Source organism: Vanacampus margaritifer, chromosome 9 (genome assembly GCF_051991255.1).
Source record: "Vanacampus margaritifer isolate UIUO_Vmar chromosome 9, RoL_Vmar_1.0, whole genome shotgun sequence".
Classification (NCBI taxonomy): domain Eukaryota; kingdom Metazoa; phylum Chordata; class Actinopteri; order Syngnathiformes; family Syngnathidae; genus Vanacampus; species Vanacampus margaritifer.
The window spans coordinates 8093848-8367231 of record NC_135440.1 but is presented as its reverse complement, the minus strand read 5'-3'; the positions used below and the strand labels follow the sequence as shown (position 1 = coordinate 8367231).

Genomic DNA, 273384 nt, shown 5'->3' with positions numbered 1-273384 from the left:
AGTCACAGCAAAATAACCACTGCCTAAACAAATGACGTAGGGCAACTTGAGCAATATACTTGCGGCTAGACAGCAGTAGCACATATCAGGGTTCTGAGTGGTGAAATCGAGTCTTCCTCACTGTAGTGTACATAGGTGCCTTATCATTAGCAAAGTGCAACGTGTCCACTTTGATGATCGCTCTCATTGTGCCCCTTTCTTGTCATACGTGCTTCCTTGTGTAAATGACTCCTCCACTGTAACATAATAAACTGATTTTGTTTTTTGCGGGAGTTAGTTTGCTGTTGTTGAGCTCCTTCCGTAAGGAGTGTGTGACATGACTGGCAGAGCGAAAGCTACGGAAGGCCGTGGGGGCAACTTAAAGGAGAAAAAAACATCAATACATTTTTTTTTTAATCGTCCACAACAAAACACTCAAATTAATGTAAAGAATATAATTGCCATTCATTTCAAGCAGTTTTAAGGAAATTTGCTATAATTTTCTTTAAAAAATAATCTGTCATTGTTTTTTGTTGATTTTATGTATCATAAGTACTAATGGTATCGGCACTTGGCATCTGTATTGGTGATTACTGACAATTTGAGTAATATTAACATCCATAATAATAATAATAATAATAATGATGATACTAATAACAACAAAAATAATAATTTTAATAATAATAATAATATTATTAATAATAATATGTATTATTATTATTATCATTATTAATAATGGTATTATTATTTTTATGCCGACTGAGAGACACTCTAATATGATGTCATCTCCCGGGTCACGGCGCAGTCACCGCTCCTCTCAATATTCGCAAAATAATAAATAGCAACGGGGTACAGGTAGTGCTGTTATGCAGGGATGTGAACTCTGATGGGCCGCAAGAAGAAATGATCGAATTAATAGGTTACCACTTAAAGGCCAAACACGAGGTGGGGGTGCATACGTAAACCTGTGCTGAAGAGTTTAAAAAGGACTTCATTTTATTTCCATGGGGAGGTCTGAAACCACAGAGATTACGCATGTAAATTCTTAGGTTTTTTTTTAATCCTCAAAAATAAAAAGTCAGATTTGTAAATTGTATTTCTACAATTTCATCAATGCAATGATTCACGCAATGCATTAATAGTGTGATGGATGTTAAACTTAAAGCACCATTGTACACGTGGTGTGTCATTCTCTCCAGGATGCAGAGCTGCAAGATAAACATTGAATTATGAACAGTCATTTTGTATGTGTAGCCTTCAGTCATTTTAAAAGTAGGCTAACAGACATTCACAGCATGTGTTGCTTTCATTAAAAGGCTTACATTAGGCTTTTAATTGTTTGCGGTTCCAGTCAGATTCGTTTTTTTGGTGCAATATGGCTTTTTCCACACTGGGTTGCCACCCCCTGGCCTGTCCACTATTGTCCAATCAATCACCTAGAATTACAACAGAACAATTAAATAAATACTGCACTCAAATTCTAATTCCTTAATGTTTTACGTTGTATCAACAGTGTTGGGAACGTTACTTTAAAAAAGTAATTATAGTTACTCATTACTTGTTTAAAAAAGTAACTGAGTTAGTAATTGATTCACTTCATAATAAAAGTAACTTGTTACTCGGCAAAGTAACTATTCTCACTATTTAAAAAAAAAAAGTTTTATCTCAAATAATTTGGATTTTGTTTTTTTATATTATTACTATTATTATTTTTTTTTAAAAAGAAGACGAAAAAAGAAACCACCAATGCTATGAAAAATACAGTGCTTAATGCTATCATGGCTAAAATCATTGCCATGACTTAATTTCCTCAAATCATCAGCTTCCACATGATCTCTCTGAAAAACTTTTGTACACTTTCAATTAAGAGACTATGGTGATATATCTTCAGTTTATAATTCTACACATTTAAAGACAGGTTAATTAATTGATTTACGTCAGAAAACTGCCCAACTCTAGGCTTGCATCATTCACAACTCTGCAACGTTTTTCACTTTAATTACTGTAACACGTTGTCTGCCAATGTGCGTTTTTATTTACTTGTAATTGTTTCATATTTATTTAGTAAATTATTAATTTGGGTTTTGCATGCTGGAAGGTTTTGTGTGAGCGCAAAGGAGAGAGAGGTGTAACTGAGCGAGCCTCGTTCGAGAAAGAGATGTGCTTGAATCCTGTCCTCCCGTGTCTGGTTAATTTAGCAGGAAGACGCCAGAAAACCTCATAAACTCGAAACTGTTTGTAGCCCGCCTTTCACCCAGCCTCGGAGAAACGACAACAACATCTTAGGGTTACATTAATAACAATAATAATAATGCATCTGATTTATATAGCGCTTTTCTAGACACTCAGACGTTTTATTCATTATTCATGCCCTCACACATTCACACTGCGGTGGCGGTAAGCTACTTAAGTAGCCACAGCTGCCCTGGGGCCGGCTGACGGAAGTGTGGCTGCTTGTGTGCGCCTACGGCCCCTCCTACCACCACCTAGCATTCACACCTTCCATACACCAGTGTGAGTAGCACTGGAGACAATGTGTGTGAAGTGCCTTGCCCAAGGACACAACGACTGTTGTTGTCGGACCTCGTCACAATAAAAGTGTTTTGACAGCTGAAATGTAGAGTGACTTTTATTTTGGAAGTGCCACAGGAAGCGTGTCACGACGTGACGGACGTGTTGTCCTTCTCCCTTATGGACCTTGATTCTTAGTATATTTTAGCATTTTGCAAAGAGTCCACATCCTCGCCTGGAACTGTTTTGACAACTTTGACAAGAGTGACATTAATCAAAAATAACAGTCGAGATTTGCCGAAAACCGGCCGCCATGAGGAGTGATTTGTTGACCAAGAGCCATATTGCGACTCCAGAAGCACCACAACAGCGATAAAGATACCGGTAAGTCATAGCGACGCGCTCGCCTAGAGTAATTAATAGTGCCAACAATTGTATTTCTCTTATTTCACGAGTACTAAACATGTGAAAAGTGTTGAAAGTAATATGCTGACACTCATGACGTTATGGAGTGACATTTGTATGTGAATGATGCATGTTAAGCTTAGAGTTGGGCAGTTTTCTGACGTAAATCAATCATTAAACACGTCTTTATATGTGTAGGATTATAAACTGAAGTATATCACTATTCTCTTATATTTGAAAGTGTACAAAATTATATATTTTTCATAGAGATCCAGCGAAAGCTGATGATTCTGAGGAGTAAATATAGTAGTAGTCATGGCTATTATTTTGGCCATGATAGCATTAAGCAATGTATATTTTAATAGCATTGAGCATTAAGCAATGTATATTTTAATAGTCTTGGCATTTTTTTTTAATTCTATTATTGATTATTTTAGCCCTCAACAATCATAAAAAAATGCCCGGTAAATCCTGGAGGGACTGTCTAGGACTGTCTACAAATTACCTATAGATGACATATGTGCCACAAACCACCATACAGCCAGTATTTATTTTATTTGTATTATTATTATGATTGCTGAAGTAACTGGCAGTGGTAGAACATACATCACCACTCCAAATTTAATGAATTATTATTATTATTATTATTATTTTTGTATGATGTGTCATATTATGGAGTGAGGTATTTGTGTGACATAAATACTCACAAAAATAAATTAAAACACCCTATATAGCCTGGACGTAATTTGAATTCCTTGTATAAAAATATAATAATAATAATAATAATATATTTTAAAAACATTAAAAATCCAAATTGTTTGATATAAAACCTTTATTTAAGTAGTGAAAATAGTTACTTTGCCTGGTAACGACTTATTTTTAATATTAAGTAATTCAATTACTAACTAATGAGTAACTCTAACTAATTTAAAGTAACGTTCCCAACACTGCTGAACAACCGTCTCTGCACCCTGAGTCACGGCCGCCACATTACCAGTAGTTTGGTGCTCTCGACAGACCTCAATTCCATGGCCTTCGTCAGTGTGATTTGCAGAATTTTTCTTTCAACACTTCACGTGTTTAGCACTCGTGAAATAGGAGAAATACAATTGTTGGGACTATTAATTACACTAGGCAAGCGTGTCGCTATGACTTACCAAACAGGTATCTTTTCTTAATCGCTGTTATGGTGTTTGCTTGTGGAGTTGCAATGTTAATGATTCTTGTTGGAACAGAATTGTCAACAAATCGGTCCACATGGGCCATGAGGAGCGATTTGTTGACAACGGCCGCCATGACTCTGTTTCCGCAAATCTACTGTTATTTTTTATTAACGCCACTCACGAATGACTTCCAGGCGAGCTAAGTCCAAAAGGAAGACACGTCTGTCACGCCGAGACATGCTTCCCGCGGCACCACCAAAATAAAAGTCATTATACATTTCAGCTGTCAAGACACTTTTATTGTGACGAGGTCCGACAACAGCAGTACCTCTAACTACGAAAAGGACATTTCAGAGCAAAATTTCCGCAAAAGAGCCGCACACGACTGCACAACGTCTTACAGCTTACTTTGAGCATTGAAACTAATAAATGAATTGTAACGCAAACGCATTTCACATACAATAACGATAATGGCAATTCAATTATGGGGCGAATAATTAGTTCGATTAGTCCATTTATGGAAAAAAAATGGAGTTACCTAATGCCGTTAGTTTAAAAGTGCACAGCTTCAACACATCATCAAGTCCATTCCACAATTTTACACCCAAAACTGAAACACATCTGTATTTTATGTTGGTCCTTACTTGTTACTTGACATGTTTCAAATATAAATAAACCCTTTAACTTATAGCTTCCCTCTCTTAATTTAAAGGGATTCTGAATACAAACAGGTAGGCTATTGTTCACTACACAAAAAAACATTTCCAGTGTCTTACACTATGGACTACCTATACATTTTAAAATGGCAGGTCCTATAAATAATTGATTTGTTAATTCGCTGTAGCCAACCTTACTAATTATTCAAATTGTTTTCTCCCTGTAATTTAATAATTGAGTCTTTATTATACACATCTCCACAAACGTCAGCACAGTATGTGCCAAGTGTACACTATATGAAGACCTTAACTAAAGAACAGCCACTGATTAGAATATTTAGCTATAAATGTTCAAAACATAAATATGTCATTTACACATGATGGTTACAGTATGTTTTATTGTTGTTAGAATTACGAGTGGGTTCTTGGAACACCCCAGCCCCGTTCTCTCCACCCACCCGGCAACGGACTTACTGACTGAAAACTGACTGAAAACCGGCTGACCTCAGAAGTGCCATTTTTCCTTCAGTTCAACAGCTACTCACCAAGTCAGTGCACTCGAGGAACTCAGATAGTTTTCTATTGTCATATTACGGTTTTATTGTGGTCAAGGGTCAAACACGTATACCCTCGGCTCTAGCTTCAAATCAATACTGGATAGAGCCGCCCAAGGAGCAGAAATATTGATTAATAAAGATGTGTATCCCATGTTGTATATGCTCTCTCTCTCTCTCTCTCACACACACACACACACGCACACACAGACACACACACACACACACACTCACGCACAAAGGGAGCTTCTCCCCCCCGCGGCTGCACCGCCGAATGTAAATCTGCACAGAGGTAGGTTAAACCATTTGTTGGTAATTTGACAGACAAGCCCAAGCCGGTGTACTTAAGACAGGGGGTTTTGCGCCACTGTGGGAGTGAACACAGACCACTTGAAACACTGTCAGTCTTGACATGGCGAAGTTTCCCAAGAAGAAACTGATTTGCTTGGCCAGGAGGTAAAGTAGTGTACGTTTGTATGGAACTGCAAGCATACCTCCACTGGTCGATAATGTAAAGTTGGCTTTGCGGGAGATAACAAATTTCAACTTTCTTGTCATCAAATTCTCACTCTACACTCTCCAAGGACACACCCTTGACACATCCAGCTTGGCACAGACTGTCTGCCAAATTGGCTAACAAGCACTGAGCCTTGCACTTGCATGAAAACAATGTCATCACTTTATCTACCCCACAGATGCGTTGTAGACCAAAATGAAGCCAGAAAGTAGCACTAGCCTCAATAAACTTATGTTTGCAGATATGAGTGTGTGTCTCTGTGTGATTGTGGCGACACACCATTTTCCAATTCACGTACAGACAGTTAGAGTCAGGAGATCAAGTTGATGATCTTTTCACTCCATCAAGTCAGAAATCCCATTCCATTAACGCTTTTGTTTCTGCAGCACGAACCATTTGAATTTCATTGTAATTTCTACCAACTATAAAATTTTTGTCATTTTCAATATGCTGTGTATCTTGGGTAAAAGATGTATGTTTGACGTATGTTTAACTATTTGTGTTCTAGATTTGCACGCAGAATACGCACAAATTCAAGTACGAAGATACAGATGAATCACAACTTGTGAGTATGCACAGTTAGTGAGTGATGCCCAATATATTTTCCAGCTGGTAATAGACTGTTTAGTGATTGATTTGATATGACTGCTGAACGGCAGATCTGAATCCATCAGTGAGGTTTTGGACTTGGTCTATAGTTTTTAAAGACAGTGACTGCAATGGCTCTATATTCGTATACAGTGTAAGTGCGCTTAAGCGTAAAATCTTCATTTTCATGCAGGTACAAGCCTCGTACAGCATGTTTGGGAATTTGGCAGACTGCACGATGCCATTTATGGCTATTCCAACGAACGAAAAGGCAATTTCTTTCACCTTACAATTTGGTTGCTTAAGTTTAAAGTAACACTAAGAAACTTTTCAAACTTAATCAAATATTTTCATAACTCTTCTGATGAAACATCGACTTAAAACTACACTCTAAAAACAGTTGGGTCAAAAGTAACCCAATTATGGATAAATAGACCGATCCACTTTATGGGTCAATTTGACCAAACTTTCTGGGTTGTTTTACACATGACCCAAATTTTTGACCCGAGTAAAGGAGCTGACCAATATTTATGAGTTGTTTTACACCAAAAGACCCATATCTTGACAAATTGACCCAAGTAGAGGATCGGTCCATTTTTGACCCATAGTTGGGTTATTTTTGACCCAACTGTTTTTAGACTGTAGTTGAATGGTACCCTTGCCATGGCCTGAGGGGGTCTGTATAACAAAAAGACGCAATGCGCTTGTCTTCATGGGAAATGTGGTCTTCCTTCACACATAACATTACTGCTTTTGTACACATGGCGCCGCCATAATCAACACAAACTGAAAGTTCCTTAACGCAGGTTGTCTTACACTATTTACTCCACTACAATTCCTGGTTACCAAAGTACTGAACATAATAATTGATAGGGTAATCAATTATAAAAAGATGGGACAATCAATTCTGAAAAGATTCCTTCGTGACATCCCCAGTTAATGCCCATCTCTGATTGTAACTTTACAACTTGGAAATAAGTTAAATTAAAAATTTTGTTAAGATACTTTTACCCAAGTGTCGCTTAGGTGCTTTATACAAGACTGAAAATGGTGTAGGACTACTAAATTTACCAGTGGAATTAAAAGGTTTTATGATTGCCTGTGTGATTATGTGATTTCCTATGGGAAAAGTCAACCAGCGTCATGAAATTATGTTCAAATTCAGAGGTTCCACTATATTTTACGCCAGTGGTTCTCAACCTTTTTTCAGTGACGTACCCACTGTGAAATATTTTATACCCCTTAACCAGCGTAAAGCACTTCTGGTTGGGAAAAAATAATTCTTATGTGCCATCATTGTCTGATTTACAGGTTTGTCCATTGCTCGAACACTATAGACACATGCTTAAACCAAAGTAACATAACTTGAAGTTGTTGTCACAATACCTTAAACAAGGTATGACCATACCTTAAACAAAAGTGCTGCTTTACACTTTAGTTGCAATTCTGTAACACACTTGCTCCTTTTTGTAAAATACCTGCTCCTGTATACTACACACTATTTCAAACATAAGACACTTAGTTCAAAAATGAAATCTCAAGGCACCATTGGGAAAACACATCTATTCAAAATATAACATATATTGTTTAATTGAAAATACTTAGACACACATTTAATGTAGCCACAAGGGAGCACAAGCCAGTGTCTTCTTGTGCCGGTCCCAAGCCCGGATAAATACAGAGGGTTGTGTCAGGAAGGGCATCCGACGTAAAAACTTTGGCCAAATCAAACATGCGAATCAAATATATGACTTCTATACCAGATCGGTCGAGGCCCCGGTTAACAACGACCGCCATCGGTGCTGTTGACCTACAGTGTGCCGGTGGAAACTGGACTACTGTTGCTCGAAGAAGGAGAGGAGGAAGGTGTGTTTGTAGGAGGTAAGCGAAGAGGAACACCAAGAGTCTAGGATAGAGCAGAAACTTTGAATGTTGGAACTATGACAGGAAAAGGTAGAGAGCTGGTTGACATGATGCAGAGGAGGTGGACATATTGTGTGTTCAGGAGACCAGGTGGAAAGGGAGCAAAGCTAGAAGTTTAGGAGCAGGGTTCAAGTTATTCTATCATGCTGTAGATAGGAAGAGAAATGGAGTAGGAGGAGTTTTTTAGGAACGTCCTGGAGGTAAAAAGAGTGTCAGATAGAGTGATGAGCCTGAAGTTAGGAATCGAAGGTGTGATAATCAATGTTGTTAGTGAGTATGCGCCACAGGTAGGATGTGAGCTGGAGGAGAAGGAAAACTTTTGGTCGGACCTTGTTTAAAGGATGCAGTGCATCCCTATAAGTGAGAGAGTTGTCATTGGTGCAGACTTCAATGGACACGTTGGTGCAGGACACAGAGGTGATGAGGAGGTGATGGGCAAGTTTGGTATCCAGGAGAGGAACGCAGAAGGACAGATGGTGGTTGACTTTGCAAAAAGAATGGAAATAGCTGTCATGAATACTTTCTTCCAGAAGAGGCAGGAACATAGGCTGACCTACAAGAGTGGAGGTAGGAGTACACAGGTAGACTACATCTTGTGTAGACGGTGTAATCTGAGGGAGATCAGTGACTGCAAAGTAGTGGTAGGTGAGAGTGTAGCCAGACAGCATAGGATGGTTGTGTGTAGGATGACTCTGGTGGTGAGGAAGACAAAGACGGCAAAGGCAGAGCAGAGGACGAAATGGTGGAAGCTGAAAAAGGAAGAGTGTTGTATGACTTTCCGGAAGGAGTTGAGACAGGCTCTGGATGGTCAGGAGGTGCTTTCAGATGACTGGACAACTACAGCAAATGTGATCAGGGAGACAGGTAGGACAGTCCCTGGTGTGTCATCTGGAAGGAAAGGAGATAAGGAGACTTGGTGGTGGAATGAAGAGGTGCAGAAGTGGATCCAGAGAAAGAGGTTTGCTAAGAAGAAGTGGGACACTGCGAGGACTGAAGAAAGTAGACAGGAGTACAGGGAAATGCAGCGTAGGAGTAGTAGAAGTAGCAAAGGCCAAACAAGGGGCTTACGATAACTTGTATGCTAGGTTGCATAGTAAGAAGGGAGAGACTGATCTATACAGGTTGGCAAGGCAAAGAGACAGAGATGGGAAGGACGTGCAGCAGGTTAGGGTAATAAAGGATAGGGGTGGAAGTGTGTTGACAGAAGCCAGTAGTGTGATGGGAAGATGGAAAGAGTACTTTGAAGAGTTGATGAATGAGAAAAATGAGAGAGAACGAAGAGTAGAAGAGGTGAGTGTTGTGGACCAGGAAGTAGCAAAGATTAGTAAGGATGAAGTGAGAAGGGCATTGAAGAGGATGTAGAGTGGAAAGTCACTTGGTCCTGATGATATACCTGTGGAGGTATGGAATTGTCTAGCAGTAGAATTTCTGACTGGGTTGTTCAACTGAATCTTAGATAATGAGAAGATGCAGAGGAATGAAGGAGAAGTGTGCTGGTGCCCATTTTTAAGAACAAGGGAGACGTGCAGAGTTCTGGCAACTACAGGGGAATAAAGCTGATGAGCCACACAATGAAGCTATGGGAAGAGTAGTTGAAGGTAGACTGATGGAAGAGGAGAACATTTGTGAGCAACAGTATGGTTTCATGCCCAAAAAAAGTACCACAGATGCAGTATTTGCTTTGAGGATGTTGATAGAGAAGTACAGAGAAGGTCAGAAGGAGCTGCATTGTGTCTTTGTAGATATGGAGAAAGCTTACGCAAGGGTGCCCAGAGAGGAGCTGTGGTTTTGTATAATGAGGTATGAAGTAGCAGAAAAGTATGTTCAAGGGGTGCACGACATGTATGACTGTAAAACAGTGGTGAGGTGTACTGTAGGTGTGACGGAGGAGTTCAAAGTGGAAGTGGGACTACATCAGGGATCAGCTCTGAGCCCCTTCGTGTATGCTATGGTAATGGCCAGGATGGCAGATGAGGTTAGACAGGAATCTCCATGGACTATGATGTTTGCAGATGACATTGTGATCTGTAGTGAGAGCAGAGAACAGGTGGAGGAGAAGCTACATGCGTGAAGGTTTGCCCTGGAAAGGAGGGGAATGAAGGTTAGTCTTAGCAAGACTGAGTATCTGTGTGTGAATGGGAGGGACTCAAGTGGAAGAGTGAGGTTACAGGTAGAAGAGACCAAGAAAGTGGAGAAGTTTTTAGGGTCAACAGTCCAGAGCAATGGAGAGTGTGGAAAAGAAGTGATGAAGCGCGACGACCCCTGAAGGGAAAAGCTGAAAGGAAAAGAAGAAGAAGACTTAGACACGCATCTGAAAACACTTACTTACAAAATCGAACACCAATCAGCCGGCGACAAGAAGGACAACTTTAAGCCATTTTGAGAACTTTGCAAGCATGGACCACATAAATACATTCAGAAAACTGAAGCGGTTTCTTTATATGTTGTTGTGTGCGTTGAGTAAACCATCCACAAAATGCATTTTTTGTTACAGAGAATCTTGGACATGGATGGAGCTCCCAGCCTCATGAATGTATTTACACTGACGATGCTGGATTCAACCCCAGCAAAAACTGACGACAGGGACGAAATATAATTGGCTAAAGGGCAATTGTGCATGTGGGGCAGCGTGAGGGAAATAGCACATTGTGTTCCGCCATAAGTCTTCAAGGGCAACTGCACCATCATGCCAAACTGGGTCACTTTAATGCACAACACATAATCACATTTCTTGATGCACTTCATGATGCACGGGTATAGGACAGACCAGAGCAGCCCAGGTTTTTTTGTTGTCTAGGATAATGTTGGTTTCCATCGGGCTGCTCTGGTCCAGAAATGGTTCACCAACCATGATCAATATGGGGTTGTGTACTTGCCCCCTTAGTCACCATTTCTAAATCTTATAGAATATTTTTTTCTGCTTGGAGATGGCATGTAAATGAACACATGCCCGTCCGTATGCTTCTTCTGCAGGCAATGGAACGGGCCTGTGGAGACATTGAGGTAAGGTCAATCCAGGGATGGATTCGGCACACAAGTGCATATTTATGCCGATGCTTAGCTAGAGAAGACATTGTTTGTGATGTTGAAGGCAGTTTCCATAAGCCCACTTGCACACAGTTGTCTTTTCCTGTGTTTACGGTAGTGCAGTTTGTTTCAATTTTGCTTTAACTGAATTGACTGGAATAGACACTACTGTAAAGTAATAATTTTTTATTGAGTATTTCAGCTTTTGGTTGTTGTGGGAAAAAGTGCCTTCTATGAAAGTGAATTTTAAAAAAGTGAAAACAAAAGTCTGTTGTGTTTTATATAAAGTAGACTAGTGTGGTGCTGCTGATTTGAGAGTGTATTCATATGATGCAAGTGGGCATTGTTTTGTCATCAGAATGACATTTTGACAAAGGATTGTTAGGTTTTGATAGCAGAGTTTCAATTTGGTATAGATGTAATTGATTTATTTCCCTGTATTGTGTCTTATTTGCTTGTGTGTAGAGTTTGACACAGTGAGCCAAATTTTGCTAAACGTGTTCAAGTAATGGACAAAAACTGAATGGAACTTTGGAACTCTATTTGTAATTTATGTGTTCTCTCTTGAACTATTTGGAAATAAAAATATATAACTAATAAAATAAGTAAATAATTTAATTATAAATTAAGATTTGTGCACATACATCAACATAAAATATTTTCCTTTGGGATGATAGTAAAGCTCTGTTCTCAAAAATAATACCGGTAATTGACAGGTGATTCTAGGTGGCATATAACAAGTTGGGCTAAACCATTCTGGTATGGGAGAGATGCTGTTTTTAGGACACTGAAATAGAACAGCTTACTGAAAATAAAATTAATTTTATGAATTTATATTTTTTCTGAAATATTTACAATACATGTACTATATAATCTCACCTATGGTATGCCTTCACGTGCTCCAGGCGTACACGTACCCTCATTTGAGAACCACTGTTTGAAGCAAATGACTTTATTGCAGAGGTGGGCATTCCCTTAATATTGGCAGAAGATGTGTCAATCCATCAATGACAGACGTAAATTTTGTTGGCGATTAATGATTGACGAGAAACTTTGAGGCATTGCCGGAAGTGGGTTTTCGTCAATGTAATCATCAATAACTAGAGTTTCGGGGTAAATTTACGGGGCCAGCCCCGTATGTGCCCAACCGGGCCACATTTACAGGAATTTACGGGGACAAACAGAGGTCCTACTCGAGGGTAGGTACTCCGCCGGCCCGATAAACTCAAAAAATTATTTAGTATAAAAAATTATCTTACCTTCATGCGCGACGATGATGCATTCTCGGCTTAAGTCTCTTCTACCAAAACAATTCTCTTAATAATCCATTGTCTATTTTCGTTCCACTCTACTGTTAGCCTTTTCAAATTCTTCATCTAGGCGCCGTCTCCTCTCACTCAAACCATCCATCCACGCCAAGTACATAAAATAAAAAACAGAGAAAAACAGCAACCACCTAAAGTTTTTCTCTTTCCTTGTTGTTGTGATTTTCGTCGCGCGGTGCTTGGGTGACGTCACGGGAGAAATCGTCGCACGCCGTTTACGTGTCGATCGAAACTCACAACGTCGGGAAATGGGTTGTACTCTGCAGTGGAGACACAGCCACAAGCGGGCCGGCTGAGAGGACGGTTCCTGTGAAAGTCCCTTCCCCCCTCCCCAAACCCAAACGTCCTGCGGTGGAAACGCGCCTTAGGTCAATAAATAATGTCAATGATGAAATGTCCATTTTGCTGACAAATGACGAAAACATCGATGGACTGCATTGTAGAATACTTCCACTTCCATTATCCTGGGACTGGAACCTTTTTTTCCTTCAGTAAACAAGTAAATACACATTTAGCAGGTATGCTAACTAGTACCTTCCTGTGTGCGAATGACGCTCAAAATTCATTGACGCGCCCACCTCTGCTTTATTGGATTACAACTACAATCCAGCCATTTTCTCCATCACACTGAGTTCATGTTGTTAGCGGTAAGGACCAACACCACAATGCAATGTTCTGAGATTACTCACTCACAGCATCACTCCGCAAGCCTCCATTACACATGCAAGTCACAGACATGCACGTGGAGAGCAATAGCCACCTGACTATTACCTGGACACATGCTACCGCTGCTTAAGGACCATCCCTGTGTTATGGTGGGAAAGAACGCTCATGCAAAAAACATTATCACCATCATGTGCATTATAGTCATACTCTGGTGCCATTATGACTAAGGGATCTCACTTTATTTTTCAGAGTAACACAACAGTTGTCCACATTACCATTTTTCCCACAAGGGAGGAAGTTGAGACGCCAGCGTTTGCATTGTGACACAACAACACTGACGAGAAATGCTGCAGCGTGTAGCTCCACAACAGTGTGAACAATGCAGTGTGCTCACCATTCAGAAAAGGGTTCCAAGCCACTTTTAACACAGAGGGTATCGCTTTCTCTCTGTCTTTGTTTCTAAACAAAAGTCAAGTCAAACATTGTGGAAGATATTTAATGACCCCAGTCCTTGCTCTTTGTCTTTGCTCTTTTTATCGGCTGCCTATCTCTTACTGCCTCTTGCTGTCACCCGTCTCACTAAACTAGGGTGTCGTGACCAGTCCTTGGTTGCTATGGTGACAGTCTCAGTGGTACGGCAAAAGTGGCAATGGCACCGATAGTCGTTTGTGCACTTGTAATCATTTATTTTTGTGCGTCTGTACTCAGAGGTGTAAGTTTGCAAGTGGTGGTGGAATGTCTAGTTATGAATGTGTTTGTGTGTGTGCGCATGTGTACACAGGCATGATGTGTTGTTGCCACCTGCAGATGTTTTCTGCCCTTGGTGCTTTCTGCCAGCTGCTCCGCCCCCAGAAAACATGCATGTGCACACACATGAATACTCTTCCCTTAATTGAGAGACCTGTGCCACTGTGGTACTCAAACAGAGGCGTGATGATGTACACACACCAGTTTGTCTGTTTGCCATTTTATACGCATATGTGTGGGATTGGCATTAGGAGCTGCTCTGCTGTTATTCCTGCAGTTCTGGTGGTAGAGTTACTGGTAGACTTGCTCACTTGTTAAATAATGCCGAGAAAAATCAAGTCGTTTCTGAAGTTGTTTGTAGAATTGCTCAAATACATTGAATGAAGAAAAAAAAAACAATGCCAAAGAAAAAGTCAAACACACTTGTTGAGATAAATTTACAATAGTTGCTTATTTAAGACTCAATGAAATCGTCAGTTCAACCTCCAAAGTTTTGAGCAACTTTTGAACCAAATTTGAATTTTTATTGATTTCTGAATTATATACCATTTAGGACATTTGAATATTATTAAGGTTCCACTGAGTAATCCTTTGACAATTCTGAATATTGTAACTGCTAACATTTAAACCCCCACATCATTGCAGCTTCATATCGATCTGTCAGTCAGTAACTCTGTCATTGTCTCTCCATTCTCTCTCTCTCTCTCTCTCTTCCTCCCCTGGTCTGTCAGTTTCTCTTCTCTTCTTCCCGACACTCTCCAACATGACGGAACACAACAGATAGTTAATAAGTCTCTAATTTACACTCTTCACGGAGTGTAGAAATTGTCACAGATAACCTGATTTATCAGTCGACAATTAGAATGTGGAGCAGGAGTATTACTGGGTTGGACATTAATGTGCACATTGCTTAATCCACGCCAGGGGATGAATAGACTTCCCAATGAATTTGTCAACACTTTTTTATGTCAATGTAATAAAACCATCATGAACAAAGCAGTGGGAGAGGACACCAAAGGAAGCAATATAATATACATGATATTAGCTATCTGGCAGGTGTTATACAGTATGCAGTACTGTGTACAGTATATATATATATATATATATATATATATTAGTGATGTCAAAGTTAAAGCAATAACTAATTAATTAATCACACCAAAATAATCACATTAATCATGTATAAATGCAGATTAATCACACTATTAATTTTGACTGCAGATGATGCTTTAGCTGACAGCGGATGGTTATGTTTTAAAGGTAGCACTGGTTGTGTTTGAACAAAATACATAACTACAGTACATGCATTAAAGTAAAGCATTTAATATTTTATTATGTTTGACATTCAGACTATTTTTTCATGTCAAACTGTTGAAATATTGTTTTCTATTTTAAATTATGCAAGTAATTAGCTGATTAGAAAAAGAGGAGGATGAGCGTATGCAGTAGATATAATTTTTTTGAAGATGTCCTCATAACATTAAATGTTGAAAAAATAAACACATAGCAGGTGCTCTTTAATTTTGGCGAGCAAATAATGTTGATTGAAAAAAGCGATTTTAATTAAGCGATTAATCGTGATTAATCAAAATTCTAAGATGTGATTAATCTGATTAGAAATTGTAATTGTTTGTCAGCTCTAATATCTATATTATTTGAATCATGTTATTATGGAAGAAGACTCTTTTTCAATGGGGGAGCTCTAGTCTTCCTCCCCTATTTCCCTCCATAGCCCAAATTATTGACGCTTTGGGCATTTTCATTTGGAGGTGTACTCACTTTTGTCGCCAGGGTTTTAGCTATAACGGCTGTACTTTGAGTTATTTTAACTGATTTATATACATTTACAGTTATATAAGCTATACACTAACTACCACTCATTTTCTCAAAGTGTCATTTCTTTAGTGTTTACCCATGAAAAGATATATCTGAAAAAATGTGGGGGGTATACTGACTTTTGCGAGATACTAACTATATATACTCAGTATTTGATTAGATTATTGACAATACCAAAACAATCACATACAATTTTCCATTTAATGACACTCAAACCAATAAGGAGATACTACAGACTAATAGCATTTCCATGCCTTGCATATTCTACACTACATTTCCTTGCCATAGCATTGTTCCATTTATCATAAAAAGGGTGAGAATGTTAACAACAACATTGCATCTTGATTTTGTCACATCAAATGCATGATTGAAAATTTTAAGATGGACTGGGGGGAAGACATCTTCATAATAACATAACTAAAACATCTTGTAATTAGAATCATTCATATATCAAATTCTATGTAATAATCAACAATATATGACCACATGATTCTGAAACAAATTCATGTATGACTTTTCCACTATGCACCTGCAATGCAACATTGCTTTGTGGTTTCACAATTCACTAATTTGGCTCACTTGTGCTCCAGCATGCAAATGAGTGTTTATTATTTTTTGCTTAGTGGAATGCCAGCTATTTGGCTTCTCTAATTATCTGCATATTGGTACAGTGCATGATCATGTACATGCATACGATGATATTTCAAGTTAGTCAAATGTGCTCTGAGAAACACTGCTCTCTTTTTAATGCAAGTATTTGCCTCTGCCACATGCCAGTCTGTGTTTGGGTCCTCGGCAGGACGAGAACTGGCCGCTGGGCATACAGGGCAGCGGAGCGTGGTCGGGGTGGCGGTGGTGGCAGCGGAGTGTGTGAACGACTGTAGCCTGAATACTAATGTGCCAATTTGGAAGTCAAACTCGACTCCATCCCCACACCTCCTGCTCAGTCCCTTCCCTCCTTGCGCCCCCCTCCTCCCCCCATCCCCTTCGCTTTCTCTCCTCTGCTTCCCCGTTCCTCTCCTCCTCCAGCTTGTTTCCTCTGCCTTCTCACTTATGTTCCCTTTTCCTTTTTTTTTTCTCGTTCAAGGCTTTCTATCCCTCCCACACAGGAAAAAGATAGCTAATTACAAGTTACAAGTGTCCACTCCAGCACTTCTTAAACAGAGCTATGGAGCTGATTAGCCAGATAAAAGTGCAGGGCAAAGAAATCTCAGGGCTACGGTCTCTCACACACATGCATACACACATTTTTATTTTATGTCCACACATGAGAACACAAATTATCCATGTTCGTCTTTGGTATTGAAATAGTATGGCGGACCCAAACTGCCAAAATAAAAAATAAATAAATGCCTAAATAAATAAATAACGTAAAAATAAAAACGGATATAAAAAATATTATTCAAAAATTAAATACAAAAAATAAATATAAATTAAAATAAAAACAAAATTAAAAAAATTATGTATATATATATATATATATATATATATATATATATATATATATATATATATATATATATATATATATATATATATAACCTCTAACATGTGCTGTCCCTCTGATACTCTCTGGTAAAGAGAACCTCAGCATCTTCCTCTCTCCCACCTCCAGCTCTGCCTCCTGTCTTTTCCTCAGTGGCACTGTCTCCAGACCAAACAACATCGCTGGTCTCACCACAGTTTTATAAACCTTCCCTTTCATTTTAGCTGAAACTCTTCTATCACACATCACACCTGACACTTTTCTTCACCCGTTACAGCCTACCTGCACACACTTCTTTACTTGTTTTCCACATTCTCCATTGTTCTGGACTGTTGACCCTAAATGCTTAAACTCCTCCACCTTCTTGGTCTCTTCTCCCTGTAACCTCACTCTTCCACTTGGGTCCCTCCCATTCACACACAGATTCCCTTCCCACTTCATCCTTACTAATCATTGCTACTTCCTGGCAGAGCGTTTTTATTTATTGATTGATGTTTAATTATATTTATATATTTACTTTTGTATTTATTTCAACATTTATTTTTATTTTTGGAATCTCGTTTTTATGTCTGTATTTATTTTTACTTATTTATATTATTTATATATTATTTATTTATTTATTTATATATATATATATAGATATATATATATATATATATACAGTAGATGTTTTTATTTCATTTATATTTATTTGGGGGAATTGCATTTTTGAATTATATTTTTGTAGCCATTTTTTATTAAAATTTTTGTTCATTCATTTATTTTTAATTTTAGCAGTTTTTGTCCTCCATAAAATAGTACCAGTGTTTCATCTCCTTTAAGTGGAGCCCTCCTTTTAATCACAGCAGTTGCTGGTTGACTTTTGTACACTTGACGCAGGTAAGGAGAGCCACACGGGAAAAAATATGCAGGTGGAGTTGGGGCCTCTTTTCTAAAGTGATGCTCATTTTCTCAGAAGCAGCAAAGCAATGAGTCACCACCAACTTAGACTGGCCTCTGACACATCTCTGTGTCTGATTTGTGTGTGCGTTTGACCCCGAAGACCAGCGTGAATGCTGTGGGAGCAAAGAGACAGAGTGCAGCTGCTTCTACTGAATGTTTCCACACAAGTGGAGCACCAAAACACACTCGCACAAACACAATCGAGACTGGGTCAGCCAGGTTCAAAGCATTTGTATTCACAAAAGGTTTTGCATTGGCTCCACCACCTACAGTTCTCCATCTAAACTGTGGGATGTGGAGTTCTTATTTTGATGTTCGCTCAGAACTTGAATATGTTTATGACTCCCAGCCCGTCTCATTTTGGCAAAAGCTTAGATTTTCTAATGAGACCATTTGTCATTTTAATCAAGTAGATGGGGGATAACAAAACAATTCCCCCCTCCAGAATTTTCCCGCCATTTTTGATCGTGTGCCGCCATTTCGAAAATTTTGAAAATTGTCACATTTTGAAAATTGTCACATGTATAGCTAATGAAATGTACAGCACTGCTACTATTTGCACATTTTTTTTGTTTCTGGGTATTTCTTTGGATTCATCTGTTTCAAGGGCTGTTATTCATACTAAAAGTCAATAGATTTTCCCACCAATTTTGACTGTACCGCTATTTTCAATTTCTTCAAAATCGCAACATTTCGACGAACAGCACCAAAACATAAATGTTTTCCGACACTAATGAAGCCTAGCTCGTTGTATTTCTCTTTTCTATACACTCTAAAGACATTTTTATGTACTTATTTTTCCTGATAAGCCGCCATTCTGAATTTTCCAAGAATACTCTAGTATACATTTCAGTATTACAAATCCCATACAAAAGGCAATGATTTACATGTCAGGATCCCAATAGAGCACGGTTTCAAATAATTTTTTTTTTTTTATTATTAGGGTGTGTTAACAAAACTCCCTAGAAATTCCACCCTGTGCAGCTGCTCATACAGTATTGCGATAGTGGTTACTATGACTATAAGTTATATTTGCAAAATGTACTCATGTACCAATTTTTTTTTTCAATTGCAAGGAATTGATGGGATGTTTTTAATAAGAAAAAAACACTGTTATGTAAAATCTAAATATAAAACCATAAAACTTAGCCAAAGAGAATCTAAATATGAATGTACAAAAAAATAAGCAGTTTTTTTTTAAATGTGTAATTAATTGAAAGTTACAAATGTTCATGTTGGCAAGTGCCCTAAAAAGGTGAAAGTGTTTTAATTTTGTATTTGTGTTTTTCACTGTTTGTCCTGTTCAATAAATGTGTGAAATTGCATACGCAACAGCATATCTGAAACTCACTTCTAACTGAAATTTTGGTTTGCAATACAATGTTAAAATAATAATAATAATAACTTGAAAAACTTGAAAGTTGTGCATAAGTCACCGCTGCACTAAGTCATTGTTAGTGAAAATGGAACTCACAGATAAGCTCATTGATGTGGTGTTAATGATTTCAATCAATAGCAGTTTCCTTATTGGAGATGTTCGGCCTGCCACATACCGAGTGACGCAGTCAAACACAACTAAACAGAACAATCACAAAATAAATACAGTCAGCGACTTCAAACAGTGTTTCTCAATTATTATTTTTTCGCAGCGTGCTCTCCGGGGAGGAGGGGGGCGGGGGGCTGCCTGAGAAGAACTGGCTAAAACCCACACACCAGGTGATTGACCCTCGCACAGACTACACCCCCTACTGTTCTTATTGAAAAACAGTTTGAGGCACCACATATGATACTGTATTATTATTATTTTTTAACTAACCACAAAAAAACAACAGCAGATTGTCAGGTCTGCCATTGTGTGTGCATGTGCATAAATAAGTATTTTCAGGTGTGGTGCACTGGAATCACTCAACAGCTTTCCCATCTTCATCAACTGCCATCCTCGCACTCCACCAACCCGCCAGATTGACAATGTCCTCCGTCCGCGACTAATTTGTGCATCCACAATCTTTGTACCTATTTGCAAGGGATTTTTGAATACCAATCCTGTATTTTTTTTTCTTGTTTCCAGCCTAACGTCGTCTTGCCTGTATGCTCCCTGCGAGCCTGCTCGCTTCAAGCGCCATCAACCCGGACTCATCCCTTGGACCTCCTGCACACCTGCAAACAACTTTTCTCCCTCCACCTCCTCCCTCCTGTTATAAAATTAACATTCTGTTATCTCAACCTGTTTGTTTCCTCTATTTTCTGCATTTGGGTTCTCCCGCCACTGGAACACTGACACAGGTTGATATGGCCATTGTAGCAAACAAAGAGAAGAACCAGGCAAATAAAGATCAAAGTAAGGATATTTGAGTGTTGTTAACTTGTTTGGCGAAACGCTACTTCTGCATTTAAGCCCTGGGGCAGTATTTTATTTTGAAATGGCTTGGTCAGAACCATCAAAAAGGTACAGTCAGTGATCCCTAAAGCCATCTAGCGGCGAACTAATAATTAATTCATTTTAAAAATCGACTAGTCAAGTCATCTTTATTTATATAGCGCTTTCAAACAATGTCAATAATATGCAAAAAAAAACAAAAAACAAATGTTGCCTCGCATAAATGTTTTTTTTAATTTTTATTTTATTTTACATGACTGTAGTCTCAACCTTACAAGAGGCTGCCATGTTTCGGGAAACGTAATTAGCCTTGGTGGTGCTTGCTTCGAGTGTCAGACCCAATGGGTCAACCACCACTTACTTTTCACAGCTGGGGCCTGGAGGTGGTCGTCGCTGAGTTCCATGATTCGGGCTCCTGTCGCTTGACACCTTCTGCTTTGCTCTCACAAGATTTTACTAACTTAAAAAAAAAACATTTACTTATATTTTTTTAACTAGCTTCTCCTGCTAGCTGCTCGTTAGCCACCCTAGCCTATGCCTCCGACTAATGTTAGCTGGTTCGGCTAAATCCGTTTTGCTCGATCTCTCGGCGTCGCTCGCCGAGGCGGTAGGCTTTGCGAAGTGTGGTCTCTCTGAGCCACTGTAGTGTGCATGCTTCTAAATGCATGCATTTCGGCTGCATTCTATGCTATAGCGACATCTAGTGGTCACTTTCTACACACTGTGCCTTTAAGAAATACAATTTTCTGACCTCATGTGGTGCGTGGGGCTCCGTTTGGTAGAGTCGTTTAAGTTCACATTGAAGGCAGCACTTCTTTGGAGTCCACGCTGCAGCTTCTGGCATCTGTGACTGGATGACTATATTGTACGCAGGTGGAACTTCCCCCTCATGACAACTTGCATGGACGGCTATTTTGACATGATTACACAGGTGTTAACCATCCATTGGTTAATTAAAGACCCTACTATTGAATATATAAGATATATACTGTAGAGAGCATTTTCTGCTGAAAATTGAATAATTTGCAGACTTCTAGGCTACCTATGTCAATCATTTGTGATTGGATGATCGAGGATGCAGAGGTGGAAATTCCGCTTGCATATTATGCAATGATTTTATGCGGGTTAGCTTACAGCAATGTGTTAAACATGTTATCAGTGACTGTTCTACAAAACGATAAACTCAACATAGTCCATGCCAAGACTGTTCGTATACCGAAAATAGTATGAAAGTCATTTTTTAAAGATTTTGTGGGTAACTCGATTTGTTCGTGAACAGGGACATACGTGCATCAAGGTTCCACTGTATAAACCTATAGACTTTTGGGAGAATATTCTATGGGCCGACAAGAGGAAAGTTCAACTTTTTGAAAGGCGTGTATCTCGTTACCTGTAGCGCAAATCTAACACGATACCAACAGGCAATCATGACGGTAGTAGTGTAATGGTCTGGGGGTGCTTTGTTATTTCAGGAACTGGACAACTTGCTGTGCTTAATGGAACCATGAATTCTGCTCTTTTCCAAAACACACTAGCAGGTCAGCGTCCGAATTACTTACAAATAAATAAATAAATAAATAAATAAATAATTAAGGTCCGGGCTTGAATCCGATTGGAATGCTGTGGCATGATCTTAAAAAGACTGCTAATGCTTGAAAACCCTCTAGCGTTGCTGACCGAGATGTGAAAGACTCATTTCCAGTAATAGGAAACACTTGGGGTCGTATTTCACACACAGACACAAACAATCGGTTCGGAAGGCGGTCCCCAAGTTGCCACTTCAGAGCGGTGATCTGTGATCGCCGTGGCCAACTTTACATCATCCACCCATTGACGTCTGCTTGCAGTTCCTTATAAATATATTTTGTGCACTTTGATCTTCTGCAGGGACTTCAGCTTGGTTTCAATGTAAAAGACTGTGTGCCTCTCGACCGCTGTTTCTAAAGGGATTGAGAAGAGCTACCTCCATTGGCCAGGAAACTAGTCGGCTGTGTTCACGCCCGCAACGCCACTAATGGCCATTTCGAACTGTGATCATCTGCGGAATTACTAAACGAAAGAAAAATCCACCTATGCACAAAATGAAAGCGCTTTTTGCGCTAGAAATGCGCTGGACATGAAAATACAGCCCACTGAAGGTGCCACACATACATACACAAAATAAAATACTGACAATCTTATATTCTCTTCGCTCTGTGGGAACAGTGACTATTACTGGAGCATGGGAGATGGGGGACCTTCTCCGCCTCTTCTTCTTGACTCATAATTTTGCTGCATTTGTTCCAGTAGACATCAGTGCTGCCTGCCACAATGTGGTGAAAAACTTGTTAAAATAAATAAATAAATTGATAAATTGCTTAAACGGTCACCTTACCAGTATATAATTATTATTTTATTCATTTTTATTTTATTAAAAAAAAAAATAATAATATATATATATATACAGTATATATATATATATATATATATATATATATATATATATATATATATATATTATTATTATTATTATTACTATTATTACTTGCTTGTCAATTTGGTATTGTAGTCAGGACAAACTGACTGACTGAATGTTATGAATAAATATTAAACGTTTATTTTTTAAAAGGGTTAATATTCTACTCTAAAAAATAATAATAATAATGCAATAAAAAAAAACTATACAAACAGAAAGAAGCTGTCTGATGCACTAATCCTATATAATGATGTAGGATGAGGGGATAAAAGTGGTTGATATGGGAAAAATATGGCGGTTATGCAGAGGACATCAGAGTCCAACCTGGCGTGGCATGAACAGCATGACACGGCACGGCAGGTTCCAATGAGGCTTCACGCACCTGGGGCGCCATCCTGCCTAAGCGCAACACAATCAGTTCTTAACAGCAAATCCAACTGCAGGTTGCCATGACAACCCATAGGTAGTGCCTGCGTGGGACAAAGACAGGCCGCTTGCGCGAGTATGCATGATTGAGAGGGAGCGAGTGAGCGATGTGAGGCAGAGCAGGCGCTGCCCTCCTGGGGCCCTCATTCGTTTGTCTCTCACTGAGACCACACGAGCCATACCGTTGATGGGGAACAGGAGGGGGCGTGGAGAAGGGACCAGGCAAGTGAAAGATGCACAACTGATCTGGAAAGAATGGATGGGGGGCAAAAAGTGGTAGAAGAAAATAAGATTACACAATATCCTGATGCCTTTTGTCTGAAATAAAGAATTTCAAAGCCGTTCTTTCTTTCGAGTTGTCTACGCTTTAATTTAACCTAATATGTCGCTTGCAACTCAAGTCAAGTTGCATAAAGCCTCTTAATGTCTTTTCTTTTTGTTTTTTTAATGATTGTCTTACATTTTTCACACAAGAAATGCTAATTTAAACTGAAGTATATATTTGTGTTTGAAATTTCCTCACGGAAAATGTTTCCACATAAAAAAAAATTGTTTGCTGCTATGCACAATGCAAATTTAAGAAATAGGAACTGTAGTTTTAATTTTATTTTTTAATTTTAACGGACGTTAATTCTTAAGATTTTTTTTAATTTTCTCTTTTGTATTTGTAATTGCTCATTAATCAAGTAAAAAAATATATTTTATCCAAATATTTGATACATTTTTAGTAGGATATTCAAATAGTAAAATATACACAGTAACTGCATCCCTACAACTTTTCTTTCATATTGACATATTTTTTTATTGTTTAATTAACTCATTCACTCCCAGCCATTTTCCCCGAAGCAATCCCCTTCACTCCAGGCTATTCTATTGGATTTTTACTGATTTTGCAAGGCCCACAGAATATTGTGTTCTATTGCTATAAAAACCTGGAACCTACTAAAAGAAAGGTTAGAGACTCTTATTTCTATCTGTTTCCGTTTTGCAGCAATTAGCATTAGAATATAGCTAAGTTCAATCATTATTCACAAATCTATTTAGATCTTTGAGTAAATGAACTTTTTTTCAACATGGCCCTGGTTGATCTCTTTTGCTCTGTTGTGACCTGCTAGCCGTTTGTGTAATAACAAAAAAAAAAAATTGTGTTCTTTGCAGTTAAGAGGCTGCATCAAAGCCTTCTGTAGCTCTAGCATAAAAAACAGTTTTTAAAAAAAAAAAAAAAGAAGAAGAAAAAAGCGTATAAATGCGTCTTTGGTTCACTTAAAACATTTAAGATAGAACGTATTTATATGTTTTTTGGAACAAATGAGTTAAACCCTTTAATGTTGCTCCGCAATATTATATATAGGAGCAACCTCAATGATATTGTTGATTAGCACATTTGCTCCTCAAAGAAAAAAAGGTATTTCAAGCCTTTAAACAACATTTTATGCCATATCAAGGTATATATATATATATATATATATATATATATATATATATATATATATATATATATATATATATATATATATAATTTTTTTTTTTTTTTCAACTTGGTCCCTGTTACCCCCAAGTTCTAAAATCCCATCTGTGCCACCTGCACTGACCAGTTTAAAGCATATGTCGAGTGGGTGTATGTTTATCTTGTCTCAAAGCCTAAATGCAGTTTGCGGTAAACAGGCCAACTTGTTCCTTCCCAGAGCAGATTGTCTGGCATGGAAAAGGCAATTTCACGTGATATAAAGAGCAAGGCAAATATATTTTCACTTGAGCCTTTTGCTGCCAGCTCCTCATCTTTTCACGCCTGTACAATAGCAAACAAGTTGTACCAAAATGTTCCTGTGTATAGCATGCACATACTGTTTGCTTAAGTACTAATCATAAAAATTACTGGAGTTCACACTTTTTATTTATTCTCCCTAAATTGATTCAAATGAGGGTAACAACAGCATTATCGGACTGTCCAACATTAGCCATTTGTTTCTTTATGTAGTGATCAACACACCTAATATACTATATTTAGACAATATTTGTTTGTCAAAGCTGTAATTTTGATTTACAGCATGTCTTCCTTATTTTGTTGTTTGAACAGACTTGGGTGTGTATAGGTCACTAATTGGCACAGTTGGTGATGTCACGTTCATATTTACACTGCACTCACATGGCAAATAGCCGATATGTACCCAGTGACGTGCGGTCAGGATAGGCAAAGTAGGCACTGCCTACCCCAGGCTGAAATGAATGTTTGGCGTTTTCTATTTATTTTAATTATTTCTTTCATTTCAGAAAGCCTACACTACCTAATGGTTTAAAAGTGACAACATTTGGTGATTTTTAGACCTCAATTAAAAATGACTCATTACTTCGTCCTCTGAAGGCGCACCGCTACTGTGCTTTTCCCAGCCCTGTCCGTGGAGCGATGAGAGTTTGCGCATGCGTAGTCAGTTCCCCAGTAGAAAAGTCCTTTACGCAAATAGGCAGATCGCTACGCAGCCTTTTTACGTCGCTGTATTATTCCTATGCGAACGTGCGTTCGCTCAGTGCATTCGTGAATTCAAAACACAGTGCACAGCAAAGCGGTAAGATGACGGCACTCTGGAGAATATAAAATTATTTTCACGCCTTTCTTTTGAGGGAAAACGCCATCTTTTGAAAGATGGGAGACCAACGCCTTAGCTACCGGATCTTCAGCAAAGTAAGGGACAAAGAATTATTCGTACTTTTCACAAAGAATGGTGCAAAAGGAAAGATTGGCTTTGTGGATGTCCTTCGATTAGCTGGCGGTTTCACTTTACATGGTGTTTGGCATTACGATTGCTAGCTTGATTTTGTGAGGAATTAGGCTGTTTTACAGGGAGATATTCACTTTATTACATTCTTTGCGGGCGTCCGGGCGGGTTTGAAATTGTCGGTTTTTCGTTGTGCGGCAAATGGGAGGCAGTGCACTGCAACATTTGCGTAGTGGCAAGTGTTGAGCTGCCGCACCGGAGGCGACGGGTACGAACCCCGCTGGAAGTAAAAAAATTAAATTAAATTCAAAAAAGATTGTGGAGAAAAGAATGTAAGACTTCAAAAGAGAGTAATGTTGTTTTGTTTTATTTTCTACCCATACAGAGGAGGCATTTGTTAAAATAGTTTGAATGCATGACATCTTGTATCTGAGTATCAAGTATCTCGAGGTCAGGCTGAGTGTCCCCTTTTTTTGGAAATATGGTCACCCTAGGATACCTTGTACACTCTCCTGCGGACACACAAATTTGTAATTGGTGTGTGCGTCCCAATTTGCGACTGCCTGTCTACCCAAACCTAGAGCTCACTGCGCGTCACTGTATGTATCGAATTCTTACTATCATTTGCTAATTTCCATCCAAGGGTATTTGATTCCTAAGCCATGATGTATGCCCAAATTGTACCACTTGAGAGCAATTGTGAACTCGAACCATGCCTAATGCTTTTTTCAGTCCGCAGTCACATTGCGAAAAACATATTTTGCTCCAAAAGCATTATCAGTCATTATTTTGAGCAGCCATTGTTGTGTTATACATGCTACAACACACGTTTTATATGGAAATGTCATTTTCCCTTTAAAAGAATTGTACAGTACTTTGAGACCTACTTTTAAGTTGGCAATTTGATTCGAAAACACTGCTCTTATGTAAATGCTACATAATTGTCTCCTCTCTTCCAAAATTCATACACATTGCCGCTTTGAAGTAGTTTTTTTTCTCTCCCTGAGATGTAGTATATGTGCTTTGTCTCAGTATGTGGGTAACACATTTTCATGTCTAACAGAAAAGTACCTGGTGCGCAGAGCAAATTACCTTAAAGGACGGCAACTCCCACTGTGGCCTATGCATCGCCATTAATACAGAAACAGCTGGTGCTACTATTGAGGTTGTGCTATGGTGACCAGGCAGGAGTATGACATGACATTAAGAGTAAGGCTTGGGGCGGAGAACATAACAATTTTACCGTCATGTATTCTGCATTCATTTGTTTTTGGTTTGTGGTATGAAACAAACAACGGGTACAGTATATAATGGACCATAGTGTCCGCTTCAATAAGTGCCTTTTTGCATAGGCTTCAGCACACTTGTCCCCACAGGTGGGCTGTGCCCGCCCCCCAAGATGCCTGTGTCCCACCACTTGAGCCACGGATCTCTAAAAATAAGGATTTCGACTTGTATGATTGGTGGCCAGTCTTATCTGCATCAAACTATCACAACCGTGCTGAAAATAATGTTTGGTGCGCAGGCTTACATTATACACAACAAATACATCAATTGTTGGTATTTTTCAAAATGAATCTGTGAGTTTTTGTCCAGGCACAATCACAATATGGCAAGTGATGAGGTGAGCAACAAAAGAACTATTTTGGACCCGTTTCATAAAAGAATCCAAGTCAAAAACAAAACACTTTTCAAATGAAGATTGAGATTATTTTCCTGTTTTTAAGTTTTATTTCTGCTGCAGACGGCAGCACCCATACCAGAGCAAAATGTCAGCACGTCCACCATATTGGATGTGGCCATCATATTAGCAATACATCTGCCAATTATTTTTGAAAAATTTAATTAGAATCAAAAGCAATGGTTCAGTCTTAATCCCGCAAGTTCTGTCTTGATGATGCTCCAAGGAGCAAATGAACGAACCGATGTGGGGTCTATGTAATACTTTTAACATCAATAATATGGAGCAAAGTAGGTATTGTCTGTAGGATATAAATAACACAAGAGATGCAGGAAAAAGATTGTAAAGGGAAATGTGATAACCAGTCATGGCATTATAAGTAAAAGTGTTTCTATTGCGTGTTGTTGTTTTCTTTCAGAAATCTAATACAAACCCAATTCTGATTTGCTTGGATGGGAGCTGTATCTCTAAAACCTGTGTGTGCCCTTCAGCATGAATAGTGCCTTCACAGATGTGTAAGTTACCTACGCCGTTGGCACGAACACAGCCTCATACCATCACAGATCCTGACTTTTGAACTTTGTGTCTATAACAGGATTAGGGATGTTCGATACCACTTTTTTTTAGACCGATACGATACTCAAATCTTCAGTACTCACCAATACCGATACCAAGTGCATTAGTACTTTTGATACATAAAATGTCCACACAAAAAAACGGACAGTTTTTTTTAAAACCTACATATCCCAATATAGCAAATTTCCTTAAAATTGCTTGACAATGGCAATTATAGTCTTTCAATTTGCTCATAAAAGTGTTTTTGCATAGAGCCCACAATAAAATTTATTTAAAAAAATAGATAAATAAAATGCAACAAATATTCCAGTGGCCAGAAAAAAAAAAGTCCCAATCAAAATATGTGGTTGTACAACTTCCTTTTAAGGAATACAGTAGGGCTGCAACTATAGAGTATTTTAGTTTTGTTTTTTGTTTTTATTTGTTAATTTTTTTCTTTCGACAATCATAGAGAGAATTTACAACATTCACTTTTCACATGCAATTATACCGGAAAAGAAAAAGGGCTGAAGGGATGAAGCTGAAGCTTATTAATTCCCGTTCCCAGAATGCAATAGGACGCAGATAATCAAAGTGGTAATTCGTCACATATGTAGTTGTGTGGATTATCAAATTGTTGATTGATGCCCTTCAGTCGGTTTCTTCCCCGTTTCGATTTCTGTTCACCACTGTGTTCCGACGAGCAATCATCTCCAGGTTGTTCAGCTTTGTAGTGAAGTTCATTCCCATTCTGTTAGTGGCGATGTTTGACGCAGCCACGAACAGAATGGGAACAGTATTTGTAATAGTAATAGTATTTGAATACTCGACTGAAAATTCTATCGAGTACTAAAGTACTCGGATTAAATGTATTTTTGCTTGGATAAAGAGTAATTTAAGTACTTAAAATATATTTTTTTAATCAACAGTTTATTTTTTCTCAAATTGTACACTTACATTATACACCAGGGTAGTGATTGTGCATTTATGAATTTTGAACAGTTGACCAGTAGGCCTAATAAGGCAAATTAAATCTTTATTTTGCGTTACAGGTTAAAAAAAGAAGAAGAAGCTTGCAGACACGAAACACATTAGCTACTGGAGTACTGCCCTACAGGCCACATCTTAAATTTGGAGGCAGTTAAAACGTAACGTGGCAGCCTTCACATCACGCTAAAATAACATATACACATCCAATCACAACCAGACAAAAGAATCCCCTGCACACTGACAGAACTTCACTCAATGAGTTTATTTGAGGGAAAACAACGCATTTCGCGTTGAGCGTCATCAGATTCATCTCAGATTTTTGTTGTTTCCCTCAAATCAATTCATTGAGTGAAGTTCTGTCAATGTGTGGGGGATTCTTTTTTCTGGTTGTCATACACAAGCTCCGAGCTCCTGCTGCCCACCAGCACCTGACCATTGGAGCTTGTGCATAGACACTTCACCATTGATTAACATATACACACATTCATGTATCGAAGAGTTCGCTTCATTCATGGCGCATTGCGCGCAAATACGGCAACTTAGCCCACGCCAGCCGCAGCCCGGCCTGGACCAGGTTGAGTGGACGTGGGGCGGGAGTGGACCGGGGCGGCAGCGGCGGCGGCGGCCCCGCGGGGCGGATGGTCGGCCACCACCCGCTCGCCGCAAGCGCCACTGCCGGTCGTCCCACAGCTTTTTCTTTAAATTATATTTTACACTACACTAGTGGAAAAGAGTCCAACCCCTCCAAGAGGACTGCTACTAGAATTCCAAGCTGTGTTACTCAGAACTTTTCAACCTTACACACTAGTTCGTCCCTAGAGCCAGCTTCTGTAGCCGGGGGATTCCTGCTCCAAGCCGCCGCACTCCTCACAATGCACCCAACTTCTATATATTGCCCCTCCTACAGGTAGTGAGCACATGCAGGTAGGGGGGGACCAACATTGTTCTTTTCTGCTGCTGGCCTGGCCAACAGGCACGCTAAGGCTTATATATTCTTCTCATTTTTCCAGTGTCGGTTGATGCCTATCGGACGTGCGCCTTCGCTCAGCACCCAATCCCTCCCAGAGATGTTTATTATTTATAAAAACTCTATCCTCTTTTACTAGCAGAGTTATTTCGTCAGAGCTGGCTATGTAATTGATGCCACTGTGAAAGTCACAGAAAAAAGAAGAAGAAATAAACCCATTTCTAGGTTGAAACGTGCCAGCCAGCTACACGTGTTGTCCAATTTATGTTGATTACCTGACACCTTCTAGCTTGCTCTGTTTGGCTATATTCATCCATTATATGAACTGCTTATCCTCACAAGGGCTCTGCTTATTGAATATGAAATCTGATTGATTCAAACTAGTTAAAAAAAAAGCAAAACAAAAAGCAAGGAACCACCAATCTTAAGTCTAAAGAAATTGGGAAGTTTATATTGATATGGCAAAACATGCTGAAACAAACAAACAAAGCAAACTAAATAAAAACAACATAATTGACTGTAAATTGCAACGCCAAGACACATGCTATGAAATGAAAACAAAAACACTGCTGTAAATAAATGTATACAATTTCATGTGAAGGCTTTAAAGGTTTTCCGTGCACGCCACTGCGTTGTAAATACTGCAATTCACAGCATCAATTCAGAATTATTTTAGTAAGATTGAACGTAATTTCGCTTAATTTGTGAAAATAAAGGAGGAAGAAAATGGAAAACTGGAAAAGTGCAGGTGTTGAAAGGCTGAGCTGAATGTCTTCAGTATTCATCCAACACTATTGTGATCAACTCTGAAATAACACCCACTCTGGATCCCATTTAACTAAATTACACTTTGGGAGTTAAAATCTCAATTTAACACTTAAATTTTAACACTCAAATTTTTGTTGCATGGTATAAAAATGACCTGGGAATGGTTTTCAATTGTTGGGAATATATTATGCATTATCCACATATGTCTCCATGTACGTGCCTCGCGCTTCCTGTGCAAGCCATAAAAAGCGACTATTCATCCTTCCCCCCTTTGTCTCCTCAGCTTCTTTCAGCAATTTTCCAAGCCCATTTTTTCCTCATGCCTCTTAACTCGCCAGCTGTCGCGTGGCCTCGGGCTTGGTGTTTTGTGGTGGTATCACTGGCGTCCACACCTCCTACATGTTATAGATGGTACTAGAGGGCAGCTTTAATGCTCCAGCTGTCATGCCACAACGTCTCAGTCTCAGTCGCTTGGCTGTAAAATGGAGCGCTGGTCCCCTGGGCGAAGCAACTCCCAGGACATTACTGTTAAAGGCTTTGTTGTGACCTCTGCTACTGACTTAACTATATATCACCTCAACGGCTTGCATCCACAGCATTCTGCTCACGTCTTTAAGGAGCTCCATTCTCTCGCTCTCTCTAGCTTAGTTTTCTCTGTCTTTCTCGCTCCGTCTCTCACATTTAAAAATAAAACACACATGCGTACATACATTTATTTTGATCTCTTTTTTTTTTGTTCGTGATTGCATCCATAAAATTGTAAGTATTTCAATGTATTGGGAGGTGATTATTTATTATTTTTATTTTTGGCCCATTATTGCATTTTTTTCCATTTCAGCTTTACTTGTTTTCATGCTCTCGTGTAGATTTATGCACTATAGTTTTTCTGCTAACTAAAATGTACATTACCACGTGTTTATAATTAACTACACCCATAATATTGGGTGGATGATGATTGAGAAGAAGTTTCATTTGAGCTGACCGCAGTGAACCTGTTTTTTGTTCTATACTGCTACAGTGAATGGTCACTGAATGGTTTGGGTCCTGAATATATTCAAGAAATGCTGATTAAATGCAAACCCAGCAGGGCTCTGAAATCTGCAGACTTGGGTCAATTAGTGGTACCCAGAGTTCAAAGTAAACATGGTGGAGCTACATTTAACTGTTATGCTGCACACAAATGGAATAAGCTGCCAACACAAGTGAAGTCAGCCGAGAGTGTAAATGCTTTTAAATCCCGGTTAAAAACGTTGCTTCCCCGACCCCCACCCCTATTTTTTGATTAAGGTCTTTTAAACATTTTTAAAATGTTTTTTTTCCCTTTTAATTGTTTTAGAAAAATTCTTTACTCTAAATGTTTTCAAAATTTGCTGTCTAATGTATGTTCTTTGAGTAAATGTTGTAAGCTACTTTTGTTTTCTCTGCTTTGCTTAACTGCAGTGTTTGTTGATGCGTGTAGGTGTTGTCTTTCCTTGTGTAAAGCACATTGAGTTTCCTTGTGTATGAAATGTGCTATAGAAATAAACTTGCCTTGCCTACAGTAGAGATACAGTAAATAATCAGCAGGCTGAATGCATGGTCGATGCCCATGCATTTCTACAAGGCTCATTCAATAAATAAGGTGAAATTTTCTGTATAAGAACTTCTTTTTATGAATTTATTTATTTTTCCTCTTTTTTTCCCTTCTGTATAAGAACTTCTAATACAAATCGAAGCTTACTTTTTTCTCTTTTTTTGGTCAACGTAGTTTCCCAGCACTGTCACAAGCTTTCCCCATCTGTGCACAAGCTTCCGTATTCCCTCAGTGTAAAAATATTTGGACTGATGTCTCAGCCAGTCGCTCACAACACTTATGACTTCATCGTCACTATCAAACTTCGTGTCTCTCGTGAACGCTTTCAGGGGACCAAACAGGTGAAAGTCTAAAGGGACAAGGCCTGGGCTGTAAGGGGGAAGAGGTTTACCCTTCAGCAACTAAAAACTTGATAACTGACCGCCATTCAATTCTGGAGCATGCTTCTTGGTCGGCCATCTCTGTTAATCGCCAAAACTCTCAAAGTTTGTCTTGAATCTGCAAAATAAATTAAATCCATGTGAAAAAGAAGTAAAACAGAAATATATATACAGTATATAAAAAAGTAAGCTTCTATCTATATTAGAAGTCCTTATACCAAAAAAATTCACCTAATTTATTGAATGACCCTCCGGCGCACTAGGCCTGGGCAAAATTCAGAATTTTCTAAATTCAATTCAATTCAATGGATGCATTTGAATTTGAATTGACTGCACCATACAGGAAGTGGAATTTAATATATTGGAATTCAGAGAAATTCATTCTCATCACACCTCAGTGGGAATGCGACTTTTTCCTTTTTTCTTCCAATTAGAAGTACAGAGACTAACAATACATTTCCTTAATGTATAGGAAAGCTTAGCAATACTTTATTTCATTTATGTTTTTGTAGTTAGGGGTGGGTTGGTCATCGGGAATATCGGACGGCCAGGACATTTTCGGGCTGGTTGCACCGCCACTTTTTGCCCCGCCATACACACACCCATCAAGACCAACAATAAACTACTCCCACTCCAACCATCCTCACCCTCTTCGATAAATACTTATTTGGGAAGTACTGGGAACAAAATTTAGCCCGGGAAAATAGTTGAATATTTCTAACGGCAGTAGCATTGTTGGGCCGTATGATAGATAGGTACATTCATCGAGTGGGCTTCTTTAGCTTTTGGCCATGGCACAACCCATGCAGTAGATAACAGAATACTGTATGTATCGTTTTCTTGTTGCATAATTGTAGAGAAAAAAAATCTTGATTCTTGGGATTTCTCCATGTCATATATTTTACCGAATCTTCAATAGCAGCAAAATACTAATTTGCTCATGATCCTGGTAGTCACCTACATACCTATCTTTATCATTGTCATTTTAAGCCCACCGTTTTTTTTCTTCCTCACTTGCAATGTGAGTCATGGCACACTCTTTAGGGAGTTATGGAGTAATAAGCCTAAGTAATAAGTATATTAGTTAACATGGAAACGGAAAATCCATTCACATCTATTTGGAACACACAAAATCACACATATTTTACACACACAAATACATCAAGAATGCCTTCCAGACACCAAGGTGTACACGGTCCCCTGCCTCTGGTGTATGATAGTCTGATGTTCCCTCTGCCTCTGTCCTCGCCTCATCTTGATTAATCTCATAGCAGTGTGCCAAGGACTTGTAAGATGCCACGCATTGCCTGTAATCTTCTCTTAATGTGCTGCTCTCTCTTAAGTGCAGCCTAAGTGAATCTATTTGCAGGGACTGTGAGCGAAGGGAGATTTCTCCCATGTTATCTAAACAAGTCTAACAAATGGCTTGATCAATTTGGCCGAGTCCAATGACTGCACACCTTTTCAAATTAGACTAAATCTTTTCTAAACTTTTATGAAGAAAAATAAAGATACATTTGAAAAATTAAAGCTTTTCAAGAGGGGAACTTAAAATAAATAACTGTGTGTGCGCGTCCTCTTAGAGTATAACCGGAGATGTGGCTGTGTTCGAAATTGGCCAGTCGCATTCAAGTAAACATAAAATACAGTTTTTAAATGGTGACTCTATTTATTGAAAAAAAGTTTTTCGTTTTGTTTTTTAAGCCATTTAGAGGTTGACTTGCTGGTGTGTTTTGGATCATTGTCATGCTGTAGAAACCAAGTGCGTCATCTTGAGTACAGGAAGTGATAAACATACTGTATATGTATACATACGTACCCATGAATATACAGATATAAAATACTAAACATCACAAATGCATTATCCAAAATGTTGTTAAGACGTGTCGTTGGAACCTAAATCATAACAAAATTGGTTTAATTTCATATAATCTGACATCAACCCGATTATATATGACGCCATGCAAGAATCGTTCCCTCAAAAAGGCCTATATTCTTAAAATCTAAGATTTGAGGGTACTGTAACTCCTGACACTTTGGTGTAGTAAGTAATCTGAAGGATTAACTCCACAACAAGTGTGCAATACAATACTTTGTACTACATTCAAGGTAGACAGTTCCCAGTCATCTTGGCCTCTTTTGAACATCACCCACGCTAACGGTCCCTTAGTACACACATCTATGTTCATCCTACCTAGTAAAATATAGCTAAATTAACAATATGTTTACAATAATAGCACTAATAAAAGAAGAACATAATGTACACTGTAAAATGAGCTGTGTTTATGCTGAAAAGGAATATGAATGTAGGATTTTACAACTGCAGATCCTGACTGGTCATGTTTAATGCAAATTCAATTTCACTTTTACATACTGAATGAGATATGAATGAAAGCGCAGAGGTACCTTGACATAGGAGCTCATGAGTTCTTCGAGATGTGACCTATCGCTTGGCCAAAATTTGATTTACGTGCAAGCTTTTGATACGCCGCTGCTTGAGTGAAATAAAAACGAAAAGCAACAGCCGTCGATACATTTTCATATGTTTGTTGAATGGTGAAAACAGTCAACCACATAAATCCAAAATGAGAACACTGACAAAGAGCTACAATAGGCCAAAACAAAACTAACATGAAGCCCAGCCAACCATGTTCCTGATGTCATTCAATATGTCACACCCACCAAAGGCAACCAATTTTAATTAAAAAAATTAGTTAATTGAGTAATGAGCTTGGTCACGGAACACATCAAAGTCAAGGTACCCCTTTAGATCAGTGGTTCTTAACCTTGTTGGAGGTACTGAAGCCCACCAGTTTCCTATGTGCATTCAACGTTTTTTACAACTGAAAACATACAGTAGGAATAGGGTTTGCTGGTGAGCAAAATGAACAGGGAGAGGCTTTTTTCAAGCTACAGTTCAGTAGGCTACTGTAATTTATCATGTACAGTGGCCTATTTAGTTTAATTTTCTGTCTATCTTCACCTTGAATTTAGAAAGTGCTGTGTTTTTGTATTCCCCATCTCCATGCAGCTTAAGGAAGTGAGAAACAAAGATACAATGAAAACAGCAGAAGCCCCAGAATTGAACCCTGTGGAACACCATACGTTCCGTTATACATGAGGATTCATATTGCACATATTTATCTGAACACTTCCTTTTTTTGCTCGACATATTATGAAAGGATTACAATAATGAAGAAACCACACGACGTAACAATCTGCAGTGTGGCACTGTGCCACAGAGTGGCGCCTCCTTGTTTTTGTTGTCCCTATGTAGTACTTTTTCGTTTGGCCACCAATGTGTTTGATGCCGTGGACGTCGAGAAGCCTACTGTTTTTTTTTCCTATTAATAAAGTAAGCCTGTGGACATCCAGTTCCTTTTTTGCTCTCCAGTTTTTTTGCTATCCAGCTGTGCCGTCCATGTCTGATCAGTCACCGCGCGTTACAACGACGTACCATCACAACAGTCGACTACTGAACGCACAAGATTCCAAGAAATGTAACATTACCTGCAGCCAATGATGGCCAAGTGGGGTGTATAATAGCGAATCATTTGAGTCGAGTGTTGACCTCTGCCGGAACCCTTGAGACTGACTCATCAAACGCTTGGGGTTCGCTCAAACTCAGGTTAAGAACCACTGGACTAGATCAAATATCAACAAACTGTCATTTGTCGCTTTCTATATTGTAGTATAATACTATATATTGCACACACATTTCAAACAAAAATTGTTTTGGGTAATACAGTACTGGGCTGGTAAATCAATTTGATTGTTTTTCTGAAATAATGTTGAAGGTGATACTACTCAATGTTTGACATTGTTTTCCTCTGCCTCCTGATCTTTGCCTTTCTTTAACCCTTCATCTTTCTATCCCCTTCACTGGCAGTGGTTTGGCAATCCCTCCCTTGGGCTGAACACTTTGTCCTTCCACCGCATTTCTCCCCCTCCTTCTCCTCCTCCTCATCCTCCTCATCCTCCTTCTCTCTTTTTTTTTTTGCCCAGTCCTAGTGTGAGTGATAAATTATTCGTGGGCATGCTCAGAGGGCCCAGGGCTGCTCATTCCAGCACACAGCGGACTAGCATTGATCCGGCCTGTGGTTCAACTTAATTGGAAACCTAGTTACACTGTCTACAGACACACAGTGACACACACACACACACACACACACACACATACAAGCATGTACATGCATAAGCGTACACTTGAGGACATACCTTCCAACCGTAAAGCCTCACAATTAAACACATATGTAATACGCTATACAGTGTTATGCCTGGGCATGGGTGCATGGATGATAGCCTAATTAACATAATTACTTAACAGACACAGGTAATCCCCTTGTGTATATCTGCATTAAATTGTTATATAATTAACATCTGCCTATGTATCAATTTAATGTATATGTTTAATATTTTAGCATTGCAGCAGTACACAAAGCGTACATCCACTGCATGAGCAGATACTGCATTAAAATATGCACACATTGTTAAGCAAGGACAACTTGGCAACTAGGAAGCGCATACACACCAACAAACATGGACACACACTTGCATGCACTTTATAGTCACAAAGCCTGCATTCTAAGCAGTACTAAAGAGGAGTAACGGTCCACAGTGGAGCAATACGGAGGCCCGGGGTTATCGATTGGACTGAGACACTGACTATCATGCAGCTAATAGATTACATCAGACACATTGAGGCGACCCAGTCAATGAGGCCTGATCCTATTAAGTGGGATTTGTAAACAGTTGTGTGCTCACTGTGATGGCTGCTGTGCTGCTTTGTGAGCCTTGGCAAAGGGTTGCAGGCTGCAGTGGTTTGAATGAGGCTCATACTAGGCTGCGCTCTGTCCCTGCAGCCTCTCCTCAGCTGCTGCCCAGTCATGCTGTCTGCAGAACTACCACGCGACACATGCCCTCGCATTTTAACAACTTTAAATAACAATGGAAATTTACAGGCATTCTCTGTGTGATATTAAATGCAAAAAAAAATAACTCAAAAAAAGAAAAGTGGATAAATGTTTTTTTTTTTTTTTTAAATCAAATCATTTCAGTTGTGTATATAAGCTTGAGTCCCCTCCCTACAAAATGCAAATAGTAGCAACTCAATGGTCTAATGCTAAGGTCTTGCATCTGTAACTAACAGATATAAAGCAATCTAGGACCCCATGAAATTTTACTTTTTAATTGGTTGCATGCAAATAGTTGGGTCTCTGGAGTGCCTGGCCCTCACCAAGCGTGAAACTAACACACCAAGTAAATATTTTCCTAGCTGCCTATTTTCAAATATGTGTCTGTTAACGAACTGTTCTGAATCACACATCTGTCTGAAAAAAAAGTAGGCAAAGCCACAGTGATTTATGATGGGAGCACAGATTATTGTTACCTAACATTATTAGATTCTGATAAAGGACAATTCCCTTAATGTGGTTCAACTTAATTGGAAGCCTTATGGGGTGGCAAGGCCAGTGGCGTTCCTAAGTAACTTGCCACCCTAGGCAGGATTTCTGTTAGTGTCCCGCCCCCCCCCAACTTATTAGACCAACCACAAACCAGACCCTGCTCAACTAATTAGAACTATCACAAAATATTCATCATTTGTTTGTTTGTTTGTTTATTGAACATATAAACCAGCAACAGAATTACTGTAATCAAAATAAAAGGATTTAAAAGAAAAGGTTTTTTTTTTTTTTTACATATCATTATGCACAGCTTACATGTTCAAAAGGAGTAGGAAGAAGTAAAAAACTTATCGAGTCCTACCACCTTACAAAAGAATTAAACAAACAAACACAAACTTACACATAAACAGCGCCACTTACGTATATGTGCATAGTTATGCCAACATTATTGTACATTTAGTTGATAAGCAAATATTTTTACGGATATATAAATCAGCACAAAGGCTTACACATACATTTTTAATTGCACCCTATTTCCTACATTTGTACTGACTTATACCTGATTTAAATATTGTTGTTGTACTTTGTTTTTATACATCCTTTTAAAAACAACCAGTGATTCACACCTTTTCAGGTTAATTCCAAAATTATTCCACAAATTTACACCTATAATTGTAACACACCTTTGCTTAATATTTGTTCTTGTTTTGTAATTTTTATAGACACTCATACCCCTCAAATCATAGTCACTGTCTCTGATTTCAAACAACTTCTGAATATTGTGGCAAAGTAGGTTGTTGTGTACCTTATTTCAGCAATTTTAAACTCAACTAGATCATAAAATTTCAACCAGATCATAAACTCACGCAGAGCACAGGGTCTCTTCACTTCTCAGGAATTTTAAAACCGCAGTTGCAGTGCAATATGCATATGTAGTAAATGAACTACAATAAATCCCTGTATGGGATAAGTAGAGCCTAGCAAAGAACGAACTTCATTCAGAGTATATTATTTCAGTATAGCGAGTCGTGACTTGCAGAAGTTAGGTTTACACTTCACAAATGTTTTTTTTTTCTTGTGTGCTTTTCTTTTATTTCATTGTTGATGTTTCTAATAACTGGCTCTCATGATGCAAACCAATCTTTGAGTAGCAAAAATACCGTATGAGAGAAAACTTATATTTTACATTCTTACTGATGGCATCTGCATTCAGATCATCTCCCACACTTACTTACTTACTTACCTTTTGGCACAACCGTACGCCACACACTGCGGTATTTTTGCTGTAGATGAAGAAAATAACGTGAAAAGTATGCAGCGGAAACGTCAATGTGTTAAACTCACTGTAAGTGTGGCAATGCAAGATGGCTGCCACCGGCTTCACTTCTTGCTACAGCTTTTTATTATGTCCGTCCTGCATCAGCCTGCGAATCCACCTCAGAGTTTGACCGTGGTCTTTTTCTTTTCAAGCTTTAACCAAGACAGCATGGTAGCGTTTTCATTTCATTTTCTTCACTCAAGAGCTATGGTTGTACACAAGCGTTCGGGTCGGCTAGCATCGGGCTAGGCTAGCATCACGTTTACAGCCGGCGACTTGAATGACGTATGGGCACGTCTCTTGCAAGCACAGATTTATACGAGTACTGGAGTAAGCGTGCACATGGTGATGTGATGAGCGCAGGGCTTCCATACTAAATGTAACTCCGTGGATGAGCGGTGCTCGCTGAAACAGCTTTTGGGGATCAAAAAACGGCAACAACTTCTCCTTCCCCTGGCGCCTTGTGCTCTTGAGCGCCCCTAGCATCTGCCTAATGACAGGAGTGGTCGTCTCGCAACCCTGACGTTGTGGGTTTGCTCACATGCCACTGTGACCACAACAAACTATCCTTGAGCAAAATACTGAACCTGTAGTTGCTCGATGCTGCATCATCAGTAGGTGAATGCACAGTAAAACTTAAAGCGCTTTGAGCGCCTTGTGAGGTGGAAAAGTGGAAATGGAGTACCATTTACCATAGTACAAATTCTAAAAAAACGCGCGGTGTAACTGTGTGCATGGGTAGAATTTCTTTGCTTTTGGTATTTTTGAAGATGCGCGGTTAGAAATGGCTGGTTTGCGCCATTGTGGGCGTGAACACAGCCGACTAGCTTCACAGTATATGTGTATATATATATATATATATATATATATATATATATATAAAGAGAGAGAGAGAAAGAGAGAGAGAGAGTTTATATTAGTTTGAGCATTAAATTGTTGTCTTTGTAGTGTATTCAATTGAATATGGGTTGAAAAACATTTGTAAATCATTTAATTCTGTTTTCATTTAAGTTTTACACAATGTCCCAACTTCATTGGAATATCAGTTTTTAAGTTTTGCCATCATAAAGTTGTCTCAAGTTTGATAAAACACATTATGCATGCTAAACTAATCTATTTGCACATACTCCTCCCAGAATGAACTGCATGGTAATTTTACACTTTTGGTATACACAATCCTGGGTGAGTCCAGTTTGTACATCACCTTCCACATCTGCTTCTGTGAGCAATCAAGTTTGAGCCTATTTTGCACTTGCAAACCTTTAATTAATCAGGCCCGAAGTATAATAGATGACAAAAATTTACACAACTCTCCATCAACAGATGGAATTCAGACAGCTGTGAATGTTGTGCATGTGGATTGTTGTTGCAAAAATAACTTGTTTTGTTGATACAAATAGCCAAAGAGAAAAAAAATTGCCTCTGCTATCTGAGGAAATCTCATATGTTACAAGCACAGTTCATCTAAACAACATTATTTCTGCCTAACCAGTATAATATATTCCGGTCAGGGTCTTCAGATTAATTCTGTGACCTTAACCCATTCACATGTCCCTTCAGGGCCTGTGCAGCAAAGAGGAGTGAAAAATAGATAACAAGAAATTTGCTCCACAGCCAATTGTGTGTTTTTAAGAGCAAAATGGCTTTTCCAAAATAAATAGATCTGTGTCGCAGACTGCTTGGAGAGAGCAAAGCCTTGGGTTCAATAATTAATTCCCGAGTCGAGATTTGGAGAGCCGCTGATTGGGTTGATACTTTTTTTTTTTCTTTTATTCTGTTATGATACAAAGGAGTTCGTTTGAAGTAATTTGTCCCAGAGAGAGTGGCTTGGAATATCGTACATGCTTTGATTTAGCAAAGCAAATTTAATTTTGTTTGCTTTATGCAAACCAGCCAGATCTACGGGGCTTTCTGTGATTCCACTAGAGGGGTGATGCAGGTGCCTGTTCTGATAATGATGGAGGGGGGGGGGGGGCACAAAATAGAATCACTCTCCTGCTCCTAATGTGTAATGTAATTCTCACATGCACATACTGTAGAGTTAACAGCAACATTCCAAACGTCTAAAGCTTATTAATTTGCATCTTTGTGCTTTATTTCATTCCCTCCAATAAGTCAAACAATAAATCCAGGTTATTCCACCTTAGTTCAGCCAATGAGTGAAACCCTACAGATTTTGCTCAAATTTTGTGTGGTATATATATATATATATATAATAGTATATATAATAGTAATATAATCTTGATTGGATTAACGGTTTCTGACATATTGCAGTTTCATTGTTTAACACTGTTTGGTGAAAATAGCCCAATTTCAAAAAGCCATTTCTCAGCAACCACTGGTCTGATTAAAAAACAAAACAAAAACAAAAAAACAATATATCTATGAAAAAGGGAAATCATAATACATCCAAATCTGGCATTTAATTTTGCATCAAAGTAATTTTGAAATGAATTAGTCTTTGATCTATATATTTGACCTTGAAATTCATAATAAGGGACATGCCCAACGTCAATGACACAAATACAAAAAAATCTCAGCAACCATTGATCCAATCAAGCTGAAATTTGAAATATTGGCTTAGCATGCTATGAATTACCCCTACACTAAATGTCATTAAAATGGGAAATGGTGGGATTAGAAAATAGTGGCGTGACCCATCAATTGCTTTTGCTCTAGTTAAGGTTTTTTTTTTGGGGGGGGGGGGGGATCAGATATTTCTTGAAGTCCATGCTCAGCAGTATAATGATGAAGAAGCTTTCTTTATTTAAACACTAGCTAAATAGTAGTGATGCCTCGAATATTCGGCCACCGAAAATATTCGGCCAAAAATGGGTGAAATAAAATTAAAGCCGAAAAAATATGTCCGAAATAGGATGTTTTTTGTGACGCAAGCAAAAAACTGCTGCAAGCAAGCGTCTGTTTGAATTACACAGCGAACGCAGGGGTGAGTGTCCGCCTCACTTATCGCTGACGTTTCCGTAAGTTCGTACCGGTCGGTTGCAGCAGCTTCATTGCACACACCGGAGGAGAGGGGGTCGCTTGGTGTGCAGAACTGCCGAGTACTGCAGTACAGTTGAGCCACTCTTTGTCCTGCAGCGCCTTCTCTTCTATGATTAGTGCCCATCGAACGCTTCCACTTTTTCACCGGCATCCCGGTGGCCGTGCTAAATACTTTAGCTAATGCTAGCACTATTGCTATCAACAGTTTTAAACACTGAAACACTTACCGCTATCTCTGGGTGGCTACAGACCTGTACAGGACGCTGTGTGTGACTTTGCAGTCCGTTCCTGAAGCCGATTGGCTGGTGCAAACAAATGTATTTATTTATTTTTAAAGGGACTACACCATAATATTTTAAGCCCTTTCACAGTTAGCTATAGGCATATAATAATGAAATCTTACTTTTGACACAATCGCGATGTATTTAAAAAAAATTTTTTTTTAATGAAATATTAGGTATTTTGCTGGCTACTTTTCCAATGCGGAAGTAAAACGCCTGGTTCAGTAAAACCCCGCCTCTCCTCCTGTGCTTGCCGCGCCCCTCTACTGCCAAGGAACGCTGCAAGACCGGCAAAGCCGTTGTAGTACAACTGTGTCTTCTTTACATGTGGAAATTGGATGGATGTTCAATTCCTCAATAAACATTTGAAACAAAACGCTCCTTGCCGCAAGAAGTCGTAGTGGAGGAAGAGGGGCAAAGAGGGAGGGGAAAAATATATATACTAGGAGTGGGTCTCTAACTCAAACCTGCTGCTCACAAGGCGAGCGTGCTAACAACTAGACCATCCGTGCAGTTATTGACAGCAGCGCAATAAGTTTTACTTGTAGTTTACACAAGTGTCAGCCAGAACCCTTTCTGGAATTTTAAGACGGTCAATTGTCATTGCACTTTGGCATTGCAAATGTGAAGGATAATAGATTGCTTTGAATTCATCTGGACAGAATGTTTATTGATAAAGGCTACTTTTCTCAATATGCCATAGAGGAGGTTTTAAAGAAAGTGGGCGTGCGTTTAGCCCGCATAGGTGGGGCCACACGCAATGACGTCAAACCGTCTCAAAAGCTTGTTTTCTCAGGTTGGGAGGGGCTGGTGCTTGGAGAGCAGAATAACCTAGAGTTTCTCATACAGGGGTGAATGGAGGAAAACACAACTTTGGTCATGTTTTGGGTGAGGAATTAGCATTTTAACATGGCTAAAAGCTCCAAAAAGTTGATTTTTTTATGTTGCAGTCCCTTTAAATTTTGGTGAATATGTGAATGTGCGGATTTTAAGTGCGCCGCCAATTGTCCCGCCGCGCGCATCCGTGCCTGCCCTTGCGAACTACATTGACTGTAAAAAAATGCTATCACACCGCCAGAAAATGCTCAACCCTCGTTTGGTGTTGTGTACCATTAGGCAACATGTCTGCGGTGTGGGCACATTTCAATTTATATTGTGCTTTGTTAAAATGCCAGTGCTAAATAAATATTTTATAATAATATTATAATTTTAATTATTATAATAAATGCAATGATAGTAGAAAATTGGCATACATTTGTTCGGCGTTTCGGTTTTTGGCCAAGCTTTTTTCATTTTCGACCCAAAAATTTATTTTGGGTGCATCCCTACTAAATAGTGAATGAGTGTATCATTTATCCTGAAAGAATGCACCTCCCTTGTTTCTACTCCCCGCCTATATATATATAACTTCTTCTGAAACCCATTTCAGAATGGGTGTCCAAGTGATTTCCATATACAGTTGTCAATTCATGTATTTTTTTAGGGAACAATAATAAGTGAATAAAGCCGAAAAACCCAATTTCCTTCATGCTTGTTATATTGAGAAAAAGCTCACAATGACAGCCCTTTGGTCTTTTGTTATAGAAAACTGAGCTAATATCCTCCAGCTCTCTGTGCAGTTTAAAGGTCTTAATTGGATTCCATTAGTATATTGCTTGACATGACACTTGGGTCTGCTCTATTAGAATTCCCCTGTCTGGGATTAGAGGACTCTACCCGGTCTCCTTTTGATAAAGTCTTCAATATTCTTTGTTGAATTCCCAGTTTTAGTGACACCATTATTAAAACAGCAAGCTTGACTTAAACCGGTTCTTTTATATCCACAGGACCTGTTGTAAATCTATGACAGTATCTCATGGCAGTATTTTATGTATCATTAAACCTCTGCATTCTTCATCCAATAGAATGTGCGGGAATTCTCATAAAATGATCCTCTAGTTTCTTTTACAGATGACCACTGTGTGTTTGGGGAGCTCCCTGCTGGTTTCTTCTCAGAATATCACAAGTGTTTCCTTTTTGCTTTTTGCCACCTCCAAACAAATGCCAAAATAATGTGTTTGGTAAAGGCTGCTTTATATGTTTTGCTTTAGTCCTTATGTGACACTGAAGATGTTCAAAATCTGAAAACCAAGACTATGAACTCCTAAAAACTATACATCATTACATATGTTATGTCAAATGCCAACTGCAGCCCTCTGACAGAGGCATTTAGACATTTTCTGTTTCTTTGCCTTTTTTTTTTATTATGATTTCTCATCCTCTGCAACCACTGCTGTTTAGTTAGGCTTGCAAATTACAACAGAAAACCTTGCCATGCTAGTAGTTGTGGAGCCACTGACACATATACAGTACCGGTATATACAAATGTGTTATGTACCCGGTAATGTAAATGTAACTTAAGACAGAATCTGAAGCACCCCCAAAATACGCAGGTGGGGCACACAATTGGTTGTTATGATCAACACTACGGAAATCTGGAAGACATGGTAACAGACGACAATTCTCAAACAGTGGACACGGTGGTCATGTACAATAAAAATATATAGTATTGTCACTGGCTTGGTTAAAATAATTCAGCAGCTATTAATTTAATGACCACAAATTTGAAAAACAAATGTGCTAAGATATTTTGGTAATGAAAATTGGTTGCAATATTCTGTCCCATAAAAAAGATGGGGCTTTTCCGTCGAGAGCTAACTTTAATTTTTCAATTATTTATAGTCCAGCATCAAACTCTTGACAGGGATAACGTGACATTAGTGCTGACTTTAGCGTTGGCTCAAAACACTACAGTTGAGTGGGTCTCTTTGGTCCATATCATGGGCATAGATTATAAACATTTCATTCTTAACATGTCACTTAAACACTGTACATTAGGTTTACAGAGCAATTAAAATGCCTGCAGTGACAATGGGGAGATAATTGCTGTGTTTTACGAGTAGAAGATTACTGTAATTATCCCCATATGATCCTTAGCTGGAATAATGTAATAACATGTTGTGTGTGTGTGTGTGTGTGTGTGTATGTATATATATATATATATATATATATATATATATATATATATATTAGGGGATATATATATATATATATATATATATATATATATATATATATATATATATATATTAGGGGTGGAACGGTTCACAAATTCCATGATCCAGTTTTCGATTCAGTTCGGTATGCAGTTTCAGAAAAATTGATTGTCTTGGAGTAAAAAGTGACAGTGTATATTATTCACAGCTAATTCATTCATTCATTATTATTATTATTATTGTACTATCATTTAAATTATTATACTATTTATTCCAGTGGCATATAGTGGCAGGCATAACAAATGCCTGCCACTAGATGTTATTTGCTAGGCATAACAAATAACTGCTCTTCAATTGGATGGCAAAAGGTGTAAAAAACAACCTGTGTGTATTCGTCTGTTACCATTCATACAACAATTAGGTTACCTGCAGATATATCATCTTTGTGTTCAACTATACAAGCCCAGATTTCACACTAAGTACATTTGTGACTAAACTGAGTTAAGATATTAAAACCTTTTATTTTTGTTTGCTAGTTTATTGTGGGGTTTTTCTTATGCAAAATAACTGCCTTGGTTCCACAGGTGGAAAACAACTCTCAGATTAAATGACTATACTAATATAATATAATATGAAATTATTAAATAAATCTTATTAGGTGGACATTAGAGAAAGATGTGTCATAATCCATATCTAATATGTATAGTGTAATGTTTGTCTCGTTATTACTCCCTCTACATGATGTGTGAGTGTGAATGAGCTCAGCTCATGCCCTAAGTAGCCTCATCTCTTCAATCACGATGTAAACACCACCTCACTGGATTACAAATGAAATGAACAAGATATGCTTTAATTGGCAGATTTCCACCTTTATTTTGAGGTGATTTACAAAACGGTCAACATTTGCCTCCCAGGCAACGACGTCACAAGTCGGAAAGTGTCTGGGCATATGCGCTCGTATGGGGCTCAAGGCTTACTAGCGTCGGTTAGCTGTGTGCTATGCTATCATCGATTATCCTCGGACCTTGGGTTAAACCAAACTCCCGTTCCAAACAAAACACCACAGTTATGAACATAGCGATTTCCCACGTCCGTTTCATGTACCATAAATATTGTGTTGGATTAATAAAGATTTGGCAGCGATGAGCGATGGCTCAGGGCACTAAACGCTGTTAGCACCGTAGCATACACTAGCAACATGAAACCTGAGAATTCCCTCTACCGCCCTGCTGCAATATGATTGGCTGCAGCGTCGCTGGAAGGATATAACGTACATGATGCGCCACCGTAACCATGGACGCCGCAATAATGAATTAGCGCTCATAAAGGGAAGAAAAAAAAGAGTTGTGTGAAAGGATTTAACGTTTTTCAAAAACCGTTCCAGCCCTAATATATATATATATAGATAGATAGATAGTCACTGCTTGCTAAAAATCACCAAAAGGTCTTACATAGGAAATGCGTCCACAGTACAACACAAAAGTGCCACATTGAAAATTGTTCTGTAGACAGTGTCCTCTCATAAAAAAGAAAGAAAGCAAGCAGACGTCTACTTTATGACAGTGGCGACAGGTGATCTTGTCCAGGGAGGAGTGACATTGTAATTCTCTAATGTTATTACCACACCCACTGGGTGTCTGAGTGTCCGTACCTGCTCTGATTTACAGAGGCAGCCTGCAGCAAATGGATCTTCTTCTCAGCGAGTGAAGAGTAATATAAACACCTTTACAATGCTTTTACAATAAAATATATGTGATGACTTATTGGTAATCAGTCATAGTACTTCTGAGCTTCTCCCTCTGCCCTTCATCTCACTCACCTTAACATTTGCAGGATTTCCGTCTTTCCCTTCCTTCCTTTTTTTCGCTTCCACCCCCAGTTTCTCAGCATGTCGCGTGATAAAATAGATTGTAATTACTCTGTTGCTGTGAGAAGAATGGATTAATTAAAATATAATGATGCCGATCACACCAGCGGGCATCTGGTGAAATCTGTCCATTTAGGGGCTCTGGCAGAGGACTTGTAATGCCCTGATCATACTGCAGCGGCCACGCTAATTATGAAGAATGGTTTATTACATGGGTGAGGATGGATGGATGGACAAGGGCGTACAGTGAACACTAAGTGGTTAACTATCATTCAGCTTTTTGGAGACCATTTTGAATTAGCTACAGTATGATAGGTTAAATGAGTGGAAGCTATACGAAAGGAAATTAATGATAAAGATGAATGTTTTTTTTATGGAGATAATATTTTTTTGTGTGTGTGTGTCAACAAGGCCAAGGCTACTGAAATAATGTGTGGTATGTTTCATGTGCGGCTGTCTTTTAGATATTTTCTCAGTGTGACCAAGCAGCTGGCCTGGCTGCTTCAAGATCAAGGTTCGAGAACAGTTACAAAATAGTTCAAACTGGACTCAGAAGAACTGGGAGAATCCATTCCTATTGTGAAAGAGTGGGTGAAGACAAGTGTGTGGACAGATTAAACCAACATTGAGTAGTTCTGAAAGAACACTTATATTTGGCGGGAAAAAGGCACAGCATACCAAAATCAAAATGTTATGCCTATTGTGAAATAAGGTGGTGAGTGTGTCATGGTTTGGGGCAGCTTTACTACCTTAGGGCCTGGACACATTGTTGTCAACAACAGAAAAAAATATTCTTAATTAGTTCTTAAAGGTGCCGAATGCAAGTTATCGAGTTTTTGCAGATTTGCGACCCCTGTGGCAAAAAGCGGAATGGAAGCCAGCGATGTGCACGGGCCCAGAGTGCCAAGACGTTTTATTGTGCATTGCTTATCATAAATAGACCCTATCGCATTTTCGTGACAAGGTATTACCTTTTTAGTAAGAAGAAAGTAAGTTGTGGGTCCCGTTCATCCTCTTAGGTTATTCCACCTACTCCAATATTGATCCACGTCTTCCTGCGACGCTTGTGCGACTTCAGTTTTGTATTTTTTGTCACACTAGGCAGTGTTATCCGTTCCTGCTCGGTTTTCTGACCGTGGTCGGGGCGCAGGGGAGATTTTTCCCTCAGTCAGAGTCACCTTTGTCGCCAAACTATCGTCCTGATGGTCAAACAAAAGGAGCCACCGGGAGACGGAGGGTTGCACTGCAGTATTGGTTTATTATATTTTGACACACTTTAATATTCGCTTATAAACGCTTGTCACAGACTCGTAGAAACACTCCCAAACGCTTCCACGGAGCAAGAGTGAAAGCGTGCGCGCACTTGACAGGGAGAAACCTTAAAATTTCGATCCCGAAACCCCGAAAATAATAGGAAAATAGGGGCAACAGCCGTTGTGCCACAGTAGTGCCTCCTGTCCATTATATAATTCTTAAAACATGTGTGGGTAAAAAAAAGAGGTTATTTTAACATTCCAATTTGCCTCGATATTGCGACAAGTACCTTTACGTTTTAAGACATTTTTTTCTCTCCAAATGAAACAGAACGGATGATGCAAAAGGACAATGATCCGAAGGCCAGAAGTAAATCAACAACATAGTGGATTCAACAGACGTTAATACCCCTCCTAGAGTTTCCCTGTCAGAGTCTTGACCTCAACCTGATTGGGTGCTGCGGCATGACCTCTTGACATCCCAAGAATATTGCCGACAATAACAAATAAAACAGCTGCATAATGAGGAATGGTCCAAAATTCATCCTAACTTTTGTGCTGGTCTCAACTTTCTCATCAGGAAATGTATGGTTGAGATAAATGCTGCCAAGAGGCTCAACCACTTATCAAATCTAAAGGTTCTCATAATTTTTCCATCCTGCACTATGAATGCTTCCATCATGGAATATGGATTATTCTCATACTATTTTTCTAAGTTTGTATGTACTGTACCTGTCATCAGTATTTGGGCCAATGGCAGCCTCTCAAAATATTCACACACTCTCCTTATTCTTGTCCGTTTTGCTTTTCTTTGAGGCCATCCACTTCTTCCTTGACAATCATATCATGTTGGTTGTAGCATCGCAGTTTTTCTTCTGTAGCGCATTGGGAGATGTACAGTGCTTAATTGTTTCGTGTGTGATGGCCAGCTGACAAATGTAATTGTTTTTGTGATGGTCCACTTCAGTCTTATTCGGCCGCTTCATTTGGTGTCAAAAGGTACAGTCACAACTTGGCTGTGAAATGTACTGTACACACTGCAACCTCTTCTGATGGAATGAGTTTTGTAATACACATTTTCCTATGTGTTGGAACACGGTGTCAGTACTATCTGCAGTGTATGGCTTAAAGGGGAAGACAAAAAATAAGTATTTATATAACAGTAAATTCTGTAGAGTAAATTTACTCTAAGCACAGTCTATTTGGTCCCACTCTTAACAGAGTCAAATTAACATTTGGAAGAAAGTAAAATAAAATACTTTTTTTTTTAAACAGTCACTCAAGGGTTGAGGAACAAACCCACAACTTCGGGTTAGGAAACAGCTAATCTACTCCCTAAGCCATGCAGCTCCTACTGTGTGTTAGTATATTGCTCAGGTCAGCTGGACTCTTCGTAACTCTAAGACCACCGTTTTTTGGTCTCCTTGAGAAAATAAGCAAACAGTAGCAAGGTGCATTTCCATTACCCTCAGTTTTGCGTAAAAGGCAAGTTGTACAAAAGCAAGCTGGTAATGGAAACACATGATTTTCGAAAAAAACTCTCAAATATCGCAAAAATGTTTTTACACTCTCATGAGGTCGTTTTTGAGACGTGTCGAAATAGAAGTATTTCGCAAAAGTGTTATTGAAACCCTTTTTGCGCATTCCCTGTAGTCATGTGACCCTCGCCTTATCACGGAGGAAAAGAAGTAGGAAGTACGGGGCCACTCGCTTCCATGTCGGAGCTGCCTCCGGAAGGGATAACAAGTCTTTTTAAGCACAAAGCGATTCAGTTATGGAGCCAATATGCCGCCGTTCAACGCACGTCTCATATTGTTGCATGAGAAATGGCCGTTGCCCCGGGCAACGAGCAAACGAGCGACATACGGCGCACGTCACGTTGAAATTCATCCATCCACACCATAACACGAGTTATAAGCGCGCGCACACACACAACACCAAATGGCCGAACCCGCTCGATGAGGGGAGGGAGATGTTTTTAAAGTAGTATTAACAACTCTGGGCGTCTGTCTTCCGTAAACATCATGAGCACCTACTACAGAACTGCGAGACCCCGCGAGACGGGATATTACGAGAATTGTGCCTCGGAAGTGAAACGCTCTTCAATGGAAACACCGCCAAGTGGAAATTGTACTTTATCAAAATAGTACAATATCACTTTTATTTTGGCGAAAAACTGTAATGGAAACGCAGCTGCAGTGGCATAGTTCAGGTGGTAGAGTGGTACAGTCTCCCAAGCTGAAGGTCGTGAGTTTGTTCCTCAACCCTTGTGTAATTTTTTTTCATAATCTTTCAAAACTTACTGCGAATTTCTGTGAAAAATCTTAAATATATAAATTTTTTCATGGGATAGTCAAATATTCTCGTACACACAGTAGTAGAGTAAAATTTACTCTAAATATTTTACTCTCTTCCAAGTGTAAATTTTACTCTGTTTAGAGTGGCACCAAATAGATTCTGTTTAGAGTACAATTTCTAAAATTTACTGTCTAAACATGACATTCTGATTAATATTGTGTTTGCGGACTATGAATTAAAATAAAAATTTGTACCTGTTTTTGTCCATCACGGGGGGGGGGGGGGCAACCATTTTGCCTCTTGCTAGCGAGTGAAAATGACATCACGGTTGCTTAGGGCTCACGTAACGACCACTGCTCATCTTGCTAACGTCATATGACCAAATTCAGATTCAGAACACAAGTGAGCTGTGATTGGTCGGTGACACAGTGCCTGAATCCTGGGCAACTGTGATGTCATTTTCAGTCGACAGCAAGTGGCGAAATAAATGTCTGCCACCTGAGATGGATAGAAACAGTAGAAATTTTTCTGCTTAAGAAAACAAAAAAATCTTTCACCAGTGTTTGGAGAATGGTCATTATTGCGCATGTGTTTTGTGGTTTCTGAGTTTGTTTTGTGTGTCAGTTTCCATCCGTTTGACTACCACATAGGTTGAGAGCTTTAGAAACTATGACGTCGGCTACCAAGCACCCCACTAGCACTGCTGCTGCTCCCACCGCCATGGCAACAATAAACATGCCAGTCGCCACACGCCAGCGCCATCTGCAATCAGATTTACTGTGCATGAAATATGGTGCTGCTTTTATTGGTCCAAAGGCTTGTCACTCATAATTTATTGGCTGTTGCCAGGAGGGCTGTGATGTCAGCGAGCTCCCACTACCCTCAGGAGAGTCAGAAGAGAGCGGATGAAAGAGATAGGGGTGTGAGGCGTGGTGGTTGGGTGGGGGAGGGAAATGAAGGAGAGCGAAAATTTGTCACTTGAGCAGTAGAGAGAGAGAGAGAGAGTGTGAGCGAGACTGGTGAATGAGGGTGAAAAAGGTGTCAAAGATAAGTGAAAGGAGTGAGGAAAATAACATTCATCCGTCCTGTTCCTCTCCATGGTGAACTTAGCAGGTTGAGCGAGTGAATTTGTCACTGTTTCCTCTCCTTTCCCTTTCTTCCCATCCTTGCTCCTTCCTCTTCCCTCCCTTCCTCAGTATCCTTTGATGTATTTATCCATCACACAGTTGGCAAAATGTAACTCGCATCTCTACCTGGAATATCCCTTATTCAGCCATAATACAATCAGATTCCTTACTATGAATTATCAGTACTAGAAAACATGCAATTTGTAGAGTTATAGGGGAAAAAAGTTGCAATGCTAATTTAGAAAAATAAAAAAAAATTCCAAGGGAAAAGATTTAACATTAGGGGCTAATGCGTTAATATTGAGTTAATTTTAAGTTCCTTTAAGACCACTCATTTTTTAAACGCGCAATTAATGACCGCCCCTTACTTGAAAAGCCTGTACTGGGGGAATTCCAATTGCAATGCAGCAGACACATCCACGTCAAAATTTAGCAGTAATAAATGTAATAATAATGTATATATTTGTGAAGACTGGGGTCAAGTTGTATTTAACAATTTTAAAAATGTGCAGAATTTGCAAAGTTACTTCATGTTAAAGATTAGATCGCTTTTAATATCAAAAGAAACAAGCACTGAGCAGAAAAATGACCTCAACAGTCAACACACTCATTTTTTTTCACAGGCCAGTACATTTTTATTTTATTTTAACTAAGTTTTATGAATTATTATGAAATGACTGTATCAATGACTAAAATATGTCGCTATGTTTCTATTAAATTAACATTTTTACTTTTATGTTAACAATAGCATGAAACTTAGAAAAATATTTTATTGTGCATTTTATTGTTCATTTAAAGCAGATATAAAATTTGTGATTAATTGTGAGCTAACTATTGAAGTCATGCAATTAATTACGATAAAAAAAATTAATCGCCTGACACTCCCAAATATAACAGTATCAAGTGAAAAAAATCAGAGGTGACAGTCCAAATTCCAACAGCCTGAAACAAGATACTGCTGTCTTTCGCAAAATTACGAAAATATACTCATTCATTAAACTCTTTCTCAGTCAGCAATCAACTGTGGTTGATGGTCAAATAACCAACTGAAGAGTGTTTTTACTCCACATACAGACACAAACATTCACACTATTGCTTATAATGATGACTTTTTCTGTCACATTTTGACTTATTCTTGCAGTTCGAGTCTTTTCTTTGCTTTGTAATACTCTGTACCTTTCACCAGAGAGATGGCGAGCAAATAATAAACATAACGCCTCAACAGATTTAATTTCATATACTGAAATTCCTTGGATAGCTTTTGTGCAAACATAGCAATATCCAGTGGGAGATTTAGAAGAAATGAAAGAAGCGCTGTCCTCTACAAAGACAAAGTAAATATCAAGGAGAATGCAGGCCGCATTGTGGCATTAAAATATGAGATAAGATTGAATCTTTCTGTTGAAAAATGATCCAGTGTTCCCAGAAAACTATTAGAATGTTTACATTTGTGGCACTTTGTACCATATCAAAATAATTAATTGCCTCCATTTTCAAATTAAAAGTACATTACAAGACAATTAACGATGCAAATGAGTCTGGGCCTGTCAAGAAGAGACAGAAAGTGAAAGGACTGACTGTGTTGATGTATGAGAGTTTGGTTGCTTTTGTGTGTGTGTGTGTGTGTTAGTTGTGCTGCAATGCATCTTTGTGTATCAGTGTGCTCGTGTGTATCTGAATTAAACAGGCACTATTAACAGCAGTAAAGAGGAATGTGCTTTTTTTATGCTTTCTGTGTTAAAATTACATCAGCATATGTGGATAAATCAGAGTTCTGCATTGATAATCAACAGCAGAGTATTAAAATATTTTTCTCCTCTGTAAATGATTTGCCAGAAGAGAATTTGTGTGTAAGGCAAGGACCAACACTCACCCATTTTCCTCACAAGGACTGACCTCCAATGACCGTGTTCCACGAACAATGTCTACATTGCGCTGGAAACTAGGGACAGTAAAACATAATTTTGTCATAACCTCCTCTCTTTGGAGGGAAAACATATATAAAAGTATATAGCCTGTGGTTAACTGCAAGTCCCCCTCACCCAGTGTGGCAGCAGCATGCGGGGCTGATGGATGCGGGGCGTCAGCCAACTTTTAATTGCTCGTAAATTCTTTGATCCGGGGAAAACGCCACATTCTCCTTGTCCCCCGTCGACATGAGTGACAGAGAGTCTCTGGGGTAATAACACCGTCTCAGTGAGAGATACAGACGGGAAGGGAGGCAAAAAAAGTGGGTTACACAGAAATACTAGCACAATAAGGGACAGGGCAACATCATGCATAGGTACAGGTGATTCATAATGCTGTTCTGAATCTATGTATGTTAACCCTCATTTTTATATTGACATTATTAATGATGTGGCAATGAGGTAGAAATATACTTTTCAATCTGTTAAGTAGGCTACTGACACTGACATGAAGATGTAAGGTTGCATCATTTGCATATCTAGTCATTTTCGGTGTGCTCACTGTGGAACAGCCCTGTAAGTGCCTGAACGCCATTGACACTAATGGAGATAAGATTGAAAAACGGGCTTTCAAAATGTCTCCATAGGCTTGTCAGCATTGCCAAGCCCAACAGATGCACATCTGATCAATGCCTGAGCCATTTGTCTTCTTTCAAATGCTTCAGTGTAATGATATCAGAAGGGTAAGCCGACTCTTTGTAGTTTGATGCAGTAAGGTCCAACATAGAATTTTTTATTACATTTTTTACAATCCAACCTGTCAAATTTTTTTACCTTTCTGAGGCTTGACCATTGCTGTTCTTGGCGTCACACTACCACCCCACGCATGAGGCACCATCTAACACACCGCACAAAAGGATGTAATGTATTGACTCACATGTAATACCAAGATTGGGGTTACCTAAGGCTGAACCATGAAATATATGAGAGAAAATTCAGATTCTTTGTAAATAGAGTATTTATTGGTCCTTTTGAACAAACAAATTAATTTTTATTTTTTTTAACTCAAATTCCACATGACTTTTGATTTGTGTCATATTTGATGCATCAGGTCACAATACTTGTATATTTATGACTTTCAAAAATAATATAATAAACAGACATATCAAACATATGAGTATTTCCAAATTTAGAAATAACATTTCCCAATATTAATAAGTATAGTATAGCTGCTATCATGCACGATTGGGATTTGAGAATGCCACCAAAGTAACTGGAAACAGCCTTTTTTAATTATTTTTGTTTATTTATTTTTACTAAGTTTGTCGGTCACATTTTTTAAATTTTGAATAGTTGAAAGCCTCAAAACAGTTTCGGCTCTTGTTCAGGCAAAGGTGTATTTGCATTTCTTACATTAGACATAGGCAAAGCTTGCATTTCTGTCGTTTTGGTCATTTTGGGACATTATCAACTATGTACAATCAATTATGTAATTTAAACATGTTATTAGTTTGATTGAAAAATCAAGGTTTGATTACATGGCAAATGCAAAAAAAATAAAATAATAATAATGTTTCACTGATTAAACGTAAAATGACTTTATACACCTACTGTTTCCAATTTTATACGCTTACTTTTAACACAGTTTTACAAAAACATTTAGTCTAAAATATTGAGTACTTTCACATTATATCCACCATTAACTTCTTATAACGTTGTCTAAGAAACATTTTTCAACTTTCTCTTACCTTAACCACTCTAAATTTGACAAAGAAAATCTTTAAAATCAGGTGACTCTCCTTTCTCAATTGTGGCGATCTTGGCAAGTTTGCTGGAAAAGATCAGATGGGTGATTACTGCCCTCTAATGGATTGTCCGTGCAATGCATGTGTCAGGGTTTTAATGGAAAGAAAATATACTGATGAAATAGAGGGCTCAAAATGTCTTGTAGTTAATAGGATACATTTGGCGTTATAGGGCTGAGGTCACTATTGTCATTTTTGTCGGTTTTATCGAGATGGGCGTTTTGCCAATATTGACGAAAGGTTCTAATCCATCAATGATTGACGCCCAATTTGTTGACGATTAACGAAGGATGGGAAACTTCAAAAAACTGATGGACTAAGCATTGCCGGAAGCGGGTTTTCATCCGTCAATGTAATCATCAATCACCGGGTCAGTACCTGCGGACCGTCTCAGTCCGTCAATGATGGGCGCCCGTTTTGCTGACGGATGACAGAAACACTGACCATTTTGCACCATTTTGCGGCAGGCTAAGGGATCCTATCCATTGGACATGTGCGAATGTGCGGTAGTATTCCCGGCAGTTTACGACCGTGTGCTCATACTGTATGGGGCGACATTAAGCATAGTAACATAACAAACAATGTCAAGTGGAAAATAGTGGTGCCAAAATGTAATTTTGTGTCATAACGGAAGCGTGATTAAAATAATGTTGACAAACTGACGATTGACGAGCTACACTCATGAAATTTATTGTCGGTCCTAAAATAGTGGCTGTAATTTAGCATTACGGAAACCCGGTTCAAATAATGTTGATGGATTGACGAATGCAGTTTGGTTCGGCTTGAAATATTGATGGATTGACTATGACGGAAGAGTGTCCTGACTGTTGACTGCTACTTCGGAACCAATTAAAGTTATTCAAACGTTAAAAGATTTGCCGAAATTCAGGACATGTCCAGTACCAATGATTAATTATTATGGATGGATGGAACTCCTTGCGCCGCATTTCTTGACATATTCAAAACATTCCAAGTTCGAAATGCTCAAAACAAACAGGACATTTTGGGAAATATTTCTCTCATTTCCTATATTTATAAATCACCATAATATTCTCAAATAAAGAGCTATTGTATTATAGATTATATTTTTCACATTGCTCAAATTACCACATTTTTTGTTTAATAAATATTTCAATTGCACATTCAAAATGTTTTCTGTTTCTTTAATTCCACTGCCCTTTCTAATTACTACACACAGTATGTGTCCATCTATATGTTGACTGAAACAAAGCCCAAAGCTCATTTTCACTGGGCATACGTGAAGAAAGATTGCCAAGCGTGGCAGCATTATTACTCATTCTCTTAGAGAGCTATTAAAGCATGATTGGCCAGTAATTTACATTTGAGTTAACATGAGCTCCAGATAATTTATTTTCTTTCTTTCTTTCTTTCTTTCTTTCTTTCTTTCTTTCTTTCTTTCTTTCTTTCTTTCTTTCTTTCTTTCTTTCATGAGGGGACTAAAAGTGTGTATATAGGAGAGAGAGGGAGACTGTAATTTCCTGAGTCATTGAGAGAGGCATGTTGGCAGCCCTGCGTAATTGTTTAAACCCCGCACTCAGACACCTTCCAGTAACCCCCTTTTAATCCTCGTTATCGCTCTCATTAGCCCATGGTCAAAGGTCAGCCAGATCCCCCTAGAAACACAAATGTAGAACTGGGGCGATGGAAGAATTGATGGTGAGTTGGCTGAGAAAACTGTGAGATAAGCTGTATTTTCTGTTGAAATGAATTTGTATTCATTGATGTCAAAATTAAGAGAAATACATTTCCCCACAAACTATGACGGGCCATTTGTAAGGATACTGCCCAATTGCGTTGCTTTTTTTTTTTTTTTTACAAATAGATCTTGTTGTTACACTATGCCAACCTCGTATCTTGACAGAAACATTTTGTTGCCAACCTGTTTCCTAAATATAAATGTACAAGTGTGTGAAAGTGGATGATTGAGAGCTATTACCTTTGTGAATTTTGTAGGTTGTCGCTTTTTGAAATCCAAGTTGACATGTATTAGTCTACAGCGACTCTGCCACATCAAATATGGTGGACGCTTCCAAGAAAAAAATAACTCAAATTGTCAATGCTTAGATCTCACTCACTTTTTTTTATTGAATAGTTTCAAGAATACGATCTCCAAATTGTCTAATTTGTCTTCTCAATTAAATGCATATCTGACATGAAGATTGGCTAATATTTACTGGTGAGCTAACCTGTCAACTGAAGTGGTTCATTTTAAAATTTGTGAGCTGAACTATGAACTATTTTGCGTTGAAAATGAGCGTTCCTAACACTGTCATGGCGTTCAAGTCAAGTCTCATGAATGCCAATCTAAAATCAAGTTGAGACTTTCAGAAAATTTAGCCAAGCAAGTCATAAAATCAGCTACCGTACTTGAGTCAACTCAAATCTATGTAATACAACTGGAATCCCCCACCTCTGAACAGAAAGTGACATGTTCACAATAATGCAGGGAATCTGATGGAGTCAGCATGAGCAGACAAGACTGTCAACAAACTTCATACAGCCAAGCATCCATCTTGTCCATTACTACCTCTACATATTTAACATGTGACCTAAATGTGTAAATGAAAGACTTTAGATGTTTGTGTCACATATTTATGTTAAAATATTTCATTTTAAAGAAGAGATATTGTGGAATTTTTTTTTCCTACAAATTAAAACCAGTTTCCAGGTGTCTTACCTCAAAATACCTCACGGATCAGGAATAACATCACATTTTACACACGCTATGCTTTATTTTGCTGTAATTAAGCTCATTTTAAGGGTGTGGCCCTTTCTCATATGTGACCTCGCCCATATAGTGCAGGCCCAATAGCACGTATGGTTGGCTGGAATTTGAGCCCAAAATATTAAAAAAGCAAATGTAAATTGTGGCGCACACTTGAGTCCTTACTACGACAGCATGGATTATATGTTCCCATGTGTAGACAACACTTTATAATCAACCTCCAAAATTGTCAATTAAAGGTGGATTCAAAGATTTTATATTTTTATTTGGGCCGCGGCGCCTTAACGATTGCTTCTCGATCCTGTCAATCAATCTGCCGTCACGACGTCGTGCGTGCTCGTTCCTAGCTGCGCATGCGCACTTTGAGTGTTTGTAGCATGTAGCCGCTGAGCTTCGGATTCAACCATTCATTCTTGTAGCTCCACTCGGAGCTCACCGCATACTTTGAAAATAGCTGCGAGCCACAAGAGGAAACCCGTCTTTGAAGTGAGGCCGGCTGCAGAGATTAAAGAGACTGATGAAGATGAGCTTGCACGTTAACGACATTTGAGAGGCGTTTCCACATGTGCAGTTATTTAAACGTGACAAACAGACATTTGGCTTCTACTTTTCGAGAAAATCCTTGAATGCACCTTTAATGTGCGCATTCCAGTGAGTGTAGAAGCAGACACAATGGCAAACACAAATACCCCTCAATCCCCATCACGTGGAAGACTTCCCCAATCAATCAAGTATGTGCATCTTATCAGAAGCTAATGCTGTTAGCTAATGCTAATCTTTGGATTCAATAAAACTCAATGTTGTTTTGCCTACGTTTTTTTCTGTAACATAAACAGATTTAAAGTATCTTGGGATCTTTGCCTGTCTAGCTTGGTTGTGGGGGTGGTTATTATGTAAATGAAAATTAGCATACGGACAAATGACACGCTCACAAATGCATTTTTACAAATAGGCAACAGACGATTTGCTTGGATGTTTAATTTTACAGTATCAAAAGTAGATAGATGGATGGCCCCTTTAAGTCTCATCACTTCATGTTTAGAGGTGCATGCATTATGGGCGTTTAGTAGAGGCAAATTTGTTTCATCAGAAGTGGTGCTTCATGCACTGGTGTGCACTTTCAGTGGCATATCACAGAGACAAAATGGGAAACCCACGTTTTGCTTCTCTTTATATGTCCACACCGCAGTCAGTCCTTACTGCTTCCCCAGGCCTCCACCAGTGTGCAGTGTGGAGGAATTAAGTGTCCCATCATTCAGTCGGGACACGCAATTAGAGCTGTAGTCGTAACTTGCAGTAGACATGGCATGAGTCATGTTACTATATTTCTCAGCCAAACTGATGCCTGCCATTTTAATGCTCTCGAGAGGGAGGAGTAAACACATCAATGGACACACATACATTCACTCAAGATGCTCCCTCCCTGCCTATCTTTGTAACTCAGAGGCAACAGTGACAGGAGGCAAAGTTGAATCATACTGGCTGATGACATCTTTTATTGTTTGCTTTGCATAAAAGCATCTGCTAAATGGCACAATATCATGTAACAAAATACAATTGAATATGTTACAAAATGTTGTAATACGTATGTATGTCTTGTTAATGATGCTAAATAAACCCCAAGACAAATTGTGTCTAATTGTTTCTCCAATAACGAGGTGATGATCAAAGTCATTGAAAGGCATGACTGGCAGTGTTTGCATTTTTTAGTTATGTCGCGAGCACAAACAAAACACCACATCCTACCATCCTTTTTGTATACCAACAGTTAATAGATAATTGATACAGTAGCAGCAAAAACTAGAGGCTTCTGTTGTCAAAACAATCCCCATTCACTGAGCTGCTAAAGCAACCACAAACACATGGGATACATATCTTGATACATGAGGTGCAATTCAAAGACGGCATATTTTGAAGTGCAATGATTCGATTTAGTTTGATGAGTGGAATTACAATTTGATCAAGGTTGTAACGCAATGGGTTTCTTGGTGAGAAAATCATTTTGCAATGTGAATTAAAAGGCTTGAAATGACGATGAGCGGGAACGCTCTGACCAGCACTTGACATGTCGTCCAAACCGTAGATATAAATAACCGACGAGACTCTAGTTATCTCACCTGTTTTCTGAGTTTGGTCATGTGACATTGGCAAGATGAGCCGTGATTGGTCATTACTCAGCCTTGAGCAACTGTGATGTAATTTTCAGTTGACATCAAGTGCCAAAATAGCCACCCCCTAAGATGGATAAAAAGAAGTGGATTTTGCTGCTTAACAGAACATGTAAGATTTTTGGGTTAACTTCCCCTCTAATATATTTTGTCATCATCCGTGAAGATTGAAAAAAGTAAGTAAAGATATCTGTTTTCAAATGTAGAAAAACAGCAGAAGCACCCACTGCATATCACCAAAATGTAATATTATGCATAAAACATCATAAAGGCAGCCTTATTATTGTTCAAAGTTATACAAGCATTTCTTAGTAAAGTAGAGAGCTGTAAACTGAGATAGTGTTTGCAAACTTGTTCTGCTAATATTTTAAGAGAAATTGCAGCATTTACCCAAATAATACAATCAGATGTTATTGATAGTGAGATGCACATAAGGGTTTTAAGGTTTAATAAAAGTACAAAGTGCATGACAGCAAACTTTCATCATTCCAGAAGGTGACTTATGATTTTTTTTTTTTTAAATAATATAAATCATAGTCTATTCCAGGGACAATTTCTTATCAGCGCATATGAGTGTTAAAGTATTTTGTTGTGATTATTATCTGTCCTGTAAGTATAAACATAAATTACCCATTGTACTATAAATACATCAAAAACTAAGGTTTTTGTGTGTGTTTGTTTTAACGTATGGACAAAAGCATAATGTAAAAGTGATTTATATCATACTTTAAATACACCACAAAAGCTGAACTCTTACAGTTTTTAATTTTTACAGATTAAAGAACATTAATTATTATTTTATTTATTTTAATTAATCATTAAAAAAACATCTATCAGGTTTGCATAATAATGAGCAAGGGAAATGAGTAGGATGCCCTTTTTCCAAGCTATTTTCATTGGCCAAAAATAACTGTGATTTTAAACAGTCCACTGTCTCATTAATATTCAAAAATCTTAAATATGGAAATATGGTTGGTTTGCAAGACTTTTGCTTTTTCTTGGCATCTGTGACTCCTGCACGATCTGAGACACTAACCTACGGCAACCACACTAGGACAAGACATGTAAATTAAATCCTGTACGTACAATTGGTGGTACGCATTTGTAAATTTAGATAGAGTAGATTAGATTGGACGGGCGGACGGACAGATAGATAGATAGAATGGTGAGCTGTGATTGGTTGTTCCCTGATCCCTAAACATCTGCGATGTAATTTTTATTCAACAAGTGACAAAATGAGATGGATAAAAACAGGTGGATTTGCGTGCTTTATTTATATTCCACAAACACAATATTATTCAGAATGCCATGTTTAGACATGTGGGGGGTGCATACAACATAGTATTGTAAATAATAAAAATAATAATAATTATGTGAGTGCAAAACTTCCAGAACCATTATTGCCAACCAAATATTCTCAGTCATTGTCAAGTGACTTAGTCCAAAACTGAGAATTGCAGACAAAGTTCGATAATTGCCACTCTTACTAGGAATTTGGCAAGCATCTTCCCCATGAGAGCCCAGATGAAATGGTGCTTCAACCCCCAAAAGTCTCATTCCTAATGAAATGGTAATTACAAACCCAGCGGAACAGCTGAGGGGCCTGCTGAGGCCCACAGAGCCAAACTACCAGAATAAACCTGCTACAACATCCCGCAGAGAGGAGAGAGCTCGGGGAGGCGGAGATGATGGAAGTGGGGGTGGGGGTGGAATGGGTACAATAAGAAACAGCCAAGAGGTTCAGGTAGACCCAACAGGAATTTGGGATTCATTTCAAAAGCAATATGCAATGCACACACCAGGTTGCATGTGCTGTACACTGGGACCCTCATCAATAACGCCGACTGTGTGGAAGGCAGCAAGGGGCGCGATGGGGGTGGTGTTGGTGGGCAGTGGTTAAAAGCGCCCTCGCAGCCTGGGTAATTGATTGCTTTGTAAGTGAACGTGTCTTTAACCTTTGGGAGGTCAGGCCCAGTCGGACACCATCACTCCTGCCTGTGGTTGAACCGCTTCCAGCCGTTTGTCTTCAGCTGCTCCCTCGTCTCAGGGCCTATTTGTCAAGCATGAGATGTTTGGGGTGTTTAGATTAGAGGCGAGATGGGAAAACAAAGGCAAAATGCCACCCCAAACAAAAGGCCTGGGCCCGGATCTCCCACTGATCTGCGGGCTGGGCACGGGGCCAGCTACCTGGGGTGCTGAAACTGCGTGAGGGTGGTGTGTTGCTGGCTGGTTGGTGGTTTGGGGAGAAGGGGGTGTGGGGGGGGGGGCTTGTTGTGGGTTGGGCTTTTCTGAAACAGAGCCACAATGAAGCCCCTGAAACACATCAACCGTGGTGCTTGAACCGGAGCCAGAATGGAGGCTGAACAGGAGCCAGGGCAAAAATTGAACGGCAGCCAGAGCAGTGACATGAGATAGAGGCAACATATCGCCTTGAGATGCAGCCAAAATGGCATCCATAGACTCAGGGGGGATAAGAGGGGCTTCCAACTGTGCTCTTGGTTGTAATACTCCTCATCACTGGAGATTTTAAAGTGTTCCTCTGCCACCCACCCAGGTACTTAGGCCTGTCTGTTTGTCAGAATGTCAGACAATGACTGGAGGTGATTTATCTTTGAAATTGCCAGTACTGTACTGGTGGGGGAACTGTAGCTCATATAATGTCGTGAAACGACAGGTCACAAGCCAACCGCACTTCCTGAAATGGGCTCTCGGCCATATTTGCATAGTAGGAACACATTCGTGGAGGTGCTATTTATAGCACTTTTTAACACGTTTACGGGAGGGAATCAAACTGAAATGTTGTTAAGTTTGTGTGTGGAAAGACGTGAAACTTCATCACTGCGGGCAAAAGGCCACCTGTTCTTGATAGTTTTTTTTGTGATAGTGTGACTTTTTGTCATGTACTATATAAACAAGTATGTATGAGCGCATGCATGTAAGCATGGATGTTTGTGTCAAAGCAAAAGATGCTGCTTGTGCCTGCCACTTCCATCTGCACTTCTCTTACCATATCGAAGTGTACCTGTCACTTCCCTCCTCTGCTGAACATTTGTGGGTGTTATACTGTATTTTCCCGTCTTGTTGTTAAGCTTGACTGCCAGTAACAAGTGGGAAAATGGTGCTGGAGGTGGCGGTGGTGGTGCTGGACAACAGCTTGATTATGACAAACTGTCTACTAGCCTACTGTAAGGAAGTTAAACTTGATTTTTAATGTGGACTATTCCGCTAACTCCTCTGAAATATTTCACTTGGGTCAATTTATTTTTGCCTACTGTATTGAGAAGTTGTGTCTATTACAACAACAATGGAACCTTGAAGATCAAAAATAGGGATTGGCAACTTATATGATGGGGCCAAACATTTTCATCAGCGGTACTGGCAGGCCACATAAAAGCACACACTTCACACAGGCCTGGCCAACAAAATAGCAAAAAGACACATATAACTGACACCCAATGAAATGCATTCACGTTTACGTTCTCATCCACATCTAATTGCTAGCAGCTGTGTTTTCATCATATTGGAACTTTAACTACTTCCTTCTTCTGTGTCTAAGAATCATGGGAAATGTAGTCCTACCAGCCTAATGCTGCGGTCACCAGTCAGACCCAATGCAAGATGAGCTTTTCTTTCCAATGTTACAATACGAGACCGACGCAAGGTAAACAACACAGCCACCAGGGACCAAGCAAAAAAGATTGGATAATTGTGAGTGAATTGGCAACCAAAGTAGCATTTAGCATTAGCTAAAATAGAAACAAAACCACCGGTTACCAGATTGACTAGCAATTAAATTTATTATAGATAGTTCCTGGTGAGAATTTATTGTACATCGGCTTTTCAGTGAAATTGTAGCGTCTCGCTTTTGTAATTTTAAAAATCTGGTCACCCTACCTGCGGTTTTGTGCTAACATTGGCTGGTACGTGTTTGCTGGTGTTCACAATTCCATCCACCTTGACTAAGGCTTCAGTTCCAGTTGGAGAAAAACAGCCATAAACCACGATTTATTTTTGTGATGAGCAGTGCAAGTGATATGTTTGCTCCAAACATCCCTTTTGGATGGGTAAAAAATAGTTCAACCTTGCTTTCATCACACCATAACACATTTTCCCTCATGAGAGATTTCAAGTATGTCTTTTTTTTTTGCAATTGAAGATGTATATCTTGCCAACCTACCCTAGACCAGACATTCAAAGAGGTCACATATAGAAGAGGTAAGTACAATACAGGCAGTACTTTCCAGAAATGTCTGCAGTTTCTTCAAGGTTTCTGTTGGCCTTTTGGCAGTCTCCCTCACCAGTTTTCTCCTTGTGTTTTTATCAACTTTGGAGGGACGTCCAGTTCTTGGTGTTGTCACTGGTGTGCATTATTTTCTCCACAAGATGATGACTGCCTTCACTGTGCTCCATTGTATATTTAATGCCTTGCAAATTATTTTGTACACTTCTCCAGACTAAAATATTTCAATTCAACAATGAGATCTCTCTGATGCTGTGGAATGTCACTGCGTCTCTGTGGACCATGGCATGTGCTGTGAGATGGGACAACAAAAATGTCAGAAAAAGCACCAGCCGGAGTTGGTGTGCCAAACACAATTATTTATGCTCCTAGTTGGAGAAAAGCCACAACCATAAATGGTGTCATTCTTTTGGAATTCAAAATGACACCTGGTAAAATGCTTAGAAGAGGCCTCTGTCCATCACAAGAATTGTTTGGGGGGAAACTCCCTCGTTAATATTCAATTCAGTGGTAAAAAAGTCAAGAGACTGTGTTTTAATTATTTGTTGGAGGCAAAATCTATCAAAATCTGATGATAGCCTGCTCAGATGAGAGGGGAACCGTCTTTTACGACAACCAAAACAGTCCAGGTGTCATCGATTCAGTGCCCTGAGAATGTATTCCAACATCTTGTTGGGGTTATCTTTAGAGGGTGGCTGGTGTGTGCTGACTCCCATTCAAAATTAGTTTAAAATGACTGTGTCCGAACACAACCACATCCCTCATTGTGTAACAACTAAACACATTAATAAATAAAAAATCTCCCAATAGAGGTGTTCAGTTTTTATGTGACATTAAAGTTGGAAGACATTTTGAAATTATTTTTGTAGTAGCGTTAATTTTATCCGCCATTTTTAGATTTAGTCTCAGTTTTAGTCCAGTTTCAATCACGCTTGTTAGTTTTTATCGTAGTTAGTCTAGCTCATCCCGTTTTAATTAGTCAACTATTAGTCAACCATAAGTCGAGCATATAAGTCTTTATTTTAGTCCAAGAAAACCTTTTTATTTTCAATTTTATACGTCTAGTTTTGTCAACATTTTAGTCTAGTTTTAGTCGGGACAATCATTTTACTCCTATATACTTTTTGTAAGCATATATTGTTGACCATTTCGAGTCTAAAACTATTTCATATAAAATTTTCTCTCAGCTTTTTGATGAAAAACAAATTCACACACTTACAGTATATCAACAAGTGGCTCTATGGCTCAATGCTATGAGCTAGTAAGTTAGCCAGCATTAGTGAGCGGGTTGGATTAAAATTATTGTTGGAACGTTATAGCCGTTGGATTGATGTTACGGTTAACTCTAATTTACCTTTTTGTTTTAACCGTTCACCGTGAATCCACCTCTTGTCTGACCCATGTGTTTGTGCATGTTGCACTCGCTAGCTGTAGATTTGAAAGGGGGGTGTCACTATGTGTCGCATGACAGTGTCACAGTCACAAATTAGCAGAGACAGGATTTGACAAAATCATATAATTTTCATCTTGTCTTTTTCATGAACTAAAATATCCATAGAGTTTAGTCGAGTTTTTTTTAAGTGAAGAACATTTTCGTCTCGTCTTCATTAGTTGCTGAAAATGCATACTGATTTAGTCCCAGTTACTGTTTATTAATGAGGATTTTAGTCTAATCTAGTTTTAGTCCGGTGAAAAATGCGTTTTGACGAAAATATTTTTGTTTAGTTTTCATTAACAAAATTAACACTATTATTTTGTAGTATGAACTCTTTTTTTTGTATCATAAAAACCTAGCATTTTTTTTCTATTGGGTTTGTCTTCTCTCTCTTCCCCTTAGTCTACTAGCGTTGTGTTTTGGCAACAGCCGTATAGATTAATTCATTATACAGACCCCATTGTTGTCTTACTGCACCATGACTGAGCCTTGGATCAGTCTAAGGTTTTTGCCAAAGAAAGAATGTGTCTTTTGGAATGTGTGTCATGTGTGTGTATGAGTGTGTTAGTAAACGCACATTTGATTGATGGGTCAGCACAAGAGCCAAGATGAATATTGGTAGTGTGTGTTTTTGTGTTCGACACACACCATCTTGCCTAAGGGACAAGGGAAGCACAGCTCTGCATCTCCTGCAGAGGGTGCCGTGTCTCCCAGCAGGGGGTTGCAGCAAGCAAACAGAGGGGTGCCTGTACATGCCTCTACCCAAACCCCGATACGCGCACCATCACCAGCACCACCACCCTACTGTGTTACAAGAGGGGCAAGTGTGTTGCCGGGACCCTGTGCTCCTCCAAACCACCGCTCATGAATTATTCATCTGCAAATAGCAATTTTGATATTTTGCTGGGGGGAGATGGAAAGAAAATAGAAGAAAATCCTAAACAGAGCTCAGCAACAACTTCTACATTCTTATTATGCATATTTACTAAGTTATTATTTTTAAGCAAATTTGAGAGAGAACCTGATTTACATTTACTTTATGTTTTTTTTCCATGAACAAATATTCACACACACCTGTGAAGACTTGTTTCTTTTAAATGAATGCGTGTAGACTTCACTCCGGCTTCCAACTATTCACTAAACCACACTTAAGAAATAAAGAGACTAAAGTGTCTGTGTGTGTGAATTAAGAGAAAGCTTGATTCCAATTCATACGCATAAAACAGCAACCATATTGGTGATTTTCCATGTGAACTCTCATTGAAAGATATTCTTCTGCTGTTACAAATTTGTTCATGAGGTGGGTGCTCATGTGGAACCTGTGAAGTCAACTAGTCTGTTCTGAGGTGCTGCTGTTAGTAAAACATAAAAGCAATAGACATACTAAGTCTGCACTTCAATAGCTGATGATTATCAGGTTTTCTAAAAAAAAAAATTGGACTTTTTATTTGATGTAACTCTTCCCATTCTCCTCTGAGCAGTACGCTATTTCCTCCCTCCTTGGAAGAACTTTTGCAAAAGCCAAATATAAAGCTACTTTTGCAAAAATGTAATCCTCAGATCCATACTGACCAGCGTTGTTCAAGTTACTTTTGAAAAGTAAGGAGTTGCAATTACTTCTCTGAAAAAGTAACTTCTTACTTTACTAGTTATTCAATTATGAAAGTAACCCCTTTAAGTAACTTTACTTTGCTTTTCAAAAAAACAATAATATAAAAAAAAAAAAAAAAAAAGATTTAAAAAAGTGGTTTTATTGTTCTGTCGTACTCGTAAGAGAAAAGACAACTTCTTCCTAACACTATGAAATATAGTGGAACAATAAAATGTTGACAGGCATCTTTAATTTATCAACTTGCCTTCAAAACAAAAGTTACTGTGCAAAATGAAATAAATAAAATTCTAATACACACTTGCCATTGCATCGTGTGTTGGTGTTTGTTCTACTGGAGTTGTGTGTGTGTGTGTGTGTGTGTGTGTGTGTGCGTGCGTGTGTGTGTGTGTGTGTGTGTGTGTGTGTGTGTGTGTGTGCGTGTGTGTGTGTGTGTGTGTGTGTGTGTGTGTGTGTGTGTTTGTGTGTGTGTAAATTGGGTTTGTGTGTCTGTGTTTGCCCCGTCTTCACATGCTATGGGAAAGATGGACCTTAGCACTTGGACACTTGTAATTACACTTTTGTAGTAGCAAAAAAATACACATGGCAGCTGGTTGCTCGTAAACTGGAACAAATACGGCAAACAATGAGTTGTAACGGACAAGACACTGAATTGTGTACGCTTCGTAATTGTGTACATTCTAAAACAACCTGCTAGCGGACGACAATGCCCTTATAAGTGTTAATATTTCTTGCCATTCACGAATCCTCCGGAACTGTCCACCATGTTGAAACTTGAAAAGTTCTCTCAGCTTGGAAACTCGGGTATCAAATTAAATTCCCAGTTGTCCAGTGGAAAAGACGACACGAGGGGGCGTTCACTTGAAATGTTCTACTCGACTTGTGGTATTTATCATAATTTCGATACCACATAAAGGCAGCTTAGTACAGCCATACCAGTAAGACCCGCCCTACTCTGTCAGACTGTCTCTGATTGGCTTACCCTGACATCTTGCCCTATGTTAGCCAATCAATAACCTCTACTGGGACGTGCTGTGTTTACGTTTGAGTGAGAACAGCCATGTAGACTCCGAGGCTAGTATGAGAGCACAAAGCTGTCAACAGAGAACACCACAGAGGGCGTTCTTACAGAGGGCAGCAGAGACGTCTGTAAAATGACAGATAGACTCACGTGCCACGGCGCTGCAGGGGGAGACTTTTCACTTAGATCACGTAACATAAATAACACGGGTAACGCTTGTACAATAACTATAGGGCCATTATAGAATGGGGAGATGTTACGTTATGTTACAAGTTAAAGCAAAAAAATAGTTTTGTTATGTAACGAGACGAATGTAAGGGCGTTAGTTACAACACTGATACTGACTGAGATTTGTAAAGTTGTATATAGGGATGTTCGATAACAGACCGATACCAGTATGAGTACTAAACTATTGCGTAGTCACATATACCATCAGTACATAAGACATCAAATTTCCTTAAAGACAAACAAAACAATGAAAGATCATTTTAAAGAACCCCTAAATCTCAATACTGCGTTTCCCCTTGAAATTACATGAAATTAATGGCAATTATCCATCCTTCTAATTTCTATCTTCTGATCATAAAACGGCCACAAGAGGGCAGCCAATACTTGTGTCAGTGAGTAGCGATACCTTGAAGTAATGCTGGGTATCGGTCCAATACCGATAAGATATCACCACTCACCCATCCCTAGTAACATACGATAAATGCCTTAAACACATTTCAAAAAGCAAGGATTGTAGCAGTTTAAAGGTTTTGTTTGACTATCGAGGTATATTTTTTCACAGAATTTTGGAGTGAATTTCAAATGTTACGACTTCAATGACATTCAATTTTCATCATTCTTTTTAGCCTTCCCACCATTTGTTCATTATTCCCATGTTTTTATTGTGTGATAATAAAAAACGTGAATGTGAGGATAAAGTTGCATAGCAGCTATTATATTTTGCCAAAATAACTCTTTGTTTTAAATGATAAAATTGAATGCTGATGACCCGCTTTGAAAATGTGTGCGGATTGAAAGGAATCATTCAATAGCAGAGAAGAAATCATTTGCTTCACTCTCTACCACTTGCTCGTCCACTGGGGCAATGCCATCTGAAATTACTTTACCTTGGTGTACGGCCAACAAAAGCTCTCTCCTGGATTTCATCCTCTTTTAAATTTGTGTTTGAATAACCCTCAAGCTACAAATCAAAGGATGTCAGACATGAAGAGTTAGGTCATGGGGTATAGATCATTGTGACTTCCAGAGACGTCTCCTTGGGAGAAATAAGGAGACGGGTGGCTGCTACTTTGACTGATGGCAGCAAGAGAGAGACAGAGGGGGCCTTTCGGTGCCCGTTCTCCAGAGACTAAATCCATGTCTGTGCCCAAAATTCTCACTTTCTTGCCACAAAATATTTTATTAAGCTTTTAACTCTTTGCGAGGTATTTGGCTTGACTTTGTCCGTCTGGATTTCATTTTTCCTTTGTCTGCAAAATACGTCAGACAGACCAACAGCCTAAGACCGTGCAGTGTTGTAAAAAGGACGACAGTCTGCGCTACCTAAACTCACAAAATTGGATCACAACATTTCCCGAGTACATCCGTGCAGGTCCCAGTGGCACCGATATAATTAAGACCTCTTCTTAATTACTTAATAAGACCAATTAGCAGCAGATTTAGCTCTAAGAATGATAAGAATCAGAAGGATGTTAAGTCTATTTGTCATTGCATTTAATTCTGAATGTTAATCAAATTAGTGCAGCTTGACATAATGGAAACGTACCACGCTGGGTTTTGACCAAGGGGGCTCAGCCAGCTTTTCCTAATGCTGGACAGTAAATTACGTGTTACAAAGCAGAGACACAAATCATATAAAACAAAGACCGCCACTTCCCTTGTGTTATATTCATCATGAATGTTTATGCATACATTATAATGTATATTGTTTCATAGATGTGATGGTGCGGCTGATGTCAGGCTAAGTGAGGCAGTTGACCAATACCGTGCAAGAGCGTCTACTGCATTCTCGGCCACTTAATTAGAAGTTGTTGGTACCACAGAAGGTGTCGCTAACCTTTTCAGGGGCTGAACAGATGGTGTCCCTTCTTTTTGAGGTCCTGCCAATGCCCACTCTGTGGCTCCTGGGAAAATGACCTAACTCACATGCAGCTGCTTAGTGCGGCTTGAGTGATTCTTTACAGCCAGTATAACGCTGCAAACAATGGATGAAATGCTGTAGCTCGGTGCTCGCTATGTGGCGCTGAAATGTGTTTAGTTGCTGCATTATGGTCATAACGGTGGTTTAATATAAATAAATGTGCAAGACAAGTGGGAAAATATTTGATATCCCAATGCTAGGAGAACTATATGTTCCTTCCCCCTGCTGCTGGCAGATGGTGTGAATATCAGCAGAGAAAGGACCTGAGAGGGCAGGCAGAACAAAAAGTGAAAAGAGTTCCTTGACAGTTACAAAGAGGCCCCATGGAGAGGTGGGGGGCGTGGCCTTCTCCCTAATGGATAAAAAGGAGGGAGTTGATCTTGCATGGGCGTTAGCCGTGAGGAGTGAAAGTGGATGGTGAAAATGCGAGGGCGCAGATTTGATATGTACGGAGGCGGGGGATCAGTGCTTTAACATGCTCCGTGCTGCGCGGACAGAAGATCGGCTGTCACTCTTTCCAGACTTGGCTCAACCTCCTTCCGACCACGCAGGAAGTCGAGAGTTGGATGACTGCTCTCTGACTAATTTCTTGATATGCGTAACATCGCGTGGGTTTCAACATAAAGACATTTTAACATGGATCTATAAAAGTTTCAAATAAAAACATTTGGATCGATTAAACTAGAAAACGGTGCCTCGTGTATCTGTTTGGAGAATACAGAGGTGTGCAGGATCCTGAAAAGGCCTCAGAGTTTTTTTTTAAAGTGTCTGGGCTCAGTAGTCTTTCATTGACATGGCAGGGGACATAAAATGTGTCATTTTCATCATGTTCTTTCATGGGTAAACCTGTTTCCTGCAGCTATCTCCATCAGATATATGTCAACACAGCTTTATGGCCACCAAGCAGGAGCAGGCTCGATCGATCTGTCAAGCAATAGGATTTAATAGGTGTCCAGCTCTGGGGTGGATATATTTAATCACGAAAAAGGGAGTAGCGTGACAAGACCTGTTTACCCATATAATCAGCTTCAGGGAAGTTTTGGTATTTTGATTTCCTTTATGTTGGTTAAAAAAAAACTATTAGTCATTGGAGACTTAATTGAGTACATCTGGATATTATAATCCCATTTCAGAAATATATATATATATATATATATATATATATATATATATATATATATATATATATATATATATATATATATATATATATATATATATATATATATATATACAGCAATATAACAAATACTTATTAGTTTTGAATAGCCCTTCCAAAGAGGTAAATAAATAAACAATTAAATTAATTAATAATAAAATGTTCAACGCAGCCCCATTGATCTAAACACGGTAGCCTATAATGTGTTTGTGGAATATGAATAAAGCAGCAAAATCTTTCTATCCATCTCAAAGGGCGGCCATTTTGCCACTTGTTGTTGACTGAAAATGACATAAGAGTTGCTTAGCGCTCAGGAATGACCAATCACGGCTCAGCTTGCAAACGTCACATGACCAAACACAGAAAACAGATTCAGGATCACACAAACGTGAAATTTTGTCTGTATAAAACTGAAACTTGTTTGAGTTATGAATAGTGTGGGTGAAACTGTGGGCTAAGACATACTAGCTTGAGCAAGGCAACAATTTAAAATATACAAAGTCCAGGATGGAAACTGTGGCGCAACAACTCTAAAAACAACAACAACAACTTAATTAATTGCTAAGTGCATTTTGATGATGTTGGAACTGAAATTATTGAACACAGAGGCAAGTGATGGAAAGCTGGCTGTGTTTTTGTTTGGAAGTAGGCCTCCATCTTATTGTTTATACTTATTTTTTGGGGAATATGGTTTACTTTAATTTTGAACTATGAAATGAAATTCTAACAGGTGAGATTTTTCAGCCCCGTAATATAAATGCAATCGATGCATCTGCAACAAGCACCCACTGATCACTCAATAAACAGTCATTGTTCAGTCGATGCAGTGGAGTGACTCCCGAGCTGCGAGCCAAGACCCCCTAAGATCATTGTTAAGGTCACAAGATGAATATTTATCATAAAATGTTAATCTACTTGTGAAATGCTGTAGGCATTTAGAAGTGTGAACGACTAGGTGTAGCCTCTTGGCAATTTCATTTCAAAATAATAATCTATTTGGAAGCAACTAACATCAATTTTATTAAACATTTATTTAGGTTATTGTCTTAATTGGGTGAACAGATTTTTTTAATGAAAAGCAGAGATAATACAATTTCACTGAAAAACAAGTAGGCTATACAATAAATTCTCACCAAGAGCTATTTATAATTGTCAATCTGTTGACCAGTGGTTGTCTTTAGCGAATGCTAAATGCTAGCTTGCTGGATAGTTCAACAGCGTTAAACAATCATTGCACTCACCTTTAGCCAACCTTTTTTTTGCCCGGTCCAGGCCGTTGGCTTTGTGCTGATCGCATGTAATGTTACATTGGAAATACGCTGTTAGCGAGAGCCACTACATCGTGATAACTTACATTGTTGTTTCTGCATTTGGCAATTTATTATTATATTATATTATTAGTATGGGATTTTTTTTTAATGGGCTTTAGGTGAACTGATGAATACACACACGCACGCACGCACACGCACGCACACACGTGCACATGCACATGCTCACCCACATACAAAAAAAAAAAAATATATATATATATATATATATGTGTGTATATGTGTATATATATGTATATATATTTTTAAAAAAAAAAGAGAAAGAAAAAAAAAGTTTTTATTTTTTTTTTTTTTTTAAAGGAGAGCAATGATGATGTCAAATCGAATGAACAATACTGAGCTCTCCTGAAAAGAAGAAGAAAAAAAAAAAAGGAAATACGCCACCAAAAGCTCAGCTTGCGTTTGGTTTGACTGACGGCCTCAGCATTATGCTAGTAGGACTACATTTCCCATGATAGATACAGAAGCAGGAAGTAGTTCATGCCTGATAAGTGATTAGATGCAGAGTAGAATGAGAATACAAACGTGAATGTGAAAGTAAATATGAAAGAATTTAACACTTAAATTACTTTTTAATTGCTTTGTCGTATGAATCTCTATGACCCAAACAATTGGTTTGCTGACTGAACTTTAAAAAAATAAAATAAAATAAAAAGAGCGTGTGGGGACACCAGGATGGGACTTGTGTAAAAGTGGGACAAAATGAGGCTGGCGAAATCCACCGGGACTCGGGACATAAGGCTCAAACCGGAGACTGTCCCGAGTAATTTGGGACATCATACCACAGTAGCTGCTCAGTTTCTGTATTGAACTGTTGTCTGCTGTTTTTTTTCTAACCCCCACACCCCCAAATGACCTTGTACTTTAGCAGTGCACCTCAGTCCCACACACACTTCTGCTAATGCTATTATGCTGGGCCCTACATGCTAAAAGTCAGGGGTGGTGATAGAGGCTGATTAGATTGTGTCCATTGATCGGCTAATGTGCCGTTAGGACGTGGACAGTGTGGGCTGCGGCTCGTGCCTCTCCTCCGAAGACACTCTGACAGTCTGAGAGCGAGGAGATGGAGCCCCATGCAGGGCACAAGATTGAGTTATTGATTAGCTCTCTTCTTTCTCTTCTCGCTGTCTCTCTCGGAGGTGTTCCCAAAGACCCTTTCATCAGGATAATGAATTTCACTTATTGCACATTAACGACGTAATGTCTGTATGGTAATAATGGAAGAAATTAGCTCTTTGTCACCTCCTTTGGACTTCCAAGAGAGGGAAGAGAAGGCTGGAAATATGTGCACTTACTCACGGCAGACTGCGATTTTTATAGAAGTGAAGTAAGCGAGACATTTTCAGGAGAATCAAGAAACTTCCTGTGATTTCAGCCCCACTGAAGCAGTAGAGGAGCATTTTGGTGGAAGCGATGTGTTTGATGTGAGTGAAGACGTGCATGAGAGAGAGAAAGAGCGATGTGTAGCAGGTTGTGATGTGAAAAGGAAAGGGCAATGAGAAGAGCGGATGATTCAGGAGAGACAAAGAGACGGTGAAGCTGGAGCAGTCAAGTGGAAGAGAGAAAGCACAATTAGCCACATTGTCAACTCTTCAGGGTTGGCTATGGTGTCTCCAACACCCAGATTAGGAAGCTAACGAATGAATAATGAGGCTTGATTATGGCCCGTGAGATGGCGCGTTGTCCAGCATCAATCCACCAAGCAACTACAGGCGACACAAACTGCCTCAGCCAAGGCAAACGATAGCGTCAGAGCACAACATCTTCCTCACATCGGACCCATTAGCTCTAACTACCGCTGAAATGCATTCAGTTGCCCTCATAAAGCCCCTCATCCACCCATATCTGTTATTTTTTAACATCTTAGACACATAACAGCATGTTGTAAACTTGTTTCAGGTAATAGCAAAAATAACTAGCAATTGTGCCTCAAGCATGTGGAAAATATTAATCAAAATAATACCCTAACATGGTCAGTTGGTACGGAAGAGGATTAGGGCCAGTGAAGAGAAGAAAAAAAGATTTGAAGGATTTCCGACTTTAAAGTGAGAATTCTGACTTTGATCTCAAAATTCTGACTTTAAATTCAGAGATTAAAGTCAGAAAGTGATAATTTTGAGAATTAAGTCAGATTCTCACTTTAATTTCCGAATTCTGACTTTAAAATCACAGAATTCTCACTAGAGAATTCTGTGATTAAATTCTGTGATTAAAGTCAGAATTCTCACTTTAAAGTCATTACGACTTTTAAATCAGATTTCTGGGATTAAAGTCAGAATTCTGAAAATAAAGTGAGAATCCTGCCAACGCCGCCCCTCTTCACTGCCACTAATACTCTTTCGTAATTTGGAAACTATGTAAATCCATACTATCCTAGAATATAACAAAAGCCCAAGAGCTATACAAGTGCATCTGAAAAGAAATCAGACGTACAAAATCCTTATCATACTGACGTGCTGTGCTGCCTTTGTCACTGTGTCATTTATGAAAGCCTAGCGAAGGGGTGTTTGGAATATTGCTTATGACTAAGTGTGCAAGCAGGCACTGGCACTGTGGTTTGTCTGCGTGCATGCACATTTGAGTAATCAGTCTTAAAGTGTGTACAATACTTGTAAATTAGCAATTGGTTTGTGTGCCTGCGTGTGTTTTGTGTTAGTGTGTAAAGCATGTAAATTGAAAAGGCTTCATCTTTGCGACCATCACTGCGAAGTGTGATTGATGGACATGTTGCCGTGGTAACACACTGTAAACAGGAGCCGGCTGTCAGTCTTTTTGCAGCCTAGTGGCTCTTTCTTTGCCATGTGCCATTGTCACACAAGATGTGCTGCTTGTGATCAACGGGGACAACAAGAGTGTTTACTATAGGTGGGAAGTGGGTGTTGGAGGGTACGCACTTATCCAAGACATGGATCGTGTTTCTCTTTTTTTCCTATTCCCTGCTAAATTCTTTAGTCTACCTCTACAGTTGGTATTAAGTAGATGATTGACTCTTCCACCAGTTTCTCGTCGATGTACCTATAAAAACAGAACAACAATACATTCCTTCCATATAGCTGCCTTCATGTTTACTTTGTGAATTAAGTTTTTCGTTTATTATCTTTGTCTGTTTGTTTGTTTACACAATCTTAAAAAAAAATACAAATATGGCAGCAAAAAATTAAAATAAATACAATACATGTGAAGGTGAGGTAGAAACCCATTACGAGCCTTATCAAAGACCCCATCTAAGAATAAACTAACATTTAAATAAATATATACTACCAAGGCTATGTATAGCCTCAACAAACATATCTTCAACATAACAGTTACTATAGAACTACTTACTTTAGCCAAATACTTCCATAGCAGCGCACATATTAAATACTGTATATACAATCAGTCAAGCTTCTGCAGTACCAAATCTCTTTAAGATCAAAGCTTCCTTTAGTTTCATTTTACATTTAGATAGAGACAGAATCAGTTAATAAGTGTGAATTTGTGTTCTTTAATTGGACCCTACGATATCTTAATGAAAACTGACCTTGAGATGTGTAATACAATGGTAAGTACAAATTGTTGACTTGTCTGGTTGAATAAGAATTAACGTGAGAATTATAAATAAAAAAAAATTGAAAACTAGTTTGAGGCAAATCTGAATTTATGTACTTTAATTTGAAAATAAATACAGTATACATATTTGAAGAATAATTACATAAAAAATAGCCAATACAATACATAAAAATAAAAAAAAGTGGAGCGGTTGGGGCATATGACTTGGAAGAAGTAGCCAATCTGACAAAATGCATTTGCAGCAGTAAAATTTTATGAAGATGCGTAGGAAAACTACTGGCCTATACAAAATTACAATAGATGACATATGGATAAACTAAACTATAATATAATGTTTAAAAAAAAACAAGATGAATGTACAAATGTACCAATTTTTCTTAATGAACCCCAGAGATTTAATTATCTAATTGCAAACAAAACCAATATGCTTTCCAAGTAAGCTTCTTATCAGTAGTTTGCCTGTTTTAAATGCGGTTACATCATTCCCAATGTCAATGACTTTGTGGCCAACCCTAGCAGAAATTAGCACTAAAAAGACTACAAAATTGTTGTAAGGTTTTTGTGCAAAATTCTTATGCAACTGAGACTCAAAGATGTTTAGGATGAACCTGAACTGCTCACCAGCCAATCACAGTACATATAATAGTCCATCCATCCATCCATCCATTTTCTTAACCGCTTTTCCTCACAAGGGTCGCGGGGGGCGCTGGAGCCTATATAATAGTACAATATAATTTTATATTCTCAACCCCAAAATTTGCTCAGCTTGCGAGCATCACGTGACCGAACTCAGAAAAGAAGTGAGACGCAATTGGTCATTACCTGAGCCCTTAGTAACCGTGATGTCGCTTTCAGTCGACAGCAGGTGGCAAAATGGCCGCCCCCTGTGGCGGATAAAATTAGGTAAATTTTGATTTAAACATGTATTCTGTATGTATGCTGTACTGTAGTAGCTATTTTTTCAACATTACAATTCCCTTTACAGACAAGCATTATTATTTACATTCCTATAAATGCACATCTATATCCATTACCATTCCAACATTGAAAAATTCTGGAAATTCGCAGCTCTACTCTCACACAGTATTAAATACTCAATACAGTATTTCGCATACGATCTCTTATAATATAGAAATGACATATTCAACAGTTCACACTGTCCTCCTCCATTAGCTGTGGCATATCTACGTTTAAAAATAGCACAGCTCAGCTCTACTTGGTTCAGTTCATTTTGCCACAGCAATGTGAATCATCTTTTACTTTCATCTCCGAGCTTCAGCCAAGCATGGCAATCTTCATCTTTCCTCCAGACACTTTTCTTTCCTTTTTTTTTTTCTTACAGATGCGCTGATGTTTGATACGGAGGAAGGCACTAAAATGGAAGGGAAATTAAGACTGGAAGGTTAAGTAACCTTGGCCAGGTTTGACAGACACAATACTGCCGGCATTTGATTAGAATCCATACTCACAGACGGTAACGCGCTAAGGTCATTTACTGTATATGCGTGTGGGTGGTAGCAGTAGAGGTGGGGGCTGCCTCACTATGTGTGTGTGTGTGTGTGTGTGTGTGTGTTTGTGCAGATAGGCAGCAGTCCTTGTAAACTGTTGTGAGAGAAAAAGTTGTGAAGATGAAAGACTCCCACCCCCTGTCCTCTCTCACCTAGCTCTCCCTGTAAACTCACACAAAAACACTCTTTCCTCGCTCTCCTTCTCCTTTCCTCTCCCACGTCCTCGTGCAGATTTACTGTCCCCTCTGTGACCAATTACCAAGGCGCAGTGTGTCGCAGAGACGGGGAGGAAACACTGAGAAGCCGGGCAACACAACAGTGCTACTGCTCATTATAGGAGGGCTGGGACAAGTCACTGTGATGCTCGCAACACAAATTAACACTCACATCTGATGTGCCACATGCCTTAACACACCACTAATCAGTGTACACACTCAGAGTGGTTTCACACAAGTTGTCAGCCTTGCAGGAGGTCACACAGGAACAACAGTACGAGGGGATGGACAAGGTCATATTTACCAGTCATTGCAAATAGCAACCAAGCAAAGGAAAAGATTGTTCTTGATTCATATAATCAAAACAAAAAATAGAGATATTTTTGATTGTTTGTTGATTGTGTTGTGTTGCTAGTTAGTCGTTGGGAGGGAAATTAGAAGTAAAAAAAATGTTTTAAAGCACACATGCGATATCTGTGTGCCCAACTAGTTGGTGCCCCTCATTTTTTTCCCTGCAAAAGTCTTAACCAGTTCTAAACTAAGCAGTGATACCAAAACTATGTCAAAATAATCATTTTAATTATTATTATTTTATTTTTTTTTTTGTGTGTTTTTTTAAAGTCCTGTAGAGGATTTTCCACTTTTGAGTAAATTCTGAGTAAAATTTACTCTAAACTGGGTCTATTTGGTCCAACTCTAAACAGAGTAAAATTTACACTTGGAAGAGAGTAAAATTATTAAGAAAAAAAGTCACTCAAGGGTTGAGGAACAAACCCAAAACTTCAGATTGGGACTGTTTTTTATTATTATTTTGATTTAGATTTTCTGTAGAGTAAAATTGTCTCTATTTATATTGGGACCAAATAGACTCAGTTTTAGAGTAACATTTACACTTGGAAGAGAGTAAAATAAAGAACTGGAAAAATAAAAAATAAAAGACACTCTAAGGAGGAGAAACGAACTCACAACTTTCAGCTTGGGAGACAGCCAATCTACTCCCTGAGCCACGCAGCTCCTGCTTTCTGTTAGTATATCGCTTGTGTCACCTGCAGCTGATTCTATGATTCCATGTCTCTTCCCCTCCAAGAGACCAAAAACTATGTCGTTGGTCTCAAAAACTATGTCGTTGGTCTCTTGGAGATAAGCAAACAGTAGGAGGGGCATAGCTCAGGTGGTAGTGTGGCAGTTTCCCAAGCTGAAGGTCGTGAGTTTGTCCCTCAACCCTTGAATGGCTTTTATTTTTTTTCTCAATTCTTTATTTTACTCTCTTCCAAGTGTAAATATTACTGTCAAACTGAGTCTATTTGGTCCCACTCCAAATAGAGTCAAATTTACTCTACAGAATTGATTAGGAGCTGATTTGTTGTGTTTTCTCATATTTTTCTTTTTAACGTCACATGTGATTGTTGGGTGGCTGTGCCTGTGTGTTCACACGAAGCAGAAGAGTGAGGAGGGATGTTACTGACATGCAGCAGAGTGAGCACACAAACAGGAGTGAAGGAGAGACAGAAGAGCAGAAAGAGCTTTGCTTTAAATAAGAGGTTACACATTTTTAAACATTTTAAACTTAATAGAGTCCAGACGCTGCGAGTTTAAAATGTCAAATGACAAATCTGCATTAGGCATGTGTGTGCTGTTCACCCATTAATCAGTTAAAGGAGAAAAGCCAAGGGTGTGTCTACTGCTACGGTTGCTACTCCTACTTTAATAATCAACAATACACAAAAACATGCAACCTTTTTGATGATTCTTAGTGTTTTTATTTTTTACTGTCGATTTGTTTTGCTAGCACTCTTAGAACATGAATTAATAAAACAGTATGAATGACGCGTATTTAATATCATGTAATTTAAAAAAGTTATGAATTCTATGAAATTCTTTAAAAGAGCGCGGGGTTGCTTATATTAAAATATGTGGCATTTGAAACAAGGCCAACGAATTGCAGTCAAATATATAAAGTACAGGCTCTCAAAATAGGTCTTTAACTGTGCTATCATCTTGACTCACGTTTGAAATCTCGAGGGCAGCACAGAGAGCTGCAGATGGGGGGTCTGTGGAGAGTAGATATTGATTTGTCATGAAGACGTTTGTCAAAGAGCGCTGAACGAAAAGTGGGGCTGAAGTGAGAAGAGAATTAGTGTTGGGCCTTTTGAGGCTCTCCTGACCTTCCACAGTTGTGAAGGAGACAAAACCACAAGCCTGGAAGAACACATTCAGTGACTCTCCCCTGCTTTGCTTTTTCCCAGGGTGGCTCTGCCACTGAGAAGATTGATCAAACTTGACTATGGAGAGGAAGTCAAAGCTGTAACAAAGTTACAGGGTTTTGGGGAGGTGGGCTGTCTATGAAAATTATATCTCATTCATCTATGCACTGACACATGCAAAAAAGCAAACAACGTCAGGAAAAGAACAAAACATGAGCTCTGCAATGATTCAGCCTGCATTATGCCAGAAGCTTATTGATTACATAAAAGCAGTCAAAACACTTGCTATTGGGGCGTTTAACCAAAGATTTGTGGAGGTATACTTTGTAGAAAGGGGATTAGATTGGAAAAAAAATACCGGTAAATGGAAAAATGTGAACCCGATTCTGTTTTTGAAAACCCACCCTGCCAGTTTTCGTTATTTATTTATTTGAATGTGTATTACTTGTGCACAGTATTTAATACCATGGTAAAATGAAAACATCACTTCAGTATGACACACTTTCAAATGTCTTTATTTCGGTTAATATTGAGATATTTTATTTTTATTTTTTATTGAGATATTTTAAATCACATTTGTTTAGAATTTTTTAAGCAAATTTACTGAAAATGCGCAAAACGGACATGTGACTCATGGCCGTTTCCATCTGTTCTTCTTTTGCGAATCTTGAGAGGGGACTCCACCGCTGTAGGTGGCGCTATACACCATAGAGATGTGATCCACCAGTAATTTAAAAGAAGAAGAAAAGCAGGAAGTGACTGTGTCGTGCAATAACTTCGTATGAGTTTGCTTTTGTAATTCTTGATAAACCGTAGCGTTTCTTTGCTGTTTTACATCTAAAATTAAATTCATATTTGCTTCTTTAATTAATTCCAAAAAAGATTTCTGTTTCGTCGTCCCCTGAGACATACCTTACTTTATTGTCCGTTATTGCTTTGTGACTACAAACTTAAGTGTGACGTAATATCTGGTCAAAACGTGCGACGTGTATCCGGTCTTGTCAGCGTTTATTCGCAAAACCTGCTTCCGTAGCCAAAATTTGCATTTTCCTTTTTTTGATACGCTTCAAAATCCACCCCCTCTAAGCGTAAAAACATTTTTGCAAATTTTGGGCCCTTTTTCGAATTTCTAGCATTTGCATTCAGTTTTATTTTCCCATTTCTTGAAAATTCGAATACAAATTGGTGGATGGAAACCTCACTAATGTGTAGAGAAGTCATACTTACTGTACATTTTCACAAATTTCCACTTGGTTGACACTTTGTTGCAAACATGCGTAATTTGAATTTCATAGTTTTTATTAATTGTTATTTAAGCATTTGCTATTAGGTGGGTGACAACACTGCAAAATTGTATCCATGCAATATATATCAGTACACAAGTGCACACATCATCACAGTTTGGTAGAAACACTGTCAAAGCATCATCAGAAACACACGCACACACACACTCTTCCAACCATGTACTTTCACCCGCAAGCGCACACACTAACACTCTGGCCCAAGGTGCATTTGTAGAGGTGCATATATTTGCATATATATGCATTGTTAATGAGTTGTGGGAGATCAAGTGATCCAAGCGTCCCTTTGTGTATTTCCTTCCTTCCTTTTGTCGCTGTGTGTTGGTGGGGGTCTCCCAGTAAATATCATCCGCTGTGTGCTGGCACCCATCACAGATGGTGCTGGCTGAGGGCATGCTGTGGGCGCAGGATACCTATTTTGGTTTGTCAGTGGGCATTTTGTGACATTGGAAGTAACAGAAAGTGTGACTGTGTGTATGTGTGTGTTTTATGTTGTTTTTGTCAACTCTTTTGTGCACATTAAAACTCGTTTATGCGTGTTGGTCTATCGGCTCTTGTGTGTGTGTGTGCGTGCGTTGTGGCACGTGTGTGTGTCTCCCAGCATGCAGTGTTGCTGTGATGGCCCTGTTTTGTATGATTGATGTGCTGGAGGGAGAAGAGGGGAGCTCAGGTTGGGCCAAAGCATCAGTCTGACACACTGCTGCCGCCCCGCTGTTTTACATATGTAGCCACAGCAAGACGCCACCGCTATTCCCATCTACCACTGCCTCCTTCCCAAAATCCGCCGGCATACATCGCTTCATCCGGTGCCAACCAGTATTTGTTGAGAATTACAAGGCAGCGTATTCTGACAAGAGTCAGATCACTTCTGATTATTGTGGCCTCCTTTATTTTACGTCTGAACTCAGCCACCTTTCTTTCTCGTCGATACTCACCCATTTCGATATCCTGTCATCTCTCGCTCATCACTAATCCCCTCACTTATCTTTTTTCTCTGTATTTTCTCTCTCTGCTTTTGAAATCCTTCCTTTGCTAATCCTCTTGTGTCTTTGTCTCTCTTTTGTCCAAAAGTCGGTTTCATTTTTCCTGCCTTTATATTATGGTTTGCTCATTTCACAATACCACTAGGACGTTGCTGATGAGTTCAGTAAGCGTTGTATGAAATCAAGTTGATTCGTGATTGATTTTCTGCCAGGACTGTCAATCAATGGCAGACAAATTTTGGTATCAGAGACGTGCCCTTTAGGTCTCTAAAGACAGTGAGCAAGTTTGATACTAATTTAGAAAATGTATGTATATTTTTAAGCATCAAGCTCAACAATGGGATGAATAACATTACTGCCCTGCCTCAAGCCTTGAATTAAGCGGTTTTGCATCACAGTTAACAAGATCGTCGTCGTTTGCTTTAATGATTGATTGCCAAAGTATGACAATACAACGGAGTACCGATTTTGCATAAAAAAAATGCAAAACATCTGCTGATCCCATTCAGCCGATCAGATCCGTGTAAAGTTTAGTCCGAACAGAGAATTCTAATTAATATTGCATTTGTGGACTGTAGAGGACCAAACATGGACAAGGACACAGGCGCTTCAAAAAGAGATGCAATTTAATCAAATCGGAGAAAAAAAGATTTAACAAAAATTCCAACATCAACTAATAGCTAAAGTTTTGGGCCCAATTTAAAAGAGGTCAACTTAACATAACAAAACTCTAACTGGACTGACCTCCAGACAAACAACTCAGGTGGCTTAAATAGGGGTGGACCAACCTAAATGAACACAAAAGGTGTAGACTACAAATCAAACAAAATGGCCAACTTAACTCTTTTACTGCCAAAAACGTTAAATGGCGTTTAGTAAAAACCTATGGAGGAGCGCCAAAGATGTTAAAAGACGTTCACCAAGTTTTTTGTTTTTTTTTGGAAACGGGTGGAGGAAAGCCTTGGCCAGCTGTGCTGAAAGTATCAAGCAGATCTAGTTAGCATAATGCCTATTTTTGGCCCCTAGATGGCAGCGATGACTCTCTTTGGACAAGATTGGGTAGGCCTCAGTAGAAGACGTGAGGCGGAGCTAGAGTGTTGAGGGGACAATGGCTGAGGAAGCCATAATGGCGACCGGTTGCAAGCAGCTCACGCTTGAGCATTTTTTTCAAAGACGAAAAGCATCGACCAATGCTAAAGAGCACATTGATGACGACGATGATGATGATGGTGACTCCGAGGTTGACGCCGAAGTTGGAATTGTTGACGCGGCGGCTATGATCACGTCATAAAGCCTCACCGGCTAGCGATGCTAACGCCGGAAAACGCGGATCACAACCGAGCACGCTCAGGCGAATGTTCAATCGGACGATGAAGAGTGCCCCGAGTCCAATGCATATTCATCGGAGGAGTGGGTACAGTCTGATCACGGAGAAGACACTGGTTATGGACTATGATGCCACCATGAATGGAGCGGATAAGATGGATCAACCACCCGGTATAGGAACTGAAGGACATGAGGAAGCCAGACGTAACACCACCGTAATGTCACCGTATCATGATCCTGAGAGTAGACTTGATGGCAACATGACCAGACGTAACACCACCGTAATGTCACCGTATCATGATCCTGAGAGTAGACTTGATGGCAACATGGCCAAACACACACTGCGGTATATACTTGCTATTCCCCGGAAAAAAAAGCCAGCAAGAAAGTGTAGCGTCTGCACGCTAAGGGGCCATTGCAGTGAAACTAATCTGTTGTGCAAATCCTGCTGCGTCTCCTTGCACTCAGGGGAGTGTTACAAAAAGAAAAACTGTATTTGAAACATCCACACAATTGTAAATAGTACCACGGTTGCACACATTTGTAAATAGTTTGCCAAATTGTTTTGTCAAATTGTTACACTGTTGAATGTAAATAAACGTATTTTGCTATCAAAAAACACTTTTTCATTGTTGGTGGTAGTGTTTTACAGAAGTAAAGCACTGTTTAGGTGTTTGTGGCATCATTCATGGGGAAAAAAAGGTCTCAAATTCACTAGAGTGCATGAAATAATATCGTTTCACAAAAAGCTTGACTTCTCCGTTTTTTGTTTCAAAACAGAGCATTTGGGTGAAACTAACCATTTTCTATTGTTGATTACTGAAAAACGGAATAAGGTAGAAACAAACTTTTTTTTCTGATGAAGGATGAGAGTCCAATCCTTCATTTGGTAGTATGTGTGTTTCCATAGTCCAAACACAAACTTTTCTGTGGACCTTGAAAGATCAGTCAAAATGCTTAAATCGGCTGGCACTGACGGCATCCCTTTTCTGAAAACGTCTGGCAGTCAAAGAGTTAATTTTATAGGAAAAAATAAAAATAAATAACACTAACAAGTGACAACTAAAGTGCATTTAAACCAAATTAACAAAAGAAATACTCCAAACAAATCATTAAACAAATACATTTCCCCCTCCAGTCTTGAACAATGGCAGGTGCCAGATCTTGACTCCTCCCACCTTCCAGCCTGGTTGCTTCCCCCCAATAAGAACAAATGTAGCAAAGATTCAGACAAATATTAACTAACGTGTGCACCCCTTACAAAATATGTGTCCAAATAAAACTATAAGGACTTAATATTAACTGAAAATATTCAATAATTTAGTAATTAATCTAAAGCAAATTCAAACAATAGCTACTAACACTAGATGGTGGTGGTAAGGCTTTCCACCACATGGACTATGAATTAAGCAGCAAAATCCACCAGTTTTTATCCATCTCAAGGGGCGGCCATTTTTCCACTTGCTATCGACTGAAAGTGACATCACAGTGATTAAGGGCTCAACTTGCCAACGTCACATAAACTCTTAGGCACTGTGGATTCATTTTCAGTCAACAAGTAGTAAAATGGCCGCCCCCTGAGATGGATAAAAACTGGTGGATTTTGCTGTTTAATTCATATTCCACAAACACATTTATCAATCAGAATGCTGTTTTTAGACTAGAAAGAGCTAATAGAACATATTATTGTGAGAACAATTTTGACTTGACTTCCCCTTTTTTTTTTACTTACAGCAACAGTACAGCAATCAATTCTAACAAAAAAAACATACTCAATTGTATCTAACATCACTATTTTCACTTTCATTGTAGGCAACAATTGTGCCACATGGCTCCTGCAGAGCAAGGAAATACAGTAGATTGCATATTAAGACCTTTCAGCGTTCAAGTGCATTTATAGATTTGGTCTCAAGTGTTTTTCACCACTTTAAATAGGTTAGTATTGCTTAAAAATTACAGACTACATAGAGACCGACCAATTGTATTGTGAAGCAACAAAGAACACATACTCGAGGTTGTCAAGGTTGACTTCAGCAGGCTTTTTTTCCCACAGGTTTCAACCAAAATGTGGGTGGGCCAAAATCAGGTCATTAAAAAACAAGCCTAAAGCCTGTATCCCACTGAGGGGTGAACATTTGCGATGCTAACGAATGTTGATTTGATTCCACATCAGGGTTCATCAGGGTTCGTTCAAGGTCGCATTTTGAAATTGTTCAAAATTTACATTGTGACAAAGAAAGACCATTAAGAGTATTTAGAGAATGTTTAGAAAACACTGCGACCTTGAACAACATGAAATCGACATTCGTTTGCATGGCCTCTCTGCGGGATACGGGCTTAAAATCACTACTAAGTTTATTTTGGGAGGATTTTTTTCTGCAGACTTTGTTTTTAAGTCCAGATCTATAAGCGCTAATATTAGCATTAGTGAGGACCTTTCCCTCCTAAATATACCACCGCGTTTACGTTACCAATTTACGCAATTTACCGCTTAGTTTTAAATCAATAATATTACAACATTCACAAATGTTTACAATTTTATTTAACTTAAAATTTAGTTTACATTAGTCGATCAATTTTATACACTAGCTTGTCCTTATTATGCTTATTAGCTAATGCTAGCTAACTTTGGGTAATTACACCTTAGACGGGTCACTTGTCGACTACAGGGCACATATTGACAAGCAACCATTCACACATCTTAGGACAGTTTGGAGTCTTAAATTAACATTCCATGCCTGCATTTGGAATGCAGGAAAAAGTCAGATACCCTTTAGAAAGCCAACGCAAGCACAGGGTGAGAATCTCACTGGAAAGCAATGTGTGAACATGAACATGTGAACCTGAAGCAGACATGTGAAACTACTCCATACTAACACATTGCCATCAAGAACGGTAACATTTTACTCAAAGCAAAATTCTATAAAGGTATTGATTAAACATATTTCATGGTATCGGTAATGTAAGTGTACAATTTGAAAAAATAAACTGTTAATTTATAAATAAAAAGGAAACCACATTGAGCCAACTTGTTTTTTATTATTAAGTGAAAATGTCTTTATTTTTTCTTTGTTGTGTACTTTAAATTACTCTTTGTCCAAGCAAAAGTATATTTTATCAGTGTACTTGAGTCCTCGATAGAATTTTCAGTTGAGTATTTAAATACTAAAATACTCAATAGGTGCACCCCTACTGTATTCCTTCAAAGGAAGTTTTACAACCACATATTTTGATTGAGACTTTTTTTTTTCCTGGCCACTAGATTATTTGTTTCATTTTATTTATCTTTTTTTTATTATTATTCATTTTGTGTGCTCTATGCAAAATGACTTTTATGAGCAAATCGAAAGAATATAATTGCCATTAATTTCAAGCAATTTTAAGGAAATTTGCTATAATTGGTCTTTTAAAAAATCTGTCATTGTTTTTTAAAATTTTATTTTATGTATCATAAGTACTAATGGTATCAGCACTTGGTATCGGTATCGGTGAGTACTGAAGATTTGAATATCGATATCCGTCTAAAAAAAAGTGGTATCGAACATCCCTAGTATTGATGATATTTATCTCTGGAACCCATTTATTGAATTTTCTCTTAATGGGTTATAATGAGTTAAAAAAAATGAAAAATATATTTTTTACGAATGTGGAGTCACACGTTTTCCTCAAACCTACTTGTGTCTCTCCATGTGATCCACATTCCTCAAACATGGCAAAATTATGCAAATCAGCATAATTGAAATCGATATAACCTCAGATTAACTGTTAATCAGACCCTGGATTGGCTGGCAACCAGTTTAGGGTGTACCCCGCCTACTAACCAAAGCCAGCTGGGATAGCCCTATGTGAGGAGTAAGCGGTTAAGAAAATGGATGGATGGATGTTAATATGATCCATCCACAGAAATCCTTATATGCTTTTATGCTGTATATTGTCATACATATGGTTCCATGTCATATTTTACTGCTGCATTATGAAAGCTCCATTAATTTGACCGCAATGAAAACATACCCGAATATGAAATTTTTAAGGTTTTCATGTGGCTCACAACTTGTAGTAGAAGCATGTCAGTCTAGTAGCAAGGCACGCTGGGAGGCATGCAAGGCATATTGATTCAACTATAACATCCAGCTGTTTGTTTACCAACAACAAATCAATGAGGGCTCGGCCGGGGGCTGCCATGCCTCGCCTCGGTCAGCTCAGAGCACTCACACACTTGGAAGCCACTCTCAGCACGCGGGGAGGGAGAGAACGTGGAAGGATGTGAGCTGAGAATTGAGATCAAGATTCTTGCATGCGTAAAATGTTCGATTTCAGATAATGTTCTTGTTTTTATTCATATAATGGAGGCCATAGTTCAAACAATGGCTCAGATCTATCAAAGTAATGCCACTATTTACTAATAATCCGTGGATCAGAAGACCGTAGTAGTCATCATCATAAAATGACTCCGTGTTCCAAGCAGATATTCAGGCGACAGTAAAATTGCACACAGTTTAGTTAGTTAGTTCGTTTTTTTCCCTCAACTCAGGCTCAAAATACTGCTCACATGCCCCCGAGCAAATGAGCGAGTGATGGCTTTTCTAAATAGTTCTTGCTGGCGCTGAATAGAGATCCTCTGAAAACGACTCCACCACAAGTGATCAGGAACAAAATGACACACTTCTCATTCCATGCAGGAAATGCATTCCAAGGTTCAGCGGAAGTTAATGTGAATCTTTTAGTACAAAATTCACATTTTGCGTGGCAGCCTCCACTGTGACTCGACAAGTATATCCCATCTGTACAAGAGAATTTTTTTTTGCACTATACGGATGAGAAGAAACGTATAATACATTTTAGACGAGTGCAGTTACATTCATTTTAATGGAAATTTGGAACATGGACTCTATATTTTTGCCAGTCAGATGTAAGATTTTGTTTTTTTTTTACATGCATTTTCATGAAATCTGTACTCTGCATTCAATCCACCACAGTAGTGAGCACAGCAAGCACACACTGCAGCTGGCTCACAGTCATAATGTTCTGATGTTTCAGTGGCTTGCTCGAAAGCACTGTGGCAGGCCCCCGCTGTGGCAAGCAGACTTCTTCACCACTCAACCACGGCTGTCTTTTTTTTTCTTTCAGCATTTTGCCAAGTTTAGAACAACTGTTTGGGACATACTTTTCAATCATTTCATTAATATGTCAAAAGGTGGAATGACCACATAATATTTTCCCATAATACTTATTATTCATGTTGTTATGCATCGTTAGACAATTGTATTCGACTTTGTGGATGAACAAAGCAGGGTTGTTATGCATCGTTAGACAATTGCGATTTTTTTTTTTTACTCAAATTTAGAAAACACTCATCAGTAAACTTGTACATGTACACTGTAAGATTTGTATAAAAATGTATTTATTTATCTGAAAATTCAAGCTTATAACTGAGCCACTGCATTTAACAAACAGGTTGCAGTCTGTTTCCTGTTTGAACAGCACTGAAATAAAATATTAAGGCTTAATATTCCATTAATATAACATTCTTCCATGCTTAATGTGTGAATCCTAACCCTAAGTAAGACACTGTGTAAATGTACACAGACGACTATATATATATATATATATATATATATATATATATATATATATATATATATATATATATATATATATATATATATAAACACTTATGTCTTTTTTTTTATGTTTTTGGGATGTCTGCATTAAGTTAATAAACTTAAAAATTTTAAAAATGCCAAAAATGGACATAAGTATTTTTTTCACAGGACAGCAACAATATTTTCACAGGCCAGCACCGATATGCATTAACTTTGGAGTTAATTTGAAATTTTATAACGCGTTAAAAAAAAAAATTCAGTTAACTCAATTTATTTTACTTCCTGTGGCAGCTAACCTCTGCTCTCTTTGCAGCCAAACTTAGAGGAGAATCACTAGCACAAATACAGACTGACTTTTAAGAAGTTACCCGACGCAATCAGAAATAAAAACCCCGCTTAAGGTACCTCCACGAGGCCTCGCAAATCAACGCAGCTGGGGTTTGGTGCTGATGGGCAGAACTAAACCTATAAGCGATAAGTTTTGAAAATTAATTCTATGAGAAGAATAAAAGAACAATGTCTGTAAAGATGATTTGATTATGATCAATTTGTTCAGTAGCTGTATTGTACAGGAAAGTAATCGTATTTATGGATCAGGAAAAGCTATTAGAACGGTCTTTAAATTGAATATATTTTTTATTTGATGATTTTACATTAATTCCATGATTTTACACAAATAAATATCTGTTGCAAGCGTCTTAGAAAATAGTTGTTGAAAAATGTGATTAATTGTGTTTAATTATGGGAAACTTTGTGATTAATTAGTTTTGAAAATACTCCCTTGGCAGCACCAATATTTTATTATTATCATGATTATGATGATGATGATTCTTATTATTATGTACAGAATATTGATTAATGACCGATAACTTAACTAACTTAAGTTTAGAAAATGTTTGGTCTTTCTCCTTATGAACATTAATAAGTATGAGTATTGTGTGTTTCTCCAAATGACCGTAAATGCCCAGCAAAGAGCGCCTGGAGACCAAATGAAGAGGAGGCAGTTGGAGCCTTGCGAAGTGTAACACTGTGCACTCTGCAACACTCGCCGCCCACACAGGAGCGTGCGCTTGCTGCTCGCATCACTTTCAACACTTGCAAACAGAGGTGAGCGTAGAAATGCAGAGGTTGGACAAATCAAGTCCTGATGATGGAGAAAACAGCACAACTACAGAAACTATTGTCAATTGTATATTCTATTCATTAAAACATTATAACAAACTACCGTGAATCTCCCATCAAACTGCCATCAAACTTGCTTAACTGGACCAAAACAGTAGAAGCTAGTCAGACTGTGATGTGTAATTAGGAAGTGACCCCAGGTCGCACCCCCTTGAAACCCCAAGCGCTCCTCTTCCGTGTGCGTCAGCTCCCACAACGCCGGTGACCTCCAAAAACACCTTATTAGCTAGGCTGAGACTAAGCCACACCACCTTCATCTCTGTTGCTGTCAGGGGGATTAGGTCTGTTCAAAATCACTGAGGCATGCTGGGAGACAGACATGTGGGCTGACTTTCCTGTTGATCTTTGTCAACCCGGACTCTCACCGGTCATTGGGGTCCTGCGTTATCAGGGAGTTAAGAATGGAAGGGGAAAGTCAAGAATCTGTGCTGCATTTATTTGCCGACCTTTTCACCCCTTAAGCCTGAATTCAACTTAACCTTGCCATGGGAGAATAACGCAGGAAAATACTCAAAATTGTGTGTGTGTGCTGTTGCTTTTTCTCCTTTTGTCATGTTGCTGATCTCTCTGTTAAAAAAAAATAAAAAATCAATGGTGCCCCCCCTTCGCCGTCCCCTCCTCCTCCTTTCTCTCCATCCATCCATGTATCCCCTCTCTGTGCTGCTGGATCTGACCCAAGATCAAGCTGTTAGTCAATCTGCTATCCACACACAACACGTTTTGGAAAGTTACACATATTTGCTTACATGGTGATAGCGAGATGAAGAAGTTGTTACCACTCTTCACCCCATGCATGTGTTCCTGTTACAGTAATCATACGGCACAATTACTATTTGGTTAAATGGTGAACCAATATGCCAACATGGATTTGGGGTACAAATCAGGGTTATAGTTCGAAACATGCCAAGATATATTGATAACTTCTGTCCGATGCTCATTGGTCAAGCAGGCCCTTGTGATGTTTTAGTTTACAAAGTTAGAAATAACTTAAATAATCACACATGCTAATGTTTGGTGTTGGGATGCAGTTGAGCTCTTGACGCCACAATTTCCTCTTTGCTGAAGTGGTCTGTTTTTGTTGTTATTCTCAGTTTCAATAACAGTATTTCAAAATGAAAAACCGGAACACTAAAATTTCATTGAAAATAATATATACAATAAATTCTTACCATGAACTATTTAGAACACATTTTACAGCTAGTAGTGTTCATTTAGTTAAAAAAAAAAACTCAACGGAAATATTTTTGCCAGCTAGCATTTTTCACCGGACGAAAACTAGACTAGACTAGATTAAAGCCCCCTTTAATAAAAAAAAATAACAAGGACTAAATCAACATACATTTTTGTTGACTAATGAAGACGAGGCGAAAATGCCATTCACTTAATAAAGACTGGACTAAAATCTATGGACATTTTAGTTAAATATACGAAAATTATATAATTTTATAATGAAAATTTTAGTGATGGTTATTTATCACGTAACATTAATCCGACAGCTATAACGTTCCAACCATAATGTTGGTCTGACCACTAACTAACGCTGGCTAAGTTGCTAGCTCCTAGCATGGAGCCATAGTAGACACTTGTTGATATACTGTAATTGTGTGTGAAGTTGTTTTTCAACAAAAAGATGAGAGAAAATTAAATCAAATTTTATGTCACGATCACATGGAAATTTTCAATATAAAAGGGTAAAATTATTGTCCTGACTAAAATTATATTATGTTTTCTTAGACTAAAATAAAGACTAAAATGCTCGGCTTATAGTCGATTAAAAGTTGGCTAATTAAAAACGAGATGAGCCAGACTAACTATGATAAAAACTTAACAAGATGATTGAAACTGGACTAAAACTGAGACAATATTTAAAAATGGCTGATAAAATTCACTATAACTGCTAGTTAATCTGGTGACCAGTGCCTGTGTTATTACTTTAGCTAATGCTAAATGCTGTCTTAGTTTACAGTCCAACCATGCAAAACAATTCAATGCGCTCACCATTATCCAAGCATTTTTTGCTCGGTCCCAGCAACAATTGTCGTCTACCTCGCAATCCCACATTGTAACATTGCAGACTCGTCGCGAGAAACGCTTAGCTCACATACGATCTGACTGTAGCACTTGGCTGGTAGGACTGCATTTCCCATGATTCTTGGACGCAGAAGCAGGAAGTAGGTCTAGTTCTGGTATGGTGAAAAAATGGGACACCTGCTAGCAGATGAATGTGAAAATAAATACTAAATAGGAAGGAATTTGACAGTTAAAGTCATCTTTCTGGACTAATTCATAAATAATGGCACACTGGGGCAGGACCTGCGTAAAAGTGAGGCAAAACGACGGGGCTGCTTTAAACAGCAACATCTGGTCACCTTAGCATAGGAAATGCAGAGAAGTAATCGGTCGGTGCTTGTTGGCATGTCCCGATAATAGCAAACCATAAATAATGCATCTATAGATATAGTATTGTGTGCTTGACCCCCGCCTGTGTTTGTTTGGCGCTTGTGTGGCAAAGGAAGGTAAATTGCTGTGATTATACGGCAGTAATTGAGCAGTGATGGTGTGTTTAATTGAGTTCTTCCTGATGTCTCTGTGACAGGTGCCTGAGAGAGGTTGTTTTTGTTTTTTCATGCTGCCACGTAAGGCTTTGTTGTATCTCTTTTAGCTTGCTTCCTCCGTGTTGGGCCTAATGGTTTGTTTGACTGGGGGATGGTATTGAGACTGCAGGCGGGTTCCATGACAGAATGCGATGTATGCCTTTGTGTGTCTGTCTTTCAAAATGTATATTTGAAGACTTACTTGCATCTTATATGCATTCATGTGTCGCCATTCTTGTGCTGGTGTCAAAATGTGTGTGTCAGTGTGTGTGTGTGTGTGTGACTGATCTGCCTCCTGGGCTCTATGACCCAAATCAAATGGTAGGAAACATCAATTTCACTATCTTATCTCCTCCTTCCCTCCCTCCTCTCTACTTGTCTAATTTCTTTTCTCCACTTGCTCTCCTCCCCTGTAGCTCCTCTCCTCCTCGCCTCCTTCTGTTCTCGGGGTGTGATTACGGTCCTCCCCTGTTTGTGTGTGCGTGATTGCTGACTGGTTGGTGATCTGAGCAGCCCGGAGCCGGGTATTGTGTGGCGCAATTCCTGGATGACGTCCTTCGATGAATGCCTCTATTCACAATTATAGCCTCTCTTATTAGTCGCCACCCTCACTGCCTTGTTGTAGTCGGTGCTTCTTCCATGCAAAAAAAGACGCAATTAAAGGAGGACAAAAACAAGCGAGGACACAAACAGTGTAGATCGGAATAACACTTAGTTGAAGAGAGTTGTACGTGTGTGTGTGTGTTCAAATGTGCGCCAGGCAGTCTCTTGAACATACAAACACATTCCTATTAAGATGCTCATGGAATTATTTTAGTTTTATTAAGATTCTATGACATTTAGTACTGTATTGTATGTTTAGATACTTTGAATGAATTTCCTTCTTTTTTTATTTACAGTACTTATACCGCAACAATAAAATTACTCAAAAGGAAAGCAAGTGTTGTAGTGGACTGTATTTCCAGTTATTCAAGTAAAATTCCATTTGTGACATATCTCTCATCGTCTTTATATTTGTGTTCACCAAATTTTTCAAAATGGTATGTGTGGGTCCAAATGACAGCCACACTGTCAAATAATGATTTCAGTGGTAGAAAGTAAATCACATTACTGTACAAATTTCAGTTACTTTTCTTCACATCACATCCACGATTCAATTCAATTCCGATTTTTGGGTGTGCGATTCGATACAGAATCGATTTTCGATTAAGAACGATTTTTGATTCAAAATGATTTGATTGACAATGATTTTTGCTTCAATTTATAGATGTGCAAAGAATCGTAATGATCTACACCAATCTGACTCGCTAATGCTAATTAGTGCGCTACTCGCAGCACTTTTATTACTCAAAGAATGGCTCCACGCTGCAAAAAAAACAACTTTTATTGGAATAACTTGATTGTGACTTTTTCCTTTTACTCTCTAATGTCGCTACAATTTAACAGTGTATCAGATGTACTAAATAAGAATCGCGATTCTCATGAGAATCGATTTTTTGGCACACCCCTAATATATATATATATATATATATATATATATATATATATATATATATATATATATATATATATATATATATATATATATACATACAGTATATCTCATAATATTGATCATCTGAACTACTACATATTTAGGGGGTGGTGTGGATTAATGGTAGACTGGTCGTCTCGCAACCCAAAGGTTGTGGGTTCGATCCCATGCCATTGTGACCACATCAAAGTATCCTTGAGCAAGATACTGAACCCCCTGATGTTGCGTCATCAGTGGTCGAATGTAAAGCGCTTTGAGGGCCTTGTAAAGTGGAGAAGCGCTATATAAATGAAGTCCCATTTGCATATTTGTAAGATAATGGTGGTGTTCCATTTAGTGGCTACATTTACGTTTTTCTTTTTTTTTCTTCATAGTGGTTTTGTTTCATTATAATACAGTGCTTCTCATTAAATAGGAGAGTGGGGGTCTTGGGGGCGGGGCCTGGAGGCGATGCTGGGGGGTGCGTGTGACCTCAAGGAATTTTTTTTTTTGTGCTGTACAATAATAAAGCGGAATTGCACATCCACTGCAGTAGGTGGCAGTGTTGATGTCATTGTCAGACAGTACCCAAGAAGTGCTAGCTCTTCTACAGAGGTGCACTTACAAAAATTTTATAGACAGATGATGCTATTCATAGTCGAAGCGGAGAGTTGGGAGCGGAAGGCATGAAATATTTTTTTCTTTCTTTGGGGCAAAAAAAATAACATTGTTATAATGGGAAGTTATTTTACCAAAAATAATATCTCCATACTAAAAGTTTGGTCCTCTCCTATAAATCATCTGTGTTTTCATGTAAATAAAAAGAACCCCAAATTATGAATCAACTTTGCTTTGTAATTGCAATGAATGAAGAATACGCACCAAGTTGTTGACAAAAATGAATTGCTGTAGAAATCAAATGAAGCACACATTTAACATTCTGAAGTTTTTCTGTTCCTGTTTTTTTCTTTCTCCTTCAAAGGGACCACTGTGTCCACGTGCTTGCATCATCTCCTTCCTTCGGCAGTGTTGTGACCCGGCCCCTGAGGAAGTGACCGGCGGGACTCAGGCAGGATGGAGCAGATTATTCACCGCTCCAGCCAGACTCAAGAGACATGTTTTACTATTGCAATTGTATTCCAATAGTGGCCTAATTTCCCATGGATTCCACTTCCCCCTGGACATATCTGCATTGATCGTCTTCACATGTTGGGATGCGCCGAGCGGCGCATATAGGGTGACACTGAGGAATGACTCGCATTGTAAGGGTACAAGGATAGAATTTGTGCACATGCAGCATTTCCTTTCAAAGCTGCGCTCACTGTCAAGGCTTTCGGATACAAATCATTGTCTCCAAGTAATAACATTTGAAAATGTCAAAATCGTAGCCACTGAGATAGGGATCAGACAGGTGAATCAGAACTTGAGGTATTGTTTTCCTGATCCGATCTGCTCACAACACTCCAAGCAGGTCGGACTACAATTAAATATCAGTCCAGCTTGAAAAACAAGCACTTGGATGTTCAATTGAAATATAATTGCTGGTCTACAATCAGAGCAAGCTGAAAAGGACTGTCATACAACGGCAAATATAGAAGTTAGTCACATGTTCACGGTGGGATGGACACACGATCAGCTGGTACTCATCATCAAATCAGCAATCCTTTTAAAAGTCAATAATAAAAAAATGAAACACAATATACGATTTACAATATATAAAATACAATTATTTACAATGTCTTTTTCAGAAGAGATCTTAAAGAAAATGAATAGAATCCAGTTCATCATTCAGACCAGGAAACTTAAAGCTCTTAAAGCAGGGGTGGCCAAGTTTGGTCCTCGAGAGCCCCTATCCGGCTTGTTTTCCATGTCTCCCTCCTTCAGCGCAGCTGAATCCAATTATCAGCTCATCAGCCCGCTTTGCAGAAGCCTGATAACGATCCTGATCATGAATCAGGTGTGTTAATGGAGAGAAACATTAAAAACTGGCTGGAAAGTGTCTCTCCATAACCGAACTTGGCCACCCCTGTCTTAAAGTGTAGATCCAAAAAGACTCCCTCTGCAGGAGTCTTTTTAATCTATCTATACCATAGGCTTTCAAAATTATATTGGAATATTTATAATATAGTGCCATAGGGTATAGAGCATTGCCAGTTCTTATAGCTTGTTTGTGCTCAGCAAGTCTGGATTTTAATTTGTGCTTGGTTCTACCAATGTAGAAACGGCCGCAAGGCCATTCAAGTTTATAGACCACATACGAAGTGTTACAGTTGATAAACAAATTTATAATGTATTTTTTTATTCAATGTATGTGTAAAAACATTGGCAGTCTTTATTGCACACAGTTGCCGCATTTAAAGTTTCCCGTTGTTTTACTGAGCCAAGTCTTTTTTTGCAAAGGGGGGAGATAGCACTCGACTAGTTTATTGCTAAAGGTTGGGGCCTTCCGGAAGCTGATTGTTGGAGTATGTGGAAGCATTTCTCTAAGTAAGTTGTCATTTGGAAGGATACTCTAATTTTGTTTAATTATATGTTTCATTTTGTTGGCTTCGGGGGTATAAGGTGTTACAAAACACACTTGATTTTTACTTTCTTCGTTTTTTTTGTTTTGAAATTAGCAATTTCGATTTTGACTTGTAGCTTTCTGATGAGCTGTGGACATAATTTTGTTTTTGTATCCTCTGCTTATAAATCTTTGTTCCATATCCTGTGCATGATTGTCAAAATGAGTGTCTTCATCACATATTCTTCTCAGTCGCTGACATTGACTATAAGGGATGTTTTTTTAGTAGCCATGGGGTGACTATCAGCTCTCGAGATTGTATTACGGTCAGTAGATTTTCTATAGATTGTAGTATGAAGATCTTCTTTATCATCTCTATAGATGTTTAAATCAAGAAATGTGATTTCTGTTGCAGAAAATTCTTGACTCAAATTAAGATTGGTGTTTGTATTATTTAAATAGCCATGAAATTGAGTTAATTCCAGCACGTCATCTATATAGCGTCCCCGCCATACTATTTTATCAAGAAACGAATTGGAATTGAAATAAACTAATTTCTCTTCCCAAAAACCCAAATATAGATTTGCATAATTGGGTGCAAATCAAGATCCCATTGGTGTTCCTTTCCATTGTATATACATTTGGTTGAGAAACAGAAAAACATTGTTGTATAAAGTCAATTTAATTATATAATAATTGGTGGCCTGTTTTACTATTTTTCAGCACTGTATTTGAAAGCGCAGCTCAGCAAGCCCTGACAACATCCGAACCCGCAATTCTCACCCAACTGATAGATCCGAAAAGAATGTAAAAGCATAGAGGAGGAATAAATTGAAAAAAGGACAAATCGATGTTCGGAGACATGACAAAGCGTCCGTGCAACCTCTGGACCGCACACAAACCCGCATAACTTGGGCTGTGTGTGTGAGTGGTATGCATAGCTGAAGAGAGAGAAGCTCAGAAAAAATACTTGGCCTACAAATGATGTCCTTTGTTTGATCCATTAGAATGTCGGGTTGATGAGGGAGGGCGGGGGGGTTTTGCTTTGTCCCTCAGAGACCAGTGAAATAAACATCTTCCTCTCACTTTCACTTTTACCAAAGGCTTCGCATCTCAAGTAGAAGAGAAAGATCCGCTCCAGGAAAAAGATGTCTGTCATCTGTTGACGAGCTAGAGGGCAGAAAACGATTGCATTGCTTGAACGAGTGGCCAATCTGTTTATGTGAAGCGTTCAATGTGAGAAAGATCATTGTGGTTCATCTTTTTGGGCTTACTTTTGTGGACTGCCTCTTAATTCATGTTTCTAATAACACGATTATGACAACGCGCTTGAACTTTTTAATGATGTGGTGAGTTTGTGGCATCGCTATAAACATTAAGACTGGCAAGTTAATGGGGATACAACAGTATTTTGACTAGTCTTAATTCCAGTAAAATATATCTATAAACTTGTTTTGCCTAGTAGTAACTCCATTTAAGACAGTGGTGTGCAAACAATGGCCCGGGGGCCATTTTGTGACATACCGTCCATTTTTAAGTTGCCCGCGCCATACACTAAAAATGACATTTGTTTCTAGCAAATTAATTTCATATACTGGAGAGTTTTAAAAAATATATGTATTTATAGATGCAAATTATTCTTTTCACAATTGCACTCAACAAAAATATAAACGCAACACTTTTGTTTTTGCTCCCACTTGTTATGAGATGAACTCAAAGATCTAAAACTTCTTCCACATACACAATATCAGTACTGGCTAGTTTTCTGAGTCCCAGACCCAGGTTATCTTCACAAAGGACTTCACAAAGTGCCCACTATGACAGATTTGTGAACAATATTTGAGAGAAATTGTGATATTGAGTATGTAGAAGAAGTTTTAGATCTTTTGAGTTCATCTCGTCGCCTTGGGGTCCCGTCGGAGGAGCTGGCTGAAGTGGCTGGGGAGAGGGAAGTCTGGGCTTCCCTGCTAAAGCTGCTGCCCCCGCGACCCGACCCCGGATAAGCGGAAGAAGACGGACGGACGGAGTTCATCTCATGAAAAATGGGAGCAAAAAAGAAAGTGTTGTGTTTATATTTTTTTCAGTAACAACATTTTGCTTCATGACACTGTGGTGAATAAAGATAATTAATTTTTATATGCAAAAATAATGTTCTTCACTTTCAGCTTTGTACCGCACTGAATCAATGCCGAGTCAAAAGTCAAAGAATAAACATGTGTTTTAAGACAAGTTTTAAAAGTAGCTAGAGAGGGGATATTGCCTAATATTTAACGGAAGCTCATTCCAAATGGATGGACCATCAACTGAAAAAGGCTCGATGCCCTCTGAGCCTCCGCTTGTCATATCACATGAATGATTGCCAAGTACCTGTTTTAAAACTGGTCAGCTTATGACAGATTGCTCCTGTTTTGGTTGTCAATATAGAGGTGGGATTTGGCTGCTGATATTTTCTGATTGGGTTACAGGTCTCGACCGCCCCAAAATCTTAGAAAATCTGAAACTATTTGCATTATAGAAAGACGTTAATGTAGCAGTTGTGGGTTTGTTTGTTTTTAGCACTGCAATATATAAACATTATGCAATTACATGATTAACTGATTTGGGTGTGCTTGATGGAAAAAGTTTTTTTCTTTAAAAATCGAAGCGGCCCTTGAATCCTTTGATTTTTCTATGTGGCCCTCAGAGGAAAAAGTTTGGACCCCACTGATTAAAGATATCTAAAAAAAATAATAATTTGTTGAAATCTTTGAAATTTAATTATGACTCGTCAGAATTCAATTGTTAATATCTGAAACTGTACTCTAAAAACAGTTGGGTCAAAATTAACCCAATTATGGATCAAAAAGAGACTGAACCACTTTATGGGTCAACCCAACTTTCTGGGTTGTTTTATACAAAATGACCCAATTTTTTGACCCAAGTAAAGGATCTGACCAATATTTGTGAGTTGTTTTACACGACCCATTTCTTGACCCAAAGTTGAGTCAAGTAGACCCAAGTAGAGGATCGGTCCATTTTTTACCCATAGTTGGGTTATTTTTTACCAAGTGTGGAGTTACAGACATCAACAATTCTGCCAGCGATATCTTTAATTCATGTAGTAAATGAATTTTATTTGACATCATCTGTAATGAAAAGCCACATATATATGAATGTCAAAAGTGATGACCTTTTGACCATGGCAAAATTGTAGGTAGGAAGAATGTAATAATGCATATCTGAAATGTTCTTTTTGACTAAGCACGAGTGATTTACAGATCACTGCAGCACATATCCAGTCTGGCTATTAACTGTGAAGAGGGCATGCTTACCTTGTTTGTATTACAAATATATATATATAAGTAGTGAAACGACACATACCCTACTCACATTATTAAACTTTCAGAGTATGAATCATTTGGGGTTTAAGGGCACCTTGTAATGTGGAAGTAATTTACAATCAATTGATTTCAATGATATGCTATTAAGAAAGCACCAAATCACAACAGATGTTGTCCCAAGGCACTTTACACATGCAGCAGGTCTAAAGCCATACTCATGAAAAGAGCACAAGCCAGCACCAGACGGCAGAGCAAAGTAACAATGCCATCTTGGAACGAAACCTGTACCAGACCAAGATTCAGTGTGGGCTGGAAGACTAACATGAAAATGGTGAGAGTGACAGAGAGAAAGTGAGCGCGCGGGTGCCTCCTATACTGTCCAGTATGTATATGATAAGTACAGATGTTGGGTGTGCGTCAAAAAAAGTTTGACAAGGAGGTCAAAGTCAAACAGCTTGTTTGACTCTCAGCCTTGCACTTGCAGACATTAGCAATTCATCGCCTTTGTTGAGCACTGTTTTATTTATTTCTATTATAGTTAATTCAATTATTTTCACTTGAACCCAAAATGATTCATACATACTGTGGTCACTGTTGTTGTTGAAGTGAATGTTCATTTATTGCATAAATATGCATGTGCTCAAAATGACAAAAGAATGTTTTGAATTTTTACTTTGATCAAACATATTCATACACTTTGTCAATACAGACATAATTCTCAAATTTTATCCTGATTAGAATTGTTGAGGGGGGAAGTGAATTATTTTCAGAATGTAAAAAACAATGACAATAGAAAACATTCTTCTTAATAGCACAACTTGCAGTCTTTTGTTATTCCCAACTTGAAGGCACACATTAAACTAATGCAAATTTACTTTTTTAACAAAATTAGCTACAGTATTTAAAAAAAAAATTGGCCTATCTGAAATTGTCTCTTTTTTTTTTACATGTATACTTCCCAAGAATGTTACAAGTTTTTTTGTCATGCTTGTCAAATCCGATTCTAAACATAGATTGGACCTTGTTTTTGCTCCATAGCAGCATCTGTACACACTCCACAACAATCTACATTGTATGCTCAGTCTTTACCAGCCTGGGAGTTCTCTTCGCTCTGTGTCTTTTTATAGGGTTGTCTTACTGTACTCCCTACTGTGCTTCTATTTTGGTGAATGCTGTGAGAAATAATTGAAAGTGTTGTGCGCAGTCTTATCTTTTACAGCGCTCACACTTGCACGTGCCTTGTAATCAACTGTATCGGTAAAATCCCTGCTGGCTGCGGATTCTTCATTCCCGTGAGATGGTAAACACTTGCTGGAAATTTGAGCCAAGATCAAATCTTCACCAGAGACTCAGACAGTTGTTGATTGATTTAACATTCAACTGTTTGTGCTTGTTTTGCTCTTTGTGAAAACAGGGTCGGTCTGTCTGTCTGTCAGTCTGTTTAGCTATCCATTAGCTGTATTCATATTCATAGCATTTAATATATGGTGCAGTGGTGAACAGAGTTTGTACAACAACAACAAAAAGGGACAGAAAGTGTAGAACTGCCTCACATTCTAATCACATTTCCACTCTGTAAACAAATACAGTGCATCTCAGCGTCTGGCTAGTGGATGTCATGGCTAGCAACATGCTAAACTCTTTTGTTGTTTTGCCAGTGTGTTTTGGGTCATTATCTAGGTACATAATGATGGATCTCTCACTTACTTTGGTTAAATTTTCTTCAAATTATCAGCCAAAATGTTTCTATAGACATCTTGGTTTATGTCGGTGCTGCTGTGATGATGTGTTAAATCAATGAAGATTAATGAGTCTGTCCCAGAAGAAGACATTCAAACTCAAGCCATGACATTCCCTCCACTGAAGTTGACAGATGACTTTGTATGTTTGTGATTATGTGCAACTCGTTTCTTAGCCTTGCTATCACTTTAGTAAGAGTTTTGTCTGAATTTTTCAGACCTGTCCATTCACTCCAGCAAATTCCAGGCTAGCTTTCCTCTACTTTGCTTATGAGCAATTTGCATATTCTGATGAATCCTCTATACTTTGTCCATACAATTGCTCAGACTGATTTATCATTTTTTCTCCGTCCGTCCGTCCGTCTTCTTCCGCTTATCCGGGGTCGGGTCGCGGGGGCAGCAGCTTTAGCAGGGAAGCCCAGACTTCCCTCTCCCCAGCCACTTCAGCCAGCTCATCCGACGGGACCCCAAGGCGTTCCCAGGACAGCCGAGAGACATAGTCTCTCCAGCGTGTCCTGGGTCGTCCCCGGGGCCTCCTGCCGGTAGGACATGCCCGGAACACCTCCCCAGGGAGGCGTCCAGGAGGCATCCGAACCAGATGCCCGAGCCACCTCAACTGGTTCCTCTCAACTCTCATTTTTTCTCAACTTCACAATTATTTTTTTACTGCTAGTCATCTCAACTCTCATTTTTTCTCAACTTCACAATTATTTTTTTACTGCTAGTCATCCCTCTGGATTTCATGTTCTTGAAACAGTTTTCACACTGTGCTCACTCAATGAGAAAGAGAAACACTGGTTGCCAATGTGCCCAAATGTGTAATGGTTGACGTCAAAGCCTACCAGGAACTAAAAACGGGAGTTTTTGCCACTGGTTAGACCACATTTTGACTAGATATCTTAAAAGAAATACATGACTTTGCTAATTTTACACAGAAGAAGGAGGCGGATATGAGTGAGGCCAGAGAGAAACTAGTGGTTTGGATAGTTTAATAATGACATTCCTTGTGAATAAGTCCACCAAAATAACACAAAATCACTCCACCATCCCCTGTCCGATCTTGAGTACAGTCATTTATGGACTACAAGGCGCACCTGATTATAAGCAGCGCTAACTAAATTTGGGGAATTCTCGTGTTTATTAGTACATATAAGCCGCACCCGACTGTAAGCCGGACGTGTTTTAATATTACCGTACCGGGTTCCCGCTACTTTCTTTTCCATAATGAGGGCGCAAATTGTCTCGCTCACGTTCTGTCTCCGACTGTATTTGGGCTCATTTGGTTTGTTTTGCTCTGACGGACGCTCTTGCGCTTCCTATATAGTGCGCCCCCTTGTGATCTGATGGATAAGCCGCACCCTTGTATTAGCCGCAGTGTCGAATGCAAGTGAAAAAAGTAGTGGCTTGTAGTCCAGAAATGATTGTATTCCAATTGGAGGCGTCATAAGTCCGCTCCATTCCGTGGTCCCTGCCCCTCACCGCATAAAGACCTACTAAATGCAGCGTGAAAAGGGCTTCTTACTTCGTCACTAACTGTTACAGTAAATTCTGTAGAGTAAATTTGACTCTATTGAGAGTGGGACTAAATAGACTCAGTTTTAGAGTAGGCTAATAGTTACACTTGGAAAAGAGTAAAATAAAGAATTGGAAAAAATAAATAGAAATCACTCAAGGGTTTAGGGACCAACTCATGACTTTTAGTTTCGGAGACTGCCACACTACCACCAGAGGTGGGTAGTAACGAGTTACATTTATTCCGTTACATTTACTTAACCTTCGTCTTGTGTTAACTTTCTGTTACCATCCCTTATGTTAACGGGTCGGTTTCGACCCGTGTCTTAAATCAGCTGTAAAATACACTAAAAACAAGTAGATATCATCCAATTTATTTCTCATCTCTTGGTTGGCTTGTTAGGCTTCCTTATCCATGAAAATATTAGTTTTAATGTTGTTGTTGTGGGCTTCTGGACCTTTTTTGTCAGTATACCCATCGATTTCAATAAAAAAAAAAAGATAAAATAAACACCAAGAGAATCATATAAATAAATACAAGGTTGTTGTGTTACCTGACTATTACTGGGGGCTATTAGAACACATCTCTTAAATTAATTTGTTTTATTTATTTATTAATTTAAATATTATTGACTATAGTAACATCTATGGTGTTACGGGTCGATTTCGACCCATGTATATTTACTTCAAGAAAAATGCAAAAAAGTATTTTTTCAGCAGTAGAACTTTAATATAAACACAAAATGATAAGCAAGTGATATTGTGACCCTGCAGTCCAGTAGTCATATCGAGGACCACACGTTTTCCTTGTTTTTTCTCAGGAATGCCACTCGCAGCTTTGCCTGTGTAAATCTGTAGCTTCCATGCATAGCTGGTTTTTGCATCGCAGGCTGCCCAGATTTTTATGCCGTACTTCCCTGGCTTACTGGGTATGTATTGCCGGAAGGGGCGTTTTCCTCGGTAAGGGACAAGACGTTCATCGACTGTCACCTCCGGCCCTGGGTTGAACATCAGTGGAAGGAGTTGCGTCCATCTCTCCCAGACATCCCTGATGGGGGCAAGCTTATCAGAAATTGCTCTGCTATTTTGGTTGTCAAATCTGAGGACTCTTGATATCATTCGAAAGGTCTGAAGTGACATTGTTGCCCGGAAAATATTTCTGCCTCTCGATGCGTCCCAGAGACTATCAGTGGCCTCATTGAAGGATCTGTACACTCCAGCAAGAAGAAGAACACCAATGTAAGCATCCAGATATTCCTCATCAATGTCTTTCCACATGTCGTCATGGACTTTTTTTCCTTCAACGTTTGTCATAGCCATGATGACTCTTTTTAGTGACAATGGCATGAATAGCTCGAAACATGTCTTGATGTCACTGACTCTTGTCACAGCAAATTGTGATTCCAGGGGTCATTTTTATGACATTTGCAGCAGCTGCCCTGCCATGTACATCATGAGGTACTGAGCTCCAAAAGATCTTATCATTTTTGGATTTGAATCTTTCAGTGGGAGGCGCTTCACCACCAGTGACCTCCTCATCAGACTCATCAGATATGTCTGTGTCTTCTGGTTGATACTCCACATTGTCTTCCTCCTCAGAAACTGTGTCCTCTTCCTCATTTTCATCAAAAAGATTATCCAGAGCTTGGGTCGCTGAAAATCTTCTTCTCATGTTTGTATGCTGCAAATTGGAGATGTGCACTCTGCAAGTCAAATCCATCCTTCCATCCATCCATCCATTTTCTTTACCGCTTGTCCTCACAAGGGTCGCGGGGTTGCTGGAGCCTATCCCAGCTGGCTTCGGGCAGTAGGCAGGGTACACCCTGAACTGGTTGCCAGTCAATTGCAAGGCTCTGCAAGTCAAATGACCTTTCAAATGAATGAATTGACCTTACATGTCAGGACATGCCCATCTCTGTTAGTTTTGTTTTTGTGCAGGTGTACTGGAAAACACGGCAAAATGAGAATCCCCTAAAGCTCACAGGATTGGGAGAGGAGCTGGCTGTCGGTGTGTTGGCTGGCAGTGCAATTATGAATCCAGTTTTGGCTCTAATTATTGCTTTATAATCTTATTTTTATAACTGGGTCGAAACCGACCCAAACAACACAAATGTAACAATTTCAACCAGAGCATTTTAGAATATAGTAAAAAACTTTTTTTTGGTTTTATTTTGTTGAAATAGGGGTTCCTGACAAAGTCAAAAAGCCTTGATGAAATAAACTAATTTGTATGGTTCTTTTATGCATGTTAAACCTAAAAACGGGTCGCTGCCGACCCTAACACAAGACGAAGGTTAAGTAACTTTTTGAAAAAAAATGTACTTCTAAGAGTAGTTTTACCACACAATTCTTTTTACTTTTACTTGAGTAGATGTGTGGAGAGGAAACGCTACTCTTACACCGCTATTTTGGGCTACATGAGAGTCGTTACCGGCCGCCCCAATCATTCATTTTACTTACCATATTTTCTCGTAAGCGCTCTGATCGACTGACTGTGTGGGAGCATTTCCGCTGACACGTTACTTATATGCAAGAAATGCGGCCCTGGTTGAAGACCGGCAAGCATGAGAACCCGAAAGATGGTGTTTTCGCTTTAAGAAACTGCCACCTATGGTCGTGATTTAGGCTATAACGTGTCTGCTTGCACTGTTGTTCAAGCTCAAAAATTTATTATTATTATTATTTTTTGATTTGAAGATGCTAGCATTTGCACATAATTTTCTATTTTTGTTTGTTTGATGACATTTTTTTTTTTAATGAATCAGACTTCATGTTCAAGCAGTATTCTTTTCAGCGAATACTTTTTTACTTGTACTTGAGTGATTTTTTTATGACTACTTTTTTTTTTACTTTTACTTGAGTAATAGTATTTTGAAGTAACACTTCTTTCTTGAGTACAATTTTTAGCTACTCGACCCACCTCTGCTACTAACACACAGCAGGAGGTGCGTGGCTCAGTTAGTAGATTGGCTGTCTCCTAAGCTGAAGGTCATGAGTTTGTTCCTCAACCCTTAAATGACTTTTTTTCCCCCAATTCTTTATTTTACTCTATTCCAAGTGTAAATATTACTCTAAAACTGAGTGTATTTGGTCCCATTCTTAACTCTTTGACTGCCAGACGTTTTCAGAAACGGGATGTCGCCAGTGCCAGCCAATTTAAGCATTTTGACTGATCTTTCAAGGTCCACAGAAAATGTTGTGTTTGGACTATGGAAACACACATACTACCAAATGAAAGATTGAACTCTCATCTTTCATCAGAAAAAAAAGTTTGTTTCTACCTTATTCTGTTCTTCAGTAATCAACAATAGAAAATGGTTAGTTTCACCGAAATGCTCTGTTTTGAAACAAAAAGCGGAGAAAAAGAGCTTTTTGTGAAACGATGTTATTTCATGCACTCTAGTGAATTGTACACTTCTTTTTGTCCATGAATGATGCCACAAACACCTAAATAGTGCTTTACTTCTGTAAAACGCTATCACCAACAATGAAAAAGTGTTTTTTGGTTGCAAAATACATTTATTTCCATTCAACAGTGTAACAATTTGACAAAACAATTTCGCAAACTATTTACAAATGTGTGCAACTGTGGTACTATTTACAATTATGTGGATGTTTCAAATACAGTTTTTCTTTTTGTAACGCTCCCCTGCGTGCAAGGAGACGCAGCAGGATTTGCACAACAGATTAGTTTCACTTGCGATGGCTCCTTTCGCGTGCAGACGTTACACTTTCTTGACGGCCTTTTTTTCCGGGGAATAGCAAGTAGCAGATTGTACCCACTCCTCCGATGAATATGCATTGGACTCGGGGCACTCTTCGTCGTCCGATTGAACGTCCGCCTGAGCGTGCTCGGTTGTGCTCCGCGTTTTCCGGTGTTAGCATCGCTAGCCGGTGAACCTTTATGACGTCGTTATAGCCGCCGCGTCAGCGCTTGCAACTTCAGCGTCAACCTCGGAGTCACCATCATCATCATCGATGATGATCATCGTCGTCATCAATGTGCTCTTTAGCATTGGTCGATGCCTTTCGTCTTTGAAAAAAATTCCCAAGTGTGAGCTGCTTGCAACCGGTCGCCATTGTTCGCTTCTTCAGCCATCTAGCTCCGCCTCACGTCTTCTACTGCCGCGTCAATGCTTCCAACCTCGGAGACACCATCATCATCATCGATGATGATCATCGTCGTCATCAATGTGCTTTTTAGCGTTGGTCGATGCTTTCCGTCTTTGAAAAAAACTGCTCGAGCGTGAGCTGCTTGCAACCGGTCGCCATGTTCTCTTCCCTTCCCCAGCCATTGTCCCCTCTAGCTCCGCCTCACGTCTTCTACTGACGCCTACCCAATCTTGTCAAAAGAGAGTCATTGCTGCCATCTAGGGGCCAAAAATAGTCATTAGGCTAACTAGATCTGCTTGAAACTTTCACCACAGCTGGCCAAGGCTTTCCTCCACCCGTTTCAAAAAATAATATAAAAAAAATTGGATGACGTCTTTTAACGTCATTGGCGGCCCTCCGTAGGTTTTTACTTGACGTTTTTTAACGTCCATGGCAGTCAAAGAGTTAATAGTCAAATTTACTCTACAAAATTGACTGTGTAGTTTGCAAATTCTCGCATTTGACATTTTAATGCTAATCCCAAATGTCAGTACAGTAAAAACAAAAGGAGCAATCTTACTATTCCAATACTTTAGGATGGAAGTGCATTTATTTGTAGGATACACTGTCCCCAGTTTTAAGCAGCCAAAAAGATATTGTTAGTGTTTTATATACATTAGGATTTGTCCACAAACTCAATGCTGTGAGAACAAAGTAAATTCTTAGATCATGCAACAACTTGGCCTTACCAGAAGAGATGCCGTGGATGTGTGGAAGGTGCTGCTGCAACCAGGACAAACTGTAAAATAAAAGGTGGCACATGGAGAGAAAAACGGGGGGAAATGAAGAAGGCTTTTCAAAAAGAATGAATTCAATCAACAGCAGCAAGTCAGATGATCATGAATCAACTCCATGGCCTGGTGTGTGCGGCCTTACTGTCAGCAAAGATTCTTGAGGTGGATTACCGTCTTGGTTTTAGAACTCCATCACTCTGTCAACCTGCAAACACATACAAGCATAAATCACTCCTTAAAAACAAATCGTCTCCAGAGCAGGCCTCTCCTTTGCTCCATGTTTCGCAGCTTGCAGACAAATATGTTTGTCTTTTTCCACTTCGTTGAAGTGCGAATTCAGATCCGCAGAGTAGGAAATGGATAAGTCTTTCATTAAGGAGCCTTCGTCACTCCCCATTGGCTTGGACAAATAACAAATTAATTTCTAGCCGCCTAATTTCTCTCTGTTCTCCGCTGAATTTACGGTAACATCAAATTACCGATCACAGGAACGTGAACTCCCTCAAGTCTTTATCAATTCATTAAAAGTATGCCGCAAAGGAGACGCAACAGAGGAAGTTCTCTTTTTAATTTGACTCCATGCCTTCTTTAGCACATCACCACTCTACAAACACAAATCAACTGATGTGTGTCATTCAAATTAGGACATTCCACATACCTGAAACAAACTGACGAGGAATCATCTTGCTTTGTGCTAATTACAGTTGACTTTCAACTTTTCAAAGTAAAAGCGTCTGACTTTTTTTTTTAAAGCCTTTTCTCCGTGGGTAGCGGTGTTTTGTAAAGAAGCAGTTGTGTATTGACAGAGCCGTATTGATGTTTCAATTAGAGCAGTGTTACATTGTGCAGCAGCATGGTAACACCATGCATCTCCTGCCATCTGCTCTGCCTCCACGTCTGACGAACGACACACGTGGGGCTAATCGAGCCGCACATGAGCGATGGGACCACGAGCTCTCATGCACACACACGCGCACACACATACAGTCCTCCTTTATGTGCATCCTTATGCAGATTTTTCTTTCGGGGGGGGGGGGGGATGAGGGCGAGCTCCTGTTTTAACACCCTTCAGAAAGCCTGTGATTCCTCCCCTTCTGCCTTCACGTGAGCATCACAAGCGGGTTATTCCTCTGACTGGCAACGTGCAAAACAGCAGACGCAGGAGTTAAAATACATCAAAAGCTCATCTGATGCATAGATTTCCACACACACACACACAAAAACTAGGGGGACTGCTTGTGCCAGGTTTCTCGTGCTGGCGTTATACTGCTTGCCAAACCACATGAATCAAAGACCTCATTGTGTGGATTATTTCGTTAATCTATTGATGCCATTGAGGAGTATTGCAGGTGTTAATGTGCCAGTTTCCCCCCTGCTTTACTGGGGAGGTGTAGCGTTTGCTTGATAATCTGTTTTAAATGCTTTCTGGGGAACGAGACAGTGAAAGGCGGCCAAAAAAAAAGTGAAGAGCTTTCGCTTAATGCAACACAGGCGAGACTGATGCCAACAGGGATGAGCCAAGGAGCAACACTTGTTGAAATATTTGACTGTATGAATAATAAGGAAGGGGGAAGGTTGATATAGCTGAAGCAGTCCCATATTGACATCCATCCACAAACGCCTCACTGCTCCTCTTCTCTTGTGTTTTCTCTTGCAGGAGTTGCGCCTTCGATCCAAAGCTGAGCTCTGCGCCTTCTCCGGCTGATAGAAAGCAAAGCAACGCAGAAAGGGGAAGCGATAAAGAGGCGGCGAGTGATGAAAGGTAAAAGGGAAAGGGGACAGAAAGAGAGGTAATCCTGCTTTTTTTATACTCCCCAGGGTGGTCTCTTCATCCAGGCCTTCAAAAAGAGGGATGGAATACACCTCCCTGTGACAATAGAGGGGACCCATAGGGGTTGTTGCGAACCCAGTGTGTGTGTGTGCGCGTGTGTGTGTGTGTGTGCGTGTGTGTGTGTGCGTGTGTGTGCGTGCGTGTGCGTGTGCGTGTGTGTGTGTGCGTGTGTGCAGTGTCGTACAGCTTTAAGCAGGCCTTTGAGTGGCCTAATTGCATTGGAATACAGCAGTCTGAGAGCTGGCTCGGATCACGGTGGGCCGCTGGAGGGGTTCGAGCCGGCACCTTCCACAGCCGCACTCAGCAAAAGAGAACTCAATGCGGACAATTAATGCTCTCCCTCTCGTTAACTCGCTCCCCACTTTTTGTCCTCCTCAACTATTTGAGACCCCCTCCCACCCCGCCCGCGCCCCTCTCCCAGACTGTCGTCATCGGCCGACGCGTTAATCCGCCTTTACAGCCTGTCAGTCTCCGGCCTCTTTGATGCCCACAACAATTAGAGCAGGCGTGAAAGGCGTGGGTCAGCTGCTGTTATGTAAGCCTTGCAGCAGGCCTTGACAAGCAATTAAATCAACTGTATTTATCTTATCACTTTATGAGAGATTATCCTGCATGCTTGATTCAAAAATATGTAATACATTTGTACACAGGTCAAATTATAATCATCATAATTATTTTATTTTATCAGTGATGTCCAATACCACTTTTTTCAGACCGATACCAGTATGAGTGCTCAAAAAAAAAAAAAAAAGCAATTTCATATTTTAAAGACTACATATCCCAATATAGCAAATTAATGGCAATTTTATTACCCTTTTACCCCCATTTGTTCATAAAATCCATATTTTATATTAAACCCAAAATAAAACCAATTTAAATAAATACATAATATCTTAATGGTCATCTGTCAGACTTATCTTATGTTCCTGATCAAAACACGGCAACAAGAGAGCAGCTGAGTACGCAAATCTTGAGTTATCACTGATACTGACACAAAGTACTGATACCACTTTTGATACATGAAATTTCCAAAAACAAACAATAACAGATCATTTTAAAGAAAGACCTATATATCCTATTTTAGCATTATTCCGTAAAATTGCATGAAATTAACTTAAATTTTCTATTATAGAGTTTTTCCATTTGTTCATAAAATACATATTTTGTGTCGAGCAAAAGATACAATGAATTTAAAATGATAAATAAATTATAAATGGGAATATGCCAAACATGTATGTCTTTTGTTCCTGATTGTAAAACGGCCACAAAGCTGCCATCACGAGTACCGATACCTTGAAATAAGGCCTGGTATCGGCCCGATACGATACCTGGTATCGGTACTCGCCCATTCCTATCATTATTGTTGTTGTTAAAAATATTATCGTTATAAATCCCGGATTTCAGGCAGTCATTCTACAAATCATTTGAAATCACTTATTTTAAATGGTGAGTATGCCACTTTATTCAAAGTACTTTTGATACATAAAGTATAGCAATAAAAATTTGCATGAAATTATTGACAATTTTCTTTTTTTCTTTTTTGTAAATTCTCGTTCCTGATTGTAAAATGGCCAAAAAAGGGTGGCTTTTAATGGTATAGACTGCCATTGTGAATAGTGATACCTTGAAATAAGTCCGGGTATCGGCCGATATGACTTCTGGTATCGGTACTCGCCCATCTATAATAGTTTTATTTCAAATGCATTGTGATGCCATAAATGTCATCATCGAAATGCTTCTGTATTTGTGTATTTTGTTTGATCACCCAATAAAACCTTTTTAATATCGTGTTTAGTGTGGACGGTGACAGTGGAGCATTAGGTTAGTGCGTCTGCATTTACTCCAGGTCCTCTGTTGCTTCCCGTAAGCATCCATGTCAGGTTAATTGAAGACTGGAAATTTCCAGATGGTGTGAGTTGTTCCAGCTCTTCGATTGACTGGTGGTCGGTTTGCGATGCTCCCTGCCCAAAATCAGCCGGGATAAGCTCCAGCTCACCTATGACCCTAAGTAGTAGCGAAATGTTGGATGGATGAACCATCTCGTTTCCATCAAGTGATTGAAAGCATCATTATGATTATTATTGTGCTTTAAATGTCAGCTGAGACATGAGTGCATCATCTTTCCTACTGTTGTCTGACATGAAATCTGGGAGCTTCTGTATGCATCATTTTCAACTTTACAACCTGGCAGAGTGGACAGTGTGGAACAAGCCATTTAGATAACATATCATATTTTACCAGCCCCTCCTTTGTCTCTCTTCATTACACAAGCCGTGTCTTAATAAAATGCAATTATTTCCGCTCACAGGATGCTTTCTACTGAGAAAATGGCAGAGGGATGTGAACTGATGTATGGGGAGACGCTTGCCTAATTAGAGCGTTAGAAATTGAATCTTTACAACACACGGGTCATATAATTATCCCACTGTTAATTTAACGCTTACATTCTCTGCTGTACATCTTTATTCCCTTAAATGTTGGTTGGCAGTGGCCCTCGGTGCTCTGTGAATGATTTTTATTTTTTATTTTTTTTTGCGTATAAGAGATGCCAGCTTGGCCCCTAACACTGGCCCCTTAAAGTGATTGAATAACGGCGGACCCTGCAGTCCAAATAACAAGGCTCACATCATTTATGCATTGTTAAACCACATAATTGAAACAAGACATATTTTGCATATTAGACCATTAGAATAATGTGCTTTGCGTTTCACCCAACACGACTATTTAAGCCTGTGTGGCGATGTGGTAATTCCTTGAATTACAGCCTAATTACCACAATGTTCTTTTGATTTGGCCCATTTCGATGTTACGCCACAATAATGTTCAATATTACCAGAAGGAATTACTGAGCCGTGTCCAGAAACTTTATCTCGTATCACTTGAATTCATTCAACCAGCCTATCGACATTAATGGGCCAATCAGGTGCACTTTTGCAAGAGTTCCACTTTTACATGGAATACACTACAAGCACTTTGTGGGCTTTGCGAACTGCTGCCATATGTTTATTCTTAAAGGGGAAGTCAAGCCCAATTTTTTTTTTTCAACAATATGTTGTAATTGCCTCTTCTTCAGAAAACAGCTAAGCCGTGATTGGTTGTTACCTGAGCCCCGAGCCACTGTGATGTCAGTTGACAGCAAATAACAAAATGGCCGCCCCTTGAGATAAATAAAAAATGGGTGGATTGTGCTGCTTAACTCATATTAAACAAACACAATATTAATCATAATACCGTGTTTAGACTAGTGGGGCCGCAAAGAAAATATTGTAAAGACATTTTTTGGGTTGACTTCCCCTTTAAAGGGGTTCAATTGAAGTGCAGTGAAAATGATTGCCAAGCTTTAACACTTGGAAAATATATTTTTGTGAATGTAAAACATACTTAGCTATTCACTTGGATCGCTATGGAAAATATCCCGTCTTTACAGTCATAGAATCATTTTGTGCTTTTTGTTTGTAGCATTATGAAGAATTCATAAAACACGAGATACGTTTAATTACACAAAAAATAAGAGTGTTGGATTTTGAATGTTTTGATATAAGAATATTACTTTACTTTGTAGTTGACAGTAATGTATTACTGCACTGAAACAGTGTTTCTCAAATTTTGGCTCTTAGTCACAAGAGAAAGAAAGAAACCATTACAAACATGGCTGATAAATACACAAATGCAAACCGCTAAACACAATAATAAATTATAACTTTTTGGCAATGATCTTCTCTAGTTTGAGTGTATTTTTCTCTTTAGATTAATAATTGAATAACAGTCACATTTAAGTGTTTCTTAAAAGTTATAAACGCTTATTTTTATTTAATTTTTAACTGAAAGCTAGTTTGTCTGCTAGTTTCGTCACACATGATCCAACAGAATGAAATATTGAATTAGAGTTTTGGCCATATGAATATTTTTCAATTTACATTTAAAGAAGTGGGTCCATTGATTTTGGGACTTCCAGTATATCGCTTTGTCCATCAGTTGAAATTGTTGTATTGGCTTTATAGAAATAAATTATCTAAGTGTTTTACAATGAAATTTCTTTTTCAAAACTTTTTATTTCCTTTTATTTCATTTGTATAAAAGTAGTTTGCTTTATCTCCCATGGCGTGCGAGGAGCAGCTTTGAGGAGAGACATAATCTCTCTCATCTTTTCGCTTTCCTTCTCTTTTCTCCCTCTCAGGGCTCTGTGCTCTTTCCTCCTCCCTCCTTTATCCCCGGCCAGGCTTTGTCCCCACAGCAGAGAGCCTCTCTAAATAGAGGCCTTTAGATAGCACAGGAGCATTGAGGGAGGGGGAAGGGAGCAACGCCATTGCTGTTGTTTCATTTACGTCTCCCTATGGCAACCAGCACCGGTGAGCCAGGAATGTCCCCTCTCCGGACAAAGTCCTGGTCCCCGAAGCTGACACCAGGGGGACGACAGCTGGGGCGGGATGGAAGCTTGCTCCTTCTGCTCTGGACCGGAGGCCCCAGTTCGGACATCAAACTGCCTCTTCATTTATTTTGGTCTGTTTCCCCATGCACACGCTATTAAACTTGAGTGTTATGAATGAAAGAATTGAAGGAAATATTCGAAAGGTGTGACGTTAGGAAATTCTCACAGTTCTGTCCTTGTTATGGCCTTGCAGATACAAATATAAGTAATATAAATAATATATATTGTCACTCTCATCATCATAGGGAAAGTGCAGTTTATTTTTTATTAGATAAAATAAGTTGTTATTTGAGGAACCTATACTTGTTATCACAGTTTATCTATTGACATTAATGTTTTGAACGTGTTGAAAGTTATCTTTAAAAAAAATATATGTGCATGTACTTTTCCTAAAATGCTAATAGTCAATGTTTAATAGGCGGTATCGGTTTTTTACTTAATTAATGCAATGCAAATACGTTGAAGATACAGTATTTTAGACAGTTAATTTATTTTGGGTTTTTGTTTTATTTGCCTTTGTTGTTGCATGACTGATTTTTACTCCATGTAAAGTACTTTGTATGCAGCAATGGTAGTTTAAAAGTGCTTTAGAAATAAAGTTGAGTTGAGAGTAGATAATCTACCATGAGGTCCCTTTCAAATATTATAATCAGGCAACTATTTATTGTCTGGCCATTACACTTAAAAGTGCATCAAAAAAAAAGTGTGTTTTTAAATAATGTATTATTTTATTGTTTCTACCTAATTGTCTTACAAATTGAATTGTCAGGAGATTCTTTTACGGAACATGTAGGCAATATAAAACTTGCATGCAAGTTATTAGTCTTGTTTCTTTAAATTTAATTTAGTGAATATTTATATTTAGAAAACATGTTATGGCCCGTCTTTAAATTGTCTGTTTAACTGCAAAATGTTTGGTTACGTTAATGCGCACGTGTTGTTTTTCGTTTATATATATATTTAAAAAACGTTTCAGTTTGGGGTTGATTTGTACCTTATAAGTTAAACATTCCAAACTCAAATGTAAGATAAAGTGGAAAATAAATCAGCTGAACGGCTGCAATACAACAGTGTTTCCTTTGAATGAAAGTATTGCGCATACATCAACACAAATGACTCCATCTATACAAACATCCTGCCAATCTAATGTTTATCGGCACGGAGTAGCCCCAAATTAAAGATTTACACAAATAGATGAGGATTTTGTACACATGATTTAATACGCTCATTAGACAATTAGTAACAATGAATAAATGCCGGGCATCCGAGCTTTTCTGGAGATACCTGAGAAGACATCTTTAGTCATGACAGTGCGTGATAATCCAAATAAATCAACTCTATCTTGCAGTTGCCGCCGCCTCAGCCGCTCGCGCCTCCATGCTGCACTCCAACGCTCTCCTCCGCTCATCCTCCTCTCGCACCCCAATCAGCAACGAGCGAAGCGCGTTCCCCGCGGCCAATGGGCGCGCCGTCGCCCCTAGCAACTACGTCCATCAGCCCCGCGCGGCCAATGAGCGCGCGGGGCGGGGCGGCGCCGAGTTGCAGGTGAGCCTCGACGTGCACTAGCCAGAGCGCCTGTGAGGGAGCCGCCTGTAGGCAGCAGACTAGAGGATGCGCGCGTCAAATGCGAGCTTGTTCTAATGCGAGCTACCAGTCCGGCTCCGAGCGTCATGGCGACCGCAGCGTCTAACCACTACAGCATCCTCACCTCCAGCGCATCCATCGTGCACTCGGAGCCCGGCGGCATGCAGCAAGCGGCAGCGTACCGGGACGCGCAGAGCCTGTTGCAGAGCGACTACCAGCTGCAGGGCAACGGCCACGCGCTGAGCCACGCTCACCAGTGGATCGCCGCGCTGTCCCACGGCGAGGCGGCCCCGTGGTCCTCGGAGCAGGACATCAAACCGGCCGTGCAGGGCGCGCGAGACGACATGCACAACTCCGGCGGCGGCAACCTGCAGCACCAGTCTCGAGCGCCGTCGCACCTGCAGGTTCACCAGACGGCGCACGGCGGGAGCCACCACGACGCCCGGGCGTGGAGGACCACCACGGCGGCGCACATCCCCAGCATGGCGACCACCAACGGCCAGAGCTTGATCTACTCCCAGCCCAGCTTCGGCGTCAACGGGCTGATCCCGGGGCCGGGCGGCGGCCAGGGGCTGCACCACCACAACCTGCGAGACCCCCACGAGGACCACCACAGCCCGCACCTGAGCGAGCACAGCCATCCGCCGTCCCAGCAGCATCAGCACCAGCACGGGCCCAACCACCACGACCACTCGGACGAGGACACGCCGACCTCGGACGACTTGGAGCAGTTCGCCAAACAGTTCAAGCAGCGGAGGATCAAGCTGGGCTTCACGCAGGCGGACGTGGGGCTCGCCCTGGGGACCTTGTACGGGAATGTGTTCTCCCAGACCACCATTTGCAGGTTTGAGGCCCTGCAACTCAGCTTCAAAAACATGTGCAAGCTGAAGCCTCTGTTGAACAAGTGGCTGGAGGAGGCGGACTCCACCTCGGGAAGCCCGACCAGCCTGGACAAAATCGCCGCACAGGGCAGGAAACGGAAAAAACGGACCTCGATCGAGGTCAGCGTCAAGGGGGCTTTGGAGAGCCATTTTTTGAAGTGCCCAAAACCCGCAGCGTCGGAAATTATCTCCCTGGCGGACAGTCTGCACTTGGAGAAAGAAGTGGTGAGGGTTTGGTTTTGTAACAGGAGACAGAAGGAGAAACGGATGACGCCTCCCGGAGGAGCTCTGCCGGGGAGCGAGGACGTGTACGGGGACACGCCGCCCCACCACGGGGTCCAGACCCCGGTTCAGTGAGCCCGCCGGGACTTCGCCCAAATTTCCACTTATATATAAATCACTGGACTATGAAACGGTAGTGGGTGTTTTATGTATAACGAGTGCGTATACGCGATAGGAGAAGAGGGGGGACGGGACGACCCCTCTTATCTCTCTCCCAGAGCTCAAGGAACATCAACGTGTGTTCTCTTCTGTTCTGAGGATACCAGCCGAGCACTGTGAGTCCAATAGACGCAGTTTCAAGGTGTAGCCCCCTCATTGTGTCGTGGAATTAGAACAACAGAGGGAGGGGAGGACACAAGGATGCAGACAGCAGAATAGCTTCGGCCACTTGATCAACAACACAATATTACCCTGCTTAAAAAGTAAAAAATAATCATCATAATTAAAGCAAATGTATTTTAGTTGTGTAGCTCCATGCAGCAGAGATGCTCGCTGCTTGATTGGATGCTGGGGGCCACTAAAGAGTCTCGCTCAGGGTGAGCATCTGTCACCTTTGCATTCATTTTATTGCGCGCAGACAGCAGGCTAGCCAGCTCCTCTTTATTCGATGAAAAGCATTTCATCATCCAAAACAAACACCCATCGATGTTATCATTAAGATATCGATGATTATATTTGTGAGACTAAAACTCATAGCCGTGGCTGTGATGTAATCATAGTTAATAATAAGAGGGATAAGTCTTATTCTGAATCCAAACATCCCCCTTGCCTTTATTCTGACTCCGAAAAGATTTGTTGCGTCATCCGCAGGTCAGGACGGACTCTTGATTTCTAAAACAACAACATTTGCATCCACTTTTGTAAATACTGTACTTTAAATGTCATGTTTTCACCTTTCTTTTTTATTTTTATTTTTCCACTGGGGCACTTTTTGAATTAATATTCCAGAAACAGACTTTTTAAAATCCACTTTCCTTCATAATCTTCCTGCTGCCTTGTGTCTGTGTGTTATTTATCGCTCTGCGCATTCGCGAGTGCGTTTGATATATTTTTTTTTACGTCATGTACATTCCGTTCAAATCGTATTAAGAGTTTGATTCTCTCCCACTACTGCGGAAAATTGTGAAATCTGTTACAAATACGCACGTATGCTTTATGGACTCAATTAGTGTGCTTTTTAAAGAATTGACCCGAGCGACTGAGAAGTTCAAAAGAGCAAAATTGGAATCTCTAAATTGCTTCCAAACATATTGTAGGCTATACTAATATTCCAAACAATCAGCATTTGATCAAAATTATTATTATTATTATTATTATTATTATTATTATTATTATTGCAGTGTTTTGCTTTCGAGTTATCTTCGCCAATGATTTTCATCACTTAGAAGCCTTTTGTTTGATATTTGTTTTTCTGTTTTTTATAATTTATTCCTGGAGGAGGACACATGGAGGACGATAAGTATTTTTGTGTGTGTAGGGAACAGCATTTTAATTTCCATTTCCATAGCTGTAGCCTATGTATATACATATTTTCTATTCTGCAGAAGGCCTCTTGTTTTATCCAAACATTTTCAACATTCCCAAAGGTTTGTTTTACATCCCGGAATTATTTTACCCGTTTGAAAGCAGTTTCTTCAGTAGCTTTAATCAATCGATTCAAGTCCAAATTCACTGCAAGTTCAAGTTGTGAGATCTGGATCTCTCTGCTCCTATCCAACGCTGTTTTTATCATATATACATATATATATATATATATATATATATATATATATATACTTTTCTGGTGACATATTTGCTTTACTTTTGTTTTTTGTTTGTTTGTCATGTTTGTTTATTGGGGGTTACAATAAGTCATATTCCCAGGATGAAAGGATGTGGGTGCTTTATGACATATAAACAAACGGACTTGCACATTTTTAAATAATGGGGTTGATATTAAACAGCTTTTTTCCAATGTCGGGACTAAATGTGTTTTTAAGTCATAACTGAGCGCATCCCTGCAGTCTTGATTTAAGGCCAATGTCTTTAACGTTGTTTTTGTTTGTCTCCCAGGTTGTTGTTTTTTAATAGAATTCCTTATTGTTCCCATTATGAGGCCCAATGGCCACAGAGAAGTCCTTTTATCCTTGCAATTAAACAGAAGCGCTAAAAATGAAATATTTAGACATAAAGATACCGTAAAAGCATAATTTGAATGCTTTAGGGGTATTTAGATGCATGCTGTAAAAATGTTTCATGACTTTATGCCTTTCAAACGCATAATGGATTATTCATTTGATGGTTCAGCTACAAGGCAAAACAACAACAAATAATAACAACAAAACAACAATAATACTATTCTGAGTTTTTCCGTGATCAAAGGATTCGAAGAGAAACCAGTGCAGTAGCACACTGTTTTATCAGTGTGTAAAGCTGTGTTTAATTGTAAGGTTACTTTCAGATGGCACCAGGATATCTTGAATTATGGACGATGTTGTTGACCAGTTAAAAAAAGAAGAAGAAGAAGAAAAGCAAACACATTGGTTACAATTGCTATAGTTAAAGAATTGACACAACAGGCTGCCTCAGGTGCGTAAATGTCGCCATTTTATAAAACAGTCAGATATAATTAGCTCTTAAATAGTATTTAATGAACTCATAAAACAAAATGACCTTAAATATGGCTGTCTGTAAAAAGTTAAGTGTTGTGCTTTCTTATTTAGAGTCTCTTTTTCCACCTCAACTGTTTTTATGGCCTTTTTTAATTTGAGGCAATGTGATCACGTCATTCCAAGAGCAGTTAATTTTCCTTTAAAATTAAGAGTTCCAGTTTACATCGGCGGTTAATACCTTTTTAGCTAGCGTGTCTATAGAGGCTGCTGATTTTGTTACGCTACGTGCGCAACTGTTATCCAAAAAGTGTACCCGTGTGCCCTTCACATGCTCGCTATAGCAAATGCAATTAATAGTGCGTCACGTTAATTACACCTTGCTCTTTATTTAGGGGAAATTTCCCTTTAGACTTCCTGGGAAGGAAAAGTGTCGTCAGTGTTTGTGTTGCTGAGATGATGGAAAAACATCGTCGAGGAGTAGTCGGTGCTGTAGCGCCATCTAGGGATTTTATGTGGCCCTCCAGCTGGCAATAATGAGGAAGGGCATGTTACTGAAGTATTTACATCAACAAATCGATATTATGTTAAACATATGAAAAGAAATCGCGCAGTTTGAAGAATTTTTCACTATACATAATTGTACAAGAGTCAACTTTAGCTAAAACGATGCACTATATGTGCATCTCTTTATAAAGGTAATAATTGTGACACTTTAATTCATAATTAAAAAAAAAATGCAAACAAAACAGCTGGTTCTTGATGAGTAATAATAAGATTGAGATACATCACATACTACTTTTGTGATATGTGAATGTGACTATGTGATAACTATAGATTATGTAATGTTATGCACCCCGGATAGCATGAAAAAACTGTATATAATCGACCAAGTGTCAATCAATATTAATTTTAAAGTCCATCAAAGTTGTCCGCAAAAGACCACACAAGTCAACCTGCTCCTCCAAAAGGCCGGCAAGATCATTGGCGACACGCGTTGGACACGTTGAGGTTCCATCTTCTCAACTCTGACATTTTGCAGCACGCTTTTCTCATCGCCAGCTCATCGTAAATTGATTACGTTTTGGCGTTGACTTGGATCGAGCAGGGAATAGTCTCCTCTCGCCAAAGACATTTTTGACGTGTCAAGGTAAGACAACCACGAGGGTAAAATGAAATTAACTGCGGATTCAGGAGTTCCTGGCACACACGTTGTTAGAAACCACTGCAGACATTACTGAATGCTGAATTTGAGGGAAATCAGTCCAAATATAAACAAAACATGAACTCTCTTATGGTACTGCCTGATTGTTAATTGATTACCAATTTTAAGCATGCAAACGTTTGAAGGAAATGCCCAAAAATAAATAAATAGCTGATGTTTTTGCTGTCTTTGAAAAACTACAGTGCAGTACATATCTTCTTGACTTTTTATTTTAGCTTGGAATTTGTTTGAATGGCCCAAATGTATCTCCAAAGATCATCTAATCTCTCCAGAATCAAAATCATCTTTATTGGCCGAGTTTGTAAAACACACAAGAAATTTGTCTTCACAGTCACAACGCATTCAAACAGAAAGCCTGGCGGATTAATATCAGCGCCCTGAATATATATATATATATATATATATATATATATATATAAAATATATAAAAAAAGACGGAAGCAAACCTTCTGTTGCTGAATTGTTGTTTTGTGGTCGATGAGAACACGTTGGTCAAGTCATTTAAGTCTTATCATGATGCTGTTTATATCCACCTTCAATGCCTGAAAGGTCAAAAGGGTACAACAGGTACAAAACATTGGGTCCGACTAACATATATATATATATATTTTTTTTTAAATAAATTGTCTTATAAATTTATGCCTGTTATATACTGTAGTTATATCTTGTGAATAATCTTTATTTTGTACCACACGCACACACACACACACACACACACTCTGCGCAACTCCACTATTTGACATTGTTCCATCTCGCTCAGACGCTCTGCAGCTAATTACAGCCGGCACACTTAAGCACACAAATACGTGTGTGCGTTCATTTGTAAACGAGTTAGTGTTTAATTAGAACTTCGCATGAACTTTTCTGATCAGTGGAGCGAATCGTGTCACCCCATCAGTGCGTTATTATTCCGGCTATAATTGCTCGACATGCTCATTTGAGCTGCGATGCCGCCAAAGCCTCCAGAGACGCTGGTGGTCAAGGTAAACCAATCACAATAGTCATAAGGTGTTGTAAACAAACAAAAAGAAATTGATTGAAAATGTTGAATGCATATTAAAAGTCTACACACCCCTATTCAAATTGTGTGGGGTATGAAAAATGAGACCAAGACATAATTTGAAACTTTTTTCCACGTGACCTACAACCTGTACAACTCAAAGCGAAGTGACATAAACAAGTGAAATGTGATTGCACAAGTGTGCACACCCTCTCAGAACTGGGGTTGCTGCTGCGTTCAAAATTAACCTTTTATATTCACTTACATTCAAACTCATGTTAAATGGGAGTCAGCACACACTTGCCACCGTTTAAATTGCATCTGATGAACCCAAAATAAAGTTCAGATTTTCTAGTAGGCTTTTCCTAACATTTTTGTAGTCGCATCTTCGTAAGGTATTAGTCAGGAGAAATGATTCTGAGGTGCTCAATACACACTGGAACACAATGAAGACAAACTTCAAGTGAGCGACCCTCTTAATTTGATGAAAAGACAAGAAGAAAACTGGTCAGGGAGGCTGCCACAAACATCAAAGATGCTGCAGGAATTTCTGACAAGTAATGGTTCTTGAGTACCACGGCACAACAATCTCCCATCTTCGCTATGGGGTAGGGTGGCAACTACCGGTTAGTCAGTGTTAGCACAAACCTTTATGTGTCTGCTATAGAAAGCGATCAAAAATATAAAAAAATATTCAAACAGCTGAACTTTCTTGAGGATTAATCAAACGCACTTTAAATGTTGGCTGCTGCGTACTCACTGTGACAGTTAATCATATTTTAATTAGGGGTGTAAAAATTAGTGCATTCATTTCGAGTTTAAAGTTCCTTTCACGCCACAATTTTTTTTTAACGTGCAATTAATGACTGTTCTTACTTGGAAAGTCTGTACTGGAGGGATTCTAGTCGCAGCAGACACATCCATGTCAAAATTTATTAGTAATAAATTTAATAATAATGCATATGAGACTGGGGTCAAGTTGTATTTTACAATTTTAAAAATGTGCAGAATTTCAGAAGTTGCTTCATGGTAAAGATTAGATAGCTCTTAGAATGAAAAGAAAAATGAATTGAGCTGTCAACCAATGTCTTACAAATGCAATTATGCCATCTAGTGGTAGAAAAATGACATTGACACAAATTAATATAACACTCGTTTTTTACACTACAGTACATCTTTTTAGTTTTAACTACATTTTATGAATTATTATGAAATTATTGTATCCATAACTAAAAGAAGCAGACATATTTCTATTAGTTTAACATTTTTTTCCCCACTTTTATGTTAATAAGATTATGAAAACTCGGGAAGAAAAATATTTTACTGCACGTTTTATTGTACATTTAGAACCGATTTAAGATTTGCGATTAATTATGAGTTACCATTGAAGTCATGCGATTAATTACGATTAAAAATGTTAATTGGCCTTCATGATAACAAACCATGTTATGCTCTCAAGATCACCCATCAACAAGAACTCACTTTTGCCTTGTAACGGCTCATTTGCATTACACATATGAAGCTCCTGTGAGATGTTTTCAGCATAGTTAAAAACATTTTCTTGAGAATCAACTCACAACAACGGAAACAAAAAGAAGAGACAAAGTTAAATTTTCATTTACAAATTTTTTCCTTGAATGACATTTTGGCTCCAACAGTAGATCCAGCCAAACTCATCCCACACAGATTGAACAAACAAGTAAAAAAAAAGAAAAGAAGAGTTGAACAAATTGCTGCGGTTCTCCCCTTGGATCAAACAGCCGCCTAACAAAACGTGAGTGTGGAATCAAACGGCAGCACCGTGCAAGGAAAGCCTCCATGACTCCTGTTTGCATCCTCACACTGAGCACTGACTGAGGAATAATCATTGGGGAGGCAGCCTAAATTAATACTCCAGTTGAGGCCGCCTCATTCTCTGTCATTAGGGCACATTACAGGGCCACAATATACATCATTAATCCAGGCACAAACAATTCATTAAAAGGCAGTTAAGGAGACAAGCGCGTGTCACTTCTCCCTGTGGTTTTAATAGACTGCAAAACAGCAGAGGGCCAAGCCGAAAAGGATCATTCCGCCATTCGCTTCCAGTAAGTCATCCTGGCTAATGGCTGCATTCGTCCTAGTTGGAGCTGAGGATTCTGAAACTAAAGCCACCGCTCACTCATAAAGCCAGAGAATGGCAAGTTAATCATTGACCGTTGGATATAAAGACTTCAACTGTACAATATTCATGTTTGGATCTCTACAAGAAGTGTAGTAATAGGCTATCAGTTAGGGATGTGCCAAAAAAATCGATTCTCATTTAGTACGATTCAGAATCGATTTTAAATGTCCCAAAATCGATTTTATTTAAATTATTTTATACTGTCTTGCCTTTGTTTGTGTGTGCCTTTATTGGGAGCACTGTTCATGTTGTACTCGATTTGGCCAGTTAGGGGCAGTGTGGTTCCATGCGGTCTGATACACTGTTAAGTTGTAGCCACATTAGAGAGTAAAAGGAAAAAGTCACAATCAAGTTATTCCAATAAAAGTTGTTTTTTTGCAGCGTGGAGCCGTTCTTTGAGTGATAAAAGTGCAGCGAGTACCGCACTAATTAGCATTAGCGAGTCAGACTGGAGTAGATCATTACGATTCTTTGCACATCTATAAATTGAAGCAAAAATCATTGTCAATCAAATCATTTTGAATCAAAATACGTTCTTAACGGAAAATCGATTCTGAATCGAACCACAGAGCCAAAAATCGGAATCGAATCGAATCCCACCCCTACTATCAGTCATCTATTTGGATTTTATTTAACGTGTGGTTCAAGTGAAGCACCCAGTTTCATCACCACAGCAGTACAATATTTTCACGTGGGGGGCTAAATACAGCATGGCTTGCCCAGCACAATGATTAATCACACATTAAGGCTGGGGGAGGGGGTTACGGTTCAAATACTGAACAAATTGAATCCAGTCAGTGGTCAAACTCACGAAATACTCAGAGGTTACCAACCGCAATTACATATGACAGGGCTGTGGGTTAAGTATAAATGAACATTTTGGTTAAATAGTTAGTTCATTATTATTATTATTATTTACATTACTCATATACGAGGTGTGAGAAAACTTTAGGTCAACTGCTCTATGAGAAAAAAAATGTAAATCTTAAACAGAATAGAGGACCGTAAATAAATACCACACATGGAGTTGCTTTACACATTATAGTTCTGCTTTAGATTTAAAATATACAGATTCACACAGTGTATATGATCCTGGTGGACATAAATGTTTAGACAGTTAAAGAAAAGTAGTATACTCGATTGCTGACACTTATTTTATATTTAGACAATAAATAATTTTTGTCCTGCACTTTCACTTGTGTAAGTATTTAATTTGACCAGAAAAGGCTTGTTACACAAAATTAATTAGTATTTCAGGAGATATAAAAATTGTGCAACTAAAATGAACTCATTCCAACATAAAGATTTATTTTTTTTTAAATACAGTATTTTGATTGTCGCGTATTACACACGTGGACAAAATTGTTGGTACTGTAATCATAACCAAATAAACCAAAAGAATGGTAATAATAAATACAAGTTTAATGAAAATGATACATTGCTTTTGAATTGTTTAACAAAATTATTTATTAAAAAAAAGTAGACTGATGAAACAGGCCTGGACAAAAATGATGGTACCTCTAAAAAATAATTTGACCATTAAAACATTTTCAAGCAAGGTGTCCTCGAAATAGCATCACGGGTGTCGTTAACCCTTAGCAAGTAGTCAGTCAGCCTATTGAAAGGGTGACAAGTAGTCACCGTGCTGTTTGACGACATGGTGAGTATCACACTAAACATGGACCGTATGGAGCCAAGGAGACATTTGTCTCAGGAGATTAGAAAGAAAATCATAGACATGTTAAAGGTGAAGGCCACAGGACCATCTCCAAGCAGCTTGATGTTCATGTGACTGCAGCTGTATGTATTATTCAGAATTTCAAGATCCAGTGGACTGGACCCAACTTCCCTGGACGTGGCCGTAGGAGGAACATTGATAACAAACTGATAATAGTAAAAAAATAAAAAATAAAAAAAATAAACAGCCCAGAAGAAACTCCAGAGAAAATAAAGGTGAACTCCAAGGTCAAGGTACGAGAGTCTTAGATCGCATCATCCGTCATTGTTTGAGTTGAATGAAACTGCAACCGGTGTGTACGGACCAAAACTGACCTTTGCATTCAAATTCAGAACAGATTGTGCTTCGACACGCGGCCGAAATATCTGACAGAGAAATAAAAATGCCCACACCAATTTGACCTTTGACCTCAGCTGTGAACAGCTAACAAAACGAAATACAGGAATGACTTGGGACGTGGAAAAAAAAAAATCACAATTTTCAAATAATAAAGAATTGTACACATTTTGTTAATATGTTTCATTTTCAAATGTAAATCATATATATAAATAAAACATATCCATTCAAAGAAACCTATGGGTATCCTTGTTTAAAATGTGCATACTATTACTGTATTATTATTTTTCTCTCTTCTCTTTTTTAATTCTTTATACAACCTACCTAATCCTTTATTTTATTGTGTTTGTACAGCATGCTGATCTCTTATACTCTGTGGCCACCTGCTGGCTGTTTTTGTAATAACTACCATTGCTTTAAGCCACCTCCTCATGTCAGAAGCGGCATTAAAGCCTTTTGTATGTTCTTGCATTAAAAATGTATAAAGACGTTCATTTGAACTATTTCTATTAGTTTAACATTTTTTCCCACTTTTGTTAACAAGAGTATGAAAACCTAGATTTTTTTTATTGTACATTTAGAACAGATATAAAATTTGTTAAATAATCGTGAGTTAACTAGTGAAGTCATGCGATTAATAACATTTTTTTAAAAATCGCCTCTTGGCCCTAATTTTAATTAAAGTGGAAGTCAACCTTAAACATTTCTTGACAATAATCTGTTATATGTGACTTCACTAAACATGACATTCTGATTGATATTACATTTGTGGAATATGAGTTCTCTAGCAAAATCCAGCCATTTTTTTGTATTCTCATTATAAATAAAGAAGGACAAAGTATTTAATTTCACCTTGTGTCCAACAGACAAATGACCTGTGACAGCAAGTTCAACAGCCTTCACTTCCCCAAATTCGACAGCGTGAGTCACACTTGACAAAATGTTTCATGACGATGACCTGTCGTCAATTTCATAACACCCACGTCTTCCGTAGGTTCCATTGTCTACCAGGGTGCGCCAAATCAAACCACAGTGTCTTTGGAATGTCAGACTACAAGGAGCTACCTGATTGGATAACCCACCAGTTGAGTTCTCGTCTCCGCAACAGAATGTCTACAATGGTTCCACCAGTAATGGGATCATCTCCAGAGAGCGAGTAGCCAACTTTCAACTGTAACGTCTCTTAAAGAGGTCCAGCTAATTGTCACTTTAAGATCTGTAGTTATGACTATGACCATGACTGGCCTTTACATTTGTGAGTTCATAGACCATTTCGTCATGTTACGAGATCATCTGTTGATGACTGTTAAACCCACATGTAGCGATAAGATGCTTGGGACTAGACTGGGGGGAGTTTGCAGAGTTCTGCTACAAAGCTTTTGAGGACAAGACGTGGGTCGATGCTCAACAGGACTGCAGGAGTCTTGGTGCCGAACTGGTGTCTTTTCGCTCCAAGGTGGAGCAGGCGTGGGTGAAAAATGCCTTCAACCTTGGTGCGCATGCCAACGTTAAACGCCATTGCACAACTTACTAGATAGGTAAGTAAGGTAGTTCTTGGCCATCTGAGTGGCTGATGCCATGTGTGTCACCTGCGTTGGATTCAGCAACTCTTGAGTGTGCAGCTTAGTTGCTGTACATCTCTCTCTCTCTCTCTCGCTCTCTCTCTCTCATATGTTTGTGTGTGTTTTATATGTGTGCAGTTTTATATGTTTGTGTTTCAGTATGAATGAAAAATTAGTAATATACCAACTATTCAAGTTTCTTCATTTATTGGCCAGTCAAACAAACTGAACACAAAACGTTCCTTTAACACTGGGTGTTCATATTCAGCAATTTTCGTTCATGCAAGTCTGTGATTTTTTGAAGGGGAAAAAAATGTAAATTTGGTGTTGACTGGATGGTGTCATTGTACAACTTATAAAAAAAAATTACTGTTTTTTTCAGTATTTTTCAGCCGAAATGTTTAACATATTTGCAGTAACACTACTAGATAATTTAAATGTTTTCGTCAACACAGTTCTTTTCAAAATTAGGCATTGTTTCCCCCAAATTCACTTTTAAAATAATTTCGAAAACATATACAGTGGACATAAAAAGTCTACACACCCCATGCCATGTTTTTGTGGTAACAAAAAGATTCATCATTACAAAACCTCTTCCCCCATCAATGTGAATTTTGGGGGGGGGGGACAAGGGAAACTACTAATACAAACTAGGGAAGCAACTAATGATTATTTTGCATTTTGGTGACGAATCAGTTTCATTAAAAAAAAAAGTTTTACTGTTTTAATTTCAATTCCTTAAAAGAAAAAAAAACAGGACAGTAATTCAAATTGACAGTGCAGAATATGCACAAACTAAGTAGGTTTCAGATCCTTAAAAAAAAAAAAACATTTTCCAAAGTAAAAGATATCGATAACAATAATGTGCTTTCATAGAAGACTAGAGAAATAAATGAAATGTATTTATTCATTTAAAATCTTGAGGATTTGGACAATTGCAGATTAAAGAAGGTCTCTAAACAATTATTCGATTATCAAAATAATTCTCGATTACTTTGGTTATCGATCTAAAGTGTTGATAATGGTTTGCTCTCGTTGATGATGCATATGCACAAACGTAACGTTTTGGAGGGTTCCCGAAAAGTACTGATTGTGGAGATGCCAAGATTCCGCCCATCGGCAGTGATATATCTGGGTTATGAAGTAGAGTGGCAAAACGGAGGGAAGCCTTATTTCACAAAAAAAACAACCAAAACCATTCAAGTCAAGGTGGAGGGAATGTGGGGTAATGCTCTAACCTCGGAAGCGTTCAGCTAACCGGACGACTCACGCAGTGAACATCAGAGACCTGGAAAATTGCACTTTTTTTTAATTTTTATTTTTTTTATACACGATTGCAACTAGACTTGCCCAAAAATGTCGCTTGCCCATCGACTGCGCAGCGCTGAAATATGGGGTTCCGTTAGTACGGTTGGCCAAAGTGATCATATAACGCATATCCGCGTTTATATTTTGAAAACGGGGTTTCCCAACGCTGTCCGGTGCTTTTCAAAATAAACGCAGATATGCGTTGAATGATCACATCAGCTAACTATAATTTTGCAGGTGTATGTTTACTGACGAGGCTGAGTCAAGTCAGGTCATCTTTATTTATATATGAGTGAAGAGCCGGTGTTGTCAGATCAGCATACCCGTATGTAAACTGTAGCTTCACCCGAAACTCAACCTATCAACCAACCTGTTCTTACTGCACTTGACCGTTTCCTACAGCGCATGCACAGAAGTGCAAGGTATGCTACTCTGACAGGTATGCTGTTTTGTCGAGACACTGAAGCGAGTCATTCTGTTGAAAGCTTCTGGCGTTATTGGATAACCTCTATTATGAACAGTTCCAAATAGCAGTCACTTTTAGCAAAAAAACTTCTGGCTCCTACTATAAAGCTGAGGCTGGCTAGGAACTTTATTTTCCAGCATGACAACAACCCACACATCGATCAACAAAAGAACAGCTTCACCAGAAAAAGATTTAGGTTCAGGAGTGGCCCAGCAAGAGTCCAGACCTGAAACTGTTCTGAATTGAGATTTATTATTTGTTTTCCTATTGAATTGAAAGGTTATGTAACAATAAAGGTGGATAACATTTATAAATGACCAATGCTTGTCTCATTCATTCCCATCACAAAACCTGGCATGTGAACAGCCCTGACTGTTTTTATATCCACTGCAATAGCATGTATGCTTCCTGATAATTGAAACAAAGTGGTTGGATGTTGCCATTAGACCCGAGCATGTCCATGATGCCCACACATGACAACACGAGTCTAATGGTCAATCTGAGAAGGCACTGATCGAGGTGACCATTAAGTCCTGCTGTTGTTGTCCTAGAACAAAGATCGAGTTTCACAATGATTCGTCTTTTCTTTTGCCTTGAATGATGATCTAGTGAACATCATTTTCTAAGTGAAAGGCATACAGACATGTGTTGTTGGCCAAGTCATAAGTGGTGTTTCATATTCCGGAGACGCAGTTGCTTCACTGTGTCCACAAATGATTGAGTTTCACATTTAAGAGCCCTCTGTCTGGGAGTTTGAGGTTGTTTATTTGTTCTTTCCGTTCCATTCCCATCCAAAAATCTTCATCCCCAGTTTGACCTCCTTATTTACTGACCGCTAATAGAAGATCTTGTGATACTGAAGCGTCTCTCCGTCTTCTGCTGTGCATCCTCTGGCTTCTCCAATCCAATGCGAAATGAGAGCCCCCTGCGGTCAGTGTGTGAAACTCCGCTTGATGGCTACGCTGGGAAATAGGCCGGACAGCTCTTGAGCTATCCGCGTGTCTATCTGGGAGCAGAAGGAAACATCCAAGAGGAGCAGCTGTGGACACGACTGGAGGAGTTTCTTCAATGAGGCAGCGCTCACAAGCCGTGTACCTGACATGTCACAACATGGATATCAAGTCAATAAAGTTGTAATGTTACATGATGTTATTACAACAGATATGGGTGCTTTTCGGAAAGGATGGTCTGGCCGGGAGTGTGACCCGAGAGCCCAACAATAAACTTGATCAAAACCAAGGTGAAAATTATATAGGCTTTAAACCAAACCTTCTCGTAGTGTGAATACAATTCACTCAGCCATTTGTTCGCAAGAGATGGTTAAAATTCATGGTACTCCATTTAATAGTTAAAAAGATTTATCTTTTAAGTAAAAAAAAAAAAGTATATATATATATACACACACACACAGTAATTTCCGGACTATAAGGCGCACCTGACTATAAGCCGCGCTAGCTAAATTTGGGGACTACTCAAGTTTGTTACACATATAAGCCGCACCCGACTGTAAGCCGCAGGTGTTTTAATGTTACTGCACTGGGTTCCCGCTACTTTTTTTTTCCATAATGAGGGCGTAAATTGTCCCGCTCTGTCTCTCCTACGGTATTTGGGCTCACTTGCTTTGTTTTGCTCTGCCTGATTCACACTCCACTTATTTTCAAGGGAAGTGTCAAAAATGCGTCACAACCTGTGTCTGTTGCTCTGTCAGTCGTCTGAGCTTTTTTTATGCATAACTGTGATTTCCTACTGTGTGCCTGTTTATTGAATGCACCTTGAGTCCACTGCAGGAATGATTGCTGCTTTTTCTTGTGCTTCTCTGCGAAAAACTTTTGCTCGTTACAAAACGTTTCTAAAACTGAAAATTGAAAACCCCACGCGTGTTCTTCATGTGTTTATTGAAAACATGTGTAAGCAATGCCAATGCTGTCACGTGGCTTCCACTCTGCTTGCGCGCTCCCATGGAGACTTGATTAGCACGTCATACTTCTCAACGAGGAGTGTACGGCCAGCGAGGGCTACACTTAAGCTTAATTAGCGCTTCATGCTTCTCAACGAGAAGTGCACGTCCAGCGAGCGTTTCAGTGCGTGAAGCCATCTTCCTGCGCCCTCTCGCACACACGCTGAAAGAGGCGTGTCGCTTACTTAAGGCATTTTCCACATATCGGTAGACAGGCGGCCATGCGCGTATGTGTACCTGTCTTTAAAACAGAGTTGGCGGGCTGTCTCGGATTAATTTTTTCAAGTACCGGTACTAAGAAAAAATCATACCGAGCCATTTTTGACGCCAAAACATTGAAGTACGGTATCCCGTGCAACACTAATATATATATATATATATATATATATATATATACCATGGCTTACTTAATAATTTTTACAAGTTAAGCAATGACTGGTTGCTACCTGAGCCCCCAACATCCAACATGTGTAATGTCATTTCGACAGCAAGTGGCAAAATGTGTTTTTAAAGCCGTTAATAGTACATGAAAAATAATGACAGTATCAAATTCATGATAGACAAAATATTAACTTTTTACTAGGGCTGCACGATATTGATAAATCATGCGATATAGTTGCTGAATATAGTGATATCGATATTTAACATGTGCCTAAAGAAATGGAATTTGTATTATCTAATGAAAGAATTACATTTTCCATGCAGGAAAATAAGCAAACTCAATATATACTTAGTTAACTAATTGTAATTACCTGTCGCTAATGTTCAACTATTGGATGGCGTTTCATATTTTAGTTAGCAGCTGACTGGTCAAATTCAGATAAAAGCAATTCTATATGAAACTTATTGCATGTCTGTGCGATACGCATATTGCATGGGCCAATACCGCAATATTGATATTTTTTCGATATATTGTGTATTATCACTTACTTTTTACTGCTGAAAATAGCAACATTTGTAAAAATCCTTTTAATCTGAATATTTATGCATAAATCTTATATAATCTTATATAAATATTAGGGATGCACGATAATGCTATTTTCAACCGATACCGATTAACTAATAATTTAGGAAGTGCCGATGTCGATAAAGTAAGCCGATAATTGTTTGCAAAATGAACTTGAATACAAATATACTTTCAAGTCCTAACGTGTACAAATACATTGAAACATTATGTAAAGAACCAGGAAGCAGAATTTTATTGCTATTTCTGCTTCAAAGACAACCAGTAACTCATTTTGATTTTGCCAAAACAAAACAGTCATGTTTTACAAATGCAACACAGAAAAGAAAGCCCACACTGGCGACTGCCATGTCGTCATGATGCATCTTCTGTGAACACAAGGTCGTGCGCATTAAGACGTCACAAATATGCAACACCACCATAGGAGAGGGGAGTGGTTGAGGAGTTGGGCACAACTTGAGTCACAACCACAATAGATGGACCAACGTGGCATGTCTATTATTATCGGCAGATTTTTTTATTATCTGGTTTATCTGTATGACGTCAAATTGGTTGATATTTGCCGATAATTTTCGGCCACCGATATTATCGTGCATCCCTAATAAATATATGCAATTATATGCATATCTACAAAAAAAAGCTATACAGTATCTAAAACAAATTTATTCGTAGTAGTGGTAGTCCCAAAGTAACCGTGGTGGGTTACAGTATTTGCCAATTGTACACCACCACCAATTAATAGTATTAGACAAAATGTCATTTTTACTAAATATCCCGCGGACCGCTGAAAAATGGATCGTGGGCCCCAATTGGCCCCGAGCCATAGTTTGGTCCCCACTAGGCTAGACCACACTTCCTGAGAATCACCAATTTGCTCAAGGGATGTTGCCATAGCATTGACTCATCAAGCGATTATTGTGCAGTATTTCATTTACTTATCATTCTAATATGAAGAATGCAATAACTTATCACTTACTGACTTGTGTTACATAACACAGTTAACAGGGAAATCATTTACCCAGTATGTCCAGATGTTGTAACAAGGGGCAGCAGGAGGCCAACTCCTCAATGTCCGAATCACGGACCGTGCGGTTGGCAGTGAGAAAGAGCTTGCGTAATCGCGGTAAGCTACGAGCAAGGTGATGGAAGCATCCGGTGCTGCTCTGCAGTGTGGGACACCAGCCCAAGTCCAGTTCCTCCAACATCCTGCGCAACCACACATCAAACGATAAACAGTTGCGCAACTGATTGGACTCCAAATATCGCAACCCAACTCAAGCCAGGTCAGCTTTGAAGTCAGAGCTGAATTGGGCTCACCTGCAGCCAGAGACAAGCTCGTTCAGGCCACGATCCGTCAGGTTTCTGCAGCGCCACAGGTCCAGTGAACAGAGTGAGCGGCAGCGAGCAGCCAGCATGCTGGCCACAACATCATAGTCTTCAATCTGGACAGAATCGCTTTGAGTCAGGATACAATCAACAGCATGTGCAGTGCAATTATTAACCTCAAACGGACTCTGATTAAGCCCAAAAGTTACCTTGCCCAAAAAATCGGATGATTAAAAAATATGTTTTAACATTTTTATTTTACTTTAGTTAAGGTTTATAGCAAAAAAAAAAAAGAAAAAAAAAAAAAAGAAGGAACAATCCACAAAGTGTATCAAAAACATTAACAAGAAATAATTTTGAAGGCGTTTGACTGGACAAACAAAATGGCAAAGAAGTGATAACAACAAGAACTGGGCGTCCCTTTGGAACTGACAAAGTGAAATGAAAACAAAACTGGTCAATGAGGCTGCCAAGAAGCCAGCAGCATCGTTAAAAGAACGGCAGGAATATTTGGCAATTACATTTGGGCACTAAATGGAATGACAATGCCTTGGACTCCTCATACGTACGTCTAGGGGCTCAAGATGGAAGACTCATCCTCCAGAGAAAAAAAAGCTAAATCTTTTGAAGACTTTTAAAAAGTATGCCTTATAAGTTAATAAGACAAAGGTTACATTTTTGTGATCATTTCAAAAAGGGTATTGAACACGAAAACAACCCTGGCCTGCAGCCACCAAATTTACACCATACGCCACAAAGCATGTTGGTGGCAGCAAAATGCCAACAAACTGAACATGAAGAGTAATTCATTTCACTTCTCCTGAAGGACATTTAGACTGGGCCAGACAGAACCCACCACTGAATCCAAATGAAATGAATAAAAAACTAATGGCCATTCAAACTTTGGTGCCATTTTGATTTAAATAAATAAACAAAAACATACATAAATACAATAAAATGCTGCTTCAACTACAACATTGATTTACAGATGATGGTATGTTATTTAGCTTTTTTAGTTTCAGTCATACATTTCCGCAGTTCTTTTTTTTTAACCCTACAGATGCACAGGTGGTGACCCAGAGAGATCCCCTTGCAATCTCTTATAAAAAACAATATTACAATAAAATATCCCAGGTAAGTAAAAAAATATGAATGGCGGGATATCATAACAGTACCTTTAAGATATCTTTGCAGATTTTTATTTTTTGTATTATTACCCCAAACTTCCAAAAGTGGATGAAAAATAGCTCACATTCATTCCCAATGGGACTGGATGGGAGCTTTACATTTTGCCTAACACACAAACTGAAGTCTCACCTCTACAACTCCACCAGTTTCCCTTGAGGACTACTGTTGGGGTTTTTTGATTCAATGGCAACCAAACCGCTGATGAACGTACATATGTACGACAATCTTCAATTTTCTGTTGGCTATTTTACTTTTACAAAATTTTAAGTGTGTGTTTACTACGACACAAATGCTGAGAAATAAATAAAATACACTTCAAAAATAAAAACAAGACTAGCGTAGACCAAAATGTAAACTCAAATGATTATGATCATAATGATTCTGATACGGGTCATTTTTGGCCCGCTTATGGAAAAGTTTAAGGTCCAGTACCTCATGCATCTAAGGGTAAACAAATGTTGTTTTTATGTGTGTGTTTTGCTGAAAATCATAAACAAGATCAACAATTGTGGGGTTTTTTTCCCCCTCCGCAACAAAATTCATTCCCACATCCTTTTCCTCACAAACCTGTTCATCCTGATCTGGGTCACAGGTGAGCTGGAGGCTATCCCAGTGGACTTGGGGCAAAATGTCGTCAGTCAAGTTTGCAGGGCCAATACATTTCTTTTGATATGTACTCTTGTCTTTCTGTCCATCTGTCTGTCTAAAATGGTGCTGTCACGAACTGCGCAACTAATAAAGGCTTATTCGTTCTAATCTTTGTTGGTGTTTATGTTGTGTTCATTCTCACCCTGACACAGCTCCCGAGGTTGAGATGTTTCAACTCGATGCAGAAAGTCAGGATGCTAAGAATAGCTGTTTGCTACAGAGACAACGAGAAGAAAGACGAGAGGAATGTAAGAGTTTTATATCAACTGTGCACACCCGGAAAGATGCGGTTCTATTTGGAGAAATCCTCCAGACACAATTTCATACAAATACAGTAACTTACAATTCTAACTGGCTTGCAACTCATTATTTTTGAACACGTAAAAAAAACTTTAGAGTAAAGTGCAAAAAGATGATAAATGAAGGTTGAATAATGTCAGTCAATAGTGCACCATCGGTATGTGAGGAAATGTTTCGTTTTTATACGCTGGCACATTTGTCAGCAGTGAAACCGTGTCAGTGCACGTAGGCATGCACAACTCTGCCTTTGGCATCTCCTCTTCGGCGAGCGAGACATTTATGTATTGAGTGACAAGATCATGACAGCCTGACAACAAACGCGCTGCTCATTCTGTCCGTCTTGCTGTAAACAAGCAGCAGGAAACTCCATCCATCCATTGCAGAAACTCAACTTGTGTCTACGACGTTTCAGTATGAAAACATGACAAAGAGCTGAAACCGCTCAAATCTGACACCAGAGTTTCAGACAACCCTCAACATGAGCACTGTTCTATATCACCGAGTCCGCCTGTGATCAGAGTTAATTGACTGCTTATTTTAAATAAACTCACATTAAAAGCACACACATTAAGGCAGTGTGTACCGTATGGTGTCTTTTTAAGTATCCATCCATTGTGAGAACCTCTTATCCGACACTGTTGATATTTTTCAGAGGAGGCTCAAGGCACACCTTTTTAGTTTGGCTTTTAAATGATCTCTATTACCCTTTTATTTATTAATCTAACCGTTTCCTTAGTTTTTAGCTCAATTTGTCATATTGACTTTGAGCTCTGCTTTTATTTGGTTTCAGCTTTTTTTTTTATTCTGTTGTATTGTAGCTTTTAGCTCCAGTGTTTCCTCATGGGAGGACCTCCACGCTGGGAGGGGTTTAGAGCTGTTAAAATTCATCGATTATTAAATTAATAGTCAACTATTCTAATAATCAAGTAATCGTTTATAGCCATTTTAAAATTTAAAATGGTCCAAATCCTCTGATTTCAGCATATCAACAGTAATTGTTCACGGATTTCTGTAGTCGTAGTAATCGTTTATAGCCATTTTAAAATTTAAAATGGTCCAAATCCTCTGATTTCAGCATATCAACAGTAATTGTTCACGGATTTCTGTAGTCCTGCATTAAAGAAGACTGGTTATCTTCTGTATTTCATCAAAATAAGACATTTGCAAACATCTGTTTCCACTTTGAAAAACAATGACCAAACCGGTAACATAGTAACATCATTAATCCCCCCATTAAAAAAAGAAAATAAAAAAATCACCATAAAAATACAAAGTACGAAATAAACACCAATCAACGGTTAATAAACAGTAATCAGAGAGAAAAAAATACTTTTGTAATACATTTTAACTCATTCACTCCCAGCCATCTTCACTGAAGCAACCCCCTTCGCTCCCGGCTGTTTTACTGGATTTTGACTGATTTTGCAAGGTCCGCAGAATATTGTGTTCTATTGCTACAAAAACATGGAACCTACCAAAAGAAAGATTGAGTCTCTTTTTTCATCAGAATTTTTTTTATATTTGTATCAGTTTTTGTTTTGCAGCAATTAGCATTAGAAGATAGCTAAGTTTTATCATTATTCATAAACCTTTTTAAAACATTGGGGAAAAGAGCCTTTTTGCAACATGGCCCTGGTTGATCTATTATACTCTGCTGCCACCTGCTGGCCATTTTTTGTAATTAATTACTATTTTTTTCAAGCGTTTTCTGCAGTTCAGAGCCTGCATCAAAGCCTTTTGTATGCTCTAGCATTAAAAAAACAACAACAACATAAAACGTATAAATATGTCTTTGGGACACTTAAAACATTTAAATTAGAACGTATGTCTGCGTTTTGGGGAGCAAATAAATTAATGTAAAATTAAAATGAATCCAATTGTTCAATTAATATTGAATATTAAATAATCGATAGATCAATCGATTCTAAAAATATTCGATAGTGACAGCAGTAGAGGGGAGGCTGGCCTACTTGTGGGTGTGGTGGGGGGGGGGGTCATCCTGGACGCTCCTTAGGCCCTGCACAAGTGTACTGAATATAAATAAATAATAAATAAACACCCATGCAACAAAGACATACAGTTTACAGTTATTAACAAAATGGTAGAAAGAAGGATGTTGTGGTTTCAGTTATCTGCCACAAGTCTATTGGTCCACATTTTGTCCACATTCAGTTCCATTACCCGCTTTCCATTTTGTACTTTTGATCTGAGCCTAAAGTGAATTATGAAAAAGTGGCCATTTTTTCAATTTTTGAGCTGGATTGAATAAAACGCATAAAATACAAGGCCACAACTTGTTAAAAAGACAAAATATGTGCTGTATAATAAGTCTTGCATTGCAATGGAGATCACACTGCTACGTTATATGCATGTGCTGACCCTGCCTACCTCAATCTTGGTACGATAAAGCACCAGTCTGCGAAGGCGTGTCAGTTTGGAAATGTGTGTAAAGGCCTGTGGGTGAAGGCGGTCGCAGGAGGCCAGGTTGAGCTCCTGCAGCCCTGGACAAGTCTGGGCAAGGACCTCCAAACAGGCCTCATTCAGGAAGTGGCAGCAAGACAGCTCCAGACACACCAGACTGAGCCCACAGACCTTCATGAAACTGTGGAAGAGGAGAAATGAGGACAAATGTAACAAACATGCACAGCTGTGATATTACCAACTGATTAATTGTATTCAAGATTAAGAATTACCACACATATTAAAAGTCCCATTTCATTTAAGAAAAGGTAGTTTTACTTGTCTGCTTTCTTTCTAAACTTTTGTAGTTCTTCAAGGCCACTTTTATCCTTGAGAACTCCTGCTGACAGTCTGACCTGCTGAAGCTATTGAGGGTGAGAGCGCCTCGGTTGCCGGTCCAAGAAAGGTTGAGCCTCTGGAGGCGTGTGCAGCGGCTCTGCAGGTGTCCCAAGGAGGTGTCACTCAGCCTGGCCCAGTAGGGCTGCAAACTCAGCTGGGTGTACTGCAGCGGGTCACAACAGTGCTGGTGCAGCATCTTACAACTCTGGGCCAGACGGCACAGGTCTGGCAAGGTCAGGTGGCTGAGTATCAGTTGGATGAGCTATGGAGGGGAGGATCAGTGAAGAGGAAAAAACATATGAGAGGGCAACAAAACACAGATAAGCAAAGATGAACACAGTGGTAATTTGGGATTTAGAGCGTAAGGGAACAATGCCTCACCAGAAAATGGTGATTTACCTTAGTTGTACAATAATAAATTCATGCTTTATGGAGAAGGACAAAGTCAGAATCTTGACAAGAAAAGAATGTGTATTTTGTCAAGATGAAAAGTCATATTAAAGTCAAACTTGAACAAGCGACGAAAGTCATATTTTAGCAGGTGAACTTAAAAAAAATGTCAGCTCATATGATTACTCATTTTATTCTTAAAACCCACACATTTAGTACTTAAATAAATAAATAAATATGGCTCCAGTAGGGAGAAAGAGCAAGGTGGCGAGAGGAAAAAGATTGACACATGCAACAATCTTGTCATTCCAATTATATATCAGGTTCGTCTAAGAAACTCTATACACTTCAAATCCTGAGGCAAATGTTAGTAAATACCAATGACCGGATGTGGTAACTCTTCAGGTCATGTCTAGCTGTCTACCTGCACCTCGGAAAGAAGGAGCGCTTTTTTGAGGACAAAAATTGACAGAGAACACAAGATGGTTTGAAAGAAGAGTGAGAGAAGCCATCTACGTGAAGGTGAAAAGAACATCTTTGAACAGAGGAAGTGGCTTACGACACCATCCATCCTCCACATACAATGCCGGGCTTTCAAACATTCCCAAGAAACTCAATGATTTGGCCTACGACAAACAACAAAAACACAGTCCCAGTCCTCCATACCACAGAGGTAGCTCCCTACCTTTTTTTTTTAAACTAAATGGAATATTATTAAGGGCATTTCCACCCAACATCTTATTGACCTCTCTGCCAGGTATGTTGTTTATTGGGGGTGTGCCCAAAAAAATCGATTCTCATAAGAATCGCCATTCTCATTTAGTACGATTCAGAATCAATTTTAAATGTCCCAAAATCGATTTTATTTAAATTATTTTATTCTGTCTTGCCTTTGTTTCTGTGTGCCTTTATTGGAAGCTATATTCATGTTGTATTCGATTTGTCCACTAAGGAGCAGTGTGGTTCCACGCGGTCTGATACACTGTTAGGTTGTAGCCACATTAGAGAGTAGAAGGAAAAAGTCACGATCAAGTTTATTCCAATAAAAGTTTGGGTTTTTTTGCAGCGTAGAGCCGTTGTTTTGAGTGATAAAAGTGCCGCGAGTAGCGCGCTAATTAGCATTAGCGAGTCAGACTGGAGTAGATCATTATGATTCTTTGCACATCTATAAATTGAAGCAAAAGTCATTGTCAATCAAATCATTTTGAATCAAAAATCATTCTTAACCGAAAATCGATCCTGAATCGAATAGCAGACCCAAAAATCGTAATCGAATCGCGAGACATTCAAAGATTCCCACCCCTACTAATTATGGTTGTTTGCATCCCAAAAGAATGACACCATTTCTGGTGGTGGGACATGCCTACAAGTTGGAGCATAAAAAGTTAGGTTTTCAACACCAACTTAGGCTGGTCTGTCCTAACCAAACCTTGTTGCATAAACTGATGAACAATCGACGACCACTCCACCAAATTAGTCTGTTAAATCGAAGTTCTACTTTTCGAAAATCATCAAAACTATCCATCCATTTTCTTGACCGCTTTTCCTCACAAGGGTTGCGGGGGTGCTGGAGCCTATCCCAGCTGGCTTCGGGCAGTAGGCGGGGTAAACCCTGAACTGGTTGCCAGCCAATCACAGGGCACACAGAGACGAACAACCATACCCACAATCACACCTATGGACAATTTGGAGTGTTCAATTAACCTGCCATGCATGTCTTTGGAATGTGGGAGGAAACCGGAGTACCTGGAGAAAACCCACGCAAGCACGGGGAGAACATGCAAACTCCTCCCAGGAAGGCCGAAACCCGGACTCGATCTCACGTCCTCTAATTTATTGGAAATTATTTTGCAGACCACTAAGTTACAGTTCAGGGACCCTGGAGGTCCGGAAATCTCAGAGAACCATTACTATTGGGCAGGTTTCATTAAATCCTGAATTCTGCTTGGCAACAAATTGTTACAAAACCTAGAGCAGAGGTGGGCAATATCGGTCCTCGAGGGCCGGAGTCCTGCAGGTTTTGGAGGTTTCTCACTTCCAACACAAGCTGATTCCAATCAACATGACCGTTATCAGGCTTATGCAGAGCTTGCTGATGAGCTGATCATAGATCAGCTGTGTTGGAGAAGGGCAACATGTAAAACCTGCAGGACTTCGGCCCTCGATGACCTTGAGATTCATCAGCAAAAATATTCCCATGAGTTTTGCTAACCTTGCTTGTTTCAGCTGATATTTGTCAGTAGTAAAATTATATAATGGCTGTGTTGAGCAATTTTAACACTGAAATAATAAAACAATTCAATTACTGTCACGGTATTAAAGGTTAGGTATCGCGGTATTTTAAGCCCTTCCACAGTTAACTGTAGGCATGTAAATGATTCAATCTTACCTTTGACACCATGGCAATGACATTTTTTAAGAAATATTAGGTATTTTGATGGCGAAAGTAAAATGCCTGGTTCAGTAAAACCCCGCCTCTCCCCGACTTGCCATTGCACTTAGGCATTGCAAATGTGAAGGATAATTGATTTATTTGAATACATTTGGACAAAATTGTATTGAGAAAGGCTACTAAAGGGCGTGTGTTTAGTCCGCATAGGCGGTACAGCGGTGGTATCGGAGCTGGTGACATCATAGAACAACCGCTCGTTTTCTCGGGTTGGGAGAGGCTGGTAGCCTGGAAATCCAGACCCACTCGCGGTCAACCGCCCTATCGGTCGCATTTCTGAGGCGGGGCAAACCTGAGCTAACAGACAGTGAATTTAACCAATGAGCAAAGAGTGGACGTGATGTCAGAGAAGTGACTCGTTGGAAGTCAGTGCAGAGACGGAGTAAAAATCCAATGTGGCTACTAGCCGAAGAGAGACAGTAGTGAATGACTTATGTCGTTGTTGTGGGAAGAACTTGAAGATTCATCAGTAAGCTCTACGATGTTGAAACGACGTCACGCAAATAAACAAATTTGATTGGTTGGCGTGCTTTCGGCCGTTGCCGAATCGCTGTCAATGGACGCACGCCTGTCCAGACCCACTTTTTTTTTTTTCAAGAAAGTGGGTGTGGCTTGCCAGGCCAAAAGGCTGGTGCTTGGAGAGCAGAATGACCTGGAATTTCTCATAGCAGAGTGAATGGAGGAAAACCGTGAGGAATTAGCATTTTAACATGGCTAAAAGCGCTAAAAAAGTAGATTTTCAAGTTAATGTCCTTTTAAGTATCTATATCTACAGAATGAGTAACATATCTATCCATGAACATGTACTTTATAACATACAGTATAAACTGTACATATATTGTCAACAAAATTGAACTCACTGATGCTTAAGACATATACTAAAGTGTTGTTTGGCTAAGTTTTGCTAACACTATAGCAGAGTATTCGACAATTGGAAATTGTCTAGAGCTCAGCTTGGTTATTAATTTAAGTTGTGTGTTATTATTCATCTCGTTTTCCTCTCGCAAATAATAGCTGCTTATGCCTCTTATTTAGCAATGGCCATGTAGTCAGGATTTAGTTTCAGTCATCAAAAAAACAATACAATGAAGGGAAACTCTTCCTTCACCTCATAGGGTAGTTTGTCAAAGTAGCCGTTGCCTGTCCTGCAGTCTGCACCCGGTCTGAATGGACCGCCCAGATCAGAAAGGTCCTCCTCGCTGTCACTCAGGTCAATGATGTCGATGACAGGCATTTTGTAGAGCGCGAGCATGGGCCTCTCCGTCACGCCGCGCAGGATGACGGCATCCAGCTCAGTATAATAATCCAGAAGAGAGCTGTTGACCTCCAGACGTAGCAAGTTGGTGGGGAAACTGATGTGCTTGATGTTTGGTGAAAACTGCCGAGCCTGGGGTGCCAGCACCTTTGTGGGCTCCCCTGACCACAACACCTCCCACCTGCATGAGAGAAATTGGACAGGATGAATGTCCAATCCACTATTAAATCATTTTGATGACCTTGACTTAGTTGTCAGTGTTAAAGTCTATCGGAGTCCCATACATTTTTCTTCCCTAAAATATCCGCATGGCATTTGATTCGCATGTTATTTATGTGAGTCAGGGGTTTGAAACTATTATATCTTTTATCATGTACGGTGTTAAAATTCTGCTGTAGAGAACGATATAACTCATCGAGATTTTATCTGAAATTTGCCTTACATTGTTCATCTTAAATTGCCATTTTAACATTTCCATGCCACGTGCAGAAACAGCCAATGAACTCTGGTGATGGACGACATCATTCCTCATCTAATATTATACTGCGGGGGGAATCACACACTCCTCAGCCTCCCTGATAAGGACTTTCAGGGTTTATGAAGAGGAGAATCCATCAGGAAGTCGAACACTTGCAATGAGAATTTAGAGTTGGCGGAATAGACATGCACATGTGCTACACCGTGAGTAGTAGTGTTTTGTTTGTGATTGACATTTCACTCTCATGGGTTCATCAGTTTGGACACTGTGTATATAAATGTATGGCAGGATAGACTAAATGGATAGTTTGACATTTTTGAAGAAATGGGTACCCAGTGTGTCGACATCTACTCGTATATCGATTTGAGTGAAAATGAAAAAGAAAACTCCTTCAGTTGTTCTATATGTTGTAGTTGACATCTAGGGCTACAGTTTTTTTTTTTGTGTCGTTGAGGTTGGGTGGGTCCATTATTGTGAAATCAAAGGTCAAAATATAGGTCAAAAATATGACAAAAGTAAAAAATGCATAAAAGTAACAGCTTTTTTTTATGTTTATGATTATTATTTTTTCTGGCACATTGGTCGTAAGGGTAATATTTTTGTTCATTTATTGATGTAAATTCTCACATTTAAAATGCTTTGTCACAATGTATTGAGGATTGTGTTTAAAATGTCATTTTCTCTAAGTACTTATTTCACATTGTAAAGTAAAGGAGAACATTAAAAAAAGATAATTCTTTCAATGGAAGATGATACAGTTGATATCGGGGGAACTATTTAAAAAGCCCGTGTTTGGTTCACTTCAAAGATGAATAAAACCAATCACAGAAAGCAGAAAAAAATTAAAAAAGTAAACTCAAAACTTGTTTTGAATATCACAAATTTCATTTTTCATTTTCCTTGAAAGTAGTGGTGGGAAAGGGGGCTCAATTAAAACTGGAAAGCAGATTTTTATCAAACAAACAAACAAAGAAACAAAGACAGACTGGCAGAAATCACTCAGCCTTATACAACAACCTCATGGAATACAGTATTTGCCACTTGTACAGTGCTGTATTTCAAGTTGGCAGTCCATGGTGGGCACAATACAAACTATTTGTTAAGAGAGCTAAAATTGAGTTGCCTGAAAACAAATATCAGGTTCATGTCACTTCCTCGACATTAAAGGATCTTTGTGCAGTTTGTCACTTTTTTACTCATGACTGCCACCACTGGCCCAAAGCGTAACATTACCTTTTTAAACGGCGCAATGCACCTTTAAAAATGACACCAATCCAAAAAGTACACCATTGTCTTTTAAGTTAAGTTAGAGATGAGAACTAGAGTAAATTAAGTATTACAGGAAGTTTTGCTTTTTGTCCTCGAGGGCCTGAGTCTTGCATGTTTTCGAGGTTTCTCTACTCCAACACACCTGATTCAATGATCAGGATCATTAACAGGCTCCTGTAGAGCTTGCTGATGAGCTTGAATATGAATCAGCTGTGTTGAACGTGGGAAAACTCTAAAACATGCAGGACTCAGGCCCTCAAGGACCTGACTTTGACACCACTGGTCTAAGGCATTGGAAGATGCACTCATTAGATAATTAAACATGCATCCCAAATGATATGGGCGCGTGTAAGCATTTAAGAATTCTCATACGCATAGAGCATTCAAGCATAACAACATGTAATTTATACATGTTCAATTACAACTTCACATTGTGTCTGTTCATAGTTTTCAAAATCAGATGGTTGCCTCACCTGACATCCGTGGGTGGATTTTGGGAAAAGGGGTTATGTGAGCAGGCCAGAATCTGGACAATGGCCCCAGGGTAATAAGTCTCAAGCACCTCTACAGCTGTAGGGTAAACAGGCTCTTCAAAGCCCAGCTCAATATAATCCTGGCTGTAGAAACCGTTAGGGGTGCGCCGGAAACGTGGTGGCGCGCTGGCACATTGTTCCCACCATGTTCCATAAGTTCTGAACACCGCAGTCTGTGTAAAGTCCCCAGAGCTGGGGTAGACATTAGGTACACCGGCCAGGTTCCACATGGTGTAGGACATACTATTCTCACTGCCATAATGAGAGCTGAAGTCCAAAACTTCCTTGGTGTACTGTTCCACTTCCACACTGACAGGCAATATCGCCCGTTGGCCAGACTCCACTGCTCGTCGACTGGTCAGTGCCTCACCACGAGTCCCGCTCCTGGAGCGTCGCCGCAGACAGATATAGTAAAACATGCTCAACAGAGTTAACATAGGGAACTCTAGGCTGTTGGAGGCAGTGGGGAAGAATGGAGACGAGATGAAGGAAGAACCTGCACCAACTAGAAGCACAATTGCTCTAGGGTGATTTGTAAAAAGTGCAGGTTATAGGCCTGGCCGCATGCATGACCTGTAGGTTAGAGACAAACATTCATGAGTGAGAAGTGGCAACACAGAATATTTCCTGCCTGGATCAATGGAATACACATTTCTGAATCATTTTTGGTTGTTTGTCTGGGCCTAGTCACATGTCAAATAGAAATGTACTCTTTATGTTATATTTATGGTGTTATTATATATAAGCCAATTACCTCTTTTGTTATGTTCCAGTTGTACAGTAGCAATAACAACATGTAAACAACTTTTAGCTCGTTTTTAATTTTACATTAATGTCGATTGATTGTACGTAAACTGTAAAATATTGCATAATACAACCTGAACCAAATTAAAAGTACCTACATTTTTTTCATTTTATTTATTTTTTGTTACCAAACTGAGACTAAGGTGCAATGAAAATTCTATCAAAAAGATACACTATTACAAGTGACTACAATAAGTTTGGTATTTGGTTTGGCATGCAAACAAGCATCGTTATCCATAGCAGCTGTCTAGACAGATACAATCAATGTGCACCAAACGAGAATTCATAGCAGTTATCACGAAAAAGTTATAAAAATGTTTCGGTACATTATCATCTTTATCTGGGAAGCAACGACCATCAGAGGTAAGTGTGTTCGCGTTTCAGTGCAAAGTTGTGTTAAACAGCTGATGTTAGTTTTAGTGTTAGCTAGCTAGCGTACAGTCTCCTTAGCTCACCTTTAAAAACATGGGCAGTTAGTCAACAACCAGACAGAACGGAACACACATTGGGAAAAGTGCTGCTGAATGTACAGGATGTACACACTCTTATAACAGAGGGGAGACATAATTCCGTTTCCATTCTCAAAATACATCAACAGCTCGAGACGCAATCTGGACGTTACCTTGTGATGCCTTCCATAACGTGGGACACTGCATACACTCTAAGCGCTCGTTATAACGACAACAGTATGGTGAGCAATGATCCTGGGACGTAAAAAAATTCACTGAGAGTAGATAAATGACATATTTACGCAGACGCAGTGATAAAATATAGCGATAAGAAAATGAGGGGGGACTGAAGATTACTGCACTACAAAAAAAGAGGGAGCTATTAAAAAAAATGCAATAAGTAAACACACACGTCACATATTTACATTCTTTAAAATTAGAAACGAAAATGAGTACAGTATCACGTATAACATGCAGCAAGCTAAATGGTATCGATGACAGCAGCGAGTTTGACAAAAGATCAACATCCGGTCGGTTAAAGAAAAGCATTCTGGGAGTAGTAGTTTTTTATATATAGTTTAATTCTGTACAAACGTTGAACTCAATATTCAAACAAGCTACCAACATATTATTTCCAAATGATGTCTCTAGGGTAATGCTGTATTACTATTGGTTAAGAAAATAATAACATTTTTTTCTTAAAAAGCAAAACTGTGTCTTTATACAAGTGAAATAAACATCAAGTACATTAGAATAAGTACAAAAAAAGTTGATAAACATTAAGCATATGCTAAAATAGCAACAACAAAAACTTAAAATATTTACACTATGTACATTGAGTGCTATGTATTATAGTATTATACTGTATATTGCAAAATATAATTACATCAGGAAAGGCATATGGTGTCAAATCTGATTTATGTAAATCATGTATGTGACACTGTCATCTAAGAATGCATTTTCACAGTGTTTTTTCCCATTTTACTGTCCTTTGTGTAAGACACAAGATGAAGGGTGTGGGCTTGAAGTCGACCTGGGAATTTGCATCTGAGGTAGGCAGAAGTCCACTAGCTGTAACCGGAGTGTGAAGTTCAACACCCAAGATCATCGCCAACGCTCCTTTTGTATTGAGGTAACAGGTGCACTGACATCACCATGCATCAAATTATTTTAATGAAGCAAGCTGCAACTGTTGTGTGACACAGCAATGTCCTGCTTCGTGGAGTTGTGTCCCATAGGGCAAAGGCACCAATTATGCAGTGTGTAAATGTCAAATGTTTATGATCTTAGTCTGTGCTCTCTGACAAATAGTGTTTTCATCCAGTTTGAAATCCTCACTGTCATTTTACAAGTAGTCACATCCTGGCTACAGTCCTCCTTTTCTTTGCTTGAAGGAAGTATTTGAGCTGGCACTAAATCAACAGCTTCTTCACTGACCAAAGAGTCTTTTTCTTTGGTTGGCTCCTCCATCAGGTTGTCATCATCTGGCAATGAGGTTTTCTCTGAAGACAGCTCCGGAGATGGTGAAGATGGAAGGAATACAAAAAGAGCAGAGAGTGCAACAATTTCTTCAACTGCGACATCTGTGATGGTCTTTAAGAACTCTGGTTGAAAGCTGTGAATGCTCTCTACCAGGTCGTGCGCAGTGAAAGCCTGTCTCACTTTTTCCTGGATCGACAGGACCACATTGTCTCTTATGGAATAGGAGAACTGGATTTGGATGGAGGACAGTGTCTGGGAGACACGGTCCAACACAGCCTGTGTAACTCCCACTGCCATTTTGCTAAGGTACCTGGATGGCATGGTAAAGGGGGTGGTTGGTGTTGGTGGAGGCAACCAAAAGGTCTGCAGGACTTTTGGAAGAACCTTTATCACCATCTCACGTGGGCTGAGTAGATCCACATCGGTGGCCTTGTGCTGCTTCAAGCTCTCAGCGAACTGCTTAGCTTTGCAGAGGATCATATTCTGTCTGGAGTTTATAATCATAAAAGCATATATTAGACATCACATATATTGTTCTTGAGCTGGTCATGTGCATGGAGGTAGACTCACTTTAACTGGGCAGGGATCATCTCAGGAGAATCAAGGAGCCTTTTGGCTTCAAACACAATGTCTCTCATCTTCATGCTGGTGTTCACCTCAAAAACCTGACATGCAAACAAGACGCAATGAGCATATTTGTAGGGTTTATGCAAGTTTGGATAATCAGCAGTTTTAAGTAAAGCCTTAAAGGAATACTGTAGAACAACACAACTGAAGAACATCAGAAATTATAGAACCGACTCATAGCACCCTAGCTATAATGTAACAATTTCCTGTAATTAATGGCTGAAAATGTAATAAGTTTTGCACGTAACAATTTTTTTTTTTACACAATAAAACCCAATGTGATAATTTCAACAATAATGTAATAAAACATCCTGCCTGACATCTTTGATTGTTTAACAATAAAACATGGACATAATATTACATAAATAAAAATGAACAGGCACATTTAGCTGGAACTCTTAGCACTCCCAGAAGTCTTTGCGGCTTAATTTGATTAACTCTCTGCAGAGTTGGTTTAAAGGGATACTTGACTCATTGGGCCATTTTCAGCAGTAAAAGGTTAGTAGAACTACATCATTGTCTTGTATACAAGCAATGCCTCTAAAAACAATTTTTTCCACTTGCTGTCGACTGCAGATGACATCACCTGTACTGAGGAAGTAGGCCACGACCAATCATGGCTCACCTGTTTTCTGGGTCTGGTCAGGAAACAGAGCTATGATTGGTCATTACCTACTTTCCTAGCACAGGTGATGTCCTCTGCAGTCGACAGCAAGTGGAAATATTAGTTTTTAAAGATATTAATTCTACATGAAAAATAATGAAGTTATCAAATTCATTTGGGGCAAAATATTAACTTTTTACTGCTGAAAATGTCTCAATGAGTCAAGTACACTAAATAAATCAGCTCTGTCAAATAACTCCGAATCTGACCCCCATTTAAATCACATAGTGTTAAAAATACACTTTAGGGTTGAAATCAACTCTGAAACAGTTAACACCAATATGTCAACACTCTAATTTTTGCTGTGAATGTAGATAAGTCTTAAATTCTAAAAACACAAAATGCATTTCTTTGGACTGAAAATGAACATATTTGACATTTTTGATTGAGGTGAGTGCGAATGTATATTACATTTTCAGGCGTTAATTTATTTTCAGGAAAAATCGTTACATTATAGGGTGTTACACACCTCCAAAGAAATCTTAAGAAGATAAAACCTGTCAACAATGACTTCTGTCAACTACCGGTATATACTGTATTTTTAATACACAAAATGTTTGTAATGCAATTCATGCGGGTATGTTATGTACCTGTATGTATACATGCTTCTCCTGATTAATTTGAACTTAATTTAATTTATTTATTTCTTAATTTTATTTTTTACCTCCCACAGGGACTGTAGATGGAAATTTGCTATCATCTCGGACAGAGCAAGTTTAATGTTTTCTGTACATGTTTCCTGATGAATAAACTAAATAAACCATGTGTGACAAACAACCGAGTGCAAAAGTTTTGCCTTACCAGCTTGGACTCAGCCGCAAAGCAGTCTTCCAGTTCAAACTCCCAAAGCCTGCAGATGCCGGTACAAGATTGCCAAATATCAGAAACATGCATTCAATATTCTTCAACAGAATCATGTTAGTATGAATAGTGTTTAAGTGCCCTAGTTGGGAGTTTATACTAACTTTATTCGAAGTGAATTCTTTGTCTCCTCCACCAGCAGGTCAGCCATTGCGTCAGCATTCACCTCAGATGGGATCAGGTTCTCCTGCTGAAGTCTAAAAAGTTCTGTCAACAGTCCAATCTAATGAAGAAAACAAGACTTTATACGTTTCTGCTCATCTTGCTTGGTTTTGTATTTTCGTGCAAGCTGTTACATAGCGGCTCTTACCTGTAGCTTATAAGAGATAGCATTCCAGCAGGTCTCAAATGAATGTTTATAAGCGGGATTGTCAAAAAACGTCTATAAAGGAAGCAAGATAACACTCATATTAGCACTTAAGTCATAGTTTCAAATGTACACCTTAACATACATACCATAAGGGGTCTGTAGATGCCAATGCTACCCTCAATAAAATCCATGTTGTCGTGTATCTCATTTAGCACAGACTAAAATTTTTACTTACTGCGCCAAATATTAAAATCCACATGGCAGGTGCTCAAGTACGTCACTAATGACGTTGTTCGCTCTTTGATGTTGCTATGCGACCCATTCTTTCTTTTTTTCTAGTTGTTTACTTGTCACGCCCATGTTTGGTTTACCGTGAAACCGACAATCCATTCAACAATTAATGTCTGCTACCTTAATGCAATCATACAGTAAAAGGCCAGAATTGCAAATCAAAATGAGGATAAACGGTACACCTTCAAACAGGACACACGGAGCAATCCATCGTGTACTTACTTCTCTTCTTGTATGACAACGATGAATGAGGACACGGGAAACAACAAGCGACACATTCTGCTGGCGTTACTGTCTTTGTAACTGAAGACTAAACGACCATACTTTGACATAAAATAGCTATAAGGTAGTCTAAATATTTTTGTTATGGTTGATAATCAGCAACAACAAAAGCACTTTTATCATTAAACATCGCGAAAAAATTACCTGGCGTCTACTTTATTGGATTAGCTACGGCCTAGCTAGCTGCTACCGGGCGGGCAGTGATATCTTCTTACCTAGCAACATAAAGGACTGCATTTGATTGGATAACTTTAATAATAATAATAACAATACGCTGTATACTGTACTGTCTGCACTCCATGGTTTCCTGTATGGTGTTCTACGTGAAATATAATACCAATAAAGAAATCAATAATATAATCTACTCTCAAAACGCATTACTATGATATGGGCATGTTATGACAACATTATCATTGATGGTGAAAAAATAATGCAATGTTTTATTTAGAGGGCTCATCCAAAATTTATGAAGGACTGTATCAGTATGATAATTATCATCCAAATATTGGATAGTAACCATAATTTTGTCAATTTACAAATAAAATCTTTACACTATGTGATTTCCAGCATTTATTTATGTCATTCTGTCTCTCACAGTTGAAGTATACCAATGAAAATTACAGACCTCTGTCATCATTTTAAGTGGGAGAACTCTGCACAAAAGTTGACTAAATACTTTTTTTTTTTTTGCCCCACTGTACTTACACACACAAAATCATCTGATATACCGCAGCTTGCAAATGATATGCTTTCGCTTTTATTTGGGGAGGCTTTTGAATGTTTTGCATGATATGCACTGACTAAAAAGTGTTTCAATAGCCTTAGAGCTAACAAAAGTGAGATGATGTGAAATTGGAACTAGTGGGCATTTATGGTGATTGACGGGCAGGGCGTCTGTCAGCTTCTCAATGCAGGCATCAGCGAGCAGCAGCCGTTCCACTACTGTCAACACTCTGTTCTGGTCCACTGTGTTATACATATATAAGCACATGGTCGAGCACACTCTAATGCAAATGGGTACGGACTCGGACACACACACGAAGACAATGCACATGCACATTGAGACACTCACATGCTTTCTTTTCCTTTTTCTTCCGATGTCAGTCACACAGCTATGCATCAAAGTGGTGATGTCCCTTTGCTGGGTACCGGCAGTCAAAAATCAGTCCAATAAGCTCATCTTCCTTTTATGGTGCATGGAGACGAAAGCCTGGTTTCTTCTGCCTGTACATCAAATGTGTGCTTGACTTCCAGCTCACCATATGAGCTGTCAGGAAAATACAGTACTGTATTTGTTTATACAGTATATGGGTACACAGCTAGCTGACAATTTTCGTGTATTTTAGTATTTATATGTATTGTATTTATTTATTGCATACATATATTTCCATGAGAAAAAGCAACAATTAGTAACCACATCCAATGATAAGCTTTCACATAATACTACTACTACTACTTCCTTTTTGTTGTTTGTCATCTTGAGTATGTAACACACTATAAGAGCAGTAAGCATGCATTGCCTATTTCCCCTCATCATGGATGTTTTTCCCAAAATCTGATTTGGGCTGCCAGTCTGAACAAGTTATGAAAATATTTGATTAAGTTTGAAAAGTTTCTTAGTGCCACTTTAAAGTTATGAGGCTAACACTTAGCCATTTAGAACATACAAGCTAGCTAGCCACACAAGTAAACTTATAATGATTTTGGTGGATTTTTTTTTTTTTAAATAATGACCGGCATTTTCTTCAGGTTATACCACTGGTGTTCAAATATGACCAATATACCAGTGGCTAAAAGGGTAATTTCTTTAAACATACCAGTGGCTAAAAGGGTTAAAAAATAAAAATAAAAAAAACATAGTTGTGAAACAGTACAAACCTGATAGCTGCTCCCATGGGTTCTTAACTGTCTTGTGGATGATAAAATAAAATCTTCTGTCTTTAAATGTATTTCAAATAAAAGTTCCAAATTGATAATTTCTTTTTTTTCCGCACCACGTGATAATTCATATTCATCATTCATCATCGGACAGACGGACAATCTTATCCGTCAATGACCATATACAGTAGCTAAGTGTAACCTTAACAAGAACTGCTGTTCATATTTTGAATGTTAAACGGACACAAATGCGACGGTGTGGTTGACAAAAACATTTGATTTCCACATAGGGTAATAATGTTTACAAGTTAATTTTCATATTAGTTATGAATGACAAATATAGGCTTGACTGGAAATACAAATGACCAAATATAGAGTCGTGTTGACTGATTACATTCATCATCTGGGCCTACGCGCATGGCATCTGACTTGTGATAACAAATATGCACAATTGCAAACTTCTCCGCCGTTTCTGAGTTAATGACAGAATCTGCAAATATAATTAATGCTGCAAGAAAACACATCCAGAGATAGCAGAGAGCAGCTGTCATGCGCTATTGTTTTGCTGCACGCGTCCTCCAACTGAACTTCACCAGCCAACGCATTAATTGGTTTCACAGAATCGGGTGTGAGGAGGAGCCATGACCTTGATCTTTCTCCTGGATAAATGATTTTTTTGCTCCCCAACCTGCTATACATGCAAATATACAACGTGTGTGAAAGTGTGTTGTGAGGGAAGTAAACAGATACCGATTGTCTCGTTTTCTTGTGTGTTTAGAGGCTGATTAGCTGCCTAATTAAATAGAATGCTCCCAAGTTCACAAGCAAACAGAGGAGACGTTGACCCCGTGATTTCTAAGGCACCGCGGGGATCATCTGAACAAAGAGAAAAATGCGCACACTCTGATAGAGAACATACATTCAGAGACTTTGAACAAACACGCATCACCAGACCTTTATCAGAAAGACGTGTCCTGAATTCACTTTTTACCTTCCGTGATGAATAGAGACATGAAGAAGTTGAGCAAAAGTACACGTACCAGTAAATCAAGCATTTTCTCTTACTGGCAACGCGTCTTTCACATCACCGTTACATATTTTAGCACAATTGCTTTGATTCAGGCTACCAGAAGGATTGTGGAATCCAGGTCCAGAAAGTAAAAACCTTGCCACAGATTGGCTTCAGCCACAGGTGCTTCTACTCAACTGGCTGGTAAACGAGCTCCACCTGTTGAGTAGAAGCACCTGTGGCCAAAGCCAAGCTAGTTCAGGATTTTTACTTTTTGGACCTGGTTCTCCAACCCTGAATCAGAGAGGGTTTTCAAGTGTGACCTTTATAAAATCATGCCACAGCATTTCAAACACATTCAATTCCAGACTTTTACTAGTCCAATCCAAAACCTTCATTTTGTTTATTTTAATCCTTTCACAAATTGTTTTGCAGAGTCGTCCTGCTGCTTCTTTGCTAATGTTAAGTCAGTGGTGTCCAAACTCCGTCCTCAAGGGCCGAAGTCCTGCAGGTTTTGGAACACAGCTGAAGCTCACCAGCAAGCTCTGAATAAGCCTGATAACGATCCTGTTGATTGGAACAGGTGCGTTGGAGCAGGAAAAAATCCAAAACCTGCAGGACACCGGTCCCCCAGGACCGAGCTTGGACACCCATGTGTTAAGTCATAATCACTGACATTGAGGCGAAGGAGGCCATGAAGGTTTTTAAACGTTGTCCTGGGTTCCTTTGTGACCTCCAGGATGAGTCGTTGCTGTGCTCATGAGGTAATTTTGTTGTCGGCCAACCACTCGTCGTGGGAAGGTTCACCACTTTTCCATGCTTTCTCCATTTGTCGATAATGGTTAAAGCTTTAGAAATGGCTTTGTAACATTTTCCAGACTACGTTACTTGGGTTAAATCTTTCTTTGATATTAGCATTTGTTGGATTATCTGCCTCAGTTTTCCAAGAAAACAGCATGCGGGCAGCAGACTGACGCAAATTCTGCATGTATTAACAACTGACCATGCAGGTGTACAATATGACCGGGAAAAAAAATAATGTGCAGGCATCAACTGTGTGCCAACAAGAACTTTATTCGTCATAGAAGTTGCATGATATAACACGCATCAGTATCACTTGTGTTTCTTATGACACAGATGGCAGTACAGGATCGTTCCATGCCAAATCACCCCGCCAAAAAATCTGAAAATTTTAACCGAGCCGATTTTGATTTGGAACTCGCTGTGCTTGTTGATAGTGATGATGATGGGACAAGAATCTCACATTTGGGGTGAATACGAGCAGAAGTTTGGGAGCAATGACCCTCCAAATTTTGAATTCAAAATCTTGATGAATATTTTAGTAACTTGACCTCTTGACCTATAATGTAACTTTGAAATTGACTTTTTAGAAATATTTTGCCAAAAATTTAACCAGTAGCTTGCACAATATCTGAGTTTATAATAATAATTAAAAAATTAATAAATAAATAAAAAACAATAAAAGCATGAGTGAAATGGAAAGAGAAACAGAGAACTGCTCAGCCTCATGATGAGTTGCAAAGTGTTTTCAAACACTACTAATTTGGTTTTGTTTGTTTTTGTGCTGGTCCATCAATATACAGTATGTCTATTAGGGGTGGGAATCTTTGAATGTCTCACGATTATATTCCGATTTTTGGGTCTGCGATTCGATTCAGAATCGATTTTCGATTAGTATTTTTTTATTCAAAATGATTTGATTGACAATGATTTTTGCTTCAATCTATAGATGTGCAAGGAATTGTAATGATATACTCTATTGGACTCGCTAATGCTAATTAACACGCTACCCGCGGCACTTTAATCACTCGAAGAACGGCTCCACGCTGAAAAAAAAACAAAACTTTTATTAGAACAAATTGATCGTGACTTAGCTACATTAGAGAGTAGAAGGAAAAAAACTTAATAGTGTATTAGACCGCATGGAACCACATTGCCCCTCAGTGGCCAAACCGAGCACAACATGAACAGCGCTCCAAATAAAGGCAAACACAGACAAAGGCAAGACAGTATAAAATAATTTAAATAAAATCGATTTTGCGACATTTAAAATTGCTTCTGAATCGTACTAAATGAGAATCGCGATTCTTATGAGAATAACATTTTTGACGACCGGGGCCTCTCCCCGCTGGGCCTGGGGTTCGGGGGTGCCGCCCGTCCTCCGGTGCCCCCATCTCCCCTTCTGCCCCTGGTGTTCCGTCCCTCCGCGTGGTGGGGGGTGGGGTGGGCGCGGATGCCCTCCCCGCTTCGCTGCCCGGCCCCTCTTTGGCGCCGGTGCCTCTGTGCGGTGTGTCCCCGGGGTCGGGGGCTGTCGGTTGGTGGGGGCGGGGGCCGGGGCGGCTTGGTTGGGGGGATGGTGGTGGTGGGGGTGCTGGGGTGGGGGGTGCTGGGGTGGGGGGGTGTCTGGGGATTTGGGGACCTGGGGGCGTTTGGGGCTGGGTTGGGGTGGATGGCAGGGGTGGATGGGGGGCTGGAGGGGGGGGTGGGGAGCGGGGGTTGTGGGCCGGTGGGGTGCCTGGTGGGCCTGCGGTGCCCGTCCTGCTGCGTTGGGTTGGGGGCGCGGGCCGCGTTGGGGTGGGGGGCGCTCCTGCTCCTGGGCTTGCTCTCCGGCCGGTGGCCCCTGCAGGGCCCGGGGGTCGCCCTTTGGCGCTGCCGTGGACTGGGGGACCCTGAGGTGTTGCGCTTGCTCTGTCCTGGCGGGGGTCGACGGCTCCCCTCTTTGGTGGAGATTTTTATGCATGCCAGATCCACCACACCAGCATCTATCAAAACTCAGACACAATCTGTTTCTCCCTCAGGTCATTGAATCGGTGGAGGCTGGTGTCTGTGGATCTCACTCTGCTTCGTCTGTCCTTTCTACCTTTCCTCAGTTTCTCCTTTGGGCCCTTGAGGTCTCCCTGATTTGTTGGAATTTAGATGTCTCTGGGGTTGGTGAAGGACTCTGGTTAGTGGCCCGGTGGGTGGTGTCTGGTCGGTGCTGGGCTTCGCTTTTCTTTCTTTTCTTTGGTCCCTCTTCGGGTCTCCTGGCGGCCCCACGACTCTGGCTGGATTTTGAAGTGTTCGGTTTAGGTGAACGGTATGGGATTTTTTTTTTTACACGCACACACACACATTCACATACAAAAAAAAAAAAAAAGACATGTCAAATGATCAATACTGAGCTCTCCCAAAAAAAAAAAAAAAAAAAAGAAAAACATTACAAACAATAACATTTTTGGCACATCCCTTATGTCTATGTGACCGAATTGTACAAAAAAAATATTAAGGCTGTCATGGACTTGTAGACTTCAACTCAACTTTCATTGTTTTAGCATCATCAACAACAACAAAATCTTTACTTGTGCAGTTTACTACAATGGTGCATACATTGTAAGCCACTATATCGTCATAGTGGCCCATCCTGAATCATCTCTTTTTGACCACTTTATGCACTGCTGCTTCTACTGTAACAGTTTACACTTGAACCATGGATATGTCGCCGTAGTATTAGTCGAATTAGTAACATTTGTTGACATTTTGTGCTTGCTGTGTGTTTTGCTTGTATCACCGGCTGTTTGATTCCTGTGGATTTTTTTGGTATTAGCAGCCCACAGTAGAGCATCTTTTATGTATCTGTGAAAAAGGCACAACAAGCAATATACACTCGCCACTACATATCTGAGTGTGTCGTAAAGAAGATTTTGTTTTTATTTAGTTCTTCCATTCAACTGTTCACATGTACAGTAATGTTGCAGCCAGTGATTGTACACTTGTTTTGCTATTTATTAAGATGGAAAATATGAAATTGGATGATGAGTGCTGATATGCAGCGGAGTGAAAAATGTGAACTTGGCAAGTTGAGATCAAGCAAAAGCTGATCTAAATGAGGCTGCAGTGCATCCAATGCGCCCGCCTGCCTGTGACAGGAATGTGATGACTTGCAAAGTGTAGTGACAACAAAGACTGTTTGAATAATGCTGCTCATCAGTTGGGGTGCGGGGTTTCTTTTTGAGGATGCCTGTCTCTGAGCACTTTGCACTAATGCAATGGACAAATACTCAACAGCAAAGTTGTCATCGCCAAACAGAAAGTATCAAACAAAATTGATCAAAAAATAAATTTGTCTCTGTTTTCTTATCTTGTTTTCCTGCATCCACAGAGATAAAAGTTACGCCAATTATCTGGTAGTGTACTGTACACTGTGCCAAAGAAAGAACTATGGAAGAAAGATAGGAAAATCAAAAGGAACTCTGAGTTCCAGAAATTTTAGAACATAACAAGCCCACTTTCCAGTCTTAAGCTCATAACAGAAGCAAAGTACTTCTCTTTTGTGTGACATCCAAACAGAATGTTTCAAGTGAGTCCCAGCTAAATCTTGGAAATAAAAGCCTTTTCACTTTTCTTTTTTTTTCGAGGGAATAACTTGGAAGATGCACATCTTTGTGTTCTTGTTCGGAGTTACAGGAGAAAATTAAACTAAACTCATGCCAGTTAGTAAATGACATTAGCCGTATCAGGATTGGCTGAAAAGTGATGATTTAAAGGGTTCATCACTGACAGGGGTCATAGTGCATCGTTGAAGTGGTGGGGCCCAAAGTGATGTATATATATATGATATTGATAAGTGTAAATTGGCGCTTGCTAACTTGTTGAGGCCATGTAGCTTAACAAGGTCATCAAAATATTGCAGTTTTAAGTATAAGGCACACTAACAACTTGTAAAATAGTACTGTGCTTCTCTGATAGTGTCTGGCAAAGCTGACCATTATTCATCTTTGTGCTGCATTTTGTTAGATCGTTTAAGTGGTCATTATTATGTTGTGAATGGATAGGTGAGTATCGATAGCAGGTATCGGTATCGGCTCGATACCCGGCTTTATTAATATTAGAAATTAGAAGAAAGGAACATTTTCATTAGTTTCATGTAATTGTTAAGAAAAATGCTATATTGGGATATATACAGAAGCTCGTTCTTTAAAATGATGATGGAAATTTAAAAAAAAACTATTAATGGTATCGGTACTTAAAATCAGAGGCGGACTTACCATTAGGCAAACCTAGGCAGTTGTCTAGGGCCTCCCGTTAATAGAGGGCCCCATAAAATTTCTCATATACTATGGCCAATATAGTTTTTATTATGTTTGTCCGCAAAAATGCCAGCAGAAGGCTCCTTGTGTCGTGATTTCTTTTCGAGTAGGATTACTTTTTCTTTTTAAAATTGGTCTTAAGAAGTCACCCCGTAAAGGAATATTCTTTCACTTTAAGTATTAAATCATCATTTTGGGGTCTATATGGTTTTCGCTGAGCAGTGTTACGAGTAAGCAGTGGATCCCAAAAATGTAGACACCGAGTAGAAACACAAAAAGCATACAATAAACAAAGTACAATTGAAATCGCTTGCAAATGCAAGGAACGAGAAGAACGAAAAGCGCACATCAAAACAAAAGGTGCTTGCGCCAAACAAAATGCAGCAAGAAAACAGTCATCAACAAGTCAAAGTACTTACAGGAAAACACGGAAGCAAGATCAGAACGGGCGAGGCAAAACATAGTCGAGGAACAGGATCAGGAAGTCTACACAAAACTACCTGAGAGCACAGGACTGACAGCACAGATCATGACAGGAGACAGGGGGAGCCATGACAATGGCAAGCTGCTATTTATTTATTTTTTTATTCATTTATTTCAAGGTATCAGTAGCTACTCATGGCGGTGGCTGATACCAGTGTTGGCTGTCCTCTTGTGGCTGTTTTATGATCAGGAACTAGAAATAAAGAAGAATAGAAGACCGCCATTAATTTCATGCAGTTTTATGGAAAAATGCTTTGTTAGAATAAATAAGTCTTTCTCTAAAATGATCTGTCGTTGTTTTCTGGAAAGAAAATGTTAGTGGTATCAGTACTTGGTATCGGTGACCACTCAAGAGTTGAGTACTAGTACTGATATTGGTCTGAAAAAAAGTGGTCTCAAACATGCAACATTAAATTTTATTGAACTGAAGTCTTAAAAATAAAGTGCATGGAAAGAGCACATTGTGTTGCTATAATTAACAACACAAAGCAATATTGTTTAGATGGGTTTTTTTTAAGCATAAAATCCATTCTTTCTATACTGCCAAAGAAAGCTAGAGTTAATAAGCGCGTGTAACATAATGGAAAAGAAACTGAGTTCATAGCTGTCATTTTCTTGATGAAGAGGCAATCATAATCAAAGTGAATGATTCCGTGTGGAAGATTGTGTTTTGGAATTCAAACGAGCAATGCTTCAAAATGACAAATCCACCTGTGCAGTGCATGTTGATGGATTCCATCCGTGAAAAGCTAATAGATTTAGCCCTCTGCGAATTTGGCTCTCATTAACCTCGCAGCATTTTTGTCTGAGGATGCATTGGAACCATTTTATCCAGCGCTCAAAGGCAATTTACCGGGTGATAAATCCTTTGGCTTATCTGGCTGCAGGTGACAGCACGGCAGAACACCGGACAGACTCGGCCGCAAACACACACACATGCATGCTGCCTGCATACACACGTCCTACACTTTCTCTTCAAGGGATCGCATTTGTGACCCACGCCTGGAAAAAAAAAAAGTCTTGCGATGCAACCGGAAGCAAAGACATGCTCCTCGACCCGCGTGATCACCCGCAACCGAAGAATCTTCCTCTCGGCCTGCTGCAGAGAAGAGAAAGAAGAAGATGGGGAAGGCGAAGAAATCTGAATTCAATTACACAGTGGAAGCTCGGTCCTTGCCCTCCGGGAGCGAGATCAGCACCATTTAAAAGTCTGATTACTCACAAAACCAATAACATTTTGACTCTTTGGTAATGGACCAGTAGATTAGAAAATTTAGATTACATTTAACTGCCTGTAGATTCTCATTAAAACGCCACCAACTGGTTAGAAACAATAGGTAATTAAGAGTGTAATGAAGCACAGTAGCGTTAGCACACGACGGCCGCAAGCTATCCTTGTGGGACTTCAGTCTTACTTTGCACTTATCCTGCAGCAAAGCCATAACGCCGTCTCATTTGGGCAATATGACATATCTAATTAGATTAATGAATTTCGGCGCCGTCTCCTTGGGGTTGACTGCGCTCCTTGAGGTGACAGTAAATCAACAGATTATATATTAGGGAGGCCTCCACACTGGAGACAGGCCAGCTAGCGCAGGTCGCTCCCTTGACGCAGGCGCCGCGTTCCGACGGAACGGGAACTTGTGTCAGCTTCACTCCTGTCAAAAACAAATAACTGTAAGCAAATGTGCTGCAAAAGTCCAGATTAGATTGGGCCGAGTGAGACACATTCAATTAAACATGACTGACTGTTGCAGGGGGAGCAAAAAAGGACCCACGGCGATAAATAGATTAACGCCAATGTTTGGCTTGAAGCTCTACGGCGACGGGCGACCACAAGTTAATGATTCTGTGTAAAGAAGCCAATCGTGAATAAAACAGCGTGTATTTGTGGTGTTGACAAACACAACTGGGTTGTTTCTGGGAACTGGCTCTCACTCTCAGTCTCACGGCAACAGTGCGAATGCTAGTGCTAAACAGTGCTAACGTTAAAGGTGTCTACAACGGATTTCCAACTGCCAGATCAGATGTTGGCATAGCGTGACGAGAAATCGGACTGGAGTTGTCTTAATTTTTGTTTGTATTTTTGTGAGTTTATAGCAATTAAAGATAGGCTAACGTTGATCATAACGTCACACAATACGTCAAATACCTGGAAAAAAACAAACTAGAACAAAAAAACACATAATGGACTATCAGTAAGGACTAATAGAATAACTTAAGCCAAATTTAACTTTTTACTTTGGCTTTTTTGTGGCTTTTTTTTTTTTTATTCCGTAATGTGTTCAGCAAAGAAGAACGTAACAAAATACAAAGTAGTACAGTATGTGGAGTGAGCAGATTCACAATCAAAGTTTAACCAGACATGTTATCACAAAAATGGAGTATTTTTTGTTGTTACATTTTGTTACATCTTTACAGTTATATCAACATTCAATAACAAATGGCTAGCACAAGCATTAATGATGATAATTTTAGGTGAGGATGTTTGATACGACTCTTTTTTTTTTTCCAGACCGCTAGCAGTACAAGTATGGATATGCGAGTAACCATTCCAGGTATCGGGCCGATACCAGTGCCCTCTTGTGGCCCTTTTACAATCAGGAACTACAAATGAGAAATTTGAACAATTGAAAATTGCCATTAATTTCATGTGATTTTAAGGGAAAATGCTATACTGTATTGGGATATATAGGTCTTACTAGCATTATCAATATTTGATATCTGTATTGATATCGGATTCAGTGATTACTCAAGAGTTGAGTGCTTGTGCTGGTATCGGTCTGAAAAAAAAAGTGCTTTAACTTTGACAGCACTAATTTCCAACCATAGGACTGTTGGGCCGTGCCAAAAGCTGCATAACTTTAGTGTAATAATAATTATTAGAGGTGTGAATTGCCTAGTACCTGGCGATTCGATTCGTATCACGATTCATAGGTCACGATTTGATCCGATACCGATTAATCCCGATGCAAATCTATAAATTGATTATTGTGATTTTTTTTTTTACTCAAATTTAGAAAATACTAATCAGTAAACTTGTACATGTACACTGTAAGATTTGTATGGAAATGTATTTATTTATCTGAAAATTCTGACTTATTACTGAGCCACCGCATTTAACAAACTGGTTGCAGTCTGTTTCATGTTTGAACAGCAATGAAATAAAATATTAAGGCTTAATGTTCCATTAATATAACATTCTTCCATGCTTAATGTGTGACTCCTAACCCTAAGTAAGACGTTTTGTTGAATATTCCCATAAAAAATTGATGTTTAAAAATCGATTCGGCCACATATCGAATCGATTCGAGAATTGTGCGCTGTAATATCGCGATATATTGCCGAAATTGATTTTTTCCAACACCCCTAATAATTATACTTGGCTACTGTGCATGTGTGCTGCCACTTAATTGTAACTGAAATACTTTTTTTTGTAATATTACAGTCTAAGAAAACGAAATCTCCATTAAGATCCTAAACTAGTCCTTTTAAGGCAAAAGCAGGACAATATGAAGCACTTTAGTGATTCCATGTTTGATAGTGTAACACTGTCTCCTATAGGACAAACTCTTAACTGCAGGAGCCTTTCAACATGAATTTCCCCAAACAGCTATCACAGCGCTGATTATTCAAAAAACAGAGAATTGCATCATGTTAAAAAAGGCCTCCAAGCAACATATTCTTCTGTTGAGTTGTTCACCTGAAATCATTAAACGTCTTGAGTGTTTTATATCGTTTGCACTGAATGTGTCAACTGCAGTAATGTCGCTCCCTATGTATACACACATTGTGAATCGCAAGGGGAATATGCCTCGAAAACACTCATAAACACCTACAACCTGGCAGAGCGTTTGTGCTGGTAAACACTTGAATGTTTGAGCTCGACTCAAAGACCGAAGCGGAAGGAGAAGAAAGAGAGAAGGCGAGCAGATGGCCTGCTGCAGATAGACTTGGTGAGTGCGCGGGAGGAGTGCTCTCTGAAGGGCGAGCCCCGGTATTGTTGTGGCAGCGAGGGCTGCTTCTGTCACACAGCGTAGCGGGGGTCCCCAAAGAGTTGGGGTCTTATGGTGTCAGTATCCCCCAGCCACCCCCCACCCCGCTCCGCCCAGCCCGGGCCCTCATCCACCAGCGCTGGCCTATTGTCACTGCTGCTTTTTAATTTCTCAAATGCAATCAAGTGTGACACAACCTGTTTACCGAGCATGTCTGCCACAAGCGAGAGGAGAATGAGGGAGAGGGAGAAAAAAAAAAACAGACACATAAGCCAGGATCTCTGCACAAAATAATCCTACATAATGCCGGAGAGTTTAAAGAGGCTTTGCCAGCACACCGCCACCCCAAACCCCCTTCGCCACCTCCCTTGGCTCTTATGAAACAGAGGAGGGGGAGATTAAAGGGGGGGGGGGGGTCACATCAGAAGAAAGCTGTTATATATCTCCCTCAGTCTTGTTTGGGATTTATAATTATTGTTTTATAGAGCACAACAATCGAGGGGTTAGGGCATAATCAACTAGATAAGATCCCCACAAAGGCGAGGGTGAGGAATGGGGCGGCATATGAGTGGCAGTGGAAGAGATAGGATAGGGGGTCTACAGAAAATCACTCATCTGTGGTGACGGCATCTTTCTCCAAGTAACCACATTATGATATCCAGGCATGTGCACAAATATTTTCCAGGGCAAGAGGTTGAGCCCAAAAATGGCAAAAGTATTACTACATTTAGGGATATATTTTACTTATACTGTATATTGACTTTTAAACACAGTAAAGTTGAAAACTATTTACAAAGGAATTTTCGGAAAGCCAGTTTCTCAAATCATTTCACATGATTGTTGTGATCGATCACCTACCGCATAGGTGTCAAACTCCGGTCCTGGAGGGCCGCAGTCCTGCAGGTTTTGGATGTTTCCGTTCTCCAACACAGCTGATATATGATCAGCTCATCAGCAAGCTCTGCATAAGGTTGATAACGATCCTGCTGATTGGAATCAGCTTGTGTTGGAAGAGGGAAACCTCCATAACCTGCAGGACTTTGACCCTCGAGGACCGGAGTTTGACACCTATGAGTCCTACCGTATATAACTCAACTGAGAAAATTGAAACGGTCAGCCTTTAAAGTGCCTCTGATAAACCCCAAAATAAAGTTCAGATGTTCTAGTAGGCATTAGATATGCAGACACTGAAAACTGACGCAGCAGTGACATTACCAAGAAGTGCATGTTCCTCAATAATTGATGAGAAGAAAAAAAAAAGGTGGTCAGACGCCAACTGTGAATGAGCTGCAGGAAGTACTGGCTGTTTAAAACCTATGACTTGTCTTTTCATATCTGATCTATGGTTAAGGCGACAAAATGGAAGCCTGAGCTTATAAAAAAAGAAAAACATTTGATATCGCTGAAAAGTCATTGGCCCTTAGTCAAATTGTTGTACAACTGCTACTGCTCCCGTCCACCCATTTTTTGGAGTGTGTGTTTAGGAAATAACGGCCCAGTAGCCAACGATTACTGTGTTGAATTTTGCAATGTCAGGGATTGCGCAACCATTCTTGCTTGTCCTACCTGGCACTCGGGTAAGCATGAGAGCTAATTGTAGTTGGATGAGGAAGGGGCAAGGCGAAGAGCTTGTGTGATCCGCAGGGCATCAATTCTCACAAGAACTCAAACAAATTTGATTCAAAACTCGTTTGTGGAGAATGAATGACAGGGTCATTTTTGATTTTTTCTAGCGGAACGGGCACTTTTCTCATCCACAGTCAAATGGCAAGTGACTCCTTAACTATAACTAAGCCAGTAAGTTTTTATGTAGTCGCAAGCTGAACACTTCAATTTTGGATTATTCACAATGAAAATCACCCCAAAGTTTGCTCTCTTGAGTTTTTGGTACATTCACTTGTTGACTTCCCTACTGGGAGCGGAACAAAGACATTGTGCTGATAAATATGGAGCGAGCGCATTCAGCATGTAAAATGACAGGAAACAGCCCGCCTGGCTCAGTCACTTATCAACTGAAACTAACACCAACGGGGATTATTAATTAGCGAGGAATACTGTATCTCCGTTGTTCACACGCTACATGAAGTGTTAACTCAGTTGCGCTATTGGCACGAAATGTGCTGGGCAATTTACTGGACAATTCGGCTAGAGATGATCACATATTTCAATAAATATGTTAGGGCTGTGCACGAATTGGTGGTGACTTCACAATGAGTGCGAATTGACCGTTAAAAACAAATGGAATGAGAATTTTCAGATTTAAGTGAGAATGAATCATAGCATAGTGTCACATGGTCGAGTTAGCATCACCGGAATGTTTGAATTTAAACACGCTAGTGCACAGTGAAGTGTGATCTAGTCTTCGAGAGCGACACCTGGAAGTGTTTGGGCGTGGTTGTGAATGTTTAACCGGCTAATAAGCATTCAATTTAAATGTTAAGCAAGCCAACAAGCTAGGCTTTAAAGTTACAACTTCCAGAGGCGACCACTCCCATGTTAGCAAAATGCTAGCTAGCTGGTATGACGGATGGATTTAAATTAAAACTTTACCAAAAACGAAAAAAAAAACACCCTGGATTCTGCCATTAACCAGTGTATAGCGATGGAACCTCAAGGTTAAAGGAAGTTATTTTAAACTAAAAAGGAAAACCTTTACATGGGTTTACAGGGCTGCATTAGCACTTTACGCGGATTAGCGTTTTGAACAACAGGTGTACATAAACACAATAAAAGTCCTGTTTGAGAAGTGTAGTCAAATGTTCCTAATTGTATGTCTTACACAACTTCAGAATTCAAATTTTACTTTTGATTTTTTTTCCTTTTTTTTACACTACCAGTGATAACAAAAGAGAAAAGTGTGATGCTGACCATGGAACCAGAAATGAAGTTTATTGTAAAATAGCAAACCATTATGCTCGTCTGTGTCCAGGCTGCTCTGTACAATATGTATGGTATGGCAATAATAATTAAAGTAGAGATGAGGTACAGTATTTTTAATCTTCACAAGCTTGTAATACACCATCGTCATCACTGTTTCAATCATTAAGTCGTCAAATAGATGGATAAAAAATAATAATAATAATAAATAAATAATAAATAAATATCATCCAAGTGGTCATAACGTTGTGCCTGGATGTTGTAAATTTTCTGATAAGAGTGCATAAAGCATACTAGAATTGTGAGACACACACACACACACAAGTTTGTTTTGCTATGTTTGTGGGGCCATCTCATTGACATCATGCATTTTTCTAGCCCCTCCCCCTAAACCCAACCCTCAAAAATGATTGCCTTGTCCTATTCCTTACCCTAACCTCAACCATAACCAAATTCAAACCTAAACTATAAAACTAAGTTTTGACCCTGAAAAAGAGGTCTAAACTTGTGGGGCCCAGCAAAATGGCCCCACGTGGACGGGAGGGCCCCACAACTCTGTGAAATCTCAGAATGTTGGCCCCACTATGTAACAAAAACAAGACCACACAAACACACACAAAAGTGCTTTTCAAAATTGAATAGGCCAGCCAAAGTTATCTGGAAGCTTCATCGCCAATGAATAAATAAAGCTGCAATTAGTTAAGAAAACAGCGCCACCTGTTGGTGTCTTGCCCCTCTAAGCTCAGGCTATTATGAAGGGCTGTGGGGAAACACCTGAGCCTGAAAATTAAAGCATTGGCCAACGTCAAGGCAACGTGTGTGTGCGTGTGTGTGTGTGCGTGCTTGCATATTACTTGTATTTGGCCGACTCGTATAACCATGTGTGTTGCAGGGCCTCCATTTGTAAGGAGGCTTATTGAGCATATGTGTTGGTATTGTGAGTGTGTGTTTGTGTGTTCCTCCTGCGAGTCCTGGGGCACACCTGGCAGCGATGTGCACATTCTGGCAAGCAAGCAGCTGGCCTGCGGGCTGGTGAGGGTGTTGCGTGGGGATGGGGTTTGAGAGGGGTGCAGGGGTCTTCCACGGACCCCTTCCCACCAGACGTACACAGTGGGAGGCAGATGGACAGGCCAAAGCCACAGCCAGAGGGCCAAAAGGGCCCAGGGGGCCGAGGGGAGTGTTTGACTGAGCTGAAAGACAAACACCGGAAAAAGAAAAAAATAATATATGCCTGACCTTTTGACACCTTGTTTAAGCTGCATATACATGTATATATATTAGGGGTGTCAAAATTAGTGCATTCATTTTGAGTTAATTTAAAGCTTCTTTAATGCCACAAATTTTTTAATTCGCAATTAATGACCGTCCCTTACTTAGAAAGCCTGTACTGAGGGAATTCCAGTTGCAACGCAGCAGACACATCCACGTCAAAATTTTAATAATAAATGTAATATAATGCTTATATTTGTAGGGACTGGGGTTAAGTTGTATTTTACAATTTGCAGAATTTCACAAGTTGCTTCATGTTAAAGATTAGATAGCTGTTAATATGAAAAGAAAAATGCACAGAGCTGTCACCAATGTCTTACAAATGCAATTATGCCATCTAGTGGCAGAAAAATGACCTCAACACAAATCAATATCACACACTTTTTTTTACAGTACAGTACATATTTTTAATTTTAGCTCAATTTTATGAATTATTATGAAACTACTGTATCAATGACTAAATGATGCAGCCATATTTCTATTAGTTAACATTTTCCCCTCTTTTATGTTAACAAGAGTATGAAAACTTAGAAAAAATATTTTTTTGTAAATTTAGAACAGATATAAAGTTTGCGATTAATCGTCATTTAACTATTGAAGTCATGCTATTAATTACGATTAAAAAATGTAATCGCCTGACACCCCTAATATATTACAAGCATACCGTCCAATACTTTATATGCATTTTGCAGTCTGTATTTGTACATTTTTCCAATGGTATACTTTTAGCTCATTCACTGCCATTGGCAGCTATAGACGTCAAAAAGTCATTTGAACAATTTCTATTAGTTTCAATTTTTTTTCCCTCATTTGTTATCAAGAGTATGAAAACCTAGAAAAAATGTATTGTACATTTAGAACAGATACCAAATTTGTGACTAATCTTAAGTTAACTAGTGAAGTCATGTGATTAATCACAATAAAAAAAATATATATCGCCTGATGCCCCTAATTAAAAAAAAAGAAAAAGATTATTAAAAATTAGGGGCGTCAGACGATTACATTTTTTAATTAATCGCATGACTTCAATAGTTAACTCACGATTAATCATACATTTGATATCTGTTCTAAATGTACAATTGAAAAATGTCTAGCTTTTCATACTCTTGTTAAAAGTGGAAAACAAATGTGAAAAATAAATAGTTCAAATGAATTTTTGACATCTATAGCTGTCAAAGGCAGTGATTGAGTTAATGCAGGGATTAGGACACTGAGCCATTAAAGACACACTTGGGTGAGTTCACTGTGGAAGAACTTAAGAGCCCTGCAGACTTCAGCCCGATAACTAATAGAATGTGATGATGAGCCAGGCCCTTTCATTCATACAGTACATCGGTGACCATTTCATTTTTTTCTTTTTATTCCTTTTCATTTCTGTTTACGACCTGGCTGCTGTGACAAAAAAAAAGTTCGAAATATTACTGTACAAAAAGTCAAATTCACGGTGAACAAACTTAAGCAACTGCTAATCGTTTTAGTTTTGTTTGTGCGAGAGTACTCCGACATAATTTCAGTCGTCTACCGGCGAATACGTGCTGTGTGGTAGCAGTGTAGATGTTGGCCACCAGCTCCTGAAGTCCAAAGAGCCACAGATGCTCGACTGTTTGTGTGTTGACTCTGTGTAATTTGTTTGCACTAATTTGTTTTGCAGTACCAGGGGAGTTCCCTGGTTTAATTTAGCTCTATGTTTACCTCTTTTTGTGGCTCGCTGATCTGTTCAGCATCGAGACAGAGAGGGAGCGATAGCGTGGAGGGTGGGCCCTTCACAAAGCCAAATTAAAAAAAGGAGCCGTGCAGATTGTTTTAAGCTCTGGCAGCCCCTTCAGGCCCCAAGGCCTCGCTCGCAGCCCGCACCTGCTCCGTCCCCCAGGAGCTTGCTACCTGATCCGTGGCCCTGGCTTTCTCCTCGCGGGCTGCCCGCCCCAGCATCTCCTCCTTTTCCTTTTCTCTATCCTTTCCTTTCTTGCCTCGCTTTCACATCCTCTTCTGCCTGCTCCCACAACTCCTTATGTCGTCCTCCTCTGCAACTTCTTGCCACTGGTCCGGCCTCTTCTTGTCCCCACCACCTGCTACTTCTCACCCTTTCAAATCCTTTGGTTTTCATACAGCATTTTTCTTTTTTTCTTTCTCTCTCTCTTTCTCTCTCTTCTCATTTTTTAATGATAGTCAATTGTAACCCAGTAGACGTAATTATGACATATGCCCACCTATCCAAAGGTGTTGTAACAGCAAGGTCAATTTTATTTATTCATGCTGTATATTGAAGACATTTGATCAAAAAATGAATATGAGACAAAGTTTGGAATTCCAGCTTTTAGTCATGGTATTTACATGCATGCTCTATTGGGTAAAGGTCTTGGCCAGTCTTAGGCATTCCGTTTTTTTTGTCATGAGTTTAAATGTAAATAAAGTGTAATAAAAGCTGGAATTCTAAATTTTAGTCACCCTATTTTGGGGAAAAAATATTTTTTGCCGAAATTATCTCCTCATTTTGCAAACGGTTCCATTTTTTGTGTTTCCTGAAAAATCTGGAGGAAAAAAAAGACATAGGTGATTATTTGAAGAAGGTGTCAATATTCATCTCAAATGTCTTCTGTATACAACAAAAACAAAGGAATTTACCTTGCATGCACAACTACTTGAGGCCTATGCAAGGGAAGGCATTATAAAGTAATTTTTCTAATCTAACCCTTTAAAAAAAAAAAGACTTAAAATTGTCAACGCTTTTTATTGAAATAAGCCAGTCGACCCATTTTTACGACTACACAGCCACAGTGCGATCGATCAGTCTGCTCTACATACATCATGATACACTTTGTCACACGTACAATATTTACATGAAACCAGCAGAAACGATGTAGTTTGAGACATTGACTTTTTATGAAATCAGTCCAACTGAAGGAAGAGTTTCAATGGGACGAAGCACAATACAACATGACAAAAGTCGTTTGCCGTTTTTCTGTCTGTCCAACTCTTGAACTGGTTATCATCTCCAGAGGTTTGTCACCATGCACAAGTTTAGAGATTATCCTCACTTCAACTTCACTGAGGTTACAAGGTCAAGGCTGACTTAAACTTCATCCTACAACTGCATAAAACATAGATGAACTTTCAACTGACTCCTGAGGGGCAGTCAGTAGAATTGACATGCACCACTGCTAAATTATTCACTGTTGCAACCTGACAAGATTTTCGTTTTTGTTCCCTTCAACAGCTGAACGATCTATGGGAGTTAAATATGTAAGCAGTGTGATATACAAACAGCACAATGAGTTAAAATAAGACATTGGAACCATGTGATTTCCAAATCAATAGTGATAATATTGAGATATTATAATGATTCAAAATGACATTGGAATTTATTAATGAACAACTTTGCAAAAGTATATTAATGATTAAATCTTGCAATGTACTGAATGAAGTGACTGCAGGGTTTGCATCCAATCATTTTCTTTTTAAAGTTTACAAAGTGAAGGTGAAATTTTTTGAAAATAATATGTTATATGTAGTCTAAACATATTTTGATTATATTGCGTTTATGGAATATGAATGAAGCAGCAAAATCTACTAGTTTTTATCCATCTCAAGGGTGGGGTGGGGGGGGACATTTTGTCACTTACTGTCGACTGAAGATGACATCATAGTTGCTCAGGGCTCAGGCAACGACAATACACGACTCATCTGTTTTCTGAAGCCGAGCCGTGATTGGTTGTTACCTCAGAGACCGTAATGCCATTTTCAGTTGACAGCAAAATGGCCGCCCCACCCTGAGATCACGGACTTAACATATGATATGAATGGACTGCCAATGATGCTTACATGCCGCTGTGAGACGTGAAGCCACTGGCGGCCATCTTAACTCATTCACTGCCATTGACGGTCATAGACGTCAAAAATAAATTTGAACTATTTCTATTAGTTTAAAAAAAAATCCCACTTTTGTTAGCAAGAGTATGAAAACCTAGAATTTTTTTAAATTGTATTAGAACAGATATAAAATTTGTGATTAATCGTGAGTTAACTAGTGAAGTCATGCGATTAATTTCGATAAAAATTTGAATCGCCTGGCGCTCCTAATTTTTAATAATCTTTTCTGAAAAAAACTAAACAAAAAGATTATTTAAAAAAAAAAAGTGTGTGGGGGGGGGGGGGTTAAAAGAAAAGATTATTAAAAATTAGGGGCATCCGGCAATTAAAATTTGTAATCGTAATTAACCGCATGACTTCACTAGATAACTCACGATTAATCACAAATTTAATATCTGTTCTAAATGTACAAAACAATTTCTAGGTTTTCATACTCTTGTTAACAAAAGTGGAAAAAAATGTTAAACTAATAGAAATTGTTAAAAAAAAAAATTTTAAAAGTCTATAGCTGTAAATGGCAGTGAATGAGTTTAAGTTGCCATTCACCAAGGCCGCCTAACTTGAATACATTGATTTAAGAAAAACACTTTTAATTTTCTCTTATCAGGTATATCGCCGGGTGCTACTCAAAGATTTGTCTGCATCATGTTGTCAGAACCATCAGCAATCAAATGAATGTAAAGCCCATCAGGAAAAAAAAAAATGCTGCGAAAACCTCAACATTCAGACAATATTCTCTGAATGGTGGATGCAAACAGTGAAGTTGGCTCTTTGTGAGGCTCACACGACTCCTTACAGGGATCCCTAGTGTAAAACATGCACTGTTAAAAGTGTTTTCAGCGGGAAAAAATAACAGACATTGTAAGTAAAAGTGGCAATGTAAAATGGCTGCCCTCTGGCTTCAGCTGTCGGGTTCATAATTCCTGAGATGGATAAAAATAGGTGGATTTTGCTGCTTGACTCATATTCCACAAATACAATATTAATCAGAATGCTGTTTGGATTCGTTTTTTGGGTTAACTTTAACCCCTTTAATTTACATCACAAATATTTGAAATTTGCCTAATGCGAGAACCCCCTCACAGTTATTACAATATTTTCACATCAGCTTTTTGGTAACCTGATAGCATCCAATGAAGACTTTTCCCATCAACTGGTTGGTTGACGACATACACACATCCAGTAAGTTAACATTCACATCCACACAGAACAGGTTTTAGTAGCACAGTGCCCTCACTTAAAAGTGCTTTATATATTAAATGTATAGCTACCTGTTTTCAACTCAAATCCTATTTCCCAAGCTTTCATATACATAAAAATAAGGTGAAAAGAATTTTTCACGAGTGCAAAAAATAATTTCTCTTTTAAGAGTATAATAAATAAAAGACTAATAAAAATATATGTATTTGACACGTAAGATCTTTTATAAAGAAAAATAAAGTGGCACTGGTGAACTAAAGCGCTAACTTTCAATCATATGTTTGATTCAAGCACTAAGGCTGAACGATAGCTGCACTTAATAATATGCAAGTATGACAATTTTCAGAATGGTAACCACAATGCTGTTTTGCCTGCAAGTCTTCATTAATGGCTAGGTGATATTGCCACCTTGTGGTCATATTTATTAACTACAACCACCCTGTTCATACGCTATGACCAAAAGCTCCAATGCAACACATGACCAAATAAACAAACAAACAAAAGCAATGTAACAGGCACAGAGATGCTGAACAATTCATTTCCATTCAACCTGCCAGCAAAGAAGTTCAGTCCTGATTGACATTTGATGTAGACATGCATATACATGTGATATGTAGGCTTTCCAACTATAAAAGCCAAAAGAAATAGCATGATAAAATATCATCTCTAAATGAAAACATCTGAGGCATATCAGCTTTTTATTTTATCCGCATGATCAACGTCTATTTGTTTGAATGAGTTTAAGACAACTGGTAAAATGGTCGCTATACCTTCTCCAACCCGAGCTGTTTACTAATCTCACATACCTTCTGTATTACAAGACGACACAAATAAGGCAGAGACAAAATGCCACCATGTCAGTTGTGACATTTTGGGAAAGAACAAACCGGGCGGTAAAATGTAAAATTTGAGATTCCGTTTTTCTTACTGTGCATTTCAATACCCAGCGTGTCCAAAATGGAAGCTGTAACGTGTCAGGTATTCAAGGCAGAGTCAGAACAGTGATTCTGTTGCTCCGCTCTCCAGTCCGCCTCCATCTGTCAGCCATCAAACCTCCAAGTCGGGCATGGCTTCTTCCTTGAGCTGGGTTTCATTGTCCGAGCCCGTGCCCACATCCGAGTCAAATAGCGAGTGGTCCGAGTTGGGCGTATGCGTGTGTCCGGCCGAACGGCTGCTGGCGTCGCTGTCTTCCAGAGTGTCCGTCCTGGAGAAGAGCCCGAAGTCCAGCAGACCGGCGGGCGACGCCGTGCCGCCGCTGCTCTCGCTGTCTCCGTCGTAATAAAGGTCCTCCACTTCCACAAACCATTCGGGCCAGAACCTCCTTCGCATCCGCTCGCAGAACATGGCTAAATTGATCAGTTCCCCTATGAGAACAACATGAGTTCGATCAGACTGAGCTTAAGTACTTTTCAAACGCATGTCTCTCATTTTTTAACTATTATATTGCACAAACCTTTGATGAGTTGTTCTGGCCGCGTACCAGGAAGAGTCCACATGGCCTGAGCAAGATGTCCAAACACTGTGGCATCTAATGTGGATATCTTGGAGCCCATGAAGTATTTCTTATCTCCTGTAGTGCGCAGAAAGGACAATTCCATTTTAAACAGCAGGTCAAAAGCACGAGCTTTTGATTGGTTTAGAACAGTGGTGTCCAAACTCGGTCCTCGAGGGCCGGTAGTCCTGCAGGTTTTTGAGGTTTCCCTGCTCCAACGCACCTGTTCCAATCAACAAGGTCGTTATCATGCTTATGCAGAGCTTGCTGATGAGCTTCAGCTGTGTTGGAGGAGAGAAATATCCAAAACCTGCGGGACTACCGGCCCCCGAGGACCGAGTTTGGACACCACTGGAGGCTGAAAACTCGCCACAACACCCAGAGGGTTAATTGAGAAGGATTTCACATGTATACAATCCAATATTTATGCTGAGTGAAAACTTAAGACTCCACCTTTAACCTGAGGATATGGATGCTAGTATGTAACGAGCCGGCCCCCCGTTATTGAAAATTTTGAGGCATATACGCAAACTGTTAGAATTCCTACACCGCTTACCTGATTTGGATGTAAATACCCTCAAATTAAAGCTGAATGTTAACAAGTTAAAAAATATCTAGGGCTGAAATGGGCCACCAGAAACGGAATTTATTCATCATTTCAATCGCTAAACTTTAAAGAAAGCGACAGTGAGTATTATTTAGGGCCATACAGTGGTGAACTAAAACTTCATTTTAAAAAAACACCATTAATTTAAATAATATATGTTCTATCTTATCAAAGTTTTTTTTAAATATATATGTATAATTGTAAGTCTAATGGGGTATTTGCCACGGAGGAGGCGGGATTTTCCACTTCCTGGTTTTCACACATCATCGTTCCGTTTCCTGTTTGCGATGTGTGGGCCGCGTCCCAGTTCTTGTCCTTCCGCGCGGTTGGGGGGCGCAGCGGTGGGGTTGCGAGTGTTGGAACGGAAACTAGGCTGATGTGTGAAACCCGGTAGTCAGAAGTCCGTGGCATCTACCCCATAATCGCTAATTATGGTCGCAGGGCACTGCACCTTACAGGAGGCTGACATGTTTCGCTGACATTTTTCTGCTACAGATAAGGAACTTCATGAACGTAGTTAGCCAATGGGTACTTTCCACAGCTAAGTCCTGCAGGTGGTCGTCGCCGAGTCCAGTGATTCGGGCTCCCACCCCTTCTCACCCTCTGCTGTGCTTTCGCTAGCTTCTCCCACTAGCCGCTCTTGTTAGCAGCTCCAGCCAGTTCTTGCTAACCACTCTTGCTTGCCGCTCCCGCTAGCTCATGCTCGCCAGGTTGATTGCTCACTCGCTCATTCCAAATAATAATTGGTGGTAGCTTTGCTGTGTGGCCTGTCGGAGTGACCGTATGTAAAATTGTTTAATTCTATTAGTTCACCACTAAATGGCACTAGACCCTACTCACTGTCGCTATAATAACTGCATTGAAAAACTGAATCTGAATTGTACATTCTCAATGCCAATTGCCGAATTAAAAATTATGAAATGTATTTAATTTTCTATGAAACTGTATTTGGTTGCCACTGAAAATATAATGCTACATATTTTCACTTACAGTTCAAACGGCCCTTTCTAACTACGAAAATACCAAAATAAAAACTGCACCCTTGTGCACAGTTAGACTTGGTTGATTTTCAACGGGCATGAAAATATAGAATGTTAAATGTTCAAAATCATCTGTTTAATTCTTAATTGGTGTAAATTAAATACAAACTAAACACGTATTTGCTTACTCAATTATGCATACTATGATTTAAGTATAGTGTGTGAGTAGTTTTGCAACTTCTGCAGACTGCAGCTACTGTATGTGTCCAAATCAAATATCAGCTTATGTCTGGCAGGCATACAAAAGAGCACTCTACCTGCATTATGTACTAGTTCTACATCCATACAAGATGACCATGTAAATGTAATCAACCATAATTGCATTTGACCACAAAGGGAAATTGTCCCTCCTACCCAGCAGTGTGGCCAGCGTCCTCATGTCCTTCTCCATCAAGGCGTACACTTCCTCCTTGGTGAAGCGCCCGATGCCGTGGCCGTACATCTCCCTGCGTACCATGCTGCCGTTCAGCCGACTCAGCAGCCATTTTAGTGTGTCGCTGAGAGGGCCACTCATTGCCAGGAGCTTCTGGGTTTCCTCCAAGTTGTCCACCCACTGACAGTAGGCGATCGTCCTGGAAGAAATGTGCAATGTAAGACTTTTCTTTTTTTTATCTGCTTACGGTGTTGCCCAAGTCAAATCATTTCTCAAATGAGTGTTCACATTGAAAAGCATCATTCTCACTGGAACAAGTAATAATGACAAGCCAATGCATAGCTGTAGTTGACCTCACTGGCGCCCTCTGGTGGAGATGCATCCAAACACTGACACAACCACAACACATTATTTCTGAGCTCATTCTCTCGTTTGACACAATCATTTAATGTGCTATGACCCTTTTGCACATCAGTGCTAAATAATAACAATTTGTAGCTTTACATTCAATCTCATCAATCCAAGAAAAGGGAAGCACTCTTCACAATTAGATACTGACAGAGATCACGACTGACAGCAGTAATGGAAAATCCTGTTTTCAAGTGAGTATTTTCACCGGGCCCCAAAATCCCTGACAGCGCTTTTGCGTGCAGACACTGACAAGATTAAGTCCCTATAAACTTACACACATATACTTCCTCTCACAGTCTTTAGATAAACAGATTACAGACTGACCTTTTACTTCAGTCCAACTGTGAGGCTAGACATGTAGCTTGTAACATGGCATCATTCTATTGGTAGTCAGGATAGTCATAATGAGACTGCAAAGAAGAGCCTGGTCTTGATGGAAATGAGATAAAAGCATCTGGCCTGTTTGGCCGCACACTACTTCCTGTTTATTATCTTCAGTCCGCAGCGTATATGCTGTTCTTTCTTTGCTGATTCGAAAAGGCCAATGAGCGCAAGTCAGATGACCAAAATATTAAAAAGGGATTTAGCTGAAGAGGCAGTGGATGTTGTTTTTCCACTCCGTTATGTAATCCATTAGACCGCTACACCTTCATAGATAGGAAGTAATGGACTCATCCTATTCCATTTTGCCATTGCATATAAACCTGCTCTAAAACCAACCAAACAAACGGACATAAAGACAGTGATAGAGGCATACAGTAAATACAGTTAATGCTTCGCTATGTTCAAGAGCTCACCAATTGCTCCTGGTCATTAAATATCTTGTTATTGTAGTGTATTCAATTGAGTATAAGGATTTGCAAGTCTGCATTCTGTTTTCTTTTTACAAAACATCCACAGTACATTGGAGCTGAGTTTTGTAAAGAGGTGAATTTAACCATTGAAAGGGATACTTGACTCACTGAGCCATTTTCAGCAGTAAAAAGTAAAAATAATAATAATAATAATTCAGAATTAATTTGATAACTTCATTATTTTTCTTGTAAAATGAATATGCTCAAAAAATAATTTTTGCCACACCAATCATGGCTCACCTGTTTTCTGGGTTTGGTCAGCAAACTGAGCCATGATTGGTTGTTACCAACTTCCTCAGCACAGGTTATGTCATCCTCAGTTGACAGCAAGTGGCAAAATTAGTATTTTAAAGGTAAGGTATTCATTGTTCACGAACAGCCTTCTTACTACTGAAAATGGCTAAATGAGTCAAGTATCCCTTTAAAATCTCAAGTAGTTTTCACATGTTAGCAGATGAAATTGGGAAAAGATCCTATTAAGCTCCCAATTCATCTCCCGAGGTCTGCCAAAGTTTGCTTGTTTTATTGTTGCTACTTGTGTTTTTTTGTGAGGTCAAAATAATGAAATGGAAAATTTGATTTAAAATATCATGTCACAAGATTATTTGTTGTGGACGACGGCGTATTAGGGCCACGTAAAAATACATCTTTTTTAGAGGGCGATGCAATATCCCGAGAAAAAAAAACTTGCAAATTTGCGAGTTAATAAAGTGGCAGATTTGCGAGAGAGAAAAACTCAGAAACTTACGAGAAATACACGTAGCGTAGCCATAGTCTAATCATGTGAGGATTTGTTAATGGGACACTGTTTATAAAATGAAAAGGCAGGATGGAGACGGATTCATTCTTAAATTTAAACTTTACTTGTCATTCACCGCAGCTAGAGCGACAACACTTCCTGATCCCCTATCAGCTGACTAACACTATCCAATCAGATGCTAGCATACTTTAGGTAAATGCTAGTGAATGTCGGAGAGCAGCAGTTTCGACACATCAACTTAGATACTTGTACAAAAAAAATACCAAAATGTATTTTGGTATGTAAATAATAATTCTGGAAACGTAAATGTACAAGTTAACTCATTCACTGCCATTGACGGGTATAGTTGTCAAAAATTAATTTGAACTATTTCTATTAGTTTAACATTTTTTTCCCATTTTTCTTAACAAGAGTATGAAAACCTAGAAAAAAATGATTGTACATTTAGAACAGATATAAAATTTGTGATTAATCGTGAGTTAACTATTGAATTCATGCAATTAATGACAATTAAAAAATGTAATCGCCTGACGAGATTTAAAAAAAGAGAAGATTATTAAAAAAATGAGGGGCGGCAGGCGATTAAAATTTTTAATCGTAATTGAATCGCATGACTTCACTAGTTAACTCACGATTTAACACAAATTTCATATCTGCTCTAAATATTACAATTAAAAAAATCTAGGTTTTCATACTCTTGTTAACAAAAGTGGAAAATAATTTAAACTAATAGAAATATTTCAAATTATTTTTTGACGTCTATAGTCGTCAATGGCAGTGTGGCCTGCGACAAGAAAAGTTTAACGATATTTTATCACGGATATTATATTTCCAATGTGCATTTTGCCACATAAAGAAAATAAAAACATTTTGATGGTTCAACAATCAACACAGTGTTTGTTTGTTTTTCTTTCATTTAACAAAATACATACTTCTACATATTGTACAACAAGTCACACCATATATGTGCTGCGTGCATTATGAGGAAATTGGCTTTGGGAGGACAAGCTCGTGATCTTTTCAAAGTTTTCCTATTTGATTTTATTGCCATCACACGTAAAACAGTCTAAAGTGGAAATTTGCGGTGGTAGTTATAACTGCCATGCACGCGTAGACTGTTTATTTATCAATGACGTACGTGGTGTCATCGGTAGTAAATATTACATGAAATGAAGACATCGAGTGATCAAATCATTACATTATTACATACACGACATCTCAAAACTTCGCTTATGCAATAGGTAAGCAAGAGTTAACCTACCGTTGCTATGCACGTTGCTGTACGTACGTTTGTCTTCTATTCAATTTTGTGCTGGAGGGTCACATTATGGTATATTTAAACTTCTATTGTGTCTGTTTGTTTATGAATTGTGACTATTAATATAAATCATTTGTGAATGACATTAGAGGCGAGGAACTCCGGGTTATTTTAGGAGAGAGGTTTTAGCTACAAGTCGGCTAAAAACATACACTAGTTTACGATACGCATTGAGTACTAATGACTCATTTTCATAAACTTTTGACTACGACTTAAATTTTTGTGCTGCTGGGAAAATACTTTAATTAAAGAGGTTATTTTTGGAGAAACCTCCAAATTTACATTTTTGTCCATGCGACATACGAGTGATTTTGTGAAAACAATAATCACATTAAATATATTTATTTATATAGCGTGTGGATAAGATCTGTTTGTTTACATATCATTGTTTCATGAAACATTAGCAGTTGAAGTGATAACGCCACATATATGTTTACAAATTTGTTTGAATTATTGTTGTAATCTGACTAACTGACTTGTTTGCGCCACACTTGTTTGGTAGAATGTTGTGATGTCGTAGTGAACGCGTAAAAGACTGCAATTCAAACATCTCTAGCTTCTGCTGTGATTCTCCGGAAACTATGGTTCACTTATTTTGCCAATGTCAACATGAGATTTGTTTCTGGTCTAGGCTGTGTTCTTTTTTTAGAACTTCTTTTGACAAAGATTTTGTTTTATTTTGGAAGAATGTTATTTTTGGTTTTGTTGAAAAAAAAATGGAAAAAGCAAAGCAAAGGTGTTTTGGGTTAATTTATTTATTATTTTGGCAAAATTTTACATGCATAAGTGTGAATTTATGGGAATTAAGCCTTATTTTTTGGCTTTCATGAACAAACTCAGGCTTTATTTTCTGTCAATTAGATATTATAAGAAAGAAAAAAGCAATGAAGACTGTTTCTGCTTGTGTTGAATGCAACATAATTATTTAATTTTATTTGACATATGTTTTCAGTTACCCCCTAGCGTTTCTTATTGTTTGAATGGAACTTGATCGACGTACCTGATCCTGATTGTAAATTGAAATTATTTAAATAACGTTTTTTTGGTCAAACATCTCTAATTGAAGTACAGTACATAAAAAAAACGGCCTTTTATTTATTTATTTATTTTATTTATTCATGATTCATTTGTCTTTTTGACAAATTGCAATTAGATTATTTTTCAAAATCTTTCAGCTGCACTTCCGAGCCTGAAACTCGCTATACGCAAACAACAGCATGCCACCACACTGCCCTTCCCTTCCCTGACTGAATAATTCATCCGGAAGGTGAGCATGCAAGTCGAAACGTGGCACAGCGCGGACAGAGGAAGCAAGGAAACATAAGATGAGGGGGAGGCCTACAGCAATGTGGGTTACATCACTGACCTCCATGGATGGAAAGTTACGCTTTCAACATTACCGTCTGTACACAACATACAGGAGGTGATGTAAGACGTCACGGGCAAAATACAAAGTAAGGTACTGTATGTGTGTGTGTTTGTGTCAATGGAGCCAGTAAGTAATGGAAAAACACTCAAGGCGGAAAGTGAGTTCTGATGAGTGGTGTCTTTCTCACACAGACAAGCTAGAGTGACTCACCACTGGAATGCTACTCTACATCCTGATTGTGGTTCCCTACATCTATTCTTCTCTTGTACATGTGTACATGCGATGACATCACCAAATAAAAGTCATCTCCACAGCTGCAAAACGACAGGAGAACCGTACCAATATAGATGCTCTTCCACCATTTTGGTGACTGCTCGAGACACGGCTCTCTCTTCCGGCGTGAGGTTGTGGTTGAGGTTGACTCCCAGTTTCTCTTCCAGGAAGTCCACGATGAACTCTGACCCTGAGACCTGCTCATAGTTGTACTCCAGCCAAGGCATCTTCCCCTGCGGCGACAGCTTCCCATCAAAATAGTTCTAGGGAGAAACACAGCATCATGTAAAGAGGCCGTCGTCCATCCCAGCTGACTTTGGCAGAGAGCAAGGGTCAAAATTGCCATTTTAGGCCAAATAAATAACAAAATATCTGTTTGGAGTCACAAAACATTTGTGATGAAAGAAACAGTGTGTTAGTGTCAGATAATTACAGCTGCACCATCTACAGCATCAAATACGTAGAGATTAATTTTCTTCTACTTTTCGTCTTCTGTTTTTTATTCTTTTTTTCCCCATACTTTGTTCTCCATATATTTTAAGATTTACTGCCTTTCTGCCTCTATTCCTTCTTTTTTATGGCTATGGTTATGGCTATTTATTTATTTTAAAAAAATGTCCTGCCTTTTTTTGCTGTCAATTTTTGACAGTTTAGGCAATTTTGTGGACATTTTATGGTAATTTTCAAGACTTTTTCTTTTTTGTTGTTGTTTTTTTGACATTTTATAGTTCTTTTCTGCCTTTTTATCAAATTCTCTGACATTTTCGGCAATTTCATGGACATTTTATAGTAATTTTCTGCTTTTCCTCTTCTTTTTTGGACAGTTTTAGGTCATTAAAAAAAATTACATCTATCTTTTGTCTCTTAAAATTAGGACTTTTTGGTAAATTTAATTATTCTTTTTTATGTAAATCATTAATTCATTTAAAGAATGTTTTATCTAAACAATAAAAAATATGTAAAAAAAATAAAAAATAAAAAAAATCTACATGTTTTTATTTTTATTTTTTTTAAGAGATCCACAGGGAGCCACAGGAGAAGGACTAAAGAGCCACATATAGCAAACGTAAGCGTTTACCTGATAGGGCAGGTCCACCATTCTCAAATAAGTCTCGATTTTGAGGCAGAAAGGTGAGAGGCTGGGAACACCATTCTTTGGTCTGGAGAACTGATGGAGGATGATGGCGTCTTTAGAGTCCAATTCCTGCTCCTTCCTGCACACACAGTGACAATTCTGTTTTTAAATGCAGCTTGTGTCTCTTTGTCACTACGTAATACAGTCAGTCACCGAGTAAAATCAAACCAAATCTGTTTAATCTGTAAGATGATCAATAACTGACGGACTGAGTCATTTTCAAGAATGGCTGGACATTTCCCATTCCTCTCTTGTGATGTGGTCATATACTGGACAAATCATGAACTCACTTTTGTGTGTGGGAATTGAACGCACTCTGACTGCACTTAAGTCAGGGCTCACTAAATTGCAATACAATTTATGTCACAATAATATTTCCGGTAACCGCAGTTGTAGAAAACTACACTACATTCCGATGAGAGGGAGTCTCTTTCTCCTGTAGTGAAATAAAGAACCCACAATATTAGAAAATGTGACGCAACGTAGTCCTAAGACAGAGCACAATCAGTATCACATTGTCAGTCAAAAGTTAACTGGCAAAAGTTGGTTTTCAAAGAGACTCACAAAGTGCTTCAAATAGTAAAAATATAAGTCATACATATCGCTGACGCCAAGTGAAATCTTTGCATCTTTTCTTCAGAAGAATCACTTTTCACAAAACCATATTAATGGGATGCTTGTTGAGTCAATAATATTGCATAGAAATGAATGGAAATGCCATTAAGACCGGTACATTGCACTATTTTTAAAACATATTTTTTTATACTTTGTTTTAAAAAGAAAAGTGTACTCAATCACATTAAACTTTATAAAAACATATAGTAATAGCAAAATGAAATAGAATATAAAAAAGAAAAGGTTTGTGCGTTATAGGGGGAAGTACAGTAAAAAAAACACACACACAAAGAAAATAATTACTCCCACTACTACTAGTCTAAACACAGCATTGGGATTAATGTTGCATTTGTGGAATTTAAACAAACTAACCAGGAAAATCCACCAGTTACTCTCCATCTCAGGGGGCGGCCATTTTGCCACCTGCTCGCAGCTGAAAATTATATTACAGCACCTAAGGGCTCAGGTAATGACCAATCACGGCACAACTGTCTTCTGGGTTTGGTCACGTGACGCTCACAAGCTGAGCAACAACATAAGACAAAGATAATGACATTCAAATAAACATTTTAAAAATCAGCAAAATAAATAAATAAAAAGCTAATTTTGTTCTTTTTTTTAATTCTGTTTTTAAAACAGTTGTTGTAAAACAGTCAAAAGGTTTACCTATAATTCAAATCAATATTGTAAGCATTAATGACTAAGAAGAAGCTACTTTATTCATTTTACATTCTTTAATTAACTGGCTGATTAATCGGTATTAAAAATTTTATCCCGCCAAATATTGGAATTCCCCCCTTCCCCCAAAAAAAAAAAATCCATATCGTTTTTCTTACATTGGGAATAATTTGTGCCTTTGCGTAGTCTTATCTCATCTGTGGATATGTGTTTCCACAAGTTTTGTGTGTGGATATTCGTTATTTGAAGGAAAAACACTCACACACAAGTTGATGCTAACATCCGGTTAGCATTTGAATGGGATCCCCCCCGCCCCCCTCTCCTCTTCGCTTTTAGCATTAGCGTTAGGCTAGCGATGTTTTGAAAAACTAAGCATGTTTTATATTTAAATATACAGTGGATGTAATTCTTAACATTGTGTGTTTAGTTTTACAGTTAACTCCAACTGTGGTGTCATTAAAGAGCTTAAAGGATGCTTAGGGACAACAGAATAACCAGAATAACATACGCTACACACTTGCTAGTTGCTATCGGTACACAAGCAAAATGGTGCATTCAGGGTACTTTCACAGCGTCGGTTTTCTTCTTTAACATTTTAAGGGGAAAATATTTGACCGATTGTTTTGGCCGCTTATGATTGGCGGTCGAGTCATCGGTTGAGCCCTAATAGATAAAATAGTTTTTCTCTCAAATAATATATATAAGTTGAACTGTTGTATTAGTTTTTTGTATTTGTATTTGTAGGGTAATGATAACTTCATGTGCCCCATTAAAACGAAGGTCTGCAGACGGGTCTGCTCACAGTCAATGCAAAATTATAATTATTTTAAATCGGCCAAATGATGTCTTCTATTTAAAAAAACACGAAAATCATGTCTCTCTGATCTTAATGTACTGTACTCATCGTAATTCCTCAAGTGGAAATTAAATTTACTAGCAAAAAAAAACAAAAAAACAGAGGGCCTCAAAATCCAACTTTGCTTCAGACCCCATGGAGGCTTGGCGTACTCTGATACTATTTGGTTGGATGATTGGTGGCAAGAACATGAACATAAATTCACTTCTCAGTATGTGGGCTGCTTTTGTGTCTCTGTCCAATGCCCTGTGGTGCTGAAACTGTTCTTCCACCACTCACACAAACAACAAATGTTGTAGCATTCATGTTCACCAGTCTATGATGTCTCATCATCCATGCCCCCACATAGGCCAAAAACAACAACAACAACAACAACTGCATTCCACCAACATGACATCACATGTCCCAAACAGATGATGCTGGTAGGCTGGGTTCAGCCTCAGTGGGCTGCACGTGATTCTGCGGCAGTGCTTGTGCACGGAATGCAAGGTTACTCCAAATATTATGGTGGAACTGGGCCCGGAGACACTGTTTACACAGGATGCATTTACTCCTCTGTACCAACCTGGCCCAAAAATAATCCCGCCATTGCCAGCCTTGCACTCGTCACACCAACCATAGTCCATTAATCTGGTATGCTAAGTAAGGACTGCTCATTACACATCTAGAGGGATATAAATTACTGTAGCACTGTGTGAGCAGCAGCAGGGGTTCTTTAGAGGTCGGGCCTGAGAGTGCCTCGTTTTAGTAACGCTCAGGTGCCGACGGGGCGGGCACGAGAGCAGACGCGTGACTTAGATATGATTTAAATATGTATTTCCCCCACTCACTCGTTGAGTCGTGCCCTTGGAAAGCGGAAGCAGACAGTAAAGCCCCAGAACAAGACAGAAAGCAAAGCTTGTGTAACGGGAAACAGCAAAAAGCCCGTGTTGGTCACACCGTGTACACTACACTCTCACCAGAGGGGGAGTGGGGGGAGAAGCCTACCTGATGGCAAGCAGCTCGTGCAGCAAGTAGGCTGCTGCGGCCAGGAGGGCCCCCCCGGTGATGTAGAGGGTTTTCTTCCACCAGGAGTCCGAGCCCAGAGCCGTCATGATGCCACCGTAGTCCTGCAAAGGGAAGGCGATGATATATCCATACAGCGACTGCGGCTGCTCGGACACACACAGCCCGAGGGGAAGGCTGTGATTCCGCCCGAGATCCACCACGCACGGCCGGGAAGAGGCGAAGCCAGCAGCCCAGTACATCCTCCCTCCCTCCGTCGGTCACAACCAGCCCTCTTCCACGGCGCCGTGCTCCCTGCTAGCGCTCCGGTCTACGGCATGATGGCGAGGGGGGCCGGCTCATATAGTTCCGTAAAACTATACGGAGTAAACACTTCGATTTCCCCTCCCAGGATGGTGATGCTCAGCACCCCCCCGAGTTCACTTTCCTTTGAAGCGTCTGCTATTGTCACTATAAGGAGAGGTACAGCAGCTTCACTTCCGGATCTTGTTTTTCAAAATAAATCCATATCGTCCCAAGTACTAATGCTGACCTCTTGAGAGAGAGAGAGAGAAAAAAAAGTCTTACCTTGGTTGTCTTTGATTTTGCTTTACTGACTTGACTAGAGCAGTGTCTCCCACGAACAAAGAGTTATGGTTTGTCACTATCGACTCTTATTAAGCTTTCCTCAGTCGACACTTAACAAATTTTAAATGAATTTATCATACTCATTATAATCTCATGACTTGCTCAAAAGCACCCTCAACCAGTAGCCAGGAAAGAAGCCAGTTGCCGTTTTACATTTTGCATGCGCCAGGACTTTAACCATAACCCTCTGGTGAGCCTATTTTGAAAAACAAAGGCACGGATGGGCAACTTAAAAGATGGAGAGGGCCACCATTTTTCATCAGCACTACTGGGGGGTGCACATAGGACCACACACTAAGCAGAAGTATGAAAAAAATGTCATTTTAAATATGGACAAAATGCCTGCATGTCTATTTGTTTTATTGAACCATTGTGCATCACAGTATCTTAACATATTTCATGCTCAATGCAAGTATAAAAGACCAAGTCAAACAAAGGGTTTGAACAATCAAAAAAATAACATACTTTAATGTGGGTTTTTTTTTAGTGCAAAAGGGCCCTCGTGCACAAAATGAGTATCGAAGGATAGCACAAAACTGCTCGACGTGCATTGGATTTTTTTTTATTGGGGGGAAGGACCAAAAATATTATGTAAAAATAATTCTGCTTAACATCCATTATTGTCTACATTTTCACATTTTGCTGTTTGCACCCCACAAAAAAACCCAAAACAAAATATTTTTTGAAAAAATATTGAGGGCCGGGAAAAATATCAGTGAATAAGTGAAGTCCACTGTAGTAGAGGAAACATGTTTATAATTCCACCCAAATTGTCCATGGGGCCACTCATTGAAGTTTCCCATCCCTATTAAGCTGTAGAAAGCACAGTTATGGGCTTTTAATAAACTAGGAAGGGAAAAGTCAACGACAAAATAATACTCAAGTAAATTACCCAAGTACAATAACGTAGTACTTATACATTACTTATATGTAACATTATGAGCACTAATACAAACAAGTCCCTACTCAGTATTGCGTGAATCTTGAGTATGAATGGTTTCCAGCTCTCGCACCTCTAAACGGGATAAGTGCTGTGCACAAAAGAGATTTGAGGATAGACAGCACACATTTGACGCTGTAGCCTACAACCGGTACTTTTATTTTGGCAACACTATGGCTGAGATCCGGTCCCTGTGTAACAACTAGTGCCAACTTAACAGTCGCTCCATTGTCTGGTGGCGTGAAGAGCCACCCCGCCCTAACCAGTCCCTTCATCCCAGTGAGACCAGTCGGTGGACCACCATATCAACTCACGGATGATTAGGCCTAATGGTGTTTTATGGGATGTTAATGGTGGTATAAAGTGGTAGGTCGTCCCACACGTGCTAACTAACTTAAGTAAACTTGTACTAACTAAATTTATAGAGAAAGCGTCCACAAATATGTTGCTTTTGATTGTAACTGGTATGGTTTTTAGTTTATGGTGCTTTAAATGTGTACATTACATGTGCTTATATTGTCTTAAATAACTTTTATTTACTTATTATTAGACAAAGGACATGTTTGACTTGAACATCGCTTAAGCCAACCGTGCCTTCAATATATGTAATCACGCATACATCAACAGTTAAACTTCTGCTTGGCCCGGTCGACATATTTCAAGCATAAAAACTCAAACCAAGAGAAAAAAGTGGACTCACTCTGGAGCAGCCTCTGAAGTACAGGAGGTAATTCATGTTGAAGCCGCCGACCATCGCGTGCAGTTGGACAGTGTTGGCCGGGCATACCTACAGATGGCTGCGAATAACTTTTTCAAAGAAGATTTCGTTAAGATCCTTCCAACATCGGAGTCGGTCAACAGGTGGCGACGTGTCCATGTCATTAAACAAGATCTCCTGGCTTTTAAGAGAGCTGCGGGGTGATCAGCGTTCGTGTGCCATCAATACCGCAAATCCGCAACCAACTGGTGCTCACCCGCGTCTTAGTGCGCGTGCAAGAGAGCAGCGGGACACGAATGTGGGAGGGGCCTGGCAGACTCGTAAAACAATGGAGTGTACAAACTTTTTTACAGGGGAAAAAAATGAAGGCCACTTACTAAACATACCAAGAAGAGCTCTGTACTAAACTGACAGTTGTTAGTGTTTACAATTTTAGGATTACTGTCATTTCACAATTTTCTACAAAAACAAAATAAACTTTATTTATTACTGAAGCATTACAAATGTTGGCCTGCTACTGGTATAATTAAATTTTAATGGGTAATATATATATATTACCCATATATTACCATACCATACCATATATTACCCATATAATATAATATATACTGTATATATATATATTATAATCATATATATTATTATTAGATTATATATATATATATATATATATATATATATATATATATATATATACTTAGAAATGCTCTTCTGTTCTGACAAAAAAAATATATAATTATATATATTATTATTAGATTATTTTATATATATATATATATATACTTAGAAATGCTCTTCTGTTCTGACAAAAAATATAAATACAACCATAATAACTGTCAGCTATCATGTAGAGTGAAAACTGTTGTGCTGTGTAATTGATGCAACAACCAAAAAAAGTTGTGAGAACCCTGCATGCACTAAGCATGTTATACAACTGTTTCAAGGGTTAAAGCCTTTAGCTCAACTTTATACATACATTTTGAACACATACTGCGGGGTGAAATAAATTTAAATCTAATCTCTTGCTGAATTAGTTTATTGAGTGGAATAGACAAAATATCAGTGAAAATACATAACAAAACACAATATAAAGCTGTAACATGTTTGTGTAAAATAAGTATGTCAAAAAATAAGTAATTTGATTGAATCAGCAAAACATAAATTATTATTATTGCCATTTCTTTGTTGCCCTGGAAGTAGGTTTCGGGTTACTGGCATGTTGAAAGATCCCTCTATGATTTTTATTTGTTTTTTTCCCTACATTTTTGACTGACATTGACTACAATAATCAATAAACAAATAATTGGAGATTGAAGATAATTTCCTTGTGAGAAAAAAAATTCAGCAGGGGATGAAATAATAATTTCCTCATTGTCTGAGGTCAGATTCCCACAGAATACATTTAGTGTTTCATGGATGAAAACATACTCGCTCTCTATTTAGACATCAGACAAAATGTGACTTGTTCTATGACATTGCCTTTATTCCTCTTACATAATAGCGGCACGTGAAACGCTTTCCAGCCTCACGAGCATGTGACTGCCCCCTCTTCCTGCTTGCACGCTAAAAATACTCAGCCTCGTGGCGCCAAACTCACACAGACACAAGAACATGTTTGAATCGTGTTCAGGATATTCAGTGAATCAAGTGGTAATTATCAAAAGATGAGCTGTAAGCATTCAAACAGATCCACTGTGGAGCTGCGGCTTTGCTTCTGACAGACTCATTTAAATAATCGTCTGCCGCCTAAATGTGCAAATCGACAACTGGCTGAAATTTCTTGATCAATGCGTTGATTGGCCCAGCTGTGTGAGGCCTCAATGTTGTCAGAGGTGCGTGTGGGGCTCCTCAGCCAGTTTGACGGCGTGCAGGGCATAATTGATGGCAGTGCTGTTGATCCAGCTCCAGGCTCCTGAAGCTGGATTGTACGTCATACCTTGGACCGACTGCACTGAGAAACCATCTGATGGAGGATGAAGTAAGATGTGGTTCACAATAGAAAAGGAGAAGACAGCAACATGCTGTAAATATGCACGGCTTAATTTCAAACAAAGTAGCGCACTTTCGAGGTTGTAGAACATTCAAATTAACCAAAATTGTTGAGTTCAAATTAGCAAGGTGAATGATTTCACGTAAGATATCCCTCATCGCTGAAGCTGCAGTATTTCAGTCAAAGACATGTTAACCTTACACGTTATCATTTGTTCAGCGTTCTTACAATCAATCGTTATGCATGATTTAAAAAAATAATAATAATAATTGATGCGTGATGCATCATTCATCATTAATCACTGTGCTTGACTTATTTTGAGCACTTGTACAAACGTTAGGGATATTAAAATGGAAATCAAATCAAGAAGGGCGAATACACTTTCTCCACAACGTTGTGACGCATATGGACATGCATTTGTGATGACCCGTATGACAACTTACTGGACTCCAGATGGCGCTCCAGTTCTACAGGGCTGATGAACTTTTCCCAGTCGTGCGTCCCTCTGGGAACGATGCGCAGCAGCTGCTCGGCTGCCACGATGGCCAGCGCGTAGGACAGGTTGGTTTTATTAATGGTGGTGATGAAGAGCGAGCCGCCTGGCTGCACAGGGACAACATGGACGGTTTGTGTTAGAACACGATCAATATTTCATGTACGTAAAGTACTCGAAAAAGTTAGTGCAGAGGTAAAGACAATCCAAAGTTTCTCATAAAAAATCCACGCTACACATTTTGAATAAGAACACGTGAGAACAAAAAGATAGTTGTTAAAACTCATTCACTGCCAGCCATTTTAGAACATTTTAAAATATTCAATACCCACACCTGATTGTGTTCCATGATTATATCTACCAAATGACAGAATCGACACTCTCACATTTTGCCTTTTCCGGTTCTTTTATAATCAATAGCAATAAAAAAGGTAGGTTGCACAAAATGCAGCCATTTCTCTTATGGACTCTCAAACTGTATTGATCTCATATATGGGGCAATGATGTCATCTATTGGTGGTTTTGCATCAGTAAAGTTGTTTCCAAGTTTGACATTTACAGCTCCCACACCCATCCTCATTGAAAAAAGGTAATTGTCAAGTATACACTTCACAATAATATGTTATATGCAGCCAAACTATTCTAAACATGGCATTATGATTAATATTGTGTTTGTGGAATATGAGTTCAGCAGCAAAACCCACTTGTTTTTATCCATCTCACGGCAGCGGCCATTTTGTCACTTGCTATCAACTGAAAATGACATGGCTCAGGTGACAAACAATCATGGCTCAACTGTTTTTTGAAGCTAAGACATGATTGGTTGTCCCCTGAGCAACTGTGATGTAATTTTCTGTCGACAACAAGTGGCAAAATGGCTGCCCCTGGAGATGGATAGAACAGGCGACTTTTGTTCTTTACTCATATTGCACAAACGTAATATTAATCTGAACGTCGTATTTAGACTAGTGAGGACACATACAACATATTATTCTTAAAAAAAAAAATGTGTCAACTTCTCCTTTAAAGTTGGTTAAAGACACTGTCCAACGTTTTGACTCAGAAATAAACACTTCTTAAATACAGGATGTTTAAGCATGAACTCCTTGTCCTCAAACACCCCCCACCCTACCACTGTATTTTGCAATTTTGTGTTTGTTTACTCTCCAGCCAATCGCAGAGTGGGGGGCGTGTCAATGTAGGTAGACTGTGTCCAGACGGGATGTTGAGTTGAGTGACTCAAGTGAAAAAAATAAAGTATACCATAACAAAACGTGCAGCGGATAATGCACGGTCGAAAACTTGAGTAAATCTTGGCTTGGCATTTACCCGCTTCCGAGCTCTGAAGGAACGGCTTGGACTGAAGAGTGACGCAGAGTTGGCCTGCTTGCTATTTGACAGGTTAATGCCAAACAGAAAAGAAAGTGTTAGCTTGCTAATTTAGCGACATGCTAGGTTAAGTCACATTTACAAGGGTAACTTGGCAATATAGAACGAGGGTCGAACTTTTTTTTATATCCTTATATTTACACCTGGCAATAAGTGAAACTAAGCCAGAAGGCTGTAGCAACCTTTGGGGGAGGGTTGCGGGTTGGGTAGTTTCCGACGCTCTGAGCGGGTCATTAAGGCATCACAGACTGTTTTTTTGGGAAGCTACGCGACGTGTGTTGTGGTAGTTGAGCCTGCTGTTTTTGTTAGCTCCACACTTGTCCTGATTATTTCACCATCGTTACAAGGCGAATGTCGTTTTGAACTATTATCCCTGTCTGTGATCGCTGGTGCACAGTCTCGGATCAGTAATGTGACCATTTGCAAGATACCTCGTCACTCACTCTCGCAGCTTGCTGGCTGAGTGCGGTCAGAGGCAGGGGGCGTGAACGTTGAGCTGGTATGGGTTGAACAATGGAAGGGGTCCGTTTTGAATTGTTTGTTTACAAACAGAAACGGTTTGATTACAAACATAAATGGTCAAAACTAAATATAACAAAAATATTGAATTCATGCTCAAAGCGCTCCGTGAGGCTCCCCAGGGCGACATCTAGTGGTCATTAATAAATCTGCTTTCTTCCTTTTATGATTTGCTGGATTTATCAACTTTTCAGTGAAGACAATTCAGCCAAACAATCCAACCCCTTCAACAGTGAACATAATATGACAGTGAACTTGTTTGTTTATAATTGTGCTTCAAAATAAATAAAATAAATACATGAATGTAGAAACAGTGAAAGACAAACAGAAAAAGTCAGGCAGCCAGATGATCTCTTCATTGCCAATTTAAATCTATAAAATCCACTAATGTTTTCCCATTGAGCCACATCAGAGGGAACCTCGCCAGTGTCACCATATGTGCCTCAGACGAACATGCGCACAGGGATACAAAGCAGTAAGTGACTTAAGGGAGCAGCTGCAAGCAGGCACACACCTTCAGCACCTGGCTGCAGCAGAAGGCGAACGTTTCCAGGTCGGCCAGATGTTCCACGACCTCGGACGCTACCACGGCATCGAACAGGACGTCTCCCTGGTGCGCCTCACCTCCCGGCGCATCTGCCGACAGCTCCTCCAGGGTGCAAGCCCGATAGCTGACCCGCTCGCCGAGATCGGGGTCATATGACAAATGCAGCTGTGCCGTGCCAATGCTATCTTCCACTGGGTCGATACCTAAAACAGTGGCTCCCAGGCGACCAAGAGGCTGGGGGAGGAGTGGAGGAGGCGGAGTGTGATAGAGGAGAGATGTTATTATTATCATTGCATACAGGAGTGAAAAAACAAAACAGGAAATGTTGCATTGACACACGCTTGATCTACTTAGGGCTTTAGTAAGTGCATCACCGCAGACAAGTGTTAATCAAATTTTCATCTTTGTCACCATGTTTTTCAAGAGTGATTGATAGAAGTCAGAATTCCCAGAGCCTCCACAGTGACATCTCTTCAAATTGCCTGATTTGTATTCCATTAATGCCTTATGATGTCAAAAGAAAGAATCCGAAGCTTGAGCCTCATAATTCAAAATGTTTTTGAGTTAGGGTCCTTCAAAGTGTGAGTGCCACGCCCACTTTTGAGATCCAGGAATTGCACGTTAAAATTTTGGACCATATTTGGAGGCCTGCATCTTTTGTTTTACGGTAGGTACAGTCAGACCCTGAAATTGTTATATCTATGGATTCTGGCCCATTTATACAATAATCTGCATTTACAAAGAGCAAAGATGTACTATTTTTAGACTTTTACAGTAATAAAGAAATCACACTATGTACCATCACAACAGTCACAGGTTGTCTTCTGAGTGCGCCAAATATCCTGCGCGATAACCTGCAACCAATGATGGCCAAGCAGTTCATTTATTTCAGGCAGCAATCAAAAATAGAATCACTTTCTCCAGACAATACTCAACTAAACCTAGGCTGTCCACAACAGTTAACAACTCATTATAAGTAGTACTACTATAAATTATGTTTGTATCATCTGCAAATAGTATAAGCTTTAGTAGTTGTGATACATTAATAATGTCATTTATATATACATTGAAAAGCTTTGGACCCAACACAAAGCCCTGAGGAACACCACAATGTCAAGTTCTTCTGATGTATATTAACCCATTTTAACATATTGTACCCCTCCTGCGAAGTAACTTTTTAACCAGTCTCCAGCTGTACCACATATATATACCATATTGTTTCAGTTTATTATTAAGGATTGAATGATCTTTTGTATCAAATGCTTTTTTGAAATCAACAAAAATACCATCTGCATATTTTTTCTGTTCCAGTGCATTTGTAATTTATTCTATTGCATCAATTATTGCCGTAGAGGTAGTTCTTCCGGTCCTTCATTTATTATTTTATACTTCTCGAAGAAGTTTTCAAGTCAAGAGTTGAAACGCTTTCCCAACATTTTTGAGAATTGAGGTAATAGGAAACTGGTCTGTAATTAGTAAAACTGTTTGCAATATTTTTTGTACAGAGTTATTACTTTGGCAATTTTAATTTTATTCGGCAAACAAGCAGATTCAAATGATAAGTTAAAGATATAAATTCATGGTTTTACAATATTTAAAATGACTCTTTTAGCCAAAAACATATCAATATCATGACAATGGGTTGATGTTTTGCTTTGGCACTTATGGACAATGTTTATCACTTCCTTTTCATTGGTTGCTGAAAGAAAAAGTGAGGAAGGATTCTTAGTAATAGTTGTGTTTTTGTTGTTGCCTCCATGGTTTGGGATAGCAGCTGTCAACTCTGGGCCAACATTTACAAAGAATTGGTTGGAACTATTTACAACATCATTCATGTTATTGTGTGAACCGTATTTGTCAATAAAATAATTGTTTTTGCAGATTGTTGCTTAATTAAACCATTGAGAACATCCCAAATTCTTTTTATATCATTTCTGTTTTCTGATAATACTTTTCTATAACATAACTGTTTACTGTGTCTGATAATATCAGTTAATTTATTTTTGTATCTCTTATATCTTAATACAGCTTATTTTGTTTTTGATTTTATATACAATCTGTAGAGATTTTTTTATTTTTTTTTACAAGCATTAATTATTCCTTTTGTGAGCCAGAGAGTTTTTCTAAGTCTTTTCCTAGCACAATATTCTTTTCCTGGACAATGTTAATTATGCAAATGACAAAATATATTCACAAATTTACTATAAGCACCGTCAGCATCTTGGTCCATGAAGACTGAACTCCAGTCCAAGCGTACTAAGCTATTGTTCAGGACATTGATTGTTTCTTCATTTCTTATTCTCTTAGAAGTGCATATCATTATGAATCATTTAAGTTTGGTGTGTGTCTTGACCTTTGCCGAACCCTTGACTGACTCACCAAACCTCTGGGGTTTGATTGAACCCAAATTAAGAACCAAGTCATGGCTACCTGTGAGTATATTAGCTCTGTGTTCAATTTAGTAGGCCCATACTTCACAATGAGAATATTTCAGTATTCAGACTGTTTATTTCATTTTTGTTTGGTGGTGTGTCAAAAAAATTCTAATGTAAAATGGGTGTCTTGGCTCAAGAAAGGCTGGGAAACATTGGTCAGGAGTGATTAAGATTGCATTTTTAGTGCCCCCCCATGGACTAAAACTAAAAATGCAGCCTGGTGTGATTTTGCTCGCCCAAAGCCATTGTCTCTCCTACAGCTGATGCTCTCTGATGGGAAGGCTTCCAGTGACAAAAACATCCCCACTTGCATTTGCCACAGACAGACTTAGCGGCTTGCTCCTGTGTCGGCATCTAAATGACAGCCTGTGTGAGCCGCCTAAATACAGGACCTGATTTTGTCTTTCCGGATCACACAGCACAGCTTGTAACTCCTCAGCGTGAATGAAAGCTGAGACAGGCGCTCGGTCCCTACTGAGCAGAGATCAACACAGAATGCAGAAACAATTGTAAACGACCGACCGACTGTCCACTCCACCAAACTGAGACCAGTCAAGTCAACAGAAACGGCAAATGAGTCGGACGTTTCAATGTTTACTGTGACGATGAGCACGGGGCACTGGAAGCACATTTGACACTGTGACAGCGCTTTGTTTTGCACGACAAAGCAATCTGACATCGAAGAAAGTCATTTAAACAATTGCAGAAGATTGTGTTGAAGGGGGACACTTTTGTCTGCTTGTCCTTTTAATACCAGCTCTACAAACATTCACGTACATAAAACACAATTACCTCGGTGAGCAGGCCGCCCCCACAGCCAACATCCAGTATTGTAAATCCGGCAAGTGGTTTTCCAGGATGGCGTGCTTTGTGGACATTCAGCAGATTATCTCTGACCGGGAAAATGAGTAAAAACCATGAATGTTTCACACAAAGACAGAAGCATATTGCAATCTGGGCATAATAATCAATTGATTGCTATGAATGCTGCCAATAGGGTGCACTGCTCTGCTTTAACAATCAGTCTTACTGCACTTTAATTGAAAAGTAACTACTTGTAAAAAAAAACTTTTTCCCAGGTCAGACTCCATACTACGCAGACTGTGGCTTGTAGCTTTCGCTCCCTCCTCCCTCATGCCCTCCTTTTTTCCCATCTAAAAAACTCGGGGCGCTAATTTGCTAGACGCCAGACCTCCTGTTCTGCCTCCATCTGTTGGTCAATTGTTATTTTTCGCATTTCTCGGACTGAAAAGACAAATTCCTTGTGTGTTTTTACATACTTGGCCTGATTATTTATTGTGATTTGTTTTTATGAATTGTATTAGTGTATTTTATGTTTGTTCTCAATTACACTCTAAAAAGAGAATTGTTGAATCAATTTAAGATCAAAAGGATTAAACAATTGACCAACTTAATAAAATTGCTTCAAGTGGTAACACACTATTGAATTTAGTTAATCCAAAATGAATACATTAAGTTTAATGACCTCATCATTAATTAAACTTAATATATCCACTTTGGATTAATTTAATATATCACGAGTCTAGATTCATTTAATTCAATTGTGTGTTACCAGTTGGTAAACAACTCTTTGTTTAATCTTAACCGCTTCAGACCCACATTTTTTCTGCTGGGCAATTTATTTTATTTATGTATTTTTTACTGATTATGACTCTTTTCCCACATAAGAACAAAATAGGGAAACAAATGTGGGGCTGTCTTTAATATGAACATCATGCAAATTAACTTGCGATTGTTATTGATTAGCTAGGATCCAATCATGAACCAGAAGTGTTGACATCATCCAAATTATGCCTTTTTATTGATTTAACATGTGACATGTCCAGTGCACCCATTTATGGGTCTGAAGGGGTTAAATTGGTTAATCAATCCTTTTTTTTTTAGAGTGTATTTGAGAATTGGATCTGTATTTTTTTTTATTGATTATTCAGTTTGAAATGTGGAAACCCTACACACATCAATGGATTAATGAACTGTCACAACAAGCTATGAATCTAATATGTGTTTTTGATGAAATACTGATAGACCTGATAGCCAAATAAAAAATAGTGGGAGTGATGAAAATTGTTTGCTAAACAAGAGGTGGTTCCAAATGCGCATGAGATGATTATAGAAGAAAGCACCACAGCAGCATTAACGATATCACAGAAAGAATGTCAGAAGGTGACAACCCTGCAGAAATAGTGCAAATGATGCGGCGTCTCATTCAGACGTGTCCCCAGGCCAGAGATGCATCAGGCAAATCAGCCACACTCCAAACACGGGCACTGGATATGTCATTCTGTCACCATAGCGACACGTCAACGGCACCAAAGAGATCACAGTGGGGGTGGAGGAGAGCCGCTATGGCCTCCGCGCTGGATGCCTCAAAGTAGTGATTATCATGCTCGGCTCCAGCAGCAGATCTTACCAAAGCGTACACATATGCAGCGCCGGGGACACTCCAATGCTATTGGCTGAAAATATGTCCATGAGTGGAGGAATCTTGTCATCTTCAGTTTATACACCACAAGAAGAGATGCCCCCAGGTTGTGTTTAGACAACCAATATATCTGATAGCCCACTTGGGCAGGACTTCCAAGCATTACATTTTTAAATATATTCATTGCAATACATCATCTGTGCAAACACACCTTATGAAAGGCACTCTCAGGTCATTCATAGCATGAAGGGCCCTGAACTCGCCATCTTCATCCCACCACTTGCTGGCAAGTGAACGGAACCGTTTCAGCTCATCAGGGTCCACTGTGGTTTGATGGACTTCTCTTGTACTTGGCAGGGGAGAAATGCACAAATATTACAAATAGGGCTGATCATGACATCATGTCAATTTGGAAAATGGCTTATGTGTTCTGTTTATGCACAATGACACATGCTAATCACACTGATGTGTAAAAATGAGGGAATTAAGTATTTACACAACTTGTGCACATTATTATCACAGATGAGCTGAGTCTATCTCCGCTAACTTTGGGTGAGAGGTTTGGTACACTAGATTAGAGGCCACCGTGCCTGTGTCCAGCTGCTTCTTGTTTACATCAGAGCGGCCAGCATATTGTGGCAGTCAAGACCACCCTTGTCAATCAGCATAAGTCGGTGTGACAGAAATGTGTTTTCTGAAGGAACAGTGTTCTGAAGAATCACTTGATTGAATCCATAGTTATCAACGTATCGTTGTGATAGAGGAAATGAAAAAGACAGCAAATTAAATGGTGACACTGCAATGTTTAGTCTCCTTTCGGAGCGGTTACATGATGTGGTCCAGGGGTGTCCAAATCAGGTGCTCGAGGTCCACTATCCTGCATGTGTTAGATCAGGGGTGGCCAAGTTCGGTCCTCGAGAGCCACTATCCAGCCTGTTTTCCATGTTTCTCTCCACTAACACACCTGATTCATGATCAGGATCGTTATCAGGCTTCTGCAAAGCGTGCTGATGAGCTGATCATTAGATTCAGCTGTGCTGCAGGAGGGACACATGGAAAACAGGCTGGATAGGGGATCTCGAGGACCGAATTTGAGCACCCCTGTGTTAGATGATTCCTTCCTCCAACACACCTGATTCAAACAATCAGGATAATTAGCAGGCTTCTGCCAAGCTTGCTAATGAGCTGGTCATTTAAATCCGGTGTGTTGGAAGAGGCAAACATTTAATAACATGCAGGCTAGTGGCCATTGAGGACTGGATTTGGACACCCTTGATGTAGTCCATGACAAAAAATATGACGATTTATTTACGCACAAAATTACATTAACTAATGCAATGAACGTGTAGGCCTATACGTGCAAAAATTAGATGTTGTCGATGTTAAAAAGTATTCTTAAATATTTACATTCTTATTGCTTTAACCAATCAAAAAAATTGTAAAAGGACCGTTTAAACAGCCTCTAACATGAACTGCAAGTTTGGAGTTTTAGAGTTCCTATTTCAGCAATTGTTTATCATGTTATGTGCCAATACAAACCTTTACGTTTATGTGGGGAATTATAGGACTAGCTGTTGTTGCGTCAAACAGTAATATGCATCCATTTGTTTCTGACTTTCTTAATGTGTGTAACTACTGTAAGAGATTCTTTTGAGAGGAATGCCATAACACACTCCTTACAGTACCTGGCAGGACGGTGCACGGCGTACTGTTGTGTCCGCCCCCCAGCATTCATTTGGAGCCACAGCGTCCGCCGTTGACACAACACAGTCCAACTGAATCGGTTCCGACCCACGTTACTTTGTACAACACCGCATACGGACCCTGCATTGCGGCTGCATAACCCTAACATGGTACGTCCAAACTTGTTTGCGAACATGTTAAATACAATGACAAATAATACTTGACATTAAAAAGCTGACAGAGTACCGCGGTACTCTAATATAAACGGCTCGTTCAGAAACAAAAACAGAAAAGAGTAGACGAAGCGTTCCTGACGCGCATAATTTATGATGAATCCATTTACGTGGATCGCATGAATGTAACTTTTGTGATGGCTAGGCTAGAAAATCATAATTTTGGTTTTCGCAGGAGTCAATCAACAAGAAAACCAACATTAAATTATAGGAACTGTTGGGGCCCCCGGCCACGAGTACTTGTCATCGCTCTACAAAAACAACACAAAATATTTTGATAACAATATGTAAAATATAGTTGCCTGGTTAGTCAGGAAGCTTTACCTGCATTACCAGTTAATACATAATATGGTTATGCTTGCTAATGTTAAGTGAAGAGAGACCAGCAACATTTTGACATGCCATTTTTATCGTAACCCCCCCCCCACAATTTGCAGGTTAACCCTCTAAATCCGCCCCTATACTGTAGATGGCGCCCAAGCCACTCCACTGGATGGGCACGCCATGCAGCATTGCAGCTACCTGCCTTTGCCTTTTGACAAGAATCGTCAATGGCAAATTACTATTATCACCTGCCAGGCGTCATCTTGGTCTCATGTCAAAATGTGAACAGGACGATTATGACTGTCCAAAAATATATATATAACATAGTAAATGTTTTGGCAAATTAATGCATCAAACACTAGCTATCAATTTACCGTTCTTGATAGAGAACAAACAGCAAGTTGTGCACATCTTACTTAAACACTGAAATTTTGGGATGTGCATTGAAAGGTTTAAGTCAAATGTAGCTCACCTGTTTAGTCATCCCGACATGATCCCACCTAAATCCTTATAAACTTTTTCTAGGGCTACAGTAATTTATAATCCCTTAAAGAAACATAATTTACACCGTTGTACTGTGGACCCCTGCAATTCGCATAGAGGGAATGTGCCACCTCACCTTCACAATTGCACATTGCATTGGAGGTGAGATGTTGGAATAACGCAGATTTGATGTTCATCAGCGGCTTTGCAAAAAAAAAAAAAATATATATATATATATATATACATACATACACACACACATGTATATATATATATATATATATATATATATTGAATGAAAAAAACATCTGCAAATGGGTGAATTCGCAGATCCTGTACTGCGTATGCGGGTGTCCAGTGCTGTACCTCGAGCTAGACCAGAGGATGGTTATTCCCTTGCTCAAGGGCACCTTGGCAGTCAAGAAGCAGGATAGCATCACTCTACCAACTACTGTAGATGCCATTGTCTGCTACATGACTTTGACGGTTTCGGCTCCAAACTTTAAATCTATTTTTTCCTTTTTAACAAGTGAGCTTGTGCCACCCCAGACAAATAACATAATACAAACAGAAAACTTGAACCAAATCTTTTTGTTTCCCCATTTTAAATTGATCAATATGCATGTTAACGCTAGTCAGCATCAGGAATTAATGAAGCAAGACAAGGACAAATAGTTTTATTGGAGATCTTACAATAACGTTTGGTGGCGAAAGCTGCGGATCCTGTTAAAACAACTTCAGTTCATAGTGTCAGCCAAGATTTAATGCTTCGCCAATGATACAAGAAAGACTGAATGAACTATTCACGTCTTGCTCCTCAAACACACTTTAAAAATAACATATTTACAGCGGAGAAAGAACGGTAAAGGGATGACCACCTACACAACTGCCTCTACAATGAGACAAGCCACTTGAACTTGTGGAACTTAGATGTGGGGAAGCACGTCCTCAGTGTCTGCTACGACGATTTGGGGAAGCTGACCTGGAAAAGGACACACAAAAACAGATTAATAATGCATTGATAGAGTTTATTAGACAACAAGAAAAGTAACATTCAGTATACAACTTTCCCACCTCACACACCAGATTTTGACCAAAAAAAATCACAAATTATTGTTCTGAAAGTCTACCCTGCACAACATGCTGTAGGACCTGAGGTGTGATTCCATTTGACCTACAAATTGGCCTGGAAAGCTCTCAAGCATCATAAAGTTTGCAAGGCACACTGCAGAAGAGGCCTGAGCACTGCAACATGAGGCCATAGTTGAATCTACACAATTGCATTTGATAGCCAGCTTCCCAAAACATGTGTCCAAAAATGGATCATTTCCTACAATTTAAACATGTTGGTTAAGATGACTTGAGAGAAATCACATTTAGACATTCAATGAGAACACAGAATAGGAACATAAGAGAACAAAAATGAATACTACCTTGATCGCGACTTAGACTTGTGTTTGCGGCTTGCCTTCTTACCAGACTTGTGCGATTTTTCCACTGACCGTGAGCGACTACGTTTGGATTTCTTAGATTTCTTTTCCTTACTAAGTTCCGGTGTTGGAGATCTGCTTGAATCGGAGTTGGACAATTTCTTGCTAGCTTTGGCTGAGCCCTTTTTGCTGGATTTGCTATCCTGCCTGCAGTACTTGTCACCATGCGAGTCAGCCTGAGAGTCCATCTCTTTCTGTTTCTTTAATTTGCCATTTTCCTCACTAACTGAAGAATTGGTCTTTTCTTTAGTCCTTGGTTTCTCTTTCTTTCTCTCAGAGTCTCTCTCCTTATCTTTATCCTTCTTTTTTTTGTCTTTCTCATGGCTACGGCTTCGATCTCGCTTCCTCTCTTCATCTTTGCTGGAGGATTTCTGCTTGTGCTTGCTGCCATGACTATTGTCTCCGCGCTCCCTGCTTCTTTTCGCATCTTTCTCTTCCCTATCTTGGTCTTTCTCCTTCTCCCTGCCCTTGTCTCTGCTACGACTACGGCTGTCTCGGCCCCGGGCCCTGCCCCGGTCTCTCGATCTAGAGACACTCCTACGATTCCTTCGTTCTCTGGAATCGCTGCGGTCTTTCTTGCGGTGTGCCGCTCTTTGCTCCGTGCTGCTTCTCCTCTTGTCCCGGACCTTTTCACTGCGACGTCTACGAGAGCTGCGGCTACGACTACGCCGGCGGGCCTTATGGGAAGAAGATCTACTACGCCTCCTTTTCCTTCGAGGGGAAGAGGATCGCGAGGAACTACGAGAAGATGATGTTGAAGATGAAGAGGACGACCGACTGCTGCTGCGGCTGGAGGAAGAACGAGAGCTGCTGCTGTGACCGTTGGCTGGGGAATTGCTACCACTTCTACCTGACCTCTCCTTCCCCCTGCCCGAATGCCTTCCTTCATTACTCTCAATCTCACTACGAGACCTACGCTTCTCTACCAAGGGCTCTGGCTCCCTCTCTTTTACTTCCTCTTTGTGATAATTTTCTGACTGGCCTTCATCATATTCAACTCTTTCTCTGCTCAATCGTTCCTTCACCATTTCCTCTATAGAGACAAAAGGAGAAAATGCTTGTTGTGAGTACTTTTACGATTTTACAGCCAACATGACTGCAAGTAATCATAAATTAAACACTATATAATAAGGTCCCACCACGAGCAAGAAGAGCATCCTGCGCTTGTTTTTCTTGGAGTTGTTGCATTTCTCGCTCCTTGCGATAGAAGGCATCCAGCTTCTCCCGGATACGAAGGCGCAACTCTTCCTCATCAGTGTCGGAGGATTCCGACCCTCGGGCGCTGCGGTCGTCCTCGTCTCCGCTCTCCTCTGAACCATAGTCACCCAGTCCGCCTGCCAACACAGAACCCCCATATTTTAGTGTTGGACAAGGATTAACAGCAAGTTCTTGCATTGCATGTGTGAAATCATCAATCTGAACCCAAAGTCTGATTTAGAGGTAATTTGTATAACTTAAAACGTTAGACCAAACAATATTGATGTATTGCATGCTTCTATCATAAAAGGGGGCAAAACGACACCCAAAACAACCAGCGAGCTTTATATGAACTGCGACAACTTATGGTGAATATCTGGGTGGTATGATTTGTCCTGCCACCTTCCCCCAAACTATATAACTAATAAAGAAAAAAATTATATTCCTGCCCGCCCGCCCACCCACCGTAAAAAAAGGGATACTCACTGAGACCAGTCAGAGAAGTCAGTGCACTTGACTGTGCCAGCTGTTTTGCAGGAGCTTTGATTCACATCAACAACAGGAACAACATGTTAAAACACATATTGCCATTCTCTCAAAGGCAAGAGTCGCTAGAGAAGGGGTGGGTCACAGATAAAGCACTATTCACATGAGCTGCCATTGGTAACAGGAGAAAAAATAAAAAAAAAATGGGAGAAAAGAGAGAGGATTAACAACCAAACTTCCGTCAGACAATCCACATCAAAGCATTCAGAGGAGGGAAAGAACCACTCTGTACTAGTGCACCACATGGCTCCTAATGTTGGTGGCAGCTGGGCCGCAGGACCGTAAGTGCCATTGATCACTACAGGTTTCAAATGCTCAGCTCTTGCTGATGCATTAGCAGAGAATGGTTGTAAATACTAATTATATCATATTCCCGTTTAATGCTCAGCCACTTCTTCTTTACCAGACTTGGTTATTGTGCACATCTTAGATTCAGTTTAAAGTTTAACTGCTTGTGTGAAAAGCAATAAAGCATTAGCCGAACAAGACAAGAGCAGACCTCGTGTTGCTTTGCGGTGCACTTCTTTTGCCACATGCTGGATCTCTTCATTGGTGACTTCCAGAAGGATCTCCGTGAGGAGTGTCTTTGTGACGATCATCTTGAAGCAACAAAACAGAAATCCAGTCAGCCGTACCCTCATAACTATGACATGATTTGTAACGGAGGACAGACCATCTGGAATTCCTTTTCCTCCTCTGTCATTTCAGGCTCACTATCTTCTGCAGGAGGTGATGGGCTCTGCACAAAAAACTCTTTTTTTGGAGGAGGCTTTTCTTCATCATTGTCTTCATTTGCTTCATCATCACTGTCCTGATAAAGACAAAAGCATAGACGTTAAACAGCTCATGACTTTCAATATCTTTCACCAAGGATATGAAAGACAAAAATCCTGTTTTTACAATAGAATGACACAAAAAAAAAAGTCTGCTTACAAATTTGCTCTTTCGGGGTAGACGAGGCCCATCACCCCCCTCATCCACTTCATGCTCTCTGTCATCCTCTTTTGACATATCCGCACGCTCCTTCTCCATTCGCTCTCGCTCTAGTTTCTTCTGATTTTCTCGGTCCCTCTTTTCTAGCCCTTCACGGATCCAGGCAGGTAGTGTACGCCTTTTCACTGCATCTGGAGGTGGTCAAAGGTCCAAATGAGTGCGCCACATATTACTACTTTTATATTACTGTTAATTTGGCACTGACTTCATCACTCAATATTCCATTAATTGGCATTCCAACTTCAGTTCCCACAATAGTCAAGTTTCCATCCAATTGTTTACATTTTTTTAAGCGAATTTCCTATGCGCGAAGCGGACATGCGACTTATGCCCGTTTCCATCTGTTCTTCTATTGCGAATATTGAGAGGGGACTCCGCCACAGTAGGTGGCGGTATACACCAGTAATTTAAAAGAAGAAGAAGAAAAACAGGAAGCGACTGCGACGTGCAATGATGTCGTATGAGTTTTCCTATGTAATTCTTGATAAACGTAGTCTTTGCTGTTTTCCATCTAGAATAGCATTAATATTCGATTCTCTAACTAATTCCAAACAGATTTATGTTTTGTCGTCCCCCCAAACATACCTTACTTTGTCGTCCGACATTGCTTTGGGACTACAAACGTACGTGTGACGTAATATCCGGTCCTGCCAGCGGTTTCCATAGCCAGAATTTGCATTTTCCTTTTCTCTTTACTAAGTTTCCATTCAGTTTTATTTTCACATTTCTTGAAAATTCAAATAAAAATGGATGGATGGAAATCCAACTATTGAATGATAATAAGGAAATATAAATAAGGAGAGAAATAAGAGAAATGGTCGGGAAAATTATTTTGTGTTCATTTTAGTTTGTGTCACAGGCATAGCCCATGAAACGAGAATGGGTTTACCAAGTGGTGCTGGGGCTTCCTGTTTAATAGGAAGCTGGAGAGGCGATCTGGGTCGGTCCCTAAAGCCAGGTGGTCGGGCATCCCGTCTGTTCTGAGGGGGACCCTGCCAGTATGGGGCATGGAAGCCAGAGGGCGGCGGGGGAAAAGCTGAAGCAGCTCCATGCTGTTAAGAGACAGCACAAAAATCACAAGTTACATGAAGTAATCAAAAGTCGGAAATGCCGGGTTGGGGACATCATCTTCTGGAATGCTAAAAGCCAAGATGACCCACGACTGCTGGTAAAGTTGTTTGGCTCAAAAGCTATCAAAAGAATACCAAACCATGCTGGATCCTCAACATGCCAATAGACTCCTTTCAACTGCCTCAAGGAGGCAATGACTGATACACCTAGATGATTGGACCTGGCAACGTTTCTATGGAAAACCCAAATGCTTCAACAATTTTTACTGCATCATCTGCATACCTGATAATCAAACTGGTTTATGGCCATGGGGGCCATGGCGTAGCTGTCGGGCTGTGCCCCATACCCATGGCTGTTCTGGGGGAAAACCCCGCGGCGTGCTTCAGAGTTGAACTCTGCACTGTCCTGGCTGTTGCTATCCTCACTGGGGTTCACAACATCCATCTGAGCTGAGCCAGGAGGAATCCAGGTTTGTTCAGGAGGTGGTGGAGGAGGCGGTGGCGGTTGGCCATGCATTCCCCATTCTGTGCATGACAAAATATCTAATCAATGTGTGGTAAACCTAGGCGGACAGAAAAACAAGAGCATGCATCTTTGTTTGACACCGTAGATTTGAATGAACTAAAATATTACCACTTCCTCAGCCACTGATAGGAAAAATGAATAATCAATTGTCAAGATACAATATTCCAACCAGTCTCAACTCTTAAGCCGCTTTTCCATTACAGGTTACAGAAAGGCCCCGACCCTATGCTTATGCATTACAAAACTGGCACCAATCAAATGGGGCGGGATTGGTGATGGGATCAACTGAAGTGTGCGTCTCCACTTTTACACTCACAGTAGGCGTTGTTCTGCCGTAAGCCACTGGTTATGCAGTGATTTATATTTTGAATCGTGTGCATGATGTGGCGATGCCGCAGATTACAACGACGAATAATCAATGTCCAGGTTTAAAGTTAAGCCTCGTCGTGCGCACGTCGCCAGGTCTTTAATTTACTTGACCACCTCTTCGAGTTGCTGCCTCCGATGCCTCATCGTCACCATCAGGTGTCTGAAGAGGCTCCTGCCGGAGGATGTCTTCATCGCGGTCAAGCCCACTGGAAGGTGGACCCGGAAAGGTGCGCGCCACTCGCTAAAATTTTGATCAACAAACTCTACTATTTCATCCATTGTTACATATGAAATTATAAATATGGTTAAGTACTGTTGCAAAAGACAGTATGTGTACTGTATTTTTATGACTTGACAGCGGGCGGCTCTGTCTCGCTCACATAAACTCAGGAAATGGCCGTTTGCAGTGGAGTTACTTACCGCATCACTTAAAAGGAACCCCGACTGTCGTGACAAGTTTGCGCTATATTATTTATTTGGTTGTTACCAACATAACAGATTAATTTTTGAAAAATCATTTCCAGTTTAATACATTTTGTAGAAACCTTATTTGGACATACCATTGTTATTTACGTCGCAACACATTCACTGCCGAGCAATGTGAAACGCCTATAATTATAAAGAAAGCATCATAGCCTCATAACGTTTCAAAAGAACCAACATACAATTGAAAGAGTTACCTTCCTCCACGCCTTGGTCTCATCACCAGACGCATTCAAGAGTTTTGATCGCCCCTTTAGGAACGCTACGGAGGCTTACCTTGCTTTCTTTATAGGCATTTCACATTGCTCGACAGAGAGCCTGCCGCCATTCTACGTCACTACGCACTGAATGCGTTGCAACGTAAATAGCAATGGCGGCGTACGTCCAAATAAAGTTTCTACAAAATGTATTAAACTGGAAATGATTTTTCAAAAATTAATCTCAAAATTGTAAAAACCAAATAAATAACATAGAGAAAACTTGTCATGACAGTCGGGGTTCCTTTTAAAGATACGCTTACATCTGTCGGCCTATCAGGTGACAGTGATGTCCGCACCGCTCGGCCTGCATTTTAGAACCACCTTGGAGCAGGTTCTGAAAAGCGGTTCCATTGTAACCCGCTTGCCCTGAAAATTTTTAATCAAAAATTGACCACACAGGGCAGAGCCAGGCTGTTTTGGGTAGAACCAGTACAATGGAAAAGCGGCTTTAGCAATTAAGAAGTGCTGCTTTGTTTAGCTAAAATGAAATTAGGAAAATGGATCAGAAATAGCAATGCATGGCTGTAAAGTACCAGAATGTGACCTGCTGGAACACTGGAAATGTTTATCTACTACTACCTGTTTGTGCTATGAGAGAACACAGATTCCAAAACAGTGTTAGAAATTTGGAACAGTACACTGCACAGACTATAGAAATAAGAAAAAAAACATCATTTGCATAATAATTTTGAATATGGTGGCAAAAGGTCAGATAACCTGGAAATGTCTTATGAATCAAATGTACCTTTTTCTGGCCCATGTCGAGATCTCAAGTACTGTTACAAACAGACAACATTTGAACATGTACCAAATTAAACGGTGATGTATGTTCTGTAAAATCTCAGTCGCAGCAGTAGTGAGTTCCCTTGACGGGATACAATAAAGCAGCTCAATTTCAATGATTTTTGTGGACAATTTTCAACACATGAAAGCAGCAGTTTAGCTATTAGAAAACACCCAATTTGGAGGTATATAGGCTGAGGGGATTTTGATAGCCTGTAGAACTTTTTAAATGCAACATTTTGTTGCTGTCCGGCGGAAACCCCAATATATCCAAATATGGTCAATTTAATATTTTTTCCACAAATAGATAGTATTGGTACACGGCAGTTCTGTCTTTTTTCGACCCGCTTAAATGTTGTACACCAAGCGAGTCAACGCCTCTCTCCTCCAGTGTGCGCAATGACCCTGGGAGCTGCTGCGACCGACCGATGCAAACCCACACGTTAAAAAGCCAGCGTTTTCTGCTTGCATCACCAAACATCCTATTTCGGCCATATTCTTTCGGCTTTAATTTTATTTTGGCCGATGGCTAAAGCCGTTTTCGGACGCAAATTTTTGGTGGCTGAATATTCACAGCATCACTAATAATTACAATGACATGTTGCTTTTTGAATATTAAAAGTTCAATAATTTGAGTTGTAGCCATTAAGAATGATCAATCATCAGTGATTCTTTTTAGCATTGTCACATTCATATGCATATTCGCACATTCTGACGTTAATATAATCCAAAATATTGTGAGTTTTGTTTTCATTTTCAGAGTATGATTATCACATGCACTCATAATTTTTGGTGACAGTCAATTTAAAAAAAAAATTTTTTTTTACATTAACGTCTTTGGCGCTCCTCCGTAGGATTTTACTAAACGTTATTTAACGTTTTTGGCAGTCAAAGAGTTAAGTGATGGAATGTTCTGTGTCTATGAGCCAACTCAACGTTACGACATGAAGAGAATAAATAAAAAAAAAAATCTAATATTTTCAGACTAAGATTAGCACATACTTGCACATGTACTCATAAATATTGGTGACAATCAGTCACAGTTTTTTCATATATAAAACCAGGAAATGGGCATTGCAACGGAGCGCCTTGCTGCATCACTGTCAGCCAACCACGTCATGGCCCTGCTTGGCCCCAGACGGCTGGCACTAAGAACCACCTCTTAGACAGTTTTGAAAGCAGTTCCGTTGTACCTGCTCGGCCCCAAAAAAGTCTGATGGAAAGGCAAACAAATGTTGCCAAACAAGGCCGTCTCAATGTGGAAGCAGACTAATGGAAAAGTGCGTTTATCGCTCAGTTTCTTTAAGGCTAGTGATTACACAACAAGAGATGAAAAAACTCTTCATTGATTACGCATCGAAACTAATCTGAAAACAATACTGTAGTAGAGAGTTATATTATAATAAGAAATTACAGTATTTAACTTAATTTGATGATGTTTATTGACAAGTACCTGGCTGCCACATTCTGCCAAAAGCAGAATCACCCTGGAAGGATCCATGGTTGCCCTGTGCAGGTAGTTCCAGACCTGGGATGTCCTGTCCATTAGGCTGAATATTGGGCTCGGATCCAGTAGACTCCTTATGCGCTATCCAAGCTTGTGCAAGGGCAGCCCAGTCTACTTGACCTGTGCAAAGACAACAAGCATGCAATAAAGACAAGGCATACTTTTACACTTGGTGGCACTAGAAATAAATTTTGGTAGAAGGTCCCCATTGGTGCTTTGCTTACTGACCTGGATCTTGCTGGTGCTGAAAAGACTGCATCCACTGCTGCTGGCTCAGAGGCCACTGCGGCCAGGGCTGGCCTCCCTGGTCCCACATTCCTCTCTATAACAACAAAACTAGAATTATCTTTACTTGAATTACATTTCCACCATGAAAGTGTTGCTGACTGGAGCCAATATGACTGTAGTGTTCATCATGCAGTATATGAAACAAACGTTAGCGTGGTGCTAAAATTACCTACAATAGACAGGAAAAGAAAGCTACATGAAAGAGCTCATTGTGCACCAGCGCAGTGTACAAAAGAAAGCACGACTGCTTAGCAATTAAAATAAACATAGACTAAGATACCATGTAGCCTGAACCTCGAATCTGGATGTACATTCGGAAGCCAAGGAGGCTCTATCAAGCTAACCAGAGCTCGCTTTAGCTAAGCTAAGAAAGACGACTAGCTAAGTCGCTGCACTTACACTTAAACGTGACAAGTTTCACTTCCCGTTCACATTATGTCTTTAAATGACGCGATGTTAGAAGCGCAAATAATGCCAATTTGTGGGGGGGAGGAAACGTAAAATTACCTTTTCCGAACAATCGATCTAGGCGCTGGTAGTCCAAAATGGCTGCCGTGGGAGAGCAAGCTGCTGATAGCAAGTGAGTTACACTCCGCTGCTTCCTGTCCACTGTTTTCATTTGACACAAGACTTTGGATTTGGACAGGTCAATTTTATTTCTGTAAAATACGTTTGGCAAATGGGGCACTAATTTATATGAACCCATCGGACAAGATTTGATCCCATAATAATAATAAGCTTTATATTTATCCCCAAAAGTTTTACAAGTTTCTATTTTAATAGTAAAAATCATGAATAGCCTTAACCACAAACTCCAATCCCATAACAGTTTCAAATTCCTCACTGACATACGTACATAGTTTCTCTTTCAGTAAAGATGTTCATGTCAATGTAATTCATTGGTACCAACCAAGATGGCGCCAAAGCCCTGTTCAATAGAAAAGTAGCACTACTTTACTTTTCTATTGGACTGCCGCTTTGGCAGCATCCTGTGGCATTTCAGAAAAGGCATCAAAATAGCACATAGGCAAGTAAAATAAATAAATAAAGCAAAAATTTCAATTTACGCATAGCGAATAGAGCAATTAGAGTCTGCATAAAACAACAAGAGATATGCCATATCTTCCTTTACAAAGCTGGTAGTGTTCTGTTTTTAGCTAAACTTAAAATATTTATTATTGGTATTTAAAAATACTTATGTTGTGGTTGCAGTTGTACAGTGCATTGCAGTAAAACTGCATTATGGTTAGCTGTTTCTAATATTTTGTCACTAAAACAAATTTTGTATCATGCAGTTTACTTAAAGAATGTCGAGGAGTTTGGTAATGATAACATTTATGTCTATGATCTGATACTAATATTAATATGGTGCTAATTGGTTTTGCAAGTGTGCTCAGTTTGATAAATGAATGCATTTTGAGGTTGTAAAATAAAACAGATATCTATATTTGAATGAATGGTTTATTCCGGCTCAATACACAACACACAAAAGAAAAACAAACATTCCTTTGAACAAATCAATTAACCGAAAATGGTATTGGCTAAAGCACCAGGCTTATTATTGCCTATCATACAGTCACAGGAGCCACATAAAATTACAAAAGAAAAGAAAAAACACTACACTCACATTATAATTCCTAAATGTTTAACATTTTATCAATGGCACTATTGCCTTAATTTTGTTACATTTATTTATTTTTGTGATAAACCCCAACAGAGAAGTGCACAGCTTCAATTCATCATCTGGTCCATACTACAATTTTACACCAAAAACTGAAACAAATCTGTATTTCATGTTGGCCCTCGTGTTTTAAACATGAATAAACCCCTTAAATTATAATTTCCTTCTCTTAATTTAAAGAAATCCTGAATACAAACATGTAAAAGTATTTTCAGCGTTTTCAAATACACAATATCCATTGATAGGTTGATTCCCTGTAGCCAACCTTATTCATTATTCGAATCACTTTTTTTCCTAACATTTAATAATTGGGTCTATATTTGTTTTATATACATTTCCCCAAATGTCATCACATTATTATTCACTTTACAAAGAACAACCACTGATTTAGCTATTTTACGTTTAGTATACACAGTATTCTTGTGGCTTCCACAGTTTATCATCATTGATCAATGATCACTCCCAAAGACTTGGTTTCAGTGACTCATTCAATGTCAAAACCATTTAAATTAAATTTTATATGTATCACAGTTGAGCTGCATACCACCAAACACAATACATTTCTTTCTTTTTTTTCATTTCACTTACCATTTTTTTAACACTACCAATTCCCTTTCTACAGTTTTTATTAGTTGTTCCATGGTTTCCCCTAAGCAAAATAAATTTGTCTCATCATAAACATTACAAATGTTGATATACAGTATTTGAAACAGTGCAAATATCATTTAAATAAATTATAAATAATTTAGTTCCCAATACTGAACCCTGTGGCATATCACAGTTTACTTTTTTCAGTTGTGATTCAGCATTATTTATTTTTACATATTGAAACCAATTATTTACTAACTAACATGCAACATCTCTCATGCCTTATTGTTCACATTTCTGCAGGAGTAATGAGTGATCAATGGTATCAAATGCCTTTACAGACATATAAGTAATTAAATACACTCAGAGTGCTTGCGTGCGTCCGTGCCTGTGTGTTTAAACTATTGCTGTAGCTATATTTTCTACAAATTCCATCACTGCCAATGCTGTTGATTCTGAAGCCATACTGGTGGTCATTTGATAAATCATATTTTTCAATAAAGGCATCAAGTCTTTCTACAAAAAGTTTTTCAAGTATTTTAGAAAATTGGGGTAGCAATAAAACAGGTCTATAATTTGGCACAATATTCTGTTCACCATTGTTATAAACTGATATCCCTATTGATATTTTTATTGTATCATGAAAAATACCTGTTGAAAAGGAGATGTAAATAAATGGGTCGATAACACAATTAATGACTTTTTTGAGTGACATGTCAAGATTTATTTGAATCAGTTGATATTTTGTTGTTAAACTAACAACTTCTAACACATCACTCAAACAGACCCCTCCAAGAAACATTGTATTGCAATTATTTAAAGCACAATCAAACTTTTTTAGTTTATCTCTTGGCATGTCAATCCCTCTTACCAAATGCAATAATAATAATAATATTGGACAGACAACCCAAAGCAGATTTTTATGTATTTGATTAAGTTGCTCTCTGACTGTCACTACGGCACATCTTATTCACATGAAATCTCTACGTTATACCAGACCCCTCTTTCTTCTTCTTTTTTTTGTTTAAATTATATTATACCAAGATACTTTAAGTCAGAGGTAAATGCCCTATTTACTCTTCAATGAACGTAATTTCTTTTGTCCGCACCATTCAACAGAACACATTTGACATTTGCTTTAACTTGCTGATTAATTCTCAAAATGATTTAATCAAACAAATGATAGCTAAAGGAAATAATGTATGGTGGTCCAAGAAGGAGACAGTGGCTGTGGAAAGAGACCCTACAATACACACTGCACTGGATGACAAGTCCAATACGCTAAAGTGGTCACCAAAAGATACAGTAATAACTACACTGACTAGTGTATATCAAAAAATTAGCCATAATAGGGGTTCAATGTATGCAATCGTCTTTGTTTGATACTGCAGAAAAATATACAGTAGTGTTAGTGTCTATTCTGCAGTTTTCGTTGTTACCCAAGGTCAGGCCTATGCTTAGATAGACTCCTGGTGGTGCAGCTTGGTAACGCGTTGTCACGGGCTCCCTTTAGTCTAAACGCATCACTGGCTAAAAAAAATATTTACAAAATGAAAAACAAACATGTTACTAATGTTGAATATGAACTTGTATGTACAATGCATTTTAATTATTATTTTCCTTCATTTATGCTCAGTGTTAATGTTCAAATGGGCATGTCGCGTGTTACAATGTGTTACTGTACTTCAATGTTGGGTGGCACTTGGCTTTAAAAATTTATCAAAAATGTTCAAATATTTATCTAGCAGCTATTGACGTTCAGACAGCTGCAGCAGATAAACCGAATTTTAAGACAGTTTTACAAATAGGACTAGATCACAATTTTTATTTAATTAAAAATCTTAAATACTGATGTTGAAGTCTTAAGAAAAAAGCATAACAACAAACATTTTTCAGTAAAATTCCAGTACATTATTCATAATTATCCTGCGGCTAAAACTTTGTTCTGTGTATGAGAAGTCAAGCATATATTTTTATGCATTTAACATAAGTTGAGGTTTACAAATGAGGAATTATTTTTTTGATAATTAACATTGCACACTAATATACATTCAATATGAAAATCTATGCACCCCTGTTAAAATGTCAGGTTTTATTGATATAGAGAACAACATTTTTTCTTCTTCTTACTAGTCATCATTAATGTCACTGGTAAACTGTTAAACTCAATTTATGTTTTTTTTTTTTTAAATCATAGTGATGGGAAGAAAAAGAAACAACTGTGATGTGTTTTCACAAGTGTGTACAGATTGGAGATGGCCGTGTTCACAATTAACCACATTCAAACTATATGGTGTCAGCACAAACCCGCCATGCCTTCTGATTAACCTCAAATAATGTCACGCTGTTCTCAAAGTCTTTCCCTTTTCACTTTCTAGCAGAAGCCAGAATCATGTTTTTTAGCACTGATAATTAGAACTCCAGTGAGAAAAAAAGTAGGTATTGTGTTTGCATCAAAACAAACCTTTTGGAATTATGGTTTCTTGGCACCAAAGCCCATTTCCCCCAGGTTTGGGACATTTCAAGTGTGTGTCTTCCCCCCTATCAAGATATGGATTGTTACTTGTCACCTTACCCTACTTCCCAGATATAACGGAGAAGACGAGATAGTTGTATCGTATACTAAAGAGCCAGTACTTACCTACATCTTCTTCAATGTTGCTATCAGCTTCTTGGCAGCCTTCCTGATCAATTTTGGAGAGACACAGTTCTTGGCAATGTCACTATTGTGGCATATTTTCTCCACTTGATGACCATCTTCAATGTGTTCCATTATATATGTAATGCCCTCTAAATTCTTTGGAAGCTATCTGCATGCCATGACTTGTGCTGTGAGATGTGATTAAAGGTTTCAAGAAAAAGCCTAATAGAACCGCTGAACTATATTTGATGTACATCGAAAGGTGGAAAGTACTTTTTGGGCCCTATTCTTGGGCTCATTGTTTTCTATCACAAAGACCTGACATTTGAAAACGGCCAGGTGTGTAGACTTTTTAAATCAAACCCTTTACCTTCTTTGTAAATACTTTTGATTGTGACATACATACACAAAATATTTCACAGATTTCGTGCAACATTTGAGTAGAACTGTGGTCTTGGTGTGTGTGTGTGCTTTGTGAGGAGAAAAGCCCAAGGCAGTGTGCAGAGCTTTACATGAAGGGATGTGTTTATGTTGTTATTAATTTGGATACGTGAGATGTGGCGTCAAACCGGGCGAGGCTGGAAGTGATGATGGCGCGTGTGGTGAGAGCAGCAAAATGTAACCTGCACTGCTGGTCGACAGTGATGAGCCCTACAGCACCAACCCATTTGTTTCTCACAACTGTCTCAAAAGGGGGTGGGGTGTATTTTTGTTCACTGAGATTAACTCGTGTCTAATGCATCAGCAGCATGTCCCTGAGCCAAAGGCCATGCCAGCCACCCCCGTTTTTTAAAAATAGCCAAGCATATCTCAGAAAATATTTGCTTGTTCATTGGTGGCAGCTTGACAACCTGTTCTTACGTTGCGGCAGCGTGACTTGTGTGTCACAGCTTGTAGTAACAAGAGGATGCACATGGCAATGTTTGTGGATGTTGCCCTTTTCCTGATTCCACACCCACCTCCTCTTCACCAGCTCTCGACATGTTCTGGAGCAGTGCAGTTTTGCACCCGTCAGGCCACATCAGCAGGCAAGATGGTTCAAATGTGGCAACATGGGACACAGACCGACAGTCAGAGCGTTTGTCGACACAATTTAAGAGGGGGGAAAAAACGGAACGACAACAACTCTAAGTGCCAAGACAAAACATCGTTTGCATCATGCTCTGCGTTTTACTCAGGCTGATGTCTGGAAAACAACTCAGTACATAAATTTGATTTATTTAGTTTGTGATATGTCATAGTTTCAATGCAACTGTTCATTATTACAAGATGAAATGTCCAACAAACAAGTACCGGTATTTGCCTCAAGGAAAAACCCTGCATGCCTTAAGCACCATGATCTTACATTGTTTTTCAAAAAATGTTTACAAGTGTATTATACAAGGTGACACAAAAAAAAAACGGGAACTTTTTAACAACCCAATAAAACCATGAGCAAAGTAAGAAAAATATTTTATTCTTGGTAGTTGAAACCTTAATGATGGAATCCCAGCTGAGATGTTGCAGCAGTCAATGAGGAATTTCAACAGCAGATTCCAAGAAGGCATTCGTACATGACATAATTTAACACACGTACACACCCACACACAAAGAAAATGTCATCATTGTTTTTAACACACGTACACACACACAAAGAAAATGTCATCATTGTTTCTAAATGGCATACTTTAGGGTTTCAATTACTATTAATAAAATATTTTTCTTCCATCACTCTTGGTTTTATTGGATTGTTAAAAAGTTTCTCTTTTTTGGTGTCACCCTGTACCATTACAAACTACTATGTACATGAATGTCACACATCCATCAAAGCATTTAATTGCATGTGTTCCTTTTCATCATGCACATTTCATAACAATTAGCATAGGCACTGAATCTGTGTAATCTAATTTTAAATAATAATTTAAAAAAACTAAATCTCTTTATTTCTTGTACATGCCAACTAACTCCCTTTTGGCAAAAAACACTTGATATAAAATTAAATCTCATTCAACAATGCAAGAATAAGCAATATATTAATTAGAGCATTGAGCCATGCCTATAACACAAAAATGGTGTATATGGCCTTAGAAGATTTTTATTTCTATGATTCAGTAAAACCTTACCAAAAGTGTCTGGCGTTTGCTTACTCTAACAGTAGAGCTCAAATACTGTGCAATGAAGGCTATCTAGTTAAAATGATGAAACCGTATTTTGTGTGTGCAACTAAATGATTGCCTTAAGTAGACAAATATATATTTCTTTCTAAGTTAATACAACATTTTGAAATCTGAGTTATACTGTACAGTACATTCATGTACACCAGCTCAGTGGCCTAGTGTGGGTAGTGTCCGCCCTGAGAGTGGGAGGTTGTGGGTTCAATCCCTGGCCGGGTCATACTAAAGACTATAAAAAATGGGACCCATTGCCACCCTGCTTGACACTCAGCATTAAGGGTTGGAGTTGGGGTTTAGATCACCAAATGATTCCCGAGCGCGACCCCTGCTGCTGCTCACCGCTCCCTCAGGGGATGGGTCAAATGCGGAGAACGAATTTCGCCCCACTTAGGTGGGCGTTGTGGTACTTTACTTTTTATGAACATTGTTTGTTTTTTGGTTCCGCTTAATCTTAGGCAAATGCAATGTACTGATATATTCTTATATAAAAGGGCAGAAATGGATCGTACCAACTTTCTACAATTGTTTGCCAATCCTTTAATTTGGTTTGTGGAGCGAGTGAAACTGTATCATAATGTTAGCATTCACTACTATCTTGGGTATTATTAACTACTTATGAATACATGGCTCAAGCTATATTTTTCAAATTATAATATTTGATAGTAATGTTTCCAAAATGTAGGTAAAATACAGCAACTTAGAGCAACTTAACATAACTTATTCTCATGTTTATGTGTCCGATGGGTAAAGTTTTACGCAAGTGCTATTGGAACGTAACCAAATGTTCAAATGATAATCTAGATCCTTTTCAGAATTGCAAAGGATGTTATTAAAGAAAAAGATAGCGTATAATCTCTTCCCTTTTCCAATCCTTAAGAATAAATAAACACATTATACTAGTCAGATTTGTGTCCTGTTTGAAATTTGTCGGCTCATATCAATTCCTCATAGAAGAGCAGATATGCCTGAGAGAGAAGAACTCTGGACTCTGGTACCATTTGGACTGCAGTATCACTGATGTAGAACCACTGGCCCTGGAAACTGCTGCTATAGTCCTTTGCACCTGAAACACACATATTGTGTTCATTTAATGGGTTATAGTTTAATTTTATGAAGGCTGGAGGCTCCCATAATACATCTTCAATTTCTTTGCATTTCTTCTCATGTTAAATCTGTTTAATCAAGTTGTCAGAATCTTTGAATAGTATTATGGATGGTAAATTGTATCATCTTTTTACTGAGAATATTGTCATTGGGGAAAAAACAACTCTTATTTTAATATGAAACTTGAAAGATAAAACAGAATCAAACTCATTAGTAAATGCAGGTGATTAGTGATTAGTAATGCTGCTGTGATAGACAAATGCTGTATTGTGAAAAAACTAAGTAATGCACCTCTGTCTCCAATGACACTTTACTTTTCATTAGCACATCAGTAGCAAACCATGCTATGTGAAGAAGGCTATATAGAGGATACTGCATACAAAAGTGGAAAAGTGAGTTGTAAGCATTCTGAAGAAATTTGAAAAAGAGTCTGCTAAACCCAGACCTGACACGTTCCTGTGATGTTCTGTTTTCTTCTGGGGTGCGCGGACTTTTACATACGCAGTGTAGTGACCACCACGCATTGAGCCACTATGCTCTACAATCCCATACAGGCTGTAAAGGACGTGGTCGGCATGCACCAGGTTTTTCTAAAGTTGGAAAAACACAATTAGCATTTAGGGAAACAAGGTATAAAAAAAATAAAATAAAAAAAAAGTACCAGTAAACAGACCCCAAAGATTATCAATGAAAAAAAAAAACGGGCATTGAGAAAGAATAAAAATATTGTACACACAGAAAATACAGTGTACCTAATGTTGCAATGCATTTTTACCTTGCAGGATGCTGAACAAAATGGCGCCAGATCTAAGATCAAAGGAAAGTCGACATGGCGGTTCACCTTTCGTAAATTCATTCCAGCCTTTAAAAACAAAATGGCAGCACATAAATTTGACTCTTAGATCACAATTTGAAAACGGTTACGACTTTATGTATTAGGTATGTGATAAAAATGTTAACTACAAAAAAGATGACAAACCTGGTGGAAGCGTTTCAGATGCAATGTGATGACAGGAGGAAGTGAGGAAATGAGCATTTGTTTCCTTGCGCTGGTGTAGATCTTCTCCACCTTTTTATCTACAAAAACAAAACAATGTGAGAATTGAAGGTAACAGATGCTTTCTGTCTATTTGTTGGACAGTAAAACTGTTTGCAAAGAATCCATTTTAGAATCCTGTGCAAATAAACAGTCAGGTGATTTTTGCCCACCTGCTGAGCTGCTCTTGCGCATCTGCTTTTGTCTGCGTTCAGTGCAGTTCTCACAAAGCAACTTGTTGTTGCCCATCAGCAGTTCCACAGAGGTAAACTGGTGGAGGCAGGACTGGATGGAGCACTCCTTAGAACCGGGATTGTAGCTTTGGGAGAGTGCCTGGAATGCCCCCTGGTGGTAATGATGGTGGAGATTCTCTTGTGGCTTTGCTTCCGCCGGGTCTTCCGGAGAACATCGCCAAGGAGGCAAGATGTCCCCTGCACTAACGCCAAGGCTGACTTTTGACAAACTACTTACAAGCGGCTCAACAGTGTCACCTTGCTTGGAAGAGGATGATGATGAGGTAGGAACAGATACAGCAGATGAATTGACAGTGGGCGTGGGGTGAGGTTGGACATAATTGGAGCAGGACGTGTGCGGAGCCCACTCGTTCTCCGAGGCCTCGCTGTCTGCATCATTACTGCTGTCTTGAGGACCACAGCTTCTCTCACTTCCATCTGAGAGGCTTCCGCAAGTGGCCGTCTTGTGAGCAGAGACGCAGCGGGCGGATCCACCTGCAATTCCCTGTTCTTCGGGTTGTTCCACATTGCAGCCTGCCCCTTTTCCATCCATACAACTGGAAGACCTCCTACCACAATGTTTCTGGAGGAAAACAAAAATGCTAGCTGTTTGCATTGACAACAATGGTGCATTCCTAGATGTATGCATTCTTAATTAAAGAAACTTTTCAACTTTATAAAGTATTTTCGTCTTGTCTGATGAAACATTGACTTACAAATAGTTGAATGGTACCTTTGTCATGCCCTGAGGTGGTCTGTATCACTTTTAGTGGCGTTAAGCAACTTTGAGGAGGGTGGTAGGAACCCTGCCATACAAAAAACTACAGATTTGCTGACTACTTTACTGCATACGTCACTCCCCCCTTTCCCCATTTCCACAGAATAAATTCAGATGATACTATTCATTCATATTAAGACTTTTAATTAGTTTTCACTGTGGTTCTGTTAGTGTTTATTAGTTTTAGTTATTTTTTAAAATGCTTAGTTATAGTTTAGTTTCAGTATTAGTTTTAATTAAAAAAAAAAAAGTGTATTACTTATGCGCAATATATAAATCACAACATGGTAAAATGAAAAAAGTAACGCAATTCGTACCTAGTAATGCATTTCGGCTAAGTTAAATGGAAAAAGCAGCCAAAAGTCAAGCTCACGCAAAATTGTCATCTAAGAGCGACGTCATCTGAAGGTGCTTTTCTATTCGCTGCTGCTAGATGATGTCACTTGTGTGTGACACACTTTCAAATGTCTTTATTCCGGTTAATATCACAAGAAATATACCTGAAATCATATTTAAAACCATCCCCACAGAAGGTTCATGCACTAAATTAATTACCAAAGACTAAAACGAAGGACATCTTTGCTACAATTATAGGTAGTTTTAGTTTGTTTTGTAAACATAAAATGTAATTTCAGGTAGTTTTCGTTTTTTAAAAAGCATTTTCATTTTTATTTAATTTCGTTAAAATTGTTTTTTGAATTTTAGTTTTTCCGTTAACCTTGGTCCTGAATTGTTGAAATAGCATCAAACTCTTTTTCACTATTTCAGTTTAACAGATTTTTTCTTTTTTTTGTGCTAAGTGGCATGATTGGCATCATTCCAGTCAGCACAGCCACTGGTCCACATGCTCGCCCACTACGTTATGTGGACCCACATGTATCACAAAACTGAGTGAGGCGGTGACTTGCTAGCTGACGCCAACATATAACGTGTCACATAACACAGACACTTCAGGGAAAGCTAAATGTTTAGGAAACACAGCAACACAGCACAGCCTGTGGTTCACAATTGACAATTGAGCACACACAAATAAGAATTGTAGGTGTACATTAGCTTATATTTTGAAGGAAACATAATTTAAGTACAGCTATCTTAGTATCCATCAAGACAAAATTTCTGTGCCATCCTTTGTATTTGAATGTTGATGTGTATTGACAATAATAGTAGCAGTGACATACCAGTCCACTCTGCTTCCTGGTGTTTCTGTTGGCTGAGTTTGTAGAAAGGACCACCGTCTTGGCATCCTGCTCCCGACTTCCCTTTGCTGGCCTGACGCTGTTAGATGGTTTTGATGTCTGTAGCAACAGTGTAAAGCATAATCGACACAAAGTTCTAACATATTTTTCCCCCAAGCATAATTAAGAATCCATTATGAGAATTATAATAATGCATCAGATTTTTATAGTATATTTCAGGACACTCACAACGGATACATTATTCATATTCTGGTGGTGGTATACTATATATGTAGCCACGAGCGTGGCTGCCAGTGTGCGCCTACGGCCACCATCAAACATTTGCACCTTCCATACACCAGTGTGAATGGCACTAAAGGCAACGTGTGTGCAGTGTCTTGCCCAAGGGCACAAACAACGCATGACTTGGAGAGAGTGGGATTCGAACAGCGGACCCTCCAGTTACTAAACGACCATCTCTATCTTCTGAGCCACGGCTGCCGCTCATCACGAATAAAACCAATATGTCTAGAAAATATTCAGCATCTTACCCGTTCCTCTATGATGGGTAAAGAGATGTCTATGAACGCTTCCTTAACTGTCGAGATCTGAAAGACAAATCAGTTTGTAAGTAAATGTTACAATAAGCTGCATCAAGAGTAAAGAATCACTTTCAATGTTACAGTCTTCATGCAGTCTGATTGGCTCAAAGAGTACATCATGTTTTCCCACCCACACTTACATGTTCACACTCTTCACACATAATTGTGTTAGTCAGCTCTCCAACAAAGATGCGGTCAACGAAGTTCATCTTAACACCTTCCTTTCCATATGCTGGCGAGGTGAGACATTGTTCAATTAATTAAAATCAATATGGATAGGATTGTAAATGGCTATTAGGTGAATATGCCACATGAAATCCACCATTAATCAGAAAATGAAGTTAATCTCCTTTCCACTCCACTATTTTAGCAGTATTAGCTGCCTTTTTTTAAGGCTACAAATTTTAGTTTAAAACCCAAAACAATAAACCTCTTATACAGTACACATGATCGGCTGCAACTTGCAGGTTTTGATTTAGCTCTCATTTTTTAGTGGAGCCATGGCATTTCCGTAAAGGGCCACAAGATGGCACTATGGTTCTGAGTCATCTGAAGGTTGAGTCTAATGAACCTTTGACTTGGCGCCTAGTTTCCTCATTTGCAGTCTTCTCAGTAGGATTGTTGAAAGCCTTGAGGATTCCTTCCTTCACCCTCTGGAAAACAAATAAAAAGAAATTTAACAACTTGGAGAATGTAAAAAAGATACGTTGCAATTATTTACCATGGTAGATTTATTTTGCTTCCTTTACATTATTTTAATTATATCCATTATGAAAACATCAACTTCCCTGCAAAAGCTCTGCATGACATTTGGAATTATTATAAGCATCATTAGTAAAATAATTATTGTCCTTGTCTGAAACTGTTAAGATGGGGTTCTTTTCATTATCTATCTGAGAGAGAGAGAGAGAGAGAGAGAGAGAGAGAGAGCGTGCGTGTGTGTGTGTGTGTGTGTGTGTGAGTGTGTGTGTATGTGTGTGTAAACTCTTTAGAAGGGTTCTCTGATTAAAGGTGACATGGTCAGTGAGTTGTTGGCGAGAGAGCTGTGAAGGGGCACAGCCACAGTAAAGCACCAATCAATACATAATTGGCCATGGTCTGTGTCTGTATTTGAGACCAGTCGCCCCCATTGTCCCAGGACCCACGCACTGGACTGGCTATTTAGGTCAAAAAACCTTGTTAATCCTAGTCCAGCCAGTCTCTCGTCCTACTCAGTCAGCACAGTGAGACGAGGCTGAAGCTCTCCTAATTAATTACCAGTAGCCCCCACCCTTCACCCTTCCTCTCCAAAATAACAGCATGCACGGTCCCACACGGGTAAGGAGAGGGGGGTTGTCAGGGGGTGGGAAAGGTTGCTGGTAGAAGGGTGTAGGAGTGGAAACAAAAATGAAGATGGGGCGAAGAAGGACAGTCCATGCCCTGAGAGAGTAATAACTACCATCTCAGTTAATTGCTGATAATTGACTGAGGCCAGATTAGCATATTTAGCTCCCTGATACTAATAGCCAATGAACACAAACACTTAGGGCCTCTAAAAGGATGGTCACACCCTTCTCCTTGTCATGCTCAGCTACATACAATGCAGTATGCATAAACACTGTACTGCAATGTATGAGCAACATACTCCAAATGTTATTGTATATTTATGTATAAATCACTAGAAACAAAGTGTTCACTATTTTTTTGGGAAGAACTGTTTATTGATTTTTTAATGTTCTTTTTTCCAGCAAAACATTTTACTCCAAAATCATGTTATCATTTAAAACGCAGAAGAGTAGCTATTATGCCACTGTATTGGTGAGCACGCCTGCTTGATTAAATGCATTTGATTACATGAATAAAGGCTGAACCTCATCCTCTATGTGTCCTCGATTAAATTGGAAAATGGCTGATGAGTGTGCATATAGGGAGGGGGTGATGGGTGACCCTCAAGCACAATGGGGCAGCCCCTGAGTTCATTCAGCAGCTGTGGGTTTCCCAAGATCACACAATGATGTTGGTTATGCCACTTGCAAGTCCCTGAAGTGGCACAACTGCAAATGTTCACAAGTTTGAATGGGAGCCGAGACTGTGAAGCCTGCGGCTGGCCACTAAACACACCCGCTAACTTCCCCCACTAGGTTCACGTAGCCACTGGTGGGGTAACTGGGAACATCTCAGCCTTCCAAAAAGCGACTTTAGGTCTGCTAATTGCTCTGTGAAGGGTGGGGGGGTGGAAAAATGTCACACACTGTCACAGCCACTGAAGTGCACACAATATAAAACATCAGATCAAAGCTCAGATTTATAATACAGTAAATTGTACTTGATGAATGGATGAAAATATTTAAAATAAGGACCAACTTACTAATGAGCTGAATGCTACAGACTGGAGTTAAAAAAAAATAAACGTCATCAAATAAATGAAAGGTATTATATAAAGTAATAGGCTCCAGCATACCCACGACCCTTGTGAGGATGTACAGCTAATGAATGAATGAATGAATTACTCACTTTAGATTCCTCTACTCGTATGGAGTCCAGCAAATAGTGAAGGAGCTCCTGGCTGTCCTGTTGTTGATACCCCTTAAAGCGTGACGCCCTAGTAAAAAAATAAAACATAAATGAATAATATAAAAATCAATAAAACATAAATCAAAATAAGCTTCTGCAATTCTTATTCAACAGCTAAAAAGCTCTCCGTTGTTCCATCCAATTACTTCCGCTTATCCGGAGTCTGGTCGCGGGGGCAGCAATTTTTGCAGAGAAGACCATGGTCTCAGATTTGGAGGTGCTGATTTTCATTCGAACCAGCTCACATTCTGCTACAAAAAACTCCTTTGAGAGTTGGCGATCACAGCTTGCTGAAGCAAACAGTACCACAACATAATCTGCAAAAATCAGAGATGAAATACTAAGGCCACCAAACCTGACCCCCTCAACGCCTTGGCTGCGCCTAGAAATTCTGCCCATAAAATGTTATGAATAGAATCAATGGAGTCCAACTCCAACACCAGAAACAAATCCGACTTACTGCCGGCAATGTGGACCAAACTCTGACACCGGTCGTACGTGGACCGAACAGCCCGTTTCACGGAGTTAGGTTTCCCATACTCCCGAAACATTCCTCACTGAGGGACATGGTTGAATCTTTCTCCAAGTCCGTAAATTACATGTAGAATGCTTGGGCGAACTCTCATACACTCCTGAGGACTTTGGCGAGGGTGTACTGAGGGGTCCACTGTTCCACGGCCAGGACGAAAACTACACTGCTCCTCCTGAATCTGAGATTCGACTTCCCAAAGGACCCCTCCTCTTTCAGCACCCCTGAATAGACCTTAGCAGGGAAGCTAAGCAGTGTCATCGCCCTGTAGTTGGAACACACTGTACGTTCCCACCACCATCCCCAGTTTATCAGTCCAGAGTCCATATGGACAGTCTTATGCTTGAACATGGTGTTCGTTATGGAAAAGCTGTGATGAGCACACAAGTTCAACAACAGAACACCACTCAAGGGGGCTGTTCCTTCCAATCACGCCCTTTAGGCCTGGCTCCAGAAGGAGCCCTGATGACAGGTGTCCGAGCAAGGGAAAACTATTTCCATATACAGTATGTTAATCATCAAAGGGGTCTGTGAAGCGTACTTTGTTTGTTTGCCAAGTGTGACCTTGCCAGGGGCATAAAAGCCCACGAAACTTAGCTCCTAAGATCATTGGGACACACAAACCACTCCACCACGATAAGGAGATGGCTCATACCAGGGGCTCTCCACTGTTCAACATTAAAAATATTCAGATGCTTCAATCGTGATTCAAGATATTGTGATCCTGTTGGTAATTTAAACAATTACAGTAAAAAAAAAAAAAAGGCCAAAAATGTTCATATTTTAGAGTATTGTTTCTGTTCATATCTGTCTGCCTATGCGTGTGGGAAGCCGTCTGTTTGCCTTTCTATCTATGTCATAGTATCATTTGAAGAGCCATTCAATAGGATCCAATACCATCAAGAGCAGACCAAAAGACGGGCAATTCTTAATTTTATTGCATCAAATTTAACAGACCATCTGAAGACCTTTATTTACATCATGATTTACACAAAACCATCAATATTTTCTGTAAAACACAGTAGTTACTTATACAACAAATCTTTGTGTAAATCATGTAGGCTGCATGTGGATTTTTTCCCCCCCTTGTTGGACAGTCAACCAACCTAAGCAATAATGCCTGTGTGTGGAAAGGAAAAGCTGTTTTTGCATCCATCCCTTGGCTGTCTACATTGAACAGATGTGAAGACAGATGTCAGGGGCAGATGGGCAGCAAAGGACAAGGCCACATCAACCTGTTGGGCCGAGATAGCCACATTACTTACAGGACAGGTTGGTCTCATATGCATGGCACAAAGTGAGAAAGCAACACTTTTTGTTTAAGAGAAATACAGTAGAAGTGTTGGGCTAGTGTGTTAAAATCGTTTGGTAAACTAGTCCCTAATGCCCTATAGCACAAAGTCCTTGTGGTATGATACTTTATTTGATGGCCAACAACCTGTCCATCAGCACAGGTCACTGGCAGGAGGTCTAGTGTTGCCTTAAGTCAACTACCCCCACCCTTAAATACAGACATAATATTTGTGGATTCAAAAGGGACAAGTGGGTGGAGGGGTGAAAATTGTGGAGGGCACATATGTCATTTATTTGCAAGACCTAAAAAGGAACAGCATGCAATAAAATGTCAATTTCTTGTTTTATTTATCTGTCCTCCTGAGAGTGTAGTCAGAGTAAATGAAGAATACCAGTCAGAGAAAGACAAAGGAAAAAAAAAAAAAATTTAAAAATTTAAAAAGAAAAGTTAAAAAATCTGTCTGAATTAGTGGGAAAGAGGAGGTCTGGAAGCTTGTCCCAGTGGAGGGAAGCAGAAGGCCCCTGTAGCGTTGCTCTCAATCTGGCCAATGCAAACAGCTGCGGTGCTAACACAATTAATAGCCGGATGAGTTAGTACCAGACACAGGGCCACACAAGCTCATGCCCTGAACACACACGTATGAGCAACATGCACCCGTAAACAACGCAACTAATGAACAAATCCTGCACTTGAAGACATAAACACTCAATCGCTTACAGTATGGCCAGGTTGGTCACTTAAATATGCAAAAAGTAAACACAGCGATAGATACACCGATACATTAAACTGCGTACTGAATATTCATCAAGTAGCAAACAGCCTTTTTGTCTTGCATTACAGTCAGCCAAGATAATGTAAAGGAAAACTTGCATAACTATTATTTATATATATATATATATATATATATATATATCAAATTTATTCAGACATCACAAGATTAATATTAGGGCTGGGTTTAAGAAATTGAATAATCAATATCAAATCGATTTTCCCTTTCGAGCCTGATATCGATTCATAAAACCATTATTCGATTATTTTAATCTTTTTTCCACAAATTCATAAGAAAATAGAATTTTAAAGGCCGATGTTTTTTGTATCTTACTGTTTTCTTGAAATTTACTGTTCATACAATACAATTTATTATTAATTTAGTATTTTTTTACATTTATGATAGACCTGATTTATTGCACTTTAAGACAATTCAGAATATTTTTAATTTATATTTACAATCATTGAATTAGAATTATGAAAATATTTTCATCTCATCTTTACTGATTTCAATTTTTGTGTAACACATAAGTGATTATACCACGTGTTAAATTCATCAATAAACAAAAATCATTTAACCAGTTGCTGCCTCCATAAAATTTAATTTGGAATTTAATGTTTGTGGAGTTTTTATCATGTCCTTAATATTTAAGAAGAACTGATGTTCTATAATTACAGTAATTTCTGGCCTATAAGGCTCACCTGACTATAAGCTGCGCTAGCTAAATTTGGGGAATACTCAAGTTTGTTACACATGTAAGCCACATCCAACTGTAAGCCTCAGGTGTTTTTAATGTTACCGCACCGGGTTCCCGCTACTTCCTTTTCCATGAGGGCGCAAATTGCCTCGCTCTCGTTCAGTCTCTCCTACTGTATTTGGGCTCAATTGGTTTGTTTTGCTCTGCCTGATGCTCTTGTGCTTCCTTTATAGTGCGCCTCCTTGTGATCTGATGGATAAGCCGCACTTTTGTATTAGCCACATAGTCCAGAAATGACTGTAATCAATATCGGATTAAAAAGAAGTCAATGGAATCAGACAAAAATCTATTTCAAATCGAACCAAACTCTTGTGAATCAAAATCAAATTGATTCAGGAAATTAAAATCAATACCCAGCACTAATTAATACAACAAGTTACCTTTGGCCACTACTAATATAAAACTGCTCATTCGCCTCTAGACACACTGTACAGGAAACTACTGATTGGGTAACATTTACCAAAATGTCCAATAGGACTGCTGCAAATTTATTGATGCATTTTTATTTATTTATTTATCTATTATTAAATTGAAAAGAGACTGCAAATTTTAAACAATATTTTTCAAAGATGTAGGTATGTTGACATATAGAAAAAAATAAATAGAAAAAAGTAATGGAATGAAAAAAAATCAGATTTTTTTTCTCTCAACAGAATTAAGTGTACAGTACAGTGGCCATTCTAAAAGTTTTTCTCAACCAAAAAAGAGATTAGGGAAGATGATTGTTTCTTGGTTTTATTGTCCAGCTTGCACATTAGATATACATTAAGTGCAAGACAATACAGGTGCTAATATAGCTGTACTATTAACTTCAACGGCAAATAGCTACACCAGTGGTTCTTAACCGCGGTCCTCGAGTACCCCTATCCAGCCTGTTTTCCATGTCTCCCACAAGCACCACAGGTGTTTCAAACGATCAGCTAATCAGCAAGCTCTGCATGAAGTCTGATAATGATCCTCAGCTGTGTTGGCTGGGGAGACATGGAAAACAGGCTGGATAGGGGTACTCGAGGACCGGGGCTGAGAACATTATTAAGACTGCCACATTAAACAAAATAGTTTTTTTCTGAGGTGCATTTATTAAAGAAAACAATTGGAGCTAGACCATTCTGGGTATGCTCTCCGGGCGGTGGCCCCCCGCGAGAGTGTTGTCCTGTCCTGGCCGGGGGTCGACGACTCCCTTCTTTGGTGGAGGTTTTCATGCATGCCAGATCCACCACACCAGCATCTGCCAAAATTCTAACACAATCGGCTTCTTCCTCTAGTCGCTGAATCTGAGGAGGCTGATGTCTGTGGATGTCACTCTGCTTCATGTATCCTTCCTTCTTTTCTGCAGTCTTTCCTTTGCTCTCTTGAGGTCTCCCTAATTTGTTGGAATTTAGATGTTTCTGGGGTTGGTGAAAGATTCTGGTTTGTAACCCAGTGGGTAGTAGGTGGTGTCTGGTCGGTGCTGGATTTCACTTTTCTTTCTTTTCTTTGATCCTTCCGTGGGTATCCGGACAACTTCACGACTATCAGGATTCTGAAGTCTTCGGTTTAGGTGAAGGGAATGGGATTTTTAATAGGCTTCAGGTGAATTAATGAGCACAGACTCACATGCACGCACTTATGCACACACACACGCACATATTCACGCATACCCAAAAATAAAAAAGAGAGAGCAATGATGATGACATGTTGAATTGGTAAGATTACCAAAAGGAAAAATTAAAAGGAATTAAAAAAATATATATTTAAAAAAAGGAAATCCGGCCCTGGTGGAGGACTTGCAGGCATGAGAACCCGAAAGACTCAACTGAAAGATGATGTGAGTCTATTGGGTTCTCATGCCTGCCAGTCCGCAATTAGGGCCGGGTTTCCTGTATATTAGTAGGACGTATGGTGTCATTGCTTTGGCTTCATGCAATGGAACTGCTCGACGACAGCAAGTTACGCCACAATTTGTGAATGAATGTGCAAGCTTGGGCTAAACGTGTATGCTTGCACTAATGCTGGAGCTTTCGCAAAAGCAGCATCATTTTTGAGAAGCCGCACGGGAACGAGACTGACTCTGACAATACTACAATGACAAAAGAGGGAACCAGGTGTTTGATGGAGAAGTAGCCCAAGCTGTACGTTTCAGATACAGAAGATGAGGACTTTGACTTTTGAGGATTAATCAAAAGTAACGCGAGTACATTGTTAAATACTTAAAATACAACCAAACTCAGTTTTGCTCCGCTGCCTTTTTAAAAACATACGCTAGCAAGTGAAAGCCTGCTACCATATGTTTTGAGCTACGTATGTTTAACCGTGCCTTAAAAGTGCATGTCGCAAGATTGACGCAAATTGGAGTGTTAAAATAACCATATTTTTCACCCACACGTTTTAAGAATTGTATAATGGACAGGAGGTACTATTGTGGCACAATGGCTGTTGCCCCTATTTTCCTGTAGCGTGAAATAATGATCGGGTGTTCGTGACAGAATCTTAAGGTTTTGCCAGGCGCGTGCACGCTCGCTTTGCGGAAGCGCTGGGAAGTCGCAAGTGTTTGGGAGCGTGTGGACGCGACCGTGGAAAAAAAGATGAGCGGATATAAAAGTGTGTGAAAATAATAATAAACCAACAGTGCAGTGCGACCCTCCGTCTCCTGGTGGCTCCTTTTGTTCGACAATCGGGCCGAAACTTTGGCGACATGCAACGGGAGTTGTCCCCGAAGATGACTCTGACCATGGAGGAAAATGCGTCCCCCGACCACGGTCAGGATACTGATCAGGAAAGGATAACACCTGTCGATTGTGACATTAAGGGTAAAACTGAAGTCGCACAAGCGTTGCGGGAGGACGTGGATCAATATTGGAACAGCGTGAATATTGCAGTATGTGGAAAGACCTAAAAAGATGAAACGGGACCCACAACTTGCTAAAAAGGTAAGATCTCATCACTAAAAAGCGATAGGGTCTATTTATGATAAGCAATGCACAATAAAACTACCACTAACTAACAACTCGGCACTCTGGGCGCGTGCACATCACTGGTTTCCATTCCGCTTTTCACCAGAGAGGTCGCAAATATGCAAAAACTCTGTATCTTGCGACATGCACCTTTAACGGTGTGCCTTATGGTGATGAAAATATGGTAGGTAATCTCATAGTGCTAATTTACAGCACAGCAACGCTAGACTAATAACGGCAGCATATATATTTTACCAATCTTCTAATCTCAATGTCAGGTCGTCCGGGCACAACGTTTTCAGCGTCCTGATCAGCATCTGGCTCATACATATACTGTATGGTCCAACATATAACATGCCAACCTCCTCCTCTTCCTCCAACTCTTCAAAGAAATGGATCTCCTCATTTAAACTCGACATATCGCTTTCTGAATCTCTTTTTGACTGGCTTTGTACACTTTCCGTGTTGAGCTCTGCTATTGTTGTCCCCGGTGTGACGTATCACTTCCGGGTTTGTCAGTCACCAGGCTCTAACTTCGGAAAAACGATTATTTTGTCAAATATACAAAATAAAAATTGTTTTTTCATGCTTTATTTTTGGACAATGTTTAATTATATCACCTGTGACCCTTTTTGGCATTTCATGAAATTACTTCAAAGTTGGTCTTTAATGCCGACAGTGACCAGACTCATCCACTGATTACAGAGACGAATCTGGTTTCCAGGCTATGCTTTTCCACCTTACAAGGCCCTCAGAGCGCTTTATATTTTGACTACTCATTCACCTACTGATGATGCAGCATCAGGAGCAACTGGGGGTTCAGTATCTTGCGCAAGGACACTTTGGCAAGGTCACAATGGCACGGGCTCAAACCCACAACCTCTGGGTTGCGAGATGACCACTGTGCCATGCCACCCCCAATATATCTAAGTCCAGAATTTGTATCTGTATCTTAGGAAATGCAAAACAGTTAGCACAAACATAAGTCTAAGAATTGTTTCAACCTTTTAAGACAATTACTTGTAAATGAGAACACTCATATTCTTTGTTACAATTGGATCTCAATATTGTCAATTGTGGGCAAAAATGAGGCATCATGTATCTGAGTACTGAGGTTAACACAATACCTTTAATTTCAAATGCATAGGAGTGGAATAGATTAGCACAATGTAAAATTAGTTACATTTGATTGCATACAGGTGGTTGCAATGCTTACTGTTTGAATGCACACAGGCTGCTTGAGTGCTGAGGGCTGAAATGGTACCAGGTGAGGTTGCAACGCGCACGCATGCATATGCACACACGAGAACAAATGCACACGACTGCTTGATGAAAGCTAGGTACCAGAATAAATGTCAAAGCCGCACCAGAGATGTACCTAGTCACCCAGCATCAAATATCCTGGTCACCCACCTGCACAACAGTGCAATACCAAACTCCTGCAATGCACCATGCTTAAACAAGAACTCAGCCCAGACAACATTGCCACAATATCTAAAACAATATACAAACCTCTAAAAGACCAAATATTTTGTTGCAAATCCTTGCAATCAATAAATAAAAATGCATCAAGCATGTGACCCACAGACATCTTTTCTGTTTAAAGTTTTTAAATGGTAAATGGCACTTCATTTACAGTATATACTGCGTTCCCACTTTACAAGGCCCTCAAAGGGACGCAGCATCAGGAGCACCAGGGGGTTCATTATCTTGCTCAAGGATACTCTGATGTGGTCACAATGGCATGGGCTCGAACCCACAACCTCTGGGCTGCGGGACGACCACTATCTCTGAGCCACGCCGCACGATGATCAGTGTACGTTATATGTATGTTATTGTTATATAAACCATTCAAGTCATTAACCTCAAGTCCACTCTAACAGTTTGTTTATATTTTTCCCTTTGCCCTTGCTATGTTATGTTGATATTCCCCAGATGTCACTGAAAAAAGTTACTGGTAGTTTGGTGGTTCATTGTTTGAAACTTGGATCAGCCCCTCCTGTGTGGAGTTTGCCTGTTCTCTCCGAGTATCTCACATAATACACGTCTCTTAAAAATTCTAAGAACTGAAATTTGTTTCACTATTGCGCTTTGTAGCGTATTCTCTCCTCATTTCTCCTCTCACACTGTAAAAATCACAGCAGTACCATCTTACAGCATCACATAACCTACTACATCAGGTGGCTGTCTGGCTGTCCAGAAAAAAATAGTAATTGTGAGCATAATTTTGGCCTTTAAATCCAACCGCAAAAAAAAAGGGGGGAGAAATTCAAAGCTTTTTTTCCCGAGAAAAATGAATACTTCCACTACTACTACTACTAATAACAATAATACATGAGAAGAAGAAGAAGATAAAAAAAGAATAATAGTAAGAATAATTATAAGAAGAAAGAATAATGAGGATAATAATAAGTATAATAAGAAGAGCGCCTTACTTCTGGCAGAGCTGATTAAAGAGAATCTTCGGATTAACTGGCCCTTTTCCTGGTTCTTTCATGCACTGGAGGAAGAGAAGCATGGCTGCAGTCAGGGGCTCTGGACTGGGAAGCATCGCTACTAATGGGGCCTGCAAAAATAAATTAATAAATCACATTACGACAAGATTATTGGACTCACAAAGTAACAAAAAGTCTATATTCATTTATTCACTATCCAATAACTCCCAAGAATCTACTTGTCTAACATACAGACAGTGCCATTGAAATGTTCACATTAGGGATACCTTGCACAAAAATGCTTTTACATTGTTCAACACTAAACTCAGTTATAGGGGTGTGCATCTCTCCGATAAAAGATGAGTATAAATAAATAAAAGACACATATCTTGATACATTCAGTGCAATACGATTCAAGTACGGTTGGTTCAATTTGATTCAGTTTGATTCAGTGGGATTACGATTTGATTCGATACATAGTAGCTCAGAGTTTGAGAGGGTATAATGCAAGAGTTTCTTGTTGCTGTTTTACATACATACAGTATGAATGAACCTGTCAGCACTTTACATGTAGCATTTCCTTCAAAGGTTTCACTCCCCAAAAAATGACGATTCAATAAGTATTGGGATATATTTTGGAATAGAATGATTCTATTTGGTATGATTCATTTGTATCTTTCAAGTCAAAAACTGTTTTGAGATTTAAATAGTTTTTTTGCGACAGCCCTACTAAGTACCCTGGCCACAACTTCTGAACTGTGAAGTGGACATGTGGACCATTTGGTCACTGTGCCGCATTATTGCACAAAAAAAGCACAAAACGGACGTTGTGGCAGGACAAAAATATTCTTTATAAACCCAGCAATGGCTTTGGACCAGAGAAAGTGGACTTTAGATGAAAAATTTATGTACTGTAATTCCAAAAATAAGGTATCAACACGAGTTGTTGAGAAAAATGTTACAAGACAATAAGAATACATTTCACACTGTTGCCTGAAGGGGTCATTTAAAAAGTCAGACTTTAACATAATCGAAAAAGTTATTTGTTGGCAAAATTAAGGGTTTTGTATAAACACATTATTCACAGTAATTAACGTTTTTACATTTGTGCAGCAAAATAATGTTATTTAGCCATATGCAAAAAACGTGCTACATTTAATTTTGATCCATTTTTATTTCATTAGTTTATTTAAATATTTAATGACAAACATGTCAGTTTCACAAAAATAAACAATTGTTGCAAAACCAGTAACAAACATTCACCCAGTCACTTGACAATTAGCATTTGAAAAAGAAATCCAAAATGTGAAGAAGAGGAAATAGTAGCTGTACCAGATTGCTCTCATCTTGGGGGCAGATCTTCAGTTTATACCCTTTCTCCTTCACTTCTTGGATGAGGTCAATAAGCATATGCGTTTGGGAAAGATTCTGCAAAAAGAAAGATATTTTAAACTTGTCATTTATGTTTAAACCACATTACTATATCCGATACTGTACATTTGTTAAACCATTCTTAGCTTTTTCTATGTGGTCATTAAAAAGATCCTCATGTAATATTATACCAATTTTGAAGGTGTGATGGTCATTTTCTCATGTGTTGCTTTAAAATGAAGGAAGAGTCTTGGTTAGGAGTAGTCAGTGTCCCATAAGAGAGAGAAGTATCTTTTCCTTTGCTTTCAATAGATTTGTTTGGTCACATCTTGGCAATGAAGACAGTTGCTATGGAAAAGGCACAATGGTGCTGGCATTGTGAATGCAGACACGGCTCATCCTCTAACAATTACATGTTTTCACCAAAAAGATTGCAGTTTTCAAGGAGACAATACAAAAGAAAAAGAGGGTGTGAGAGAGAAGGAATAGCATTCGCACTCACTCGAATTTCAATCAAAGAGGAAGGTCCTAGGGGTGATTAACAAAATGGCGGAAAAAACAGGTCTATTGTTAAAGAGGCATGTCAGTTTGCAGTGACCATGACACAACCAGAGACAGACTGGGAAGGCTTTATGGTTGAATTGTATTGTGATCAAGCTCTGCACCAACCGAAAGCCACTCATGTGTGGGCAGGTAAACATGTCCAAGTTTGCATTACATTTGTAACTGCATTAAATATATTTCAATGGGACCTCAAAAGCTGGCCTGTTTACATACAAAGTAATTGTAAGAGTTTGTGGGTGGTTACGCATATTTTGAGATCATAAGAAGAGTGTGTGAGACGTACTGATCAGGTCCCACGGCTCGGATTGCACATGATCCGCGCATTGGTTGGCGGAAAAAACAAAAACAAACAAACAAACAGTGTTTCACCCGAGGAACATGCTTTTTTTTTTTTTAAATAAATACATAAATAAAAATAACTATACTAGAATAAAGTGAAATTGCACATTGACTATAGTAGGTGGCGGTGGTGTTCTCATTGTGAGAATGTGAGCAGGGGGTATGAGCAATGTAATCCAGCAGATTTATATTACGTTTTTTTTTCTTCTTAAATGTAAATAAGCATACAATATTATGCAGAGGTGCACTTAAAAATAATTATGCTATTTATAGTTGCGGCAAAGAATTAGGGGTGTGTGAAATATTTTCTTCTTCCTGGGGTCATTGTGACAGAAAACAGTTGTTAAGCACTGTTTTAGACAAACTTGAACATTTTATATTGGTGTTTATGTTGCTTTCTTACATTTGATGATGACATCGCTATGGAAAACTTTCAAAACCCTCACATGAAATACATCTTCTTTTCCTTTCGGCTTTTCCCTTCGAAGGTCGCCACAGTGCATCAGTTGCCCTAACCCTGTCCTCAGCATCCTCTGCTCTCACACAAATTAAATTCATGTCCTCTTTAACTACATCCATAAACCTCCTCTTTGGTCTTCCTCTAGACCTCCTGCCTGGCATTTGGAAACTCAGCAACCTTCTGCCAATATACTCACTTCTCTCTCTCCTCTGGACATGTCCAAAACATCTCAGTCTGGCCTCTCTGACTATCTCCAAAGCCTAAGCCATCTAACATGTGCTGTCCCTCTGATGTACTCATTCCTGATTCTATCCATCCTGGTCACTCCCAAAGAGAACCTCAGCATCTTCCTCTCTCCCACCTCTGCCTCCTGTCTTTTCCTCAGTGGCACTGTCTCCAGACCAAACAACATCGCTGGTCTCACCACAGTTTTATAAACTATCCCTTTCATTTTAGCTGAAACTCTTCTATCACACATCACACCTGACACTGTTCTCCACCCATTCCAGCATGCCTGCACACGCTTCTTCACTTCTTTTCCACATTCTCCATTGTTCTGGACTGTTGACCCTAAATGCTTAAAGTCCTCCACCTTCTTGGTCTCTTCTCCCTGTAACCTCACTCTTCCACTTGGGTCCCTCCCATTCACACACAGATGTCTTGCTACAGCTAACCTTCATTCCCCTCCTTTCCAGGGCAAACCTCCACGCCTCTAGCTTCTCCTCCACGTGTCGCCTGCTCTCACTACAGATCACAATGTCATCAGCAAACATCATAGTCCATGGAGATTCCTGTCTATCCTCGTCTGTCATCCTGTCCATTACTATAGCGAACAAGAAGGTGCTCAGAGCTGATCCCTGATGTAGTCCCACTTCCACTTTGAACTCCTCCGTCACACCTACAGCACACCTCACCACTGTCTTACAGTACTCATACATGTCCTGCACCACTTAAACATACTTCTCTGCTACTCCAGACTTTCTCATACAAAAAAAACAGTTCCTCTCTGTGCACCCTGTTATAAGCTTTCTCCATATCAACAGACACAATGCAGCTCCTTCTGACCTTCTCTGTACTTCTCTATCAACATCCTCAAAGCAAATACTGCATCTGTGGTACACTTTTTTTGGGATGAAACCATACTGTTGCTCAAAAATGTTCAACACTGCCCTCAGTCTAGCTTCAACCACTCTTTCCCATATTCATTGTGTGGCTCATCAGCTTTATTCTTCTGTAGTTGCCACAAATCTGCACGTCTCCCTTGTTCTTCAAAATGGGCACCAGCCCGCTTATCCTCCATTCCTCAGGCATCTTGTCACTATCTAAGATCATGTTGAGCAACCTAGTCAGAAAATCTACTGCTACCTCCCCTAGACAATTCTATACCTCCACAGGTATATCATCAGGACAGAGTGCCTTTTCACTCTTCAATGCCCTTCTCACTTCATCCTTACTAATCTTTGCTACTTCCTGGTCCACAACAGTCACCTCTTCTATTCTTCGTTCATCATTCATCAACTCTTCAAAATACTCTTTCCATCTTCCCACCACATTACTGGCATCTGTCAACACACTTCCATCCATATCCTTTATTACCCTAACCTGCTGTACGTCTTTCCCATTTCTGTCTCTTTGCCTTGCCAACCTGTATAGATCAGTCTCTCCCTCCTTACTATCCAACCTAGCATACAAGTCATTATAAGCCCCTTGTTAAGCCTTTGCCACTTCTACTTTAACCTTATGCTGCATTTTCCTGTACTCACGTCTACTTTCTTCAGTCTTCTCAGTGTCCCACTTCTTTTTTGCTAACCTCTTCAGATTACACCGTCTACACAAGATGTAGTCTACCTGTGTACTCCTACCTTCACTCTTGTAGGTCACCCTATGTTCCTGCCTCTTATGGAAGAAAGTATTCACGACAGCCATTTCCATTCTTTTTGCAAAGTCAATCACCATCTGTCCTTCTGCGTTCCTCTCCTGGATACCAAACCTGCCCGTCACCTCTGTTTCCTGCACCAACATGTCCATTGAAGTCTGTACCAATGACAACTCTCTCACTTCTAGAGATGCTCTGCATCATTTCATCGAAGTCCAAAAGTTCTCCTTCTCCTCCAGCTCACATCCTACCTGTGGCGCATACCCACTAACAACATTAATCATCACACCTTTGATTCGTAGCTTCATGCTCATCACTCTATCTGACACTCTTTTTACCTCCAGGACGTTCCTAACAAACTTCTCCTTCACGATAACTCCTACTCCATTTCTCTTCCTATCTACACCATGATGGAATAACTTAAACCCTGCTCCTAAACTTCTAGGTTTGCTCCCTTTCCACCTGGTTTCCTAAACACACAGTATGTCTACCTTCCTCCTCTGCATCAAGAGAACCAGCTCTCTACCTTTTCCTGTCATAGTTCCAACATTCAATGTCCCTACTCTCAGTCCTAGATTATTCTCTTGTTCCTCTTCTCTTTCTTTATACGAACACACTTTCCTCCTCTCCTTCTTTGACCAACAGTAGTCCAGTTTTCACCGGCACCCTCTAGGTCAACAGCACCGATGGCGGTCGTTGTTGACCTGGGCCTCGACCGATCCAGTATGGAAGTCATATAATTGATTCACATGTTAGATTTGGTTAAAGTTTTACGTCGGGTGCCCTTCCTGACACAAATCTCTGTGGGCTTGAGACCAGCACAAGAAGACACTGGCTTTTTTTGCCCCCTTGCGGCTACATTCTCGCATGAAATACATATTATGGTCAATTGTAGACATCAAATTATGGAAGACAACCAATTTAGGACTGTACCAACCTGCATAACGGCATTAAAGAAGCAGGTGTTGCCGAGGTTATTGATGCCTTTAACAGGAACCAAGGCACTGTTGATAATTGAGGTTTTACTTCTTGTGGCATCATTATAATCAGGGGGTTCTTCTCTCAATTTCCGGACCTTGGGGGATGTTGCTAGAACATGAGAACACATACAAAATGGCATGATTCCAGAAACTGGTGATACACTGGCTAGTTTAACATGTGAGTTTCAAAATTCACAAAGTCCTCAGGCATGCATGAACATACAAACTAAAAACAGGTGGGTAACCACAAAACATTGGTCTATTTTTAAACCAGTCGCTGGCTAATTATAGAACCATGACAGTACAGTAGTTAAATTTCCCCAACTGGATGGGTTGGTCGATTTAATCCAAAAGATGAGTTAAAACCCAATTGTTGGGTGATATTCACTACAATTCTGGGTTGTTTGAAATACTTTAAGTGTACCTTACACCCCCAACCAGACTTTTGCTCCACCCATCACTAATATTTGAAAACGACACTCAAAGGGGGCATTGCCTGGAGGACCGTTGTACTTGCCAATGGGGAGAGGGTTTGGCATGGTCTGACTGTGATTGACAGCAGCAGTGAACACTGAGAGCTAAATAATTTCTATACTATGGCTGCTGTGCTAAATAAACTAACCAAGTGCTATGCTAATAAATCACTTGGCTGAAAATTGTTTTTTGAAGCAAAAAAAAAAGTGTGTTCTTCAGAAATTATGGTAGTCTCATAAATGACCTTGTCTTAGAACATACTACATTTCAAGCACTGTTGAAAAAGCTATCCAAAAAAAGAGTGATGATAGCCTTCCTGCGAGTCAGCAAACCTTTTGTTTAAGGGCAAGGCTAAAATTCTAATTCATGTGAAACTCTATGGGCAATTCACATTGTACGCTCAAAACTAAAGTGTATCCTGTCTTCTGCTTCGAAAACCTAGGATTTTTAAAAAATATTTTTTTAAAGAGAATCTTACATTGAGCTGTACTGTAAGTCAGTCTCAATGATATCCCACATTATTTTCTACTTAAAAATAAAATGGAAAACAGTAAGACTTTCATGGTCCTTCCCATAGTTTTGAGATTATGGAGGTTGAGCTTGTTGAGATGGCAGTCTGTTGCAGCACTCCATTTAGTAGTGCTAATTACATATGGCCCCCTATGCTGGCAACATCTGGGCTTTCCAGCTATTCAATGAAGCCATAAGGGAGCTCCCATATGTCAGAGAACACAACATGTAAGTAGAGAAACGGAAGCCTTGGTCAGAAAAATAAAGTGCATTTTCAGACTGCATTTGACCTTGAAAAAATTTGAAAAGCTGAAATTCAACTGAGAATTGAACAATAGAAAAAAGACAGAGCATCTGTATCAGAACCAGAAACCATTGTCCTTTCAAGGGGAATTAATGTTGCCACAAGAGCATATAGGAGAATAGGCACACAAGGGTAAAATATCCAGACTCAATAAAAAAAAAAATCCATTAAAAAAATATATAGGGGAAACATCGTACTTGTACAAACAATTGCCAACATGTTCAGTCCAGAGCTAATACAATATAGACAATTATTATCAGTTATTGCAAAAAGTGCAACATGCACATGTACAAATAAGCACATCTGCTCATTCATATCTCTATGGTGTCTGTGAGGATGAAGGACACAGAGTCAACAGGCCTAATGCAGCTTGAGTCAAAAAGATGCGACTGGCACTAGCTGAGAGGGAGGAGAGGGACGAGGAAACTAACTGGGCGGAATGGGGATGCCTATGGACACACTCTGCATCTGGGACCGCCACCCAAGGTAAACAATGTTCACGGAGCCATCTGGTTGAGACTGGGTAGAGGACAGTTGTGGGGTGTAGTGGGTGGAGGGAAGGGTTGCAATGAGCACAAGCATATGGAAAAGCAGATTTTTCCTCTCCCTGCAGCAATCAACGATGGCAAATGTCAGCATGCGCTATGTCCACGCTTGACTGTGCTGCACTAAGCACTACCACCTGGCCCTTCTTGCACAGCCAATGAGTATGGGCAACAGTAACAGTTAGAGTGGATCCTTTCCCCTGGGTGGAGAAAAGCATCACAGTACTTGGACTCATCCACATGCACGCATGTACACAAACACCTTCTGCACTCCGTTTGCTCATATTAGAGATACCCAAAGAACCAAAGGAATTATTTACACTTTTAGAAGAAACTAAACTGGAGTGGAAAAAAGCCACCCATCGGAGACCTTTGACCACTCAAATATCATTCCGGATAAAGGGGCTAAACTTCCTACAGACATACTCCAGAATCTTGTAAAGAAACTAAAAGCTTTTTTAGTGGCAATGGTGGGAGCAACAATATAACCAATAACCAAGTGCACTAATCAAGTGGCCAAATAACATTATATTTCTCAATTACTGCAAACAATTCCTCAAACTAAAAGCAAATAAAAAAATAATGTTGAGTGGCTATGTGTCAGATACCTAATATGACAATCTTATCGTTTGGCCAGTCAGGTTTATGCTTCCATGTTTGCTTACAGTGCAGCAGAGCAAAGCCAGCTCCCTTCATGCAGAGCAAGCAGTCATGAGGAAGGACGAGCAACACCAAATGTCTTATTAATTCGCTAATTTGTTGTGACTACAGGGCATAAAAAGCTTGCTTCCTTGCCATCTGAGGCCAGGCGAGCTCAGTGACATTTTACTTACAGGCACATACACATGCCAATATATTAAGTGCATCTTAGTAAAATGAATACTAAGCAATGCGATTTTGCATACACTGAATCGTACAAAAAGAAGAATTACTATGGGATATGGAGAGAATCTATTTGCGATTAGATTCTTATGGATGATTTGGGAGACTGAATGACAGTAAACATACAGACAAACACACACACACAAAAAACAAGTGCAGACACTGGCCTACTTTCTTGCGCAGTGGTGGGAATTAAGACGGGATCACCCTTGATTACCTCCATGAAAGCACCACCAGGGAACAACCATTTTACTGGCCACTGACTCGTCTAGACAAGTTAAGTAAGTGCACATTTTACCTTCTACCTTATGCTGCTGGAATAAGTTGCATTGTATGCACAATGACAAATAAAGTTATATTCTGTTCTTTTGGTGGTAGGAGTTTTTGGCATTTTTGTTAGACAGTGTGAACTTATGCAAAGTTATAGATGAAATATGTGCCACCAAAAACAGAATTTAAATCATATTTGTTTTTGAATTCCTGTCTACCACCGTTTTGTGTAACATATCTCTCACATCATATTCACTCGTTTATGACAGTTAAAAACACCTAAGTTTTTCCTATTCACACATTCTCCAGTTATTGTGAACGGAGCAGGTACGCTAACTGGATCCAAGTTTGTCGATCACTGATGAGATCAGAAGTGCATCCCAGGGCTGATACAAGTAGGCCATGACTGTATTTATCCTTGACATTCTATGGCTCAAGCACTTCTTCCTTCGTTTCATGGTGAGTTGAGACAAAAATGACCACTGTGTCATATGCTGAAAAACAAAGACGCTGAAAAACAAAGACGCTGATTGGCCCAAGAGCAGACCTGTGTATCTATCACAGTAAATTGCACACACAAAATACATGAAGTTGAATTTTCAGTGAGGATCAACTATAGTTTCAGAGATACTGAATTCAATTTCTTAATCTTACATTCAGTTTGAGGTATATTGGACTAATATACTATTCCGATTCTATTTCTATACAATTATTCTATCTGAACAATACAAAATGTTGACACAGACTTAGATTTATTGTCATTCAGTAAAAACATCACAGATGTTGTCACAGAACAAAATGTACAGCACAAAATAAAAACAATCAATTTTAAAAACACCCAATTTGTAGAGTAAATACCGTAAAATAAAATAAAATAAAAATTGAAACAGTAAATTTAAAAAAAGACAAACAGAATGTTAGACTTTCATGAGAGTCCTTGCACATTCTATATTGCATATATTATATTGCACCTGTCCTTCTCATTTTCTGTTAAGCAGTCATACGGTGGTTAGATAAAAACAGTTTAAAAATGTCTGTTTTGCTCCCCAGGGTCCAGTAACATTTTCCTGAAGGGACAACCGGATAGAACCACTGAATATAACCATGTTATTGAAACTCTGCTTCTTAATGCAATTATGCAAAGTTCATCAACTGTGATTCAAATATAAATGATTTAAATGGAATTTATGAAGGCACATAGTTTAGCCCATAACTCACTCGTATCATCTATAGATGAAGACAAGTAATTGTCCACCAGTCATGTCCTGAGAAAACGCAAATATGCATAGTTCATATTTTTCATTTTAAAAAATTCCAAGTCCTGAAGGGTACAATTGACTATAAATATATAATTAACAAAGAAAGTAGTTTTTTTTTTTTTGTTTTTTTTTGTTTTTTTTTTAACATGAACACATGGGTTCCATATTAAGCCAGACTACGTATAATTCATAAAAAAACTAAAATAACATTTACAGTTAAGAGGAGAGTAATTATTCAGTACTATAAATACTATGAAATAAGAAAGAATAACATGATTATATTGGGCAACTGTTTATTCAGAACCATTTCTATTGTTTCACAAAGACACCCCAGCTGCATTGCAAGACAGAGTCTAGCTCCCTGAGGTAAAGTGTCCTTTTAGTGGGACTCTGGTACTCGAGCCAAAGACCTTGATGATGAGAGAGCATAGTTAATCGACTTTTAGTCTTCAATGAGCTGTTGTAACAAATTATTGTGTATTCTGAAAAACATCCGTGCTAGGGCCCCTTTGTGATTTGGGGAGCATGGGAGAAGCACAACAACATCGCTCTCGAAAAAACCTGGCCTTCAGACTGAAATGCAATTTTACAAGCTCCTCAACAACAGTCTATTTTGTACAATAATGGCCGTCTATTTCTATAGCCATTTGGCCAACGGGTGTGGGACAATTAGGTGGTAGGAAGGGTGACAGGTAATTTATAGAGTCAAATCAGTAGGTAGGCTAATCTACCTTAGTTAATAGCCCAAACACATATGTGAGTTATCTTAGCACAGATCAACTACAAGACGAGTTCTCAAACCTCCTTTAAATATATGTTGAAGTGAAGAAGATGCAAAGTGCTAGCTACTCCAGTCCAACATATTCTTTCTTTAGTAAAGCTCAACTACCTACACTATATATCTATCATGATAATTTCGTAATAATAACTTTGTATAATTATAATAAGTTTTTACTGGTGGGATATCATAGAATCCACATGAATACAGGAAATTATTTTTAGATATTAGGATTTGTCAACAAAATGAAATGTTCCCATTTGCCAAACATCATTAAAAGAACTCTCAATGTGGCTTGTCTCCACTGTCCTGTTTGTTTAAAAAAAAAAATGGTGTTCCTTGGTGCCTTATAATGAAAAGCACACAATACATACACCTTTGCCTTTTAATAAAATAACCCACAATACCTCAGGTTAATTATGTATGTAATAAATATATTTTATTATATTCCGTATTTTCAGAGCCTGCCTGTTTTTTGCGGGAAAAGTACATTCATGCATCCAGTTTGCAAGTGAAAATGTAAACTCTGTTTTAACGGGGCAAATGTGTGATATAGTTCACAGTTGAATTGTGTTTGTTTGAGATGAATGTTCTCAACATTATCTCTATGTAAGTAAGTACACAAGCGAGTTAGTGCACTCCAGCTGTGGCGAGTGGTCCAGTTTCTCTAACTTGATCAGGACTATGACTCCCACTAGTGCTGCACACAGGCGCAGAGGTGGCAGGATGTACAGCAGAACAAGGGACAAGCGATATAGCAGGAAAGACAATGGATAACAGAGCAGAGGCAAATCCATCACAGCTGCTCGCGTTCTTCAGGGAACCCAGCCGGGAAGCATCACTCAAGCGCCTAATTCCGCTAATGTGTGCAGTCATGTGACATGCACACAGAGAGTGGGTGACTGTTACAGCATCATTTCTGATTCCTGCAACTCTTCAGCTGTGGCTGAGAGACTGAATCAAGACCAGCCCCAATGTGCATGGCTGGCTAGTCTATGGACACTGGTAAATGGACACAGTTCAGGGGGCTTTAGTTGAAACTAGTAAGACCACAAATGATCACACAGATTATAGTGGTCACTCATCAGGTCAACACCAAATTGTGTAACATTTCTACTTGCTAACAAATTACATAACATATGCAAAGTTTAGTCAAACAGTCAATTTGCATCCGCTTTATTAGTTTAGACATGGCAAGATGTATAACCATAGGGTAGGAGTCCTCAAATATGAATCTTTGCAGTACTTCCAAATAACACCCCAGCACATTGGAAGATTTGATATATTGACGCTACGTGACATGAATTGTGCAAGCATGTTTCAGGTGGTTCAAACCTCTGAAGCTCCCCATACTATATAGTATGTTTATGTGTACTTCCTTTGTCTATCCATAAATAGATGGAGTGTCAGTCAAGAATGATGCTGGTTGTTTCAGAAAAAGGACGTGAGCAAGAATAAAGATGAAAATGTAGATACATTAAAAGGTGGGGTTCGCTCCCATTCATTCACCTAAAGGTGCCCAGTGCAGTACCACTGGCGTACATTTTTACCACAAGCTTCACTATTTCATCCACAGGTAAATATGAAATTATAAATATGGTTAAGTATTGTTGTAACTTGTAAAACACAATATGTGTACAGCAGACCGCCACAATTCTGCGCCCACAGATTGACATATTTTCTTTATATATGTATATATATATATATATATATATATATATATATATATATATATATATATATATATATATATATATAGAGAGAGAGAGAGAGAGAGAGAGAGAGATAGATAGATATTAACCCATTTCCCCCCATTTATGGTGGAAACTGCATATTTAAACATGACTAGTGTTTTTTTTTTTTCTCAAAACATGGAATGGAGCAGCCAGACTGACAAGTCAAGTGACACGCATGGACAATCTTGTGAAACTATTACAGTTGGCCTTGCGTCGTGCACAAAGCCATCATCACTGCTGTCTAGATTATAGAAGTAAAAAATTTCGTAAGAGAGAATGATGCTAAGTCCCTCAGTAGGCCAATAAAAAATACAGACAAATATCATCATGATTTGACAAATTGATTATGGCTCGTGTAGTCTGAGCAGTGAGAAGGCCAATAATTAAAAATATACTATATGGCGACATAAGAAACAGGGACTGATAATGTTGCTTTTAAGTAGAAAGCAGGTTAAATTGAGGAATGCTGACAATTTTAACCACCAGGGGGAGCAGGTATACTGCAGTGCAGTCTTAAGAGGCTGCCTGATCTGACAAATTTAAAACTATTTGAAACCTGAAAAGTCTGTTCTAAACAATGCTGCAAAACATTAGCAATAATAAAGTATCAGAATTATTAGTCATTGTTGTTCATCAACCCTGAAAATCTGTTATGCATCTTGATAGTATTCTGTAACAGTGTCGGATTTATAATAAATGCTAAAAAAATGATGTTGGTCGATTCATACTCACTGTACTTGATAATGAAATTGTACTTGTTAATTTTGGTGCCATGTTTGAGTTGTGTCTATGATTAAACTCAACTGAGATTAATTTGGCATTGATGAAATTGCAACAAGATTATTCTTAATTAGGTGCAGCACTTGAGACAAACACCCTACCTGATGTTGCCTTGACAGAGTGCTTCTGTAAAAAATCCAGAGTCTGTGCCAAGGCTTTTTTGTTACAGTGGGTGGAGAGCTCCTCATTACATTCAAAACACCTGTTAAAAAGGGAGTAGTCAGACAGAAAGTGTATTGGTGAGCTACTGTAAATGCAATAACCCCAAATTTTGTTATCTCATTACCATTAACTAAGAACAGTATAACTTGACCTGTGGTGCCATAACATTTCAAAGAAAGTGCAACAACGAAACATGGCAAAAATTTTAAATTTCACAATGTGCATATTTTGTCCAGCTGCAGTGTTTTCTCGCTGAGTTTTTTTCCGCAGCGGGGGCACACATTCCGGAGAACCGTGGCGCTGTAAACAAAGGACACTTGACTGCTTGACTTCTATATTGTGAACGTCTGTTTAACTTGTAAAGTCTACCATAAAATCCTGTGTATAAAACATACACACATGTATGATGTGCCCCCACCGCACCAAATCACCCTTAAAAAGCGCCTTTTTCCTTTCTTTACCCGTGTATAATACGGTCACTGAATGCAGTCTTTGAAATGGCTCTAGTTTTAGAAAATGATATTTTTGATGATTGATAATTAATTTGAGGATGTCAAAAAGGCTTGTCGTTTATTCTCTAATAAAAGTGAAACAAGCTTGTTGTTTACTGATAATATTCCCTAACATTTTGATTTTTTTCCCTGAGATTTTAAATAAATCTGCCTACTTTAGATCTGTCCACTTGTATTTTTAAGAAGTTTATTAAAGCACAACTACTATATATGATATTGATATACAGCAAGAAATTATGATAATAATAATTTTTTAAATTGTTATGTTTGTTAAGTGTGCTTTGATTGCAATTTGTTTAGATTGGGGGCAGATATTACAAGATTTTGCCAGCACATTCGAGTTAGCCTGGTTTGTAAAAATTGTCAGCCTGTCGGGCTGTCAGCATTAATATGTGCTGCCATTTTTGTCTAGTTAACTGCCTGTGAAAATTAATCCGATGACTCTGACTGTCTTGCTCACTGCAGGCAAGCTATAAACAAGCGGCGAACGCTGGGGAAGCTAACGCTGCAGCTGGTACTGAATGCTGACAGGTGCCGTATAATACAAAGTCAGCATAATTAAGTCATTTTTTAAGCATTCTTAGTTAGCGATTGAACTTGATTTCAGGACGACGACGTGTTATTGACATGATGTTGGTAGAAAAAGTTTGTGTGAAGGTCTTTACACACAAAAAAATTCTGGGAATGTGGTACTTAATTGCATAAATTAAAGAAGAAATTTGAAGGAGTGGTGACTAGGATTTACAGTAGAGCAGCGGGCCGCCACTCCTAAATGACTGTAGAGGAAACACTGAGCTGGTTGAAACATTCAATTTTGATCCTGTGTGTGCATTTTGCCTGAATTTGGAAGATTTCTCACCAGGCTTTCCAGGTGCTTAAGCTTATGGTGATGCAATGAGATTCAGGATGGAAAGTTCGGTGGTGCTTGACAGCATGTTCAATCCCTGTGTGGTTACAGCCCTGTAAAAATTACACACAGCATGTTATTCAACTGGCAAGAAAACAAACTAGGGGTTTAACAAAACACAATTCAAGTATGAAAATGTGTTTTCATTTGAACAACCAAATCAAATCATTACAATAGATTTTAAAATTGTTGCATCTTTTAATCGTACCAGACGCCATGTGTCAACATGCAGATCGAATCGTCTTTTATAAGAGATGTAGACCAAAACCTACAGTCGTATTAACGTTATCGCGGAGGTCCCCAATGTGTGTCTGAAGGAAGTCTTACTTGGAAACCGCACTTGAGGCATACTAAGATTTCTGGAAATACTGCTGGCTCACTGTTGATCATGGTTCTTTCCTTCAGGCAGTCAGAACAGACCAACCACAAACTGGACAACACAGATTTCTTCACCAAGCTTAAGTCTACTGCCTTGGTCACATGTTGGCAAGTCAACCCTGTTGAAGAAAGATAGAAAATTAAATTAATTATCTTTGCAAAACAGATCAAAATTTGAATAAAATCATCTGACGTATCAAGTATAATAATATTTAATATAATCAATATTCTTTGATTCTTTATGAAGCCACCACAAAAGTGTACTATGTTGATGATAACCATAGAATCTGAAGTGATACTTACTCCAACAAGGTGTGGTTACTCAGTGTCATGTGCGTAAAAAAATTGGCCAGGCACTCCAAAGACCCAACTACAGTATTTGTATTCAAACATTAAAAAGTCATTTTCCCAAAACATGCCCCCTATATTGCTGGTACAAGTATATTCACTTAGCACCATATGTATTGTATCCTATAGCATACTGTACGTGTCAAACTAATAATAAATATATATGGTGTCTTTGCTGTTTGATATTCTCAATGTCACCTACCGATACTTTATATTTGACTAAAATGCCTTGCATTGTACCCCACTGCTGCTAGAGACCTGAGTATTGTGATCAGAAACAACAACTTAATAATTATACCATGTCTGTGCTAAAATAAACATTAACAATGCCTCATAAGCAACAGTCAAATGTGATAATTGAGATACAGCAAAGCATGCAGCACATACAATTGAGCCCCCGCTGTCCCTCTACTACTACATTTCATATCATTTAGCAAAATTTAATTTAAAAAAAACAAACAAACAAACTATATTTTGGGTCAGTCCACATGTGGGTGTCATAGTTTATGAATTATTGACCAATCTAAATTGTTGAAAATGGCTTGTTCTCTTTGATGATGCAATGTTAATGGTTGAACATGCATCCTGTTTTGAGGGGTCTCCTAAAAAGTGACAATTTTGGAGGTACAAGCTTTTGGCCTGACACCAGCGATATGCTGGAAACTGAATTTCTAAACTAAATCCCCCCCAAAAAATACTCAGTTTCCAGCATCATTTTTTTTGTGTTAATCTAATATTCATTACATTATATATCCAAACGCAGAAACAGTAGTATAAGCAGTCGACGATGTTGAGTTCTTAAAAAAAAAACACAACACAAACAAACACAAAACAGTGTTCTACTTCAGTGACTTACCACTGACTTCATCTGATGATTCTTCATCTCGAGGTTTTCGTGGTTTATTTGTCCGCTTAGTCATGTTGGCGGCTGTCAAGGACAGGGGATCCTTAAGACGCATTTGGAGCTCTGCAGGATAAGACTTTGACGTTACTGTATGACAAAAAACAACCATAGTGTTCTTAATTGTCCTTTCCTCTTGCCATTAGCACTGGGTTGTTAATTTTATCGAACACTTTGAATCAGTATGATATACAGTATTTAGGGTTATACACTTTTTTTCGTGACAGTGGGATTCATAAGCAGGAAATCATAAGGAACTCACCTCTTTATTTTTTCCGTTCCAATGACTGACAGTGTTAGCTAAAAACACTGATGCTAACCAATGGTTAGCAAACAGGCTAGTCACAAACTTTCACCACTAATAATACAACTGTTTACTGCATGTACGCTTGGAAACAAGGGTGTTGCGAACTAAAGCCGAGCATATGGAATAAAATGTTTGTGAGACACATCCACCGTTAGCTTTTACTAAATGCTGCCAGAGTTTATAGCATTAGCAATCCAAATAAACATGTGACGTACTCGGAACTCGGAAGCCAGTAGTGTTGCATTTAAGTTCATCAGGAAATGTTGAACTCACGGAGACACTCGTAATACAGTATGTAATCATTTGTGGAATTAACGGAAAGCAAATTAAATAAAGAAGTAAAATATGATCTGCGTCTGATTTAAACGTCTGACAATCTATTAACTCCAAGCTACGACTCGGGTCACATTTGTAAAGAATGCACACTGGCTGCTCTGTAGGTTAATGTACTTTTATACTTTCCGTGTTACATGTTTATTTAATACTATTGTAATTGTACTATTTTAGTGCGCAACAATTTGTATAGCTGAGTAAAAATAGACATGAATATATGGCAATATAGGTAACTTTGTGAACAGCAAGATTGCCTTTTTTTCCTTTGCGCGACCCGTACACAACAACGCAAGTGCGCATGGTCAAAGTTAGTACGGTGCACTTGACGGGGTTTGCGTTATATTTATACGTTTTGTACGAGGAATTCGTCCCATTATAGACGCTACTTATTGCACATGGCTCTCCGGTTGTGTATGAGATTTTCCAGAGTCGCCCCACGGCTATTGTGGGATAATAACACCCTTCAAAGTACCCGTGTCCCGAGTCGAACCCCCCTACCAGGATCTGGCAACACACGTCTTTACACAAGTGAGTTGTCTGCTTTGCGTCGTTAATAATTAGCCCAGTTTTTGGTTGCTTTACCAGTATGCATATAACAAAAACCAACCTGTTTGTCTCACACATTTCCAATATGTGGCAAGTTTGTTTGATTGTCCTTCAGCGCCTGAATGGTGGCTCGGTTGTCGCACATTCGGGTCGGTGCCACCGAGCACGGATGTGACTTATGCGCAGTTAAAGAAGCTCTTGGCCGGTGGCAAGTCTGTTATTATCGACGTCAGAGAGCCTTGGGAGCTCCGAGAATACGGCTCCATCCCCGGCTCAGTTAACGTCCCATGTAAGTGTTGAAAATATGTCTTATTGAGGCGTGGACCCATTTATTCTCATCTCAAATATAATAATTAGCATGTATTACTTTTGGTATTAACAGGCTGTTGTCATGTAAGGTCTGTATTCAGTATTATTGTAATTTATTAAATTTATTGTTTATAAAAGTCTATTTTTAAACACAATAGCTTGCATGTTCAAAGTGGCTTTAAGAGGACCTTATTATAGGAGACTGGGGATGAAAATGATCATTGATCGACTGCATGATCAAAGATTACATAAGAAACATGTTGCACACCACAAAATGTCACTCATATCCTGGCACTGATATTTTATACAATTTAAAATGATAAATAAAATGTGTTTCTTGGCTCCTTTCGTGCATATCCTACACGCCTATGACTGACTGGCCTGTTACTGGCTGCTGAAAATGTTTATAATTACAAAACACAAGGTGCATTGAAGTGCTTTTTTTAACTCTTTGACTGCCAAAAACGTTAAATAACGTTTAGTAAAATCCTAGGGAGGAGTGCCAAAGACGTTAAAAGACGTTTGTTTCAAAACAGAGGTGAAACTAACCATTTTCTATTGTTGATTACTGAAAAACGGAATAAGGTAGAAACAAACTTTTTTTTTCTGATGGAAGATGAGAGTCCAATCTTTCATTTGGTAGTATGTGTGTTTCCATAGTCCAAACACATAATTTTCTGTGGACCTTGAAAGATCAGTCAAAATGCTTTAAATCGGCTGGCACCCACGGCATCCCTTTTCTGAAAACGTCTGGCAGTCAAAGAGTTAACATTTCCTCTGTATGACTATTAACAACAAAGTGCAACAGATCAAGTACAACTGCTGAAAGATATAAATATTTCCGTGTAGGCCTAAAAGATAATAGTGCATCAAAACAAGAATTGCCATGGCCCATAATAGGCCTTAAAGAGCAAGTTCACCAATAATTGAAAAGTGGGGAAAAAATACCATCACAAGCCCACTTTTCTTGAGGTTAAGTGGCAGGTTTTTCATAACCTCAGAACATCATATGTCTGGGCCGTCGGAAATCATCCCCTTGTATTTTTTTTTTCTACTAATGACTCACCCTTAATAGTTTCACAAACCATTTTGGGGGTCTGAATCCACCAGTTGCAAATCATTTAGAATATCACCTGTGTATTCACGTCTTTGCAGTGGGCCAGGTGAGCACAGCTCTCCAGCTAGATCCGGAAGAGTTCAATGAGAAGTATGGTGATGAGATGCCCCAGAAGATAGACAATGTTGTGTTCACCTGCCTGGCAGGCATCAGGAGCAAGACTGCACTTGACATGGCCTCCGAACTGGGATACAAAGAGTAAGACTGCTAATAGTTGGGTTGCAAAATTCTGGAAAAATTGGATGAACTTTCAACTGATTGGGATTCATTGGAACTAATTGTGGGAGTTTGGTGTCTGCTCTTTACTCATTGTTAAAACAGTTGTTCACAAATGTCAATACAATGTGAATACAATGCGATCTGAAGGAAAAAATAAAGAATGAAACAAACATGCATGTATAACCCACCACTTTTTCCTCCCATTTCTCTATATCATTCTATCCTCTATTTCAGTGTTCAGCATTACCCGGGTGGATGGCAAGACTGGGCAAAAAATGAGCATCAAAACTGAAGGGTTTGCAGAAAACTCCAGCTTTTTTCATTGTTTTCTCCGCACTGACACTTAATACTGTACTTAATAACTTTCAACTCATTCATATCGTTCAATTTTTTCAATCTTTGAATCCCAAAACATGTGAGATTTATTGGCTAAATACACTTGAGACTGTTTGCCATTGATCGCCTTACTAATCTCAACTGCAATAGTACTTTAAATGTTTGTGAATTTAGTTTGATCTGTACTTATTCACAAACCATTTACTATCTGTAACATTTAAGACTGTTGATTATTCAATATTTATAAATGACATTTACACAATGGTGTACTATGCAATGTTAAAATAATGTGTTGTATTGAATATTGTGAACAATTTTAAATTTCAGGTTGATGTAAATATGTTATGTTGAGTTGTAAAAAGCAACTCCTTACAGTATTTGCAAATCTCGTATTAAAGTTTTGATTTACAAAGGAGTTTTTTTCTGTTTTCTCCTTTTCCGTTGCACTACCCAATGTATTTGATTGAGTTTGTTTATGTAGAACAATACTGGAGATGGCTCAGATGACACACTGCTAACTACATGAGTGTATTTATGATTCAGGTTTAATGGTCTCTACTGCCAACTGGAATATCCACAGATTCCCTATCACATGTGGCAGTAAATGTTTGACCAAGGACCTTGTTTTCTGTTCAGTTGAACGTTACAGGAAGTGGAGAGTGAACAAATGGAAAAATAGCACTCACTTTTGTTCAATTTCATAATTTATTTAATGTATGATGTCAATTCCCATAAAATATCAAAATAAATTATGCCAATGTTAAGTGATCAGTAATGACTTTTGTTTTGTTTTTTGGGTGCTGTTTCAAATTAGATTTTTTTTTCAAATACTCAAAGGTCGTTTCGTCCTGTTTTCTTACCATGACAATTCTTCACACTTTGTTTCCTATTGTGTACTGTTTGCTTGCATTCAGCCATTATTACTGCTACATAATCTCCTATATGATTACATCTACTGATCCATGAAATATTTGCTGTGTGCTGCGCTTTCAACTGATTGCTCTCACAGAGGCCTCAAAGTGAAATGGAAAAGACTTAGAGAGTGTTGAACTTCTCTCCACAAAGTTTGATCCTGCTATAAAAGATCTGAAGTGAAGTGACTCTCCCTTTCAAAAGTAGTGGAAGACGAAGACCAATACCTTTATTTTTTGCTGTTGACTGAAATAATTTGGGTTCGAAATCAAAAGACGAATCTGAGACAAGATTTCAGCTTTTATTTCCAGGTATCTTAGTGTTTAAACGTTTTGTTGCCATGCTGGGAAACAGCACCCATAAACCTTTGACCCTTAACGTTGAAACAATTAATTGGTTTATGCAAATGATTGCTATGAGGACTGTGTGCTGTATAATGTTTGATTAGGTAATGCTTTAGGTAACAACAATACAGTAGTTAATCCCCCTGAGCAGGCCCGACTGACCACTATTTTCTTCCCTCAAATCACTGTGCCATGTCAACTGTAAAATTCAGACTACACTCGCCCACCCCCTTCTTCTGCCTCCTTATTTCCCCTCAGTAGTAGTTAATTCCATTTTCTTTTTCTTGCATTTCTGCATACTCTCGATTTTAATGTGCCAAAAACAGACCAGACTAATAAGTACTAATTTGTGTCAAATCTTGCCAGGGCTCTTTGTCCCTCCACCGCCCTCATCAGGTCACCCTCCAGCTTCTGCTTGGCATTCAATTAAAGTCCCTCGTCCCATCAGAGTAGATCACATCATTTTTGCATCTATACTCCCAGTCCCTCCAATGACTACTCGAGCCGTGGCTTGGTCTTAATGTCTGTCTAATGCCCAGTGCCGTAGTGTCAACCTTAGAAGTACTGTGAAACCTTTGTATTGATGAATGGAAGGATGGCTAATTCAACTCACAGATTTACTATCAAGCCGTAGAGAACATGGCCACTATTTCTCCTGCAGTATCCATTCCATTTTTACAGTCAGATGTAGTGACCAACATCTCCTCCATGAAGCTGTTATGGAGGCCTGCATTGGTGCAAAAGTGTTACATTCCACAGGTGTTCACTCTCAAATCTGAGAAGGTCAAAACATTGATGAGTGTGAAAATTCTCAGTTGCAGCAGGTGAGTTTCTGATTTTTTTTTTCCAGTGCCGGTCAGACCTTTGTAGCTAACACATCTGAGATCAAAGTATCATTTTCCAAATTCATTTAATGGATTGTGAAAAGAAATACTCTTGAACCCGGGTCATCGACATGATGCGTACGCGCTCCAGGGCGCCCCTAGAGGTCACATGAGAAGGCCACAGGCCTGTTCCAAAAATAGTTAATCAGTAATGAGACATTGTGATTTCCATAGTATGTTGTAGAAGTGAGTATTTGAAAATGTAAACACTTGTATAGATTTAAAGATACAAAGTGTTGTATATTAATATTTATCATTTTCCTACCTTGTAAAATTGTTTGTAAGTATTGTAAGAAATCTTAAATGATCATTTTTTTCACATTGGTGAATATAATGTATTATTAATAACATAAAATTCAAAGTAATTTGAGCAAAATTGTCATTTCAGAAGGGTCTATCAAAATGGACATTAATCAGCACCAGAGACAGTTTAAAATAGTTGATGACCCTTCTAAACTGGGCTCTTTCTCATCTCTAGGAAAACAGAACATTAAATTAGAAATAACTCGTGTCATGATTCGCAAAGCCCATTTTCATAAACCAATGTGTGATCAATTCTCACTCGCTCCAGAGATATAATTGTTATTCACTAAATACCCTGTAATTGACTTGCAACCAATCCAGGGTGTACTCTGCCCATCGTCTAGAATCTGCTTGGATGGGCTCCATTTCACCCATGACCGTGAACAGAATAAGAGTTAGAAAATAGATGCATTGATAATCACTTGTTAAATGAGCGAGCATACGACTGTCACCCATGACATGATTCCTTTTTAAATACTTTGCCTCTCTCTCTTCAAAAAGGTAAGAGATCAGGATTACATGGTGGAGGGTGACCATCAGGAAACTGCCAGACCAAGAAATCCCAAGTGACCCTCTCTCACACCCTTAAACCTTGACGTCCCCTTTGGTTCTTTGCATAGACCAAACACCATGTCTGGACAATGACCTTTGAACTTTGCTCCTGAGCAGACTATCATGCCCTTTTCTGTGGCATCAGAACTTGACCCATGAGAGTTAATGATGCCTCTGCCTTGAAATGTTAACAATTATCTTAATATTTGAATGACTTACACCCCCATTTTGAAGTATTCAGGAGTCTTTTAATTAGCCTTGAGTTTATTTACCAGGGGTGTCCAAACTATGGCCCAGGGGCCATTTGTGGCTCGCAGCATATACCAGCAATGACATTTGCTACTTATAAATTCGTTTTTAAATATAATGTACAGTAGAGCTTTTCTAATTATGTAAAGATGCAAGGGAAAATTTACAATTAAGCAAGTCACAACATTTTTCTTTATAACATTGTGGAGAATACAGATAATAAATTTTTACAAGCAAAAATGGATTCCTCCACTTTCTGCTTTTGTGACAAGGTCCATATTCTGAACATTTCACATGAATTATTCTCAAGCAACTATTTTAAAAATGATCAGATTTCTACTTTTTGGGTTCTGACACTAACCTTTCCAGCAAGATGAATTCTCGCGGTATTTGTGAGTTCACAAACTCTGGAGAATACATTTTGTACCACTCCCGCTGATACGCTTGCAGGCGACCTTTTTTAGGTCCGACCAATCAGGCATTGTTTAGGGCGGGACGAAACCAATAAGCGCCGATGGTGGGGGAAACAAACAAACCTAACAGACAAATAGATGCTGCAATTAATTCTGTTCTCGCAGAATTACTCATCGTTTCCTTGTTGAATTTGAACAGCGAGAGGCGTTTCGTCCATTTTTATCTGGTAAAGATCTTTGTGCTCCCCCTCCCCTCTCTAAGACAAGACAGAAGACAAGATTTTCATCCGTTGCCTTGATTGGTCAAAACAAAATGTGCAAAGATGCCGCATCGTCCAATCAGCTCTAGGTATTGTACAGAAAGTCCCGCCGTTCCCGAACGGGTCTGCCTAGTGAAATACCAGATTGATAATGTGAACAACTCCCTCTAGTGAATCACAATTAGCAATCTGACTGGCGCGATAGTGCAGGGGCTGATATTTTCTGGTTGGTTACAGGGTCTCTGACCACTCCAGAATCTTGTAAAATTCTAAACTATTTGCTGTAGAGAAGCTGTTCATGTAGCAGTTTTACCAACGACATTTTATTATATAAACCAGGGGTGGGCTATTCCGGTCTTTGAGGGCCAGAGTCCTGCAGGTTTTAAAGGTTTCCCTTCTCCAATCACAACTGATTGCAATGAAAAAGATCGTTATCAGGATTATGAAGAGTTTGCTGATGAGCAGATCATATGAATGTGTTGGAGAAGAGAAACATCCAATACTTGCAGGACTCCGGCCCTCAAGGACCGAGTTTGCCCACCACTGATATAGACAATATGCAATTATTTGATTGGCTGATTTTGGTGTGCTTGATACATTAAAGTTAAAAAAGAAAATTCAAAGTGGCCCTTGCATCCTTTGTTTTTTCTGTATGTGGGCTTCTGAGGAAAAAGTTTGGACACCCCTGACCTAGATACATGGACGGAGAGATAGATAGATAGATAGATAGATAGATAGATAGATAGATAGATAGATAGATAGATAGATAGATAGATAGATAGATAGATAGATAGATAGATAGATAGATAGATAGATAGATAGATAGATAGATTTTACATACATTTGTTCATATGATATTATTCAACTGCAGGATACAGGAAGGAAAAGCAAGTAGAAAGAAACGAGTACAACTAAGAAAGAGTCACCTGAGGGTTGAGGCAGTTGACCTGACGCTTGTGTAGGCCTCAAGAATCCATCTGTCAAATTTTGTTCTTGCAAGCGAATGACAGCATACAGCCGTTTCCTGTCCTCATTCCATCCACTTCCACACCTTTTCTTCCTGCTCCTGATTGAGAGCGATCGGATTTGGCCAGCAGATGCCAAACACGCTCAGTGTCTTACTCAAGGGCTTGTAGCAGAGAAATGAAACGCACCAATTCCAGGCATAGAAGCTGAAGAAAGGACAAGAAAGGCAACAATGATCATCATCCCCAATTTTAATAATGCTATACAAATTGGTCAATTAAGGTGAAAAATCAGGATGTCACAGATTTTTTTTCTCTCCCTGTCAAAGGGAATTGTATTTTACATTTGGTTTTAATGGTCACATGAAAGAAAAGTGAAGAAAACGGCATTTAAAATAGCAATATTCCACAAGGGGCAACCATGTGACACATTTAATAAATTAACACATTTATGTCAATTGTTGAGCCAATGTTCTAATGATGCAATATTCAATCAACATTCATATTTTATTCCATTTCATACAAAGCCGTCACGAGCTGAGCATCAACATTGTTTACACTGCATGCTTGGAGGGGGCAATTAGTTCGACCTCAGAAATGTCAATCGCCCTCATAATAAGGCACAATACTATGTTCATGTCATTAGATCGCATTTTGTTATAACGATTTACTAATGTGCATCCAATCTGAAGGGTGCATATGAACGTATATGCTTATAGGCTTGACTTAAGGAGATTAGAGACTTAAATGATGGAAACGATGGAATTCATCATGAATATAATTAACAGTAGGAGTGTGTACGTGTGCGTGCATACATGCATGCGCACGTTCGTGTGCAGTGTGTGTGTGTGTGTGTGTGCATGCTTGAGCACTTAGAGCGGAGCTCTCCATGGTGCCTCAGCTTTAGCGTTGACGCTGCAACAGCGTCAAGGGTTAAAAAAAAAAATCGAATCAGATTCAAAAATATTACTATAAACGCAAACGAAATTTGTCTTGAATAATTTAAGAATAGTGTACTCAAATTACAGTTTATAATTATTAGCATTTGTAATAGCCTTTATGTTGTTGTTTTTTTGCATGCGACCCTAGTGACGAATACGCGGTTAAGAAAATGGATGGATGGATAAAAATAATGAATGATATACCAAACATACACGGTATATATATTAATATATATATATTAACTTTGTAATAGTTATTTTTAAAACACATTTTGAATTGCTGTTGAAAAAGTTGAATCCTGGAATTTTATTCAATTCAAATAAATACATAATTATATTCATCCATTTTCTGAACCCCTTATTCCTCACAAGGGTCATGGTAAATAAATAAATAAATAAAATGCCGCTTGATGTCACTTTTTCTATCTCGGGCACTGCAGGAAAAACAACTAGGAAATTTGTTTAATAAAAGCCATAAAACATCGGGTCCTTTAAAAATCTGTAGGCCAGTGGGTTGCATGTTAGAATCATGCTCTTTGCCATTAGTTGTTTTGCTCAGACTTCTGCTTTGCAGAAGTAACACGCATTCAACTGGGTCACTAACCTTCATCCTGTGGTAAAAATGCACTTTTTACCCTAAGAAGACTGAAGGAACTGCGTGTATTCATCAAGGAGGGCAAAAGTTGTGACTCTCTTAGAAACTGGTGATCTTCAGTCACTTTGTGCATATGCTTTGGTGGCTAAATCCCAATTAGAGTCGGCTGACACGCTGCTCTATTCATGCGCGGCCCTGCCTGCATACATTTGCGAAGGAATGAACGGCTTAAATGGATGTGCTGCTAAATGCGTCGGACACCAGAGAGAATCGGCCTGAGTGACACTTTCTTTCTGAGGCGCTCGAGTGAGAAAAGGTATGAATTTATAAGGTACACCGAAACACATCAATTCACAAGACTTCACACGCCTTTGTCCGAATCTCTTCATGCGAGACAAAGTGAGTTTGAACCCGGGAAATGCGACTGAAAAAGTCCCGGCGCCAAAACTTTCTCAAGACTTTGGATTGCCAAAACTTCTGAATAAAATCACACATGGACAGCTATTTGCACTTTCTAATACGATTTGGAATATTAGTCTGGGTTAAAATCCCAATCATGTCACCTGGTGGGTGTCCCATACAAGCTCAATTACTATTCACGGGGGTCTCTAATGTCCCACCCGCATTAAGCAGCTGGTCGGTCCTTGATGCAGCTTGCATCGTTCCCACTCTTAGCAAGAAAACACAACCGATGTGAAGGGTGGCCGCATAGCCTATAGAGGAAAAACACAAAATTACTTTTTGTTTTTATTTTAATTTTAGCGTGGGGGGCAGATCGCAAAAAAATAAATAAAAATAAAATAATGCATGACTGCAGCGTATAGTGAGCTGTTGTCTACTGAAAGCAGTGTGACTGATGTATGGAGATGTCCACTTCCATGAAGAGAAATAATTAATTTTCTTTCATTTTTTTTTTTTTTAACAAAGCCACTTCTAACGTGGGAATCTTTCAGAAATAGGCCACACTGCAAGTGTATGCAGGACAATGATTGGGCTCTGTTGAATAGGGCCAAACAAAGTTTTATGGGTCGACATAAAAAATGTGTTTTCTTGTGAGCTCGCAGGGGTCTTAAATAGTGGGCCATTGAAACCAGTCCAGCAGAGGTGGTGGTGAACCCTTGGCACCGCTCAAGTATAGTCAGCGAGTATGAATGGAGATCCCTGGTGGGGCATTGCTCTCTGTATTTACGCCTTGCTTTGCAGACAGGTTGTTCCTCTATATTCATGGCTCATCAATGGCCAACCAGTTAAATCAGAGCCCCGCCGCTTATATAGTAAACATCCAAAAAGGACTGGCAAGAACCAGGCTTAGGAGCCCATAAAACCTTCCTCTCCTCTTCAAATAATCCACTTCTTCCCAGGTCGTAATTAAATAGCTTTACAGAGTCGCTGCTCTTGATTGACTCCACAATATTGTCATAGAATAAAGATCCGACCATGTAAATAATGTTTCTTTTTCTTGCAAAAAAGCAAAGATACAATACCGCTGGTCAAACCATCTAAATTCATTTAATTTTCCATCTCATTTGCTTCCAAGCCTGCTTTCATGCTTGACACAGTCAGCCTTTGACTTCTCTTGTTGGCTTCTGTGTGCACAGCGGAGTGACTTTTAGTCCCAAAAGTCCTTGCTCGAACAATGCAGGACTTGAGTTTAGTGTGGAGAGGTGAGGTGCATGCTTTACAGCACACGACACGGATGGGAACCATTGAGGGGGGAATAGCGATGCGTTAATAAATAACCGCAGGCGCGAACATTTCGTCTATTGATGAAATTGTTCACGTTTCATGTGGAGGCGCACACATGGAGAAGGAAGGAGCAACACTGTGGAGGCCATGAATGCACTTTCACCCACGCACCGAGATCCAAATGCATTGTTTGTTTAATTCAATATCATCTCCAAAGTGACAAAAATCCATCGCGCACCATTTCAATTAATTTGATTAAAATAATATGTATTAATTAATATGATATTTAGGATATCACGCTTAATACTGTATTAAAACAAACCCATTCTGACAATGCCTTGAGTCAGAATGACCACTTGTTATGTCCAAGTGGACAGGTCAAAGTTCAACATGTTCACGACCTGAATGGCTCGCCCACAGGTCCTTGTTCTTTTCGGACTCATCACTGCATTATCAAAGGACCTATGTCAGTAAAAAAAAGAAAAAGAAAAAAATACTGCAAAAGCACACGTTCGCGCCTCCTTTTCCTCTTTCCTCGTCGTTTCCTTTCTTCCTAAGTAGCAACAATTGAAGCGCTAAAATTTCAGGGTTACATTTTTGGGAGTTGATTTTATCTTCTGAGGTATAATTTTAATATTTTTTCAGATATAAATTGTCCAGAAAGTTGATCACCATAATTCACACAAGACACTTTTGAAGTTTTAAATTTAACTCTGTAGTGTTGAATTAACACTTTTGCTGAGTGTACGTTAAATAGCCCAAATATTATTTGCTTGCATGGGAACAATTTAATTATGTCTTTGTATTTACAAAATGTAGGCCATTCGCCATAAAACACAAGCAACATGTGTGATTTTCATTTGATTTTATTGTCTTACAGTTAATTTGCATTAAAAATATTTTTACTGGATTATTGTTGCCCAAAAAATGTAGCTTGTGCCATTATAACGTTTTTTGAATCTGCTAAATATTACAATGCATAGCCAAGTGACAAAGCTTATTACAAAAATATATATATATGACGCGTTTAATATAACAATATGCATATAGCCAAGTGACAGAGTTTATTACAAAAAATAAATAAAATCAAATAAAAGACACGTTTAATCTAATGCATATAGCCGAGTGACAGAGCTTATACAACAACAAAAAGATCGCGTTTTGTCACAAAATAGATTGTGAATGTGAATAGAATGTGAAGTGAGAATGATGAAGATACTGACGATTACTTTGACGTTTTTCATTCACTTCTCCTCCTGCTGCTGGTTCTTCCTTTTCAGTACCTGTCTGATCTCAAGCCGGCACACGCCGAGAGTCAATAGAAGTTAACAAGTCCTCTAAACTTCCCTGATCCTTTTGTCTCACTAAGGACACAAAGGAGGGGGAAAATACTCGGCTTTGAAGTATATAAAAAGCCTAAAGAATGCCGGCAGAGTAGATTTAAAGTAGCCATTGATTCCTAAAACCTGGCTTGAATGGAAAGAATGGAAAGGGATGAGGATTTATGGATAAATTATACAGTGGATTTGTCAGTTAAAATATCGGAACTGTCTGGAAGACAAAGCCACATGCTGAGGATTAATGGTTGCTCTGGACCTTTCATTATGCGCCCTCTTTTCTTTGCCCTTGACAAATTGGATTTTGGGGATGGGAAGGTCGCCTGGCCCTTTGTGTCTCTTGACCAGTTTGGAGCAATTCATTATGCGGCGGGGTGAGGGAAAGTCTCCATGTGACCATGCAGGCCGGTGCGTTGCACTGTCCTCACAGCTGCTGGATTTCTCTCACACTCACACGGGCGGGCACGCGCGCGCGCGCAAACTCAGGACCACTCTCCTCCCATCTGATCCACACTTGCATCCCGGGCTGGGGAGGGGGTGGTCAGAGGATGGTGGGAGGTGGAGGGGGTTACCTTGCCTGCACCCATCACTAGAAAAGCGGGGTGCATAACGCCACCGCGTCACTTTGAGGGCGGATATTGGCCGGTCCTCCACATCTCCTCTTCCTCCTTGAACCCTCTTCCCCGCACTCTCTCACTCGGCTTCCATCAGCCTTCATGGTTCTGATCTCACCCCACGCCATGCAAGCCACCCGGGCGTCCACCACCGTCAGTGTGGTTTCAGACTGTGGAATCCCGGCCGGGCTCCGGATAGGTCCGGTTCCTGGCGTCTTTAAATTGGGGAAGTACCTGTCAGATCGCAAAGAAGTTGGACCCAAGAAAAAGGTAACTTCAAAATTGTAGGAACATTATTATTATTATTATTATTATTATTATTATTATTATTATTATTATTATTATTTCACTTTGTGCGACTTTAGCTCGCTCATGCAACTCTATATGGCATTATTGCATCCGGGCATTCCAAAAAGAACACAATAATTACAATTGTACTCACGTATTTTTTATTTTCTTTGTTTTTAATATTCTATCATGCATGCAACATATATGTGCATCTATGATCTATTTTCTTGTTAAAATGAGAAGAACTGAATTTGGGGTTTTAGTACACTGTCAAGCTCAATCTCTCTTATTAATCGGTTTGGCCTGTCAGGCTGGAAATAATTGAGCCCAATAAGTGGCCAACTTGTCAGTCTGGGCGTCTACTTAACCGTTCTAATGGGCGAGCCGGCCTGCTGTGTGCGGCATTCATACCCTCAGCAGCCTCACATTTTCCTGCCTGGCGGGCCTGTTATCCCGATGAGTTGTTTAATTTTAATGGAATCTGGCCACAGAAAGATGTCACTGAAGCTTGGTGTGGTGAAAAAAAAAATTACAATTATTATAACGTAAACAAATGTTTGTAAACAAATATTTGCAGAGTTTCTACCCCCCCAGCTAATTGTCACAGTCTTATTTAGAGAGAAACAATAGTTAGTAATTTGCCCCGATAAATGCAGCCAGTTATTGTTGAGGCTGTCAGTGGTGGTGATTGATGCATCTAAATACTTGGCCCCGGGCTTAAGGCGTTCATCAGGTGCAATCTCCGTGTCAAATGTCACGCTTGAATCTTTAATGTCCTTGAACAGTTTAAAAACGCTTTGACACTCCTCAAATTCGTTTCCCATATCAACTCAATTAGGCCTGTGTGTCATTCACTTTAGTAAATTATCAGCAGAGCGGATAAAGACGCATTAAGCGGGTTTTGGTCATGCGTGAGCGCAGCACCTCTGGTGCCATATAACACACGCTTATTTGAGTTATGATATTGAGAGGAATCGATACAGATCGAATATAAAATAATTAAATAAATAAAAACAACAGACCGGAATAAATATAATTAATTTCTGAAATTGATCTTGGCAGATTCGCTTGGTGCGGGAAGAGTTTGTGGATGAGTCCGGCTGTCCTGTGTCAGATTGGATCGGATACATCCGAGCCGCCAGAAACAGTCAAGAACAAAATCTTGAGGCTGTGTCTGATTTACCTGGCGGACAGGTAAATATTCACACCACGTGTGTTTTCTTGATCACGTTAATTTGGGCGTTTCGTTTAACTTTTCTCCATTATTTTTTTCCAAGATATTTTACCGCGTGATGAGACAAATTCCAGCAGGAGAAGAGCTCAGTGTTTGGTACTCGAACGCTTTGGCCCAGTGGTACGACATGCCCACGACGGCCACCCCCACGCACGACGAGAAAGGTAACTGCTGCGGAATTTCCTCCCAAACTTGGAATGTGTAATAAAAAAAGGACAACTTATAATTGAGGGAAGCAAATCATGTTAAAACATCAAGCAAGTTAAGTCTCATTATTAGGGCCCATCACTGCACTGTTAACGGTCTTTGCCCTTTTTAATCACATGCGGATGGAAATCAATTAAATATCGTCATTTTCCTCAGGCAGCCTTTTCAAAACATTGATTGAAATCTTTAGCAATAGATAAACAAAACATAACTCTGTGGATACCGCCTGCCTGTGAAATTAAATTCATTTAAAAATAAAATAGAACTCTTAACGTTTAGAATCAATTAATTCCGATGTAATGAAAATAGATCCCCTTTTCTCTCTCATTTTGTGATGGTGGTTTTTAAGGGATTAATCTAAATCCTTGTAATCTCAACAAAACTCCAGCTCATTTGGAGTTAATCCGTTTAAAAATGAAGATTATCAAGAACATATAAATTCTTGAACAATTGATTATTATTTTAGGCCAGTGCTAACAAGTCCGATCAACAGATCTGAAATCAACAGATCACTGTTTGAAATTTTGGAATTCAAAAACAAAACGAAACAAACAAAAAACAAAATAACAAAATAATAATAATAAAAAAACAAAAACTGGCAAGTCTCCGAGGGCCCGAAAAAAGAAGAGGTTGCTGATTCAGTCGGGGGTTAACGAATGTCACGGTGCCATTAATATTCATTTATTCAAAAGCAAATAAATTCAAAAACAAGTGCTTCACGGTAAATTAGGTGCTGCGTTAAGGTATTGTGACCTAATGAATGCTAACTTTTATGTGGGGTGTATATTGCCCTGATTCCGGGCTCAGCACACCGTGTATTCTCTCCTGGACATACGCTGGCTCCCATTATTAGGCGTCAACAGATGGGCCGGCGTCATTGTTTCTGCAGACTTGCGATTTCAAGCCACAGCTGCTGTCACTTCCACGGGAAAAAGCCCAGAGAGGAAAAGTAGAACCTTCAATGCATCGCCAGATTGGGCTGGGCGTTTGCTCTTTTGATGGGGTCCGTTAACAATGGCCGGGGTGAGGATTACAAAATCATTACATCTATATCAACCTCTGAATACTCGCCTGGGAGTCGTTAAAAAGATGACTCGCCCTGGCTGTCACATTTTGCATCTCCCGGAAATAGATCTGACAATATGGCCTGATTTGTTCAACGAATTATTTTAAAGGGAAAATGCCCTCAAATAATAAACGACATATACACTATCCTATTCTTGAGTCTTAATTCTGCCACTAATAGTCGATAATAATTTGGGAGTCACATTCAAAATTTGAACGAATGAATTTTGATTTCAAATGGTGATTCATTAAAGACGATTGATATTACATCCCCATTATTGTAGTGCTTGAGGTCTGTTTGTTTTAATTAGAACCTCTCGTGAAGCTAAATAAAGTAACCAATATTTCCGAATCACTTTTGCAATGCAGCTCTGAATGAACAGCAAATACTAAACATTTAAAGTAAAATAATCCCTTTCATATTATTATTGTTGTTAGCAATTTAGATGTTGAGTGTGTGTATTGATTATCTCATACATCCTATAGGCCCATAATTTTAATAATTGCTATTTATCTTATTTGGATACAACATAATACATATTCAGCACAGGTTCTCAGACTTGTAAACATTTCGTATGGATCTATGTGCATTGTGCGAGTCGCATATGAGTATTTAAGTCACCGTCACTTTATTTATTATTATTATTATTATTTTAAATAATTTTCATTACCATTTTTTTTTTATGTGTGCAGGTGAAGAGCGTTACATCTGTTGGTACTGCTGGAGGATCTTTAAATACCCCAACACCCTCAAAGCCCACGTCCACTTCCACTGCGCTCTGAGCAATGGTCGCGGGTTCGTGAACAGCGAGCAAGCCAGAGGCACGGAGACCTTCAGCAGGTCTCCAAAGTCTGGAGACATCCCCAACACATCTTCCTCACCCAGGAGTTCTCATAACATCTCCTCCATCTCCGACTCCAGCAGGAGGTCACTGACCTCACCCTTTCTGGGCAAGGCCGGACTGGTGAAGAAAAGCAGCACCGAGGAGCAGGACAGAGCCCTGGACATGAGCGTCACGTCGGCCCGGAACCAAGGACACATGCTCGGCTTCGGCGCAGCATCCTCGATGCTGAGTTCCATGGGCTTCCACCCCGGTGTCCGCTCCGCATTCAAGCCAACAGGCGTCGTGAAGGTCCCGGTCGGTGACGCGCACAGAGAGGACGCCAGCTCCAAGATGGGCGCTTTGGGATTCGGTAAAGTCATCGGGAACATGAAACCGATACGAAACCTGGTGGGCGAGCCGCTAAACGGAAACGCAAATCCCGCGACTAAGTGCGCCCCGGGGATAGTTGACTCTCCCGGCATGGTGCCTTGCGCCAACGCCATCAGAGGTTTCCCACTGCTCCCTCACATAGAGGAAACGTCGGCTTTCAAACACGTCGAGAGTCGAGTGCACGCCGGGCTGTCCCCGTCTCGGTACCCGCACATGCACCCCCACTTTGAAAGGTTTTCTCTGCCCAACTTCGACGGCGTCAAGACTTACGGTGGAGACTGCAACATCCCCCTGATGCCCTTCACTGTTTACAACGGGGAGCTTCTGTACAGTTCGCCCTATTACCCTCTCAAGTTCCACTTCAGCAACCTCCTCAAGTACCCCGAATCCATGCCCTACTTCGGAGCGCCCTCCCTAAGCCAAGATATGAGCACGATCACCAACATCGACCGGGAGATAGCCATGCACACGCAACAGCTGTCTGAAATCGCCAATGAGAAAAACCGGACCAGGCTGGACCCATTGCCTGCGGGCAGCACCAGCAACGTCAGCACTGGCAAACCAAAAAAAGGACACTTGTGTTTGTACTGCGGTAAACTCTACTCCAGGAAATACGGCCTGAAAATCCACATGAGGACTCACACCGGCTACAAGCCGCTCAAGTGCAAAGTGTGCTTCAGGCCCTTCGGGGATCCCAGCAACCTCAACAAGCATATTCGGCTCCACGCGGAGGGCAACACCCCCTACAGGTGCGACTTCTGCGGCAAGGTTCTAGTACGGAGGAGGGATTTGGAGAGACACGTCAAGTCCAGACACCCCGGCCAGAGCGTCAAGAAGATAGACGACAAGGCGGGCCTGTTTGATGACGCCGAGTTGAAGAGCGACAATGACAGCGACGTGGACGTCTGCTTCACTGACGACCAAAGTGAGCCCGAATCCAGCAAGAATAACGAATGAGACATTCCCACAAAAAAAGAAAATAAAAAAAAATCTCATCAATTAAATGGCTTTAAATCATTCCCTCGACAATTTATTTAGGCCTACAACCGTCATTTTGGACCATTCCAACCAGTTTAATGAAAATATATTGAAATATATTTTATGCTGTTTTCTTTTTTCTTGTTTTAAATCTCGTAATAATAGGCTATGTAGGCCTATCCCTCAACTGTACAAAAGCAAGTGACGTCATTGACGCGGACGATCGAATTGAAAATGTGTTGAAATGAAAAATATGTTTGACGCACTGTCGGTTTTCTAAATACAAAATGTTCTAAATTTAAATGCCACGATTTTACAACTTTTTCTACCGTTTTTTTCCTTTTATGCTTCATAAAAGGCTTTTATACAATAATATGGACACTCCATTCCTGGCACAAAACTGTGTAATCCCCCCTTCCCCCAAAGTAGCCTAGGTTTATTTTGGTTTTACAGATAAAATGGACATATATAGCCTGCTATTCTCAACAGTCACATTTCCCTGACAACGATCTCAACTGCACTTTAAGGAAAACCTTTACTTGCAACAACAGCTGCCAGATAATTATTTTGACAATTATTTCCCTTTCTTCATTTAAGACCCAACTCCTTGCGCCTCTCTACACTACTTAAATTTGCACTTTTTTGCCGATGCATGCTGTTCTTAAAGAAGTAAACAGCTGTGTTTATTTATGGAATTATTTCTGAGAGAAAAAAATGTATTGCTCTATGTAAAGATATGTAAAGTATGATATTTCACAATACGGTGTTGTACAAGCGTGTTTATACGTCATATTGTCAACGAGGACAATGTTTTACCCTGGTTCTATGTGGTTGTCTTTTTTTGAAATAAATCCGACAAAAAGGTATGTGTTTTTCCAATTAATTCATAAGAGCAATTAAGACCGTGCACGGTTGCAAAAATAATGATCATTATCAACCGCTCTAAATTTGATTTTCTGCTTTGGATTTTTTTTAAAGACAGTTTTTAACGTTCCTATAACAATATTAACAAAGTTTAATAATAATAATAATAATAATAATAATAATAATAATAATAATAATAATAATAATAATAATATACTGCTGCGTTCATGTCACTCGTATTTACTGTTTATATGATTGGCCATGCATCCGCCTTTGTTTGCCCCCATATAACAAAGCCAACATCTTGCAATGGTGCTGTGCGTGCACTTGCCAATGCAGGTGCACAACATACTTAAATGACGTAAAAGTTAGAAGTTAAAGTGTGACCTTGATGTCCGTTTTGAAACAATTTGTTTTCATTTCCAAGGCAATCGACAGGTTGTCTTCGTTCCAGCATTGCCATGGTAATGGCGCGGGACAAGCCAATAAAACAGAGAGGGACATTGACTTTTTTTTTTAAATTGAACAATATGTTCTGATTGGACTGATTAGGATCATAAAATGGTTAAATATTTTATTCCATATTGGTCATTTGACCAAAATTGGTTAAATATTGACTGAGGTTAATATTTCAATTGCCCATTCGTTAAAATAATAGACAATACGCATTTTAGATTTGAAAATGCTATAAATATTAGTCAATTCTCAGAAATGTAGTCTAATCTTATAACAAGACAAGTGACAAATATACAGATTTGACCTTTATCTCAATGAATTTAGGATGAATAATAATTTAGAGGTGCCGTTACAAAACACTGGCTATATACAGTGATGGCCCTTCATGACTCTTGTTGTCTGACTTCCACAAATCATAGCAAACCCACAAACCATAAACCATACCATTTTGGGGCAAAGAAAGAGTTCCTCCTGCCTTATCTTCACCATGCAGGCATGCATGATGTGATGTAAAGTGATGTGATGCAAGTCTGACAAGGAAGCAGAGTTGTGACGATGACGTTATGATAAAGGCACTGTGACACTGGCATCATTGCCTGCCTGAGTTTGAGTATGATTTAAAAAACGGAAGAAGAAAAAAACACCACAGTGCATACAGTGCATAGCAGGTAGCGCAACACGCTAGCACTACCCATTTCAGAAAAGCTAAATAATTTTATTGTTTTCTTACAGTAAGTAACCAAAAAATAAATAAATATTATTAGTGAGAGGTCATAGCAAACAAGATCACTAGTTGGAGGGAATATTTACCCCAAACTGATACCTCCTTAATAAGACCACAGAAATATGTCAAATGAAGCAGTGAAATCAAAGTAAAATAATAATAATAATAATAATAATAATAATAAAACATCTTCACTATCATGCTGTTCCAGCAAGAAAAAAATATTTTCTAGAATGAAAAATAATTTCAGGTGAAAATTGCTAATCCACTTAAAGCATTCTCTTCGGCCTAAAATGACTTGCATGCACAGGAAAGCTCTTTCATTGAACTTAAGAAAAAATAATTCAAATAATTTATACATTGTTTCATGATGTTCTTTAAGAATCTCAGTGGTGTCCAAACTATGGGGCGGGGGCAATTTGCGGCCCACTGTCCATTTTTTTTTAACGGCCTGCAGCATATACCAAAAACTTTTGACAAGGACCGCAATGCTGTTAAAAAAAAAAGTGGTTGGTGGCAGCATTAGAAGTGTAGCTGCATGTCGAAAAAGTAGGGGGGACATTTTTAATAGGGACGACTACTGTACGAATAATATATATATATTTTTTGATATGTAGAGACACAAAAAAATATATTTACAGCTATAATACTGACATGATTACTCTACATAACACTGTGGAGAACAAAGATAATTCAGTTTCAGAAACAAAATGTTTTCCTCTATTTTCTGCTTAGTGCCAAGGTCCGATTTGAGAACATCTACTGTCAGCTGTGCACAGATTGCTCTTGTTCTGGTTCAGAATCTGGAGATGGGATGGATTCAGCTGCTGTTCAGTGGTGGGGTGGGTCTATTTTAGTGGGATGCAGGGCCACAGGTCACTCCAAAACAATAACAAAAAACAAAACAAAACCCCTAAACAGTTGGCCTGATCACCTTTAACAGAAAGCCTTGATGTAGCAGTTTTTCAAAATAACAACATTATATAAACAATAATTGCTTGATAATTGCCTGATTGAGGAGTGTTATCATGTTTATTAATAAGTTAAAGTAAAAAAAAAAGAAGATGAAAGTGGCCTTTGCATCTTTCTCTTTTTCTGTATGTGGCCCTGAGAGTAAAAAGTTTGGACACCACTGGCCCCTCTTAATGTATTTGGGTTGGGTCTATGTTTTGGTCCAATTGAACTGTCTTGGGTTCACTCAACTTAATTTATACAGGGTGTTGCAGTTTAGTCTAAAACTAACCCAGTTAAAACTCACACCTGCAGACAATTTATCACATTAAGACAATCCTTTTCAGACTACAGTTTATGTTTTCACATGGAATATTATATGGATTTTTGTTTTGTTTATGTTATCGATTTATATTTTTTTTATTCTGTTTGCTTTCAATGATAGTATGTTCGAAACTTCAACTTGTAGTCTTCAATGAATCTACCATGTACTGTACTGTATATCTTTTGGAAAAAGGGAGGATACCAGAGTACTCAGAGAAGACCCACACCAGCACACAGAAAACATGCAAACTCCACACAGAAAGGCCAACCAGGTGGAGACACACACCTTGTAGGTCCGATTTTACCTGTGTATTGAATTAACTTACATTCATGTGGTGAAAAGTTTGGTCTTGGGTGTAAATCTTGATCTTATGCTGGACATCAATGGCAGGCCAAGGCTAAGATGTCCCCAGCCAATGATTCATTCTCGTCTATCGTGTGTCCTTGAGC

General features: G+C 39.2%; 9 protein-coding genes and 1 long non-coding RNA gene across 18 annotated transcripts; 3 read left to right on the top strand and 7 right to left on the bottom strand.

Moving 5' to 3' along the window:
- Nucleotides 1-99672: 99672 nt before the first annotated feature.
- Nucleotides 99673-117967, bottom strand: LOC144057221 (uncharacterized). Of its 2 annotated transcripts, XR_013295188.1 has the most exons (4): nt 117848-117967; nt 110446-110508; nt 110259-110308; nt 99673-100016 (listed from the first exon to the last, which is right to left on the bottom strand). It is a non-coding gene; the product is annotated as an uncharacterized LOC144057221 (long non-coding RNA). The 2 variants fall into 2 exon arrangements; XR_013295187.1 differs by lacking the exon at nt 99673-100016 and having other exon boundaries at nt 110176-110308.
- A 183-nt stretch (nt 117968-118150) lies between these two features.
- On the top strand, nt 118151-120292 carry pou3f2b (POU class 3 homeobox 2b). The gene has a single exon (XM_077576938.1). It carries the CDS (start codon nt 118204-118206, stop codon nt 119383-119385), a length of 1182 nt encoding a protein of 393 aa, XP_077433064.1. The 5' UTR covers nt 118151-118203; the 3' UTR covers nt 119386-120292.
- Nucleotides 120293-130113: 9821 nt separating this feature from the next.
- fbxl4 (F-box and leucine-rich repeat protein 4) lies at nt 130114-156060 on the bottom strand. 3 transcript variants are annotated; one of them, XM_077576522.1, is made up of 9 exons: nt 155942-156060; nt 147194-147826; nt 144827-145154; nt 140897-141141; nt 140469-140682; nt 137923-137994; nt 135936-136060; nt 135637-135824; nt 130114-132792 (listed from the first exon to the last, which is right to left on the bottom strand). In XM_077576522.1, the coding sequence occupies exons 2-9, from the start codon at nt 147688-147690 to the stop codon at nt 132629-132631; spliced, it is 1833 nt and encodes a 610-aa protein (XP_077432648.1). In that variant the 5' UTR covers nt 147691-147826; nt 155942-156060; the 3' UTR covers nt 130114-132628. The 3 variants fall into 3 exon arrangements, with proteins under 3 accessions (XP_077432648.1, XP_077432646.1, XP_077432647.1); XM_077576520.1 differs by lacking the exon at nt 155942-156060 and adding an exon at nt 148680-148997; XM_077576521.1 differs by lacking the exon at nt 155942-156060 and adding an exon at nt 148513-148671.
- On the bottom strand, nt 149096-153172 carry LOC144058194 (uncharacterized). 2 transcript variants are annotated; one of them, XM_077576523.1, is made up of 6 exons: nt 152597-152727; nt 152451-152522; nt 152245-152363; nt 152081-152129; nt 150559-150653; nt 149096-150475 (listed from the first exon to the last, which is right to left on the bottom strand). In XM_077576523.1, the coding sequence occupies exons 1-6, from the start codon at nt 152639-152641 to the stop codon at nt 149785-149787; spliced, it is 1071 nt and encodes a 356-aa protein (XP_077432649.1). In that variant the 5' UTR covers nt 152642-152727; the 3' UTR covers nt 149096-149784. The 2 variants fall into 2 exon arrangements, with proteins under 2 accessions (XP_077432649.1, XP_077432650.1); XM_077576524.1 differs by lacking the exon at nt 152597-152727 and adding an exon at nt 152964-153172 and having other exon boundaries at nt 149097-150475.
- A 16269-nt stretch (nt 156061-172329) lies between the features above and the next one.
- Nucleotides 172330-189903, bottom strand: faxcb (failed axon connections homolog, metaxin like GST domain containing b). Of its 2 annotated transcripts, XM_077576686.1 has the most exons (7): nt 189742-189903; nt 187457-187578; nt 184264-184399; nt 183252-183448; nt 178182-178399; nt 176142-176258; nt 172330-176052 (listed from the first exon to the last, which is right to left on the bottom strand). In XM_077576686.1, exons 1-7 carry the CDS (start codon nt 189793-189795, stop codon nt 175736-175738), a joined length of 1161 nt encoding a protein of 386 aa, XP_077432812.1. In that variant the 5' UTR covers nt 189796-189903; the 3' UTR covers nt 172330-175735. The 2 variants fall into 2 exon arrangements, with proteins under 2 accessions (XP_077432812.1, XP_077432811.1); XM_077576685.1 differs by lacking the exon at nt 189742-189903 and having other exon boundaries at nt 187457-187973.
- Nucleotides 189904-190779: 876 nt separating this feature from the next.
- Nucleotides 190780-201883, bottom strand: coq3 (coenzyme Q3 methyltransferase). The gene is made up of 6 exons (XM_077576992.1): nt 201261-201883; nt 199787-199924; nt 197925-198024; nt 194665-194931; nt 192193-192352; nt 190780-191722 (listed from the first exon to the last, which is right to left on the bottom strand). Exons 1-6 carry the CDS (start codon nt 201452-201454, stop codon nt 191586-191588), a joined length of 996 nt encoding a protein of 331 aa, XP_077433118.1. The 5' UTR covers nt 201455-201883; the 3' UTR covers nt 190780-191585.
- Nucleotides 201884-202960: 1077 nt separating this feature from the next.
- On the bottom strand, nt 202961-212423 carry pnisr (PNN-interacting serine/arginine-rich protein). Its single transcript, XM_077575656.1, has 12 exons — nt 212318-212423; nt 211751-211844; nt 211469-211642; nt 207878-208119; nt 207414-207576; nt 206465-206655; nt 206205-206342; nt 206031-206130; nt 205472-205525; nt 204928-205122; nt 203732-204821; nt 202961-203280 (listed from the first exon to the last, which is right to left on the bottom strand). The coding sequence occupies exons 2-12, from the start codon at nt 211836-211838 to the stop codon at nt 203247-203249; spliced, it is 2469 nt and encodes an 822-aa protein (XP_077431782.1). The 5' UTR covers nt 211839-211844; nt 212318-212423; the 3' UTR covers nt 202961-203246.
- A 5499-nt stretch (nt 212424-217922) lies between these two features.
- On the bottom strand, nt 217923-259458 carry usp45 (ubiquitin specific peptidase 45). 4 transcript variants are annotated; one of them, XM_077576258.1, is made up of 18 exons: nt 259418-259458; nt 251363-251473; nt 250108-250277; nt 249733-249833; nt 248301-248401; nt 240619-240770; nt 236404-236499; nt 235072-235202; nt 226295-226382; nt 224373-224454; nt 223942-224033; nt 223751-223807; nt 223203-223319; nt 221187-221829; nt 220957-221054; nt 220753-220839; nt 220423-220567; nt 217923-219936 (listed from the first exon to the last, which is right to left on the bottom strand). In XM_077576258.1, the coding sequence occupies exons 2-18, from the start codon at nt 251463-251465 to the stop codon at nt 219806-219808; spliced, it is 2394 nt and encodes a 797-aa protein (XP_077432384.1). In that variant the 5' UTR covers nt 251466-251473; nt 259418-259458; the 3' UTR covers nt 217923-219805. The 4 variants fall into 4 exon arrangements, with proteins under 4 accessions (XP_077432384.1, XP_077432385.1, XP_077432383.1 ...); XM_077576259.1 differs by lacking the exon at nt 259418-259458 and adding an exon at nt 252655-252777; XM_077576257.1 differs by lacking the exon at nt 259418-259458 and adding an exon at nt 251670-251924 and having other exon boundaries at nt 251363-251497.
- Nucleotides 252322-255342, top strand: tstd3 (thiosulfate sulfurtransferase like domain containing 3). The gene is made up of 4 exons (XM_077576260.1): nt 252322-252575; nt 252709-252882; nt 254058-254217; nt 254473-255342. The coding sequence occupies exons 1-4, from the start codon at nt 252443-252445 to the stop codon at nt 254528-254530; spliced, it is 525 nt and encodes a 174-aa protein (XP_077432386.1). The 5' UTR covers nt 252322-252442; the 3' UTR covers nt 254531-255342.
- Nucleotides 259459-264595: 5137 nt separating the features above from the next.
- Nucleotides 264596-270481, top strand: prdm13 (PR domain containing 13). The gene is made up of 4 exons (XM_077575863.1): nt 264596-264899; nt 265980-266111; nt 266195-266315; nt 268117-270481. The coding sequence occupies exons 1-4, from the start codon at nt 264732-264734 to the stop codon at nt 269592-269594; spliced, it is 1899 nt and encodes a 632-aa protein (XP_077431989.1). The 5' UTR covers nt 264596-264731; the 3' UTR covers nt 269595-270481.
- Nucleotides 270482-273384: the final 2903 nt, after the last annotated feature.

What these genes read in the sequence shown, in the direction of transcription:
- pou3f2b (XM_077576938.1), top strand. Translation starts at nt 118,204, where the DNA reads ATGCGAGCTACCAGTCCGGCTCCGAGCGTCATGGCGACCGCAGCGTCT.
- fbxl4 (XM_077576522.1), bottom strand. Translation starts at nt 147,690, where the DNA reads ATGTTAACTCTGTTGAGCATGTTTTACTATATCTGTCTGCGGCGACGC. An exon ending in TTTATCGTACCAAGATTGAG is followed by an intron (nt 137,995 to 140,468) that starts GTAGGCAGGGTC and finishes TTGTCTCTGTAG; the next exon opens with CAAACAGCTATTCTTAGCAT. An exon ending in ACCTCGGGAGCTGTGTCAGG is followed by an intron (nt 136,061 to 137,922) that starts GTGAGAATGAAC and finishes GATTCTGTCCAG; the next exon opens with ATTGAAGACTATGATGTTGT.
- LOC144058194 (XM_077576523.1), bottom strand. Translation starts at nt 152,641, where the DNA reads ATGGATTTTATTGAGGGTAGCATTGGCATCTACAGACCCCTTATG. An exon ending in CTATCTCTTATAAGCTACAG is followed by an intron (nt 152,364 to 152,450) that starts GTAAGAGCCGCT and finishes TTTCTTCATTAG; the next exon opens with ATTGGACTGTTGACAGAACT. An exon ending in TTGCGGCTGAGTCCAAGCTG is followed by an intron (nt 150,654 to 152,080) that starts GTAAGGCAAAAC and finishes TTTGCATGTCAG; the next exon opens with GTTTTTGAGGTGAACACCAG.
- faxcb (XM_077576685.1), bottom strand. Translation starts at nt 187,716, where the DNA reads ATGTACTGGGCTGCTGGCTTCGCCTCTTCCCGGCCGTGCGTGGTGGAT. An exon ending in CACGAGCTGCTTGCCATCAG is followed by an intron (nt 184,400 to 187,456) that starts GTAGGCTTCTCC and finishes CTGTGTGTGCAG; the next exon opens with GAAGGAGCAGGAATTGGACT. An exon ending in GTGGAAGAGCATCTATATTG is followed by an intron (nt 178,400 to 183,251) that starts GTACGGTTCTCC and finishes CATTTCTTCCAG; the next exon opens with GACGATCGCCTACTGTCAGT.
- coq3 (XM_077576992.1), bottom strand. Translation starts at nt 201,454, where the DNA reads ATGTTCGCAAACAAGTTTGGACGTACCATGTTAGGGTTATGCAGCCGC. An exon ending in GCCGTGCACCGTCCTGCCAG is followed by an intron (nt 199,925 to 201,260) that starts GTACTGTAAGGA and finishes TCCCCTGCCAAG; the next exon opens with TACAAGAGAAGTCCATCAAA. An exon ending in GCTGCAGCCAGGTGCTGAAG is followed by an intron (nt 192,353 to 194,664) that starts GTGTGTGCCTGC and finishes GTCCCTGTGCAG; the next exon opens with CCAGGCGGCTCGCTCTTCAT.
- pnisr (XM_077575656.1), bottom strand. Translation starts at nt 211,838, where the DNA reads ATGTGGGACCAGGGAGGCCAGCCCTGGCCGCAGTGGCCTCTGAGCCAG. An exon ending in GGAAGCCCCAGCACCACTTG is followed by an intron (nt 206,656 to 207,413) that starts GTAAACCCATTC and finishes GACCACCTCCAG; the next exon opens with ATGCAGTGAAAAGGCGTACA. An exon ending in AGGAAAAGGAATTCCAGATG is followed by an intron (nt 206,131 to 206,204) that starts GTCTGTCCTCCG and finishes TGTTGCTTCAAG; the next exon opens with ATGATCGTCACAAAGACACT.
- usp45 (XM_077576258.1), bottom strand. Translation starts at nt 251,465, where the DNA reads ATGCGTCTTAAGGATCCCCTGTCCTTGACAGCCGCCAACATGACTAAG. An exon ending in TTAAGCACCTGGAAAGCCTG is followed by an intron (nt 248,402 to 249,732) that starts GTGAGAAATCTT and finishes CCTTTTTAACAG; the next exon opens with GTGTTTTGAATGTAATGAGG. An exon ending in TTTGTTCAGCATCCTGCAAG is followed by an intron (nt 220,568 to 220,752) that starts GTAAAAATGCAT and finishes TTCCAACTTTAG; the next exon opens with AAAAACCTGGTGCATGCCGA.
- tstd3 (XM_077576260.1), top strand. Translation starts at nt 252,443, where the DNA reads ATGGCTCTCCGGTTGTGTATGAGATTTTCCAGAGTCGCCCCACGGCTA. An exon ending in CAACACACGTCTTTACACAA is followed by an intron (nt 252,576 to 252,708) that starts GTGAGTTGTCTG and finishes ATTGTCCTTCAG; the next exon opens with CGCCTGAATGGTGGCTCGGT. An exon ending in CGGCTCAGTTAACGTCCCAT is followed by an intron (nt 252,883 to 254,057) that starts GTAAGTGTTGAA and finishes ACGTCTTTGCAG; the next exon opens with TGGGCCAGGTGAGCACAGCT.
- prdm13 (XM_077575863.1), top strand. Translation starts at nt 264,732, where the DNA reads ATGGTTCTGATCTCACCCCACGCCATGCAAGCCACCCGGGCGTCCACC. An exon ending in AAGTTGGACCCAAGAAAAAG is followed by an intron (nt 264,900 to 265,979) that starts GTAACTTCAAAA and finishes TGATCTTGGCAG; the next exon opens with ATTCGCTTGGTGCGGGAAGA. An exon ending in CTGATTTACCTGGCGGACAG is followed by an intron (nt 266,112 to 266,194) that starts GTAAATATTCAC and finishes TTTTTTTCCAAG; the next exon opens with ATATTTTACCGCGTGATGAG.